This window comes from Lutra lutra, chromosome 3, assembly GCF_902655055.1.
Source record: "Lutra lutra chromosome 3, mLutLut1.2, whole genome shotgun sequence".
Taxonomy (NCBI): Eukaryota; Metazoa; Chordata; class Mammalia; order Carnivora; family Mustelidae; genus Lutra; species Lutra lutra.
In genome coordinates, this window is record NC_062280.1 from 129534103 (window position 1) to 129822460 (window position 288358).

Genomic DNA, 288358 nt, shown 5'->3' on the forward strand with positions numbered 1-288358 from the left:
AAGCAGGGGCCAGCTAGCTTCTCCAGTTGGCCTGGGCCTTACAATGCCCACCATTCAGTCTTCTAACAAGTATGTTCTCTAGTGATAGGCATTATTACCCCTACTCATCTTTCAGGTCTGTCCTTACAGAAAAACCAACTTTATAAAGGATATGCTGTACCAGACTTCACACAAATAAGATGATACAAAGAAATGGAAGAAGAAATAAGCAATCATTTTCAAATGAACTCTAAGGAAGCTCTTCTTAAAACTATCTTTCAACAAAACTACATAAATTTTTATCTTATTCATAAAGAAAATCTACATTTGACAGTTTTGATATCTTCAACAGGATATTTCAGGGGGTTGGGGGTAAAAAAAATTTATGCAATAAAATATTTTATAGTTTTATTTCATGGAATATAATTAATTCCCACAAATTTGTATGTATCTGGATGTGAAACCATTTATGTTTCTAATCAGGAGTTGCAGAAATAACATCTTTCTTGGCTGTTTAGTGCTAAGGTCATTGGAAAGTATACCTTATAGGCAATTTTTCAGAGCAACTAGTCAATATACTTGCTTTTTCAAAAAATATGTAGCTTCAATAAAACCTCATATATGACCTCCAGGGCTGCTTCACTAATTCACCATCAGTGGTGTGATTTATTGATTTTTCCATTATAAATATTTGTAGTTATCTGCAGTAAAATTTATTTTTAAAAATACTGACATTTCGTTACATAAGGATGATATTATTTTTAGAACCTACAAATGCAGAAGCCAAATTTTTTATGTTATTTGTTTATTTATTAAGATTTTATTTATTTATTTGACAGACAGAGATCACAAGTAAGCAGAGAGGCAGGCAGAGAGAGAGAGGAAGGGAAGCAGGCTCCCCACTGAGCAGAGAGCCCGATGTGGGGCTCGATCCCAGGACCCTGGAATCATGACCTGAGCCAAAGACAGAGGCTTTAACCCACTGAGCCACCCAGGTGCCCCCAAATTTATTTTTTAACTCAATCATTGTTTAAGACTGCTGAGAAGAGAGTGATTGGGGGATGGGTTGGTGAAGTTTTTCCTATTTAAAATTTTTCCCTCTATTCTATTAAAGTGATGCATTTCTGTCATAGAAAATGTGGAAATACTGAAAGGATAAAGAAGTTCTATTATGTGGTACTAGTCATAGATATCAACTCTGACTAGATTAAGCAGAAGGGAATTTAGGGGAAAGATATCAGAGGATAAAAAGCCCAGGATCAGCTGGGAACCCAGCATGGAAATGAATGAACAGCTGCAAGGGTTTTCAGGAATGGCTCACTAGAAGAACTAAGTAAGCAGTAAGTATATCTGCAGAAAAGTCTTGTCAGCACTACAGTGAACATTGCTTGTCATCAACCTTTGGCCATCTCCATACTCCTTTTTCTTTTTTTTTTTATTAAGATTTATGCATTTGAGAGAGAGAGCATGCACACCTGAGCTCGGGGTGGGTGGCAGGGCAGTGGGAGAGGGTGAGAATCTCAAGCAGACTCCACACTGAGGGAACTCGCCCCCCCCACGCCCCAACATTGGGCTCGATCCTGGGACCCCAATATCATGATCTGAGCCAAAATCAAGAGTCAGATGCTTAACCAACTGAGCCACCCATGTGTCCCTCCATACAGTTTTAACATTAGTTTAAGATTCAAAATCCCAGGAGAAACGTTTGACTATCCAAATCCTAGGTCATGTGCCCATATACTGTACCAGAAGAAGGAAAATGGTAAGCCTGGCCAGTTCAACTCTCCTTGCATCTCTGCCTGTCACCAAGACTATGTACAATGTGGTATTCTCTGCCAGGTGGCTGGCTAATACATTGGAAAGGCTGGGATTGGATACTACATAACCAAAAAAAAATGACAAAATCCCCTAGAGAAATGTTAAAAAGTATTACACATAAGCTTACAATCCAGAGAAAACTTAACATTTTGGTATCTCTCCCTTCAGGCTTTTTTAATGCATTTTTATTCTCTTCACATAATTTGGCTCACAGAATCAGAATATAATTTTTTTTTTGGTTTTTTTTTTTTTAAAGATTTTATTTATTTATTTGTCAGAGAGAGAGAGAGAGAGAGAGAGAGATCGAGCACAGGCAGACAGAATGGCAGGCAGAGGCAGAGGGAGAAGCAAGCTCCCTGAAGACCAAGGAGCCCGATATGGGACTCGATCCCAGGACGCTGGGATCATGACCTGAGCTGAAGGCAGCTGCTTAACCAACTGAGCCACCCAGGCATCCCAGAATATAATTTTTGAATACCTATTTCTTTTAATTACCAACAGAGCATAGGCACTTTTTCCATGATTAAAATGCTTATAGCCATTGCTAATGGTCAAATAATTATCCAAAACACACATGTTGTAGTGTACTTAAATATTTCCGTACTGTTGGAAATTGAGATTATTTCTGAGGGTAAGATAATTCTATAAAACAAGAATTATAGACCAAATATTTCAATCTCATTATCTATTGACTGATAAACCAGATTCAGGGACAGCTTCATGGGAATGTGTCTTAGTCCATTCAGGATGTTCTAACAAAGTACTAGAGATTGGATTGTTTAAACATTTATATCTCATGGCTCTAGAGGCTGGGAAGTCCAAAGTCAGGGCACTGGAAAATCCAGCATCTGATGAGGACCTGGTCTCTGGCGTGGAGACCACTGTTCTTTCATTGTGTGCTCACATGACAGAGAGAGAAATCTCTCTGATATTCTTTCCTATAAAGGCACTAATTTCATTCTTGAGGTCTCCATACTCATGAACCTAATTCATGAGGCCCAACAGCCTAATACGATCACATTAGGGATTAGGATTTCCATATATGAATTCTAGGGGGACAGAGACATTCAGTGCATGACTGTGCAATCAATGTGGTTGCACCAGGCCTGTGATCAGAATGGCACCCCACATAGGATTAGTATTCTGTGGTTGCCATCTTAAAATTCTTAATAGTTAAATCTTTGAATTTGTGTTTTGTAAGGCAAATGGGATATGGAACATGCTTCAGAAGATTGGAGCATCCTGCTAACTCCCCAACTCTGTAGGATGAGTTCTTGGCTGCTTACTTCCATCTTAGGACCTGCACCTGTAGCAACCCCCATCTCACTATGACCACAAATACTGTCTACCCGGGGTGGTGACCCAGTCACACTGAAGTGGGAAGGTCTGCATTCCACTGATACCCACTGACCCCAGAGAGATCCTGGGTGAGGTTATAGGAAAGTTGGGAGATGGGCCTTGGTGCCCCTCCAGTGTTATCTCTGGATGGGGCATGGTGGCTGTCTCCATCCTGGGTTGGAGCACGTTTGGCAGGCAACTCAACAGGGAGGAGCCTCTTGCCTGTCGTTAATCCAGGTATACAAATGAGCACAGGAAATGGAAATCCTTTAAAGGTTGCCTATCTGTGGCAGGATGGGGAGATGAGCCCTTGGGAAAGGGAGACTGACTTCCCTGATCCTGAGCTGGGATTCAAAGCTTCCTTCTGAGGCTGGCAGGAGAAGGAACCCAGCATGAATGCACAGACATATCAAGTCAAGGGGAAGTGTACCTGGCACCTGTGAGGGTCTACACTTACCCTGTGAGTATCCCCACATCCAAGAGCACATGACATTAAATGGCAAATAAAAATCACCAAGACAGGAAAAAGTTATCTATCTTTGTACCTTTAATGATGCATTTTTTTCTGCATTTTGAACAAGGGATCGGCATTTTCATTTTACACAGGGACCTGAAATTATTAGCTAGTCCTGACCAAATTCCTAATACTTCAACCTGAATTGGAACCAGACTTTCCAGATTTCTCTGACTCCTCCCACATCCCCAAATATGCAATTTATTCATCAGCATTCGTCCTCCAGTCTATGCTGAAATTGTTGCCTCATCATAGAGACTTTCCTGACCTTTTTATTTATACTATATTTCTTTGTTATTCTCTATCATAGCATGTCCTCTAGTTTTTTTATTGCACAAATTACAATATGCAATTATTTATTTGTTTACTTAGTCATTGTCTCTTTCCCCCTATGAATTTTAGTCCCCATGAGGAAAATGGCTGGTCAGTCTTGTTTGTTGCTTCATCTCTAGCAACTGGCATATTTCCTGGAACATAATAGGTGTTCAATAAATGTTGAGTGAATGAAACATAGGCCATTATTTTATCACTTAACAAAGAAGTTGAGGGGCGCCTGGGTGGCTCAGTGGGTTAAGCCGCTGCCTTCGGCTCAGGTCATGATCTCGGGGTCCTGGGATCGAGCCCCGCATCGGGCTCTCTGCTTAGCGGGGAGCCTGCTTCTCTCACTCTGCCTGCCTCTCTGCCTACCTGTGATCTTTCTCTGTCAAATAAATAAATAAATAATCTTTAAAAACAAAAAACAAACAAACAAAAAACCAAGGAAGTTGAGAGGAAGAGAAAAAAATGATTGGGGAAGTTATAAGAAACACTAAGACTTAAGAAAGACCAGGTGACCAGAGGATTGAAAGAAGATAGACCTGGTTACATGAAATAGTGTGCAAGTCAAATCAGCAAACATTTTTAAAAGGTCTGCTCTGTTTAAATCATGAGGTCATGTGGTATTTCATTCTAGGGTCTTCTAATCTGGTCAGAAAGAAGGGGAAATTAGCATAAAATAAGAAATGAAAGTGAAATGTAGTGAAGCAACAATTTTTTTTTTTTTTAAGTAAGCTTTTCTTGATGTGTGACTTGAACTCCCAAACCCGAGAGAAAGAGTCTTATGCTTTACTGACTGAGCTAGCCAGGCACCCCATGGAGCAACATCTTTAAATTAATGAAAGAAAAAGTGGCCAATTTAGAGTTCTATACCCAGTGAAACTATATATCAAAAAAAAGTTCAGTTATATAAATACTGAATAAATATATCAGTTCGATATATTTGATATGTCAAATATATCAGCTGAAACAATTGGGTATCCATATTTTTTAAAAAGAAAAAGAACTAAGATCCCTGATTTGTATCATATACAAAAATAGCACAAAATCTATGAAGGCCTTTAAAATATCTCTAAAATACAAAACTTCTCAATGAAAAGTTAGGAGAAATTATTTTTTGCCTTAGTTTAAGCAGATTTCTTAGATTCAACATCAAAAGCATGATCCATAAAAGAAAACAATAGAAGTGGTTGACAACTTACAATTGCCAAGAAAATTAAGAGCTCATGTTCTTTGAAAGGCACTATTAACAGAATAAAAAGACAAGCCATAGACTGGCAAAAATATTTGCAATCACATATCTGCTAAGGGATGTATATCCTGAATATAAGTAATTCTCTAAATCCAAAAATAATAAAACCCAAATTTTTTAAATTAAAAAATTTGAATAGACACACCACCAAAGAAGATAAATGGATAGCAAATAAGCTCATGAAAAGATGCTCAACATCATCAGTCAAGACAAAAGTGAAAATTAAGTCAATTATATGTATTTGTGTGTGTGTGTGTGTATGCATATATATATGGAGATATATATATATATATATATATATATATATATATAACCACACATCAATTAAAAATGTCCAAAATTTAAAAACAACCATAACAATATTGACAAGGATGTGTAACCTATGGAATTCTCATACATTGCTAGTGGTGTAAAATGATACCACCACTTAGAAAACATTTTTGTAGTTCCTTCAAAGTTTAATATCCACCACCATATGATCCAGCCATCCCAATATTAGGCATTTACCCAGGAGAAATGAAAACATATATCCCAATGAATATTTGTACACACATGAAAAAGATGTTTATAACAACTCTATCTCTAATGGCCCATGATTAGAAACAATGAATATTGGAAAATATTCATATCCAATGACCATTATAGGTCAATAGGGATAAGTAAATCGGCATGCCATACAATGGAAGACTACTCAGCAAAAAAAGGACTATTGGTACATACAAAACATGGCTGACTCTCAAAAATCATATTGTTGAATGAAAGAAGCCAGGCAAAAAAGAGTGCAGGTATAATATGATTCCCTTCGTCCAAAGTTCTAGAAAATGTAAACTAATATATAGTGACAAAAAGCAAACTAACGTAGGGATGAGGGGAGGGTGAGATGGGTTAGGAGTCAAAAGGTAGAAGGGAAGGAACTCAAAAGGGCACAAAAACTTTCAGGAGTAGTTGATATGTTCTTTAATTTGATTGTGTTGTTGCTTTCATGGGTGAATATGTCTAAACACCAAAATTGTGCACTTCAAATATATGCATTTTACTTATAGGTTTTTTAAAGCTCTATTTAGTCAATGTTATTAACATTATATCTTCCAGAAAATTCCTTAAAATGTCTGGTTTATTTGTGGCATTCTTCATAGCTTCTATTTTAAACTGGAAACATTTTAAACCAGATAGACTCTGGTATATTATTCAACTAAGCCATAGACATTCCATCACAGGATTCTCTTCAGAAACTAAAATCTTAACCAAATGATGAAAAGGTAAGAGATAGAAAATTAGATACCCACTTATAAATGTAGGTGTGTCTATGATATAAAACTTTAAAAGCATTTGGCTCCCAGTACTCTCTCCTGTCCCACATCTTGAGGCTCTCATGTGACTCCTACATCTATGGTTACCTTCCCTGTTTACTTTGGGAAGTGTTTCTATGCTGCTTTGATGTTTCCCCTTGGTAAGATGCTACCAGTGCCTCTGCTTCATTGCACTGTAGGGTTCTTGCACTGGTTTACTTTCTCATAATATGCCACTGGAGTGACTGCCATCTTCTCCCTGAACAAGCATTCTCTTCATTTCACAGGGTTGGAGGGAGGAGATAGGGAGCTGTGCCACTACACATCACAGGTGTCATGCCTTAGACCTAAAGACAAGGAGGCTTCCTCCTGTTGTTCTCATGAGCTGGCACTACCTTATATGAGCAAGCTGTTTCAGTTTCAGAAGCCCCACCCTTTGTTACCAATTGACTTTGATTCCCCTCAGATTGGCTAAAAGGTCTCTAAAACTAAAGGAGATGAAAGACAAACTTACTGAAATGAAACAACACTTTCTAAAGGTTTTCAATGACGAGATGGGGGTATAGCTCCAATGTCATTTCAAGACCAGGTACTCACACATTCAATCTGACAGTCTCTTGGATATCTCCATCTAGCTATGCAACCATACAACTCTGGTTTTTCCGTCTCTGTAATGGCAGTTGGTTGTGCACTGAATAATAGAACACCACAAACATAGTGACAGCAGCAAGGATGTGTGGGGGTAAGTGAGTGGAATTGTGAATAAATGTCATGCATCTCAGATAAAATTAACCCAGCAGGATGCCACTGGAGTGACTGCCATCTTCTCCCTGAACAAGCATTCTCTTCATTTCACAGGGTTGGAGGGAGGAGATAGGGAGCTGTGCCACTACACATCACAGGTGTCATGCCTTAGACCTAAAGACAAGGAGGCTTCCTCCTGTTGTTCTCATGAGCTGGCACTACCTTATATGAGCAAGCTGTTTCAGTTTCAGAAGCCCCACCCTTTGTTACCAATTGACTTTGATTCCCCTCAGATTGGCTAAAAGGTCTCTAAAACTAAAGGAGATGAAAGACAAACTTACTGAAATGAAACAACACTTTCTAAAGGTTTTCAATGACGAGATGGGGGTATAGCTCCAATGTCATTTCAAGACCAGGTACTCACACATTCAATCTGACAGTCTCTTGGATATCTCCATCTAGCTATGCAACCATACAACTCTGGTTTTTCCGTCTCTGTGATGGCAGTTGGTTGTGCACTGAATAATAGAACACCACAAACATAGTGACAGCAGCAAGGATGTGTGGGGGTAAGTGAGTGGAATTGTGAATAAATGTCATGCATCTCAGATAAAATTAACCCAGCAGGATGGGTGGGAAGAGGAGATTATTCTCTATTTTAGATATGCTTAGTTTGAGGGAGTAGATTCTTCTAAAGAAGATTCCTAGTAGGCAGTTGGGAATGTGTGACTTAATTTCACTAGAACAACAACAACAACAACAACAACAATAACAACACCCCCAAACCAGAGTAGGAGATAACTTGGTTGTCAGCTGCCTAGTGCTTAATAATCGGTAAAGCCATAACTGAATGCGATGCTTCAGGGGAAAAAATATAGAATAAGAAAACAAGAAGTTCAGAACTGGATCTTGACATTAAGAAGAAAAGATTGGAAACAGCTTAATGTCCATCAATAGAGGACAAATTAAACAATTATGGTACTTCCTTACAATGGAATGCTATGTAGCAGAAAAGATGAGAAAGTTCTTTCTGTATTTATATAGAATGATCTTTGAGTTAAGTTGTTATTTGAGGAAAGCAAAATGCTTAAGAGCATGTACTATATGATACTATGTATAAAAATGTGAAAAAAAGGCCACACACATGTGTGTATAAAATGTCTCTGGAAGGAACACATGAAACACGTTGGTTGCTTTTGGAGAGGGGTTGGGGGATGAGAAGAGTTATTTCACAGAATACCCTTTTGTAACTTTGAATTGTAAATGATGTGAATGTGCATTTATTTTACTGTTAAATAAATCAACATTTGAAAGAAAAGATTGAGCTTCTGAGTGCCTCTGTTCAGAGATTTAGGATCCAAAGAGTGACTGCATTGTGTAAGGAATAGAGGAAAAAGTGTACTGAAGTGCCCCAGAAGGGAGCATGAGGGAGGGGGACAATAGAATCTGACACTGTTGTTGGGAATGATGAATGCCCTATAGAGTCAGGAGTGGCGCAGATGGAGAGAAGTTCATGGTGAGGAGGCAAGGGGTGAAGAAGAGAAAAATCATGTTCCTTAGGACATCATCTAAAATGGAGAAGACTTATTTACTTATGGAGGAAATTCGGTCTACAGGCAATGTCTCTTGCCTGGTTGTGTACAAGGCCTGTTTCCACAGTTTTTGTTGTGAAGAGTCTGGTGAAGTGTTCCACAAGGTAGCACCAACCCTACCTACTACTGCGTCCTCAGTAAGTACATCCACAGCTCAGTGCTCACTAAGGTCCTCCCACCGCTCAGCCCACAGTACTGGGTCATTTTTCAATCCTTAAACACCCGTTGATGTTTTCTTGTAATAGATTGGATTTTCATGTGAAAGTGTTCTTGCTGCCTCCTTTACTCCATGTTTATTATTCATGTAGTTTAACCTGAGCAACTTCTTTCATTATAATTTAAACATCCTAGTAAATAGAACATCTTAGTGTAATTTTTATAGTTAGCATATTACCTAAAATTCATAGTACACAGCAGTTTTACTTGCATTTGCCCAAATACATTACTAGTACTGTGGCAATAAAAACTGCTTTATTTCAAAAGCCTCAGCTTCAATAATCTACATTCATAAATGATGGGTTCTCAATCCAGAGAGCTTTAAAGTAAGTAACAAATAGTGCCACTCTTCTAAATGCATTACATATTTGAATCACTGAATCTCTGAATAGTCCTATGAAGTAGATACTATTATGATCTGTATTTTACAAACCAAGAAACAGGCTCAGAAGGGTTTTGTAACTGGAACTTGCTTAAGGTCACAGAGGGTAAGAGGGAGAACCAGAATTTGAAACTCTGCAATCTACCTCCTGGGTCCACACCCTTAGCCATAACTCTGTCTACTTTAAACTTAAAGTAGAAATTATGTCTTGTGGAAAATAAATTTAACTTTAGGAGAATTTGAATGTGTTCCTTTTAAAATTATTATAAAACTTCTAGGTTTGATCTATAAAAGAGTGTTATAAAACGTCATTGAACTCGGGACGCCTGGGTGGCTCAGTTGGTTAAGCAGCTGCCTTCGGCTCAGGTCATGATTCCAGCGTCCTGGGATCGAGTCCCGCATCTGGCTCCTTGCTCAGCAGGAGCCTGCTTCTCCCTCTGCCTCTGCCTGCCATTATGTCTGCCTGTGCTTGCTCTCTCTCCCTCTCTCTCTGACAAATAAATAAAATCTTAAAAAAAAAAAAAAGTCATTGAACTTGTAAGAAAATGTACATAATATATACTCATTATAACAAGTAGAAAAGACATGTATGTAAAGGAAAAGATAATCATCTCCCCACCAGCCCTCACTGCACCCAACTCCTCTGAGGTAACCGGTATTAAGATCATGGCATGTCTCCTTCCACATCCTTCTCCATGTTTACATAAGTAGATGCATGCATATATCAGGTTTCCTCCTTGCTTCTTTCTCCTCTTTCTGAGTTTGTTCCCTCCACCTGTTCTTACAACTTGCTTTTTTCCAGTCCTTTGCTGGGAAACATTTCACTTTGATATCATACCCCATTACTCTGTGGAAATTCTCTCTTCTGATAACTGTGTTGGGCAGAAGGACCTTTGGAGAAAAAAGAGTCCTGCCCATCTAACAGCCTGGGTCTGTGAGTGGAATTCTAACAAGGCTGAGATGATCTCGTAGCCATTGTAGAAGGGATACTGTAACTGAACACAGCAAGGGACATCACTGTGACACCGTGTTACTGTGAAGTCTTTGGAATCATTCCTTTGGTAATTGTGTTCTCCTTACAATTGTTAATAGGCAAATCCAGAAAACAAAACGCGTTTCTGTATTTTCCTGGGAGATAGGGGTAGCTGGGGAGTCCCCCATTCTGATGCAGAGGGATAGATTGCGTCAGTTGGCACTGGCTGACATTAATCAGTCCTTGGCAGGCCCCAAATAGAGCCTAGGGTAGCCAAAGGACAGCCAAGTGGTCAGAGATTTAACTATAGGATGCTCATGGGCAAGACCAGTGACATACATTGTGGGATCTTTTGTTAAAGAATTATTAATTATTCGGGATAGTGACAGCAGAGCATTAAATCAAACTCTGGCCCTTCTGAGTGTCATCCCCTGTTCCACTGCCCAGGTATCATGTCCATGCAGCCAGTCCCCCGCTTGTGGTATCCAATAGTGGGGTGGAAGGAAACTTTCAGTAGCTTGCCTTTTGGTCAAATGATAAATACTTCCTTTTGATTTTTTACAGAAGGCTGATTTTTAAAAATTTTCATTCTAACAACATTTAAGGGAAAGTGTGAAATTTTTATTCTTCAGTATAATTCATGCGTCAAGGCAAAGCCCCCCTCGGAAAGCATTATGTCTTATTCGCTGCTATCAGTTGGAAGGGATTACATCCTGGGAACATCAAGTGCAGTGAAACATCAGAAGGGAGACCTCAAAATGGTATAATTCCATTGCCTCAAAAACAGTGAAATTCCAAGATTTCCTAGATCTGGCTGCTGTATTCTCTTATTTGGAAAAGTTAATGGAGGAACAGGACAAAATGTCACCAAAAAAGTTGTCTATTGTCTCTGCAGCTATATTTTTCTGGTACTTTTAAATAAGAATAGTTTAATACCATTTTTGCATCTAATTTCTTACAAAGAATAGTTTTTTTCTATCCAGGAACCTGAAAATCTCTATTCTTTCTACTACTCGGTCTCCCTGTCACTATCATGATTTTCATTATGGCAAAATAAAATGATATTATTGATCATTTAAACTATTTGTAGGTATAAAAAGCAGCTATCACTCTCACTTTTTAACTCTTGGGATCTCTTCCTTGGAGGACTAAGTCACAGAATTTTGATTAAGTCTGCCATCTAAGCAGTGATAAAATCAATCATCTGTCTCGTGTAGTACAGGTTATGCCTTTGAGAATGGTGAGGACACTACTGTTTTGTTTTGTTTTTATAAGAGAGAAAGGGCAGGTGTGCATGAGCCAGGGTGGTGGTGGGTGGGCCATGGTGCAGAAGGCAGAGGGTAAGGGAGAAGGAGAGAAGCAGACTCCTTACTGAACCTGGAGTTCATGGGGCTCACTCCTATGGTCTTGAGATCATGACCCTGAGATCATGACCTGAGCTAAAGCCAAGAATTGGATGCCCAACCAACTGAGCCACCCAGATGCTCCAAGGCCACTACAGCTTTGATGAAGCAAAACAGCTGGTACCATGGACAGAGAAAATTCTCAATGCTCTCCATCCCTCTTTTGGGGGTCCCCATCTTTCTTTTTCATTTCTATTTTGAGCTGAGCTCAGCCCATTTAGTAATAACCAACTCTTAGCTTCTTTTTTGATAGGTAATAATTGCCTTCAGTAGCTAGAACTGAGTAAGGGTTACTTCCTGCTCCCTTGCCCCATCACCTTGAAAGCAAGTTTCTGTTTCACCTAACAGACATTTACGTGCAAACATTTGTGTTTAGGCAGTGAACACAAAAGAGTTCATAGAGCCTTTACTGTAGCTTGTTCTTTGTTCCTTTGGTGCTCCAACCACCACCTTGCATGAAAGGTTCTTTTGAGGCAGGTGGAATAGTATTCCAAAGAAAAATTATTTTACTCTTTGTAGTTGGCATTGGTGAACTAGAAACCCTACTGACTTATGGTTGAATACCACCCCAAAGGTTTTCAACCATACACCAGAGACACCAGAGACAATAGGTGTCTATGCTTATCACTTGTTCCTGTACAGGTGGGCAGGATCCCCAGAATATTTTAGTTTGAATACTTTAAATCTCAACTAGTGAAAATCCATTTTTAATATCCTCCATGGTATTTATAAGTCCATTAATTGTGAAAATTCATTTCTGACTTTAGTAAGGAAAGTGGTGTTGATGGAGATATGAGCAGCCAAAGGGTGGTGATAACACCCTCTGGGACATGGCTAGTTGACTCACTTCCCTTACCATGTGAATGACTAATTAGAACGCTAGCTGCATCTCGAGTGTGGCTTGAACACACACTTATGTGTGCTCACATTGTTCACATTGTCTATGGGAAGTATTTTAAAGTAAATTACAGTTGTCACAACAATCTCATAGCTATGCTATAAAAAGAAAGCATTCTTGGGTGCCTGGGTGGCTCAGTTGGTTGGGCAACTGCTTTCAGCATAGGTCATGATCCTGGAATCCTGGGATTGAGTCCCACATTGGGCTCCCTGCTAAGCAGGGAGTCTGCTTCTTCCGCTGACCTCTCTCCTCTTATGTTCGCTCTCTCTCTCATTCTCTTTCTCTCAAATAAATAAATAAAATCTTAAACAAAAAAAAAAAAAAAAAAAAAGGAAAGCATTCTCACTTCCCATACACAATTCAGCCCTGCTGCAACCTGACTTCCATCTCCCACTGTGCCATGAAAACTGCCGGCACTTATATCTCCTGCGGGATTCTAATTTCTGGATCCATGGATTCTTCTTTGCCCTTCTCTCCTTGTGGCATATGACATTGTTGACTGTGATTTTCTTTTTGATACGTTCTTTTTTTAACTCTCTGTTCTGCTTTTGCAGGCTCCTCTTCCTTCTTGCTTATCCAATACCAATGATCTTGAAGATTTTGACCTCAGAGTTTTATTTCACTATTAGTCTACATATTCTCTTTAAATGAGTTCATCCAAGTCCTAATACTTCAACTAGTTCTTGCTTATTGAAAATTCCCCTTATCTTCATCTCTAACCTCACTCCTGAATCCAGCCAAATGTATCAATTCAATACCACCATTTGGAGATCTTCCAGGCAAAAACCAAAAGTGCCATGTTTGAATTCATTGTTACCTATTCCCCACCACAAGGCCCATTCTTCTTGCAAGTTTTTTTTTTTTTTTCCAGGATTTGTTTTGTTTCAGGCTTCTTTTTCTTTTTTTTTTTTTTTTTTCAGTTTTTTAAGTTAACATATAATGTATTATTTGCCCCAGGGGTACAGGTCTGTGAATCACCAGGCTTACACATTTCACAGCACTCACTATAGCACATACCCTCCACATGTCAATAACTCAGCAACCCTATCTCTACCCCCCACCCCCAGGAATCCTCAGTTTGTTTCATGAGATTAAGAGTATCTTATGGTTTGTCTCCCTCCTGATCCCATCTTATTTCATTTTTTCCTTCCCTACCCCCCAACCCTCCACCCTGCTTCTCAAATTCCTCATATCAGAGAGATCATATGATAATTGTCTTTCTCTGATTGACTTACTTCGCTCAGCATAATACCATCAAGTTCCATCCATGTCATTGCAAATGGCAAGATTTCGTTTCTTTTGACAAGATTTTTCTAAAAAGTAAATCTGACCATGAATTATGGAAACCTGTGCAAGGGGAACCTAACTCAGTCTTGATGGATCAGAGAAGGCAACATCTCAATCCAGGCTGGTGAGAAGATTTCATCTCAAAGAAACCATTGGAACTAGTTGACAGTGACTGTCAAGTGTCCTGGCCTTTCAAAGGACTTGAAGCCCCATCAGGGCTTAGGGAGAAATACGAGGCTGTGCCACTTAGCAGAAGCTAGATGGTTAAGGATCTTGTAGTGATTTTAAGTGGGTCTTCATCCTGAGGGCATTGGTTGCCATTATAGCCAGGAAGTAACTTGGTCCGATTTCCATTTTAGAATGTGCTCAGTGTAGAGAGAAATGATAGATGTCTGTAGTGGAGGGTTATAAAACATTTTACAAGTGAGGAAATGTAAGGTTCAAAAAGGTTAAGGATATCTCCCAAGATCATATAGATAGCTACTAAATCTGGAGTCCAATTGCTAACTCAGTTTTATCTAGCTCTGTTGTTCTGCCTCTGACTGTTCCTCCAGCACACAAATATCACCATGGTCATCTTTAATATTCTATAGCCATTAACATTAGTTCATGCAACATACAGGAAGGCCTCTCTGGCTTAACAGTTGAGAAAACAAATATAAATTATGGTTATCTCCAAGGAGCTCATGGTCTCGTGGGGATTTAGATATATAAGCAACAAAAATACAAAGTAATTAGAGCAAGAATAAAGTTATACTAGGCAGGGATCATGAATAAGATGGCTAAAGGACTGCCCAAATCTACCTGGGCATTATGATGGGCTTCTCAGGATGGGCGAAGTTGAGTCGAGTCTGGAAGAGTGTCTAGGGACTTTTCTGGGGGAAAAAAAAGGCACAAAACATTCAAAGTCAAGGAGGCAAGACGGAGAACCTTTCAAATAATTGTGTACAGCCAGAGCATACACTGTGTATTGTATTAGGAAGATAAGCCAGAGGAAGGGTCACAAAGAACTGTATAAAACATACAAAGGATTTTGGGCTATGATTATAAGGAAAGGAAGCAGGGAAATGGCAAGATTAGAATTGCTTTGTAGAACTCTGTGAGGGTTTGGTTATGAAGAGGACAGGACTAGAAAGAGGAGACTATTGCCTTGATGAGGTAAAGCCATAGAACTAGGGGTCTTACGTAAAGTAGATTGTGTATTTGACTTTCTCCCTGGTGCCTAGCCTCTGATTCAGTTATCTCTCCTTTCCACTGACAGTCAATTCATCCCTCTTTTTTTCCAGCAACTGACAATTAAGCTATTTGCTGACTTAGACCTGGCCTCCTTATCCCAGCATCCCCTCTACTGCAAGCTTTGTGTTTTTAAAGGAGATATCTTTGAAATGCTAGCAGTGCCTTCAGCAGCCTGGTGATGCTCCCAAGTCATAAAAAAGAACTTCAATTTCCCTGCCAAGGAACTGAATGGTGAAGATTTGCCACACCATCTTTGAAAGGTTACCAAGTCTTGTTCTTTATCATGTTTATAAAATATGCAAAAAAATGATAGCAATATGCCCATTTTAATTTAAGAGTTTTCTTATAAAACATAAAATTACTTACCTGTAGAATTTAATAATAATTTCTACTTATTAAGTAAATACAATATCCCAAGAACTGTATTTGCAGCTTCATATACAATATTTTCAGTTATCACAACATCTCTGAAAGGTGGCTGGTATTATTATTTAGATTTTCCAAATCATTGAATTGAGTATTTGAAAAGTTTAGTAACTTGCCCAAAATTCACAATGTGGGGTTGGGATCTAACTTCGTTTCATTGGACAGCAAAATCCACTTTCTTTACACAGTCTTATGATGTCTTTCTGTGTAGATGTGTTGTGTGTGTACTTATATACTTTAGGTAGGTTTGATTTTGAGGAGTTAGCTCATTTTTAATTAGGCTTCTTTATCATTTATTTCAGGTTGTCACTTAACCAGCTGAGGAACACAGGCACCCCTCCTCTGCCCATTTAAAAAATCAGATTGTTTATTTGTTTGCTATTGGGTTGTAAGCTTCTTTCAGATATTAACTCCTTATCAGAGATATGATTTGCAAATATCTTTCCCATTGAGTAGGTTGCCTTATCATTTTGTTGATCGTTTCCTTCGCTGTGCAGAAGTTTTTTAGTTTGATGTAGTCCCACTTATTTTTGCTTTTGTTTCTTTTGCTTTTGGTGTCAAGCTTTGGAATTTAATTTAGAAACCAGGATATGTTTTTCTATATTTTTTGAAACTTGGTACTTGCATCTAGAGGCCTGATCAGGTTTAGTCTAGACCATTATGGCACTATTACTGCCATGGGTGCTGCTAGGTTCTTCCATCAGAGAGCGTCCAATGTTTGTTCTTCTGTGTGATGTCAGCAGGTGTTTATGCTCAGTGTCTCCATCTGTTATTTTTATACAAGTTTTTAAAAAAATGATATTCTAATTCTATCCTTCCTTTTTTATTAGCTAGACTTCTTCTGTTCAAGGAAAACTATATGATTATCCATTGGCACAGTTTGTATAGACAGGTAGGATAAATGATGTGTTATTTCCCTTTATTTGCCAGAGTTCAAAATAATGAGTTGGTTCATTAACAATCTCCTACAGTGACTAAGTGCTTTTATTTAAAAAATATTTCATGAACTTAAGGATTTAAACATTTTATTTTACAATTCATTACTGAACTTAAACAATGAGGGTTTGTTAAATAAATTATGATATATAGACATGATAGATTGGTAGTATATAGTTGCTAAAAATAATCATATAAGTGCATATTTATTCACTTGAAAGTTATTCGGGATATTCAAAAATTATGTTTGATGTTAAATACTTAATCATGGTACCAAGGGTGAAAGTTTTCTCTTTTACAACTGTTCCCAAGCTACCCAGATCCCCTCCTAGGAGTACATTGAGTTTGTGTATCCTTATGTATACTTTCAGATGGTTTAGAGCTGATAGTTCAACTGCTATGCATTGGTGTGACTGTATTAGTTGCTAAAATAATGAAGGAATTCCATAAGGCTGTTACATAGTTGCTTCCCTCACCTCTTGAGTACTCTCCTTTCTCCTTGGGCACTCCAGCCCCTTTCTTTCATCCCCCAGACCGTGCTCACCACCCATCAACTAAAGGATGAATGCCTGGCACACCCAGGCAACATTCAGCATCCTGCTCAAGCTATATTCAATATCCATTCTGATTTGTCCCTGCCTATTCTGTACAGTTGTAAATATTTTAAATATTCTTCCTGGAGAGTTCCATACAAGCAAATACATCTTATATTTTTAAGAAGATAAGGCACATTATAAAACATTATAAATATGTATTTAATATATAGTCTATTAATATCATAAACATTACATTTTTATAAAATGTAAATGTATGGATAAGATATATTGTGGACTGACATACAACAAAGCATTAAAAGTAACTTTCTATAGCGGCATGATTATGATAGGTATTTTTCCTTTTTAAAAAACATATTTATGTGTTTATCTGAGAAAGAGAGAGAGTGTGTGTGCACATGCACACACAGGAGGAAGGGCAGAGGGAAAGAATCTTGAAGCAGACTCTCAGCTGAAATAGGAGCCCTATGTGGGGCTAGATCCCAGGACCCAAGAGATGATGACCTGAGCCGAAACCAAGAGTGGGATGCTCAACCTAGTGAGTTGCCCAGACGCCCCTTTCCCTTTTAACCTTTACTGCATTTCCAGATTTCTCTATAATAAACACCATATTTACATATATAAAGAAAAGAATATACTTAAACTGGTTTTATTTCAGCAAACTAAAAAAAAAAAAAAACAAAAAAACTTTAACGTCAACATTTTTCAACAGCTCCATCTGCTGGTCACTGGATAAAGTTAATTTTCAAATACCGTATTTATATTCACTACAACCTGAAGAAATACAATAGGATGCTTCTCACATATCTTTGAAGAGTAAGTATCAGAAGTCAAATTAATTTACCTGCAATGATAAGTGATACAAACTTGGGCAGCTGTAGAGTGGGCTTTTACCTCAGACACAAACACAGACCTATTTGCCTAGAACAGAAACATGACATCGAAAAACTGGTTTGGTGTTTTAGTTATCTTACACTGGAATGCTGATTTCGATGATTGTGTGAGATAAAACACTGATTAGATATTGAATATATATGTATATGAAATATATCATACTGTACGAATTCATCTGCCTTTGCCCAAATATTCAGAGCTGCAGTCTAAACTCTCCTGTGTCATTCTCATTACTTTTCAAGTGAAATTGCTCTTGGTTCCATATCTCTTTATTATTTCCTGAAATTGGATTGATGATAAATGATTTCCTAAATAAAAATTTCTTTTTATGGGGCGCCTGGGTGGCTCAGTGGGTTAAAGCCTCTGCCTTTGGCTCAGGTCATGATCTCAGGGTCCTGGGATCGAGCCCCGCATCGGGCTCTCTGCTCCGCGGGGAGCCTGCTTCCCACTCCCCTCTCTCTCTGCCTGCTTCTCTGCCTAGCTGTGATCTGTCTGTCAAATAAATAAATAATTTAAAAAAATTTCTTTTTAGATGGTAGTGAGAGGTAAGATGTTTTGTATAGAAATCTCTTAGTTATCCAACTTTGAACTCTTAAAAAGTAAGATTTATCATTCTGCTAAGTAAAATAAGCTAGTCATGAAAAGATGGATGCTATACGATTCCACTTATATGAGGTATTTAAAGTAGTCAAATCTATAGAAACAGAAAATAGAATGGTGGTTATGAGGAACTGGGGCAAAGGGGAAGAAGGGTGTTGTTATTTGATGGGTATAGAGTCTTAGTTTAAAAAATGAAAAAATTCTAGAGATATGTTTCACACAATGTAAATAATACTTAACATTATCACACAGTGCCCTTAAAAGTGGTTAAGAGGTAAATTTTATGTTTTTTTAACCATATAAAAAGGTTTTATATATATATAAAACATTGTTTTTGTATATTATATAACATGTAATATATACACGTATATAATAAATTCAACAGAACATATTGAAGCAAACATGCACTACACTTAGGATTCCATTTTTCTTATCTTTTCACAAGTCAATCAGTATTTCCATAAATTCATAGCATTTGCTTGTGGCTTACATTTTAAAAAGATGTTCAAACATGTTTTTGAGATGGAGTGAATTCCACTGAAATTACTTTCTAACTTAATTGGAAGATGTTGAGATTCACTTAAAATTTCTCCCTTTTTATGTATTCTTGGACAAGTCATTTAGCTATTCAGATCTCAGCTTCTTTATGTAAAATGAATTGAAAGAGGTGATCATTTCTATGCTTTGTGAACCTTAAAATTCTCAAAATGTTTTCACAACATCTTTCTGATGCCCTTCCCTAACCAGCTCTAAAGCAATTATATCTGTAAGTGCACCGGTAATAAATTTTAAAAAGGCACCATCAAGTAATTAAAGGTTTATTAGGTTCATTTTATACAAGAAATCACACCTAGTTTGAGCCTATTAGAAAAGTTTCTCCTCTATAATGGGTAGAAATGACATGAGCTTATAAAGAAGATACTTGTTAAATATACATACATAGGTAGAATTAATATAGTTTCCACATCTTATTGGGAGAGATGATTGAGATCCTGGACAAGAACAGGGAAGGTAGTATTTTTGCCCTTACTCAAAAAAGTGAGGTGAAAATATTCTACAGTTGTAAACAGCAAGGCAGTAGACTACGGAGAGAAAAAGGGAATTAAGAGGAAGGGTAAACCTACAGGCAAAAAAAGTGATGGGGAAAGAAGCATGTTTGTACAAAGTGGCAAAGAAGTAAAGATTAATATTAAATAAAAGTGGTTAAGTAAAGGAAGTAGGTTGAAGTAGGGGTGGGCCCTTATATAGCTTCAGACTTACCTAATTTACACTAGTAGAAGCTGCCTTGGATGAAAGAGAATTAATTACAATCAAAATATAAATAAGAGGTTTGGGAGAAAGTCCTCATTTTTCTTCCATTCAGTCATCTGGCTAGATTATTCTATTACTCATTATGTCTAACAATGTGTAAAGAAATTTATTCTAAACAAAAACATGGTTTTAATAAACTCATGTATTTACTATAGGTATGCTTCTGGTATTAACTTTAACTGCTTGCTTTGATTATGGTTAGTTCTAGTGGCTAATCATAATATTTCTTAAATTAATTCTCATTTGCTTTCTTACGTAGCTAAACCAATGATATACCTGATATAAATATGAAATTTAGGTTAAGTCATTATTCTACATTAAAAACATGAATATAAGATAACCATATACATACAATGTATATAATACTATGTATGTATATATATGTTTGTATACCATATATATTGAAATACATGCCCTTCAACTGATATTAGCATAATTCATAACAAGCTTCGCAGTTGCAAAGAATATATAGTGAAACAACGTTTGCTATTTATTATAAGTCGTTAAAAGTGGTATTTTTTTTTAAAGATTTTTTTATTTATTCATTTGACAGAGAGAGAGAGAGAGAGATCACAAGTAGGCAGAGAGGCAGGCAGAGAGAGGAGGAAGCAGGCTCACCGCTGAGCAGAGAGCCCGATGTGGGGCTCGATCCCAGGACCCTGAGATCATGACCTGAGCCGAAGGCAGAGGCTCAACCCACTGAGCCACCCAGGCACCCCAAAAGTGGTATTTTTGATTCCAGGGTTTATTGGCTGTGCTGTCAACAATAAGAAGTCACTTGCCATATGTGCTTACAGAGCACTTGAAATAGCACTAGTAGGAATTGAGATGTCCTTTAAATGTAAAATTCACAATGCGAACAGAAGAATGTAAAATATCTCATATTTTTATATTGATTGTATGTGGAAATGACAATATATTGGATATATTATGTTACATAAAATGCTATTAAAATAAATATCACTGGTTTCTTTTTACTTTCTAAAATTGGAAGATTTTAAATTACATACATGGTTCATATCCTATTTCAGTTGGATCACATGGATTTACAGTGTAAATAAATGCAATTTCCTACCATTAATCAAGCTCCAACCCATGTATTGCACACATGGCTGAGTGCTGACTGTGGCTAAGAGTAAATGGTCTTTACTTTGGCTGTTCTGCCTTAAACATTCAGAAATACTCAGTCAGCAGCTCAGACCTCAATCACAATGGTGACCTATGCTATTCGGCTCCCAGGAAACCAAGGCAACACTGCCCAGTGTGTATATTTACCCAAATGATATTTGATAACACATGCATACACACATTTCTTCAAAGAACCCAGAGAATTTTTCAGAAAAAAATAACTTTAGTATAATGTCTTCAGAGGAGATCAGGTGTACCATTAGTTATTAGGTGGGTAAAAAGATGGTCTTGAATTCTCTAAGGAAAAATGTGTACTTAACAACTTGTAAGACAATTGACCTCTAAGACAATGTTCAAAATAAAGTATTTTCTTTGCTTTAAGAAGAAAGTCAGAAAGAAACTGCCTTGGCTTATGTTAGTTAGCTCTGGTATTACCAAGTAGGCAAAGGTCACCTTCCCCTAATTTTCCCTTGTGGCATCCTTCCCCTTCCAGCTCTTCTCCCTGTTTGGAAATCCCAGTGCCTTTCTCAGCTTTGTATCTCTTATATCTCTCCACAGAAAAGAAAATGATCTGTTATTGTAAGGCAGTAGAAGGGTGGGCTCAGAGGCACATGTGGTTTTCAGAAGCTTCCCAGTTGAATTTGGGATTCTTTCACTCCACTCCAGTTGAGAACCACTGCCCTGAGACCAGATGAATCTGGCATACCTCCAGGAATATTTGCATTTTTTAAAGAGGGTCACAGAAGGGGCACCTGGCTGGCTCAGTAGAACATGTCACTCATGATCTTGGGGTCTTGAGGCCAAGCCCCACTCTGGGCATACAGCTTACTCTTAAGAAATTAATTAAGTAAGAATAAATAAAAGGAATGGGCAAAATAGAACAATGTTTAAGGAATGCCTGGCTGGCTTATTTGGTAGAACACGTGACTTTCGATCTCAGGGTTGTGAGTTTGAGCCCCAGGTTGGGGGTAGAATTTACTTTAAGAAAATAAAAATAAGGAGGGTCACAGAATGGGTACAGAGCTTAGTACAGGGAATTAATCATGGACGGAGGAATTCTAGGCACTAGGAGCTGAGTTTTAGATGAGGGTGGAGGAGAAGAGCCTCTATGCTATTTTTCCATGATGGCTGCATCATGAATAAGGGTCTGACTTGAGAGTTTTGGAGAAGATTGGTTCAGTCTATTACCTGATTGCCTAATGCCTAAACATCACAAAGTTAATTTCCACTTGGCTTAGTCTCTACTAACAGATACTAATGGGCTAACAGGTTACCTTTTTCAAGTGACATAATGGCGTTTCAACATGTTTTCTGGAGATCCAATGCTTTAACCCAAAGAATTAGTCTGGTGGGAATTTTAGCACCGTTGTAGGCTGGCAGGGGTCAGGTTTTCAGCTTGACTGGCCTTTGGGATGTACTTCAAATTGCACGAAATAAATAACAGCTTATATCTAGGTAGGGCCCAGTCTCCTCATTTACTTACTAGCTGTCTAGCATGCTGTTGTATGATATATAGTTTGTTGTTTTTGGAATGAAATGATAAATGTGAAAGTAGAATAATATTCTGATCAGACAAGGCCTTTCAGAAATTCTCTTCTGCTTTTTTTTTCCTTTTGACATACCCACACAGTTTCTTATAGCTCAGCATACTCCCAGGGCATTTTTTTAAAAGTCTTTTTTTTCTTTTTAAGATTTTATTTATTTATTTGATAGAGTGAGAGATCACAAGTAGGCAGAGAGGCAGGCAGAGAGAGAGGGAGAAGCAGGCTCTCTGTTGAGCAGAGAGCCTGATGCGGGGCTTGATCCCAGGACCAGGATCATGACCTGAGCCGAAGGCAGAGGCTTCACCCACTGCCATCCAGGCACCCCCTCCCAATGCATTTGAAAGTGATTCTGACTTGCATTATTTTTGCTATTCATATATTTCAATAAGTATAGTTGCTAACACTAAGAACTATATTTCCAAAGGAGTACATTCATATAGCATTCTATTTTCTTTTTAACTTGGAAATTATTTTCTTTTAAGTGGCATTCATTGATATTCTAGACTCTCAAGAGATAATTTTTCAGCATGCATCTGCTGACATGCTTCCTACCACATCCTTCAAGGTTCAAGTGTCCCCCAGATAGGGTAGGGTGGATAGTCAAGACTATATGATTTCTGGCTTCAGGTGGGGAATACCAGAGATTTCAGAAAACCACGTTCTAGTGTAGTAAGGCTAATCTAGTTGTGTAGCAGAGTACTGTAGAGGAGTATTCAAAATGTACTGGGGCAATGTAGGTGTTTTTAGGGTTGTTCATATTAACTATGTGTATTCTTTTTTTTTTTTTAAAGATTTTTTTTCTTTTATTTGACAGATAGAGATCACAGGTAGGCAGTGAGGGGCAGAGAGAGAGAGGAGGAAGCGGGCTCCCTGCCAAGCAGAGAGCCCGATGGGGGGCTCGATCCCAGGACCCTGGAATCATGACCTAAGCTGAAGGCAGAGGCTTTAACCCACTTAGCCACCCAGGCGCCCCAACTATGTGTATTCTTGATGTCTTTCAACTTCCTAATTCCCTTAACCTCAGCTTTATATCTTACCAAAAAAAAAAAAAAAAAAAAAAAAAAAAAAAAAACAAACCAAAAAAAACCCAAAAAACAAAAAATACCCACAAAAGGTCCTCATAACCCAAAATGAGTAACGTGGTAGGCAGAATAATAGCCCCTAAAGGTCTGTCATCTTCCTTGGAACATGTGAATATATTAGTTTATATGGCAAAGGGGAATTAAGGTTGCAAATCAAATTAAGGCTTTAATCATATGACCTTAAATTAGGCAGTTATCCTGTATTACTCAGGTGGGCCCAATATAATCACAAGGGTCCTTAAAAACGGATGGAAGCAGAAGGGAGTCAGAGAAAGAAATGTAGCAATGAAAACAGGGTTAGAGGCTTGCTGCCATGCTGACTGTGAAGACGGAGAAGTGGGGCAAGAGGTAAGCAATTCGATCAACCTCTAGTAGTAGGAAAGGCAAGAAAATGGATTCTTCCCTAACCCTCCAGAAAGGAACACAGCTGAGCCAATATCTTGATTTAAGCTCAGTTAAACCCCTGCCACTCCTCAGAATTACAGAACTGTAACATATTTGTATTGTTTTAAGTCACTGACTTTGTGGTAATTTGTTACAGCAGCTCTAGAAAACTAATACAGCTGGTGACTGGGTTTGTGGTTCTTTATAATCAAAGATAATTTTCCTAACCAAGTCTGTATAAAATCAGCATTTTTTTTTTTTTTTTTTACATCATCCCACATAATTCCTCTTTCTCCAAGTAGGGAGCAGTCACAACTAATTTTTGAATGGTTTATGTTCTTAACCATCTTAAATGATGCCACATCCAATTATATTTCTCCTGATGAATTGCAACTTGGTTATTTTTTGGGACATTATTTTTATTAGATCAATCTTTTTTTTTTTTTTAAGATTTTATTTATTTGACAGACAGAGATCACAAGTAGGCAGAGAGGCAGGCAGAGAGAGAGAAGGGGAAGCAGGCTCCCCGCTGCCCAGAGAGCCCAATGTGGGGTTCCATCCCAGGACCCCGGGATCGTGACCTGAGCTGAAGGCAGAGGCTTTAACCCACTGAGCCACCCAGGCACCCCTATTAGATCAGTCTTAAGTTCACAGCAAAATTCAGAGGAAGGTACAGAGATTTACTGCATACACCTTGCCCTCACACTTGGCTATTTTTTAAGATTTAATTTATTTATTTGACAGAGAGAGAAAGAGATCACAAGCAGGCAGAGAGGCAGGCAGAGAGAGGGTGGGGGAAGCAGGCTCCCTGCCGAGCAGAGAGCCCGATGTAGGGCTCGATCCCACGACTCTGGGATCATGACCTGAGCCAAAGGCAGAGGCTTAACCCACTGAGCCACCCAGGCGCCCCTCACTTGGCTATTTTTTAAAGCCCCAATCACAGAAGTGTTTGGGGCTTTAAAAACACCTATTTGTTTGAAGACCAATGTCTGATTCCAGTTTTCCTGAATAGTGTTGCTGTAATGAAGGTTTATATTACCAATTTCTCTGAATCCATTTGGTGTTGTGTAAAACACTTTTTTTTTTTTTTTTTTTTTGGTTAGAAACTAAGCTTCTTTGAGGCCTTAATTTCCCCCTCTCTCTCTGTCCTAAAAGTAATTGCCAGATCCTCTTAATACACTCCTCCAAACCTGCGGGAAGGAGGAGCGGCACAACCTGGGGGGTAAAGGGGTTTAGAAACCTAACTCCTGGAAGGCACCTTCGCGGTATTCAGATTATTTCTCCCTCCAATAAGGAGGGAGAAACTGATAACAAAACAACTGATAACAAAACAAATGAGTGAAATGCTTTGTTACAGGTTGAATCCCTGTGTCCTCCTCCCCACCTACCGCTTAGAGAGTTCCTCAGAATGGGAAAGCTTGGATTAAGGAGAGAGGTAATACACACAGCGTAGAAAAAACTATTTTATGGTATTTTGAGATGACTGGGTAAGAGTTACCAAATAAAGTGCAAAGAAGTTAATACCAGTTTCACGTACATGGCACATCAGTACTCAATTTTAGCGTCTTAAAAAATACGCAACTTCTATCTCCAAAGTTAGAGATATTAGAGTAACAATTTATGTAACAATTTATGTGGTTTTCGGCAAAAATCAAGGAAGCCGCAGAGGGAGAGAAAGCATTGACAGCCGCAAGTCTCGCTGACACCGCGGCCACCGCGGCGGCGTGCCTGTGTGGCTGCGTGCGCGCGCGATGGGGCGGGGCGGAGTTGGGCGCGCGCGTGGGATCGGAGCGGGGCGGGGGAGCCCAGAGGGCGGGCGGGCGCGCGCCCGGGGCTGTCTGGCCGGCAGGGGGCGCTGCGCACCCACGCCGCGCACTGCCTGCCCCCGGGTGCTGTCCGCGGCGGTTCGATTGGAGCAGCCGCCGAAGAGCGCTTGGCGCCATTTTGAAGCGGAGAGGAGGAGGAACGGCCGGGCTGGCTGCGGAAGGGGAGGGGGGGGAGGAGGCGATTGGATGCGGCGGCGGCGGCGGATCCCGGAGAGCAGCGGAGTGAGAGGAGTAGCGAGTCGGGAACCCGGAGGTAGGAAACAATTCAGTTAACGGAAAGAAAATGTCTCTCTTTTCTGATCGCCGTGCTCCATTTTTCAGCGCCCGCCACCGCGGCTGTGTCTGTGGCGGGGCTCAAGCGCCGCCCGCCTGCCAGCCGAGACTCGCCTCACGGCATCGGGGGCTGCAGCCGCCGGCTGCCTGGCGGCGGCCCCGGCCGGGAGGAGTGGGGCGCGGGCCGGGGGCGTGGGCCGGGCTGCGCGGTGGGGGTGGGGAGGGCCCCGCGCCCGGGCGCGCTCCCTCCACGCCGCGGACTCAGTCACAGCCTCGGGAAATTAAACTTGCCGCCCTGGCCCCAGCCGGGGCGCCGGCGGCAGCGGCGGCGGGCGGCGGGCGGTGACCTTGCGCGCGGGCGGGGGTCCGCGCCCCGCAGCCCGGTCGCCCGCGCCCCGCCGCCGCCGCCCCTCCCCCCGCGTCCCGGCCGGCCGGCGGCTGTTTCCCGGGCGGCAGGCGGGCGGCGCGGTGCTCCTGTTGAATCCTCCCGCTGGCGGGTTTTCCCCCTTCCGGGCGAGGGGTGGGGAGCGCGGGTCGGGGCTGCACCCCGGGCTGCGTGCGGGCCTCGGGCGCTCTCGCCCCTCAGCCGGGTCCCCGCGCGCCTCGCCCGCGCCACCCAGCTTTTGCTCCGGGCGAGGAAATGGGCTGCTAGAGTGACATTTTTACACTGTTACTTGCCGGTGGCCGGAGATAAAGCGCGCTAAACGCGCTCTCGGAGCTGGTGCTGGGGGAACCGGAGGACCTGGTGGAGGAAGAGCTCCGCACTGGCTGGAAGGGCTCCTCCCGGCAGACGGCTGGGCTCTGGCTTTCCTTTAGGAAGCCTCGGAGTTGGAATGACAATGAAAATGGTGTGCGGTTGTAGATAGTTGACGTTTATGCACTCAGGTTAGTGACACTTGAAAAGTTTTTGGTCAGAAGGAAAATCTTGCACGTTGTTGCTGCTGCTGTTTTTTGGTGCACACGTTCAAGCTACGCCAAGCAGAGGTACAGTTATTTTAGGGAATGAATCTGAACCCTGAAATGCAGCGCCTCGCCTTCTGACTTGATTATGTTACTGCCTACCATCCCGGGGACCGTGTAAACTCAGGGAAGGGCTCGGAACAGCAGTTCCCTACTCTCTCAACTCCTTTTAACGTTTTAAGATTCCTCACTAGCCCAATAAAAGGGAACCCTTTATTTTGCTTTGAAGAATATACTATGAACGCTCTTTTTTTTTTTTAACTTTTATTATGAAATGATGGATGGGTAGGGCTGTCCTGAACGACCCTATTCTTATTAAATAGTTTCGGAAACTTCGGATACAGCCTTTAATTTCGAAGGCTGGTCAGGGTCTTGAGTGAGTTGGGAGTCTTCTCCTGTCTTCCTAATAAAAGTGTGATTATATATGAGGTGAGCTGTAAATAAATTGCAATTATTTAAAACTTGAATGGATATACAATCATTGTTCTCAACTTACACACGTAAAGTTCCAAGATAGAACATTGTATTAACTCACGTACTACTTACATAGAAGTTAAAAAAAAAAAATAGAAAAGTATGATAGTAAGCAAAATAAAGGCTGAAAAGGACTCTTCTTATCTATGCAGTACATTTGTCAAAGATGTTAGCATTTTTAGGGACAGTAAGATGAGCATTCGTATTGTGTATGCAGGTCAGTTTGTGGAACAGTTAATCTTGTATCACCTGGTGATAGCAGAAAACCTAATTAAAATTTATAGTGGTGAGTATGTAGGTGAAAGTTTCAACTTGGGACGTCTTACGTTAAGATAGATTTATTCTCAAAAACTTAACTATAAAAATGTCTTCAATCAGAACATTACTCTCTGGAAATAAATTTACAAATACGTATAGGAAAGGTGCACTTTAGACATTCTTTGATTACCGAAGTACCTGAAGTAGTGCTTTTTTTTTAATGGTTTAAAAAATTATTTTTCTGGGTGGGTGTTACTTCAAGGTGTGAATATTTTAAACGAGCAAGTAATGTTTGAATTGGCACCTCTCCCCGCCTTTTTTTGAAAAGAACTTTTGTGCCCTTTCTTATTATCTCCTTTTTTTTGAGATTGATTCTTCTTGTATTTTGTTTTTACAGCAGCTTTTGTTTCCTTACTGTTGATTTTATTCCTCTCTAGTTATATTTGTCTTTTCCCTCACTTTTTCTGGGAATTACTGGAGATAAGGTGATGATAGTGATGCTTGTTGTTAAGAGATGTCATGCAATGTTACTAAGCTTATTTGACGGGTAGTCTAAGTTGGCTGTTGGATAAAAGTTGCTTTATTTTTAAATTTATTCAAAAATTGTTCTGCAGCTTTACTAGATCCAAAGAGTAACATTTTGAGGACTTGGCTTTATCAATAATTTGTTAAGCCTAAAATAAAGTGATACCCTGGATTAGGATATATTCTGTGAAGAATGAAATGGTAGAATATACCCAAAACAGTGTGGAGGGGACTGTTTTGGGAAGTTGTTTTTCCCTCTTGAATTAGGATTGTCCTTTGGCTTCCTCATTGCTACTTTTTTTGATCATGTGTGCCTACAATTATCAGGAGAACTCAACTGTGATTTGGCTTGGATGACAAGTACTGTATATAAGAAAACAATAAATTTGTTTCCTTGTGTTAGCTATAAGGAAACTTAAAGATGGTCATCAACTCACAATATGCATGAGAAATTAGGTTCAGATTTTAATTTAATTGATTTATCCAGAATCATAGCCCTGTTTGTGTGGTGGAATTGGGGTAATTCTATTTCTTGTGGAAGCTTAAAATCTTCAACATTGTATTGTTTAATTCAGGACTTAAGTGATACTTGAAATTACTGCCAGGTAGCATGTTATTCTTCATTACCTTCGCCCTTCTTTTCATTCATTCAGTCAAGAAATAAAGTTTCAAGGTTAACCATCTATTTCGAGTCTGGTTTTAATAATTTTTATCCAGGATTCAGTCCACTTCAGTTGTCTTAGAAGATAACCTCTTGTGTGTCTTTCTCTTCTGGAGGGGCTTGATGTTTCATTGTACATTGTTACTCGACATGACATTTATTTATTTTTCCCGAAACTTGTAAGCCAGAGTAATTTTAAGGTTAGTATTAAACTTTACTTTGTTATAAGATGTATGTATGAGTGTGGGTTTTTTTTTTTTTTTTCACTTTTAAACTCCATTTGCTGTACAAGTCATTTGTCACTTCCAATTCAAATAGATATTTGGAGAAAATTGTGTTTAGTTTGAGTATTCCTGTTTGGAAATGTTAAAAATTCCAAAAATAGTTTAAAAATAAGCCCAGTAATTTCCCCGAGAATGTACTTTTTAAGCGTATTTAAGAAACTGCCAAATGGTTCGCAGTTCTGACTTCTCCATGTGTAGAAGTCAGCTCTTCCTCACATTGTAATGCTATCAACCTGATTATAACCATTTTCCCCAATATGTGGAAAAGGTTTTTAGCCTTTTCTCACTAATTAGTTCAAAAATAGGGTAAGTTTGCTGCTTTGAGGCTGTAATTGTTTTAGTTGGCAGGGGTGATCATGCACAGTGAGAAAATTATGAAGGTTAAACTTGGATGAGCAAAATTTAGTTGTTTAAAGTAAATCTTAACGTCAATAATCTAAGATATTTAAAAAATCCATGAGTTATTGTGTTCTAATGATTAGAAATTAAGCGGTAATTAGAAGTACTTGGCTTAGTTGTAAAACTTATAAGTGGCTAAGGGCAGTGATGGAAGACTGATTAAAGCAGGAAGTATCTTTAAAGGGCATGACCTGGATGTACTCCTCTAACCTGCCTCTCCCTTCTACAGAGAATGCTCTAACATGATTTAGGTAAAATGAACAGATATTACATTTGCATATACATAGAGTACCAGAGATGATGCAATTAAAAAGGACTGAGATCTTGCCCTATAGAAGTTTAGAGTAGTGGTTGGTCACCTGCACCAAGGTGGTGAGAGCTGAGAAAACCAGACAGTAAGATTCCTCCTGTTAAGTGATTCTGCATGGGGCAAGCCTTCGTCCTCTTTGGGAATAATAGAGATTGCTCTTTATGTGGGAGAGCGAAATTAGCCTAGACTAGATATAAAACTGATAGGAGAAGGCGAGGATATTATAACCATAAGGATTGTCTCTCTCTAGGAGAGGATGGTTAGGACCCCAACAGGAAATGAGAGTTAAAGGTTCCTTGGGCAGTGTAGGGATTCTTTTTCTCATTTTTCATCTCAGAGGTGATTTTAGAGTGAAGAGATTTTAAGGAAAAACCCCAGATATAGATCCAAAGTATATTTCCAAAATATATCCTCTACTAGCTAAAATTCCCATCAGGCAATTTTAGTCAGCCTTTAGATATTGAGATGGAGGAGTAGGGGGAGTGTGTGGACAGTTGATGGTGAGAGTAGCAGTTAAGGTTGTGGGGATTAGAGAGGACTTTGTATGTCTTAAGTTAAAAGTTGTAGATGTATATGATAAAAAAACCTTCTGATGGTACAGAGAAGTAAAAATAAAAGCTATTTTTCCCGTTCTCTCAAAAGGTAATTCACTTTTAGCAGTTTCCAGAAAGTTTACTTTTCAAAAAGTTTATACAAATAGTATTATATTATACTGTTTACCTTATTTAACTGCAGTTTACTTTTTGCTTAATGTTACAGAGCTCTTTTCCTATTGGCACATATAGATCAACATAATTAAAAATGATTAGAATATTTTATTATATGGATATATAATAATTTAATAATTTTTTTGTTTTGACTTCTTTTTGAGTGGTCTTTAGGTTGTAACAGTTTATACTAACCAGTGGTATATGAGTATGCTTGTTTCATGTTCACCAACATTGGATTTTATTAAACTTTATGCTTTTTGCCAATTTGATAAGTGAAATTTTTATCTTGTTTTGGGTTTGCATTTCTTTGATTATTAATAAGGGAAAACTTTTTTTTTTTGCATGATTATTGGGGAGAGGTTTCTTGTAGCACATACTTTAGATTAAGTAGCTTAATTTACTTGACTCCTTCTCCCCCTCCCTCCATCTGAAATGAACTGAGAGAGGTGCAGCTTTTAAAGAGGAATGATATTTTAGAGACTGTGGCACCTGGAGGGATACATTGCTCTGGATGGAGAGACTACAGTGCTAGACTTCGAACTACCAAGGGCAAAATTGAGGGTATTGATAGCTCTTAACTTGGTGTTAACGAGATATATAAAGGCAGGAAGGGAGATTTGAGAGTCAGGGCAAATAAATTTTGTATAAGGTCAGCTCTGTCTTCTACTGTCTGCTTGTCTCACTACTCCTCCTTCTCACTCTAAACTGTCATTTCATTTTTATTTATACTGTCATTTGGTTTGCTCCTCTTCCCTGGCTGGGGTGGCAGCCTTGACCTTGTTATTCCAATAGTTCCTCCAGAGATGAGGGACACTTAGTTTTAATTATAAGAGAAACTGATTTTGCTTCAAACCAGTCAAAGGGAGAGGATGTTATTTCTAACATCCTTTACATCTGTTTTCTGATCTTTTATAATACTTCTCTGTAGTTGATATTCTACTAGAATGTCAGAGGCTGAACTCTATATAAATCTGGGGATGTCGACAAGACTACATGGTTTTGGGTTTTGTTTCTATTTAATCCCCAGATACTACCCTTACCTGCAGCTTTATTTTATTTTTTTAAATGAAATGAAATTTTTCCTTGTAGACTTAGGAGTTGATTGGTTTAAAGGGCTCTTGCGGGTTACCGGGATTCCCTCCCACTCCCTCCACCTCCCCCTACCCCCCACCCCAGAGATAACTATGTAGAGGTGATGTTAAGTAATTTGAGTGTAGCAATGTTTTCACAGTGCATATGTATGGTATCAAAATATTAGGTTATATACTTAAAATATATACAACTTATACAGTAATTTAAAAGAAGGCAGAATATTTTCTTATAAAGCCCATTGGTGAGCTTTATAAGCTAGATTGTTTCCAGTGTTTACTGTTACAAAAATTCTGCACTGAGCAACATTGTACATACATCATTTTTGTACATACGTAGTTGTATCTGTAGAATAAATTCCTAGAAGTGAAATTGCTGGGTCAAAGAATCTAGCAGGTATAATTTTGACAGATATTAAGTTGTGTTTCATAGAGGTAGTAACAATAATGTATGTGTGAGAATACTTGTTTCCCTATACTCGTGTCAACACAGTGTATGATCAAACTTTTTGGATTCTTGCCAATATGATAGGTGAAAAATGGTATCTCAGTGTAGTTTTAATTAATGTTTCTCTTACAAGTGAAGCTCAGTGTCTTTTCATATGGTTAAGAGCCATCTTGTTTTTTTCCCTGTGAACTGTCTTATCTTAATCTTTACCCAATTTTCTGTCCATTTCTTTAATTTCTCTTTAGTCCATGTGCAGTTGGTTGGTTTACTAAAAGTAACCATGACTTTTCTTGTTTGCCTGCATTTGCCTTCTGACACGTCTCTCTGCTTCCACCTTCATTCTCTTCTAGGCTATCTCTTACATTGTTAGTGGAGTGATATTTCTAATCACAAATTTGAATGTGCCATTTCCTTGCTTAAAACTATTCAGTGGCTCTTCATGGTCTCTATATTCTAAAAACTTCAGCATTGCTTTTGTACCTACCTACCTTGCCAGCATGTCTTGTCACTTTCTCTTGGGCTTTCTAAACTCCCCCAAACACTGAATTGTTCAGACCTTCCTATTGTATTAGACCCTTTGTCTCTGTGTCTTTTTATGCAGTATTTCTCTGCTTTAATGGTCCGTTCCTGCTTGTCCACATATCCAGACTCCTGCTTTTCATCCCCCACCTAATAGAAAGGCTTTTCTGATATCTGACTCTGGCGATTATGTGGTGCTTTTTTCTCCTTTTCACAAGATCATCTGTATATCTCTATAATGGAAACCTACATGTTAATGTGTTTTATTTCAGGGTGTGTTTCTTGCCCAAGGTGGTTAACCTTCAAGGGTATGAACTTTTAGTTATTTTGGAACCTAGCATAGTGTTTAGCACATAGTAGATGATAAATATTTACTGAATACACATAAATATGTGTGTGTATATATGCATAAACACACACTAAATATACATCTGGACAACTCAAGATTAAGGGAAAAAAGGAAAATTAATACAATGAGTTCACAAATTCTTTTTTAAAATTTGTATTTGATTTATATCAAGATGTAAACTAAATAAAATAAAATGTACAGATATTAATTGCTCACTTTGATGAGTTGTGACAATTATATCCATGTAACCAATACCCAAAAGATAATATTGAGCATTTTCATTATCCCTGAAGGTTCCCTGGTTGCCTTTTCAATTCAGTTCCCTCTCCTGCAAGCACTCTGATTTCTAACAGCATAGATTAGCTTTGTTATTTGTTCTGTGTACTTTTTTGCATCTAGCTTCTTTGGTTAACGTATATATCCAGGTTTATTCATGAAGTTGAATATACTAGATTTTCTTTTTATTGCTGAGTTGAATTTCATTGGATGAGTTTACCAAAGTTTATTTATTTTTTAAAATTTATTTGAGAGAGAGAGAGAGACAGAACACAGAGGGAGAGTGAGAGGGAGAAGCAGACTTCCTCATGAGCAGAGAACCCGATGTGGAGCTCAATCCCGGGACCTTGAGATCAGGACCCAAACTGAAGGCAGACAGTTAACTGACTGAGCCACCTAGGTGCGCCCCCCCCCCCCCCCCCCCCGCCAGTTTATCTTTTCTAATGTTGATGACATTTGAGTTGTTAAGAATAAGGCCTATATGGATCTTCTTGCAAACAGCTGTTTTCATTTCTCTTGAGTAAATATCTAGGAAGGGAATTGTGAGTTTTTCGAAGTAATTTTCCATTTTATACTCCCACCATGAATATATGAGAATTTTAGTTCCTGTACATTCTTGTTAGCATTTGGATAATCAGTCTTTTAAATTTTAGCCATTTTAATTGGTATGAAATAGTTTCTCACTGTGGTTTTATTTTGGATCTCCTTGGTGGTTGATGATGTTGAGCAATTTTTCATGTAGTTATTGATAGTGTATTTTCTTTTGTAAATGCCTCTTCAAGTTTTCTGCACATTAAAAATTGTTTACCTTTTTATTATTGACGTGTAAGAATTCTTAGTATAGTTTGGATACAAGTTCTTTATTAGACTAGTGTATTGAGTGTTTTCTCTCAGTTTGCAGTTTGTGTTTTCCTTAGTCGTGTATTTTGATGAAATCTGATCAGTTTTTTTCTTTAATAGATTATGCTTTTTGAGTTGTAAGAAGCCTTTGCCTATCCAAAAGTCATGAAAATAAGTTCCTGTGCTTTCTTTTAGAAGTTTCATAGTCTTTTACATATGGGGCTGTGATCCATCTTGAATTGTTATGTATAATATGAAGTGGGGGGTTGTACATCATACATCCAATTCCAACATCATTGTTTGAAAAAACCCTTTCCTTTCTTGCAGAGGATAGCCTTTGTGTTTTTGTTCAGAATCTTTTGAACTTATTTGTATGGATCTATTTCTGGACTCAGTTATGTTTCATTTATCTATTTGTTTCTTCTATGCCAGTGTCATACTGCCTCTGTTGCCATAAGTTTTGGAGTCAAATAGTGTGAATCTTCCAACATTGTTTGGGCATTGTTTGTGTTTCCATATACATTTTAACATCATTTTGTCAGTTTCTTTTAAGCCTTTTGGGATTTTGTTTGGGATTATTTGCTCTGTAGAGACATATTGGGAAAAATGATCTAGCAATACTCAGTGTGGTAGCCTCTAACATGGTTCCCATTTATCCCTGTGTCCTGGTATTTGCACCTTTTCATAGCTACCTTGTGCATTTTATTAGGATTGGTCTTTGTGACCAATAAAATATGGTAAAAGTGATGGCATATCACTTATAAAATTAGGTTAAAAAAGACACAGTGGCTTGTTACCGGTCTCTTTCTTTCTCTCTCATCACTCATTGTAGAAGAAAACAGATACCATACTGTAGAGAGACCCATTGTCAAGATTGTAAAGGGTCTGAGATTTTACCTTACTTGTAAGCTAACAAGTGAGCTTACTTCAGTTTTCATGGATGCTGATAGAAGAGGACATGAGGCCCCTTGGTCAGAGTTGAAAGACTGTTTACTGTCACTAGTGCTACAGTAGTAGCTAGGATATCAGCGTTTTTGTGCCAGTTCCTTGAGCTCCATTTCATACCTGATAACATGAAGAGGGCCAGATGACACCTGCTTATGCAGTGGGTTGTGTTTCAGGAGAGGAACTCTGAACATAGGGAACCTGGATACTTTTTAATGTGCAATAAGCATACATGCTCTTTGCTGTGGAGGAGACTTTATCTTCCAAGTCTGTTCACTTTATAGACTTCTTTGAAAGATGATAGTCTAGAACAAAGGGCAGTTGATCTTCAGTTGCAAGATGTGCAGAAATGCAAGAGTCCCATGGAGTATTGTCTCCTAACATCTCCATGACAGAGAACTGAGGCCTTCTGCCAGTAGCCTTGAGTAAGCTTAGAAACAGATCCTCTAGCCTTCGGTTGACTATGTATCTACCTATGTTGACTGCAACCTTATGAGAGATCTTTGAACCAAACCCACAGTTAACCTGCTCCTGGATTCCTGACCCTTAGAAACTGAGATAATAAATGTCATTTTCAACTGCTAAGTTTTGGGGTAGTTTTTTTTTAAAGATCTGTTTATTTGACAGAGAGAGAGAGCAAGAGCAAGCACAAGCAGGGGGAGTGGGAAAGAGAGAAGCAGGCTCCCCACTGAGCAGGGAGCCCGATGTGGGGCTCAATCCCAGGACCCTGGAATCATGACCTGAGCAGAAGGCAGACGCTTAACTGACTGAGCCACCCAGGTGCCTCTTGGGGTAGTTTTTATAGAGCAATTACTAATACAGTTATATACCTCTCCTTTTATGTAGGTCATCTTTAACATGTATTATAAATCTATGTACATGCATATATATGTGTGTGCATATGGAAGATTTTTACCTGAACCCATTAAAATGGATTTTTACATATTAATATGTTAAAATATCAATTACATGTTAGTGTTATATATGTATAATAAATAATATTTTAGTGTTCTTTGTAGAGATCTTGCATGTTAAATTCCTAAAGATTTTTTAATGCTATTAAATGAAATTTTATAAAAGCTCTTTTCAGTTTTTCCCATGTATAGAAATGCAGTAATATTTAAATTGTTTAGCTAATTTAAATTCATTTAGTTCAGTAGTCTTTTTGTAGATTTTTTAGGATTTTCTTTACAAAGACAATCATATCATTTGTGAATAAGACAGTTTTATTCCTTCCTTTGCTCATCTTATAAGCTTTCTCTTTGTCTTACCTTACTGTATCATCTCACGTCTTCAGTCTAATGTTAAAGAGTGAAAATGGACATCCTTGTCTTGTTCCTGATCTTAAGGGGAAAACATTGTCTTTTACCATAAAATAGGGTGTTAGCAGTGGGTTTTTTGTAGATTAAAAGGAATCAGATGGACGATATTCCCTTTTTTATTGAGATTTTTATTTTTAAATTATGAAAGGGTGTTGAATTTTGTCAAACCTTCCCCCCACCCACCACTTTTTTGTATTTATTGAGATGATTGTATGGCTTTTATTCTTTATTCTGTTTCTTTGGTGAAACATACTTCTTGATTTTTGAAAGTGAAGCCAGTCTGGCAATCCTAGGATAACCTCATATGATCATGATGTATAGTCCATAGATCTGTTTCTGGGTTTGTTTTTTTAGTGATTTTAGTGTCTGTGTTCATGAGAAATATGGTTTATAATGCTTTCTGGAAGATGGTTGTCGTTAGCCTTTTAAAACTGGTAAGGAAGGATTTTTCTCTTCTGTATTCAGAAGTAGTTTATATAAGAATTGTATTTCTTTAATGTTAACCATCTAAGCATGGAAGGTTTTTTTTATGCTTGTGTGGAGGAAGAATTTTGATAATGGATTTTGTTTCTTTAGTAAATCTGTGGTTATACAGATTTTCTGTTTTGTGTTTTTCAAGCAGTTGTTTTAAGTCATTAAATCTCTTGGCATAAATTTGATAAATTTCCATTGTGATCCTTTTGATCCTTTTAATGCCCATAGGATCTGTAGTGATTGCTCTTTTATTCCTGAGGTTGGTAGTTTGTATTTTACTTCTTTTCTGGGTCATTCTTGCTAGGTCTTAGGTCTTTTATTTCTTTTCACAGTTTTTGGTTTCAGCAATTTGTATTAATTGGTTTCTGGTTTTATCTTGATAATTCCTTTACTCTTTTTTCTTTTGGTTTAGTTTTTTTTTTTTTTCTACTTCTTAATGTGGGAATTTTGATATTTAAGTTTAAGACTTTGTTTTAAATATAAGGACTTAAATCTATAATTTTTTCTTTAAGCATTACTTAACTACATATCAGGTATTTATATGTTGTATTTTCATTATTAAAAATTTCTAATTTTTTTTGTGATTTCTTTGACTCATTGATTATTTAGAAGTGTGTTGCTTAATTCCCAGATGTTTTGAGTTTTCATAGATAGCTTCAAAACTGCTAATACAGTTTTGTTGTGGTCAGAAAACTTACACTGTAAGATTTGTTGAAATTTGAGACTTATTTAATGGCACAGAATATGGTCTGTGGTACAACTGAGTGAAGTTGCTTAATAGTGTTGTTCAAATCATCTATATCATCAGGATCAGAAAGCTTTTTCTGTAGGGCTATATAGAAAATATTTTAGGTTTTGCAGGTTATAGCCTTTGTTGTAGCTAATTCTCTCATTGTGATGCAGAAGCAATCATGGCAATATGTAAGTGAATGGGCCTGGCCGTGTTCTAATAATTTATAAAGGCAGGCAGAGGGCCCTGGATCTGCCTTATAGTTTGCTGAACCCTGATCTGTATGTCTACAGATGATTTTTTATCCATTTCAGTTGTCGAGAGATGGGTATTGTAACTTCCAGCTATAATTGTAGATTTGTTCATTTTCCTGTAAACCTAATTAGCTTTTGCTTCATGTATTTCCTTAATGCAGTTTTTGCCTCAAGCTCTCTGATACTAGGAGCATTCTCATTTAGTATTGGGATGCCTTCTGGATGAGTTGATCTTCTTGCCTTTGATAATTCTCTTTTACTGAAGTTAATTTTTTTCTGATATTGATGTAACCATGCCACTTGTTATGTTTACTGTTTATATTTGTGTTGTATAATTTTTCATTGTTAGACTTTTAACCTGACTTGTGTTTTTGTTTTCAAAGTGCATCTCTTATAGACAGCATACCTTTGATGGACTTTTTTTTCATTTTTTGAAAGTTTCCCTTTATTTTTTATTGTAATTGATACACGATGTTACATTAGTTTCAAGTGTACAATGGAGTTATTTGACAAATTCATGTTATGCTATTCTTACTGCAAATATAGTTACCTGTCACCATATGGCACTTTTATAGTGCCAAAAACTATATTCCCTATCCTGTAATTTTTATCTCTGTGACTTTTTTATTCCATAATTGAAATCCTGTATCTTTCAGTCTCCTTCACCCTTTTTGCTGTATCCCCTCAGCCCCCACCCTTCTGGCAACTATCAGTTCTCTGTGTTTATGAGTCTGTTTCTTTTTGTTTACTGATGTTTACTTTGTTTTTTTAGATTCCACATATAAGTGAAACCATTTGGAATTGTCTTTCCCTGACTTACTTTACTTGGCATCCATGTTGTTGCATATGGCAAGATCTTATTCTTTGATTTTTTTCTTTTCTTCAATGAATTTTTATTTTAGGATACATTTAAATTCCAGAAAAACTGAATAGTAGACACTACACCACACTTAACTTACGTTATTGTTAATATCTTACATTATTGTGGTTCATTTGTTACTAACATTGAAAAGTTATTATTAATTAAAAACCATCACTTATTCAGATGTCTGTAGTGTTTACCTAATGTCTCTTTGTGTCCCAGGACCCTATCCAAGATGCCATATTATAGTAAGGCATCATATCTCCTCAGGTTCTTCTTGACTGTGACAGTGTCTCAAATTTTCCTTACTTAATAGCCTCAGCAGTTTTATGGAGTACTGGTCAGGTATTTTATAGAATACCTCAGTTGGGTTTGTTTGATGTTTTTTTACAGACTGTGATTATGGATTCAGGAGAGGAAGGCCACCGAGGCATAATAATATTCTTATATCAGTGGTACATACTATGAACATGGATTCTCACTTGGCTGAGGTAGTGTTTTTCATGTATTTCCACTGAAAAGTTACTCTCTGTTCCCCTCCCCCTTTCCATACTATACTTTTGGGAAGGAAGTTACTATATGCAATCCACATTTAAGGGGTAGAGACTTAACATTCCAATGCCTTGAGGGGGAAATGCTTACATAAATTTCTGGGAATTCTTCTGCATGGAAGAATAGAATTGTTTATTTTTCTCAATTTGTTCATTTATTTGTTTAAGCCTTTATATATTTTTTTATGTGTAAAGTTAGCTTACTTTATTTTTATTTTTTACTTACTACTTTCTAAAATTAATATATAATGTTATTATTGGTTTCAGAGTTACAGGTCTGTGATTCATCAGTCTTATATAATACCCAGTGCTCATTATATCACATGCCGTCCTTAATGTCCATCATCAAGTTAGTCATTTCTCCACCCCACCCCCCTCCAGAAACCCATAGGAAATCTTTGTTTCCTATGATTAAGAGTTTTTTATGGTTTGTCTTCCTCTCTGGTTTCATCTTTTATTTTTTTTCTCTCTTCCCCTATGATCCTCTGTTATATTTCTTAAATTTCCACATATCAATGAGATCATATGATACTTGTCTTTCTCTGATTGACTTATTTCACTTAGCATATTTCACTTAGCATATTCTCTAGTTCTGTCCACACCATTGCAAATGGCAAGATTTCATTTTTTTGATGGCTGAGTAGTATTCCGTTGTATATATATACCACATCATCTTTTGATGGACATCTGGGCTCTGTCCATAGTTTGGCTATTGTCGGCATTGCTGCTATAAACATGTGCTGGTGCCCCTTCAGATCACTGTATTTGTATCTTTGGGGTAAATAACCAGTAGTGCAATTGCTGGGTCGTAGGATAGCTCTATTTTCAACTTTTTGAGGACGTTCCCTGCTGTTTTCCAGAGTTGTTGCACCAGCTTGCATTCCCACCAAGAGTGTAGGAGGGTTTCCCGTTCTCTCCATCCTCACCAACATCTGTTGTTTCCTGACTTGTTAATTTTAGCCATTCTGACTGGTGTGAGGTGGTATCACACTGAGGTTTTGATTTGTATTTCCCTCATGCTGAGTGATGTTGAGCATTTTTTCATGTGTCTATTGGCCATTTGGATGTGATTTTTGGAGAAATGTCTGTTCATGTCTTCTTCCCATTTCTTGATTGGATTATTTGTTCTTTGGGTGTTGAGTTTGATAAGTTTTTTTTTTTTTTTAAAGATTTTATTTATTTATTTGACAGACAGAGATCACAAGTAGGCAGAGAGGTAGGCAGAGTGAGAGGTGGAAGCAGGCTCCCTGCTGAGCAGAGAGCCGGATGCGGGGCTTGATCCCAGGACCCTGAGATCATGACCTGAGCCGAAGGCAGTGGCTTTAACCCACTGAGCCACCCAGGCGGCCAGAGTTTGATAAGTTTTTTTTTATAGATTCTGGATACTAGCCCTCTAGCTGACGTGTCATTTGCAAATATCCTGTCCTTTCTGTCAGTTGTCTTTTGGTTTTGTTGACCGTTTCCTTTCCTTTGCAAAAGTTTTTTTGTCTTGATGAAGTCCCAATAGTTCATTTTTGCCTCTGCTGCCTGTGTTCTCCTCTAGGATTTTGATGGATTCCTGTCTCACATATAGGCCTTTCATACATTTTCAGTCTGTTTTTATGTATGGTATAAGGGAATGGTCCAGTTTCATTCTTCTGCATTGTGGCTGTCCAATTTTCCCAACACCATTTGTTGAAGAGACTTTTTTCTGTTGGACATTCTTTCCTGCGTTGTTGAAGATTAGTTGACCATAGAGTTGAGGGTTCATTTCTGGATTCTCTATTCTCTTCCATTGATCTGTGTGTCTGCTTTTGTGCCAGTACCATACTGTCTTAACGATTACATATTTGTAATAGAGTTTGAAGTCAGGAATTGTGATGCCACCAGCTTTGGTTTTCTTTTTCAATATTCTTTTGGCTATTCAGGGTCTTTCCTGTTTCCATACAAATTTTAGGATTATTTGTTGCATTTCTGTGAGAAAAGTTGATGGTACTTTGTTAGGAATTGTGTTGAATGTGTAAATTGGTCTAGGTAGCATGGATATTTTCACAGTATTTGTTCTTCCAATCCATCAGCATGGAATGTTTTTTCCACTTCTTTGTGTCTTCCTCAATTTCTTTTCATGAGTTTTCTATAGTTTTGTGAGTACAGATCCTTTGCCTCTTTGGTTAGATTTATTCCCAGGTATCTGTTTTGGGTGCAGTTGTAAAAGGGATTGACTCCTTAGTTTCTCTTTTTTTTTTTGGTCTCATTGTTAATGTATAGAAATGCCACTGATTTCTGTGCATTGAGTTTATATCCTGCCACGTTGCTGAGTTCCTTTATGAGTTCTGGCACATTTGGGGTGGGGTCTTTTGGGTTTTTCACACAGAGTATCACATCTTCTGCAAAGAGTGAAAGTTTGACTACTACTGTGCTGATTTGGATGCTTTTTCTTTTTGTTGTCTGATTGCTGAGGCTAGGACTTCTAGTACTGTGTTGAATAGCAGTGTTGATAGTAGACATCCCTGCCATGTTCCTGACCTTAGTTAGAGGGAAAGCTCTCAGTTTTTCGCCATTGAGAATGATATTCACTGTGGGCTTTTCATAAATGGCTTTTATGATATTGAGGTATGTGCCTTCTATTCCTACACTGCAAAGTTTTAATCAAGAAAGGATGTTGTACTTTATCAGATGCTTTTTCTATACCTATTGAGAGGATCATTTGCTTCTTTTGTTTTCTCTTACTAATGTAGTTTATTACATTGATTGATTTGTGGATGATGAACCACCCTAGCAGCCCAGGAATAACTCCCACTTGGTCATGGTGAATAACCTTTTTAATGTACTGTTGGATCCTATTAGCTAGTATTTTGGTGAGAACTTTTGCATCCATGTTCAGGGATATTGGTCTGTAATTCTCCTTTTTGGTGCGGTCTTTGGTTTTGGGATCAAGGTTATGTTGGCCTTAGAGAGTTTGGAAATTTTCCTTCCATTTCTATTTTTTGAAACAGCTTCAGAAGAATCTGCATTAATTATTCTTTAAATGTTTGGTGGAACTCCCCTGGGAAGCCATCATGTCCTGGGCTCTTGTTTGTTGGGAGGTTTTTTTTTTTTTTTTCAAGATTTTATTTTATTTATTTGAGAGAGAGAGCAAGAGCGAGCATGAGCAGGGTCAAGGGCAGAGGGAGAAGCAGGCTCTCCGCTGAGCAGGGAGCCCAATGATCCCGGGGCTCTGGGATCATGACCTGAGCCAAAAGAAGATGCTTAACTGACTGAGCCACCCAGGCACCCTGTTGGGAGATTTTTTGATGACTGTTTCAATTTCCTTGCTGGTTGTGGGTCTGTTTAGGCTTTTTATTTCTTCCTATTTCAATTTTGGCAGTTTATGTCTCTAGAAATGCATCCATTTCTTCCAGATTGTCTAATATGTTGGCATTTAGTTGCTCATAATATGTTCTTATAATTTTTTGTATTTCTTTGGTGGTGGTTGTGATCTCTCCTCTTTCATGGTTTTATTAATTTGGGTCTTTTCTCTTTTCTTTTTGATAAGTCTGGCCAGGGGTTTATCAATCTTACTGATTCTTTTAAAGAACCCGCTCTGTTTAGTTAATCTGTTCTACTATTCTTTTGGTTTCTATTTTATTGATTTCTGCTGTAATTTTTATTATTTCTCTTCTTTGGCTGGGTTTAGGCTTTATTTGCTGTTTCTCTAGCTCCTTTAGGCATAAGGTTAGGTTGTGTATTTGAGGCCTTTCTTGTTTCTTGAGAAAGGCTTGTATTGCTATGTACTTCTCTCTCAGGACTGCCTTTGCTGCATCCGAAAGATTCTGAGCATTTGTGTTTTCATTTTCATTTTGTTTCCATGAATTTATAAAAATTCTTCTTTAATTTCCTGGTTGACCCATTCATTCTTTAGTAGGATGCTCTTAGCCTCCATGCATTTGAGTTCTTTCCAAATTTCCTCTTGTGATTGAGTTCCAGTTTCAAAGCATTGTCATCCAAAAATATGCAGGAAATGATCCCACTCTTTTGATAACAGTTGAGACCTGACTTGTGAGCCAGTGTGATCTCTTCTGGAGAATGTTCTTTGTGCACTCGAGAAGAATGTGTATTCTGTTGCTTTGGGCTGGAATGTTCTGAATATATCTATCAAGTCCATCTGGTCCTGTATGTCATTTAAAACCCTTATTTCCTTGTTGATGTTTTGCTTAGATGACCTGTCCATTGCAGTGAGAGGGGTTTTAAAGTCCCCTGTTATTATTATATTATTACAAATGTGTTTCTTTAATTTTGTTATTTTTTTTTAAAGATTTTTAAAATTTGGGGCACCTGGGTGGCTCAGTGGGTTAAAGCCTCTGCCTTTGGCCCAGGTCATGATCCCAGGGTTCTGGGATCTAGCCCCACATGGGGCTCTCTGCTCAGCAGGGAGCCTGTTTCCTCCTCTCTCTCTGCCTGCCTCTCTGCCTACTTGTGATCTCTGTCTGTCAAATAAATAAAATCTTGAAAAAAAAGATTATTAAAATTTATTTATTTGATAGAGATCACAGAGAGAGAGAGAGGAGGAAGCAGGCTCCCTGCTGAGCAGATGCGGGGCTCGATCCCAGGACCCTGGGATCATGGATCATGACCTGAGCTGAAGGCAGAGGCTTAACCCATTGAGCCACCCAGGCGCCCCTCTTTAATTTTGTTATTAATTGGCTCATATAATTGGCTGCTCCCATGTTAGGGGCATAAATATTTGCAATTGTTAAATCTTGTTGGATAGACCCTTTGATTATATAGTGTCTTTCCTTATCTCTTACTACAGTCTTTGGTTTAAAATCTAGTATGTCTGATACAATGATTGCCACTCAGGGTTTCTTTTGATGTCCATTAGCATGATAGATGGTTTTCTACCTCCTAAGTTTAAGTCTGGATGTGTCTTTGGGTCTCAGATAAGTCTCTTGCAGACAACGTATTGATGGGTCTTGCTTTTTTATGCAGTCTGATCCCCTGTGTCTTTTGATCGGGGCATGTAGCCCATCTACATTCAGGGCAACTATTGAAAGATATGAATTAAGTACCATTGTATTACTCATAAAGTGACTGTTATTGTATAACGTCTCTGTTCTGGTCTGGTCTGTGTTACTTTTGGGCTCTCTCTTTGCTTAGTGGATCCTTTTTAATATTTCTTGTAGGGCTGGTTTGATAATCACAGATCCTTTTAATTTCTCTTTGTCTTGGAAACTTTTTATCACTCCTATTTTGAATGACATCCTAGCTGGATAAAATATTCTTGGCTGCGTATTTTTCTCAGTTAGTATCCTGAATATATGATGCCAGACCTTTCTCACCTGCCAGGTCTCTGTGGATATGTTTGCTGCCAACCTTGTAGGTTACAGATCTCATGCCCTGAGCTGCTTTCAGGATTTTCTCTTTGTCTTTGAGATTTGTAAGTTTCACTTTTATATGTTGGGGTGTTGACCTATTTTTGTTGATTTTGAGGGAGGTTCTTTGTGCCTCCTGGATTTTGATGCCTGTTTCCTTCCCCAGATTAAGGAAGTTCTCCATTATAATTTGCTTCAATATACCTTCTGTTCATCTCTCTTTTTTCTCTTCTTTTGGGATCCCAGTTATTCTGGGAATATTGTTTCGCTTTATGCTGTCACTTACCTCTAGAATTCTCCCTTGATCATCCAGTAGTTTTTTAACTCTCTTTTTCTCAACTTCTTTGTTCTTCATGATTTGGTCTTCTGTGTCACTAATTTTCTCTTCTGCCTTATTTTTCTTGGCAATTAGAGCCTCTGTATTTTATTCCATCTCATTAAAAACAGCCTTTTTGATTTCAACTTGGTTAGATTTTAGTCCTTTTATTTCTTCAGAAAGGGATTCTCTAGTGTATTCTTTGCTTTTTTTTTTTTTTTTTTTTGAGTCCAGCTAGTATCTTTCTAATTGTTATTCTGAATTCTAGTTCTGACAACTTATGTACATACTGATTAGATCTCTGGTAGTCAGTACTGCCTATTCTCTTTTTTTGAAGTGAGTTTTTCCATTGTCATTCTGTCAGGGAAGAATAGATGAACAAGAGAAAAAACTAAAAAATGGCAGCAATGACCCTAGAGAAATATACACTAAAGAACTGAGAAGAGACTCAAAGCTGGTATAAATTAAAAAGAAGGAAAAAAAGAAAATAAACTGCTAGGTGAGCAGAATAGAGCAATACCTTGGATTCTGTGGGTATTTTGGCCTATTTTTTTAGAAAACTAGATTCCAAAATTATGAAGAAAGAAAAACTTGTATATGTACAAAAATAAAGTTAAATACAATGAAAGGATAGAATGTAACTGTAAAAATGGAGATTAAAAGAGAAGAAAAAAACAAAAGAGAAAAATAAAACCAACAACAAAAAAAGGGAAGGGATATAAAAGGTGAACAGAACAGAGCAGAACACTATCACCTGAATATATTTTGGTCAGTTTGTTAGAAGAAACTACATCTTAAAATTGTAGAGAAAGAAAAACATATATATACAAAAATAAGATTAAATACATCGATAGAATGTAACTATAAAGATGAGAATTAAAAAAGACTTCAAAATAAAAAAAAATAAAATGAAGAAGGGGAAAAAACAACAACAAAAAAGAATATAATCTTACAGGTGACTAGAATAGAGCCAAACACTAGATTTTGGTTGTGTTTTTTGTCTGTTAGAAGAAACTGTGTCCCAACATTTTAAAGAAAGAAAAATATAATACAAAAAGTTAGATAAAATACAGTGAAGGGCTAGTGTGTAACTGTAAAAAATGAGAAGTAAAAATTAAAAAGTTGATAAATTAGTTGAGAGAGGAAAGAAAAAAATTAAAAGCAAAATTAAAGTTGAAAGATTAAAGAATCAGGGGGGAAAAGCCATGAATTTTCTATGTTGTATTCCCCTAGTGCTAGAGTTTTGCAGGTCTCATTTACTTGTAAACTTGGTCTTGGGAGGATGTTCTTGCTGATCTTCTGGAGCAGGGGCCTGTTGCGTTGATTGGTTGATTGTCAAGTGACTTTTCCAGAGAGGAATTGTATAGTTCTTGCCAGGGGGCTAGGCTAAGTAATCTGCTTTGGTTTGCTCACTGTGGCTTTTGTTCTCTAAAGGCTTTTTGCATAGCTTTAGAGGATGAGAATGAAAATGGTGGCCTCCCATTCACCGGCCTCTGAGCCCAAAGCTCATGGCCCCACTCCTCAGTGCACTCCTCAGAGAAAAGCAGTCAGTCACTCCTGTCTTCCTAGTCTCTGGCCACACTCCATACTTACCTGATCTGTGACCGAGCTTTTCTGTCTCAGCACATGACCCCATTTTGAGTCTCCAAACCCTGCAGACTCTGCAGCATGCACCTGCCCCACTCCTCCCAGGGGAGAAAAGGGGAGGTCTTGCCGGTTCTGTTCTGCGGCTTGTTGGACTCCTGCTCAGAGGGCAGTTGCCTGATTGTGCTGCGGTTCGTGGTTTATGGCAACCCTGAGATGAGAGCCCACTCCTTGGCTCACTGTTTGCCGCTGGTTTTTCCACTCTGATTACTGGGAGCTCTGCTGTGCTCAGGCACCCCGGTCTTCCTGTGACTCTGAGGAGCCTACGACCACACTGTTGCAGCTAGGTTTCCGTCCCCACTTAGCTACCTTAGCCATGTCCCTCCCAGAGGAAACCTCTAAAAGTTTTGATTTTGTGCCCAGCTGCTATATCATTTGCTGGTAGCTGGCAGTAATAGAACTTACTCATAACTAAAAGTTCTTCCTCTTTAACAAATTCTCCCCATCTCCCCCACACCTCAGCCCCTGGCAACCACCAATTTACTCTCTATGGTAGGTCTCCTTTTTCAGAGTTCACATATAGGCGAGACCATACGGTGTCTTGTCTTTCTCTGAGTCCTTTCACTTTGCGCAGTGCCTTCAAGTTTCATCCATGTTGTTGCAAGTGGCAAGATATCTTCCTTTCTCTTGACTGAATATGTTCTATCACATATGTATGTGCATGGTATATGTCCTATATATGAGATGTATCATATATGTGTGTATATTACATCTATCAACTCATCAATTGGTGTTTCTGTGTTTTAGTTATATTGTGAGCAATACTGCAGTGAATATGGGTATTTTTACACCTATTTTCAAATAATACACCCTTCAGTTTTAGTATTTTACGTGGTTCTTTTTTTTTAAGCATTTCCATTTATCTGGAGATTCTGCATTGTGATCATGTTCTCCATTAAGTCTTTAAATATGTTTATTGTAGCTGCTTTAACATCCTTGTTGGTTAGTTCACTTAGTTGAATTATTTCACTGTCTTTATCTTTTAACTCCTTTTTTCTATCCTTGACAATATGTCAAAATTTCCTGCTTATTTTTATGTTTAGAAAGTTGTAATTGTAGAGTGGACATTGTGGGTGACACATCAGCTCTAAATTCTCTTTAACTTTTTTTGGTGAGTATGATTAAATTTCTGGCTGATCATCTAGAACTTGTAGTGGCTTGGTCTTACACTTTAAGCTGGGTATGTAGAAAGCCGGAGGTGTTTTCTAATGCCTTGTAACTTGCCAGGATTCAAACTCCAGGCTCATGTCTCTGCAGTGGGAAGCAGCTGACCTTGCTGCTGAGTTCTTTCAACTTTCCAGTTGTTTTCCACTAGACTCTTCAGAATCTTCCTTGAGCATATACAGTTTAAGGGTTCTTGTATTATGGATGGAGTTTATATTAGTTTTTGAGGCTTCCCTTGTTGTGGCTTGCTCCTTCACTGAATTTCGTCTCTGAGTTTTCAGCCACTCTGTGGCCATGAACTCAAGTAAAGCTGCAGCTTTTTACTTGAGGTCTAGTGGACTCGTGTTACTACAAACTAGCAGTGCCCTCAGGGGAAAAGCTGTATAAATTTGAACCCAGTAATGCTTCTTTTCCTTCAGTGGTCAAATCTCCCAATTTCTACCTTCTCTTGCTTGCTTTTTTCTGCATTGAAATCATTCTTAAAAGTGTTCTATCCAGAATTTATAATTGACATCTGTGGAAAGGTTAGTCTAATGAGTAGACAAAAGCTACCCCACCATTATTAGAACTCTTCACAGACTAATTTTCATTCGTTTCAAACTAGGTCTTTAAACACAGTTGCTATTAACATGTACCTTGTTTTTTTTTTTTTATTAAAGATTTTATTTATTTATTTGACAGAGATCACAAGTAGGCAGGGAGGTCGGCCGAGAGAGGAGGAATCAGGCTCCCCGCTGAGCGGAGAGCCCGATGCGGGGCTCGATCCCAGGAACCTGGGATCATGACCTGAGCTGAAGGCAGAGGCTTTAACCCACTGAGTCACCCAGGCGCCCCAACACGTACCTTGTTTTAAAGTTACACATTGTTAGAGTAAGGTGTAAGTTCGCTATTGTTTCACTTACATACGGTTGGTCTAAGTAGGTAATTTTGTAGTGAAGAGCCAGGAGCTAAAGAATGTTTATAAAGGCTGGTTAAAGTGACAGTTATGTTTTTGCTGCTGTTTCTTCTCCCCTTTTTTGGCAGGAACCTTTGATAGACAGCAGCGGGACACTTGGGACCAGATAATATTGGGGGGAAATGTCATTTTTAAACTGTCTTTGACCTTTTCCTAGTATTTCTATTCTGTAGAAAAAGTACGAAAATGCAAATGTTTCAGTTGCTTTTCTCTCAAAATTTATGTTCATGGTAGTGCTTCTGGACATGTATTTTTCTTTAAATGGATAGCTAGGGTCCAGCTCAGATCCAGAGGATCCTTCAGGATCATTCTACAAAAACTTGAGTTTATAGTTCTGCCTTCAAACATTAAAAAAAAGAATCTGTTTAAGAGGGAAATGGATGAGTTGGTTTAGAGATGGCACATCTTCTAAGAGATTTATTGCCTTGTGCTTTCAACACACATCTAAGGTTAACATTAAAGTAGTTTAAAAAACACTAAAACATTAAGGTGTGTTGATTTTTACTTTTCTTGAATTTGTACAGTCTGTTTTGTTGTTTTGATGTGACTATAACTTTATAAGAAGGTAGATTTTAAAATTTGAACTTTTCCCTTTAGAAAGTAAATGCACTTCAAACTTACTGTTCTTCACGTAAATCCTAAAGTATTTTTGCCGATGGAAGGAAAGTGAACTATGTGATAACCCCAATATATGATATTTGACTTTTTCTTTTTTAGTTGTTTGTTATGTGAGGCAGAGAAGAGAAAGGTAGACATATTCAGGCCTTTCTACAGTATTCTAATCCCAAAGAACATTTCCATCTCTATCAATTAGGATTTGGTTAGAGAAGTAAAATTATTGCAGTGATTGATTTTTACCAATTGTGGGAACTTGTTATATACTCCGGAGTGTGATTCTAGTCTTGAAGTCAGCCGGGCTGACATGTGGGAAGGGAAGATAGATGTAAAGTGAGGTTATACTGGAACATGGAAAGAACCCATAAGCCTGAATTTCTACCTTTATTATTGTCTTACTGCTTCCAAACCTGCAACTCTGATGATATAGATAACCTATAATAGGTGTGGTGCGCCTGACCATGGAGCTGCACACAGTCTGCCCTAGTATTGCTTGGAAGAACAGATCCAGCAGGAGCTAGGGGAGCTGTGTGCGCAGTTGCTACCTCCTGCTAGCATAGGTGGGCCCAAATATCCATGACAATATGAGAACTGCAATACTCTCTGACCTTATGTTGTAAAGTTTTGAATATGGCTATTACTTCACTTTATCTTCTAAATTTCATGGTCCTGTCTTCTGAGGCCATCCTTAACCTGCAACCATGCAGGGAGTGAAATTTGGAGAAATGTAGTTGCAGCCTAGCTAAGATGACAATAAAAAGCCATCACAGTCCATTCTTTGACACCATGGGACCTATATACACCTCTTTTAACCATATTTAACTTACAAGGACAGATGTAAAACTATACATTTGATGAGTGTAGTGTAACTGTCCTTTTTCCCACTGATAGCATACAGATATTCTTCAGAGAGGAAGAAAATCCCTTATCCATAGTTGGGTTCATTTTTTTCCTACTGAAGTCCTATTTTCTGTTTAATATCCTGTTACTTAAATGATTGGAGGGAGATTAGCTACTATTAGATGGTTATGGAAAGGGAGATAAATAAGTAGGTTAAAAAATATATATATCAATTTGTTACATCAAAACAAGAAAGAAATAGTAGAATGTTCTTTCCTGTAACTAGTCATTTGGTTGTAGTTGCTATCTATAATTGCCCTTTCCTGCTGTCATTCCACATTCCTTCTGTTCTTGTCAAGTACCTCAGCTGGTTGTGGTTGCTTGCCTGGTGGGGTGACTCAGATCTTTATTCCTTAAGGGTCTGGGTCATTAGCAGTTCTGCCTGGATTGTGTCCAGTGACTTTAATCACATTACATGGAAATACAAAGTGATGTCCCAGAGGAACTTTTGCATTTCAGACATATTTTTTCTTAGCTTCTCAGTGTAGTAGCAACCTAACTTCTTGATAGTAAGATCAGTCCACCCCAGTTCTGTAACCTTCTCCTTTTTTGATTCATTGGCATGAAAAGTCCAAAGTGGCAGGATGGTGGTCTCAACTTCCAGTTTAATGGAATCATTCCCATATCCCTTGGTGGAAACTAAGATCCACCAAGGAAACTATATGGGCATAGTTGTATATAGGTGGGTAGATGTTGTGGTATGTTATATATCAGTAAATTGGGAAGCAAAGTAAATCAGTTAAGAGCAAGAATGAGTTAATAAAAATTAATATAGGTACATTTCAGAAAATACAGGTAGTTTTTTAGGATACTCTGTCCACAAATATTTATTTATATTGAAATAAATGTAAATGTATCAAGAAAAGTCATGTAGTTTTTCTTTTTTATTATCTTATCTTTATTATTTTATTCAGTTAATGTAAAGGTGGTCATTAGCAATTTAGTTCTAATTCTAGGTCCATTATGCTTTTTGTTTTTTTTTTTTTTACATAAAGGAGAAAAACAAAAATTATATTTAGTATTTTGAAGTTTTATAAATTTTTGTTTTTTTTTTTAAATTTATTTATTTGACAAACAGAGATCATAAATAGAGAGGCAGGCAGAGAGAGAGAGGAAGGGAATCAGGCTGCCTGCTGAGCAGAGAGCCCAGTGTGGGGCTTGATCCCAGGACCCTGGGGTCATGACCTGAGCCGAAGGCAGAGGCTTTAACCCACTGAGCCACCCAGGTGCCCCAAACTTTTATAAATTTTCAATAATATGAAATAGTAAGCATAAATAATCTCTTTTTCACAAAGGAACATGCTATAACAGTATTGCCCTTGATATACAATGTAGTAAGTAGGAAGGTGAGCTTGGGTCCAAACTGCCTGGCTTTAAATCCCAGCTCTTCTGTTTACCATGAATTTCAGTTAGATTATTGCTCTGTAACAATCCTGCCCCCTGCCAAGAAAAAACAAATGGTGGCTTAAAACAAGTGTGTATTATTACTCATGAATATGTGGATGAGATGCATGGTTCTGGTCATCTGGGCTAGATTTGGGTCATTTCATCTGGGATCACTCATGTATCTTTGGTCACCTGGCAGTTTGGTGGTGGGGGTGCTGCTTTAGGGTGCTTTCTCACATGTTTGGTGTGTTACTGGCTGTTACGGGGGTGACTTGATGCACATGCTCTCATCATTCATCAGGCAAGTCTGGGTTTGTTCACAGAGCAGTATTCTAAGAGAGGTAGTAGAAGCATGTGAGATCTCTTGAAGTCTACACATGGAACTGGCATGTCACTTCTGCCATGTTTATTGGTTAAGGCAAATGAGAAGACAAGGTAAGATTGAAGATGAAGGAAATCAACTTTGCCTTCTTATGCTAGGAGCCACAGTGTCATATTGCAGAGGGGATGGATACTAGAGAATTGGGGCCTTTTTATAATCATTCTGCTATACAGTGTGATCTTCCATATCTCTTATCTCTCTAAATCTGTTTCCTAACCTGTAAAAATGATTAGGAGAGTAATGATATTTTCTGAGATGATTTTGAGGATTAGATAACTTATGTAAATTGCTTATGGTAGTGTCTTCATGTACCAAGCGTTTTTTGTTTTGTTTTGTTGTTGTTGTTTTAAATCTTGAAATACTTGCCTTTAAGAGCAAGTACACCGTGTTTAAAAATATGGATTATGGAAATGAGTGACTGTGTTGGAGTCTTTGCTGCACCCCTTCCTGGCTCTTCTGCCTTGGGCAAATTTCTTAGCTTTTTTTGTGCATCACTCTTAGGAAAGGAGATTACTTTATTTTGCAGGGTTGGTAAGGATTAAATGAATTAATACACACTAAGTATTTTAATATACATTAAGTTTTTTAAAAGAGAGTTTTGAACTGTGTGCAGTGTGTGGGTACTTAATATGTTGCTATTCCTCCTCTTAGTATTACATTGTAGTGCCTTTAATCCAAACCTTTAAAAACATTTTTGCAAAGTTGAGATGAGGCTGAACTTACCATCCGTAACTGTTTAGAGCCATCTAATTTTTGTTTATTTATTTAATTTTTTAAAAAAGATTTTATTTGTCAGAGAGGGAGAGAGCATTTTCACCAGCGAGTGCATGAGCAGGGGGAGCAGGCTCCCCGCTGAGCAAGGAACCCCATGTGGGACTCAGTCTCAGGACCCTGGGATCATGACCTGAGCCGAAGGCAGATGCTTATCTGACTGAGCCACTAATGCATCCTGACATCTAATTTTTTAATGAAGCAGTATTAATCTTTATGGTTAGTTTGCTAACGTAATTAAGGATTTTACTGATCTTACCAATATGAATTCATTACACAGAGACATTTCAGGTTGGAGAAAAACTATCTCATAACATTTTGTCTTTAATTTATTTTTTAGTCTTCTTTCTATGCTTTTCCTGCATAATGATTTATTTACATGTCTTCTATTCTCTGTTACACGGACACCAACATCTGAAGTTTAACTTCCCACCTGATTTTCATTCATTAACTAATTTTTCTTTCTTCTCTTCAATTACTTATTAAATTTACTTTTTCCAAACATAGGTATAGGATTTTGGATGAGATTAGAAGCATATGCAAAGTACAAGATAATATATGACTGTGCTCAATAATTTTATATATCCAGGACTCAGAAATCCCATTGCAAACTAACTAAAGATTCTGCTTCCGGAAAGAAGCACAGATTCTTCAAGAACCCTGAATGCTCAAATTTATTTTTTATTTTTTTTTTTAAATTTATTTTTTCTTGAAAGCAATAGGAAATTTTTAAAAAAGGCAACTATAACCAAGAAATCGAATGATCACCTGTCTGTTACATAAATTATCTTGACAGTTCCTGGAGGATGGAGTGGAAGAATGGGGTTGAGAAACTGGTTAGGAGGCTACTAATTTAGGAAAAAAATGAGGACTTGTACAAGACGAAAAGCCACAAAAAGGAAGGGGACCTGGACCAAAAGAAAAGTAACAAACCTAAAGGAGGAGAAGGTGAGAAAGGAAAAAGTAAATTATATGTGGAACTAATGGAACCAGAATGATCGAAGTTAAAACATTTTTCTAATTGAGATATAATTGACATATGCCGGAATCTAATATAATGTTATATAACATGATTTGATATTTGTATCTATTGCAAAATGATCACCCAATAAAATCTAACATCCATTGCCGCAGCTGGTTACAATTTTTTTTTCTTATGGTGAGAATTTCTAAGGGTTACTCTTTTAGCAAGTATTCAAATATACATTGCATAATTATTAACTATATTAATGTTGTACCTTACATCCCCAAGACCTAGTTATAAGTGGAGGTTTGTACTTTTGACTACCTCTACCCATTTTGTTCACTTCTGCCTTCTGCCTCTGGCAGCCTCCAGTCTATTTCCTGTATCTAAGCATTCAGCTTTTTTTCACTATTAATTATTTTATTGGTTAAAGATTCTACATGTCAGTGAGATCATACAGTATTTGTCTTTCTCTGACTTACTTCACTTAGCATAATGCCTTCAAGTTCCGTCCATGTTATCAGAAATGGTGAGATTTCCTTCTTTTTTATGGCTGAATGATACTCCACTGTGTGTGTGTGTGAGTGTGTGTGTACGTGTGTGTGTACACACGCACTTTATCCATTTATTCTTTGATAGGTTGCTTCCATTTCTTGGTTATGGTAAATAATGTTGCATTGACCATGGGGAAGCATCTGTCTTCTGAACTAGTGTGTTTGTTTCCGTTGGATAAATACCCAGAGGTGGAGATTATTGTGTGGAGGCACAAAAGTTTTTAATTTTAATCATGTCCAGTTTATTTTTTGTTACCCTGTGAGCTTTAGATATGTCTAAGAAACCATTGCCTAATCTAAGATTGCCAAGATTTAAACATGTGTTTTCCTCTAAGAGTTTTTCAGTTTTAGCTCTTATATTTAAGTCTTGATCATTTTGAATTAACTTTTGTTTATTATTTGAGATATGTGCAAATTCATTCTTTTGCATATTGATAACCTGTTCTTCTAGTACCGTTTGTTGAAAAGCCCCCATTTAATTGCCTTGGCATCCTTGTCAAGTCAATTGATTATAAATATGAGGATTTATTTTTGGACTCTAAATTCTGTTCCATTATTCTGTGTATATTTATGATAATACTACACTTAGTTACTGCACCTTTGTATATTAACTTATCAAATTGAGAAGTGTCAGTTTTCTAGCTTTGTTATTCCTTTTTTTTTTTTTAAGATTTTATTTATTTATTTATTTGAGAGAGAGAATGAGAGAGAGAGAGAGAGAGAGAGCGCGCGCATGCATGAGAGGGAAGAGGTCAGAGGGAAAAGCAGACTCCCCGCAAAGCTGGGAGCCCGATGTTGGACTCGATCCCGGGACTCCAGGATCATGACCTGAGCCGAAGGCAGTAGCTTAACCAACTGAGCCACCCAGGCACCCTGTTATTCCTTTTTAAGGTTAGTTTTTGTCTATTCTGGGTTCCTTGAATTTCCATATGAATTTTAGGATGAGCTTCTAAACTTCAGGAATGTTGTTAGCTGGAATTCACAACGGATTTTAATGCTTATTCATCTGGCTTGTAAATATTTATCTAATGATTGTTTTTTTTTTTAAATAAAATCTGTGAAGTAGACCAATTAGATACTACCATGTTTATTTACGTCTCTAGAGTTAAAAACATTCAGAATGGTTAAGTGAGTTGTTTATGGTCAAGCTTTTATAGTCAAGCCAAAACTTTTTGACTATTGACTCTAAATGTCAGCTTCTTTTCACTCTACCTGCCAACAAGACTCATCTTCTTTAATTTCTCTTAAAACTCTTGGTGGAGGTTTAGTGTTTCTCAAAGACTATTACTGTTTAATATTAGTAGAGCTTGATTTGACTGAATGAGTTTTTTCCTTTTACTGATTTTTATTCATGTATGTTTAAAGTAAACACGCGGGGTATAAGTGGATAGGTTCTTGAGTTTTCATAAACTAAATGTTCCCTTGTAACCAGCATCCAAATTAAGAAACAGATTAACAACACCTCAGAACACCTCCTTTGTGCCACCCTTTCAGTACTCCTCCAGGGGGCTGTTACGAGACTTGTAACATCATATATTAGTTTTTTCCATTTTTTGAATTTTAGGCAAACTGACTCATACTGTGTGTAGTCTTTTGTGTCTTTTATTTTACTCAACATGATTTTGAGACTCAGCTGTATTATGTGTGAATGTAGTATGTAGCATGTAGTAGAATAAGCAGACGTACTCCTGGCACTTTTATTATTTAATTGCTTCATGTTATTTTCATTCACTTATCTGTTAATTACATAATTATTTGTCCAAAGCTGAACTGAAATTTTTGGTGATTAGAATTTTGGTAGGATGAAAAGGGAGATAACTGATATATAAAACTGAAGTAGGCTACTGTGATGATTTACTACATGAAGCTTACACACTGAATCATGTATGAGTAGACAGCTGCTACTGACACTGACTGCAGTTTATTACTTAGGACCTTTTCTGTAATTTTTAGCTCTTTGTGACATTTTTGTAAGGAGTATGATAAGAAAGTTGGTGTCTTTGGACATTTATTGACCTTGTCATCACAGTTAAATGAAGAGAGGATGGGCTTTGAAATTAAATCTAGAAATCAGCCCCAGCATTATCAGTTACAAGTGTTACGACCTCATGGAATGTGGCCATGTTGCTTCTGTTAATATCTAAGCATGAACATCATGTATTTCAGGATTGCCAGAAAGGTGAGTAATGCAAAGTTCTTAAAAATACTATAGATCCTGGAAAAGATGCTCAGCAAATATTAGTTTTATTCTTTCATTTGCTGTGTGGTAAACAGAATAATTTGCCAATCCAGAAGTAGATTTCTGTTTTCAAAATACTGAAGTATTTTTATAGCGTACCTAACTATAACCAAAAAATTCCTTAATTCTGTGAAATACACTACATTGATTTCTAGAAATTTCTCAGGATGCTAAGCTAGCAGTGGCAGTTACTTTTTCTCCTCTTCAGAAAATGGTTATGTTTAAAACATACCAGTGGGTATTATATATATTGTTTCGCCTTTTCAGTGTAATTTTGGCCCTTGATCTGGGTCAGTACATAAATTGCCTCATCAGTTTTATTTTTGCATGTTTATACCAAAAATTATTTAACTTTCAATTGCAGAACATGTAGGTAATTTTTGATATTTTGCTATTATACCCATCTTTGCATGTAAATTAAAAAAAGAAATGTAGCCCAGGATGCAATTGCCTGCTATCTTGGCATGTGGAGAAGGGGAAGAGTCAAGGGAATGGGACAAAAACAGACCCAAGAGCAGAAATGGAACCATGTCAAAAGCCTTCTCTACTTCGAGTTATTTTCCAATACAAAAAACCCCTTTTGGTTGTTGAAAATAGTTGGACTTGGGAATTTTGTTCCTGACACTTCCAAGAATCCAAATGGTTATTGTTACCACCCTTACTCTGTACTTGTCTAAGTGGAAATGTTCAAGTATGTTGTAATTAAGTTTAATTATTTGCTCTTTACTGTGAAAAGTTTATCATATTTAAGAATTTTCCTTTTCTTCCTGATTTGCCCTGAGGAATTTAAATTAATCAGGAATAGTGAACAGTTTAATTTAGAAGATTTTGTGCTTTTTCTTTTTTTTAACCTGTTAATATAATTCATTCATTAGTAGATTTTCCAATATTGACAGTCTTTGCAAAAAGTACTCATTTGCAAAAAGGGACATCACATCTTACTGTGACGGTGAAGATCATGTGCATTTTATTTGTTTCATCTAAAACAAATACTTGAGCTATATCTAAAACATACTTGAGCTATGGTTCTCCGGCTAGAGGTGTTATATCCCTATCAGCTTAAGTCAGTTTTATCCTAGACCATTTATTTATTCTGCAGAGGGATGGCATTATCCTGATTATCTTGGCCAGTTAGGGACTATTTAATGAAGTTACATGTTACTACTACCCCAAATTTATTGTGGCTGCATCATCAAAGAGGATGTGATGGTTGTGGAGGAGGCAGCAGCATATCCACATTGTTTTGGATATCTTGGCATTTAGAAATGTGAGATAAATAAGTCTGAATATTAGAAAGGAAGAGACCATACACCACTATTGGCTTCTTTCTCGTAGATAGAACTCATATCTGTTACGTGTGCTTGTGAAGGGGCTGGTCACTGGTGGATCCCAAGGTTTAATAAGAGTTTAAACCATCCATGGCAATTTCATTTCCCTTGTTAGCAACTGGTTTAATAATGCCTTTATCACCTGTTTCATTTTTTTTTGCTAATTCAGTGGGTATAAAATCTGAGACTTAGGGGCTGGGCCCTGAGCTGGTGGGCAGCAGAGTCCACGGGTGGCTGCCACCCTCCCTCCACCTCGAGGCCAGGAAGGACAGCAGATGGCAGCATGTCTGGCAACACTGAGTTCCTGGGCCAGCAGTAAGACCCTTGTGCCTTCTTCCTGGGTCCACTGGACTGTGCCAGAGGCATGACAGCCAATAAGCACCATCTCCAGTCTGTGGGACTCCCAGGGCAAGGCCAGGCCCCAAGACCCTGGTAGGGGCTCTCTGGTGCTAACAGCCCTGGCTTGGTGCGTGGGCTCTGGGGTTCCCGGTCCTACCCCTTTCCTCAGCAGGTAGGGAGCCAGGAGTGCTGGGCTACTGGGCTTCATTGTGGTCTTAATTTGTATTCTTTTCATTATTAAGGAGAGAGGAGACATCTTGTCAAATGCCTATTGGGTATTTTTTTTTTTTAAGTTTTATTTATTTGGCACAGAGATAGAGAGCACAAATAGGCAGAGCGGCAGGCAGAGAAAGAGGGAGAAGCAGGCTTCCCGCTGAGCAGGGAGCCCGATGCGGGGCTCGATCCCAGGACCCCGAGATCATGACCTGAGCCGAAGGCAGCCGCTTAACCGACTGAGCCACCCAGGCACCCATGGATATTTGTTTTTTTTTGTGATGCACCTGATAGTGCCAGTTTTTTCCTGTTAAGTTCTTTTTGTTTTTCTTCACTATTAATAAGTGTCTTCTGAAAAAAAAAGTTGGTTGAGTCACAAATACCTTTGCCCACATTGAGATTCGTTTTTTCACTTTTTTAGCATTTTGTGAAAAAAAAAAGACGATATTGGGGCGCCTGGGTGGCTCAGTGGGTTAAGCCGCTGCCTTCGGCTCAGGTCATGGTCTCGGAGTCCTGGGATCGAGCCCCGCATCGGGCTCTCTGCTCAGCAGGGAGCCTGCTTCCTCCTCTCTCTCTGCCTGCCTCTCTGCCTGCTTGTGATCTCTCTGTCAAATAAATAAATAATATCTTAAAAAAAAAAAGATATTAATTTTAATGTAACGTTTATCAATTTTTTAAATGGCTCATGTATATATATTTAGTTTGGTTTAAGAAATCTTCTTCCCAGATTTGGGTAATAAAAAAGTATTCTTTTAAACGTTTGTCCTTAGTTTCAGTTCATTGGGGTTGCTTTTTTTTTTTCCCCCACCAGTAGTTGGGTAGTGATTGAAATTCATTTTCCCCTATATGCACAGTTTTCTGAGTTTCATTTATTAAAGAGTCCATCTTTTCTACAGTGGTTTGCAAAAGTAATTGTCATAATCAAGTTTCCATGTGTATGTATGTATGTGTGTATACACACACACACACACACACACATACACACACATATATATATATATATATTTATTTATTTAGGTCTGTTTCTAGACTCATAGATATGAGTTCCATGATCTGGTTGTTTATCCTCACTGTACTACCACACTGGCTTACTGACTATAGCTTCATACAAGCTTTGCTGTCTGGTAGGGCAAATCCCCCCCCACTTTATTTTTCAGGGATGTTTCAGCATTTTGCATGTCCAGGTAATTTTGAAATCTGGTGCTAAGGTTTTGGGTAGCTCCATTTAATTTCTGTATCTGTAGAATACTTTGGTGGAAAATTGACTTCATTATGATACTGATCATCTTTATGATAGGAGCATAGTATGTCTTTGTAATCATTTATGTTTTATAGGATTAATAAAATGTTATAATTTTCTTTACCTAGGTCTTAAGTATATGATTCTAAAGTATGATAGATTCTAAGAATGTTCCTTGTAATCTGCTTTTTGGTTTTAAATTACATTTTTACCTACTTTGGTTGGTATAGTGAAATCACATTTTTTGTATACTAATCTGTCTACATTGCTAAGCTTTTAGTTTCTGAATATTTTCTGTTTCTGAGTGTCAATATAGCCAGATGTATTATCTGCAAATAATGAGACTATTTTTTTCCAATTCTTATACCATTGATTTTTTTAGTGCACTGACTAGAATCTTTGGTAAATATTAAAAAGCGGTAAGGATAGTGGATTCTGTTTGTTTTTGGCTTTAGAGGGAATGCTTGATATTTTTCACCATTAAAGATTGTTTGTTATTGGTTTTGGTAGATAACCTTTATCAGGTAAGCATGTTTTCTTTGTGTTCTTTTTAGCAACTGGGTAGTAATTTTTGCATCTGTTGAGATACTTTTCTTCCTTCAGTTTGTTGATGTGATGAATGATATTGATAGATTTTTTTTGGTTATAAACCAACTTTGCTGTTAAGATAACCCAGACTTGGTCATAATATAGCCACATTGTCCAATGTAGTAGTCCTTAGCTATATATAGCACCTTAAATTAATGAAAGTTAAATAAAATCCAGTTTCCCAAATATACCAGCCACATTTCAAGTGTTAATTGTAGCTAACGGCTGTCATATTGGACAGTGTAAAATAGACATTTTCATTATTGTGGGAGGTTCTTTTGGGCAGTGCTATTGATATAGTCATCTTTTTAAATATATTGCTGGAGATAGTTGGCTAGCCCATGTATGTATGTTTGCTTATGAGTCTGTAATATTTTGTGGTTTTCATGTCAAAATTATATTAGTTTCATAGAGAGGCAAAGTATCTTTTTATTTCTGTTTTCTGGAAGAATTTGTAGAAGATGAAATCCATCTTAGGAAATTTGAAACACCTCATCAAGGCTGATGCTTTGTGGAAGATTTTAATTTAATCAGTTTCATTAATGATGACTGATCTTCTCAGATTTTTAAAGTTTTTGTGACTCACACTTGTTTAGGAAATTAAATCATCTGAGTTTTCAGATTTATTGCCATAAAGTGGAAGTTTGCAAACTGTTGGCCTGCAGGCTGTCTGCTCCTTTTTGTAAATAAAGTTTTATTGTAATAGAGCCATGCCCATTTATGCAGAGTTGAATAATTATGACGGAAGGCACGAGCAAAAATGCTTACTTTCTAGTCCTTTAAGAAAAAGTTTGCTAGGGGCACCTGGGTGGCCCAGTGGGTTGAGCCTCAGCCTTTAGCTTAGGTCATAATCTCGGGGTCCTAGGATCTAGTCCTACATCGGGCTCTCTGCTCAGCAGGGAGCCTGCTCTCCCCCCCCCCCCCCGCTATTTGCTGCTCTACTTGTGATCTCTCTCTTCTCTCTCTCTCTCTGTCAAATAAATAAATAGAATCTTAAAAAAAAAAAAAAGAAATTTGCTAATCCTTGCCTTAAGTATTTTTTTTTACCACCTTAGTAATACTCCCTATAATGTCAGTAGTTACATCTCCTTTGTTATTCCTAATGTTAATGATTATTTTTCTATTCTTGACAGTTTTTTTAAAAAAAATTTATTCTACAGAGACAGCAAGAGAGAGAGCATGCGTTCACAAGCAGGGGGAGCAGCAGGCAGAGGTAGAGGGCAAAGCAGGTTCCTCCTGAGCAAGAAGCCTGGACATGGGGTTCAATCATGAACTGAGTGGAAGGCAGACATTTAACAGACTGAGCCACCCAGGCACCCCTATTCTTGATCAGTCTTGTCAGATTTACCCTATTTTGGCTGTTTAGATATATTCTCCTAGCGGAGCCTTCGATAGCTCAGTTGGTAGAGCGGAGGACTGTAGATATATTCTCCTAATTAGTTAATTAATTTCTGCTCTTTATTATCTTCTTTATCTATTCTTTGGGTACATTCTTTCTTTTCCTAGCTTTCTAAGTTTCACGATTAACTTATTTATTTTAAGCCTTTCAATATAAACATACAAGACTCTCAAGTTTTTCTTTCTGTACTACTATCTCTAATTCCATCAAATTTTATTTTTTTTAAATTTTTTTACTATATCAATTATAAGTGTTGTGCACTTATTCTAACATGGAAATATTTAACTTTTTGTTTTCTCACATAGATGTGGGTGAGATTTAGATTCTTTAGAATTTTTTGAGAAATGCATTATATATCAGATTGTTCTCAGTTTTTATAAATGTTATATGTATCTGATAAGATTATGTAAGGGTGCAGGGTTAAATGATTCACAAATCAAGCTAATTATTATCTTATTATCTTATTTCAGTCTTCTATATCTTTACTAACTTTTGTAATATATATTTTATCAATAGTGGAAAAAGTATGTTAAAACTCCTATATTGTGTTGGTGGGAAGTCATTTTATTTCTGTGATTTTATCAATTTTTGCTGTATTTTTATCTTATTTAATAGCTTATGTAAATTTAAAGTTACTTACCTGGTGATTTGAACCTTTTAGTCATTTTGTGATGACTTTTCTGTCTTACAATTCTTTGTGTTTTAAAATACGTTTAGTCTGATAATGTAGGCATTCATGTTTCTTTTTCTTACAGTTTTTGTTTTTTATTTGCCCTGTTTTTTCCCTTTGCTTTATTTTCATATTACTACAGTCATCTTTTTTTTTTTAAGATTTTATTTATTTATTTGACAGAGACATAGCAAGAGAGGGAACACAAGCAGGAGGAGTGGGAGAGGGAGAAGCAGACTCTCTGCTGAGCAGGGAGCCCAGTGCAGGGCTTCATCTCAGGACCCTGGGATCAGGACCTGAGCCTAAAGCAGACAATTAACTGATTGAGCCACCCAGGTGCCGCTACGGTCAATTTTTTAAAGGTTTTTTTAATTGAATAAATTTGATGTGTAATGTTATACAAGCTTAAGGTGTACAGTGTGTTACTTTGATAAATTTATGTGTTGTGATATGATTGACAAAGTAGCCATATTTATCATAGTACGTAATTATAGAACAACATTTTCCAGGTTTACTATGCTATACAGTAGGTCTCTGTGGTTTATTTTAGTACTCACTTTAAATTTGTATCTTTGAATACAACTGATCTTATTTCCCTTTGGCCCTAGAAATTAATATTTTACTCTTTTTTTTTTTTAAATAGTTTTTTTTTTTTTTTTTTTTTTTTTTTTTTTTTTTTGTCAGAGAGAGAGGGAGAAAGCAAGCACAGGTAGAGTGGTAGGCAGAGGCAGAGGGAGAAGCAGGCTTCCTGCCAAGCAAGGAGCCTGATGTGGGACTCCATCCCAGGACGCCGGGATCATGACCTGAGCCGAAGGCAGCCGCTTAACCAACTGAGCCACCCAGGCGTCCCTACTCTTTTTTTTTTTTTTTTAACAGTTTTTAACTTTCTAAAATTCCATATATATGTCTTACCATATGTATTTGTCTTTCTTTGTCCACCTTATCTCACTTAGCATAATGTGTTCAGGGTCCATTCATGTTGATGTCCTGCAAATGGCAGAACATCCTTTCTTGAGGCTGAATAATAGTTTGTTGTATGTTATGTACCTTTTTAATCCATTCTTCCTTTGATGGGCATTTGAATTGTTTCCATATCTTGACTGTTGTGAGTAATGCTGTGGTAAACTTGGGGATACATCTATCTCATCAAAATTTGTTTTCAAAAGAAAAATCCTGCTTTCATTTCCTTTGGGAATATATCCAGAAGTGGAATTGCTGAATCATGTGGTAGATCTACTTTAAATTTTTTGAGGGACCTCCATATTGTTTCCCATAATGGTTGACCAGTTACATTCTCACCAATACTGTATGAGAGGTCCCTTTTCACTGCATCCTCACCAGCACCTGTTGTCTCTTCTTGATGATAAACATTCTAACTTTGGACTCGCCCCAAACTTTACTACAAATAACCTACTGTTGAGTGGAAGCCTTAACCAGTAACATAAACAACCAGTTAACACGTAGTTTGTATGTTTACATGTGTAATATACTGTATTCTTAAAGTAAGATAAGCTACAGAACAAATATTATTAAGAAGACCATAAGGAAAATACATTTATAGTACTGTTCTGTGTTTATTGATAAAAAGCTACATATAAGTGGACGTGGGCAGTTCAAACTTGTGTTGTTGAAGGGTCAGCAGTATAAGATCCTATCATCAGCATATAGTGACAGTTCTAATTTTTCTATCAAATTTGATTGCCTTTTATGTCTTTGTTTTGCTTAGTTGCTCTAGGTAGGATTTCCAATGTTATATTGAGTAGGAATGTCAAGAGCGGGCATTCTTGTTTTATTCTTGATCTTAGAGGAAGACACTTTTAATTTTTCTCCATTGAGTATAATGTTGGCTGTGGGTTTGTCTTATGTGGGTGTTATTATGTGGAAGTATGTTTCTTCTATACCCAGTCTATTAAGGGTTTTTATCATGGAAGAATGTTGTATTTTATCAAATGCTTTTTCTGTGTCTATTCAGGTAATCATGTGATTTTTGTCTTTCCTTTTAGTGATGTGTGATAGATTTATTGATATCTGTATGTTGAACCTCCTTGCATCCTAGGGATAACTTACACTTGGTTGTATTTTATTATCTGTTTGATGTGCTATTGAATTGAGTTTGCTGATAAATTTGTTGAGAATTTTTGCACCTATATTCATTAAGGATACCGCTCTATTGTTTTCTTGAAGTAGCCTTATCTGATTTTGGTATCAGGGTAATGCTGGCTTCATAGGATAAGTTTGGTAGCCTTTCCTCCTCCCTCATATTTTGGAAGGGCTTGGTGTTACTTAGTCTTTAAATGTTTGGTAGAATTCTGCAGTGAAGGTTTCTGGTCCTGGTGTTTACTGTGTAGTTTTTGAAAATTGTTTATTCAATTTCTTGGTCTGTTCAGATTTTCTGTTTCTTCCTGAGTGATTGTTGGTAGGTTGTTTATTTCTAGAAATGTATTCATTTCTTCCGGGTTATGTAATTTGTTGGCATATAATTTGTTCATAGTAGTCTTTCATAGTTTTGTTTTTGTAGTATCAGCTGTAATGTATTCTCTTTCAGTCCTAATTTTATTTATTTGTATTTAGGCTTTTTTCGTAGTCCAGCCAGTGGTTTGTCAGTTTTGTTTTGTTTTTTAATTTTTTTTGAAGAACCAGCTCTTAGTTTTTGTTGATCCTTCCTAATTTTTTTTTTAAATCTCTGTTTCGTTTATTTCTACTCTGATCTTTATTATTTTCTTCTTTCTACTAACTTTGGGATAAATTTGTTCTTTTAATGTTTACTTGAGGTGGAAAGTTAGGTTATTTGAAATCTTTCTAATTTCTTAATATACATGCATTTATGGCTATACCTTTTCCTCAGAGCCATGTTTGCTGCATCCTACAATATTGATAAGTGGTTTTTCCATTTTCATTTGTTTCCAGATGATTTATTTCCCTTTTGATGTTGTCTTGATCCAGTGTTTGTTTAGAAATGTGTTGTTCAGTTCCCACATATTTGTAGAACTTCCTACTTTCCTCTTGTTGATTTCTGGTTTCATACCTTTGTGGTCAGAAGTGATAGGGTATGATTTCAGTCTTCTTAAATTTGCTCAGAGGGCATGGGTTGCTTAGTCAGGTAAGCGTCTGACTCTTGATTTCAGCTCAGATCATGACTTTAGGATCTTGAGATTAAGCCCTAATGTTGGACTCTGCATTCAGTGTGGAGTCTTCTTGTCCCTCTCCTTCTGCTCCCCTTACACTCAACCTCTCCCCTATACGCACAAGCACTCTCTCTCAAATAAATAAATCTTAAAGATTTTATTTATTTATTTGATAGGTCACAAGTAGGCAGAGAGGCAGGCAGAGACAGAGAGGGAATTAGGCTCCCTGCTGAGCAAAGAGCCCAATGAGGGGCTCGATCCCAGGACCCTGAGATCATGACCTGAGCCAAAGGCAGAGGCTTAACCCACTGAGCCACACAGGTGCCCCAATAAATAAATCTTTTTTTAAAAATTTGTTCAAATTTATTTTGTTGTCTGTCATACTGTTCTGTCTTGGAGAATGTTCATGTGCACTTGAGAAGAATGAGTATTGCTGTTGAATGGAATATATCTCTGTTAAGTCCATTTGTTTTTAAAGTGTGGTTTAATTTCAGTGTTTCCTTGTTTATTTTCTGTCTGGAAGATCTACCTACTGATAGTGAGGTATTGAAGTACCCTACTCTTTCTGTGTTGTTATATATTTTTCTCTGTTAAGTTTTAGTATTAAATCTTAGTATTTCTAGTATATTTTGTTGGGGATATATTTATGATTATTGTACATTCTTGATATACTGACCTTTTTATCATTATTTAATGATCTAGTTTGTCTCTTGTTACTGTTTTTGGCTTGAAATCTATTTTGTCTGATGTAAATGCGGTTATTCCTGCCTTCTTTTCGTTTCCGTTTGGAAAGCCATTTTCCATCCGTTCTCTTTGAGCCTATGTGAGTTGTTAGAGCTGAGATCAGTCTTTTGTGTGCAGGATATATTTGAGTCTTGTTTTTTTTTTAAAGCCATCCAGCCACTCTGTGCCTTTTGATTTGTAAGTTCAATCCATTTAGATTTAGGCTGATTACTGGTATGTGAGGATTTATAACTGCCACTTTATCTTTTGTCTTCTGGTTATTTTGTCTGCTGTTCCTTTTTTTTTCTACTGTTTCTGTCTACCTTTGTATATTGGTGGTTTTCCATGGTAGGTTGTTCAGTCTCTCCCTTTTTTATGGTTTGTATCTGTTCTAGATTTTATTTAGTGATTACCATGAGGTTTACATAAAACATCTCATGGATAAAATATTTTTTTTTCTGTTGGTAGTATTTTGTCTTCATTTACCTATAAAGATGTTCCATCCTTTTATTGGTTAATATCTCAGTATCACACATTACCTTTTTTTATGCTGATTTTGTTAAAAAGTTATAGAAGTCGTAGTTATTTTCAAAGCTCTTTTCCTTTACTTTTCATGTTATAATTAAAAGTTTAATATACTCGGGGCGCCTGGGTGGCTCAGTGGGTTAAGCCTCTGCCTTCGGCTCAGGTCATGATCTCAGGGTCCTGGGATCAAGTCCCGCATCGGGCTCTCTGCTTGGCAGGGAGCCTGCTTCCTCCTTTCTCTCACTCTCTCTCTCTGCCTGCCTCTCTGCCTACTTGTGATCTCTCTCTGTCAAATGAATAAATAAATTAAAAAAAAAGTTTAATATACTCTTCTAAAAAATTTACAACTTTTTAATTATATTTATCATGTTAATTGTTTTTGTGTACTTTTCATATTTTCATTTCAGCTTGTAGAGCTTGTTTCAACGTTTTTTATAAGGCAGGTCCCGTGGTGATGAACTCCTTTAGCGTTTGTTTGTTTGTTTGTTGGGAAAAGCCTTTATATTTCCTTCATTTCCTAAGGATAACTTTGTCGAATAGAGTGTTCTTGGTTGGTAGTTTCTTTCAGTATTTTGAATATGTCTTTCCACTTTCTCCAGACCTGTAGTGTGTCTGTTGAGAAATCTGCTGATAATCTAATAGGGTTTTTTTTTTTTCCATAGACTACTGTCTTTTTTTATTTGTTTGGGTGCCTTTAAAATTTTGTTTCATTGACTTTTGATAGTTTTAATATGATGTTTCTTGGAGAAAGTGTTTTGTCTTGAGATAAGTTCTCAGCAATTATTTCTTTAAATATACTGTTTCCTTCCCTCATCCTTTTTCCTCTTTCTGGTATACCTGTTAATCTTATGTTGGCTGTCTTAATGGTGTTTGATAGTTCTCATAGGGTTTCTTCACTTTTTAGAATCTCTTCCACCTGAATTATTTCTGTATTCTTATCCTCGAGCTTGCTTATTCTCTCTTCCATCTGATGTGCTTTATTTTCAGGGATTTCTAATGCATTCCTTATCTCATTTATTGAGTTATGTCTAGAATTCTGTTTAGTTCTTTTTTAGAATTTCTTTTTGGTAAAGTACTCTTTGTGCTCATAAGCTTTATTCCTGAGATTATTGTCTTGTCTTTCTTTCTTTTAGCTCATTGAATTTCTTCGTGACAGTTATTTTGAATTACCGGTTAGATGGCAATATTTCATGTTTTAGGATTTTGTTGCTGGAAATCGTCGTTTTCTTTTTGTGATATATTACCACAATTTATTTATTTATTATTTTTAAAGGATTTTATTTATTTATTTGACCGAGAGATCACAAGTAGGCAGAGAGGCAGGCAGAGAGAGAAAAGCAGCCTCCCTGCTGAGCAGAGAGCCCAATGTGGGACTTGATCCTGGGACTCCAAGATAATGACCTGAGCCGAATGAAGGCAGAGGCTTAACCCACTGAGCCACCCAGGCGCCCCCACATATTACCACAATTTTTTATAGTGTTTGATGAAAAGTGCCTTTGGTGCTTGCATTTAAGTAGTAAACATTTTTCCTATTTATGTAAAGCTTTATTTCTTTTCATTCTAAAAGTTCAGCAGGTTTGTAATTAGGAGCCTTTTTGTTTTCCAGAAAATAGAAAAACAAACAAAAAAACTGCCCGAGAACAAAAGGGTGGCGGCAGATTTAGGGGAGGTGTGTGCTTAGCACTTAGGGCTTTGGGTTTGCCCACAGCCCAGTCTGGGGGTTTTTCTGGTTGTTGGGGGGCTCTTCAAAGACCGTGGTGGGTCCTCTTGCCAATCATGCAGAAGAGAGTAGGAAATGCTTTTCTTCAGTTCTCTTTGTCTTCTTCCCTTTACCCTTTTCTCCCCTAAGTCACTGTGGTCTCTTCTCAGAGAAAGTGGTAGGTTTCTCCAGCTGCAGCATGCATGGCTGAGCAGATTCCCAGTGATTGCCTTGACCCTCCACCTCCTTTGCTAGGAAGGCCATGTTGCCTCCCTACTGGATATGTCGCTTCCTCTGCTGCTGCTTCCCTCACTCTTGGGTGCACAGATGGGTGGATTGTTCAGGTATCCTGTTGTGCTGTGCAGGGGTGCTTTTTATTGGGTTATGTATGTGTGATAAGTTATAAGTTGAAGGAAAGAGAAAAAAGGAACTATTCACTATGTGATGATGTTGAGGTCTTCCTACATTTCTTTTTTCTTTTAGATGTGGTATAGTCTGTTTCTTCCTTTTATTTATTTTTTTTCAAAGATTTTATTTATTTATTTGACAGAGATCACAAGTAGGTAGAGAGGCAGGCAGAGAGAGAGGAGGAAGCAGGCTCCCTGCTGAGCTGAGAGCCCGACATGGGGTCACATGAGGCTCTATCCCAAGGACTCTGGGATTATGACCTGAGCCAAAGGCAGAGGCCTTCACCCACTGAGCCATCCAGGCACCCCTTTCTTCCTTTTTTTTTTTTTTTTTTTTAAAGATTTTATTTATTTTATTTGTTAGAAAGAGAGAGTGTGAGCACAGGCAGACAGAGTGGTAGGCAGAGGCAGAGGGAGAAGCAGGCTCCCCGCTGAACAAGGAGCCTGATGTGGGACTCGATCCCAGGACGCTGGGATCATGACCTGAGCCGAAGGCAGCCACTTAACCAACTGAGCCACCCAGGCATCCCCCTTTTCTTCCTTTTAAAAAATAATTGATACCCTTTAAATTCTCCATTGCATAGTTAAAGTTAACTTTAAGATTTAAAAACTAGGCCCTTTTCAAAGTTGACACAAAGTCCCTTTTAATCGGGTCAGCACCCTCCTCCCAGCTTCCATGATGATGTTGCCCAGGATTTTAGGTCTCTTTTTTTATCCCCCCATATGAGATTTGTTATTATGTACAGTGCTTGTTTGTATCTTGCATCCATGTTTAGAATTACTTTTAAAAAAATTTCTCTTAGGATTTTGAAGTTTGCTGTCATCTGATATCTCTTAATTCTCCTTTAAATTTCTCATCTGTTTGTTTTTTAGTCCTGCATTTTATGTAGTTTCTTCTAATTGCTAATTTTTATGACTGACTTTCTACCCATTTTTAATCCATTTAACCTGTTCATTGAGATTCTGAAATCAGCCTGATACTAATTCTGAAATTAGTATCTTTGTTCTTTTCTGTTTTTTTCCTGGTGATTTTCAGAAGCTTTTTTTTGCTAATGTATCCTGTGTTTTAATTTTAAAAATCCCTTTTACGCTTAATTGATATTTTATAATTCGGCAATTAAATTTTAATATATAAATTCAGTGGTGCATAACATGTTCACACTTGGTGTTTTCTTAAGTGTGTGTGATCCTTGAGCTTAATACATGAAAATTTGGGAGCTTAATTTTATTGGGAATTTTTTTTTTTTTTTTAAGATTTTATTTATTTATTTGACAGAGAGAGATCACAAGCAGGCAGAGAGGCAGGCAGAGAGAGAGGAGGAAGCAGGCTCCCTGCTGAGCAGAGAGCCCGATTCGGGGCTCGATCCCAGGACTCTGAGATCATGACCTGAGCCGAAGGCAGCGGCTTAACCCACTGAGCCACCCAGGTGCCCCCCTTTTTTTTTTTTTTTTTTTAAAATTCAGAGGATTTGCTTTTCCATCTGCTAAGAAATAGGACTTGTTTTATCTTGGGAACTTTCTAGAGTTTATATGTTTAAAGGATGACTCTTAGGTTTAGCTTTCATCCTTGTAACTGGCACAGAGGTGATATGGACTTTTGTGTGGAAGTGAAGGTGAGATGTAGAAATCTTACAGATTTTCCTTTTTATGAATTCAGCAACATGATAATAGTTTTCTGCTGGATCTTTTGGGCTCTTTATAATACATAGTCTGTTTATACTGAATATTGATACCATTTTTTTAAGTTGTATTTGTTAGGCTCCTCACTACTTGGGTTGATATTTACTTAAAATTTTTTTTTAAGATTTTATTTATTTTTGCTAGAGAGAGTAAGCACACACACAGTGGTTGGGAGGCGGTGAGGGAGAAGCAGAATCCCTGCTCAGTCCCAGGACCCTGTGATCATGGCCTGAACTGGAAGAAGACGCTTAACTGACTGAACCATCCAAGCACCGACTTCTGTTGATATTTAGTTAACCTCTCCCCTCACCCTTTCTGGAAGGTTGGGACTATTGTGGTTTCAAGTCTCCAGAATTTTCTTCTTTTATCATTGCTACTTTTCAAGTAGTCTACTTTTATTATGTATATAAGTTTCTCCACAATTCATTCAGAGTATTAATTGGAAAATTCTTTAAAATTTCTTTTGTGCCTTCTGTATTTTTATTTCACTTGGCCTGTTTGCTCTGATTTTCACTTTGTGCACTCTTTTGGACCATGTTTATGTACTTAATGATTTATCCTTATGCAGTTGTAAGTGGGATCTAAATTAGTCATTATTGATAGTGGGTGTGGGCTGCTTTAGCAGTTGTACCAATTAGGATTATTTTCTCTAGATGAGTTCTGCTAAGGAATGGGTGGCTCTAATCCTTTCTCTCTGTGGGTTTTCTCTGGTATGGTAAATGAACTGAGACAGGCTTTAAAAATGTAGGATTATTTTTAGGGTATGTGGGCTGGGAGCATACTGGCAAGTCTTATGTCTCGCTGGAACAAGACAAATGGCTGAGAGAGCATTTGGGTCACAAAATCCCAAATGATTTATCTTGCAGTCTACCCCAAGTCAAGAAAACTCTTATGAAAGCTCTTGGTCTGTCTTAGTTCTGTTTTGATTTCTGGTGGAGTTTCAGAATCCTATGTGCTGTGTTATCTGAGCTGAGAATATTAATAGGAATTAGGAAAATAAGTTTCTGTAGAGATAAGAGTAATGTTATTGGAAGATTCTGTTTGCTTGTTTGTGAATTATGGTGGGCCAAGGCTAAGGAAGTTCCATTTTATTGTCTTCAGTCCATTCCACCCCATTTCTTCTGTGTTGGGATGGCTTCTGCAGTTTTGGTTTTCCTTCTGTCAACTCTCAGCATTGTCAGTAACCTTCTGATTTCTAATGCTGTTTCTTTTTCCTTGGCCATCTTAATGGATTTGGGGAAGAAGGGAGGTAAATGTTATAACGTGGTCACTGCTCTAAAATCAGTGGTGTTGAAAAAGAGTCAAAGGTTTATTCTTTTGTTTCAGGTAGAAAGTTTTTTCTTAACTAGAGAAAGATTTTGGTGGTTTTATTTTTTACATTGAGCTCTAACTTATGCATAGTCACTCTTTCCTTACTGTTTCCCTCCTTTTTCTCCACCCTTTTTCTGTTGTTTTTGCTTGGTTTTTGGTATGCATAATGAGGTGGAAATATTAAGGTTTTTCTTTTCTCCCTTTTGTTTGTTCCTTTATTACCAAAGAAGGACTTTTTGTTCTCTCCTTGCTCCTCCTGTTCACACTGAAAAAAAAAAAAAATCTGATAATTTGAGAAGTCATTGGGGTAATTTCCAACACCAGAGTTTTTTTTGTAAACTGGATTTCAATTGGAATAGAAAAATCTCATGAATTACACACAAAAAGGTTATTTAATGAGACTTCTTCTTTGTTAGTATATTTATGTATTGGGTTGTACTGCTATTAAAAAAAAAAATTAAGAGTATTGTCCTGGCCTTAGGCTGTCAATTGTAACTTGTGCCTCCCCGGAGAATTTGTTTTTCAAAGGAGATCTTCTGTGGTGTTGAGCTGTTTTAATTGAAAGGCTGGGGCACTTTTGCCCCTTTGCCTTCAGCTGCCCTAAACTATTTGTTGAAGCCTCTGGGTTCCGGTGAATACTGTTACCCATGTGGAGGAGGAAGGCCAGAGTGTGGTCCTAGGCTTCTCCTCAACTACAGAGACTTCTGCCTTTTAGATATTTTGTAACTTAGAATTTGGTGGGGGATTTTGAAAAAAGGTCTCAACTGCTTAACAGTGTTTGATAAAGATTGTTAGTAACTAAGGCTTTGAGACTGAAATAGTCCTTGTCTTTAAATAAACAAATAGAATATAGGCAACATTTGGGTATTTTTTAATTATTGGTATTCAACCTTTAGTTTTGTTTCCTGCTTTTCTAGAATTAAATGTGATGGTAAACACCGTATAATTTTCATTTTTTATGTTTTCAGTCTTTGCAGTTTTTTATTTTCTTTGCTCCGTTACCAATGAAGATAGGGTAGAGATGATATACCCTACTGCAACTTGCAAATATCTGTGAGAATCACTTGTAAATATATGATGAGAGGTTCCTAAAAGTGCTTGGCTTATGGTGCCCTTAGTGTTTCATTCCATTTTTTCATAGAGCCAAAAAATAATACTTAATAGTCCTATTTAAGTTATGTACAGACAACTTAAGTATTTATGGCCTAGGAATTACACATATGCTGAAAGAAAAAAATATTTTTTTTTCTTAAATAAGAATAGTTACTTACTAATGGGTTATGTTTGCTTGTTGGTCATAGACAAGTCCTCAAGTCTTAGATTGGACACTGCCACCTTAGTTCTTATTTCCCACTGATTTCCATGCAGTACTTTTTATCACATCAACTGCCCCAAACCCATTTTCTCAAAGATGTGGTACCTTCCAAAGGAAGGTAGAATGGTCTTATGATGAAATGGAATTACCTTGAGCTAGTAGTTCAGTTGATGTCTGACAGATCTTGAGAATTGTTATGTTTCCTTGATAATTAAAAAATAGCCCATAATGCCTGTAAATTTGCTGTGGTGTCTTGGGTGTTTTCAGATGACTTAGAGTACCATTTGGTAATTTCAGGTGTAGGGGTTTACAGTTTTTACAGCAGTTAATAAGCAAATCTTTACTGTCTACATTTTATAAAAGAGAAAATGAATCCATTTCTGTAGGATTAGCTATAGGTGTTTGTATTAAGCTGACCCATTGAGCTGTCTATTTGGATCTCAAAAGACGGTCTGTATTCTAAAGTTTACTTCTTATGGCCATTTGTTTTTTTTTTTAAGTACTTCATTTTCTGTGACTTTTTATGCCCTTTTTGGAGAAGAAAACTTAGGTTTGCTAGGGATTAAAAAGAAATAGTTTCTTTCAAAATGAAAGATAACAAAACCGCTTTCTGTATTGATGTTCTTTCTGTTACTTTTTTTTCCTGGGAAAATATATAAAAGAGATCAAAAAATAATTTTCAAGTGGTTAATTGAGTAATTGTTTCAGTGGATTTGTGAATAATAGCTCAACCAATGTTGGAGAGCTGAATAGTAAGAATTGCAGATAACTAAGTATATGATACAATAAGATAATAAAATTGTAATGTTTCAGACCTTGAAGAGCTCTAATGGGATGAGGATGGAGATGACGGTTCAGAGCTCATTGGGTCATGTAATTGAATTCTTCTGTATATTTTAGGATCTTCCAGTGAAAGATGATGAAAAGAAAGAAGAAAGAGAACTGGTTAGAGAGATATTATGATTTTACTTTTATTAAAGGCAGACGTGTCTTCTACAGTTCAAAATATTTGTACTCTTGGCTCCTGTCATGGTGTACAACCTTGAATATCTTTCACCTCGTCTTCATTTAAAAATTCAGTTTTAAGAAAAAAGTATTAATGAAGAAAAGCAAAGCTCAAAAGGATAGCAATCCATAATAATTGTAGATTATTGGCTTGTTTTTGTTACTTAAGGATTGCTTTTAAAAATACTTTATTATAGATACTTTGGAATAACAGATCTATAGAAGGAATGTTTTCCATCCCAGGTTCAAATCGTGTTTATATTTCATTTTTACATACTTAACAGTGGAAATAATTTTGAGTTCTCTATCTCCCATTAATTTCTGTATGTATTTCTCCATTTCAGTAGAAGGGCTTTTATTTTTGGTGTGTGTTGTGGGGGTACTTGTTTTATGAAGAAGTCCAGTGCACACACACACACTGGACAGTAATGCTTTTCTCCTCAGCATTGGTGTAGATGAGCTGATGGAACTTGTTTATTGTAATAGCTGCACAATATTCCACGGGAAGATTTACCACACTCATTTAGCTGTTTCCTTGTAGATGTCAGGTTTTTTCTACACTTTTTTCTTCCACTCTCAATAGTGCTAAGATGAACTCTTTTGTACAGTTTATATTGACATTTTTGTTTCTGTGAGATAGGGTGGGAAGAGAAGGATTACTGGGTTTAAGGGAATGGATCATTAAAATTTAATAGATATTATGAATATATATATATATAATTCTTAGAAAGTCGGTAATAACTCACATTTCCAAAAACACTGACAGATCGCTGGTTTTCATGTTGTTCCTTGGGGATTTCCTTGACAGGAAGAGTTGTGGTCATTGGGGTACTGATCACCTAGTTCAGCAAGAGTAGCTCTTTTAATCTGTTCACTATATTGGACATGGTTATAAGATCTTGGTTACAAGAATGAGTTTCATGATTAAAATAAAAGTTTCAAGAATCATTGCTTTATGTAATTAGTTTTTTTTTTTTTCCTAGATTAAAGTGCACATTCAGATCACTAACTTTTTGGATGCTTGTGTTGGCTCCCCATTCCTGTAGAATTGTCTTTATTGAATCATATTTTAAATACCTTGAATTGTACTTTGGCTTGCGCTGAGGGCTTAAAAAAAGTAAATAAAACTCACTTCTGTGTTTATTCTAGGTATGTTGCAGGGTTATCCTTTCTATTACTGACCTGCTGAGGGTTCACTGAGGACTCAGGTGTCAGAAAAAGCTCCACTTCTCCTAATCAAGTTTTAGGTTTTTCAGTCATAGGTAATGTTAATCTTACAGTTGATATATCTGTTTGATTTATTCACCTTATGCTCTTTGAGGATAGTTTGTTAGTGATTTATTGGTTATGCACTATAATTATAATGTTCCCTATTTTGCTTCTGAAATAAGTAAAACCAAGAAATTAGGTATGTTCCTGTGGCTGTCTCCTATCATATAACCATGTAAATAACTAGGGTGTACTTCCAGTTCTGCCAGTCAAGAGCTTTGTGATCCTGGGTAAATCAGTCAACTTATCTTGACCTTGGTTTCTTCATTTGTTAAATAAGGATGATAATAAAATGACAGTTGGTGATGATTTTTCAAGAACATCTTTCAGTAAATATAGGCTTTTGATGGGATTTGTGATAAAAAAAAAAGGAGACTATAGTGTAGCCCATTGATATTAAATATGTGGCTGTTAGGACAAATGAGGCTCAAACCTGGAGCTTTCAGATGTTGTTTAACCTACTTAAATATAAATAAATGAATGAATAAGTAAATAAATAAATAAAAGTCCCCCCCCCCCAATTTTGTTGTTGTTTTTGTTCAGATTTTGTATTTTTTCTGGATTCAGTCTTACAAGAGTGTCTGTTTCTAGAAATTTACTCAATTGTACAATCTTCTTGGTAACCCAGTTGAAATAGTAAAGCATCCCTAGTTTTTTTTTTTTTTTTTTTGTCATTAGCCTTCTAGATATTTTAAGCAATGCACCTTCTCTCTAGAAAAAAGCACATTTTCATGCACATGCAAACTTTATGTACTCCTTTAGAGGACTATATGACCTATTAAAGCCCATTTTTATGGGTTTCCTACATGGATCTTCAGTTTAAGGACTGATCTGCAGTGGTGTTCTCAATCTCGAGTGCATTTTGACCTGTGGGGGGAATTTGGTACTATCTGGAGACATTCTTGATTTTGTCTAAAACTAAGGGTGATTGTGGTGTGTGTGTGTTGGGGGGTACCCAGGGATGCTGCTATCTTGGAATGCACAGGAACACTCATCTGTTCCCCCATAATAAAGGATTCTGAGCAAAAACATCAACCAGTGGTCTTTAGGTTGAGAATCCCTGATCTAGAGGAAGAGATCATTTGGATTCCTCTCAAGAATCCTTCATAATCCTTGAAATCTAACTGGGCTTCATTGCCAACAGTTGAGTAGTATATTGTTTAAGCTTGTAATCTTTGGGCCTCACTCTGTCTTGAATATTCTTTTTTTTTTTTAAGATTTTTATTTATTTTTCATGAGAGGAAGAGAGAGGCAGAGGGAGAAGCAGACTCCCCTTGAAGCAGGGAGCCTGAAGTGGGACTTGATCCCAGGACCCTGGGATCACGACCTGAGCTGAAGGCAGACACTTAACTTACTGAGACAACACCCAGGCACCTCTGTCTTAAATAGCCTGCTGTTGGTATTTGTATAATTTTGTATAATTCACTTTCTTATCCCTTTTCAGGTTTCTGCTCAAATGTCAACTTCATTGAAATGTCTTTGCAATCTTAAACAGCTCCCTTCCCCATTTCCTGAATTTTCTTAACCTTTCACATTACCTAACACACATACTTACTTATTTGTTGTCTGTTTCCCACCAGCTTTAAGTTCTACAAGAGCAAGAATCTTTACTGCTGTATCCCCCATGGATCAAAAGTGCAGGGATATAATAGATGCTCACATATTGTTAAAAGAGTGAATGGCATGAGTCTGTAGTGTGGCAAGTTTGTTTTTATTTTGGTAAAGCCTTATGTTTTAGGGATCAAATGTGCAGATGGTAAGGTTAACAACCTTTTGTGAAAATTAAGGCCTCTTACCTAAGTCCTCACCTGGATGTAGCATAAGTTGAGTGTATCTGAGGGCTAAACAAGGATTAAAAAGAAATAGTTTTTGACTATTTTGACTCTAGAATGTGAATCAGGTACTTGAAGTTGTATTCTTTACTGTTCTTCAAACTTGTTTGACTATGGGAAATATCTGAGACATCCTTAAAATGTGGTATCTGAAGTCCCTCCCCAAATCTACTGAATCAAAATTTCTAGAGGAGAAACCAGGACATCTTTATTAAAGATAAATAGGAAAAGAATAGTTTTCAACAAAGATGCTGGAAAGAACTGGATTTAATAAATGCGAAAGAGTGAAGCTTGGCCCTATATCTCAAACAGTATATAAAAATTAGTTTTGAGCTAATTTTGGATCAAAATTTGGATCAAGAACCTAAAGAGTTAAAGCCATAAAGTCTTAGAAGAAAACATAGCGGTAAAATTTCATGACCTTGGATTTGGCAATAAATTCTTAGCTATAATACCATCAGCAAGAGCAATAAAAGAAAATGGATACATTTGGCTTCATAAAAATTAAAAACTTGTGCATTAAAAGACATTGTTAAGAAAGGGAAAAAACAATGTACAGAATGGGAGGAAATATTTGTAAATCATACATCAGATAAGGATTTAATATCCAGAATATATAAAGGATGCCTGCAACTAAACAGCACAAGGACAAATAACCTAACTTAAGGCAGAGGACTTGAATAGACATTTCTCCACAAAGAATCCATAAAATCCTAAGTATATACCAAAGAGAATTGAAGGTGGGAGGGGTTTTGAAGAGATATTTGTATCCCAATATTTATACCAGTATTTATAATAGCTACAAGTAGAAACAACCTAAGTGGAAACAATCTATCAACAGATAAATGAATAAACAAATATGGTGTATATGTACAATGGAATGTTATCCATCATAAAAAAGAATGAAGTTTTCATACTTGATACAACATGGATGGATCTTGGAAGTAATTTTAGTGAAATAAGCCAGACATAAAAGGACAAATATTATATGATTACATTTATATGAGATACTTAGAACAGGCAAATTGATAGAGACAGAAAGTAGATTAGAGATTATCAGGGGCCAGGGAGAGTAGAGAATGGGGGTTATTTCTTAATGGTTATAGGGTTTCTGTTCGTGGTGATGAAAAGTTTCAGAAATAGATAGTGGTGATGGTTGTACAAGTTTGTGAATATAAACAGTGCCACTGAGTTGTACATTAAAAATGGCAAATTTCATTTTACATACATCTTACTACAATAAAAAATTAATGTGTACCAAAAGCTGTTAACTCATATACTTTAAGAATAAATTGTTTGGTATATGAATTATATCCCAATAAATCTGTTCCAGAAAACGAAAACAGGCATTCATGTTTGGGCAGCAGTGCCAAAGAACAAAATTGGGTTGATTTTGGCCAGGAAGAATATAAGGTAGATATTGGCAATTATCTGTTAAAAACATAAAAAAAAAGGTCTTTGTAATTCTCTCATGGAATGAGCAGCAGTTTTCTAGTCAAGGTGATGCAGGTGCAAAGTATTCCTAACAGGTAAAGAAATTATTGGACATAGTGCAATTGAGAATAACTGAAAAAAGTAACATTAATGAGACTAGATTAAATACTTGTGAACACCTTCAAAATTTTTATATTAAGGAATATCTTCAAATATTTATGTACTATTTTGGTTTTGCTATTTTTTCCTATTGTAAGGAAATTTACTGAGAATTTTATCAAGTTAAACTTTTTGATGGACTTGGTATCCAGATTTATCTTCCAATCATTTTCCTCCCAGTTAGTAATTGTATTTCCATCTACAAGACACATAACTTAAATTTCTAAAAAAGTGTTGTTGTGGTAAGAGCAGTTAGTATAATGGAAAACAGGAGAGAACTATGCTTTAGTGCGAGAAAAAAGGTTAAGACAGCAGTAAGAAAGCTCTACCCAATGATTGGAAAATACCCTGACCCTTTCTTAGACCATATCAGACATGGTCATTTATCTCACGGGATCTCTGTTACTTCCCCTAACCTTAGCTTCCCTCACTCAGGGAATTGAGAAGAAAATTGTTTACAGAGGGCTGCTGTATTCATTTATAAGGTGCATGGTGTAAGTACCTTAAATAGTGCAAACTCGGAGAGATCTGTACTTTTATTTTTTTGAGACCTATACTTTAAAAATCTAGTATATCTTGCATAATATTATACTTCTTTAAGACTACAGTAAAATGGACATAAATGTACTATCTGTATTGATAATCTAAGGACCGTACCATACTGTATGCAAAATAAAGTGCAGTTATTAATTCTACCTAATTAAAAGTAATATAGTACTTATAGTGACCAACATTTAATTAACAACTTCACCTTAGGTAAAGGTTTTGTAGTTACAGTATTGTAAACTTAAAAATATTAAAGTTCTCTTCACAAGAAAAGAAAATTTGTGACTTGTTAACTAGACTTATTTTGGTCATCATTTCACAATATATAAATATACTGAATCATTATATTATACCCCTAAAACTGATATAATGTTATGTGTCAATTATATCTCAGTAGAAGTTTAAAAAACCTTAAAATGTGGGACCATATTATATTTGACGTTATATTGTATCTAGGTGTTTGACAAAAAAGATTGTTTAGATTTATTGTGTTATGAAGAAAAATATGTTCTATAACATTTTAAAGTGGTCATCAAGGGGTGCCTGGGTGGCTTAGTGGGTTGAGCCTCTGCCTTCAGTTCAGGTCATGATCTCAGGGTCCTGGGATTGAGCCCCATGTTTGCCCCTCTCTCTGCCTGCCTCTCTGCCTGCTTGTGATCTCTCTGTCACATAAATGAATAAATAAAATCTTAAAAAAAAAAAAAATAAAGTGGTCGTCTAAACTGATCTGTTGATGCAAAAAAAAGAAAAAGAAAAAAGAAAAAAGGCTGAAAATCTTGATTCAAAACTGCCTTTTTTTTTTAAAGTGGAATATTTAATAATGTCAAGAATCCCTAAATCTGTTTCCCTGTTTAGTTGTTTAGTTCAGCTTCAGTTGCAGATGGAATATCTGTGAGGCTGTTTTCCCCACGTTTAACAAAAAATTGAAAGCTGTTTTTAATTTTGCTGAATTTTTTTTCTCTTAGTAGTAGAGTATTACCTTCAAGGGCCTACATCTTGAGAAAACCTGAACTCTAATAAGTTTGCTTATGACACTGGGAACAAATGCCCGTGGAGACTATGCTTGTACATTATTTGGATTGCTGTTGTTTTGTTAATGTTCTGTTTTATCCATTTTTTTGAAAAGTGTGATTTTGCAGAATGTGAGATTTTTCTAGAAAGGCACATAAAACAGATACCTGTTCTTACTTGTTTGTTAGGTTTTTCAGACCTAGCATATTTCTGTGCCTTTTTTTTTTTTAAAGATTTTATTTATTTATTTGACAGACAGAGATCACAAGTAGGCAGAGAGGCAGGCGGAGGGGGAGGGAGGAAGCAGGCTTCCCGCTGAGCAGAGAGCCCAATGCAGGGCTCGATCCCAGGATCCCCTGATCATGACCTGAGCTGAAAGCAGAGGCTTTAACCCACTGAGCCACCCAGGTGCCCCCCCCCCTTTTTAAGTTTATTTACTTGACAGACAGAGATCACAAGTAGGCAGAGAGGCAGGCAGAGAGAGAGGAGGAAGCAGGCTCCCTGCTGAGCAGAGAGTCTTATGTGGGGTTCGATCCCAGGACCCTGAGATCATGACCTGAGCTGAAGGCAGAGGCTTTAACCCACTGAGCCACCCAGGCGCCCCTTCTGTGCTTTTTTTTTTTTCCATTGCTCACTCTGCTTCACAGTTACCTTGAATCCTAGAATCCACATGTAGCCATTTTACTGTCTTCCACAGCTTAAATTGCAACTCTGTGATATGCTGCTGACAACCTTCTCTAACATCTGACAGAATGGATTGTTCTCTTTTGTGTTTTCTTTAAAACACTTATTTTATGTGTATAAGTCAATGAATTTTAGTAAGGTTAGTGTATATAACCATTGTTCTCCAAAGATTATGGTGTCCATTTATGGTGACAACTTTCTCAACCCCAATCCCAGATGACAACTCATCTATTTGATTTTTATGGATGTTTCATGGTAAATGTAATCTGTGCAATATGTAGTTTTTTGTGTCTGGCTTATTTATTTATTTATACATTTTTTTAGATTTAATTTTTTATTTTTTTATTAACATATGTATTATTAGCCCCAGGGATACAGGTCTGTGAATCACCAGGTTTACACACTTCATAGGACATACCTTCCCCAATGTATATAACCCCACCACCCTCTCCCTATTCCCCTCCCTGCCCGGCAGCCCTCAGTTTGTTTCGTGAGATTGAGTCTCATGGTTTGTCTCCCTCCCGATCCCATCTTGTTTCATTTATTCTTTTCCTACCCGCCAAATCCCTCACGTTGCCTCTCAACTTCCTCATATCAGGGAGATCATATGATAATTGTGTTTTTCTGATTGACTTATTTCGCTAAGCATAATACCCTCTAGTTCCATCCACGCAGTCGCAAATGGCAAGATTTCATTTCTTTTGATGGCTGCATAGTATTCCATTGTATATATATACCACATCTTCTTTATCCATTCATCTGTTGATGGACATCTGGGTTCTTTCCATAGTTTGGCTATTGTGGACATTGCTGCTATAAACATTTGGTTGGTGTCTGGCTTTTTTTTTTTTTTTTTTTTTTAAGGATTTTATTTATTTATTTGACAGAGATCACAAGTAGGCAGAGAGGCAGGCAGAGAGAGGGGGGGAAGCAGACTCCTTGCTGAGCAGAGAGCCCGATGCGGGGCTCGATCCCAGGACCCTGGGATCATGACCTGAGCTGAAGTCAGAGGCTTTAACCCACTGAGCCACCCAGGCACCCCCAGTGTCTGGCTTTTCTTATTTGGAGAATGTTTTTGAGGTTCATCAGTGTTGTATCATATATCAGTACTTTGTTCCTTTTTATTTCTAATTAGTTTTCCATTATATGGATATACCACATTTTGTTTATCCATTCATCAATTAGTAGATATTTGGGTTAACTTTTTGGCCGTTAAGATGCATTGTTACTTAACTTTGCATATAAAAATCCTCATGGAACCTTTTTTAAGTGCAGGCATTTGGGCCTGAGTATTAGGAGATTCACCTGAGCTCCAAAAATTGGGAACCATCAGGTTAGGGTTTGGGAATCAGGTATAGATTAGTTTCAGTATAGTTGTTGGATAACTTCAGCATAGTTAATCTCTTTGATCCTCAGTTTCCTCATTTATAAAATGGGCATTATTAGGTACTTCCTCTTATAATTAAGAATATTTGTTGAGCTCTTGCTTTTTTGCCCATCATTGTATTATGCATTTAGGTATACAGTGAACAAAATTGGGTTCTTGTTCCCATATAGTTTATAAAATTTCAGAAGGGGTTACAGACATTAGAGGATAAACACCTATAATTATTATAAATTCTTTGTAGGTAAAGTACAGGGGTGGTGTTGAAAGCATGTAATAGAGATTTAATTTAGTTTGGGCAGACTCAGGAAGGCGTACAGGATTGACATATGAGACTTGAAAAATCAGAGAAGGAACGACAGGAGGAAAAAGTTTTTGAAGCAGAAAGAGTAGTACACACTGAGAAGGATCTTGGCTTGGTCCCTTTAAGAAATAGAGTTGTGACAGGAGTATAGTGATTAAAGTGGTCAGATTAGTATATTTAGAACTTATTCAAAGGGCATTGGGAACCTATTTAAGAAGGTTAGTGTACCTTGGTGCATTAGATCATTAATGTACCATGATCATCCTACCTGCTGTTTGAAGAATGAATTGGAGGTGGCTTAGATTCAGTTGTGGTGAAATGATGGCCAAAAGAAGGTGTATTTCATTTATATTTAGCAGGTAGCATTTACAGGACTTGGTTGATTTTAAATGTTGAAAGGGCCACTCCCAGTTTTCTGGGAGGAACAAGTTGGGTACTCTAAGGCACTATATACAGAGAGAATATAGAAGAAGGAAGGTTATTTTGGAGGGGGACGAAGTAGGGAGATAAGTTTGTTTAGGGGAATTTTAAGTTCAACATGCCTTTGTGAATAAACCAAGTGGAAATGTTAACTAGTTGTATATGTGGACCAGCGTTCATAAGAGATCAGTTAGTGTAGGGTATATGTTTTATTTTGGAGTCTTTAGGTTTAAAAAAGCTTATGGCAAAAGTCTGGAGAAAAAATATAGGTTAAAAAGTGAATAGGGTTGCCTGGGTGGCTCAGTAGGTGAAGCATTTGACTATCTCAGCTCAGGTCTTGATGTCAGGGTGTGAGTTCAAGCCCTGCTTTGGACTCCATGCTAGGTATGGAGCCTCCTTTAGAAAACATCAGTAAAGGGGTCGGAATTGAGTTTTGATGAATTACTAATATTTAGAGCCTGTGTAGAAAATGAAACAACAAAGACAAGAGTGATCAGTAAGGTAGGAGGAAAATAAGGAAGAGGTAAGATAGAGTAGAAACCGAAGGAGAAGAATGATTCAAGAAGGAAGGTTTGATCAACTATTTCATACTGCTGAGAAATTAAGTAAGGATTAGAAAAGTGTTCATTTGATTCGACAAGTCAGTGATGACTTTCATTGCATAATCAATCACCCTAAAAATAATAGCTTAAAACAACCACCATTTATTTGGCTCCTGATTCTGCAGGTTGACAGTTGAGTTTGGCTTAGCTGGGTGGTAGCTGGGCAGTTTTACTCATCTGAGTCAGCCTTAGTGATCTCCCACCTGGGCTTCCTCATGCATCTGCAGGTATACGTCTGTGGTCACCTCCTGGTTTGGGTGGGGCTGGCTTGTTCCTGATGCTCATGGCTAGAATAACTGGGACCTCTCATTTTCCAGTGGGATAACTTCTGGGCTTGTGCACTTTAGTAGAGTTCCAAGAGCAAGTCAGTAACCTCAAAGGCAGAAATGCTGAGCTTGCCAAAGATCCCATTAGATCAAGTCATAAGATCGTTTCAGATTCAAGGACTGGAAGAACACTCTTCTTGATTGGAGGAGCAACAGAGTCACATTGCAGGTTTGTAGATGCAGAGAAGGGAATCATCTGTTGCTGTTTTTGAAGTCCACTGCAATGATTACAGCAAAAGCATTATTGCTGGTGATGGTGGTGTTGGAAATAAGATTGTTAGTATGAAACGTAGTTGGGAACTGAAGATGTGAAGGTAGAAAGTATACTTTTTGCAAAGCTTGGCTGTGAAGGTAATTTGAGAGAGAAGATGGTAGTAGCTGGAGGGGTATTTGTAGTTTAAGCAGGTAGCTATAGTATTCCTTCCACTCAAGAACAAGAATGTATTGTGTGCTGAGAGAAGGCATCTAGTAGACACTGAGGATGCTTATGCAGAGGAAAGAGGAGACAACTAGTGAAGTCAGTCTTTGATAAACCTATAGAGGATGGGGTTTTGTGTACCTGTGAAGGGATTTGTTTTTGATATAAGGTTAACATACTTTCTAATAACAGGAAGGAATGAGAGAATGGGTATAAATGCAGTAGGTGAGCCAGTAGAATAGTGATGGGAAACTGAGGGAAGTTCCTGTTTGTTAGAGCTTCTATTTTCTCAGTGAAATGGAGGCAAGTTTTTTTGAGGGGGGAGTTGTGTAAGAATGTGTTGATGAGGTTTGATGTGCATAGAAGAATATGTAATTTTATTCTCCCACTGAATAGGACATTGAGCTGATGACTGACTAGAGAAATACCAGTCATTCAGTAAATGAGAGATACTATCATTATTAATATAAAAATACTATCTATCTATCTATCTATTTATTTATTTATTTATTTGACAGACGGAGATCACAGAGAAGCAGGCAGAGAGAGAGTGGAGGAAGCAGGCTCCCTGCTGAGCAGAGAGCCCGATTCGGGGCTCAATCCCAGAACCCTGGGATCATGACCTGAGCGGAAGGCAGAGGCTTTAACCCACTGAGCCCCATAAAAATACTATTTTAAAGAGATTTAACTATACTTTCTATACTGTTAGATACAGGTACTACTTGAGATGTTTTAGGGACTGGGGCTCTTTTTTCTGTTTGAACCAGTTGTTTAACTTTATTCCCTTCTGTAAGAGTGATGGTCCTTAAAAAGAATGTAGGCAAGAAATACATTTAACCTTTTGTAAATAAACATTGCCAAATATATGAACGGAAGGAGTTACTTTCTGAAAGGACTTCCTAAACCATTTAAAATTACTTTGTTTTACCAGAACTCATAGGGATAATTATTAAATAGACTTAATTTGAATTTAAAAAAAGATTAATTCAAGTTGCATGGTGGCTTAGTGGTAATATTGTATATGGAAAAAAGCAGCTTTTTGTTTGAATAGTTGGAAAATATGTAAACGTGGCCTTAAAGTTATATACTTAGGGAAAATTGACAAAATTTATTTGTCTTTTATTTTCTTAGAAAATACTCACAATAGCTTTTTAATTGTTCCTGACCTAAGAATAAGCCTAACTTCTTATACTCTGTAAGGACTATGGACTGGAAGAGTTGTCTTTATGGAGGGCACCATCTGCTGGTTATAAGAGGTACCGATTGTGGGAAGACTGCCTTCTGCAGTTACCAGACTCTTTACAAATCTTATTTTCTTTCTAATTCCACCTTTACCTGGTAAAGTCCCAGGAGGAAAATTAGTTCTTAATAAATATGGCCATGTAGGGATTTGAGAAGTGGTTTGATTTTATTTGTGACCCTGAACTTGTCACATACTGGATTTTTAAGCACATTCATCATGAAAATGGCAGATGCCTGTCTTTATCTCTTTTCAGTTCAATTAAAAATGATTATTCCTATTACTCTTACCCTTACTCTTCTTTTGCATTCACTGAAAGGAACTTTAGATATTTTTGCTTCAGTCTTATTTCATCTTAACATTTATTTACATCTGATAATATCAGAATGAAGAATAATACCATTGACTTTTTTGTTGTTGTTCCTAGAACTGTCAGTATGATTTTTAAAAATACTGATATGTTTCCTTTAATTAATGATCATTTTATTTGAACTTATTCCAAGAGTATACAAGCTGTTTATTATTAGAATATTTTCTTGTATTTTACTTATTGTTCATACTGGACATAAAATGTAAATATAACAAATGTTGCATATAATAAAAGTAAAAACTGTTTTCTGAAAGTATTTGTTTCACATTACCCTTGGAAAGGAGGGAAATTCTGGATTATCATGGTTTTGCTATAAATTGGTAGAATTAAAAGTGTGTACATTTTGGGTGCCTGGTGGCTCAGTTTGGTTAAGTGACTGCCTTTTGCTCAGGTCGTGATCTTGGGGTCCTGGGATGAGTCCTTCCACAGGCTCCCTGCTCAGCAGGGAGTCGCTCCTCCCTTGTGCCCTCCCCCCTCTTATGCTCATTCTCTCAAATAAATAAATAAGATCTTAAAAAGTGTGTACATTTTAAGTGGAGAAAGGAATTAGTCCTTTCTTAGTTCTGTAGTGTATATAGTAGATGAAATGTATTCTGACACTGGTCATTTTATATAAATTATTTTTTAAGTACAGTTACTATTTTTTCATTTTCAGTGTAAATAATTGTAATCCTACAGAGATGAAATAAGTTGTCAGATAACTTCTTTGACAGTCTGTTAAGCCTAAGAGGAGCAGCTATATATCATTATCTCTTATTTTTTATTTCTGATAACAATTGAAGATCCTGTTTATTTCCTGTACCCTTCCCTTCTTCCTCAGCATTGGTCCCTCTCCCTCTTTCTTCTTTACACCTTTTTTTCTCTTTCGTTGCAGTTTGGTGTTTATTCCTATTATTCTCTGGAAACTTCTTTCTTAAAGATCACCTTGTCAGGTCCAAGGCCGTATTTGGTGAGGTCATTTTATATGTTTTAGTCGTATGTATTTTGAAATAATGAGCACTGTATGCCACCCCTTCATCTTCAAACTTTTTTTTTCCTAGGCTTAAAAAATTATTTTTTGCTTTTTTACCTTTTCTGACAACATTCTCTTTTTCTTCTGTCCCCTCCCCATATCAATATATACTTCCTCAGGGTTCAGTCTTGATGTCTTAGCTAATCCTATACATTTTCTTAATTGAGCTTGTAAATTCATAAAACATGAGCTGTACATGGTCCTAATATATTTTCTGCCCTTGACGTTCTCTAAAATTTCAGATCTACATTTTTAGTTGCCTTCTAGACTAAATTTTTTCCCTGAGACTTGATCTCTCTCTGTTTTTTCCCTATCTCCATTATGATGAGGGCAGAGATTTTATGTTTTGCTTGTTATTACATTTCTAGTGTCTAGCATGGTATATTGCCCAAGTAAATTCTCAGTAAATGTTTAAGTAATTGACTTTCAAAGAACAAAGGCTTTGAATCTTGTAATCATTTTCTACTTTTCTATTATTTTTTTTCTACTTCTTTTTAAAAATCATTCATAAGTCTTTGAATCTATTTTCTTGTTTTCCCATGACTGCCTATAGTCAGCTCCTCCTCCTTTCCTGGAATTTTGTAGTGGTTTCCTAACTGGTTTTACTGTATTTGATTTTGCTTCTCTCTGGGTTGTATTCCCTGTCGTAGCCACCATTTCTTAGAATAGTTCTGGTCATTCACTCAGGAAGGATTTCCAGAGTGCCTACTTTGTGTGTGGCTCTGTAATAGATACTAGCATAAAAATGATATACAATCCTTGGCTTACAGAGCTGATATTTTAGTAAGAGAAATAGACATAGACTAAGTTCACTAAATATGATAAATTCTAATTATGATGTATTCAGTTTTTTAGCTGTAGAGGGTGGAGCCTTGCTCTGCTTGGAGATGTCAGGGAAAACTTAAACATAGACTTATAGACTTGAGACTTTTTAAGGTACGTAGAGTTTGCTTGGTAGCCAAGAGCCAGTAAATATGTCTTTTCTGAAGAAACATATATATTCACAGAAGTATTTCAGATGTGCTTCTAATACTGTTATTTATAAAACTGAAGTGCATACTGAGTAGACCTGCCCCTTTGTTGGCTCTTACCTTTTCCTCCTTAGCTCCCTTTACTTCCTTCCACCTTTTCCTTCAGTCACACTTCTAGATCCTAAGTAAAAATTCTGAACTTTCTTCTCTAGATTAGTAACACATTTGAACTGTTTCTTCTCAGTCCTTTTTTTGTTCTGTATATTATTACCAGCTTCATTTCCATTCACTTAGAGAAGTGGGCTTTCTTTCAATCTTGTATTTTCTAAGATTGTTATTTCTGTTAGGATAATTTTAGAATTTACTGTGATTTAATTATTTAGGGGGATTTTTTGGAATAGATTTTTGAGACCCGTCTTATTCATTTTGCCTTATAGTCACTGCTAAAGAATCATGCAAGTAACAAGGACTTGACAAATTTTTGACTGTGACAAATTTTTTGACTATATGGATTTTATTCTACAGAGGCACCATGTCTACATTTTTTAGTGGCAATCTGTGGTCATAATTGTCTATCTCTTGTTAGGAATGGTCAGCATCAGCTTTTATTTCTGTCAAGGCAAGGCAGAGACTTTCTTGACTTCCAGGTTCTGTGGAAAACTGGGAATCCTATCACATTTATTTACCTTCCCCTGAAATGATTTGTTCTGGATCTTTGCTAAATATCTTCTTTGGCTGAAGGAACATAGCTATGGCCTTGGTTCTTGCTTTTCCTAACCTGAGGTCATGTAGTTCTCCCATATCATCTAAAAGTTTTATATTTTGCTCCCCCCCCCAAAATATGTGTTTTATTTTTAGAGAGAAATAAAACTGAGGTTTTTTCCAGTAAAGGGAAGATATAGCAGTATGAGATCATGTCCTGGTTACATGTTAATTATCACATTCTATACAATGTGGATGTGATCAACATGTATTCAGTGATAGTATGAATAAACATTTGAGATGTAAAAATCACATGCCACTTACCAATGCTGTAAACCCATAAATGTCTAAATAAATACCTAGAAATAAGTAAATTTTAGAAACTGAAGCTTTTCACAGTGTTTATAGATCAACCCAAATGGTACATACAAATAGTATAGCCGATAAATTGACATTACTGTTAGTTTCCACCTAATTTCTTCATAAAATGGCTGTCTAGTGTTGCATTAGCGAAGATACTTCCTCAACCACCTGGGTACCCCAGAGCCTATGATGAATCACTTTACAGCAGCCAAGATCACCCACAGAGAATCCTAAATGTTAATAGTGTTCATCTGTCTCAAAAGGAATGTTGTTTGTCTGTGTTCCAAAGTATACCAAACCAGATGATGGGTCGGTTAAGTCAGTCCAATACCTTTCAGCTCGAAGAGCATAGCAAATTTTCTTAGCACCATTAATGAACTTTTCTAAAAGCATTTCTCTTTCATTTTCTGCCTCTTTGCTCCAAACAGTCTTATCATTCTTAGTTTTCTGTGTTATAGTTAGAATCATTAGTTTGTTGGTAGCTCCTTCTGGAAACAGTGACTCAAAATATCTTTGCAGCAATTCTGGACATGTCTGGATTGCACACTCTGGTGTATTCAAAGTAAGTTTCTGCACTGCTGATTTCTTGTTCAGCAGGTGCATTATTACTGTGAAATTCAATCACATACTGTGCCATCACAAACTCGTGTCTCACTTGATAAAGATTCTGCTAGAACATTAGGTAAAGTTTTGCGAACCTGGCTTTTCTTCTGTGATGTGCTCCCATTGAGATGAAAATCAAAACCTATGTCCTCAGGAAGCTGGAATCTCTGATTCTGAGGTTGAAATGGTCCCAGAGCTTCATCAGGCCATACTGTTTGAGAGCATATATCTGGAGGTGCAAGGGCCAGATGAGAGTCATCAGAACCTGAAGATCTTGCAGTTGAAAGTGCTTTGGGATTGACAACCCTTTTAACTAAAGAGCAAAATCCTGGGAAATAGGAAGCCAGTCTGGCTCTATTACAGATCACAGTGGCAGAAGCAAAATAACTTTCCTTTCGTAACGTTATTCCGAGTGCTGTGACACCAAGATGGGTGAATTTAGAGGGGCTGTTGTGGGTGGAAATCATCTGTACCAGTCCTGCTGCCATCTCCAGCTTATATTTTGCTTTTATATTTAGGCCATGAATCTACCTGGAATTCCTTTTGTGTAAGCTGTGAGATATAGGTATGATGTCATTTTTTGGAGGGGCAGTATTAAAGCGTCTCAAAACTTGAAAAAATTTAAACTTTTAAAAACTTTATTGAGCTATGATTTACATAGCATAAAATTAATACGTTTTACCTATTTCAAGTGTACAATTCAGTGATTTTTAGGCAAATTTCCTGAGTATTGGGGTGTCTGGGTGGCTCAGTTGGTTAAGCTTCTGCCTTTGGCTCAGGTCATGATCCCAGGGTCCTGGGATGGAGCCCCACATTGGGTTCCCTGCTTGGCGGGGAGCCTGCTTCTCCCTCTCCCTCTGCCCCTCCCACATGCTCTCTCTCTCTCTGTGAAATAAATAAAATCTTTAAAAAAGGGGTTTATTGAACTGTAACTGATAACAGAGAGAAAAACTGCATACACACTGTATGCAACACCTATGATACCATTACCACATAGCTGTCACTTGCTGTAAACACAGTCACTTCCAGAAGTTTCCTTGTGTTTTTGCTTTTTTGTCCTTGTAAGAACACACAATGTGAAATCGACCCTCTTAACTAATTCTTAAGTGTACAACACTGTATTAACTATAGATGCTATGTTGTATGGAACATCTCAGAATTTAATCATATTGTAAAACTCTACTTTATACCCATTGAATAACAACTCCCCATTTTCTCCTCTCATCTCCTGGCAACCACTATTCTGTTTTCTGTATCTTCTAAGTTTGACTATTTTAGTTATCTCCTATAAATGGGATCATGCAGTATTTGCCCTTATGTGATTGGCTTATTTCACTCAGCATGTCTTTCAGTTCCATTCATGTTGCAAATGGTAGGATTTTCTTCTTTTTAAGCCTGAGTAATGTTCTGTTGTATGTATAAACCTCTTTTTCTTCATCCATTCATCTATTGATGAGAATTTGGGTTCTTTCTATATTTTGGCTTTTGTGAGTAATACTGCAGTGCAGATGGGTGTGCAGATACTTCTTGGACTTACTGATTTCCTTTTTTTGGGGGGTATATATACCCAGGATCAGGGTTGCTGGATCGTCTGGTAGTTCTATATTTAATTTTTTGAGGAAACTTCATACTGCTTTCCATAGTGGGTGTATCATTTTACATTCGCACCAACAGTGTACAAGAATTCTTTGTCTTTCACCTCTTTGTCAACACTTGTTAGCTTTTGGTTTTTTTGATAATGGCCATCCAACAGGAGTGAAGTGATAACTTGTTCTTGATTTGCATTTCTCAGCGGTGAAAATAGGAAGTTTTCTTCTAAAGTCAAGAACAAGACAAGGATGCCTACTCTTGCCACTTACTTCTATTCAGCATGGTACTGGAAGTCCTACCCAGCATTTAGGCATTAAAGGCAAGAAATAAAAGGAATCCAAATTGGAAAAGAAATAAACTTCCCTGTTCACAGATGACGTGATCTTATATGTAGAAAACTCTTAAAGACCCTATGAAAAACTTTTAGAACTAATAAATTCTGTTAAGTTGCAGGATACAAAATCAACATGCAAAAATCAGTAATGTTTTGAGATACTACCAGTGAACTCTCTGAAAAGGAGATTAACAAAAGAATTCCTTCACAATAGTATCAAAAAGAAAAAAGTTACTTTGCAGTAAACTTTACCAAGGAAGTCAAAGTTGTATACTGAAAACTGTAATATGTTGGTGAAAGAAATAAGACATAAATGGAAAGATAATCCAGTGTTCATGGATTGGAAGACTTAATACTATTGAAATGTTAGGCAATATTTGGAATTTTTCGTTTTGTTCTGTCTGATTTTTTTCTTACTGATATGCCCTGCTGCTGTTTTTCATATATTAAATTTCATGTATAAAACATGAAGGATCTGTTTCTAGGGTAATACTTCCCACTGATCCTTTTTTTCCCCCGTGCACCAGTAAGTACTACATCATCTAAATAGATTACTGTAGCTTTATAGTGGGTTTTAATATTTGAGAACAAATTCATTTATAGTGTTTTTCTTCAAGTAGCTTGCTATTTCTGGCCTTTTGCATTTACATATAAATTTTTAAAGAATTTGCCATGTTTCTTTCAAAATCAAAACTTGGGCTTGTTGGGATTATATTGACTACGTAAACACTGGGAAGATTTGCTGTCTTTATGGTATTTGAAACTTCCAATCCAGTCTATAATATCTCTTCATTTATTTAGGTTTTCTTTAATTTCTGTCAATGATTTTTCTCTGTAAAAGTACATCTTTTGTTAGATTAACTTGTAGATAGTTTATGCTTTTCTATGTAAATTGCATTTCTAAACTTTTTATTTGCTATCCATATGAATACAGTTGATTGCTTTGCTTTTAAACCTTTTTATTTTGCTATAGGTATAAAGTTAAAAAATAGTACACAGAATTCTGTAACCCTTCCTCATCTTCTGCCAGTGGTGACATACTATGTAACTGAAGTGTACAATATCAAATAAGGAAATTGATACTGATATAATATTGCTAATTAGATAACTGATTTTATTCAGTTTTCTTAAGTTTTTGCATAATATTTTTTCTCTCTCTCTTTCTGTCTCTGTGTAGTTCTGTATAGTTTGATCCTGTATATAGATTCATGTCATTAGTATAGCAGTCAAGATATGGAATTATAAAGGAATTCCATAATGCTTACCTCTTAGTCTCATCTGTGTACTCCAGCAGCCACTAATCTGTTCTCCATGTCTGTAGTTTTGTCATTTTGAGAATATTATATTAATGAAACCATGTAGCGTGTATCCTTTTGAGATTGGCTTTTCCAATAAGCATAAGGACAGTTAAGTTATTGCATGTTTCAGTAAGTTCTTATTATTGCTGTGTAGTATTTCATTGTATGGATCTATCAGAGTTTGTTTAACCATTTATTCATTGAAGGGCTTTGGATTGCTTCTGGTTTTGAGGTGTATGAATAAGGCTTTTGCAAATATTCCTATACAGATTTGCATAAACACTGGCTTTCATTTCTTGGGAAAAATTCTCAAGAGTGCAGTTGCTGGTTTGTTTGGTAAGTGCATGTTCAGTTTTATGAGAAACTGCCAGATTATTTTCAGCTATTGGTTGTACTATTTTACATTTCCACCAGCAGTGTCTAGATTCAGTTTCATCACATCTTGCTTGCTATATCTGATGTTATTGCTATTTCCTATTTTAGCCATTCTAATAGTATATAATGGTATCTCATTGTGGTTTTAATTTGCATTTTCCAATGATTAATGGTGTTGAACATCTTTTTCATATGCTTATTTGCCATTTGAATTCCCTCTTCAAATGTCTGTTCATGTCTTTTGCCCATTTTGTAATTGGTGTTTAGTGTCTGCATGGTATATTATCTCCTCCTTTTACTTTCAGCATCTCATATCCATATATTTTTAAATGTTTTATGTAAACTCTTTATATTGAAATTTTAAAATCTTGTTTTTTAACCTGATTATATATATCAAATATGTATAGTGTAAAGTACATAGTATGTGCTAAGCAATGTTGTAAGTGTTATATTTACTTATAGCTTCCAATTTTTGTTTGGCTAATTTGTCTGTATTTTTCATCCTGTTCTTGAAAATTATATTCCTTGGATGTAAACTTTAGCTTTGCAATTATATTCTTTTCCCACATTGAGGATGACATTTTGTTGTCTTCTGGCTTACATTGTGCTGACATACAAGTTTAAACTGTTCCTTTCAAAGTTATATGATTGCTTTAAGGTTTTGTTTGTTTTCTACAATTCTTATTATTTTGAGTTTAATTTTGTTTGGCTTCTTGAATTTATGGATTGATATTTTATGCTGTTCTACTCAGATAGGGCCTCTACCTTCATTTATCTTTTGGTACTTCCATGAATCGTAAGTTAATCTTTTCTGTCCTTTCTTGTTCTTTATATTCTTTTGATTTCTCTTCCAGTTTACTAATTTTAATAGCTTTTTCTAATCTGCTAATAAACTTGTCCATTGAGTTTTTAATTTTAGTTTTTGCATTTTTATTTTTAGAAGTTTGACTTTCTGTTCTGGTTTGCTCTCTATAATTATTCCTTGAGTTATTTTAGACTTTTATTTCTTTAAAACAATAAATACAGTAGTTTTGTAATCTGTTTGAGAATTGTAATATATGAAGTCTTTGTGTGTTCTGTCTTGGTGCCTGGTATTTCTGCTGATTCTTGCACATAGCGTCATGTTTCCTTAGGTGCTTGATTATTTTTGACTTGATAATGCTCATTGTCCTAGAAACCTCATGGTGGGGATTCTTTGAGGTGTAGAATTTTACTTACATTTGGTTCTTGGTAGTACTACCAGTCAGGGGTCACTGTGTTCATGTCTTGAGGTTCTCTGGACAACTTAGGTAATGTGAATCATTGCAAATGTGCAGGCCCATGTCGAAAATCAGTTAGCTGCATTTGTTATTACGTTGCTTTGCTTAGTACAAAGGCAGCTTGCTCTGCTCTTCCCAGTGGCTATTGATGGGGGCATGGGCACATACTGATTTCTGGCTTATCTTTGCGGGTGTTATCTTTCTGGAGTTGGGGTAGTATTGTGCATTGATGTCAGGAGGGTCTCTGGTGTTCTATCTTGACAGGTTAAGATTTACCTCTGTCCCTGTTGACTCATAAGACGACCAAACTGAATTCTAGATTTGTCAGCGTTGGCAAATACCCTCAGGGTGTCAGTGGATATAATGCTCCAGTACCCCTTTTACCTCTTTGGATTCCTGTATTCTCTTTTGTTTGGGACAAGTAATTTGTGGTGCTTTAGAAAATAAGCTTGTTTTGGATGGCTTTTTCCCCCTATTATTTATAGTTTATGTAGTTGGATGGTTAGTGCAAATCACCCAACTTAAAATGAATAGAAATGGAAGTGAAAATATAATTGAAAAAAATTGGGGAAGTGCTTAATAAAATGTTTTTCATTAATTAGATAAGTGAGATACTGTAAATTAGGAAGTTATAAATTATTTGGTTGGGAGGACAGGTTACCTTTCATGTTTATTACTTAGTTTATGCCAGTTTTTTTGTTTGCTTCTAACTGTTTTCTTGTTTTAGGGGGAAAAATATTTCCATCATGGCTCATTCAAAGACAAGAACCAATGATGGAAAAATTACTTATCCTCCTGGTGTCAAGGAAATCTCAGATAAAATATCTAAAGAGGAGATGGTGAGACGGTTAAAGGTGAGTAAAATTATGTTTTGGGGTATCTGTTTAGGGTGGGGGGTTACCTATGGAAATCACATAGGGCTATATTTTGTTAGGGCACCTTAAAAAAGCAAATGAAAGCTAAAAATGGCAGGGAAGGGATTGAGGAGAGTGGAAATAGGTAAAGAACTGTAGGGTTTCCTTGGCTATTGTTAATGGGAGAGCAGCTGGAAGGGTGAAGCTTTTCTAGGGCCACCTATACTTGGGTATAAAGAATAAATCTGTAGTACTCTTACATTCATTGTTGTCTGTATAAAAGTTCTTTGTCCTGTATCTCATTTATTTTAAAACAACAATCATTTTAATCTGAGAAGGGAAGTTTTAAGTCTTTGTACTGAGCATTACTTACTTTTAAGTTACTTTGGAGTAGGTTAAAGAGCTTTACTTTCAGCTTCTGTCTCTGCTTCTGACATGCAGCAGTGAATCAAGATTGATGGTGACCTTCCATAGATGAGTGGTCTCTGGCTCAGTCTCTTTATATGTGTTTAAACAATATTTTACCTTTTCTTCAGGGCAGTGATGGTTGGTCCCTGTGATTATAAAATGCTTAAAGGAGCAGAGTGGCTAACCAGAATGCTAAGCTGATTTATCAGTTAGTTGAGCTGTTCTTTATTTTTGAGCATCTTTTCCCTTCTAAATTATATCTACCTAGACATTAATTTTGCCTGATACATTATTATTTGTCCCTATTTCAAGACTGGAAAACCTGAATTAATTAATCATTGAAGATCCTGGAGCCTCTTTAAAGCAAAGTACTGTCATATAGTTGTTGCTTCATGGTTTATTTTTATTAGAAGAAAAGGACTCCAATAGTCCTAAATTTCCCATAAAGTCTTAGTTTTGTGCATAAGATATTAGAATGTCAGATATTAGATTTTTTTATTCCAAGGAAAAGACACCTTTGAGCAGATTAAAATTACCGATATGTGCTTGTTAGGAACTTGTGTATATTTTGTTAAAAATAGTGAAGCTACATATCCTTTGTATGTGACACTTTTAATTTTCTCTGTATGTACGTTCTCTTGACCTGTTGAATTTTTAGAGGAGTGAATACTTGATTACCTCAGATTAGTTTTTATTTTAACAATGATAGGTAAACATCTCTGTTGTTTACGAAGAAACTATCAAATGCAGAAGCTATACTTCTAAGTTGATTAAAATTTCCTGACTTTTAGAGATGATATTTCCTCAGACATCTTTTTTAATAGATGACTTATACATGAACAATTGAGTTTAATAACACCATTTGAGTTGTAGATGGTTTTGAGGAATTCTTATTATCTAGCCCTTGTGTAAACTTTGTTGTTAGTTTTGGTGGAATGATTTCCACAGTGTTCACACTTAGTGTTTGTAATATGTTTTCATTATTTTTTAGACATTTATGCCTAGCAGTAATCTGGCTAATATACTTTTTTCTTCATTTATTTTCCTAATTTACACTTACCCATTATTTTTAGCAACCTTCTTAGAGAAATATAAAAAGGTTTTAATGGTGGGCTGACAGTAATTTTTGATATGTACAATTACAGGAGTGAGTTTTATAAATTAAAACAGTTAACATGTAGGGTCATTATTTATTATTTATATAATTTCTAGAGTTTCCTATAACATTCTATTCAAAATATACTGAATCTCTCTTTGTGAACAGATTCTAGAAAAAGAAATGGCTTCCTGCATGTAGGTCTTTTTTTTTTTTTTCTTTGCCTCTTTTCATGATATGCCTATACCGTCAAACATATATCTTAAAAGAATAAACTTAAGAAGGTAGGAGAGTAGTCCTGGACCTTGTACCCTTAAACTAACTATAGTGCCAGACTGGAAGAATTAACCTACAGTTGGTTCTGGCATCTGGCATAGTAGAACTGAGGTCTTCCCTGTGAGAAACACTGTTTCCCAGCAAGGCAATAGAATCTAGCTCTAACGCAGGGTAGAAATCTGTGTATTTTTCAAGGACTAAGTCATTAGATATTGATAGTCGGTGCCCAGTCCTACTTGTTGATTAGTATTTGCAGCACCACCTAGTGGATGCCAGATGGTCACCTTTCCATTAGAGTTTTATTTAAATGTATGTTCCTGTCAAGTTGTCAATTTAAAGTCTCATCTGAGGTAAGCATAGTATGGACTGAGGGTTCATTGTGACAACTAATACGGAAATTAGAAAAAGCTCTTTATAGAATTCAACTGGTACCATTCCTCACCGTTTTTATTTCTGTCCTACTTCTTTTATGTAAATGTTTTTGAAAAAGGAAACATTTTTTATAGGTTCTTTCTGCTTACTTCATTCATGCCATTGAGTCCTACTAAGAAACTGTCCATGTCATGTTCTCTTTTACCGTGGCACAAGAAATATTTTGTTGGATGCTATGGTAGTCACTTTGTGGTAGCTTTTTAATGTTTTGGAATACATCTTCATCATCCTTTCTTAAATCTGTTTATTCTTTTTTAGCTGACTATATAAGTCCATGTATCTGGAGTGGTTTATGGGTCAGATGGAAAAATAAATTGTTTTTTTCTTTTCCTGGGTTTTTTCTTAAGTGTAGTAAAAGGAGTAGGTATGTTATAAAAAGGGGTTGTTCTTTTTAAGAAGGACATATTCCTTTTAGTCCTTTTGTAAAAGTGAGACCAGAAATGCCATGCAAGGCTAGTTTTAAATTTTTTATCGGTTAGCAGATAGGATGGGTACATGAAAAGTATCTTGGTCTTTTAAAGTCTTTTAAAGAAGTTATTTTTCCTGTAGTTTTTGAAGGATGTTGTTCTCTCGACACTTAACAGAGGAAAAATGAAAACTACTGTATATTATTTATTTGGAAGTTAATTTTTGTAATTCATATGGTTCTTATTTCAAATGACTATTTTTGCATGAAGGATTTCATGATTTCATTATTCTGTTTTTGAATAGATGGTTGTGAAAACTTTCATGGATATGGACCAGGACTCTGAAGAAGAAAAGGAGCTATATTTAAACCTAGCTTTACATCTTGCTTCAGATTTTTTCCTTAAGCATCCTGACAAAGATGTTCGCTTACTGGTAGCCTGCTGCCTTGCTGATATTTTCAGGATTTATGCTCCTGAAGCTCCTTACACGTCCCCTGATAAACTAAAGGCAAGTACTGATTTAAAGAATTTTCAAGATTGACTGATACTTTCATTTATCTAACTAAAATGGGACTTAAAGTATTTAGATAATTTCTTCAGATTCTTTGACACTGACTGTAGCAATCTTTTGTTAAACAACTTCTTCCTCCTCTTCTTCTTCTCCATAGAACTCCCCCACCCCTCATTTAGTACTTACTTTTCTAAAACAGGTTTTGATCTTTAGGATAAGAAGTAGATTAGGGCATATACTTTTTATAGTATACTTTTTATATTATCATTAATTCTATTTCAATAGCACTTGGTGGGGGGATACTTCCTTTTCCCTTTTGAACATCTATGCTGAAGCCTATATTCATTATTTAAAACATAGTATGTAGTATAAGCCTGAATTTATACTATGAATCCTAATGTGTGTGTGTGTGTGTGTGTGTGATGTGAATTGTTTGGAAGAAAATACAGTGAACAAAATTTTAATGAAAAGGTAGAAAAGACACCTAGTACTTGGTTAAAGTAGTTGTAAGTAAAGCCATATGATTGGAAAATCTTTAAAAGATGAAAAAAGGGGAATAGCATGATTAATCTATTATTAATTAAGAAAGTGTGAAATAACTAGAGCTGTGCAAAAAGATACTGAATAAAATAGGTGAGAAAACTAGAAAAACCAGTAGTAATAAAAGGTAATTGTGGGGGTGCCTGGGTGGCTCAGTTGGTTAAGTGGCTGCCTTTAGCTCAGGTCTTGATCCCTGGGTCCTAGGATCAAGACCGGAGTCCAGCTTCTCTCTCTCCCTCCTTTGCCCTTCCCCCTAGCTTGTGCTCTCTCTCCCTTTCTCTCTCTCTCTCTCTCTCTCTCTCTCTCGCTCAAATAAGTAAATAAATAAAATCTTTAAAAATAAAAAAAAGATAATTGTGAAAATTGTGGGTTAGGGAATGAGTGTATAGGAAGATTATTACTGCCATTGTGGAGAAAATGATGGCAATTTAGCTTTATTTTATTTTAACAAGTATTGTTGTTAATTATGTGTTAGGAACTGGGTTTACAGTGGTGAAAAAGAGTCCTGATATGATCCCTGATAATTGGGAGTGAGGAGCCTGCTCATTTGATCAAGTCTGACAGAATTCCAGTGTGGAATTCCCAAACTGGTTTGGGCATGGTTGTTTAATATTTTAATTGGTAAAAATCTCAGGACAGTGACAGTATTTGTCACTTGAAGGTAGAGTTGAAATGTAAAATTTGAGAATGGTCAGAGGTTTAAGTGGATAACATGAGCTGGTCTGTCAAGTTGTATACCCAGGTATGTATTTTCCTTTCTAATTATAAATCTCTAATTTGGGGATGGCCTGTGGGCTCTTCCTTACTAGTGTCTTGTCGGCATTCTTAGGAAGAGGAAGGTCTAATTTAAGAGTGCTGCTACAGGTTTCTTTTACCCCTTGTGTATTTCTCAGTTTGCATAATCAGTGATCTATCTCAGGGCCTTGGGGTAATAAAAAGTCCTCCCAAAAGAATACCTACACATCTGTTCTATTTATAACAGGACAGTTTATAAAGAAGAATATTGAGTAGCTGCAATTAAATTAGAGTCTTTGGAATTATTCCAAAGCTGAAAAATTTACAGTATCTTCCTTTCTCTGGTCCGATTTTTTGGTCTTCTTTAAATGCCTCTTTTTTCTTTTTCACTATTGATAAGCATAAAGTTTTTATTTTTCTTTGTCTGCAGTAGCAATAATAGAAAATTGTGACACTTTGATGCTTATATTTCCACTGTAAGTATTGTTATCAGAAAACCCTTTTTATACACCTGGCTTCATGTGTAGGTCAGTGATTGTTGGAGAGGTTATAAATGGGTGACTGTTGTCTTTCTATCTCCAGGTAGACATTGTGGCACTTGGTTTTCTTGTAGTCACAGTAGGAGGATTTATTCACAAAAGATGTATTTTGTACAGTACTACTATCAAAGTGACCATTTTTAAAGGACGTACTTTTCATAATTTTTTTTTTGAAAAGCTAGTCATTAACTGCATATTTTTTCCTTTAAGAATATTCTTTATCATTTTACTTACAAGGGAAACATTTTTCTCTTTTTATTTATTTAATATTATTTATATTTATTGATTAGCATGATTGCTTTGCAGAATCAGCTTTTGTAATTTTACCCTTTTCCAAAATTTTAAGAACATCCTCTCCATAAAACTTGCCTTAAAGGGACATTGAACCTACCTCTGTCCATGTACAAAAGGAGGATGTAGTAAAAAAAAATCAAAAGCCGACAGATGGAGATAGATTGAGAAATGGTGGGAAAAAGCAAGTAATTATAATGATTAGGTAGGAAGCTTGAAAGTTAAGTTCTATAGGTCTTTTTAAAATTTCTGTTTCTGTGATCTATTATCTTTTCATTTGGTGATTTATTTTGGAATTTTAAGTTTCTTCAACTGTGTTTTTGCTGTATAATTACCTATATAGTGCTGTTCTAGCAAACCTCATTAGCTGTCTGTCACATTATTAGTATTATCTTTGTTATCAGTATGTAATAGTAATACTAATAACATTATAAAATATAACCTTCGTTACACTGGTAATAGGATAAATTTTGGTTTACTAGTTTTTGGGTCTGGTTTTTTTTAACTTGCTTTAAGATGAAGTTTTTCATTCTCTAAGATGATGGTAAATTATTTACTATTTTCCTGTGAAGGTTAATAAGATGTTTAGTGTTTTCATATGATAAGGTTCTTTTAAAAAGTTCCAGCCATATATAGTCCTGTCTCCCCAGCCCTCTTCGGTTCTTTACAATTTACCTTGGTAGATACACATGAATGCTGAATTAGCTTTAGGAGTTAGTGGATATTTTCATTTAGGATCCATAATCTAAATAATCCTTTGTCTCTCTTTTTTTGAAGGATATATTTATGTTTATAACAAGGCAGTTAAAGGGGCTGGAAGATACAAAGAGCCCACAGTTCAATAGGTATTTTTACTTACTTGAGGTAAGCAATATATCTTGAGATGACATTTTAAATTGGTTTTTGTGCTTGTATATTTTTACTAATTGAAGTGTTTACCTTTCTTTTTTTTTTTTTTTACTTCTTATTTTTAGAACATTGCTTGGGTCAAGTCATATAACATATGCTTTGAGTTGGAAGATAGCAATGAAATTTTTACCCAATTATACAGAACATTATTTTCAGTTATAAAGTAAGTTTATTTTACTAGGCATGTAACTTTTTTTTTAAAGTATAAAGCCTTTAGAACTTACAGGTGAATATGCATCAACTGTGTGTTATGATGAATATTTGGCAGGCTGAGAGTTGTAACTTAGGAACTCTAACATTTTTACAGATGTTTTAAAAATGGATAGAACTAATCAATTTTGTGTTGTAGGGTATATACAAGAGTGGCATAAGGCAATCTATAGTCAATATAAAAATATTTTTGGATTATATTTTTATCTTTTAATTAAATATTACTGATCTTGATTCATATAAAACTTGAGTTTTTTGTGTATTCTTTAATATTATCTATTAGAATTAATTTCAGAGCAGTTTGAGTTTCTGAATTTAAGGTAAAACTAAAGATAGCATTTGATTTAATTATTTTTGATTGTGAGACTGGTTAAAATTAGGGAAAAGTAATCCAGGAAATGAGTTTAAAAATATATTTTGATACCACTGTAAGATATGGGAGAAAGGGAAACTTTAAAGGAATATATGGAATTTGATTTAATTAATATTTTAATATCATTTTTTATAAAGTGTAGTATTTGTCAACACCATGTTATGAGTAAATCCTATACAATTTAAATAAAATAATCTATTTTGAATTTCAGCAATGGTCACAATCAGAAAGTTCATATGCACATGGTAGACCTCATGAGTTCTATAATTTGTGAAGGTGATACAGTATCTCAGGAGCTTTTGGATACAGTTTTGGTAAATCTGGTACCTGCCCATAAGGTAAGTAGAGTATATACTGAAATATGTCTAAAGCCCATTAATTTAAGGTCAAGAGTTTGTGTTTATGTTCTAAATGTAATTTTTCCTGCTTTAGCCTTTGTTTCGGAGACTCTATTTTAATTAATATTAAGATTAGTCATGTTTAATAAAACATGGTACACTTATAGTTAAAAATGAAATTAAATAGATATAGTTTATGTGATAAAATATCTGTAATAGCTCAGTTTTGCATAGGCAATGTTTCAGGAGTGATAGTTACTTAGATGCTATCGCGTAACTTTGTATGTCAGGAGGTGCTGAAACCAGTTAAAGCCTTAAGTGAAAGACAGCAGAAGTGTAGATGGAGAGGAGGGGTGAAATTAAAAGGGAAGTCTTTACTAATTTGTAGAAAGAATATGTTGATGACAGTGTTTCTTCCCTGGGTGATGTTAATCAAAATGTATGTTTGTGTGTCATGTTCTTTGAACATGATTAATTCTTCAGTATACAGCTGGAAATAGTGATTCTGTGAAATAGAGAAAAGAGAGAGGTTAAAGAGAGGGAATAAATAGTCACCAGTATAAAGATCTGCAGACTGAAGACCTTTTTGGCAAAGTGTAATCTAAATTTTTTAGGTAAATGACATTCATACAAATAATGCTTCAATGTAAATGACCTCATAATTTATATTTTCAAATTCTTAAAGAAAATAGTCCATCAATGCTGAAAATCAGACATTGCAAATAGACTTAAAAATTCAGATGATATATAAAGATAATGAATACCCTTAAAAGGATTTAAGATAACAAATGCTTAAAGGGATCAAAGACATAAATAAATTAAAAACATGATAGCTAGATATATGAAAGGAGAAGTTTAGGAAAAAGGTAGAAATGAGAAATGGTCATTGAAGTTAAGATCTCTGTAGGATTATAAAAGATACTTAGAGAACTAGGAGATAGATCAGAGGAAATTGCATAGATAAAGTAAGATAAAGGAAACATAAAAGATACTGAGACATGAAAAATAGAATGAGAAGGACCAATATATTTAGTAGTGATCGCAGAACACAAAGTGGAAAGTGGAGAAGAAATGTTTAAATAGGAATTTGCTTAATATGTTCCAGAACTGTTGAAACAGCATGAATTTATGGGTCAAGTAGAAAAAGTGTCATGAGAAGAATAAATAAAAAAAATTCCAGTCCAGGAACATCCTGGAGAAATCTTAGAATGCCAAACCAGAGATAATCTGTAAAGCACATAGAAAAGGCATAGTTCTCACCAAGGAATAATTATTAAACTGCTCACTTTTCAGTAGCAAGGATAGATATGCCAGAAGATAATGGAACTATACTTCAAAAGTGCTAAGAAAAAATGTGCATTTGTGTGTATATGTGTGTGCAATTGTATATCCAATTTGAGTGAAATTAAGACATTAAATATTCACTTGTCAAGATTCTTCCTGCAAGACTAGTATGTGAGTACTGTAGAATGATGGAAATTGAATTAATAGAAGCAAGAAGGAAGAAATAATGGTGAACGAAGAAATGCTTTAAATAAGAACTTACTTATAAAAAATAGCAGCAATAATTATAATGATTAATTAAAGAGATTAATAAAATGACCCAGAACTACTGTATACAAATAACATAGAAGATTGAGTGGCTTAATGGAGTTAATGAGTGATTTAATTTGGGTGGTGATCAGGAGTATAGAGCTATTGATTAACTTCTAACTTGAAATGAAGTATTTATATTAAAATGTTCAGGATTACAGTAAAAAGAAGAATTACAATAAATGTAAATGGTCTAAATTTACAATTTAAAACAGATTGTCAGATTTGATTGAAAATAATCCAGCTGTTCAATAAGAAATAAGAACAAAATACAGTCACAAAAAGGTTGAAAGCTTTTAAAAGGATTGAAAGGGGTGCCTGGGTGGCTCAGATGGCTAAACGTCTGCTTTGGGCTTGGGTCCTGATCCCTGGGTCCTGGGACTCAAACCTGTGTGGGCTCCCTGCTGAGCAGGGAGCCTGCTTCTCCCCCTGCCTCTGCCTCTTCCCCTGCTCATGCTCTCCCTCTGTATCTTTTCAGTCTCAAATGAACAAGTAAAATCTTAAAAAAAATAAAAGGATGGAAAAAAGACTTGCCAGGAATGTATTAACTGAAAGAAAACTGAAGCAGCTTGTACTGTTGTTAGATGTAATAGTCTTTACTGGGTAAAGAAGGAATTTGTAGAAGGATAAAAGGTTTAGTTCTTAGGAAGATATTAAAACTTGTACGTACATAGGCTGAAAATAGATAAAGCATAAATTGAAAGAGTTATAAGGAGAAAGAAACAAACTTACTATTTGGTGGGCCATTTTAACACTTCTCTCAGTGATTATAAATTAAGTAGATCAGTAGATTATAAGAATATTGAGGATTTGAAGCAAAAACAAATTTATAGCAACCATAATTTATCAAAAGAATCATAATGGGAATTATAAAATATTTAGAAATGATAATTAAAATGATACATATTAAAACTTGTGGGATATAACTTAAAATGTTTTTTAAGTCTAATTTTATTAGTTAAGTGTCCAATTCAAGAAGTTATAAAAATATCAGAATATACAGAGTATGTAAGGAAGAAAAGAATGAAATACAGAAGTCAGTGAAATAGAAAATAAAGTGATGGGTGCTTGGGTGGTTCAGTCTGCCTTTGGCTCAGGTCTTGATCCTGAAGTACTGGGATTGAGTCCCACATTGGGGGCGGGGGCGGGGTCCCTGCTCAGCAGGGAATCTGCTTCTTGGCCCCTCTCCTGGTTCATGCTCTCTTTCTCTCTCTCACACTCTCTCAAATAAAATTTTTAAAAGAAAAAAATACAGTGACATTTCACAAAATCTCAAAGTTGGCAATTTGAAAAATCTATTAAGCAAATCCTTGGCAATTTGAATCAGAAAAAAGGAGATGGGATCAATATACAGTTTTAGAATGAAATGGGAACAGCAGACGTTAAAAAAATAAAAAGATAATTCCATGAAGAATATTTTATGGTAACATACTTGGAATTAGGTAAAAGAAATTCCTAGAAAATATAACCTGCCAAACTTGTCTCAAGAGAAAATCTTGAATAACCTTTAACCAGCAAAAGAAATCTAATTGGTTTTAAATACTGTATCCATAAAATGAACAAAATCCCTTCCTCCTAAACAACAGTAGCAACCATAATGAAAGCAACAGCAGCAGAACACAGACTTACCACAGAAGAACTTAAACTGAATCAGGAGTTACCTTCTAATCATTTGAGTAGTATTACAATCTTAATATCAAGCAAACTTTTCCAAATTATAGAAGAGGAAGAAATGTTCCACAATTCGCCTTATGAGTGGAATATAATCTTCATAGGGAAACTAGACAAAACCAAGCAAGTAAGAAGAATCATAGGCTAATTTAATTTAAAGTTACAATCACATAAATTCAACATAAAATAGTAGCATTTGGAATGGCATAAACTAGTATTGCTAATGAGCAAATTAGCTTTATTTTAGGAATATATGATAGGTTAACAGAAAATGTTAACAATAGACTAAGATATTTGTGTAAGTTAATGGATCAAAGAAAAAAGAATAGATGTAGAAGAAGGGCATGTGATAAAATTCAGTATGATTTATGATAAAACCTCTTGGCAGATTTGAAATAAAAAGACACTTCCATAGAGTGATAAGGACATGTATGATACAGTACTTAATGGTGAAATGCTGAAGCATATTTTTTTGAAGTTTAGTAACACTTCTCAGGAAAAAGGCAACACTGACATTTCTAATCAGCATTAATTAGAGTCTTAAGTTAGTGAAATAAAATGAGATAAATAAAAAGGATAAAAGGATCAGAAAGAAGAAATGAACTGAAATTATTTGCTGGTAATATGACTGTAGAAAACACAAAACTATATACAGATAAGTTTCTAGAACAAAGAAAATTCTACAAGGTTGCTAGATATAAGTTCAATATATGAAAAGCCGTTGGTATAATTTAATAAATTTGTAGCTTTAACAGTGACTTGAGCTGCTTAGAAATTTCACAAAAATGTGCAACTTTATGTTAAATCATAGTTGACTAAAAAGTATAAGGACTTAGCTTAGCTCCATGATTTGTTATATTTATGGGATAGGAAGCTCAGTATCATAATTATGCCAGATTTCTGCATAGGAATAGATAATCCAGTCAAAGAGAAAGTTTGAAGGTGTGCGGGTGATTTGACAAACTGATTTTAAATTCACATTGAAGAGCAAATGGCCAATAATAGCTAACCATTCTTGAAGAGGAATAGAAAGTGGAGACTTAATCTACCTCCTGGTATTAAGACACTGTTTCCATATATCCCTTTGACTATAATCAGGCAGTAGTAGACAAAGGGACATAATGGAAGTAATGGAGAATTTACAAGTGGCTCCATAGTTATATAGAAACTTGAGAGTGTGTATATTATAGGTCACTGGAGGGAATAATGGACTGTTTAATTACTGGTTTTAGGACAAAAATCCATATGGAAAATAATATTATTTTATACCATACATAAAAATAAATTACAGGGAGAATAAAGATCTAAATCTGAAAAACAAATCTTTAAATTTTTATTTGAAAATATAAAGCAACATCTAAATTTCATTGTGGAGGAGAATTTCTTAAGAAAGATACAGTGAGCACAAGCCAAATAGGAAAATATTGAAATATTCGGTGACATTAAGTCAAGAAACTTCTCTGTCTCTAAAATACCATGAACAATGTGGAAAAAACAAATGTAGACTAAGATATGTTTTACACAAAATTGACAAAGGTTTAGTGTGTAGAATTTATAGAGAAACTCTACAAATAAATAAGGATAAAAAAGCCCATGTGAAAAATGGCAGAGGTGGAATTTACAGAAAATTATTTCTTATATGCAAAGGGAACATGTATGAGACATATGATTTAATGTCTGTGAACAGGAGAATGAGTAAATAAGGTATAGTATATTATAAAATACTGAACAGCAATTAGAAATGAAATAATTCAATGGAAGCATCAATGCAGGTAAATCTAAAAATATGCTAAATGTGAGTTTTAGGGTATTTACAGTGTACCTGTTTTCTGTAATGTTCTTAAATCGTAATGGCAATTCTCCTTTAGATCTTTGGTCTTGATTGTTTTTGTCATTATCAGAATCTCTTAGAAACATGTTTTTTTTTTTTTTTTTTAAAGATTTTATTTATTTATTTGACAGAGAGAAATCACAAGTAGGCAGAGAGGCAGGCAGAGAGAGGAGGAAGCAGGCTCCCTGCTGAGCAGAAAGCCCGATGTGGGGCTCGATCCCAGGACCTGGGATCATGACCTGAGCCGAAGGCAGCGGCTTAACCCACTGAGCCACCCAGGCGCCCCGAAACATGTTTTCTTAAGATATTTTTTCTTGTACCTTTTTTCTTTTCATATTTTACTGTTTCTTATGTTTCTTGTATCATTGACCTTATCTGTGCTCTGAGATGTGCTTGAGTAAATCTCCTGTTCCATGGTTGCCCCAAACTCTTGTCTTTCCCCACCTGTCAGCCCCCCATTCTTGTTCACATTAGAATCCAGTTCATTCTCTTAGGATATTTTGGTTCTTCTGGATCTGGGTAAAACAACCTGTATTTGTACTCAGCTGAACTGATTTGACTTCGGGACTATGTTTAGAATCACTGTCTCCTCTTCTAATAAACATTTATTGGTCTTTTCTGTGTGGTTTACCTTATGTTGTGAATGAGATTGGAAGACAATGTAATTATCCTTTCTTGGAAGGGATCTTATCATCTAGGTAGACCAGTTAGTCTTTTTTTTTTTAAATTAATTATCTTTATTAACATATAATGTATTATTTACTCCAGGGGTGCAGGTCTGTGAATCGTCAGGCTAACGCACTTCACAGTCTTAAAAGAAGAAAAGTGGCTTTCCTTTCTCTTTTATTCTGGGTTTTAGTTTTCCCATTCATTTACTCAGGAGTACCTTTTGGAATACAGGTAATATTTTGTTTTTCATGGTTAGAGATGTCTAATAGATATTGTTTATGTTTTTCAGAATTTAAACAAGCAAGCGTATGATTTGGCAAAGGCTTTACTGAAGAGGACAGCTCAAGCTATTGAACCATATATTACCAATGTAAGTCTTTATTGTAGTTGACTGTCAGAAGGATTAGCCAACATTTTAAAGATAGCTAGAAGCAAAATTTTGGCAGGTAGTACATACTTTGAAATTTTGTGTTGTTTTAATCATTAAATGATATATTTTCTTTCTCTTTATTTAAAATTATTCTTGTTTATTATTATATGGAAGGTTAGCTAGCATCTTGTTTGTTCATTCATTTGCTTCTTTGAAATTGCCTAAGAATTAAAATAACTTTTATTTTGATTCACAAGATACACTATTTGTTTCTAATGTTCCAAATAGAGCTAAATGTAATTAGGTAAAACATATGGAACTTCTCATTATTCAGGGAAGTTACAGCTTTTTGGAGGTTAAATTCGTTTATACAAGAAATAGATATGAACTAATATCAAGACTTTAAAGTTGAAGGCAAGTATGAATGGTAGCAATTTGGTGACAGTTGTCTGTCTTGCTATCATGTACCTCCACCTTTTTCGAAAAAGGGAAAGAATTGAGATGAAATGAGCCCTTCCAATATCATCCCAAATCTGCTTATTTACAACTGACCATCTTTTAGCTATTTTCGGAAGAAATATATTTTAGTTGATAGGTTCAATGATAAAAGCTTAAGTTTTATTTTCTCTCCATAGTTCTATTGAGTTGCACAACTCTAGAGGGCACCATTCATATGGAAAGTATTCACATGAATGGTGCCTTATGTAACACTTCTCTCTACTTATTTTCCACTTTCACCCACCTTCAGTTATGTAAAGGATGTAAGTCTGTCTCTTGGAAAAAAGTGAGAAAGTCATTTATAATCACTTACGTATTTGCTTGAAGTTTATTGAAGGAGCATATTTCCTGTAGTATATAAAAAATGAAATTCATATATAAAATACATCATGAAAAGATGTGCTTTGGAAAAGTAACAAACTTTATAGAACAGCATCTTGGTAAATCTTAGTTTTTGTTTCTGGCTTATGGCCTTAAATAATTCGAAACATATGACGATTTGGAAAAATGTATTTGATTTGTAAGAAAATTGTTTTGGAGGGTGAACTTTGAGAACCTGGACAAATTGTGTAATCTATCTTAATACTCCAAATTGGCAGGGAATTCTAAATAATGATTTCTGCTAGTTTTGTGAATCTTGGGTATCAGCCAGAATAAATTGGTTGGACTGAGTGGGTTGAGTTTTTTTCATTATTGACTTGATGGCTTTTGAATTGTGTAGACCCAGACTTAAGCATTTATGTGTGATTAATTAGCCTTCCCCTTTCCTTTGCTTTAAGAGCATCTGAATGACTATCTCCATGGCCTATTAGATACACTAGGTGAGCTCCTCCTGGTGGTCACTTATTTAAATTGGTATTGCCAAGCCAGATGGTTTTTTAGGGGAACAGTTAAATTTTTTTGACTTTTTTTTCTGGCAAAACAAAACAAAAAACGGAACAAAAACAAATAACACTATACCATGTTAATATCTTCTCTAGAATTGGGGAAATAAATATTTTATTGGTAATAAAAAAAAGTAAGGTCCAAGATGGAATGATGGTATTTGTTGGAGCTAGGTGATTAGGTTCATTATACTATCCTCTCAGCATAGGTTTATGTTTGAAAATACTTATTATTAGAGCTAAAAGAAAAAGGACCGGAGAAATACTTTTAGGAATCTCAGGTGTTTACAATTCCCTATCACTAATATCTTATGTTAATTGCTTGTTCTTAGTTTTTGCCTGCAGAGGTAGAACTGCCCTCTCCATACTATCTTTATCAGAAGCTGAGGGGCGAGAGGCACAAGATCAGTAGAAGGTCCGAGCACACTTCCAGCTGTATTTTATTACCCATACTTTGTCCATTGTTTAATCTCTTCTTGTTCCTTGCTTTATTTGATGGTTAGCTAAGACATCATTAAGAATTGCTTTCTTTCACCCTCTTTAGTTCCCTTATACATCTTTTTTTCTACCTCAAACTTTGACCTAGTGAACTTGTCTTATAAGATGAAATGAATTACAGTATTAAAATAATTCTTAGGTTTTTTTGAACTTGTACATGTAGTAGCCATTATTCATTTATCTTTGTAGTAGAGAATTAGCAAGCAAAAGTACAGGTAGGATACTGAGGTAATAATAACCACATTTCTATCTCTTTTTTACTTACTTTTTTTCCCACTATTAGGGATATGATAGAGACACATTCAAGTTCGTTATAGTGATTCTTACATATTTAGGACTTAAATCACTGTGGTTATTACTTTAGATTATTATTTTATGTTGTTATTATAGATTGTTTTTTTAAGGGGTGCCTGAGTGGCTCAGTGGGTTAAAGCCTCTGCCTTCGGCTCAGGTCATGATCTCAGGGTTGTGGGATCGAGCCCCCCATCGGGCTCTCTGTTCAGCAGGGAGCCTGCTTCCCCCTCTCTCTCTGCCTACTTCTCTGCCTACTTGCGATCTCTCTCTGTCAAATAAATAAATAAAATCTTTAAAAAAAAGATTATTTTTTAAAAAATAAAAATTTTCATTACTTGACAACTTAAGAAACTAAAAAGTATGTATTTTTTGAAAAGGTCAAACTATCAGACACAAAAAGTGCATAGGGACCAAAAATTTTCTGCCTGGATCACTTCTTGGTAATTTTATTTTTCATCAGAACTTTTTTTTCTTTCTTTCTTTTTTTTTTTTTTGAGAGAGTGAGTGAGCGAGCAGGTGGGGAGGGGCAGAGAGAGAATCATAAGTAGGCTTCAAGCGTGGGACTCAATCTCACGACCCTCAGATCATGACCTGAGCCAAAATCAGGAGTCAGACACTGAGCCGACCGAACCATGTAGGTGTCCCAGCAATAAAGTATTTTTAAATCACTGTATATATATATATGGCTTTTTTTTCTTTTAAAGACAATGCTTTGGCATACTTAATAGACTACAGCATTTTTTTTTTTTTTTAATTTTCAAATTTGGTTTCCCCAGACTGATAAAGAGGACAATTACATCATGTGACAAGGTGGCCAGATTGGAAAGGATTATTTGGTCTTGTTAAGGAAAGGTTAGATTTACTATTTTTAAGCAGGAGATATTTTGTGAGTGGAAACAAAGTCATTTAATTTTCAGCCTGAATGAGAATTTAACCTTTGATGTCATGAAATTCTTTTCCTACAATGTTGATAAACAAGGACAACAAACAAATTACTTTTAAAACTGGTTAAAAAAAAAAAAAGGAATAGTAACATGGAATTTGTTCTTTTCTCCCCTTCATAGCTGGGTAGTCTGTATAGGTTCATAGGCTCATAAACTTCATGTAAGAATAGCCTAAGAGTTAAAGCAAGCAGAAAAGACATAGAAATGTGAAATATTTGACTTTGTACTTCCCATATTAAGTCAGGTTTTATTAACTGATACTGAGAGTAGCGCTCAGGGCTTATGTGGTGTAAAAAATCCTTAAACTACTTCTTTGAAGAGACATAAGATACTGTTGAGAATATGTTGTATATTCTCTGGGTTAATTTTTTTTATGAATTTGAAGACTTTAAATAGAAAGGAACTGGATTATTATGCCATGTATCTTTACCAGTTTTAGTAGTAATATGATAAATGATCTGAATGTGGAAACTAGTTATAGCTGGTTTCTGATGGAAACAAAATTGTTCAAATTTGGATTTTCCGTGTATGTGTGCTTTTAATTGGATTTTAATTAGTGCTGTAAACTCTGTACATATATATATACTGTTTATCAGAATTTAAAAGAAGACAGAGGATTAGAAAAAGGTTGTTTTCCTTTATAAAATTACATATTTTAAAAATGGAATTGGCTCCATCTATGAAAGGTGCAAAGTTTTGTCTTTAATGCTGTTGTCTCCCATACATGCTAAGGTGAACAAGGTGTGATCCCTTGACTTTAAGAAATTTATCTAGTAGGGAAATTAAGACATGTACACAAATAGAACCGTATTACAGGATAAAATACAGTAAGTACCATAATGGGGGAAAAAAGTGCATTTGATAGGTAGAGTGTTGATTGATAAGCTAATTGATAAATTAGTACAAATTACCTTTTATTGTATATGAGGTAAGTTTCATGTGCCTGTAGTTGTTTTCTACTTACTATTAGAAAATGTTTTGCTAACCCTTGTTTGAGTTTGTATAGAATAATAATGAATTTAATTGAATGATAATTAAGATTTTAGAAAATTAATTTTATCTATGGCATTGCTATTAATGATAAATTTTCTTTCTTAAAAGTTTTTTAATCAGGTTCTGATGCTTGGAAAAACATCTATCAGCGATTTGTCAGAGCATGTCTTTGACTTAATTTTGGAGCTCTATAATATTGATAGTCATTTGCTGCTCTCTGTTTTACCCCAACTTGAATTTAAACTAAAGGTAACTCTTTTAAAAATGTTATGGTCTGTCAACCAGATTAGCAAAGAGCATTATTTGTGGCTCTTTAATTCTTATGGTACTTTTACCTGAATGCTGCAGATGTGATGGTGTATTATGTTATTTATTTACATGTTACATTTATTTACATGTTTGTACCTTACTTCTTTGCTTATCTGCAATGCCTGGCATGGTGCCTAGCAGATAATAGCCACTTAATTAATGATGGTATTTTCCTTCAGATAATTTCCAGATAAATTCTAGATTGTGACCAATTTTTGAGGTCTAGCTATACATCAAGCTTCTTTTCAAGGCACAGTTTATAGTGGTTTCCAAGATCCCTTGATTACACCATAAAAATAGTTTAGGGTCTATTGTCCACATATTGTGAAATATTTTCCCCATGTGGATATTATCTTATGCCTATGTTGAAACTCCGTTACTTTTCACGTTGTTCTCTTTTTTGGTGGCATGTTCCTGTTGCCTTGACATTAAATTATGCCATAAAATTGAGTTTCATTTGTAGATTTGGGGAATAGATTTTCCTCTTTCAAATTATTACAGGAAGATTTAAAAAAGTTGGTTATAATTAATCATCTTTGATGAAACCTGATGTACCACCCAGAGAAATTCTTAAATGATTTCCATGTTATATTTCTTGTTTGTAAAAATTTTGATTTGTCTCTTTTAAAACAAGAAAATAAACAATCTGTATTTGTAGCGTGAATAACACACAAAACTAGCAAGTGATTATTCTCATTTTATTCTGGGGTGTATTTTTGGTGTATTTTTCAAGTGACCCACTTGATTCACTGTCCCAACTGCACCATATTTTCCCATGTAGTTAGCAATTTTGATGAGGCAGAAGGCAGTCATACTTCAAACTTTTTTCTTGGTCTGATTTTTTTTTTTTTAAGATTTTATTTATTTATTTGGCAGAGAGCACAGGTAGGCAGTGCAGCAGACAGAGGGACAGAGAGAAGCAGCTTCCTGCTGAGCGAGGAGCCTGATGCAGGGCTAGATCCCAGGACCCTGAGATCATGGCCTGAGCCGAAGGCAGACGCTTAACTGACTGAAGCATCCAGGTGCCCCTGGTCTAATTTTCTTTAAAAATACTGAATACTGTAAGAAATATAAAAAGTAAGGAATTATCATCCTTGATTTCAGCAAGTCTAACAGCTAGTGTAGAAGAGGAGAAAAATTCAGATTTAATTAGCCAGATATCCTAAGTGTGCTAAAAGATAAACAGCATACAATTGAAACAAAGGAAACAGATATAGAAGTATATAGAGGTAGGAAGATGCTGGGTGAATTTGTGGAACACAAAGAGTTACAGTTGGATGGTGGCATAAAGTAAGCTTAAATCATCCCTGACTGCACATTAGAATCTTCACCTCTGGAGCGTTAGTAAGCAAACAGATGTCTGGGTATTAAACCAGATAAGTTGTTTTGATCAGAATTCTTGGCAGTAGAGTCCAGGCATTCAGTTTTTTTTATTTTTATTTTTTTTAATTTTTAATTTTTTTAGAGCTTTAGAGGTCATTTTTTTAGATTGTTTTATTATTATTTACTTTTCTTTTTGTAATAGCTTTATTCAAATATAATTCAAATACCATAAAAATCACCCATTTAAAATGTATAATTCAGTATTTTTTGACATATTCACAGTCATGCAACTATCATGACAATTATTTTTAGAACATTTTTATCACCCACCGAAAGAAATCTTTACACCCTTTAGTGGTGACCTTCCATTCCTCCAGGAACCCAGCTCAAGACAATCACTAATTTACTTCCTGTCCCTATAGATTGCCTATTCTAGACATTTCTATAAATGGGACCATAGCATATAAATCTTTTGTGACTGGAATCTAACCTAGCATAAAGTTTTCAAGGTTCTTCCATGTTGTAGTTTGTGCCAGGACTTCATTTATTTATTTATTTTTTAATTTTTATTTATTTTTAAAATTTCTTTCAGTGTTCCAGAATTCATCGTTTATGCACCACACCCAGTGCTCCATGCAATACATGCTCTCCATAATACCCACCACCAGGCTCACCCAACCTCCTACCTCTTGCCCCTCCAGAACCTTCAGATTGTTTTTCAGGGTCCACAGTCTGTCATGGTTCATCTTCCCCTCCAATTTCCCTCAACTCCCTTCTCCTCTCCATCTCCCCATGTCCTCCATGTTATTTCTTACGCTCCACAAATAAGCAAAACCATATGATAATTGACTCTCTCTGCTTGACTTATTTCACTCAGCATAATGTCTTCCAGTCCCGTCCATGTTGATAGAAAAGTTGGGTATTCCTCCTTTCTGATGGAGGCATAATACTCCATAGTATACATAGACCACATCTTTGTTTTTTAATTGCTAAATCATATTTCATTGTATGGGTAATACAGTATTTTATCAGTTGATGGACATTTATGTTTTTACCCTTTGCTAGTATAAATAATGCTGCTATGTATTATGAATAGTGCTAGTATGAACAGACATGGACATATTTTTTACAATTTAAATTTAATTAATTAACATATAATGTATTATCAGTTTCAGAGGTAAAGGTCAGTGAGTCATCAGTCTTATATAATATCCAGTGCTCATTACATCACATGCTCTCCTTAATGTCCATCACCCACTTACCCCATCCTTCCACCTCCCTCCCCTTAGCAACCCTCAGTTTGTTCCCTAAGATTAAAAGTCTCTTATGGTTTGTCTCCCTTTCTGGTTTCATCTTGTTTTATTTTTTCTTCTTTTGGGAGAAGATATTTACAAATGACATATCAGATAAAGGGCTAGTGTCCAAAATCTATAAACAACTTACCAAACTCAATACCCAAAGAACAAATAATCCAATCAAGAAATGGGCAGAAGACGTGAACAGACATTTCTCCAAAGAACACATCCAGATGGCCAACAGACACATGAAAAAATGCTCAACATCACTCGACATCAGGGAAATAACAAATCAAAACCACAATGAGATATAACCTCACAGCAGTCAAAATAGCTAAAATTAACAAGTCAGGGAACAAGATGTTGGCAAGGATGTGGAGAAAGGGGAACCCTCCTAGACTGTTGGTGGGAATGCAAGTTGGTGCAACATCTAAAGAAAACAGTATGGAGGTTCCTCAAAAAGTTGAAAATAGAGCTACCCTATAACCCAGCAATTGCACTACTGGATATTTGCCCCAAAGATGCAAATGTAGTGATCTGAAGGGGCACCTGCACCCCAATGTTTTTTATAGCAGCAATGTCCACAATAGGTAAATTATGGAAAGATCCCAGATGTCCATCAAAAGATAAATGGATAAAGATGTATATATACACAATGGAATACTCTTCAGCCATCAAAATGAAATCTTAACATTTGCAATGACGTGGTTGGAACTAGAGGGTATTATGGTAAGCGAAATAAGTCAGAGAAAGACAAGTATCATATGATCTCAGGAATTTAAGAAATAAGGCAGGATCATAGAGGAAGGGAGGAAAAAATAAAACCAGATGAAACCAGAGAGGGAGACAAACCACAAGAGACTCTTAATCATAGGAAACAAATGTGTTTTACTATTATTTTAATTTTTTTCCTCCAAATTTTTATTTAAATTTCAGGTAACATAGTGTATTTTTGGTTTCAGGAGTAGAATATAGTGTTTCATCACTTAACATAGAACACTCAGTGCTCATCGTTACAAGTGCCCTCCTTACTACCCATGACCCATATATAGCCCACGCCCCATCCACCTCTCTCCATGAACCCTCAGTTTGTTCTCTGTCATTAAGAGTCTCTTATAGTTTGCTTCCATTTCTCTTTTTCTTTCTCCTTCCCATATGTTCATCTGTTTTATTTCATAATTTCCAAATATGAGTAAAACCATATGGTATTTGTTTTTCTCTGACTGACTGACTTCACTTAGCATAATACATTCTAGCTCCATTCATGTCCTTGCAAATGGCAATGTTTCATTCTTTTTGAGGGCTGAGTAATATTCCTGTGTGTGTGTACACACATAGCCACATTTAGTGATCATTTTGATGTGCCCCTGGGGTTGAAAAATACTTATTTAGAGGACTAGGGAGAGAAATAACAGAGATGACTTAGGTCATATTATGGGAGCTCTTAATACTAGGCTGAGGCATTGGTTTAAAAAAAAAAAAAAAAACCCAACAGTGTACAGTGTCTTCATAGCACTTTGAATATCGTTTTTTGATATGGTCACATTTTATGTTTAAGTGTAGTATTGTGGCTAGTTCAGTCATTTTACCATTGTGTCATTTGTTGGAGGTACCAAAATCAATAATAAGATTGAGTTCCTGTCTCCACGCTACCTACCCATAATAGAATAAATAAAGCAGAAATTAGTTTTTGCACATGCAAGGCTTCATCATATTGGTGAACTTCATTATGGATCTGGTATGTGTAGGTGAACGGATTCTTCTTTTGGGAGATTTCACGTATTTATTTCTACAAAGAGCTTAACCAGTACAATCATACAGAACTTTCTGTTTACTGTAGGCCTGGCCTCTTCATGGCTATTTTTTAAAAAACAGTTTTTCAAGGGCCTGCATATCTTTGATGTAGTTAATTTTTGAATTTGACTGTGAATGGAAATAAGCCTCAAAATCAAGAGGGGTTTCTAACAATCAAACTTTGGGATGTATTTTCATATAGGAAGTATACTTTAACAAGCTGATTAGAACATTTATTTAATGGTTTATTTCTTGTAATGTATATTGAACATTTTTATGTATACTTTTTCGTCTGGAGCTCATGAAAGTTTTTCTGTGGAATTGGAGATGAGGAAAATCATGGGAAAATTATTGTGACTATATCTATGATGGTTTTAAAGCTGTTTGTGTTTTTTTTTAGAGCAATGATAATGAGGAACGCCTACAAGTTGTTAAACTATTGGCAAAAATGTTTGGTGCGAAGGATTCAGAATTGGCTTCTCAAAACAAACCACTTTGGCAGTGTTACTTGGGCAGGTATATGATTTTGGTGTCCTGTTTAAAAGTAATAAATGTTTTTAATCTATTTATATTATCTAAAAATGTCATCCATATTTTAATATTTTCCTGAAATTATAAAAATGAAGGTTTTATATTTTGAAATTTTTGAGTGTTAGTACTGATTAGCCATATTACAATTTCCCTTTCTGTTTTCATCTTATTTTGCCCTTAATAATTTCTGAAAGATGATACGCTTAAAAAGCTATCTCAGAAAGTATTATAGTCATGAAATTAAAATGTGTTAGTACATTAGCAGTGATTCATTCCAGTGAAAATAAATCATTGTGAGATGCACGGGTATCCACAGAATGAATAAATAAATGATATGTATGTCTTCCTCCTAACCTCCTTTGTACATTTCTCTTTTAGAGGAAGTGATAGCCTGGGATATATATATGCTTTTAATGTTCACAATCGTGAAATTGTTTGCAAAATTTTGAGTGTATTTGTTTGTTTCTTTTTTCTTTGAGAAGGGTTCAATTATGTTTTTAAAGGTATCCTTGACCTTGAATATATTAAAACCACTTAAAGTGCCCTGGCTGAAACCTACTTTGACCCAGAAGATAAAGGAGAATTTTTTTTCCTCTGCTTAAATTTTTTTCATAACAAATAATGCAGTTAAGTCACAAATAAATAGGATTTAAAAACTCATACTCTGTTTCTTTTTATATTGAAATATTTGCATGTTATAACCACTTTTCTTTCCATCTTAATATTAGAACTGTCATGATTATAATAAATTTAATCTCTCTTGGCCTTATTTTTCTAATTTGTTAAATGAACTATAAGCTTGCTAAGTGCTAAATTCTTAATCTGATTTCTTATCGCTTATATAGCTCAATAGTATTTGACAAGGTGTGTTAAATGAATAAATTTTAGTCTATTGTCATTTTGAGTTTGCTTTCTAGACTCTTTTCCTTTAAATACAGTGGAAAGTTCTTGGGCAGTAGAGCAGAATAGCTTATGTGTTTAATTAAATTATACCAGTTAATTTAGAGTCCACTTAATGTGGTAAAACAAAAATACAGGTTTTACTCATAGACATTTACTGTATCTTTAAATCAGGACTTGGATTATCCAGACTTGATTTGGGAGGTTAAAATTTGTCACATTTCCATTACATTGTAATTTTTCCTTTACTTTTAAAATTATTGTCTTCAAACTGAAACTCACAGATTATTACCACTTTTAAGAAGCTAGAGTATTTTTTAAAGAGGTCTTATAATATTTATTTATAATGGTTAAATGGTATATGTTTAGTTGAAAATGGTAAAGTTCATAGGGATGAAGTACTTGGATTCAAAACAATCTGGAAACTATATGATACCATAGGCTAGGTGTTATAACTTATTTTTGAGTATACTTCATAGAGCATTTTTTTTCTTATAATAAGCTTTTCTTTTTTAAAAGATTTTATTTATTTATTTATTTGACAGACAGAGATCACAAGTAGGAAGAGAGGCAGGCAGAGAGGAGGAAGGAAGCAGGCTCCCTGCTGAGCAGAGAGCCCGATGCGGGGCTCGATCCTAGGATCCTGGGAACATGACCTGAGCCAAAGGCAGAGGCTTTAACCCACTGAGCCACCCAGGCGCCCCTCTTATAATAAGCTTTTATGAATAATTTGGTGCTCGTTTAGAAGATCTCTTTTTTTCTCCTTTATAATATTTGCTATGACATTTGTTATGGTATGTTATGAATTTGTTACGGTATTGGGTGATAGATGATTTGGACACCTTTTGATATTACAGAATTAGATATATGAAAATATGCAATGGAAAATTCTCACTTTACTTTGATGTTCTTGTTGTTACTTAACTAGATTTTTCAAAGACATCACTCTTTTGTAGTCCAGGCTGAACTAGTGTATACAGGCTTTCAACATTATGGTTTAGGACAGCTGGACATCGTGGGCTTTATGATGGAGGAACAGGATTCCATCTATGAAATAGTCTTGCTGAAACAGTGACTCTGGATATAATTGTCTAGATCTAACTATCAACTTGTAAGATTTAGGAGAGAAGGGGAGCCTATTAATTGAAACCAGGATAATACAGATTAGTGAAATCTCAACTGTGGGAAAACACTACACACACAAAGAGAACAATTTCTTCACCAAATAAATTATAAGAAAAAAAAAGATGGAAGAGAAATACAAAATTAAAAGATACCTAAATTGCATATCTTTCAAATACTAAGATTATTTACTTCTTCATTTAAAATTGACTTTGGTATCAGTGAAAATGTAATGTGATGTTTAACTGGATAGGAGTTAATTTGGGCTCAGTTTTAGAGTCCTGTAAAATAATACGGGGTTTAGTGCAAGATCTGCCACACTTTGTGAATGCCCTACTCTTAAGAAAGAATGGGATTTATATAATGTATCTATGACCTATGCACACAAATAAGCTTATATAAACATATATATTTAAAAGAAAAATATTTATAGGAAAAATCTTGTCATTCTTTTTTTTTTGTGCTTGAGCCAAACGTATATTGTTTTCACAAGCTCCTTAAAAGTACATAGTTCTCATAGGAGATTGTCCTGGTTTAATGTAGACATTCTGAAGCATTCATAAATATATAGCTTATCAAAACTTCGTTGAAATAGTCTAGCTTTGCTTTGAATTATTCTACATAACTTGTTTTTTCTTTTTATTAGAGAAATAAATATAAATTGTGTATATTTTAAACACATAATTTTTCCTCTTATTTTAAAGAACGTTTTGTGCCTTTATATTTTATCAGGTTTAATGACATCCATGTACCAATCCGCTTGGAATGTGTGAAGTTTGCTAGTCATTGTCTCATGAACCATCCTGATTTAGCAAAGGACTTAACAGGTATTATATACCCATAATAGCAAATATGCCTAGATGTTCTTTGGTGAAAAAAATCATTTTTATGTATATGGGGAAAAAAATCCCGTTTTTTGGTTACTGTGATGGGTAAAGTCATCTTTTAATTCATTATCATGGAAGTTACTCTCTGAAGCTAGAATTTTTATTCCGTATATCTTTTAGTCTAGAAACACCTATAAAAAGTCAGTTTACCAGAAACAATACGAGTTTTTTCATTTCAGAACAATTCTAAAGATATTTTAGGTATTTGGATTTGAACTTCACTTTGGTATTCTTTACTCTTCTTTAATGTGTTGAGAACTTAGGTAAACGTCATTAATATGTAAACTAACTATGTTAAATAGGGGTCACTTTTCTGAAATCTGTATAAATTACAAGGCATTTCAGAATTTTGCATTTTTATACTAATAAAGATATCATGTATCTTAATATTGCTCGTCTATTAATTTTTCTTTTCTTTTTTAAGATTTCACTTATTTAGGGATGCCTGCTTGGCTCAGTTAAGTGTCTGTCTTTGGCTCAGGTCATGATCCCAGAGTCCTGGAATGGAGCTCCATATTGGCCTTCTTGCTCAGCAGGGAGCCTGGTTCTCCCTCTGCCTGCCACTACTTGTGCTTGCGCTCTCTCTCTGACAAATAAATAAAATCTTAAGCAAAAGATTTTATTTATTTATTAAGATTTTATTAATTTGAGAAAGAGAGCAAGTGAGTGCACAAATGTGGGGGGGGGTAGAATGGGAGGGAGAAGCAGACTCCCTATTGAGCCGGAAGCCCCATGGGTGGGGTCTATCCCTGAACTCCAGGATCATGACCTGAGCTGAAGGCAGAGGTTTAACTGACTGAGCCACCCAAGCACCCTTAATTTTTTTAAATTAGGAAATTGTTTGGAAAATACAGATGACTATAGTAGCTGCTATGTCTTCTTCAGAAATGTTACCACATTTTGCTATATTTGCTTAAGAGATTTAAAAAAGAAAAGAAATTGTAGTTGTAGTTGAAATGCCACTCATAAACTATTATTCCTGTTTCCACAGAGGGTAGCTACTCCACTAAATTTGGTCTGCATCCTGTTTCTTTTTCTATCTACATCACATGTATATTTGTCCATAAATGATATATGGTTCAGTTATGTTTTTTTTTTTTAAGATTTTATTTATTTATTTGTCAGAGAGAGAGGAGCGAGAGTGAGCACAGGCAGACAGAGTGGCAGGCAGAGGCAAAGGGAGAAGCAGGCTCCCTGCTAAGCAAGGAGCCCGATGTGGGACTCGATCCCAGGACACTGGGATCATGACCCGAGCTGAAGGCAGCTGCTTAACCAACTGAGCCACCCAGGCGTCCCTCTGTTATGTGTTTTTAAAAATTTTATTGAAATGGTATCATTTGAATTTGATGGAGTTGAACTTATTCCTACTGTCTTATGTATTTTATTTTCATGCTTCTTGCTTTTTTTCCCTCCTATTTTCCTCTTTTCTGCTTAATTGCTTACTTTTCTTTGTTTTCATTTTTCCTTTTTTCCCTTGGGGCTTAGAAGTTAACATTTTCACTTTAGTGCTTTTACTGTATAATTGATCAATGAAGTCTAAAGTTAATCAGAGCTCTTTAGCTTCTTTCTGAGCAATCAAGGAACTTCAAGGTTTAACTTCAAAGTTTTAACTCTGCATGTTCTCTTTCCATTGTTTACATTATTGTTTGTTATTAGTTATTTACTCTTTTTAAAACTTTATCAACTTGTATATTTAAAAGTTTTTTTTTTATGGTCCTTGCTTACGGTTGCTTCTTAAATCTTACTACTTCCTTCTGAGTTTCTTTTGATAAAATGATGAAGTGTATTCTTTCATAATTTTTTTTTTTTAAGATTTTTGATTTATTTACTTGACAGGGAGCAAAAGCAGGGGAGGTGGCAGGCAGAGGGAGAAGCAGGCTTCCACCTGAGCAGGGAGCCAAATGTGGGGCTCAATCCCGGGACCCCAGGATCATGACCTGAGCTGAAGACAGATACTTAACTGACTGAGCCATCCAGATGCCCCTCTATAATATTTTTAACAGTAGTTTGTCATAGTAACTTTCAGGTTTTGTTAAATTTCTACCAATTCTGTTTAAACAGCAGGAATTTCTCACTTTCATCCTTTTTTTGTGGGTGATATAATGTCTGAAGCCCTCCACCTGCCCACTCATATCTGAATTTGGACTGCTTGCTCTTTGAGCTTCTACTATATAGCATTGATCTTCAGATGATCTGTTCTTCCTCCCTCTTTCATCTTCCCTCTGTTTCCTTTCCTTCTCTCTCTCTCTCTCTCCTGCGTGTGTGTGTGTGTGTGTGTGTGTGTGTGTTTCTCTTTTGTCTTCCTCCTTCTCTTTTCCCCTGGACGTTCCTTTTACTGTAACATTCTATTCTTGTGTTATTGATGCACTGTTCTCTGAAAAAATTAATGATAGTGTTTTGGAGAATTTTTTTCCTACAAAATGTTTGTTTTAGTCAACTTATTTTTCCCACCTGCTTTGTCTGTATTTTCTGTGTTAGAGGCTTTCCTCAAATGCTTGTTAGTCGGTAGCTCTCTGCTATAATTAAGAGTCGGGGACTAAATAAAGAGCTGTTTAGAAAGCTCTGAATGTATAGAGGGATTGCTGATTCTGAACTTCGATATAGGGTGACCTGGGTGGGTTCTTTGTTAGAAAACCTTTAGTTTAAATACTTGTCTTTAACTGGTCAGATTCCCCACTGAAGAGGATCCTATCAGGAGTTTAAAAGTCTAGTTGCTGGTATCTTTGGGACTCCTGTATTATTACTTCATTCCTTTTTTTTAATTATTGAGTGATATTCTATTGTATAAATACACAGTGATTTGTTTATTCACTTTTTTGTTTGATGGGTTTCTGGGTTGTTTTTGATTTTGAGCTATTAAGATTACGATTACTCTGAGTATTGTTACAAGTGTTTCTATGGATTTATGCTTTTATTTCTCTCTGTGATTACTTAGAGTGAAATTGCTGGTTATAGGGTAAATACATGTTTAATTTTATAAGAAATGACTAAGTTCTCCATATTAGCTATATTGTTTTCCACTTGGACTAGAAGTGATTTAGACTTCCAGTTCTTCAGTGTTCTTGTCACCATTTTGTATAAATCTTTTTGATTATAGTCATTCTCATAGTTCTTGCTGTTTTATTGTGGTTTTAATTTGCATTCTCCTGATGACTAATGAGATTGAGTATCTTTTTATGTGTGTATTGAAATTTTCTTTTGTGAAGTGTGTGTTTAAATTTTAAATCCATCTTTTTAAAATTGGCTTGTTTTTCTTGTTGATTTGTAGTGGTCTGTGTATGTTCTGGATCTTTTTTAAAGTATAAAAAAATTAATTATCCCATAGTCAGAACAATAATACAAAGTTCGCTGTTACCTAATAATACATGTTTTGATTTTTTTTTTAACGGTTTTATTTATTTATTTATTTGACAGACAGAGATCACAAATAGGCAGAAAGGCAGGCAGAGAGAGAGAGAGAGAGAGAGAGAGAGGAGGAAGCAGGCTCCCTGCTGAGCAGAGAGCTGGATGCGGGGCTGGATCCCAGGACCCTGGGATCATGACCGGAGCCGAAGGCAGAGGCTTTAACCCACTGAGCCACCCAGGCACCCAATGTTTTGATTTTTTTATAGCTATCTAAAATATATTTTAAATGTGAATAATTTCACCGATAACCTTTTAAATCCTTCCATTGTTTGGAATGTTTGAATGTTTACCAAAAGATAGTGTGTAGTTTCCTTTATGAAACATTTATGTTGTGTTATGATTTCCTACTTTTCAGCCTCTGGGCACATTTTAGTTTTGTTTTGTTTTTTCCTTTAATTCCCATCACTTACTTCACCTATCCCCCTACCTGCCTTCCTCAGGTAACCATCAGTTTGTTCTCTATAGTTGAGTCTGTTGGTTTGTCTTTCGCTCTCTATTTTTTTCCTTTGCTCATCAGTTTTCTTAAATTCCACATGTGAGTGAGATCATATGGTATTTGTCTTTCTTTGATTTTGCTTAGCATTATATTCTCTAGCTTTATCCATGTTTTGCAAATGGCAAGATTTCATTCCTTTTTAAAGCTGAATAATATTCTGCTGTGTGTATGTGTGTGTGTACCTATTCTCAAACTATCTCAAAAAAATAGAAGAGGAAAAAAAAAATAGAAGAGGAAGGAAAATTTCCAAATTCTTCTGTGAGGCCAGTATCACTCTGATACCAAAACCAGATAAAGACACCACCAAAAAAAAGAATTCTATAGGTCAATATCTCTCATGAGATACCACCTCTTCTTCATATCCATCCATGGATAGACACTTGGGCTTTTTCCTTAGCTTGGCTATTGTATGTAAATAATGTTGCAATAAATAGGGGTGAATGTATCCCTTTTTTTTTTTTAATATTTTATTTATTTATTTGACAGACAGAGATCACAAGTAGGCAGAGAGGCAGGCAGAGAGAGAGGAGGAAGCAGGCTCCCCACTGAGCAGAGAGCCCGATGCGGGGCTCGATCCCAGGACCCTGGGATCATGACCTGAGCTGAAGGCAGAGGTTTTAACCCGCTGAGCCACCCAGGCGCCCGAATGTATCCCTTTGAATTAGTGTTTTTTTATTCTTTGGGTGAATACCCAGTAGTGGAATTACTGGCTTGGAGAATAGTTCCATTTTTAACTTTTTGAGGAAATTCCATACTGTTTTCTAGAGTGGCTGAGCCAGTTTGCATTCCCACTGACAGTGCAAGAGAGTTTACCTTTTTCTATATCCTCACCAAGACCTCTTGTTTCTTGGTTGTTGATATTAGCCATTCTGACAGGTGTGAGATGATACCTCATTGTAGTTTTAACTTGGATTTCCTTGATGATGAGTGATTTGAGCATCTTTTCATGTATCTTTTGGCCATCTGTTTGTCTTTGGAAAAATGTCTGTTCATATTTTGTCTATTACTTATTTGGATCATTTGGGGTTTTTGATGTTGAGTTGTATCAGTTCTTTATATGTTTTGGGTACTAACCCTTTATCAGATATGTTATTTGCCATTATCTTCTATCTTCTTCCCTTCTCTAGGTTGTTTTCTTTGCTGTGTAGAAACTTAATTTTGAAATAGTCCCAATAGTTCATTATTGCTTTTGTTTGCCTTGCCTTGAGAGACACTATCTATAAAAATCTTGTTACAGCCAATGTCCGAGAAATTACTGCCTGTGCTTTCTTCAAGGGTTTTTACAGTTTAAGGTCTCACATTTAGGTCTTTAATCCATTTTGAGTTTATTTTTGTGTTTGGTGAAAGAAGGTGTTCTAGTTTCATTTATTTGCAATGTAGCTGTCCCAACTCCATTTGTTGGAGAGATTTTCTTCCATTGGATATTCATTTCTCCTTTGTTGAAGATTAATTGGTCATAAAATGTGGGTTTACTTCTGGGTTTTCTATTCTGTTCCATTGATCTGTGTGTTTATTTTTATGCCAGTACCATACTATTTTAATTCTACCATTTTGTAATATAACTTGAAGTCTGGAATTGTGATACCTCCAGTTTTGTTTTTCTTTTTCAGGATTGCTTTGGCTAGTTAAGATCTTTTAACCCCATACAAATTTTAGGATTGTTTGTTTTAGTTTTGTGAAAAATGTTGGTATTTTGATATGAATTGTATTAAATCTGTAGATTGCTTTAGGTGGTGTGGACGTTTTAACAGTATTTGTTTTTCCAACCCGTGAGCATGGAATGTCTTTCTGTTTCGTTTTATCATGTATGCATGTATCATGTATCTTGAATTGATCTCATCAGTATTTTTATAATTTTCAGAGTACAGGCTTTTACTATTTTGGTTAAGTTTATTCCTAGATATTTTATTATTTTTGATGCAATTTTAAATGGGATTTTTTTCTTAATTTCACTTTCTGCTGCTTCATTGTATAGGAGTGCATCAGATTTCTGTACATTGATTTTGTATCCTATGACTTTACTGAATTCATTTGTCAGTTCTAGTGATTTTTTGGTGGAGTCTTTAGAGTTTTCTCTAAAGAGATAATGATTATCTTATCCATTGGATAGATGCCTTTTTATTCTTTATCCATTTGGATGCCTTTTATTTCTTTATGTTGTCTGATTGCTGTGGCTAGGACTTCCGAGTACTATTTTGAATAAAAGCAGTGGAAGTGGACATCCTTTTGTTTTTTCTGACCTTAAAGGAAAAGCTCTGTTTTTCACCACTGAGTATGATGTTGGCTGTGGGTTTTTCATATAAGGCCTTTATCATGTTGAGGTATGTTCCCTCTAGACCTACTTTGCAGAGGATTTCTATCATGAATGGATCTTATACTTTGTCAGATTCTTTTCCTGCATCTGTTGAAATGAAGATACGATTTTTAAAAAATCTTTTATTTATTTATTTGACAGACGGAGATCACAAGTAGGCAGAGAGGCAGGTGGGGGTAAGGGGAAGCAGGGTCCCTGCTGATCAGAGTGCCGGATGCGGGGCTCGATCCCAGTACCCTGGGATCATGACCTGAGCCAAAGGCAGAGGTTTAACCCACTGAGCCACCCAGGTGCCCCGAGGATACGATTTTTAAAAAAGATTTTATTTATTTATTTTTGAGAGAGAGTGAGTGTGAGGAGGAGGAAAGATCAGAGGGAGAGAGAGAAGCAGAATCCCTGCTGAGCAGGGAGCCCATAGAGGGGTCTGGATCCCAGTACACTGAGATTATGACCTGAGCCGAAGGCAGCCACTTAACTGACTGAGTCACCCAGGAGCCCTTGATCATCTGATTTTTATCCTTTCTTTTATTAATGTGATTTATCAAGTTAATTGTTTTGTGAATATTAAACTGCCCTCATATCCCAGGAATAAATCCCACTTCAATGAGACATATGATTTTTTAGAAATACTGTTTAATTCAGTTTGCTAATATTTTGTTGAGGATTTTTGCATTTATGCTCATGAGAGATATTGACCTATAGAATTCTTTTTTTTGGTGGTGTCTTCATCTGGTTTTGGTATCAGGGTGATACTGGCCTCACAGAATGAATTTGGAAGTTTTCCTTCCTCTTCTATTTTTTTTTCCTTTTCTATTTTTTTTGAGATAGTTTGAGAAGAATAGTTATTAACTCTTCTTTAATTCTTTGGTAGAATTTGCCTATGAACCCATCTGGTCCTGGACTTTTGTTTTTTGGGATTTTTTTGATTACTGATTCAATTTCATTGCTGGTAATTTGTTCTATTTTATTTATTTATTTTCTATTTCTCCATGCTTTAGTTTTGGTAGGTCGTATGTTTCCAGGAATTTATCCATTTCTTCTAAGTTGTCCAATTTGTTGGCATATGGGTTTCCATAAAAATCTGTTATAATTGTATTTCTGTGGTGTTGGTTGTTATTTCTCCTCTTTTATTAATGATTTTGTTTATTTGAGTCCTTTTGTTTTTTTGATAGCTAAAGGTTTATTGAAACCAACTCCTGGTTTCATTGATCTGTTCTATTTTTTATGTTTCTATATCATTTATTTCTACTCTGATCTTTATTATTCCTTCTTCTTGCTAGGTTTGGGCTTTCTTTGTTTTTGTTGTTTTTTTTTTTTTTCCTCAAAGATTTTATTTATTTATTTGACAGAGATCACAAGTAGGCAGAGAGGCAGACAGATAGAGAGAGAGGGGGAAGCAGGCTCCCTGCAGAGCACAGAGCCTGATATGGGGCTCTATCCCAGGACACTGGGACCATGACCTGAGCCGAAGGCAGAGGCTTTAACCCACTGAGCCACCCAGGTGCCCCCCCCCTTTTTTTGGTTTGTTTGTTTGTTTTTTCTAACTCTTTTAGCTTTAAGGTTAGGTTGTTTATTTGAGTTTTTCCTTGCTTCTTGAGGTAGGCCTGTATTGCTATAAACTGCATGTTTTTTGTAGTTGGCTGAAAGATAGCCCTGAAAAATCTCAGGTTCTAACTACTTTACGTGCACTATTTCAAGCATTCCTTCTATTTCCAGCTGGTGCCTTGAATTTCTAAATGTTTTCATGGTTCTTCTACCCTGGAAATGAGCTTACTTATTATTTTCTTCCTTTTTGGATTTCATCTTTTCATTTTGTTTACAAGTGCTACATCTGCCACAATTTTGTTGAAAACTCTGTTTTGCTATGATCTTTTCTCTTATACTTGTCCCTTTTAAAAGACATTTTCTTAGGATTTCAGGAGTGAGCTAAGATTAATATATGTTAGACACACATTTGTCTTGCCTTTCTTGACATTGTTTTTGTGAGATTCATCCTTGTGCCTTCAGCCACATTTTGAGGGACATAGCCATATTGTGAAGAGTAGTATTAGCTGCTTTGTCATGCTAACTACCAAGAATTTCCTCTTTCTCTTTTGTTTTCCTCTGCACAGTAGGGATCTGTAAGTTAATAGTTCTGGTATATATCTGTTTAATATGAATGACTTAGGGAGATTGGGATGCATCTTAAAATTGATGGTGTTCTCATTGGTTTCGTCTTAGTGGCCTCTAAGAATAATATCAATTGCACTTGAAACAAGTAAAGTGCAAGATAAAACTCCCATGTTTATCTTGGTGGAGAAATGAACTTGAGATGTATTTAGCAGGCTTCATTTGAAATCAGTACTTAAAGTAACTTTCTTTACTGAGTTAGGTAAAATTACACTTCAGAAGTTTTTTTTGTGGGGGGGGGTGACGTATGACTGATGGTCTTTCTCATTTTTGGAAATAGTTTCTGTTATAGAATGCTCATGGTGAAAATGCTTAAACCTGGGCAGTGGTTTTATGGGTGTTTGTGTTGTAATTATTTGTTAAACTGTCAATTTATAGGGAAGTAAATCCATTTACAATCATAAGCACTATTTGCTGTATATAGGCATAGCTAGACATATTGCTTCAAATCCAAACAATGAAAATTTAGCTTACTGGTCTATAATGAAAGTGAAATGATATTTTATTTGTTATGTTCATGTTCAGTTGTGGTACCTCTTCCTTAAGCCTCTAATATATCATTACTGAAGAGTGTTAATTTTTTCTTTCAGCTCAGTGTCAGATCAGAACTGCCATGTTTTTGACTGAATTTAAGGTCTTCCTCCAGTCACTCCTAATTGTTAAATGTTTAATTTCTTCTATGTTTCCTTTGCCTTTCTTAGTTTAATTACATGGACTTTCCTTTTGGTGTTTCCTGTAATCTTACTGCTTGGTGGATGGTATTTTAATTTTGTTCTTTCTGAAACCTTACTCAGATAAGGGATAGAAGCTTAAATATTCTAGCTTTTTCCCAGTAGAACTACTTGACTTGAATATTTTAACTATTTAAACAAAAATAGAGGGGCACCTGGGTGGCTCAGTGGGTTAAAGCCTCTGCCTTCAGCTCAGGTCATGATCCCAGGGTTTTGGGATCGAGCCCCATGTCGGGCTCTCTGCTCAGCAGGGAGCCTGCTTCCCCCTCTCTCTCTGCCTGCCTCTCTGCCTACTTGTGATCTCTGTCAAATAAATAAATAAAATCTTAAAAAAAAATAAAAATAGAAATGAAATATTTGAAGTCATATACTTCTTAGTTCATTTGTATGGTTTAATTAATGAGGTTAAGAGCTCCTTAATACACTACCCTGACCCCCAGATGGGGAGGGGTTTTAATACTCAGTTGCGTGTAAACTAGTATATTTTGACTAAAGGACTAACCTTCATGTCTATGCCCTTTTCTCCTCTGCTCTTAATTTTGAAACTTTGAACCTTCTACTTAGGTTTTGTTTTGTTGTGGTTTACTTACCAAGGACTTAACGCAATCTTTTAAAACATATTAATTCTTAAAGTTCAATTTTAATAAAATAAAATTTTGTCTTTCAGAATATCTTAAAGTGAGGTCACATGACCCTGAAGAAGCTATTAGACATGATGTTATTGTGTCCATAGTTACAGCTGCTAAAAAGGATATTCTTCTGGTCAACGATCACTTACTTAATTTTGTGAGAGAGAGAACATTAGACAAACGGGTAAGTAGGAATAATAATTAGTAGTAGGCAGCTTTTACTTTGCATACTTTAAGTTTAGTAGTATTTCATTTGGAAATATTGAGATTTAAATGTAACTTGCCCTTTTTAGGAGGCATTTTAATATTAGTATTTATGAGAACGTTTTATTTTTTTTGTTATATTAAGTTTTGTTAGGTTTATAAATTGAGATTATTTGTTCTCATCTTAAAAATGAGATGGCTCTAAATGGTAGTCAGATGTTTAGCCTGGACACTAGTTTTAATAAATGACTTGTAAAGGCCTCTGACGCAACTTTCTTATGTTGTTGTTGACTCTCTTCTGTTTCTTTTCACATGAGTATCAGTTGATAGTCCTTTAGCTGGTTGTATTATAATTTCTGTGGAGTAGAAAATAACATGTTTTCAACTTTGCAAAGCTAAACCTGGCAGAGCAGCATGCTTCCAGCCTATCTTCTGTGACCCTAAACCTTTCCCCTTGAGTGAGCACCCACTAGCTGCACTCAGTAATCAGTGGCTTCTTAAGAGAGGTATAGTGTCTTCTTATTCTTGTATTCTTATTGCCTGGCAATATTAGACACTCAGTAAAGTTATGTGAGTGAATGTTCATTCTCTCCTCATCCCCATTACCTTTCCTTTCTGGTGTGGGTTTTACTGGATTTAGGCTTGAATAATTTTGGTGAAGGATGAAAATCATTGAAGTGTTTGGGGGTTAATTAACAAAGCGGGAATCCCGTTGGTAGTTGTGAATAGTTTTGACTAGCAAATACGTCATTTTAATAGTTGCTTATAAGTTTGGGTGTGCCGTCGTCATCATTTAATGCTCTCTTTGGTAATGCTGTTTGTGGGTAGAGGACAGATGGGCAGGAATTGCATAGTTTTCCCTCCAAATCTATAGGTATTAGGAATAAATTATCTTAACTAATAAATTTAGACTTGTCTTTTTTGAATATTTCATAGAGTATTAATGAAAGGTCCCAAAGGCATAAAGAAGGAAAAGGAGATTTGCCTCGTGGTAGGATAACAGCCTTTTAAGTGTTCAAGTAGTCTTTTTCTTTGTTAGACTTGGAATTTGAGCTAAGTATCTGTGTATTGTTGGAGTCACATAAATTCATATAATTTTTGATAATGTTGTATTCATAATAGGCCTCTTTGGTTCATTCATATAAATATTGAATATCAAAAAATAATGGAATATATTTATGTTCTTGGCAGAATTAGAATATGCTCTATAAATTCTTCTTAAAGCAGCAGTTTGGGGAATTAGAGATAAGACAGAGAATAGAAAGTTCCTACAAACAAATTGAATTCTTATTTTATGAGTAAGGCTTTTTGAAGTCTTTTATTTCAATATGTATCAGTGGATGGATGAGATAAGGACTGTTCTTAATCTGCTGTAAGTAATTGAAAGAAAAACCAAGGGAATAATATACAATGAATGACAGACTGCAAAGGAAAAAAAAATCTGTGCAGCTTCATGAAGTTCTAAACATTACTAACATCTTACTGATTATAGTGCTGTTTGTGTAAAATTAAAGAATAAACTCATCCCAAGATAATTAAGCAGTATTAGATATACTAGCAAATACGTATTTTAAGAAAATAGTTGAATGCATTCCTCTTACACTTGAACTTGATTCTCAGATATACAAAATGAACTGAGTGTCTTTACTTAGCATTTGATAAAACCAATGTCATGTACCTTTAATTGAAGTATATTTAATATACACCATAAATGGAAAAAATGTATAAGGGATAAGTCACAATTACTCATTCTTTGCCTGTTAAAATTTTGTAGCATACTTTCTCTTACCAATTTTCAGTGACTTCATGTGATGGTGATTAATGTTTGTTTTTTAGGGGTAAATGATGGGCTTAGGATATTAAAGCATTAAAATTTTTTATACATGTTGATATCTCTGTACCGTACATAGTAGATATATTAAAATGATAGTTGTGTTTTTTTCATAGTCATTATAAATTGATATCTAGTAACTGAGGAGTGATGAAGATATATTGTGTAAAGCAGCTTAAAAACAAGAAAATGGACTTTCTTGAAATACAATGTGAACATTTTTAAATTTTAAGAAAGCATTTTTGTTTTTACTTTAAGTGGAGAGTGCGCAAAGAAGCCATGATGGGACTTGCCCAAATTTATAAGAAGTATGCTTTACAATCAGCAGCTGGAAAAGATGCTGCAAAACAGATTTCATGGATCAAAGACAAATTGCTACATATATATTATCAAAATAGTATTGATGATCGGTAAGTTAAGGACACCATATGTAAATTATATGGTGCTTTTGATGTATTTAGCTATTGTTGATCTTTTGTTTTAGGTAAACTGTTTTCTTTATAACTTTAAAGTGTCTCAGTTTTTACTGCAAGTTAAAGCTAGTGAGTGACTAGTTTTCTTCCTACCAAAGCCATAAATGAAGCAATAATGTGCATATACCTTTAAGGAGGGATACAGTTTTTAAGTTCATTTTTGTATACTATTTTTAAACAGAGGTACTTAAGAGTAGAAATGTGTATAATCATTTAAATTTTATTTCACAGGTTATTTTTCAAATAAAATGTTTTCAAGTAAATGAAAGTAAAGCTTTTGGATTTTAGACATTTTAAATAAACAGTTTTTACTGAAGGATAAAAAGACAGTTTATAGTTTTATTTGAAATACATCTGAATATAATCATATTTTTCTTTTGTAGTATAAGGTTAGATCTTGTATGGATCCTAACCATTTAGTAGTAAATAGATCTGTGAATCCTGCTTGCAGAATTCATTTCACTTGCTTGAATTTATTTTAAATTCTTAGATCCAAATGGTCTTACTCATAATAGATGAGAATGAGAAAATTAAGAACCAGTAGGCCACCTTACAGTTTTAAGAGTTACAGTAACTAGAAACTGGGTATCTTAGATTAACTTTATTTAAGAAACTTTATAGGTACTATTTTTATAAAATTAACATTTTTAGACTTTTTGAGTGTGCAACATCATTGCATGGGAGATTTAAATTATTTGCTATTACTTTTTTTTTTTTTTTAAACTGTTAACCAGGTCTTTTCATGATGTTTACTCAGAAGAATAAAAACTCAGAAGAGTCTTATTATGTCTTTAGAAATTTTAACTTAGAGATGCTTAGAATTTGTCATTTGGAAGGACCTGGTTTTTTGACACTTTATTATTCAGATAAGGAAATCGAATCCCTCGTATATACTTAAGGTTATGCAGAGGTAGTTATCTTAGCTGGGTATAGAGTTATTGCCAGTACATCCAGCTAAATCTTTTTTCAGCTCCTCTTCTTATAGAAGGGAATCATCAATTTGAAATCTCATCTCCATACAGAAAGCAGAAACTTCTCTTATATGTATACTTTGTGTGTTTTGGAATTTTATATACAAATTCAATACATTAAAAAAAAAATCATTACAGTACCTTCTCTGTGTTTTTGCAGATTGCTTGTTGAACGCATCTTTGCTCAATACATGGTTCCCCACAATTTGGAAACTACAGAACGGATGAAGTGTCTATATTACTTGTATGCCACACTGGATTTAAATGCTGTGAAGTATGTTTCAATGTCAAATTTTGTTTTTTTTTTTTTTCATCTTTTTCAGTGTATTGGATTTTATGGGGAAAACCCCCACAAATGTATTTTTAAATGTTAACAATTTATGTAATGCAAACATTGTTTAAATGATCAGACACAATAAAATACTTGGCTGTTTTTTCAAAGGTACTGCTATCAACATGGGATTAACAAGGATTTTTATAAGCAATTAAAACATAGAGCTGATTGACATGGAATCTTTCAGGATTTGATTTCTTTCCCCAGACATACATATTGTCGTTTCAAAAAGTATTGATGTACCTTTTTGTTTGTTTTCTTCCTTAAGGCATTAAGAAGATCTATACTGAGAAAATCCTACCGCCTTATTTTAACCTCATGGTCATTTGAATTTTGCTGTAGAGCGGTAGGGTACATATTTTATGCTGTATAACCTCAGCATCTGTTATAGTTTGGCATATGGGTATGCACAAATACATTTTAATGACCATTTTTCATTCAGAAAATACTTTTGAGCAGAAAATACGGAATTGGCATTTTGGACATGGAAGAGACATTACTAATTGAATCGTACTGATGGTTAGGAAATTGAAACCTAGAGATTGATTTGCCCTAGGTTTTAGAAAATGTAGATGCTCTGCATTCCAGCAAATGTCATTACAAGTGGGGGATTAAATGTTCGGAAATTGAAATCTAAGGAGCTGTGTATAATTTTCATTCCTATGTCTCCTTAATGGGACTTTGACTTCTTCCATGGGAATTATTATATGTGCCAATTATAACTTTCATAGAAACATTGAAGAAAAGGAGAAATGTGAATTTCTTATTATCTGTTGTACTTAAGGCAGAGGAGTATATATTATCAATGGCTGCTTTTGTGCTTTAACAGCAGAATTGCATAGTTTCAACAGAGACTGTATTGTATGGTCCATAACATTTATTATCTGGCCTTTTATAGAAATACTTGCCAACCCTTCGTGTAATTGATATTTGTCCTGTTTTTCACATGGGAAACTGAATTCCAGAGGTCAGTTAACTTGCACAAAATCACACAAGTAGTAGGAGACAAAGTCAGGATTTGAACTCTACCTGGTTCCAAAGTTCATTCTTTTTCTACTGCATGCAGTGAATTATGTTACTACCATATTTAATTGATTTTAAAACAAAATTATCATATGCCAACACCTCAAGAATTAGAGTGCATCCTTATCTTCATGGTGCAATTGATGGCTGATTAGAATGAATGAGAATAGCATATATATATATACTTACTTGAGACAACCTAAGTGAAATCATAGTCTAGGCTTCTTGACTCAGTTCACCCGTCTTTCATGAACAAAAATGAAAGACACTCTTAAGCAAAAAATGAGAGTCAACCACTCATATATCCTACTTGAGAAAATTACTAGAGTAAAAGTTTCTTTTGGCAAAAAACAAAATTCAGAAGAAAGGAATAGGATGTAAGTAGTAACAAAATTTCCAAACACTTCTGCAGATCTGAATAATCAGTGCTTATAAAAACAACAATGCCAACACCACCAACAATAATAATAACAACAAAGTTTTCTTTACCAAGGGAAGGAGGTGTAGAGTAAAAAGTAGGTTAGCATCTGGGCTGATATTTAGCCAGCACACACGTCTTGGAACAGTATGTAAGATCTATTGAGAGTCCCTAGGATCCTCTTCCCACCCATTTTCCCCTGTGCCTGGGCATAGCAGAAGGACCTTCAGGCCCGGTTCTACTGCCACCTGTTCTGATTGATTGGTGCTGCGCCTTTGTGAAAAAGTTTGAATACTAGGTAGATCCTATAGGATAACAGCATGTAAGATGGCAGCTAAAATGTTCTGTGGTTCTTTTATCTTAAAAGAGTGAGTGAGGACAGGTTTGTTGATTAATTAGGCTGTAAATTAAGTGTACAAATTAAAAATTTGAGTTTCTTTAAAAGAACAGAATTAAAATGTTGACTTCTAAACCCCATAGGAGCAAAAAATAATGAAAACTTTAATATGAGGAATGGAAAAGAATCATAATTGTAAAGGAAAATACTGAAAAGCAGTTATAAAACTACATATACATATATAAGGGGTACCTGGGTGGTTCAGTCACTTAGGCATCCCACTTTAGATTTCAGCCCAGGGTCCTGAGATCAATCCCTGCAATGGCGCTACCCCTCCCCCCCACACTCCGGCTTGCTTATCGCTCTCTCTTCCTCTTTCTCTCAAATCTTTAAAACAAAGCCTATATATATATATATCAGATATTATTCATCACTTAAATAACAAGTATGTTTGAATTAGAAAGTAAAAATGCTAATCATGAGATACACTGAAAAATAATGCCATGGAAAAGTTGAAAGTAAATTCCAATCTATGGACCAATAGATTCTACAAAAATGGTTGGTAAGTGAATAGATTTTTATCTGTTTTAAGTTAAAACACTTAAGGTATTTATATTTTTTGAATGATTTTTTAAAAATTTTAACCAGCATTTTAGAATTAACCAACTGTAAATCTAATACTTAACATTTTACTACTTTAATACTTTACATTCATGATTTATTTTTCCAAAAGTCTTTACATTTATTTTTATGAAAAATTTAATGCACACAGATCACATAGGAGTTTTGAAGCATAGTGATAAAGTAAATATATCTTTGAATCTACACTCAACTTGTGAACTCTTCTCCCTTTTATCCTCCTGTCTTCCACCCAGAGGAAACTGCTAGCTTAAATTATTTATTTTTCATTTCCTTTTAAAAAGTGGGTTTATCATGGGGCGCCTGGGTGGCTCAGTCAGATAAGTGGTTAACTCTTGATTTCAGCTCAGGTCATGATCTCAGGGTCCTGGGATCAAGCCCCTTGTTGGGCACCACGCTCAGCATGGAGTCTGCATCTCTCCCTCTCCCTCTGCCCCTCCCCCGCTCTCTGTTTCTTTCTCTCAAATAAACATACAAATAAATCTTTAAAAAACAGTTTTATCAAAATAAAGTTTTACATATATGTATGTATCCCTCAATAACTTATTTTTACTTGTTTTTGAACTTTATGAAAGTAGAGTAAGTGTGGATATAGTCTTCTGTGACTTTTCCCCCTATTTTTTTTAGGTTCCTAAGATTCATGCATAATATTTATAGCTTGTTGGTCATTCATTTTCTGTGTCTTCCTAAACATTATCAGACATCTTATTTTTTGTGACTCTTGGGTCTTAAATTTTGTCACATCTTTTTTTCATTTTCCTGAATAGTAATAATCTTGATGTTTTCAATAATGTTTCTAATCTTATCAGAGTCCTCACCACTCTGTATTGTAACATCTGTTTTTACTCATTATACATTACCGTTCTAGCCCAGAAGTCATTTGAATTTATAACTCTAATTAGTTTGAAAAGCACTTAAAAATAGCTGCTTGGCAGGCAGGTTCATGGTGAGAACTTATTTGATCTTTCTTATTTGTTGAAAGAACCATATATTTTATTGTGATCATGTTCTTTTGGGGAAGACAGTACTTTCTGTATTTAAAAGTTGGTATGTATCAGTTTTAAGCAAGTCCCCAAGTTAACTAATATCTTTTTTTTTTTTTAAAGATTTATTCATTTGAGAGAAAGTGTGCACATGCATACATGCCTGCCCAAGGCGGGGATGAGGGAAAAAACCTTCAAGCAGACACTCCACAGAATGGGGAGACTCACAGTGGGGCTTGATCCCACAGCCCTGAGGTCATGACACAAGCCCAAACCAAAATTTGGATGCTTAACTGACTGAGTCACCCAGGTGTCCCCCTAAATATCTTGATTAATGAAAAAGAGAACAGAGGCAGGCTTGAGTACTCTCTAATCATGGTGTGTGTTGCCACCTCCCCCAGGCTTCCTAGAACAGCTGTTAATGGCAAGAGTTAGTGGTAGTTTCAGGTGTTGTGGTTGTGATATCTTTCATTAGGCAGGCTCTCATCTAGACCCGATTTTGTACTGCTGAGTCTGGTGGGTAGTTTTGCCAACTGGGAGCTGAATGCTGGAGGAGAGTTTCTCTTCAGCACTCGTACAGGTTTCTGATAGCCACCCAATGGTGGCTGTCTTTTTCTTTGAGTTAGTGCAAAGCTCTAGTGAGAAGACTAGACCAGTAACAACTGTAAGAGTATCCATTCTCTAATCAAGTTTTTTGTGTTTATTTAGTGACAGTGCTGGAATTCAGGCTCATATTAAGTTATATTTGTCTTCCAGTTGTAGTAATATTATGTCTACTCTTTTTTTTTTCTTTTTTTAAAGGATTATTTAGGAAGGCAAACACAAAGATAAATTGTCTTTGCTGCTTAAGATAATTTTATTAGGGGCGCCTGGGTGGCTCTTGGGTTAAAGCCTCTGCCTTCGGCTCAGGTCAGGATCCCAGGGTCCTGGGATCGAGCCCCGCATCGGGCTCTCTGCTCAGCCGGGGAACCTGCTTCCTCCTCTCTCTCTCTCTGCCTACTTGTGATCTCTCTCTGTGTGTGAAGTAAATTAAAAGAAAAAAAAAACCTTAAGAAAAAAAAAAGATAATTTTATTAAAATGCTTGAGAGGATGGTTTCCCTAAAAATATAATACAAAGTCTTAGTGATGGTCACTTTTTGATTTACACTATAGCCATAATATTTTATATGGAGCTTTGGAATTGCTTGATATTTCATCTTTAATAAATAGCTATTAGAGGTGTAATAATTCCTGCTTTAAGTGAAGGTAAGTTTTAAAAGTCCAGGCCTGTCAGAAGTTGTAAGTAATGATGAAGTGTTAAGAAGCAAGGGACAATTCATTGACTTTGGAGTTCAGGAGTAATTTCACAGATGACTACTCTGTTTTTTGAAAATTATTTTAATTATGTAACTCTTACTTAGTATGAGATTTTTACAGTCCTCTGTATACTGGTCATTTTTCTTTAATGTCTACATGTATAGTTATTTTAATTTTGCTTTTAATATAAAATGCTGCTGCTTTGCCAGTACCATTTTGAGATGACTACTGTAAAGGAATTTAAGTGTCCAAATTTAAACTATTTTATTTCCATAAAAGTATCCAAAGGTATTCTTAAAACAGAATGTTAAGGAGGAGAATGAAACTTTTTTAGCAATTAGTTCTTGTCTATGAAAAAAAAGGTGTTTTTTTTTATGCTTTTGTACTATATTACAGTTTTATGGCAGTGCTTAATATGTGTGATAGGGGAGGTTAAATCGAAGTGTAAGTAATTCAAAACAAAATAATAAAAAGTATTTGGTTTTGGAAAATTTCCTTTCAAATATTAAACTGTGTGGTTCTGAATTCTGTAACTCAATATTTCAGTAACATTAACTGCTCTCATGATTTGTGTGTATTTTCTTGAGTATGTGTATAATTTCTTTTTAGATTTAAATTTCTGTCTGAAAACAAAAGTATTAAGAGGACATCAAAAATTTTGCCGTATAAAAATAATATTCACTTACATGTAATAATATGTAAACACATATATTTATATAAACTAATGAATATATAGGATATAAATACTTGTACATGTCAAATTTATATAGTATAAATATGCTTATATGTATTCTATATGGGATGTGTAGAATATATAGGTAATATATATTATATAATATATATAATATATAATTGTATATCTAATAATATATATAATATATAATTATATATAGATTATATGTAATCTATATATAAACTATATAGAATATATAGGTAATAATGTTTTATATAATTTGTATAATGAACATAATATGTTATTTAGTGTACTGTGTAACAGCTATACTTCAGACTGTAGACCTCAATGAGCCCTTAGAAATCTAAACACATAGGCGTGCCTGGGTGACTGGGCTGGGATTCCACCTCTTGGTTTTGGCTCAGGTCATGATCTCAGGCTGTGAGATCAAGCCCCCTGTCAAGGTCTGCTCAGTGGGGAGTCTCCTTGAGATTCTCTCTCTCCTTCCCCCCCTCACATTTTCTCTCTTTCTCTCTCAAATAAATTAATCTTAAAAAAAAATCTAAACATAAATTCTACCTCTAAACAGTGAGAACTTGAGGATAAATAAAACAAGTGAGAGCTTATCATTTTTATTTACATTGGTTTATACATTTTAATTTTATTATAATGTTTAACTGTATACTTACCTATAAGTACATAATACACACTTTTATAATAATATACATAAACATATAATACATATTATATAAAGTTACATTATGAGCATTTCTGTTTTAGAAAAAAGTATCCCGCATTCTCTCAGCACAAACTCTTTTCTGTTTGTGGCTTTGATTCCTTTTCATCCTGCCTATTACAGGACCTTACTCCATCAAATATTCCTTTATTTCTCAAGTTTATAATCTCTGTAGATTATTCCTATACCCTAATTTATACACATATTGTAGTTAATGATCTAGATATCCCTTCACATGTTCATACCTCTTATATTTTCCTTGCCCTTTTGCTCCATACATCATCAGTTGCTTAGTTCTGTAAAGTTTACCTCATCTCTCTCATCTCTTTTGTTAATTTCAACTTTAAAAAAATATATTTGGAATATTCTGGAAGGATTGTTATTGTTTTGTTATTTAAATTTATGTGTTTGTGTTTTGCAGAGCATTGAATGAAATGTGGAAATGTCAAAATCTGCTCCGACATCAAGTAAAGGATTTGCTTGATTTAATTAAGCAACCCAAAGTAAGTTAAATGTAATGAAAAGTTTTCCTTTGATGATAAGCTTTGTAAAATGCCTGTATTTTAGTTACTCCTTCTCATTGCTACAGTGTTGTTGGACAGTTGTTTCTGTGTGGAACTGTTCTACTGGAGAAGCTATGATCTCTAATTTAGAACAATGAAATTTTTAAGAAACTGATTGCATAGAAAAATTCAAAGTTTAAATTTACTATATCTGTAAAAGGTGATACACAACAGGAAAGAGAATATATGTCTTTGTACTCAGAATTAAAGTTTTTTTGTAGCTTTAAAAAAAAACAGAAAATGACTGTATCTATTGAAAGCAAAGAAAGTAAATTTGCACTCTGTCTTGCTGCCCTAAAATATTCCCATCGTGTAGTCTTGTTGTTTTAGAAAATTTTCATGTCATGTAATTTTAATTATGTATCTTTATATTTTTACTTAGAATTAATGTTATAGTAATCTTAATGTACTACTTGTTTTTCATAATTATAAGTTAATCTTGGTATTCATCCAGTTGATGTATCATATTTTATTTTTTAGACTTTTAGAATGATTCTGGGTGTTCTTTTTCCCTAGAATGTTGTTTGAGAATGTTCTATGTAGGCCTGTAAAAGTTATAATTCATCAAAAAAGTAGTATCAGTTCATCAAAAAATATATATAAAATGCCATTTTAAATTGCATCCAAGGAAATCTATAACACACAAAAATAATAATACACTAGTATTTTTAATTTCTTTTCTCTCCTTAGTGAAACCCCCCTCATTCTCCCAACCCCCCACTCTAAAACAAAACAAATACTGCATGCTTATAGAACAGAGGTCAATAGAGAGGAGTTGTTTCATGTAAGGGGAGGCTAACAATAACCTCTTTGTTTATGGTTTATTGAAATCTGTGATTATTGAGTATATTGAACCTGCTAGAATAAGTTTTTTCTTGTAATAGATGACTTAAAACTAATTTTAGTGATTCTGCTGTTTCAGTACTTTCTCTGCCAAGGAACAAAATTGGAAACCTCCAATTAATTTAGTGTGCTTCAGCCTGTAAACATGTATTTTAGTCATTGTTCTATTGCAGTAAGTTAGTGTGTTTCAGTTAATAAGCTCTGGATAAAGTGCTCCTGTTTGCTACCTAGAGCTGTATTAATTTACTTCTTTTTGGTCAAAGTTGCAAAGGTGTTAATTAAAAATGCCAGATGTTTTTATATGTATGTCTACAAAAATATTTCTGATTTTAGGCATTACTGAAGTCATAAAATAGCAGTTAGGTAGTATGTTAAGTGTGCCCATCATATGTTGAACAGCATGATGTGTGAGACTAATAAAAAATAATTTTGTTTTTGATTCTCACTGTCCCTTTAAAATTTATTTAGTGGGAACTTCTTCCCCTTGTCTGTTGATAACAACTTGGGAGGGTCTCGTGACTTCATTCTCATAAGAAATAACAAAATACAGTCTCAAATTCAATTAAAATGTTTTAATGTCTTCTGCATAGTGGAATTTTTCTTTAAATTGTCTTAAAATAATTACTGAGTTGTCCAAAATAAAGAGAGAATTCAAAATAATTACTGAGTTGTACAAGTTAAAGAGGGAAGGAATTCTCATTAATGTGACATGGGGTTGAAGAAGAAACCAAATGGAAGAAGATGGTAGTCCAAAGTGGAATTAATTCTAGTGAGAGGAGAATTAATAGTCTCTTATTACTTAATATTCACTTTATACCAAGAATTACAGTAGACGTTATGGAGTTAAAGGTAGGGAAAAATACAAAGCTGTGTTTATCTTTTGGGTGTTTATTTTTCTCCCTATTTTACTAGGAAGATTCTTACACACTTACTAATCAGTATTTCTTTGCCTTCTTCATTATTCAGTCTGATAAATAGTTTTATTCTTATTTAGTTCAGCACTATAGCCCTTCTACTTTATTTAACTAAATTCATTTGCTCAGTGTCACTCAAAGTGACATTATTTCCACTATTATACTTTTGTTGATGCTGTTTCTTTTTCATGTGGATCAACTTCTTGACAGCCAAGCAATACCTATTTCTCCCCAAATTAAACAACAGATCTTATATGACTCTAGACAGATCTATTCAAATACTTTAAATTCCAATTATTTGGGAATTAACTCTTCTATTTTATGTTTTGTCTTTTGCTTCCTCTTAGCAAACTCCTTCTGAATAGGGATGGTTTATTTGTGTATTTATTTGATTTGTTGCCTTCACGCCAATGTTTTTCTAGTTCAGTATATTATACAGAGTTGCACAAAGACATCTTTTTTAAAGAAATAACACTAACTTGATGCAGTGAATAACTAGTGCTCTTAGAAATATCTTTTGTACATGTGACTTCCCAGACTATTACATGGGGTACAATGTGGTTAACATATTCATTCACTGAAATAATACTAGGTTGATATGACAAGTAAGTAGTACTCTTAGAAAAATCTTTTGTACATGTCACTGGCATCCTTTTGAATTTTCTTTATCCCGTGTCTTCCCCGTATGCTTCATGACTATACCTTATAATCCTCAGGCTTAAAAATTTTAGCAACACCTTAAGTCATTGAGAATTACATACTTGTGAACTTTTTGTTTCAAGCTTAAAACTTGAAAACCAGGTAATTTTTTTTCCTTTTTTATACTTAGTTGCCTGTTCTTTCATTGCTAAAGAAAACAAAATATCTCCCTGTTTCAAAAGGTTAGTGTAGTAGTCTTCTCTTTTGTTTAGAGGATGACAAAACAGGGCAAAGGGGAAGAGATGACAGTGGAGCATTCACCTTTCATTCACTTCGTGGAGTTTAAATGTAGCTAAAAAAGGAGCTCAGAGTTGTGGTGGTTGAGGCATAGGCCTGAAGCATTAGTAGGTTATGCTTATCTAATTTTCTGAAGGGTATAATGAAGATTATTGTTAGGAAATATTAATTTTGCTTTTTGTGTGTGTGTTTTACAGACAGATGCCAGTGTCAAGGCAATATTTTCAAAAGTGATGGTTATTACAAGTAAGTTATTTCAAATATTACATGTAAATTTAAGGTTTAATTGAAATATTTCTATTTAATAATTTGAAGTGTTTCATGGAGTTTCATTTTAGGCTATGATAATATAGGAAAAGAGTATAATGTGTTTTTGATTTTTTTCAACAGACAACTCAGCTTCAACTTTTTTTTTTTAAATTTTCATTTACTTTGCTACACTGAAGTTTTCTTTTTCTTTTCTTTTTCTTTTCTGTTGGTTTGAGAAAGAACTGGAGAAAGGATTTATTACATAAATTTATTTTTGGGAATTCATTCAAATTATTGCATAAGCTTACTGTGAAAACTGAATTTGTGCTTTAGTGTTGCTTGCTCTAATGTGAATCTATTTGAAGCCAATTTTCTTCTAAGCCAAAATTTAAAGTGTATACCTAATAATTACAGAAGAACTTCTTTGAAAAAAAAATGCTAATTTGCTTTTTTGCTTTCAGTGAAAATGTTATTTAATTGCATTTAACAGTAAATACAAAAGGATTGTATAGTACATCTCTTTTGTTTGGTGCAAGGATTGGGTAAAGTAGCTGTTTTTGTAGAGCATTTGCTTTTCCTCCTGCTTTAGAGATCACTGTGTATAGTTTAGCACATGGACAAAGTGAGTATCAGGAACACCTGGAGGAACATTTCTATGGAGCTTCCACTTGGGAATAGTGAAGAGATCTATCTTAGATGGATTTCTGAGATGTTAACAAATGTTCCAAGATGTGTATGGAAGTAATGCTCAGATACGGAAGAGAACAGTAACCTAATTAACTGTGTTTTAGACTAAGTCATAGGCGTTTTAGCATGAGTAGTGTTTTAAGACCAAAATATCTTTTTAGTCTTGGGCAGATAAACATAAATTAGTTTTCAGTTTCTTTAGGTAACTTAAAGCAAGTGATTTTCTGTTGTTGCTTTTTAATACCTATTTCCTTGTTGTTTGGCTCTGGATACTATCTTGTAAAGGAGATCATCTGTATTTTTTCTATTTTTTAACCCTGTCTGTTTTCCCAAATTCTGTTCTGAGGAATCCTGGTATCCTGTAGGTGTTAATAGTATTGTTAGAAAAAAGGGTTTCATGGTCAAGTATTTTGTAGAATGCTGAATTAAAGGTTTTTTTTTTTTTTGCTTCTTCCCTCCCTTCTCCCTCTCTCTGTCTTCCTCCCACTCCCCCCACTCCCAATTCTGTTTGTTTCTTGAATGGTAGACCTTATTGTAGCTTTTAGTATGATGCCCATACATTATGGAGGGGCTGTAAAGTGACATCTTCCAAAATTATTTGAAGACAGTACAGTAGATTTTTTGTATTCTAAAACTGTGAAAAGATCATATAGTCAAGTATTTATAATAAGGACACTTTGTTCTTATTATCCTCAGTGATCTAGATAAGACTTTTAAAATGTAATTTCAAAGTTATATGTGAACTTGAAGACTGCACTTACTGCATTTGTATTTTAAGATTTAGTTGAATTTCTACAATTTTTATTATAGTCCATAGTTCTATATTGTAATTTCTGTTATTAGAAGTAGCCTAGTCTGGTCCTCTGTAACAGTTGTGAGTAGCCCCCCCCCCCACCTCCACCCCCAAAAGACACTAGGATCAACATTTTACTAGCTTTCATGTTTTGATACATCATTTATTAGGAGGGTGGTATAAAAATCATTTTTGATTCCACAGGGGTTTATCCTCTCCCATGCATTAATGACATATCCAGTAGTAACACCCGAAACATTTTGCTCAGCATGTGTTATTGACTGATAGCATATGTATGTGAATTATCTCTGGATGGGTTAACAAATAGTTTCTTAAAGGTAAATCTTGCTGATCTCTTCTTGTGAGTTACAAGAGAACAATGTACACAAGCAGCTTAAGGAGACTAATAAATTGGCATCATCAGGTTGATATTTAGTCCCCTTACATATTACAAGGGGTTATTTAGAAATAGTTCAGTCTCTCTCTACAAAGGTGTTCCTTCACAGTATTCTTGTTTCATATTTCTAGAAAGCAGAATTTTGTGAAAATTAACTATTGAAATTGTTCCACAACTTCTAATTAAACTAAACTGAATTTGTAAATTAGGATTATTAATCAAAGTAATAAGAGAATGAAAAATGTAGATCCTTTATTATTTTGAGAAATTTCTAAAATGGTATTTTTACTGAATTTTAATTTATTTAAGGAAATTTGCCAGATCCTGGTAAGGCTCAGGATTTCATGAAGAAGTTCACACAGGTGTTGGAAGATGATGAGAAAATAAGAAAACAGTTAGAAGTACTCGTTAGTCCAACATGCTCCTGCAAGCAGGCTGAAGGCTGTGTGGTAAGGAGAGACATTGAAAAAGAGCTGATGTTTGGGGCGTCTGGGTGGCTCAGTTGGTTAAGTGTCAGATTCTTGATTTTGGCTCAGGTCATGACCTCAGGGTTGTGAGATCTAGCTCTGTGTTGGACTCCATGCTGGGTGTGGAGCCTGCTTAAGATTCTCTTTCCCTGTTTCCTTCCGTTCCCTCTCCCTGACTTGTGTGTGCTCTGCTCTCTCTCTCTCTCCCACCAAAAAAAAAAAAAAAAAGCCCAAAACACAAAAAAACTAATGTTTGAAGAGCCCCCAAACTTTTTTTGACTCCTTTTAGGAAATAATTTATATTCGTTATGTAAAATATGCATTATTTTACATAATATTCATTATGTAAAATTTTGACCCCCTTTCAAAACAAAATAACTTCGATTCATTTATGTGGATTTTGTATTCATTATATGAAATTTATATTCATTATGTAAAATATCACAAAAATGGCAATAAACTAAAACCCCTTTATAGAGACAATTACTGTTTAATATTATGGTATATATCTTTCAAAGTAAGATCATATGCATACAGCATTGTACATTTTACTTATTTTTATTAGTCTTTTGCCGTATTACTAGCAGTGGAACGTACCACTGATTCTAAGTATCATAATTGTTGAACAGTCACTTGTGTTACACATTTAGATTTTTTTTCTCTGTTTTTATTTAAAGACCATTTTAGTATCTTTATAGCCAGATAATTTCTTGCATTCTTGGTTATTTCTTTAGGATAGATTCAATATTGGCTTCTGTCATTATTGGAAAGAAGCAGAACTCCAAGGAAAACATAATTATTTTGGTAGGATTTGTATTCTTGGTTGCTAGTCATCTGACCATTTTTTCTTCTTGGGCATATTAGCCATTTATATATATATTTTTGTAAATTGTATGTTTTTAATCTTTGCCTATTTTTCTGGAATGACATTTGTCTTTATCTGTTGATTTGTTAATCATGTATGTTAATTAAGCTGCAAATAATTTTCTTTCATTTGTAGTTTGCCCTTTCATTTTATTTATGATGTCCTTTACATACCATAGTTTTATTTTTATGTAGCTGAGTCTATCAGCAGACTCTTTAAGGCTTTTGCATTTTATGTCCTGCTTACAAAATTCCACTCTATTGCAAGTCAATGAAAATATTTACTAATATCAGTATTTCTCAGTCTGTTGCCCATGCATCTTCCAAGAGGCTTTCAAAAAAGAAAAAAAAGAAAAAACATGATTCTTGGCTCCACCCCAGATTGACTAATCTTCACACTGAGGTCCTGGAATCTGTTGTTTTTAGCAAGCTTTCCTGATAACTCTACTCTCTGAAGTTTGTGTCTCCACTGAACCTGATTTTATTCTTTTGTATTTGTTTTTATCATTTTGGAATGTTTGTGGCATAAGGTATGAGATAGGGATCTGTTTTTATTCAAAATATCTGTTCAGTTATTTCAACACAATATATTGAATAATCCATCTTTTTTCCTGTTAGTTGAAATGTTGCCTTTCTCATATGCAAAATGTTAGTTTGGTTTTTTGGACTCCTTCAATTCCTATTGATTTATTTATTCCAACACCAGTATTACATTGTTTTAATTACTTTAGATTCTTAGTATTTTAATGTGATGTAATTTTTTAAACATATTTTTGTAATATTTTAAAAAATCTGCTTCACAGCGTGAAATAACTAAGAAGTTGGGCAACCCCAAACAGCCTACAAATCCTTTCCTGGAGATGATCAAGTTTCTTTTGGAGAGGATAGCACCTGTACACATAGATACTGAATCTATCAGGTATTTTTATCTAAAAATATTAAATTTTCATCACTGTTCATTCATGCTTTAGTCAGTTGCTTTTGAGTACCTGCTATACACAGGCACTTACCTGTACAGATTTTTGTGTATGTGAAATGGCTATATACTCATTTATATATCTGTATATATATCTGTTCATACATACGTATGTGTATGTATATGTACATGCTTGTTTGCATATATCTGTGTATTTTTAATTTTTCTTATTTTAAGTATTATTTCATTTGGATGAGAAAATACGAGTTTAAGCCTGGTTTCTATCTGTTAACCAAGTATATCAGGAATTCCTCTTTTTAGTTAACTTGCATAGTATAGGTAATACAATTTATAATTATACCCTCAGGAAAAGAAAATTAGGTGAATATGTTGTAAAGCAGCATATGATGCATTTTCACAGGTATTTCAGACCTGAAAGTGTTATTTTTAAGACAACCCTCATTTCAGCTTTGATATAGATAACTTTGACATCTTGGAAAATGCTTTCTTTTTATGGCTGTATTCCCCTATATAAAATGTTCTTTTTTTTAAACATTTTCCTAAAATGTTTCGACTAGTTGAAAAAATAAAGTGCTTACAGAATGTGTGTGTGTATATATATAAAAATAACATCCTTGTTTACTGGTCATCAGTAGTATCTTTTAGAGATATATTAGAATCTAGATAATAATATCCTTTACCCAATAAACCTTTTTCGGGATTTGTTTTGTTTAGGAGGGTAGAGGGTGTAGCTTTTGGGCTGTGATCCCCTGCAGAGTAGGGAGACCCTGCTTTGGATACCCAGTAGTCACTTTGGACTCCTGTTGCATTCAGTTTTCATTTGAAGAAGGGGTTCTATGGATTGAAAAACAATATAAAACAAAAAATCCGAACCCCCCTTATTAGTATAAGGAAGACACTGAATCAGACTGAAACTCATTCAATAAATAATCCCATGCTTTCTCTATTCAGGGCAATGCTAGTTGGTATTGGCAAAGCACATTTTTTTACTTTTCATTAATCCATTGTCTGGCAATGGAATAAAGAATTTTAATCAGGAGTTTATTTTATAGTTTCATAAAATTAATGCAAATAGTGTTCAGAGGACTGAAAGAGGCTTTCTCTAAAGGAATAGTATCCGACTTAAGAGGAAGGATGGATAAAAATTTGTTTTTACAGAGTTGGGAGAATGAATATTCTAGGTACTGAGATTAATGTAAACCAGGCTAACTGGACTGGAAAAGACAAGGATATTTAGAAAATGGTGACCATGGGAAGATATAAAAGTGTTATGAGATAAAGCAAAAAAAGTAGTTGAGGTGAGATTGTGGAAAGCTTTTAATGTCTAACGTTAGGGCTTTTACTGTATTCTTCAATCTATTGAGAACCCTGGATGCTTAATGATGGATAGGAGGAGGGAAGTAGAATGGATAGACTGTTAAGGTGTTACAAATGGTCTCTGGATGCTGGTAGTGGGATGGAAAGGGAAGATTATATTTGAGGAATGCTTTAGTAGGTGGGTTATCTTACTGGAAATGGGGAATAATGTTGATGAGGAGTCAGAAGTATAAGAGCTGAAGTCCAAATGATGAAGCACACAGTAATACTTGGAAAAGAATTAAGGGAACTGATGTGCTTCTTATTTGGACATGACAAACAATTAAAAAATCAAGGCAAATTGAGCTTAATGTGGAACTGTGAGAATGGATTTGTTCCTTGGGCATGAGATCGTGTAGAAGTAGTAAAAAGATTAAAAGATCATGGGCAGAATCTTGGAATTTTGTTTTTCAACAATAGAAAAATCACAGGAGTATAAGAACAGCAGGTTATTGTAGTGTTTTGAAAGTTTAAGATGGAGAAAGTTTTAACAAGTAATGTGTACTATGAACAGTTAGACTGAAATCTTTGGCTTTATCATCAGTAGTTTGTAGTGATGTAGAAAGTATGTCAAAACGTAAATAATAGTAACAGGTAGTAGCAATTAGTCCTTACAAGGTACTTGGAATGATTCCAAATGTTTTACATGTTTGCTCATTTATCTCTTAACCGTGTGAGACAAGAAATGTTATTATTCCCAATTTACAGATAAGGAACAGTGAGTTACACAAATGTTGAATAACTTTTCCACTGCTAAGAAGTGGTGAATGGCATTGAAACCTAGGAAGTCTGGCTCCAGAGCCCTCTTGTTTAACCACCACAGTATTAAACTAGGTCTCCAGAAAGATTCCACTCTTAGTCCCTTGTACCAGTGGTCAGTGTTCAGGTCACCTAACTCTTCCTGATAGTGGTTATTAACCTTTTCAGTCCTTGCCATTTCACAGGTAAATGGTGATACTCTTTTTTAAAAAATAACAGTGTGTCACTAATAAAGTTGAACGTTTTTCTTCCCCATATATTTCTTGGTTAATTGTTTTTTAAAAAATTTTCCTATGAGGGGCTTGGAGGACTTGTCTTTTTCTTATTGAATGTAAGAATGCTTTATAAAATAAAGGGACGCTGGGGTGGCTCACTCAGTGTTAAGCATCTGCCTTCAGCTCAGATCATGATCCCGGGGTCCTTGGATTGAGTCCCACATCATGCTCCTTTCTCAGTGGGGAGCCAGATTCTCCCTCTGCCTGCGATTCCCCCTCCTTGTGTGTGCTTGCTCTATCTCTCTTTCTCTCTCTCTGTCTCTGACAAATAAATAAATTAATATATCTTTAAAAAAAATCCTTTATTAAATAAGGCTATTAATCTAGTTCAGTTGCCTTTTAAATTTGTATAAATATATAATAAATACTATTAAATCAGTTATTTCCTTTATGATTTTTCTGCCTTTCCTTTCATACTAGGTGGTTATTTTTTTTCCACTTAAATCTTTAATTAGTTTGGAATTCATTTTAGGGTAAGATGGAAGTAGATATCCATTCGTTTTTAAAAAACCATATCAAAGCTAGTTATATCAACTCCATTTATTGAAAAATTCTTCCCAATTAATTTGTAATTATTTCCTTACTATAATATAAATTCTTGTGTGGTTTGGATGCTTACTGAATTTTTGCTTTGGTTCATTTTTCTTTTTAGGTGTTAATGAAACATTTTTATTTTGTTGAGAAAGTTCTTTGGTTAATTGTTGGTTAATTTCATCCTTCTCCCTTCTGCTAAAATTAATTGGCTGCTCGCAAATGTTAATTGATTTTTCCAGTTGAACCATAGAATGCATCTGTTGAATCTTGTCCCATACCAAGTTGTGTTCCCCTAATAACATTTGGAGATTTAGTGAAAAAATGTCATGACTTGTCTGGACTTATTCAAATCTTGTGTTCCCCTTCATGTAACTGTAGAGTTTACACATAGATTCTGTGCATGTAAAACTTATTTTATAATTTTAATTTGTCATTGTGAATAGATTTTTCCCCTCTCTGTATTCTTTGGGTGGTTTTGGCTGATATAGAAAAGCACTACTGATTTTTTTGTGTTTTGTTGGTATCACTTCACTGAACTAGTGTTTTTTTAATAGTTTTTCAGTTGATTAATTTTGGTTTTACAGGTTAATGCTTTTTCTCGCAGATTTTTATATGACTGGCTCCTGTTCTTTGGTCATTAGCTCAGTTGTATCTCTTCAGACATTCCTTTTCTGGCTAAAGAATTTCACTTCTTGTTTTTGCCTACTTTGTGGTCATTATTGTTCCCTGATTATATTTTCTATGTATTTGCTTACTAATTTTTGGCCTTCTCTCACCAGATTTGAGAGCTTCATTCATGCTTTTTGTCATGGATGAAAATATTTTCTAAATATTTAAATATTATTTGGGATGGTTGGAGCTATGACAGTTGATTAATCAAGAAAAATGGGCAGAAAAGAATAAAACATTCTCAAAGATATCTGCTGCTAAGGTGTCTGATGAATTTAAGAGGACCCTGCAAGAGAGACAGATATGTTTGACTCCTAGCTTGATCTTCAGTTTGAATTCATGATATTTTTGTAGAAACATAGAACAACTAAACATTTTGAAGAACATTGAATAGTTGAATTTTCCTGCATTTAATACATATACTATGTCTCTAACGATGGTGTATGTTATTTATTTTTTATAAAAAGAACAAATACTTAAAAGTGTGAATGACTGTTCTAGATAATTGGTATCAAATTATAAGCGTTTATTTTAAAAGAAGCTAGGTATGTTTTTAGAAGAAAATTTCAAAGCATATTGTTTCCTTTTTATCTATTCTAATTTCTAGTGAAGTTTTATTATATATCTGTTATCTAGGTATTTTGACACTTTTCAGGAATAGACCTGTGTGTTTTTGGCTCTCTCAACAGTGCCTGACACATAGTATTACTTGCTAAATATTTTGAAATTGCTTAATGTTGCCATTTATTCCTTATTTCAGTATGCTTGTTCTATTTACTCAAGCAGTAATGAATTTCAGATAATTAGAAAACACCTACTCATGTGTTTGGGCATAATTCTTCCATGGAAAATACAAGAATAAAAATATAGGTAGCATTAATAAACAGGCGTGACTCAGTTGTTAAGCATTCGGCCCAGGTCATGATCCCAGGGTCCTGGGATCAAGCCCTGCATTGGGCTTCCTGCTTGGCAGGAAGCCTGCTTCTCCCTCTCCCAGTCCCCCTGCTTGCATTTCCTCTCTTGCTGGGTCTCTCTCTGCCAAATAAATGAATAAAATCTTAAAAAAAAAATAGCAAATCACATAATATGTGGACTTCATTTGAATGGATGGGAAAAATGCTGTTTTTGAAAAGAAGTATCTTAAAATGCCTATTATAATTTTTTGTTTTGCCGTGATGTTTGGGAAACAGCTTTGTCAAATTTTTATGTGTTTGGATGTGGTATATATAGAAAATATTCATGATTATTTTTCTTAGACCTCAGTAATAAAGAACAGTTGAAAATATGACAATTTTTTTTTGTCATACTTCAGTGCTCTTATTAAGCAAGTGAATAAATCAATAGATGGAACGGCAGATGATGAAGATGAGGGTGTTCCAACTGATCAAGCCATCAGAGCAGGTCTTGAACTGCTTAAGGTAAATATGCTATGGTGAAATTAAGTGCCAAGTAGATAACTGTTTAACATACATGCAGTATATATTTTTTATTCTTGAGATTTGCTTCTTAAGTTTTTATAGAAACAAGTAAAATTTTCTCAAATCTTTTAGGTAATTTAGAAATTGCACATTTTCTCTAAAATGTAAGGTAAATATTTTCAGGTTTAAACTATATACTGTAGCCTATCTATATTAGTATTACATTACATTAGTAATGTATTACATTACTAGTAGTATTACATTAGTATTACATTAAAATAGTGGACCATAGCGGTGCCTGGGTGGTTCAGTTGTTAAGTGTCTGCCTTTGGTTCAGGTCATGATCCCAGGGTCCTGGAATTGAGCCCCACATTGGGCTCCCTGCTCGGCGGGAAGCCTGCTTCTCTCTCTCCCTCTTCTGCTTTCCTGCTTGTTTTCCCTCTCTTGCTGTGTCTCTCTCTGTCAAATAAATAAATAAAATCTTTACCAAAAAATAAAAAAAATAAATTAGTGGACTATAATTTGAAGTTTTCATTAGTGAGCAAAGAAAGTGCTAGCCCTACCAAACATGGAGCCAAATTCTTCCTAAAACTTCATTTTTATCTTTTGTTAGCTAAAATATACTGCTGCCTTTTACTTATTATAGAAAATCAGCTAATTATTGACAACTTAGAAAATATAAAATTATAACAAAGAAAACATTCATAAGCCTATCACACATAAACATTCCTTTTATTTTCCTTTTAATCTAGAAGAAAACGCACACTTATATAGTTGAGATCAGACCGAATATATACAATTTTGTATCTTGACTATTTTCCCTTATTAAATTATAAACACTTTTACCAGTGTTTTTTGAGGAAGTATTTTTAAGAGTGTCAAAAAACAGATCTGATTTATGGCTGTCATTTATTAGGTGGATGCTTTTGGGTAAGTTCATTGCCTCTACTTCCTCATCTGTATTGGAGATAATAATAGCCCTTATCTCACAGAGGGAGGACTTAATTAAGTCATGCACATATGTTTCCGAGCACAGTATCTGGCTCATAGTAAAAATATAAAAAACATTTTTTCCAATGGTGATTAGTCCACTTTTGCAGTGCCCTAGAGTTCCCAACTACTTCCCTTGATATTTAGATTTTTCTAATTTTATTCTTCTTATAATGATACAAGGGTAAATATATCAAAGATCCCTTGCTGATGTGTTCTTTTTTTAAATACTGGAACATAAAGAGAATACTTTTCAAAAAGTTTAGATGTATATACTTAATAAAATTCCTTTACAGAAAAATTATACCCATATATAATTCAGTTAGCAGTGAATGGAGGTGCCTATCCTGTCTTCACAAACATAGAATATTGTAAATCTTAAAGAGATTTTCTAATCTGATAAATAAAAATAATGTTTTTATTTGTGTAGTTATTGCAGTGAGGTATAGTCATTAGTGTTTTTCCTATGGTGAATTCATTATTTTTATCCTGTGTTTGTTTTCTCTCTCTCTATTTTAATCTTATGTTCATTTTCTACTGACATCTCAGCTTTTTGTTTTTTAACTGATTTGAATTTTTTATTCTCCTTTTTTATGGGACATATTTGATATATATTGTAGAATACATTTTGTTTTTTATGTAAGTTATAAGGTACAGTAATAAGGTGAATACAGTGAAAAGTAAATAAGATACTGACTCAAATAGAGTACTAACGATACTGTTGAAGTTCCCTGAGTAGTTTTTTTCTGTGATTCACTTCTCCCAGGTATAATTGTTCTGAATTGTTCTGTTATTTGGGGTTTATTATTCATTCTCTTATTGTCCGTTTAGTTTTATCATCTGTGTATCTCTAAGTAACATCACTTATTTTTCTTGTTTCTGAATCTTACAAATACAGTATTATACTTACTGTATTTTTCTCCTGCTTGCTTGTTTTTACATTCCATATTTTGATCCCAGTTGTTTATTTTAAGCTTAGAAATGCTGTCTTGTTCAGAAGATTTTTATTGTTTTTGTTTTTCAATCTAAAATATAACCCATCTGAAATTTATTTTGAAAGTATGTATTGTGGGGGAGGGTCTAATTGGATTGTCTCCAAATAGCTGTGTATTTTTATCAGAGACTATTTATTAAAAATCCCATCCATTTTCATTTTCTGTTCCTTCTTTATAATCTATACTACTCTATATAATCCAAGTTCTGACATATGCTTGGACTAAAAAGTTTTACTTTTTCTGTTTTGTTTCTTCTGATGTTAGTACCATGTTGATTTGATAATGGTAACAGGTGTAAATGTTACTATATCTTTTATGATCTGTTGTTGTACCCTCTTTTCTAGATAACTTTTTTCCAAAAATGTATATTAGTCTCTTCTAACAACCTTTATTTAGAAGACTAGAGCTATTTTGTTAAATTCTCTCTCCTCCTTTGTTAAATTCTCCTTTGTTAAATTCTATTCTCATCCTCCTCCAAAAAACCCAAACATTAACCAAAATCTAAATTATTTTGAGTAGAATTATATAGAGTAATTTAATTTTGAAAGAAAGGACTTTGTTAGATCATGCAGTCTTCCTACACTGGAACATATCTGGTACATGTTTAAGTTTTAAACTTTATTTGTAGTGCTTTCATGTATTTATTAGCATAATTCTTTTTATGTTTACTTTGATTTGAGTATTTCCAGTATGTAATATTTTGGATTTATATTGTAAAAATGGAAAAGGCTTACAGATCATTTTTGTGACTCATTTTTTAAGGTACTTTCATTTACACATCCCATCTCGTTTCATTCTGCTGAAACATTTGAATCTCTCCTGGCTTGTCTGAAAATGGATGATGAAAAAGTAGCAGAAGCTGCACTCCAAATTTTTAAAAACACAGGAAGCAAAATTGAAGAAGATTTCCCACATATCAGATCGTAAGTTTATTCTGATAAATAATTTAGAAAACGAACAAATAATTTACTGTTCTTGATTTATGTAATAGTTGGAATCTTTTAAGTTTTAAGGAAATTGTGTCTCAGTTATCTTAAGTTTATACCATTCAGTTTAGATTCTCATTTTCTGGGGGAATAGCACTGATTGGTATTTTAGAGGTATTCATGAAAATGTGGAGCAAACATGGCATTTCTTTCTGAAGCATTGATTTTGCTTAAATATTTTAATGAAAACAATTTTATAGTAAAACATTCTCTTTATATAGTGTGGCATAGAATCAATAATTAATGTGAATTTAAGGTCTAATGGTAAATTTCAAGGGAGTTTCAGCAGGTCTGTGCATAGGACTCTTCACTGTACTCTGTGATTAAAGGTATTGAATTGAACATTTTCAGAAGCAGTGCTTTATTTGACTCAAGGAAGCATGGAATAAACATCCAAACGGCAGTATATTTTTGTTTGTGTTTCAGTATTTCCAAAAATTGGAAATTGTGCTGTTATCCTTGGGATTTCTAATGCTGGTTCATTATTCAAGATTCTGTGATACCTCAAAACAATAAGTCTTCATTTTCTATGGATCCCTGCTTACTTCTCTATATTCATCTCTCCACCCTGTTCCTGGAGGGTATATCTGATAGTTGGTTCTGATCTTGCCATAGTCCTTGGTGGTTAGTTTTACGTGTGCCTCATTCTTCTGGCTTAGCCACTAGTCCAGTTAGTTGTGGTTGGGGTAACATGCTTCTTCATGTGGATGAAAAACCTCAGAAGGAGACTGGACAAAGGTAGCTCTTAAAATCTCAGTTATACTTTTTGTTATTCCTTTTTGTTCATATGAACTTAATTTTAGAGACTATTACTAGGACAAAGGCATTATTTAAATGATCTTTGAAACATGCCAGAATTTTGTAATCATATTTTCTTTGACAAGAGTAGGAAACTTTATTGCTTAGAATGAACTCCTTGGGGCTCCCTGATGGCTCAGTTGATAAGCATCTGCCTTTGGCTCTGGTCATGATCCCTGAGTCCTGGAATCGATTTCTGAGTCCAGCTCCCTGTAGGGAGCCTGCTTCTCCCTCTTGCTCTGCCCTTCTCCCATGCTCATGCTCTCTCTCTCTGTCAAATAAATAAATAAAATCTTTCAAAGAAAAAATAAAATTCTTTATTTTTAAGGGAATGCAGAACATGAATTTTCCTTTGAATGATGCTATGATTCTCCAGATCAGAGATCAGTTTGGAGATATACACAAACAATACATAACTCTCTGTTACTGAATGCCCACTTACTGTACTATCTCATTTAAACCTGTTAACAGTTTAATAAAGTGTAGAAATTATCCTAATCTTCCAAATGAGAAATCTGATATTCACTTGAGGTAAATGGTTTTGGGTCATATAGCTAGCAAGTAGAAGAATGAAGATTTGAATTTAGGCCTATTTGCCTGTGGTACCATATCCATAATGGCATAGTTCCTTTCTTAATTAGGGTTTTGGCAAGTTTTAGTTTGATATATTCACTGGGAGGATTTTATTTTTATTCTAGACTCTTTCCTAGTACACTTTATATCTTAAAGAGGCTTCGTTTGATATATTTGTAGAACTATAAGAGCAAGATTGAAAGATGGACATTTAAACGCAAAGGGCATTTTAAAACATTTTAAAACATCTGCTGCTTTAATATGAAACTGAAGTACTTACAATTATTTGATTTATACTCTGAGTATATTACAAATGTTTCTTATGAGGAAAATCAACGGATATTGAATACCTGCGGTGTGTGCATGCACTGTTCTTGATAAAGTAGTTCATAGTATATGTCTTCAGGAGATAAAATATGTATGCATATTTTATGTTTTAAATGATTAAATTGAGTGAGTGGATATTGAGGAAAAATGATAAAGTTGTGTGTTTATTAAATCATCTTCCCTTGAATTCACCAAAATAATTCTGAAGAACCAAAATAAAAATGTATCTTAAGTGGAAGCTACCACAAACTGGATAGAATTTTTGCTAAGTAAGTTATCCAGAGTGAATTGAGTTTGCTAATTTAGAGGAGGAGGTTGAGGTATAGGCAGGCTTTGAGAGAAATAAGGAAAGTCTCATTTCTGCTATCTTAGAACTAAAGGAGAGACTTGATGGTTACACCATTTTTCTATGGGCTGACCTGTTTTCCTTAGCAGGAGGAGCAAAGCTTAGAGGTGAGGCTTAGATTAGAATTGTGAAGCAAATGTCTTACTACCAACTTTATAGGCACAGAAAAAATTGTGTGCTTCCCCACTAAACAAAAATGGTGATGTACTGTGGTTTCTGTTCTGACTCCTCCTGTCTCTCTTGAGTCTGGCTCACTCCCAGAGTAGGCAGATATGCCAAAATTAAGAGTCCTCTTGTGCTAGCTAGTTGTCATCATTGGCAGAGTTTCAGTAGACTCAGAAATTACAGAGAGATAAAGGACTTACTACATTTAGTTCCAGGTCCTTCCTCCATGCTACTCACTTGGCCAACTGATTAATGAGTTGGGAGCTTTGATGTTAATTTTTTAAGAGAGGTACCCAAAGATCAGTTATTAGATGTTAATTTTTAAAGAGAAGCACCCGATGTTCAGTTATCAGGGAGATAATATTTGCCTTTGTGTTTAAATGGCAGAGCCAGAGAATTTCTTCTGTTCAAAGATAAGTTAACAGAGTACACATAAATTAACAAATATGAAACCTGAGCAGATATTTTAATATTCCAAAGAAAGCAGATAATCACTCTTTGGGAGAATTGAGTTTTTCTAAGAAAAAAGAAAATTTTAAACCATTCTAAACTGCCAAGAAAGTTAAGCAGCAAATGATAACTGGAAAAGTAAGAGAACAAAAATAATATATATAAAAGGAGTAGCAGAGCTAAGGATAAAGATCACAGGAACATACTAATATTATAAAGTATAATTTATTATGAACAGCAAGGAGCAGAATAAACAATATCAAAAATGTAATTAGTAAGCTAGAGATAGAGCATGAGGAAATTACATAGAATGTGGAAAGAGTGGGCATAGAAATGAAGGCAGTTAAAGAAAATAATTTGCAGATACTGAAAAGTCCTAATTGGTTTCTGTGGAGGAAACAAGAGAATAATGGAAAATGGAGAATAGTAAAAAAAACAAAAACAAAAACCAGAAAACAATAAACTTGTTTAGAATGAATGAAAATGTCACTCTGGAGATCAAGAGGACTCATGTTCTAGGAACATCTTGGTGGAATTTACTGAATTTTCAGGGATTACAGAAGTGATTTCACAAACAGTAGCAAAAGAAAGGAAGTATATTATGTACAGTGGAAAAAGAAAGATGTTCACTTCTCTCAACCAATAAGATTTCTGAAATTAATGATTCAACAGCTAGAGTGTTTTCAGGGACAAAAAAAAATAATATTAACTGAAGAATTTCCCGAGTAGCCAAGTGGGCTTAAGGACAAGGAGGATATTTTTTAAGACATAAAGACTCAGGAAATGAATTAATTAACCATTTTATATTGTGAATCTTGTCTACCAAGGTATATACTTTTCCCCTTTGCATTCACTTTTACTTACACATCTAAATCCAACTTTTGTTTTCCTTTTGTTTGCATATCGGATTGTCTTTTCTCATCACTTTTCTTTCTACTTAAATTTTAGATGTGTTTATATCTATGGTTTAAATATTTGAAAACTTGGATTTTATTCCTAAGGATGATGTAAATAAATAAAACTGGCTCAAGAAGAATGGGAGAAAACCAATTAGGCTGTAATTATTTAAAAAAATTTGAGAAAAGTGCCAGTGGAAGTGTGTGTTATTGGAAGTATTTCACGTCTACGAGAAACCAAGCATTCTAATTCTTTTTAATTGTTTGAAGCATAGGAAAAAAATCAGATTACTTCTTTCATAAAGCCAAGATAACAAGCAGGAGGCTTAAACTGGATAACAGATATTCCTTCAAAAGAAAACTTAAGACAGATCTTACTAATATTGCTGCAAAAATTGTAAGTAAATTTTTAGTAAAAAGAGAGTTTACTACAGTAAAACAAAGATAAGCTATGACTGGGGGGCCTGGGTGCCTCGGTCACTTTGGCTCAGGTCATGATCTCAGGGTCCTGGGATTGAGCCCTGTGTCTAGCCCCTGTAGGTAGGGCTCTGGGCTCCTAGCTTCTGGCTCAGCGGGGAGTCTGTTTCTCCCTCTTCCCTGCCACCCCTGCCCCACCCCCACCAGTGATCTCTCTTACAGATAAATAAAATCTTTTTAAAAAATTTTAAAAAATATATATTATGGTCAAATGTGAAGTTTGGTATTAGTAAGCCTAATATTCATGTTATAATTTATTATAAAATTGAGTAAAAGGGAAAAGGGCACATAGTAGGCCATTCTGATAGATGCTAAAAGGGCTTTTGATAAAAATATGTGTCTTATTTTTAATTAAACCCAATAAAATAAGATTAAGAGTTTTTGTAACATAATAAATTTGTCTCAAACCAATAAGCATTGTCCTATAGTAAACACTAAAAGCATTCCCAGTAAAATTAGGAACAAAATGAGGAAAATACACGATCTCTGCCATGATTTAACATTGCTTTAGAAGCATTAGCCAATATAATTAAATAAAATAAAGTAATAGGTACATTGCTGGAAAGGAGAAAGCAAAGTTATCATGGTATTTCATGGAAAATCCAAGGGAATCCAACTGAAAAACTACCAAAACCAAAACCATGGTAGCCAAAATAAGTATGTAAAAATCCAGAGCTTTCCTTATATACCACCAACAACTGTTTTGAAAATATTGTAGGAGTAAAAACCAGAAAGCCTAGGAGTAAACTATACAAGAAACTTGCAACCTTATAATAGTGAATGGAGGAATTTAATATTTAATGAAAGAATTAGTTAGGAAAAGTTATATTACCCACTAAATAACTGGCAAGCTGTTTTGAAAGGAAAAATCAATATAGACTGCTTATCTTGGTTTTTCATAAATTTGAGATGAGTCCAAGATTTTCAAAGATTTTAAATATATAAAATGAATTAATAAAAGTATTAATAACCAGCACATTTCTATAACTCCTTTTTTTGTGATTGAAGGGATGCTAATGCCAAGTCATGAAATATTGATGGATTGTATAATTAAATATCCACTTGTTAAAATATATTTATAGAGCCCTACTGTATATAAGGTACTGGAGTATATAAGGTTCTATTGAAATGAACAAACTCTGCCCTTATATTTTAGTGAGGGAGAACACCATTTAGATAAAAGCAAAAATCATGAAATAAGTTAGAAATGCTAATGGTATGCTGGGAAACTAGTTTCAATATGCATAACTTAGAAAAAGTATCTTTAATGTATAAAGACTCTTAACAGAAATCTAACAGGTTTCAGAGTAGAATACTAGCAAAGGAAATGAACAGGAAATTCATAAACTGGAAATCCTTCCAGCCCCTCAAATCAGTCAAGAAAAGACATGCCTACTAATACTAATTGAGGCAAATACAAATAAAAATATGTATGTGCTGTAACCAGTGATAGCTAGCATTTTAACAATGCTCTCTTGATTGGATTATACATTGATTCAGCTTTTCTGAATTGGTAGTGTGGTAATACATACAAACTTAAAATGCGTGCAGTCTTCAGCACTGCAGTTTCATTTTCAGGAACTTACTCCAGAGATAATTAGAAAAGATATTTACCTAATGATTATGTGAGTCAGGGCCCAGTCAGAGAAACAGAAACCATATCAGGTATTTCTTTTTCAAGATTTTTTTCTTATTTATTTATTTGACAGACACAAGTAGTAGGCAGAGAGGCAGGCAGAGAGAGAAACCGGGGAAGCAGGCTCCCTGCTGAGCAGAGAGCCTGACGTGGGGCTTGATCCCAGCACCCTGGGATCATGACCTGAGCTGAAAGCAGAGGCTTTAACCCACTGAGCCACCCAGGTGCCCCGCATATCAGGTATTTTAAACATAAATTAATTAATATAGATGTTTGAAGGATGAAAGAGCAACAGGTTGCTTTGGTAACCCAGAGATTATGAATTGCTGGAAGCTGTAACCACCCTTAGGGCTGGAGGAACAATTGAGAGAAGTGGTGTTAAGAACTGTCCATTGGATGGAAGAGCCCTGTCAATATCACCTAACCAGCTGACACTGTAGGAGTATCCTACCTGTTGATGGGGGAGTGGTGAAACTACTGCACAGAATGCCTGAAGAAGCTCTGGGGTCTCTTATTGGAAGAACCTAACATGAAGCCAGCTCTTGAGGGAGTCTAGGAAATGTAATTTCAGATTTATATCTCCAGGATCTCAGAGCAGATTATGGGAGGCTTAAACCTTAAAGCTCAGAAACAGTATGTAAATAACTAGCATAAGGATGTTCATGGTTTTGTTGTTAAGATGAAAAAAAAAAATCCAAAACATTTAAATGCTCATCAGGTTAGACTGGTTAGAGTAGTTGTGGTATAGCTATTCACTAAAGAGCCATATGGCCATTAAAATTTACACAGGAGGTTCTCTCCAGCACTGTTGGTGAAAAAAGTGTTTCCAAATACTTTGTATTTTGTGTCCTCATTTACTTAATATATGTATGCATGTAAGGGAAATTTTAGACGTATATTTACTAAAATATTAACTAATTATTTTAGGGTAGTGGAATTTTGAGTGTTTTCTTCAGTAGTTTTTAAACATGTTTTTCAATATTGTTTGCGTTTTCTACATGTGTATGATTATCATCAGGGGATAAAAACCTTGAATTGGAAAATCAATTTAGCAAGGAAATAAAGTATTTAATAGGAACTTAGTAGTAGAAAAGCAATCAGAAGATAGTTGTTTTATTTACATTTCACTAACCTCTCAGACTCTGCCTCGTACTTTAGAATTCTTAAAAGTGTTTTTTCTTCTTTGTTTATTGTTTTGGTTTATTTCTGTTTTTCTGTTCAAATGAGTATGCAAAACATTGGATGAGCTTAAAATTTCTCATTCTGTCTTTAAAAATTCCAACCCAAATTGCTTTTTACATGTATGTGACCTGTAATTTTCTCTTGATTACGGAGAAAAGGGATTATGGATGTTTGAATTGGCAAGTCTGATCTATGAGAAGACACATCTTATCTAGGGAGTTTAGTTACTGAAGTCACCAGAAGTTAATAATTTTTCATTTCACAAAGAAGCCACAAACCATAGACTAAAAGGGTTGTTTGGTGAGACTCTCCTTCTTATACATTTTATTACTGAAATTTTCAAACATAGAAGTAGCTAGAATATTATAATGAACTCCTGTGTATCCAATAACTAGCTTATGTATGAATAACTTAAACAGCTGCTTTTGATTAATTTCTAATTTATGTACTCCCCTTTCTCCTTATGTTTGAAAGCAAATGACGGACTATATATATCGTTTCATCTGTAACATCTAAGTATCTCTAAAGATAAGAACTCTTAAAAAAAAAAGCGTAATGCCTTTATCACATAGTTAACATCAGTTGTTTAATGTTAATAATATCTAATTTTCTCAAAAATGTAATTTTTAAAGTTTTTTTAAAAATCAGGATCCACATTGTTATTTGTTGATAAATCTCTTAAAGTGCTTTTGTTTCCTGTAGACTCCCCCTCCAATTCTCTTTTTCTCTTTGTATTCGATAAAGAAGCTGGGTTTCTCTTGCAAGAGTTTCATATAGACTGGTTTTTGCTAATTGTATGCCTTTGGCATATTTTAATGGGTTCCTTATATTTTCTGTAAAGTGATAGTTCAATTCAGAGGCCTGGTTGGATTCCAGTTCAACTTTTTTGTTGTTATAGAACCACTTTATGGTGGTGTGTTTTTCTGTCAGGAGGCACATGGTATCTGGTTACTTCTCTTTTTATGATGTTAGTAACTGATGAGACTTAGTAATTAGTGGTGATATTCTGTCATTCTTCACTACTAGCCGAATACTTTTAGAAAGAGGAACTTCTTATCTATTTTCTGGTTTCCCAGTGTTGCATCTGTTTAGGAAAGGCAGATTAAATGCTGTTGTTTTTTGTGTATTATAGAACAGTGTTCAAAATAGTGAGTTTACTAGCATCCTCCAAATGTGTCCAAATAACTTATTGTCTTTTTAAAATATCATGCTCAGATTTATTTGAATACATACACTTACCATTTCTGTTGGTCTTCATTTTTTTATGAGACTGACGCGCTGCCTACTGCGCTAAGGAGGCACCTAGTCTTTATTTTTTTAGATATCCATATTTTCATCTGGTATCATTTTCTTCTTGAATAACTTTATTATTTCTTATTGTATAGTTCTGCTTTTAAGTACTTAGTTTTTCTTTGTCTGAAAAAAAAATCTTTTGCCTTCATTCTTGAAAGACATTTTTTCCTCAGAATAGAATTGTAGGTTGATAGTTATTCTCTTTTCTTACCTAAAAGATGTCACTCCATTATTTTCTGGATTGGATAGATTTTGATGAAGTGTTCCTCTGTATGTAGTATTTCTCTGTATGTAATGTGTATTTTTTTTTTCAGACAGTGTTTAAGATTTTTTCTTTATCACTGTTTTTACCAAATTGATAATGGTATATCTTGGAATGGTTTACTTTATGTTTCTTCTGCTTGACACTTGTTGAGATTTTGGGGACTGCAGGTCTATTTCCATCAGATTTGGAAAAATTGTGGCTATAATTTCTCCAAAATTTGTTTTCTGTTCTCCCCTCCTCACCTCTTTGTTTTCTGGGACTCTGGTTGCATTATTTTTGACTACTTAATAATGTCTTAAGGTCACTAATGCCCTGTTCTTATTTTTTCCCCCCGTCTCTTGTTTTGTTCTGTTCTATTTTACATAGTTTCTATTGCTGTGTATTCAAGTTCACTGATTTTTTCTTCTGTAACATATAATCTACTTTTGATTCTATTAGTATATATTTCATTGCAGGCTTTGTATTTTTCATATTTAGAAGTTCCATTTAGGTCTTTTTAATGTATTTCATTTCTGTTCTCATCATGTTCATGTTTTCTTCTTGGGCACGTGGAGCATATTCATAATGGCGGTTTTAATGTCCTTGTTAATTTTGTCACCTGTAACACTTCTGGGCCTATTTCTGTTGATGAATTTTTTTTCCTGGTTATGTATTACAAGGTCTTTCTACTGTGGGTGATGGAAATGTGAATCACTAGCAGCCTTGCATGTGTCAGGGAATTTTTTGGCTTACTTTCCAGTGTTCTTTTCCAGGTCTCAGGTAGTTTTTCTCTCATGCATGGCACTGATCATTATTCAGCCAGTGACTTGGGACACCCCTCTGTGGATATGCAGAATTCAAGCTTTCTTGCTGTCTTTGTAGCTCCCTCCTCTGTGGAACTCTGCCCTAGAAATTATAGCTCCCTCAATTCCCATCTCGGTCTCTCTCAACTCTGTGCAACCACCAGGCTCTAATTGGGTTACTTTGCCTTACATGGCAGTCTGGAGCTTTGCATGCAGTAAGTGGGAATAGATGTAAGGCTCTTCTCATGTGTTTCCCATCTTTTAGGGATTATAGTCATGTGCTACCTGTTGCCCAGTGTCTAAAACCTTTCATATATTTTTGTCTGTTTCCTGCTTGCCTAAGTTAGGAGAGGATGTCCCATCTCAGATAAACTGTCATCATGTGAAGCAGAAGTCTTAATATAGTTTCAATTCATATATATTTTTTTGTAAATGAGTGAAAGTAAACATCTTTTCACACATCATAGGGTAATTTGCATATCTACTTTTTGAAGAGCTTTCTATTTTTTTATGACCAACCCATTTGTCCCTGATATTGCTGGTCATTCTGTATTTGTAGAAAGAATTTATGTTAGGGATATTAACCCTTTCTTTGTGAAACGAAATGCAGAATTTCCCCTCAGTTTGTCACTTGTCTTTTTATTATTCTTTGCTGCTGGTGTCTTACTGTAATGAATTAATTATATATCTGAATTCTTAGTACTGAAACACTGGATTGGTTATTGGGCAAGAGGTGGATTCAGAAGTTGCTTACACTGTAAGATGTTTGAATAAATAGTTGAGCCAAGAGATCCTGCTGTATTCAGTATTCATTCTAAGTTTTTGTGTGGTATAATGATACCATACCTACATGTTCTTCCAGGTAGTTACATGACTTACTCCTTACTTCCCTCAGAACTCTGTTCAAATGTTACTTTATCCGGAAGGTCTTCTGTAATCACCTTCTTTCAAATTGTAATACACACCACTCCCTACTCCCTGTTCTGTCCTCTTATTCTTTTTTTTTTTTAATTCCACAGCAGTTACCATAATTTGACATAACACATATTTTGCTAATTTATATATTATAATTTGTTTTGTCCCTAATTTGCTGGTAGCATGAAGGCAAGCATTTGGGACTTTTAATAGTGCCTGATAACATAATAAACACTTAATTTGTATAGGTTTTATAATCAGATTTCCCTTTATGTAGGTTGTGCTGGTATGAAGTGAAAGGTGAATCAGAGAAGGAAGAGACTTGAGAAACAGTTTAGGTCCCATTATAGTGGTCTTAGTGTAAGGTGGCAGTAGCTTAGCTGGAGTGATAGCAGTGAGAATGAAAAAGGCTAATAGGATTGACATTAAGAAGAAATGGGTTGCCCTGCATGTTTTCATTTAGAATTGTTAAGTAAAAAGAAGGGGGCGGGGACCTTGTATTTGGATGATATTTTTAATGTAGCCATTTATGAAGCAAAATTAGAGACAATTGAAAATGAGTTCAGGTAGATGTTTTTGTTCTTAAAAGACATTACCTAAAAAAATACGAATGGTAAAGTATCTAATAGAGTCTTGCTGATTTTTCTGGTTTATTGTTTTTCTTTATATTTTTTTTAGAGCTTTGCTTCCTGTTTTACATCACAAATCTAAAAAAGGACCCCCCCGCCAAGCCAAATACGCCATTCATTGTATCCATGCGATATTTTCTAGTAAAGAGACCCAGTTTGCACAGATATTTGAGGTAAAAAGAAAAATTGTTTCATAATTTGTGGTTAAAAGACACATATTAATGATTTATAGAATGTTCACATTTGGAGATGTATCATTTTACAATATGTTTTCAGAATTTGAATCAATATAATCAATTTTGATGAGTGGTTAAAATATAACAATATCTGATTCTTCAGACATTTAGTACTAACAAGTACAGAAATCAAACAATTATATAATATTTTTTGACATTATACATTTAGGATTTGGAAACTATTTTTTGGTAATAACTAATTACATAAAAATTGTATGTATTGATAGTAGATGATTCTGTAAGTTAAAAGATGATTCTGTCAGTTTACAGGTTTGAAAATTAAAGTTCTGTTTATAAGATACTGCTGAAGTATGTGGAACTTTGTCAATACTAATTGGTATAGTATAGGACAAATAATTGGTATATAAAACACAAATAAATTTATACTTACATAACCACTGACCTGATTTTATATCAGATGGATGATATTTAAATACATATTTCATATTATTTTTTCTACCCTTTAAATTACTATTATGCTTTTTAAGCATTGCATTTTTTAATCTATTGTAATCTGGAGCTATCTTTAGTATTCTTATTAGATATTTAGCATTGTTACATAAAATCCAAGCTTAAATTTTTAGTTCAGTAGCTTTGAGTGAATTGAAAACAGTTTGGAAATTATGCTGAAGCTACTGTTTTAGAACATTTATGCTAACTTTTTCATATTTTCATGTATTATGCTAAAGACCTGAACAAGGAAGAAAAGTAGTTGTCTTTATCATAGATCATCTTGCTGTATATAGCAAATAATTTATTTTAAATTTTGTGCATTGTGGGATGGAGATATTTTTTGTGGTCTGTTTTTGTATATCAGAATGACTTTAATGAATTCATGTTGATTTAGAAAGCTTTTGTTTTTCTTGATTAATCTTCTTTCAGTTCCTTTCAGTGGTGATAAGGAGTAGGATAATGCTGATAGTAACTTGAATTTGTAGGGTACTTTTATTTTCATTTTGATATTACATATCTGATATTTTGTTTTATCTTTACCATAAACTAATCTGTAACCCTTTGCTGTAATATATAGGTTTGTTAGCTTTCTGAGAAAAGATTTTATAGATCTGTCTGGCCTTCATGAGATTACTATTAATCCAGGGTCTGACTATTAATACTGCTTTTCCAGAAATGACTTTATTACCTTATTGTGTAAAATTATCACACTCACTATTGAAAAAAAACTACATGGTCATATTTTTATTCATAATCTAAACAAGCTGGCATTTAGGTGTACTGTGGAATATTGAGGGAAGTCATCAAGAATAGCAAGAAGCAAACTCATTTAAATATGCTTTTGACTAAATGAAGCCTCACATTACCCTAAGATGTTGGGGAAGAACAATTTAGTATTGTTTTTCAAGCCTAGAATTCTTGGTGTTTGGTATGGGAGGACAGCATCAACTCTATTAAAAGTGTCACTAAAATTTTTGATAATATATTTACTTGCTCCCAAATGAAAACATACAAAATAAATCCAAATAGTAAAATAGTAAGTTTTCTCCTCCACCTCAGCCCTGTATCCCTAGCCACCCAGTTCTCATTCCCAGAGGTAATCTGTTAACCAGTTTCTAATATACTTTTCTGGACAGTATTTATTCACATATAAGTAATATAATACACATATATATGTGTGCACACACACACACTCACACACTTATATTTGTCACCTTCCCTCTTTGCTTATGCCAGTGATAATATACTATAGTCACTCTTCTGACTTCTCTATTTTAAAAATTTAATATTTCATTTTAGATATTATTCTATATGGGTATATGAAGAGTCTCATTCTTTTGTCATGGCAAAATGTGTATTAATGATAGGGTTTTCTATCAGAAAAATAAAAATTGCGTTAGTTATGGTACTTAATATTTGATGCTACAAGAATGCATGTGACTCTGTATAAAAAAAGCTTATTTCTGGCTCCCGAGAAAAGTCCCTTGGGTGTTTGGATTGCATTCTTTATTTTTTATAAACATATTTTTATCCCCAGGGGTACAGTTTGGATTGCATTCTAATCAGTGGTTTAGGCACATAGACTTTTTTTTGACAATTGGCTTCTCTTTAAGTCCCACTGGATCCTTTGGTATTAAGCCTGCCAGTGAGTAAAGAGAGAGAACACAGAGAAGATACACTTCTCATACTTGCCTCAGTGCAGGCACGCGTACCTCACTTGTACTGACAGTCTGTTAACCAGAGCTTATTCACATATTCTCATCTAGCTGCAGAGGACGCTGTGTGTATGTATAGGCGTCCTTTTGCCCAGGAAGTAGAACTAAAGTGGATATTGGTGAGCCTTAGCAATTTCCCATGTTCATGTATGTAGTCATAAAATATACATGGTTCTCCATGCTGAAGTTTTTTTTTTTATCTACTGCTAAGATACGACTTGGGCAAAAACTGACAGTATTTAAATGTGATGCCTTTTAAACATAAATAACCTATAGGAGTTTAAATGTAAGCTTAAGCTACTACTTCCACCATGTATACGTCTTGAAACTTTTGTAATTTTTTTTAGTATTTGAACATGAAATAACGTGAATAGTTTATTTGCGTATTCACAGAGTTGAATGTGTTTTCCTTTTCTCATTTTCAGCCTCTACATAAGAGCCTAGATCCAAGCAACCTGGAACATCTCATAACACCGTTGGTTACTATTGGGCATATTGCTCTCCTTGCACCTGATCAATTTGCTGCTCCTTTGAAGTCCTTGGTAGCTACTTTCATTGTGAAAGATCTTCTCATGAATGATCGGGTAATTGATATTATTTAGACTTGTGTTCTTCACAGTGTTATCTTCTAAAATTTTTTATTCAACAAAGAGAGAAGTGAAATGATGGAAATAACACTTCCATTTACCTGCCTTCTTTTAGGTTTTCCTATCTTTTTTTAACATGCTGTTACCTCCATTAGAACTAAAACAACATTGAAACATCTCTATAGTTGAGCATAGGCATGTAACCTGCAGTGCATTCCTTGATAAATACAAAGTATCGTTTGGTTCTTTTTCATCTTTACAGTAGGTTAACTTTTATAATGACATCTATTTTAAAAAATGTGAAGACTGACAAACTAGTTCACAGTATGGTTGTCATGACAAATAGTTGTTTCTTTCCCTTCATATAGTAGAGAATTAGAAGAGATTGGGAGAAAACATTAGGAAAGAAATAGTGATTTTGTCTGTCTTCCGTTTGTCTTTGGGGCACTGCTTGTTTGGATATGGGAGAACTGACACAGTCACATGCAGTGGTATGTATGTGTGTGCATATTTATGTGTATCACACAAATCCACACACATAAATGTGCATGTGCAGACACATATATAACTATCAGTTTTGTGTCTATAGTCTATACCCAGCACTGTACTGAGTTCTTTGGAGAATTAAAAAAAGTATAAGATAAAGTTTCTCCTTCTAAAATACAGTTATAATTCTTGCAGTATATATCTGTATTACTACATGTTTCATATCTGTCGTTCTTATATTAATTTATTTTAATACTATTAATACTTTTAAACAAATTTGTTATGGAAAATAGTTTATGGAGATAATAGTCGAGATAATTGTATGTATTAGATCTCTAATGATTTGTGGCTGTTTAACATTAGTCGACTAGGGCCCTGTAATTTAAGACACGTAGCTCCTGTGTTAATTACCTTCGTCTGTGGCTGTGGCTATGTTCTTTAGCTGTGTCTCTCACTTTTCTTCCCCTAAGTACAGTATTTCATGTTCTTTAGGTCATGTATGCTAATCATGTATTTAAAATTTTCTGGATCTTTACTGTGTTTTGTTTTTTTTAAATGAAAAAATTTTGTTGAGATAAAATGTATCAGAAAAATATACACTTTTTAAGGCTATGGTTCATTGACTTACCACAAAGTTAAGATTTTTGACCAACTGGTCAGATTACCAGCCCCCAAAGCCCCTGTGTCTTTTTCTTGTTATTATCCCTTCCATTCTCCCATTTTTATTTATTTTTTAATATTTTATGTTTATTTATTTATATTTAATTATATATTATGTTTATATATAAATATACATATTCATGTATACAAAATATGTATATTTATATAAATGTATATTTATTTATATTTTATATATGATAAATATATAAATTTATTTATAAATATATTTATTATATATATTATAAATTTATTTATGATAAGTATGATGAATATATATTTATTATATTTATGATAAATATAAATATAGATTTATAATATAAATATATATTTAATATATGATAAATATATATAATATATATAATATTACTTATATTTTATTTATTTATTTATTTATTCTCAGTTTATTCTCCATTGTGAGGTAAATCCATCCTGTTGTTTATAGCAGTAGTGGCTGCTATACTTTTGTTGCTGTATAGTATTCCATTGTTCATATATATACCATGAATCTGTTCTGTTGCTAGACATTTAGGTTATTTCCAATGTTAAATGCCTGCAGTTGTTAACAAATACTCTTTTATATATCATTTTGTGCGTTAATATATACATTTCTGTTGTAGTGTAATTGTTGTATCTTAGAGTATGTTAAGTTGTTTTATTTTTCTTTTAAAGATTTATTTATTTATTTTAGAGAGAGAGGGTGTACGCCCAGGCATGAGTTAGGGAAGGGGGAGGAAGGGAAGGAGATGGTGAGAATCTCAAGCAGACTCCCTGCTGATTGAGAAGCCCAATACAGGGCTCAATCTCACAACCATGAGATCATGACCTGAGTCAATACCAAGAGTCAGACACTCAACCGATTAAGCTACCCAGGCACTCCTGTATGAGTTGTTTTAGTAAATTTTGCCAAATTGCTTTTCTTTCTTTTCTTCTCCCTCCCTCCCTCCCTTTTTTCTTTTCTTTTCTTTTCTTGCCAAATTATTTTTCAAAGTGATTATACCAGTTAACATTCTTATATGTGCTGAATGAGAGTTCTAGTTGTACCATTCCCTTGAGTGTACTAGATATGCCAGTCTTTAACTTTTTAGCTATTATGTGGATGTGTAATGAATAGTATGCCCTTAGGCACTTTCTCATATATGTATTGATATTTTGGCTATCCTCTTTTGTTAACTGTCTGCTCAAGCCTCTTCCACATTTTTCTTTTAAATTGTCAGTCTCTCTTTTATTCCTCATAAGAGTCCCTTATGTATCCTGTTGGCAGTATGTTTAGCAGATACCTTTTCCCACTTTGTAATTTGCTCTCTCACTCTTTTAATGGTGTTTTTTGATGAACAGAAGTTCTAAATTTGGGCTCCTGGGTGGCTCAGTCGGTTAAATGATCTGCCTTCAGCTCAGGTCATGATCTCAGGGTCCTGGGATCGAGTTCTGTATTGGGCTCCCTCCTCAACAGGGAGCCTGCTTTTCCCTCTCCCTCTGCCCCTCCCATTCCCTGCTATGTGCTCTTTCTCAAATAAATAAAATCTTTTAAAAAAATTTAGAAAAGGAAATTCTTAGTTTTAACAAAGCCCATTATTTTCTTTTTAGTTAGTACGAACCTTGTCTTTTTTACCTACCCCGAGGTTGTGATAGTCCCTATATTATTTTCTAGAAGTATGGTAATACACAAGCCTCTAACCACATGTAGTTATTTAAATTTGAACTAAATATAACTGGAAATGTATTCATACATTTCAAGTGCTCACTAGCCACATATTGCTAGTGTTGGACAGCTCAGAATGTTTCCACCATCTTGAAGTTCTGTTAGACAGTGTTGCTCTAGAAGCTTTGTTTATTTACTTTCACATTTAGCTATATAATCTATTTAGGATTTATTTTTGTATGTGGTATGTGGTAAATGTCAGGATTCATTATTTTATTTCCATCTGACCCCACCATTTATTGAAAAGACTGTCTTCCCTGCTGCAATTTTTTAAAAAATTGAGGTGAAATTCACATAACATAAAATTAATCATTTTAAAGTATACAATTTAGTCACATTTTAGTACATTTACAGTTTTTGTGACCACCACCTCTATCTAGTTCCAGATCATTTTCATTAAGTAGTTATACCTCATTTCCGCCAGGCTGGGCAACCACCAGTCTCCTGTCTTAATGGATTTAACTATTCTGGATATTTCTTATAAGTGGAATCATGCAATTCCATTATGACTTTCTGTGTCACTCTTCTGTCACTTACATAATATTTTTGAGGTTCATCCACATTGTACCATGTATCAGTATTTCATTCCATTTTATGGCTGAATAATGTTCTATTGTACATATTTATCACAATTTGTTTATCCATTCATTCACCGATCGACATTTGGGTTGTTTCCACCTTAGGAATATTGTGAAAAGTGCTGCTATGAATTTTGTGTTTGAGTATTTGTTTGAATACCTGTGTTTAGTTCTTTAGGTATAATCCTAGGTATATATCTTTGCTGGATTATATGGTAATTCTATGTTTAACTTTTTGAGGAACTGACAGATTGTTCCACAGAGGCTATACCATTTTACCTTCCTACCAGCAGTGTATGAAAGTTCTAATTTCTCCTCATCCTCACCAATTTATTTTCTGTTAATTTGATTATAGCTGTTCTAGCGAGCATGAAATGATATCTCATTGTGGTTTTTTTGCATTTCTCTAATGATGCTGAGCATTCTTTGATGTACTTATTAGCCATTTTTATCTCTTTTTGGAGCAAAGACTATACAAGTCCTTTGCTCATTTTTTACGGTTGTATTTTTGTTGAGTGGTAATAGTTCTTTATGTATTCTAGATACAAGTCTCTTGTCAGATACATGGTTTGCATATATTTTCTTCCATTCTGTAGGTTGTTTTTTAAGTTGTCTTTTAATCTTTTTTATTGAGATATAGTTGACATATAACATTTTAAAAAATATTTTATTCATTTACTTGTCGCAGAGAGAGAGTGCACAAGCAGGGGAAACGGCAGGCAGAGGGAGAAGCAGGCTCCCCACAGAGCAAGGAGCCCCATGTGGGACTCAATCCTAGGATCACCACCCAAGCTGAAGGCAGATGCCTGACTGACTGAGCCATAACGTTATATTAGTTTGATGTGTATAATATAATGATTCATTATTTTATATATTGTGAAGCGATCACCACAATAACTATCCATTCCCACACAGTTATAAATTTTTTTTTTCCTGTGGAAAATCTAATTTAAGGATTTACTCTCTTGGCAACTTACCAATACGCAATGACTGTAGTCACCATGCTATACATTACATTCCATGACTTTTTATTTTATGACTGGAATTTTGTACCTTTGTCCCTATTCAGCCATCTTGCCCACCTACCCCTGCCTCTGGCACCTACCAGTCTATTCCATGTATCTTTGATACTGGTCAGTCTGATAGGTGTGAGTTATAGCTCATTGTGGTTTTGATTTGCATTTCATTGACGATTAGTGATGTTGAGCGTCTTCTCATGTGCCTGTAGGCCATCTGTATGTCTTCTTTGGAAAAATTGTTTATTCAAGCCCTCTGCCCATTATTTATTTTTTTAAACATTTTTTTAAAAAGATTTTATTTATTTGAGAGAGAGTGAGAGAGAAAGTGCAAGAGAGGGAAGGGTCAGAGGGAGAAACAGACTCCCCATTGAGCAGAGAGCCCAGTGTGGGATTCTATCCTGGGACTCCGGGATCATGACCTGAAGCCAAGGCAGACACTTAACTGACTGAGCCACCCAGGCCACCCCCTCTGCCCATTATTTAATTGAGTTGTGTTTTTTGCTATCAAGTTGTGTAAATTCTTTATATATTTTGGATATTAACCCCTTATCTGATGTATGACTTGCGAATATCTTCTCCCATTTACTATGTTGCCTTTTCTTTTTGTTGATTCCTTTGCTGTGGAAAAGATTTTTTGTTTGATAATAGTCCATTTGTTTATTTTAGTGTTGGTTGCCCTTGCCTGGGGAGACCTTTCCAAAAACATTGCTAAGACTGATGTCAAAGACTTGTGTTTTCTAGAAGTTTTATGATTTCAGGTCTTATATCCAAATCTTTTTCCCTTTTGAATTTGTTTTTGTGTGTGGTATAAGATTGTGGTCCAGTTTCATTCTTTTGCATGTAGCTGTCCAGTTTTCCCAATACTCTTTATTGAAGAGACTGTCCTTTCCCCATTGTATATTCTTGCCTCCTGTGTCATAGATGAATTGGCCACATGTACATGGGTTTATATATGAGCTCCCTGTTCCATTCTGTTGATCTCTATATCTGTTTTCATGCCAGTACCATACTGTTTCGATAACTGTAGTTTTGTAGTATAGTTTAAAATCTGGGAATCTGATATGTCCGGCTTTGTTGTTCTTTCTCAAGAGTTCTTTGACAGGTTTTGATATCTAGTAGCTTAAGCGTTATATATGCCTTCAGTGACAACTGCTGCTGTTGCTGCTATCACTGCTGCTTCGTCATCATCATCTTTTTCAGGATTATTTTGGCTATTGTTAGCTTTTTGCTTTCTATCTAAATTGTTTTATTTTGTTTCGTTTCTGTCTGCATTTTAGATTTTTATTTATTTATTTGTCAGAGAGAGGGAGTACAGGCAAGCAGAGTGGCAAGCAGAGGCAGAGGGAGAAGCAGGTTCCCCGCTGAGCAAGGAGCCCGATTTGGGACTCGATCCCAGGATGCTGGGATCATGACCCGAGCCAAAGGCAGCCGCTTAACAGACTTGATCCACCCAGGCATCCCCTGTCTGCATTTTAGAATCAGCTTGTCACTTCTCCCTATATCACTCTAACCCAGCATACTATACATACCTGGCTGGAATTTTGATAGGGCTGGTAATGAATTATAAATCATTATATAATTATAATGAATTATAATCATAATTATAAATTATTTTTATATAAAAATATATTTATATATAAAAATATATAATATATATATTTATTCATTATTTATGATGAATTATAAATCATTATAATACTGCCTTTCACTCTGTGAACATGGTATTACAATCCTGAGCTTTCTGTTTCTTGAAGATTATATATGTCTTAGTCTTTGATTTCCCTGGGTAATGTTTCTAAGTTTCTGTATAGATGTCTTAGCTTTCTTAAATATGTTCCTAGGTATATTATGTTGCTCAATGCTATTATAAATAATAAGATTTTTAATACTTATTTTCTCTAACTGCATTTTGTTGGCATGTAGATATGAAGTCATTTCATTTTTATGACTTTTATCCTAGAATTTTGTTAAAGGCAGTTTTTTTTTTTTTTAAGATTTTATTTATTTATTTGAAACAGAGAGAAAGAGATCACAAGTATGCAGAGAGGCAGGCATAGAGAGAGAGAGGAGAAAGCAGGCTCCCCACTGAGCAGAGAGCCCGATGCGGGCCTCGATCCCAGGACCCTGAGATCATGACCTGAGCCGAAGGCAGAGGCTTAACCCACTGAGCCACCCAGGCACCCTTAAAGGCAGTTTTAAATTCTACTAGTTAGTTTCTGCATTTGGGGGATTTTCTCTCTTTTTCACAGTCATGTCATTTGTTCATAAAGACAGCTTTTTTTTTTTTTTTTTTCCATTCTTAGTGACTTTTATTTTTTTTTTTCTTCCTCATGCTTTGGCCAGGGCCTTCAGAACAATAGAAGTGGTGATAGTGGACATTTTTGTCTTCTTCTCAGTCTTAGAGGGGTGGATGGACTAATAGTACCCAATAGAGGACTTGAAAACTTCATCTAAATGGCATATATATGACACTGCACTCAACGTAGTTCTGGCATACATTCTTTCAACTTTGTCTTTTATTTATAATAGTCTGTTTACATGTAATGTAAATAGTGATTTGAGTTAATTCACTATCTGGTTTTTATTTTCAGTTTGTTCTGTCAGTTCTGTATGCATTTTATTCTTCTTTCTTTCCTTGTTTTTTTTTTTTAAGATTTTATTTATTTATTTGACAGAGAAAGATCACAAGTAGGCAGAGAGGCAGGCAGAGGCTGAGCAGAGAGCCCAATGCAGGGCTTGATCCCAGGACCCCAAGATCATGACCCGAGCCAAAGGCAGAGGCTTAACCCACTGAGCTACCCAGGCACCCCTCTTTCCTTGTTTTTGATTAAATACTTTTATTCCATTTCCCCCTTTAGTGACTTGGTTTTTACATTTTCCTATTCTTTTAGTAGTTGTCCTAGAGGATACAGCATTCTCCCTTGAGTTCTGAAGGCCAGTATCGATTAGTCTGTTTTAAACTTTCAGGACAGCAGGTTCAGTATTTTAGGAACCTGATCATACGTTAATTCCCTTTATTTCCTGATGCTTTTTGTGCTTTTGTTCACACAGGACCATCACTATTATATTTTCTACAGTTAATGTTTATTTAGACTTACCAACATCTTTTCCATTTCTCTTATTTTTTCATTTCTTTTTGTCTATGTGATGATTTTCTTTATACTTGAAGAATTAAAAGAAGTATTTCTTTTAGTGTGGATTAATGCTGATGCAGTCTCTCAGTTTTTATTTGCCTGAAAAATGTCTTGTTTTTGCCTTCATTTTTTAAAGGATATTTTCTTCAGGTTTAGAATTCTAGCCTGGTATATTTCCTCCCTCAGTAATTTAAAAATATTGTACCATTATCTTCCATTTCCTTACCTTTACTCTTGAAATTGTCTGACAGTCTGAGTTCCTTTGAAGGTTTTCCTTTTGCTTTGAATGCTTTTAATCTTTTCTGTTTTGCATTGGTCCCAGTTTCACGATGATGTGTCTGGGTGTGCTTTTCTTTGTATTTATCCTACTTGGGGCTTGTAGCTCTTCTTGAATGTATAGCTTTGAAGTCTTATAAAAGTTCTGAATAATTTTTGTATCATATTCTCTTTCCTCTCTTACTGCAATTCTAACTATACACTTAAAAACATACAATTTCTTTTGCAGTGATCCAGCTGTTTGACACCTTTATGTACTTTTCCCCTATTCATGTATCATTTTGTTTTCTTCTGACCTGCATTTGAGTTTACTAATTTACTCTATGGATTTGTCTAATCCTATGTTAAACCCATGCACTGAATTCTTAATAGCACTTATTTTATATTTCAATGTTATAATTCCTTTGTGGTTTTTAATATAGCTTTTAATTCCCTGCCAGAATTCTCTGTCTTGCCATTGAATTGTTGAACTTCTTTAATTATGTTGAAGTTTATATCAGCCTTACTTTCTAGACCTCCTGTGGCTCTTTGTCTTGTTTTTTTTTCTCTTATTTTTTGGTCACATCTTTTCTTATATGCATGTTACTTTGATTGCATGGTAGACTTTGCCTGTGAAGAGTGTTCAGATAATCTGAGGCCGTGAATGATTTTGTAATTCTTCTGGAGGTGACTTAACTTTACTTCTGACAGGTAGTTGAGCTATTGTCAGATCAGTTTGGTCCAGGCAAGAGTGTACTAACTGGAAACTGGGCTTCAGTTTTTGACAGGCTAATTCTTTTTCTGGTTACCTTTATGTGTAGGGTATATCTATTAGGGAGCCACCCAGAACTCTGAGGTATTTAACAGGGACTCTGTTCTTTATTGGACCCAGATTTCCAATTTTTTTCCTTCCTGCTCTTTGACAGTGATGCAGATGTTGTTCAACCTGTTAAGTCTCTTTCACTTTCAGAATCAGTTATCATTTGTATGAGAAAAGCAGTCCTAGGGCCAGACTCAAATCTTGATTTCATTCCCCCTTTGAAACTTTGCCTGGCAAATTCTCACTGCTTTGGTAGCTCTTTTATCACCTTCAGACTGATTTTTAAAAAGATCTTTTATCCAGCATTTCCATTTATTCCATGGAAGGTAGGTTAAAAAAAAACCTAATCGGCTCTTGTCAGAACAGAACTTTCACCAATATTAACCCATTAATTTGTCTTATTTTAATGTTATATTTGATATGTACAGAGGAATATATATTTAACATTTGTGTAATTGTTTTATAACAATACAGTGAATATTGTGCACTGTTAGTTCCTGGTTTATTACTCTCTAGACTTTTCTTTTTGTTTCTTCTCTGCCCCAGGTAACTGCTGTATTGAATTGGGGCTTACTATTCCCTAACAAGAACAAAACACCACTTTGGCACGTGTATGTCTCTGAATAACATACTTGGTTTAGTTTTGCTTATTCTTGAGGTTTATGAGTTATACCATATATATTCTTGGCTGACTTGCCTTTATCATTACACGTTTGTTTCTTTGAATAACCTTCCCTTGTTACTGCATCTAGCTGTACGTGATTCATTACTGTGTATTAACACTGTGTGAAATTTCTTATATTTATTCTCTTAGTGCACATTTGAAATATTTCCATTTCTTTACTCTTCGGAGCAGTGTTCCTGTGAAGGTTCTTAGAGAGGCTGCATGATGCATATGAGCAAGAATTTCTCTAGGTTATATTTATACAAGTGAAAATGATGAGTAACAGTGTGTACACACATTTAACTTTTCCATTTTATTCCCAAATTACTTTTCAAAATCATTGTTAAAACTTATTTTTTATTAACAGTATATTGGACCCATTAGTGTCAGATCTTTTAATTTTTGCCCATCTAAAAGTTGGAAAATAGTGTCTCATTATGGTCTTAATTTGCATCTCCCTGGTTACTAATTAAATTTTATGTCTCATCACCATTCATGTTGCCTCTTTCTGAAATTTCTTTTGAGGCCTTTTGCCTTTTTTCCCTAGGCTTTTTGTCTTTTTCTCATAGGTAATCTTTATACACATTAATACTTTTTCAGGTATATGTTGCAATAGCTTCATAAAAATGCATAAACTCTCATTTATGGTGTGTCCTTTTCATTTATGGTGTCCTTTGAACAAAAATTATTAATTTTAATATAGCTAAATTTATCATTCTTCTGTAGTTAGTGCTTTTTACATCCTTAAGAAATCCTTCCCTACTCTAGTGTCATAAAAATAGTCTCCCATATGGTCTGAAAGTCTTGAGATTTTCTTTTCACACTTAAAAAATTTAATCCATCTGGAATTGATTTGTTTGTTTGCGTGCTGTGTCTTAAGGATTTCATTTCTTTTTACCTCCATAGGACAACCAAATTTCCCATCAAAAGTTCTTGAGTAACCTTTCTTTCTTTCAATCCTCTTATTGTTACCTGTCATAGGGTGTATAGCATCTATTCTTTACCATTGCTTTGTTTGCTCATCTACAAGATGTGTTTCATTAAAGTGTCAAAAGCAATTTTCTTTGTAAAGAAAATTCAAAAAATTTTTCTTATACAACTTTGTTAGGTACTTTGATTTTTTTAATTGCATTTTATGTTTGTGGTTGATTTGGAGTATTATTTTATAGTTTTCATCTTCTTTCAAAACAGGGTGATGCAGTTGGTTGAGTTTCCAACTCTTGGTTTCTACTCAGGTCATGATCTCAAGGATGTGGGATTGAGCCCCACATCAAGCTGTGCTCAGGGTGTCAATCTGCTTGAGATTCTCTCTCCATCTCCCTCTCCCCGTGCCTCCCACAGCTGCATGCATGTGTGCTCTCTCCAAAATAAATCTTTTCTTTCTTTTTTAAAGAATTCCGGTTTTTGATTGTTTTCTAATCCTTGAATGTTTTATCTATATATTAATTTCCTTATATTTCTCTATGTGCTTCCTCTGCTTATTATTTTTCATTTCAACTTCATCTACCAGTTTTTTTTTAAAGTGGTATATTTAAATCTTCTGTGGTGGCAAAGTTTTCAGTCTCTACTCTTTTATTTTTTTTAAGTCACTTTTGTTTTGATTTATTTTGGTACTATTCTGCTGGTTGTCCAAATGTTCATTAATTTTATAACTTACTGTGGAATAAGATTTAAAAAAAAACTTCAATATCCTGTTTATACCAGTATCCCAATTAAATCCATAGCCCATTTCATGTTTTTTATTATCTTGACTAGTATATTGTTTCATCCTATTATTTTTAGATTTTCTCTGTCATTGGTTTTGTTGCATCTGTTTTGGTTTTATATTATTATCTTTGAACCATCTGATAGTCTGTTGGTTTTATTTATAATAACTTTCTATTTTGTAATAATATATGCTATTTGAATTTTTTCTTATGAATTAAATATTTTAGTGGAGTATATCTTTGAATAATTCTTTCAAAATGGCTTATAATTTGGAAACTTTCTCTCTGTCCTAGCTTGCTAAAAATATTTTTTTCCCTTATTCTTGAGTACTAGAATCCTGTATTTCAGGGTACTTGGCTGCAGAAAATCCAGATTATTGTTTTTTGGCATCATGTCTAGTAGCTGAGAAATCTGAAGTTGATCTGATTCTTGCTTCTTATTTGGAAGGTTCCCCTATAGAATCTTTGAGGATCTTTTTAATATTCTGTAGTTCAGAAATTTCATCAGAACGTTTCTAATGTGATTGTTTTTTCATTATTTCCACTTTTTACTTCGAAGGCGCTTCTCAATGTAAATGCATCCTAAACTCTATGTGTTTGATGAGTTTGCCTTCTGGATGTTGGGGCTACCTATCCTGTTGCCAGAAGGTTACCTGAGCTGCTATTTGATTTGTTTCCCAGGCTGCTTTTGGAAGTCACTCCTGTCAGCTGGCGGTACACTAGATCTCCAGTGTTCCAGGATTGAGCTCGGCTCTTTTGTCACCTTGCTTTAATTTCCTGGCTGTCACTGCAAATGCACATCTTGAAATACCTGCGTTCTATCATCTCAGGATTATGCTGTGATTGTGGAAAAAAAAAATCTAACTTTTTTGGGAAATGTTTCCATTCTCTGCTTTTTATGGAGATGTGAATCTAGCCTTGTTAATATTTTTACTGTATATTTTGCATTTTTAAAATTATTCTAAAGGTTCTGACCTTCTTTTTGACACTTTTTGTTTTCCAGCCCTGCTGTGTGTGTGTGTTTGTGTGTGTGTGTGTTGCCATTTTGGTGGGACTTAGGTACAAAGATACTAATGCATCTTGTTTTCTTACAGTCAACTGCAAACCTTTCTAATTTTTCTTCTGCTCATGATTTTTTGTATATACCCTTTCCCTTGTTTAAGAACTACGCTTTTTTGCTGTATTGATTTTTTTGTTGCTTCTTGCCAGCCACCTTAAATAATTGAATCATTAGTCTCAAAGGCTAAGTAAGGAAGTATATGTAAGATAAAGTCAGTCCTACCTCACACCTGGAAAGAACCAATTGCAGATGGATGTGTAAGTGCTTTATGTGGGTACTAGTGAAGATAAGTCTTTCAACCTTTTTGTAAAGTAGATGAGGTATTTTAGTGATCTGTAATGACTGTCACTGTAGAAGGTAAAGATTTCATTCATTCACTAAATATTAATTAAACATGAAAATTCTAATATATTTTTTAAAGTCCTTCATTTTTGTTTAGCTCCCAGGAAAAAAGACAACTAAACTTTGGGTTCCAGATGAAGAAGTTTCTCCTGAGACAATGGTCAAAGTGAGTGATATGCATAGTTCTATTTAATACACCAATATATCCACCAGATTGTATTATCATTAAAGTGTTAAAATTTTTATTCCTGTTGTAAAGATATGGCTGTTAAAATCACCCAAGTTTTTATATTTATTGTATGACATCATCCCAAGTGCTCTGAGAGTGTAAGGCAATAATGAGAAACCTGAGGCCCTATGGGCAGCTGCACATAATCTGATTTGGGAAAAAAAAAAAAGTGCTTGAAACTGCCCCCAGTTGCTGCTTCTTAGTTATCAACCTTTTAGGGTGAAAGACATTGCCCGTTCTCTTGTGTACATTCTCCTGTTAAGTAAAAATGATCATCCAGGTTTTAAGACTATCTTTTCCGTGAGATTTAATAAAACTTTTGTTTTGATTTTTAAAAAAGTTCAACCTGTTAGTCCTTGAATTCGAAGTAATAGGTAAAAACTAATCACTAGTGTAGAGAGTATTGATTTACTAAAATGATATAGTCTGTCATGTAGACCTCATCTCATTCCACTGTCCAAGGTGTGTAGGCCAGGAACAAATATATTAAATACTGTTTTTCTCATTGTAGTTTCTTATAAATCCAGTCATGTATATATGCGTGTACTGGTTTATATTTTATATTAGGAACTACTTTGTTATGTTATTCCGGTTTCAGATGCTAATACTGTTTCTGCAGACCTTATAGAGTAGCTGATGGAATGATGCTTGATACTTCTGAGTTCCAGTATAAACCTGTTTTCTCAGCATTGGTGTCAAGCAGCAGTTTTGTGTAGGTCAAGCAACTCTGGACTAGAAGGGAGGCTTCGTGCAATTAAGCTTATGCTTAATAAATGGCCCAGAAAAGGGATCTGAAGAGTGTCTGCCACATGCCACTGTTCAAGACCCACTCAGCTACTAAGACATAGATCTGTTGAAAGCTAAGATAATATGTGAAAAAGAGGTGATATGCACCCCATCAAAAAGAGTTGTTAGAAACATTAGAGGCAATAACAGTGTTTAAAGTACTTAATTTTAAGTACTTCATAATTATAAAATGTAGCACAAAAATGGGATATAATTTGCAGTTGGGAAGTTAAGTTTTCTGACTAGGGAAGTTAACATTTTACTGTGGGTTCTAAAGAACAGAAATTATGGTGGGGAAACATTAAAAAATCAAAAAGAACCAGTCTTTAGTTAAATCATTCATTTGTCAGTTGCCTGGGTGGGAGGGTAAAACATCTTAAAGACATTCCGTTATCTTGATATATAAAGAAGAGAATGACTCTTTTTTCCTTTCCTTTTCTTAAAAAGCATCCCTTAAAACCATTTCATTTTATTTAAGGTGGATACAGAATTTCTTTAAAATGTAGTAATGTTGTATTTGTCAATTTGTCTTTTAAATAGATTCAGGCTATTAAAATGATGGTTCGATGGCTTCTTGGAATGAAAAATAATCACAGTAAATCAGGAACATCTACCTTAAGATTGCTAACTACAATATTGCATAGTGATGGAGACTTGACAGAACAGGGGAAAATTAGGTATGTAATTATTATTTCAAAGTTCTTGCGTAATATTTTAGTATCCGGTGTAATTTCTAATGGTGCAGTTTCTTTTTAAGAAAGTAATTAGTTGAACACTACAACAAAAACTAATGATGTGCTGTATGTTGGCTAATTTACATAATTAAAGTATAAAATGTAAAATACAAAAAAAGTAGTATTCCTATGTATGTGTGCATATATTTTTATTGTAATATGCTTTTGTACAGTGGTTATTTCAAAATGGCAGTCATATATCAGAGGCAGAGTATTGCTATATATTGTAAATATTTTAAACAATAGATATTTACTTTTTTAAATATCTAATAGGAAAATGGTTAGTAATTTATCAGTAACTGATATTTTGCATTCTTCTTAATGTCTGGAGGAAAAAGAACACACTAGGTAGAAGGCAACTTACTTGAATCTATTTCCAGAAGTATAAATACATGCAAATGTACTAGATGTACTAGATGTAAAATTTGTACTAGATGTAAATGTGTACTAGATGTAAATTATATAAACACATGTACTTTGTTTTGTTTGAAAAAGGTAGTTTAGTATGGTGATTGAAAAACTGGACCCTGGAGCCTGGATTCAAATCCTGACACTACCATATACCAGCAAATCACTTTAACCTCCTTATGTCTCCGTTTCTTTGTTTATAAAATAGAGATAATGATTATACTTATCTTGTCTAGCTGTTATGATAATTGAATTAGTCATTATTTATATGCTTATTTAGATCTAATCTCACCTGTTTTTATTCATGTTACTCTTTAATGAAATCAAATGTGTATTTGAATTCTACAAATACATGTGAATTATATTACTTCACTTTTATTTTTTATTTTTAATTAATTTTTTTATTAACATATAATGTATTATATTACTTGTTTTAGGGGTGCAGGCCTGTGATTCATCAGTCTTACACAGTTCACTAGCTCATACGCTTTAGTGTCCATCATCCAGCCACCCACTTCCCTACCCTTCTCCACTCAAGCAACCCTCTCTTTTTTTCCTGAGATTGAGTCTCTTATGGTTTGTCTCCCTCTCTGGTTTTGTCTTGTTTCATTTTTTTCCTCTCTTCCTTTGTGATCTTCTGCCTTATTTCTCATATTCCTCATATAAGTGAGATCATGTGATAATTGTCTTTCTCTGATTGACTTATTTTGCTTTAGCATAATACCCTCTATTTCTGTCCTTCTTGTTGCAAATGGCAAGATTTCATTTTTTGACGGCTGCGTAATATTCGTGTGTGTGTGTGTGTGTGTGTGTGTGTGTGTATCACATCTTCTTTTTGCATTCATCTGTCGATGGACATCAGGGCTCTTTCCATAGTTTAGCTATGTGGATATTGCTGCTCTAAACAGTTGGGGGCATGTGCCCCTTTGGTTTGCTACCTTTGTATCTTTAGGGTAAATACCCAGTAGTGTGATTGCTGGGTCATAGGGTACTCTATTTTCAACTTTTTGAGGAACGTCGATGCTGTTTTCCAAAGTGACAATACCAGCTTGCATTCCCACCAATAGTGTAGGAGGGTTCCCCTTTCTCCACATCCTCGCCAGCATCTGTCATTTCCTGACTTGTTAATTTTAGCCATTCTGACTGGTGTGAGGCATTATCTCATTGAGGTTTTGATTTATATTTCCCTGATGCTGAGTGATGTTGAGCAGTTTTTCATGTGTCTGTTGGCCATTTGGACGTCTTTGCAGAAATGTCTGTTCATGTCTTCCTATTTCTTGATTGGATTATTTGTTCTTTGGGTGTTGAGTTTGATAAGTTCTTACAGATCTGAAATATTAGCTCTTTATCTGGTATGTCATTTGCAGATATCTTCTCCCATTCTGTTGGCTGTCTTTTGGATTTGTTGACTGTTTCCTTTGCTATGCAAAAGCTTTTGATCTTGATAAAGTCCCAATAATTCACTGTTGTCTGATTGCTAAGGCTAGGACTTCTAGTACTATGTTGAATATCAGTGGTGATAGTGGACAGCCCTGCCATGTTCTTGACCTTAGGGGAAGAGCTCTCAGTTTTTCTCTATTGAGAATGCTATTCACTGTGGATTTTTCATGAATGGCTTTGATGATATTAAGGTATATATGCACTATCCCTATACTGTGAAGAGTTTTAATCAAGAAAGGATGCTGTATTTTGTCAAATGCTTTTTCTGCATCTGTTAAGCGTATCATATGGTTCTTGTTCTTTCTTTTGTTAATGTATTGTATCACATTGATTTGTTGATGTTGAACCAACCTTGCAGCTCAGCAATAAATCTCCATTGGTCATGTGAATAATCCTTTTAACGTACTGTTAGAACCTTTTGGCTAGTATTTTGGTGAGAATTTTTGCATCCATGTTCATTAGGGTAGGGATATTGGTCTGTAATTTTCCTTTTTGGTGGGGCCTTTGTCTGGTTTTGGGATCAAGGTAATGTTGGCCTCATAAAATGAGTTTGGAAGGTTTCCTTCTATTTCTATTTTTGGTAACAGTTTCAGAAGAATCTATAATTCTTTAAATGTTAGTAGAATTCCCCTGGGAAGCCATCTGGCCCTCGGCTCTTGTTTATTGGGAGATATTTGATTCCTGCTTCATTGTCCTTGCTGGTTATGGGTCTGTTCAGGTTTCCTTTTATTTCCTGGTTCACTTTTGGTAGTTTGTATGTATCGAGGAATGCTTCCATTTCTTCCAGATTGTCTAATTTGTTGGCATATAGTTGCTCATAATATGTTCTTATAATTGTATTTTCTTTGGTGGTGGTTGTGATCTCTTCTCTTTCATTCATGATTTTATTAATTTGGGTCCTTTCTCAATATTTTGTTAAGTCTGGCTAGGGGTTTATCAATATTACTAATTCTTTCAAAGCTCCTGCTTTCATTGATTTGTTTTACTGTTCTTTTGGTTTCTGTTTCATTGATTTCTGCTCTGATCTTTACTATTTCTCTTCGCCTGCTGGATTTAGGCTTTCTTTGCTGTTCTTTCTCCAGGTCCTTTAGGTGTAGGATTAGGTTGTGTATTTGACATCTTTCTTGTTTCTTGAGAAAGGCTTGTATTGCTATATACTTTCCTCTCAGGACAACCTTTGCTGCATCCCAAAGATTTCGAACAGATGTGTTTTCAATTTTATTTGTTTCCATGAATTTTTTAAATTTTTCTTTAATTTCCTGGTTTACCCATTCAATCAGGTCAACCTGGTTGCTCTTTAGCCTCCATGTATTTGAGTTCTTCCCAGCTTCTTCTTCTTCTTTTTAAGAATTTATTTATTTTACAGAGAGAGATCATAAGTAGGCAGAGAGGTGGGGGGCGGGGGGAGGGAAGCAGGCTCCCCACTGAGCAGAGAGCCCGATGCAGGACTTGATCCCAGGACCCTGAAATCATGACCTGAGCTGAAGGCAGAGGCTTAACCCACTGAGCCACCCAGGCGCCCCTCCAGCTTCTTCTTGTGATTGAGTTCTAGTTTCAAAGCATTGTGGTCTGAAAATATGCAGGGAATAATCCCAGTCTTTTGGTACCTGTTGAGACCTGATTCGTGACCTAGGATATGATCTATTCTGGAGAATGTTCCATGTGCACTAGAGAAGAATGTGTATTCTGTTGCTTTGGGATGGAGTGTTCTGAATATCTGTGATGCTCGTCTGGTCCAGTGTGTCATTTAAAGCTCTTATTTCCTTGTTGATCTTTTGCTTAGATGATCTGTCCATTTCAATGAGGGGGGTGTTAATGTTCCCTACTGTTATTGCATTATTGTCAGTGTGTTTCTTTGATTATGTTATTAATTGGTTTATATAGTTGGCTGCTCCCATGTTATGGGCATAAATATTTACAATTGTTAGATCTTCTGTTGGATAGACCCTTTTAAAATATATAGTGTCCTTCCTCATCTCTTATTTAGTCTTTGGCTTAAAATCTAATTTGTCTGATAAAAGGAATGCCACCCCAGCTTTCTTTGATGTCATTAGCATGGTAAATGGTTTTCCACCCCCTCACTTTAAGTCTGGAGATATCTTTGGGTCTCAAATGAATCTCTTGAAATAGCATAACAATGGGTCTTGTTTTTTATCCATTCTGATACCCTATATCTTTTAATTGGGACATTTAGCCCATCTACATTCAGAGTAACTATTGAAAGATATGATTTTAGTGCCATTGTGTTGTACTATGTATGTATGCACTATGTAGAGACTATTATTGTATACTGTCTCTGTTCCTTCCTGGTCTATGTTACCTTTTGGCTCTCTCTTTGCTTAGAGGACCCCTTTCAGTATTTGTTGTAGGCTGGTTTGGTGATTGCTGATTCTTTTTGTTTGTTCTGGAAGCTTTCTTTCTTTCCTTCTATTTTCAGTGACAGCCCAGCTGGATGTAGTATTCTTGGCTGCATGTGTTTCTCGTTTAGTACCCTGAATATATCATCCCAGTTCTTTCTGGCCTGCCAGCTCTCTGTGGATAGGTCTGCTGCCAATCTAATGTTTCTACCGTTGTAGGTTACAGACCTCTTGTCTTAAGCTGCTTTCAGGATTTTCTCTTTGTCTCTGAGATTTGTAGGTTTTACTATTAGATATCAGGGTGTTGACCTATTTTTATTGATTTTGAGGAGGGGTTTTCTGTGCCTTCTGGATTTTGATGCCTGTTTCCTTCCCCAGGTTAGGGAAGTTTTCCACTGTAATTTGTTCCAATATACCTTCTTCCCCTCTCTCTTTCTTCTTCTTTTGGGATCCCAATTATTCTAATACTGTTTCATCTTATGGTATCACTTGTCTCTCAAATTCTTCCCTCATGATCCAGTAGTTTTTTTCTCTTTTTCTCAGCTTCTTTATTCTCCATCATTTGTTCTTCTATATCACTAATTCTCTCAGAAGAGAATTTATCCTAGCAGTTACAGCCTCCATTTTTGATTGTGTCTCATTAATAGCCTTTTAAATTTTGACTTGGTTAGATTTTATTTCTCCAGAAAGAAGAAATCTCTAGTATTTTCTATGCTTTTCTCATGCCCAGCTTGGGCTTATCTTTATAATCGTCATTCTGAACTCTAGTTCTGACATCTTACTAATGTTCATGTTGATTATGTCCCTGGTACTCAGTAGTGTCTCTTGTTCCTTTTTTTTTTTTTTTAAGTGAATTTTTCTGTTTTGTTTTGTCCAGAGAAGAATAGATGAATGAGAGAACAAAATGTTCAAAGGGTAACAACGACCCCAGAAAAAATATATATTAAATAAATCAGAAGAGACCTGAAACTGGGGGGAAAAGAAAAAAAAAGAATATTATTAGGCTGGTGAATAGAACAGAGCCACACACTAGATTTTGGGTGTATTTTGGTCTGTTAGAAGAAACTGTCTCCCAAAATGTTAAAGAAAAACTTATATATGTACAAAATTATGGGTAAATACGATGAAGGGATGGAATATGATTGTAAAAATGAAAGTTAAAAAAGATTTTAGAAAAGGAATTGATAAGATAAGTTGGTTGAAAGAAGAAAGAAAAATTAAAAAAGAAATAAGAAAAAAAATTAGAGAATGTGATCAGGTAAGATAATAGAACCAAGCCATACACTAGAGAAGAAACTGTATACCAAAATTCTAAAGAAAGAGAAACTTATATGTATACAAAAATAGGGTTAAATACAATGAAGGGATAGAATATGAGTGTAAAAATGAAAATTAGAAAAGTTTTTAAAAAGGGAATTGGTAAGATAAGATGTTGGTTGAAAAAGAAAGAAGAAAAATTAAAAAAAAAAAAGAAACACAGAAAAAAAATAAAATTAAAAAAATTAACTTTGAAAGACTAAGGAATCATGGGGAGAAGTCATAAATTCTATGCACTGTGTTCCCCTAGCATTGAAGTTGGTATACTTGGTCTTGGCTGGAGTTCTTACTGGTCTTCTAAGGGAGGGAGCTGTTGTAGTGATTCTCAGATGTCTTTGCCTGAGGCAGAACTGCACTGCCCTTGTCAGGGGCGAGGCTAAGTAATCTGCTCTGGTTTGCTCTTGGTAGCTTTTCTCTGAAAGCTTTCCCTACAGCTTTGGAGGAGGAGAATGAAAATGGTGGCCTGCCAGTCTCCGGCGCAGGAGGAGCCAGGAACTCAGTACACCCTTAGAAAAAAGCAGTCAGTCACTCCTGTCTCCCTGGTCTCTGGCCATATTCCGTACTCACCTGGCCTGTTACCTAGCTTTTCTATCTCTGGCATATGACCCCATTTGGAGTTTCTGAACCTAGCAGATTCCTGTGGTGTGCTCCCATGCCACTTCTCCAGCGGGGAGGAAGGGGGAGCATCCCCATATCTGTGGCTTTTTGGGCCCTGCTCAAAGAGTAGTGGCCCAGCTGTGATGTGGATCATGGTTTATGGCATCCTCAAGCTGAGAGCCCTCTCCTCGGCTCTGTCTTTGCAGTTGGCTTCCCTGCTCTGATACTTTGGAGCTCTGTCACACTAAGGCACCCCCCAGTCTTCTGTAACCCTGAGCATCCTGAGATCACACTGTCCCAGCGAGGGTTCCAACCCCTAATTTACCGCTGGAGTGATGTCCCTCAGCAGAGGGGACTTCTAAAAGTTCAGATTTTGTGCTCTGTTGCTCTACCACTTGCTCGTAGCTGGCTGAGGGAGGCTCCCTCCTCTTTGGTCTGTTTTCCCAAATATCACCTCAGATTCACTTCTCCACATGTCCTACTTTCCAGAAAGTTGTTTCTTTTCTGTTCATAGAATTGCTGCTATTCTTTTTTTTTGATCACCTGTTGAGTTTGTAGGTGTTCAGAATGGTTTGATAACTAACTAGCTTAATTCCTGGGACCAGATGAAATTCAGGTCTCCTGCTCCTCTGTTGTGTTGCTCCTCCCCCCAGTTCACCTTTAAATAAAACATGTCTTTATATAAAAACTTGGTCTTCAAAAACTTAGTTGTAAGTATTTAATTTAATTATCTTTATAGAAAATAAACTACAGTAAGAAAAACGGACTTTACTTTAATAATGGTTAAGTGAATTACCTTATAATAGCTACTTGGAATATTGCTATTGATGTACCAAATAGCACCTCTGGCACATGTAACTTCAGAACCTTATAAATGTTGACATTCATTCAGTCAGTATTTTTACATAATCCTTAGGAAGATAAGGGGGCATTCTTAAACCAATTAGATCATTAGATTGTAGAAAACCAAGAATGTGTCTTTTATGTCACTCTCAGTGCTGTATATATGGTAGACACATACTTATATTATGAATATTTTATCTTTTACTGTGGAAGAACATAGGGGGTCCTAGTTAAGAAGTTACAACTTTCCATCCTTTTCAGGATTTGTCTAATATATCACTATATAAGGAAGGATTGTTTAGATATTTTTATTAGTTAAGAGTTTACTAATCTTTGAGGTGTGTCCCATTAAGCAGAGGTTTTCTTAAATTTAAAAGAAGCTTCTTGGTAATATTTGGAAAGTTGAATTTGAACTAAAACTTGGGATGTTTTCCACTATGCCTTCTTTCATTCTTCTTTTGTACTTAGAACATTAGTTTTAGTTGACTTGATTAACACGTTAGGACATTTTTGTAAGTAAACACATATCCAGAAAAATCCATACTGAAAGATTTTAGACCCAATAACTAAACATACAAATAGATTTGTTCTAAGCTTGGCTAAAAGCTGTTTTGTGTAGGATGAAGGAATAAAATGACTTTAGTATAGACTATGTTCAAGAGAAGAGTTTTGTAGTATTAGACACCATCTGTCAAAGTTAAGTAAACATAATAGGATATTCATTATCACTAAATTGTCTTTGATCCTTTTTTTTGGCAAATGGGAATGTTTTTGTGCAGACATTTAGAAATCTAACTTTCTTTCTTTCTTGCTTATTTTTTAGTAAACCAGATATGTCACGTCTGAGACTTGCTGCTGGGAGTGCTATTGTGAAACTGGCACAAGAACCTTGTTATCATGAAATCATCACATTAGAACAGTATCAGCTCTGCGCATTAGCTATCAATGTAAGGAGGATGGCCATATAGAACGTGACTTTATATCTTTGACTTTTAGGAAGAAAAAAGTCCACTATGATGGTAGAGATAAAAGTTTTGAATTGTCCCCTTTTGGAAAGTATATTCATGCGTAATGTTTCAGAGTTCTAAAACTGTGGTTTAAGTTTTGGGTTGCTAACATAGTACATTTGATTCTTGTTGTTTGTAGTAGTTCTCTTCTACAGAGTCACCCCAATCATTGAATAAGCAAATACTGAACCATTGCTTATGAGGAAAATACAGGGGTGGTTTCTCCTAGCCTCTGGTCACAACATTTTTGTCAGTCTATCAGTATATAATTTAAAGAAAAATTATTTAATATTATAGTCATGTCATTAACATTGAACTCATGACCAACAGAGCTGTATTTCATGCCTGAATGAAGCTTTGCTAACATATTTTCTTCCTAAGGCATATCACAACCTTCTTGCTTTTAGGAACACTGAACAACGCTATGCTTGGGAGCTCTTTTAAACAACAAAATCACGAACAAATGCACAAAAACACAAAAAAATGTGGCACTAGATAGACTGTGAAAAGGACACTTGTTTCTAATACGAGCGCTGACATAACAGGCAAAACTTTGCTTTGTTCAGCTTCAGCTGGGATATTGGTCAGACAATTCAATATGTTTGTTGCTGTACTCATTTACTCACCAGTAACCCTGAAAATAAATTTTAGTGAGTCAGCAAATTCACAGATTTAGAATATTTGTTAATAATGAGACTTTGAATGTATATAGTTCTTAAATGGAAGAAAAAAATACACAGAAATTTACAGTTTTATAAAGATACAGTATAGATTAATTTTAGGTCAGAAGCATTTCTTATAATTCAAGCCAGTTAAATTTTCAGATTATTAACAGTGATATGCGTGGATTCATATTCCTGTCTTACAGATTTCTTATTAGAGTAATATAATATTTGAATTGTATCCTTTTGGAAGTTTTTAGCATCATTGAGAAATTAAAAAGGACTTCCTTAATAATAAATATATTTCAGTGTGAGTTTTTAATTCATTATTTGGTCATTTTACACTGAATTTTCCTGTTCTTTTCCAAGTAGTCTTATGTATAAGAATTTGGCAGTTACTTCAGGGATAATTATAATTTTTCTCTCCACCCTTCCTGTTTATTTAAAAATTAGTGCTTATGTGTAACCCCTAGACATAAACGATCATTTGTTTTTTTAATCATTTTGTCAGTTTTTGGTGCTTTAGTCTTTAAAATAGCTCTTCCAAATCTTGTTTATAATTTATTTTAGTATTAGTGTTGTAATTCAGGTATTAAACTAAGCCATTTGAAAATGAGATTTTGGTGAGTCCATAATTTCCTGGCTTAATTTTCCTCATTTTTAATTTTAGAGATAATCTTATTTTGCGAGAGAGTGAAAATTGTTTAAAAAGTTTATATTAGATTTCTTAAAAGTAAACAACCTTTGTAATTATTGTTTTTTTAATTGATGATTCATGCAGTTGGTTGATTTATCATGTTCTTGGTCTGGTATTTCTAAGGGTATTGGTGCTACCAGTATTGAAGTGGAAATTTTTATAGAAGTGTGGAAGTATGTGAAAGAAATGGGCTTTGTTTGAAACTTACTGTGTGTAAGAAGTATGTACAAATTATAAAGTGTCCTCTGTGAAAAGCATCCACACTTACGAACTTCTAGAGATTTTCTAACATAATACATGTTATATATTACTATCTCAGTCACCAAATTCCCAAGGAGGAAGTTCAAATTCCCTAAGTTTTAAGATTTTTTTTTGAATTCTGTTGACTGTGGAACATATGCTAATGGTTAAAAGTTAGTTATTAGTATATTCTTACAACTTTCAGACATGCAGTTACCCTCTTCTGAACAAAACCTTCCCCTAATTTTGTTGTTCTTGTAAACCACTTGCCTATCTCTTCTTTTTCTTTTTATTATTTTATATTAGTTTTAAAAATATTTAATTTATTTATTTGACAGAGAAAGACACAGCAAGAGGGGGAACACAAGCAGGGGTGGGTGGGAGAGGTAGAAGCAGACTGCCCACTAAGCAGGGAGCCCGAAGTGGGGCTAAATCCCAGGACCCTGGGATCATGACCCAAGCCGAAGGCAGCTGTTTAACAGCTGAGTCACCTGGGTGCCCTTATCTCTTCTTTTTAAACCTTCAGACCTCAGAGAGTAATCCATATCTTTGTCTCTCTTACCCTCTTATCTCTCACTCCTCAATAATTATTCTTTTGGCTTTTGCCTTTCTTGTTTTTCAAAAATGCTTTGTTAAAAAGCCTCAAATCCCGTGGTCTTCGTCTTCATTATACATGTTCTTCTTGCACTATTTGACAGAGTTCATTGCTCCTTTATTCTTGAAATTCTTCTTGGTTTCTATTTCCTGAATTTTGTCATAATTCTCTGACTTCATTTTGGGTTGTTTTCCTTTCCTTTAAGTGTATGTTTTCTTTCTTTTTAAAAAGATTTTATTTATTTTAGTGAGAGTGAGCCTCATGAGAGTGAGAGCATGATTGGAGGGGAGGGGCAGAAGGAGGAGTAGGCACCCCACTGAGCAGGGAACATCCTGGCATGGGGCTTGATCCCAGGACCCCCAGAGCATGACCTGAGCCTGAGCCAAAGGCAAACACCCAATCAACTGAGCCATCCAGGAGCCCCTATCAATGTATGTTTTCTATGTGGATCTGCCCATGACTAAATTTTCCACTTACACATTCTTTTTTGGCCATCTCATTTTCTATGTAGGTGACTCCCATATTAGCAACATTAACTTTTTTCAAGTCAGAGTCTGGTCCCACATCTGAGGTTAAACAGAAATTTCAAACTTTTATGTTCTGTCAATGTGAAGACTAAATTCATAATCTTTCCCAAATCTATTCTTTAGTGAGATGTAGAGCCTCGTTAAGCATTAAATAAATCCAAATGGCATTCTTAGATTGAAAAGCATGAGTTATGTTTGACTATTTGCTTGTCCTTGCACCTTGTTGCAAAAGTGTGGATAATCTGTCCTATATTTACTATATCTTTTCATTCATATGCTCTTAACTATTCTTTTTTTTTTAAGATTTTATTAATTTATTTGACAGAGATCACAAGTAGGCAGAGAGAGAGGAGGAAGCAGGCTCCCCGCCGAGCAGAGAGCCTCATGACCTGAGCCAAAGGCAGAGGCTTTAACCACACTGAGCCACCTACGCGCCCTTCTTAACTATTCTTAACCACCATAATCATCATTAGCTCTGACCTAGACTATTGTGAGACTTTTCTTTTCCACTGTGAGTAAAATTTTTCTATCATAGTTCCAATCATATTACTCCCCCACTCAAAAATATTTAGGACCTTATACTTGTAAAAAAGAAAAAATTGCATATATTTTACAACTTGGCCATTCAAGCCCTTTTAATTTGTAGACCCAAATATACATTAAAATTTTTTTATTAATATATCGGGTATTATTTTTCAGGGGTGTAGGTCCATGATTCATCAGTCTTACACAATTCACAGCACCACAACACATACCCTCCCCAGTGTCCATCACCCAGCCACCCAATCCCTAACTGCCCCCACCGCTCTCCAGCAACCCTAAGTTTGTTTCCTGAGATTAAGAGTCTCTTAACGGTTTATCTCCCTCTCTGGTTTTATCTTGTTTCATTTTTTCCTCCCTTCTCCTATGATCTTCTTTCTTGTTTCTCAAATTCCACATATCAGTGAGATTATATGATAATTGTCTTTCTCTGATTGACTGACTTCACTTAGCATAATACCCTCTAGTTCCATCCACATCATTACAAATGGCAAGGTTTCGGGGTTTTTAGATGGCTGCATAATATTCCATTGTGTGTATATATGGACCACATCATCTTTATCCATTCATCTATTGGTGGACATCTAGGCTCTTTACATAGTTTGGCTGTTGTGGACATTGCTGCTATGAACATTTGGGTGCAAGTGCCCCTTTGGATCACTACATTTGTATCTTTAGGGTAAAAATCTTTTTAACTCACTACCTTGACCTACTCTCATGTCAGTGAAGCTGAATAATTTTGTTCTTTTTTGTGCCTGTATTTTGTGCCTGTATTTTGCTGACTTTCTTCTCGCCCTCCCATTTCTACACATCCAATCTGACCCTTTTTGTGAATCAAGGCTTAAACACAACCTTCTCCATAAAACTTGCTCAGATTCTTAGAACTGGTCTCATTTTTGTTCCTCACAGATTTTTATCTGCAGTCCTTTGATACATGCATGCCTCGTGTTTTCTTTATTTATGTACCTGTGCTTTATTTCTCTTACTTGAGTTGAACTTTTTAGAGGTAGTGTTGTTTCTCAGAGGCCTTTGTTATATATTTGAATAGAAAGTAAACCTGGAGAAATAAAAATAATATGAATCTTAATATTATTTAATATTTAGCTGAGTATTTTAGAATTTGAATGCAATTCATGAACTATGTGCTTTATGTTCTAGGTTCTATAAATACAGAGATGAGTGAGTCATGGCTACTGCCCTCAAGAACATAACCTCTTAGGAGAACAGAAAATATAATTATTGATAATGCAATGCAATACCAAAATAACTGAATTATTTGCAAGATACCATCAGTAGTTTTGTGGATAATTTTTACTAGAAAAGGCCACTAAAAGTGAATTTATGTAAGATGCAGACTAAAATTAATTTCACAGTTAGTAATGAATAAAAGCTTTTAATTGGAACTTTTTCTTTGAGGAAAATGTGTAGTATTAGACACCATCTCCTTTTTTCCTTATATTGAACCAAATATTGGTTATAACCATAACCATGAAAGTATCAAGTGTTTACTTTTCTGAGTGTATTTTTTCTTATAAAAATTGTATTACTCTATTCTGTACTTCACATTTAACTTTTATAACAGTTAAAAGGGTAATCATCTTTGCAAAAAACAAACATTTGAAGACTTCCTCAGTTCATAGGAACTCATCTTTTAAATCTTAATTCAGATGATTCTATTTGATGTACCTGTTTGTCATAATTCTTGTCAATTTTCTCATCTTTTATTACTGTGTCTGTTGCTTGCAAATGATTTAACTGTTCTTCTCTTCTTTTTAATGACTTTTTGGAATCCTGCTACTTTTGCCATGATTCAGTAATTAATTTGCATTGTTAGATCCTGAATGATTTGTGAGAAAGTGACAAAAACATGGTCTTGGTTGGAAATGTATTTGAGTAGGAGGGAGGGATGTGTTAGTGGAGATTAATTTTTTTAATGAATGATGTGCTCATTCGTGAATATATTTGAGAAACACAGTTAGTAATTGAGCATTTTCATGGTAAATAATCAGATAATGAAGATTCCTTTCCTGCATGGAAATTTTAATATTGACAAAAAGATGAGTTAACATTAACTTTATTGTTGAGTGTGAGGGTAGATAATAGATAATATTTCTATGAAAGCTAGAATGCTTTCTAAAAGGTATTTGGTATAATAAATTGAAATTTGTATGCTTATTTTTTTTAAAGATTTTATTTATTTATTTGAGAGAGAGCACGCACACCAGTATGGGGGAGAAGGAGAGGGTAGAAGCAGACTCCCTGCTGAGCAGAAAGTCTGATAGATAAGGGGCTTGATTCCAGGACCCCAAGATCGTGACCTAAACTGAAGGCAGATGCTTAACCGACTGAGCCACCCAGGTGCCCCTTATTTATTTATTTTTTTATATGTATATAATTTTTGAAAAGGTTTTATTTATTTGAGAGAGAATAAACTGAAGTTTAAATTAAAGGAGATACACAAAATAAGGATTTAAAGGTAAGAGTAAGATGTTATGACTTAGATTTTGCACTTGATCTTAGCCAAAAGGCCGAGAAGCAATGATGACCTAGATTTTGAAGAAAAAATGAACGTTATAGATAGTTGAAAGAGTATACTTAACATTGCAATAATATGAAACATACCACACTTTGTGTTAATTGGTGGAGGGTAAGGTATAATTATGAAGGTCTTTGTATGTCTATAGAAGGTCTTTGTATGTCTCATACATGACTCAAATGTCATATTGCGCTTTGTCCTATAGTTTATTCCACAGATAATTGGTATATCAGATATTGTGCTAGGTTTGGAGGCACAAAGGTGAATAAAGGTACAGTTCTTGTCTTTAAGGAATGAGCAGTGATAGGTAAGACCTATAAAACAATTATTTTAATACTGTATAGTAAATGCGATGCTGGAGATATACATAGAATGCCAGGAGGGCAGAGAGCTGGATGCTTGATAAAGACTACACAGTGATTTCTGTAGATTTAGGAGCCATTGTTAGAGATGAGGAGGAGTTGTTAGGAGAGTGGAGGTGGGTGATTTAGGAGAGGGAGTATGAAGAAAGCAGGCACAGCGATAATGGACAGTTGGTTCATTTATAGAACTGAAAGTAATTTGGTGTTTCTGAAATTGATTAGCAACATAGCAACACTTGCCTTTAGAGTTGTGCATTTTTTTTAAAGATTTTATTTATTTATTTGACAGACAGAGATCACAAGTAGGCAGAGAGGCAGGCAGAGAGAGAGGAGGAAGCAGGTTCCCTGCTGAGCAGAGAACCTGATGTGGGACTCGATCCCAGGACCCTGGGATCATGACCTGAGCCGAAGGCAGAGGCTTTAACCCACTGAGCCCCTAGAGTTGTGCATTTTAATCTGAATAGTTTTTTCAGTGTTAAAACTAAAATATATGAGTTGGACAGAGTTTTCTCTTGCTCAGTAAGTGAAGTAGCCTAATATGAGATACTATTTAAACTATTTTTAATACCTTAAGTTAGGATAGATCTATATGTACTAGTTTATCTATTTTAAAAGTCCATCCAGGGTGCCTGGGTGTCTCAGTCAGTTAAGCATCTGCCTTTGGCTCAGATCATGATCCCAGGGTCCTGGGATCGAGCCCTGCGTGAGGCCTCCCTGTTCAGTGGGGAGCCTGCTTCTCCCTCTTCCTCTCCCCCTCCCCCTGCTCATGCTTGGGCTCACTTCTCTCTCTCTCTCAGATAAATAAATGAAATCTTTCTTTAAGAACATTCATTATTTTCTAACACATGTAGCTGGTAGTTATTAATTAGGGTCTAGGTGAACATTCTAGCCTTGAAATTATCATATCACAACTTCTCAGTCTTGTGAGCAGAAGCAATGTTGTGAATACACTCAGTCTCCTTTCCCCTTCAAATTTTGTATTTGGGGTTTTACTTACTCTTTGCTGCCATGTGAATAATCTGTGGAATAATTATGTCTTTACAGGATGAATGCTATCAAGTAAGACAAGTGTTTGCTCAGAAACTTCACAAAGGCCTTTCCCGATTAAGGCTTCCACTTGAGTATATGGCAATCTGTGCACTTTGTGCAAAAGATCCTGTAAAAGAGAGAAGAGCTCATGCTAGGCAATGTCTGGTAAAAAATATAAATGTGAGACGCGAGTATCTGAAGCAACATGCAGCTGTTAGTGGTAAGCATATATGAAAATGAAAAGTATACTTTTCTAGTGTACTAGTTCCAGTTTTATAGAACACAAACTGATGTTACTGTTATTTATTCTTGTCTAATCAGTAGTTGTTAAATATAAGGTATTACTATTTTTCAGTAACTGCTTTCCTTTTAAAAAGGTCATTTTTAAAATATAAATGCATAGATATTTAAATATCAACTCATATTGTCTATATAACTGACTAAATGGCTAAGGAAAATAAGCACTGACACTGGAGATACTTTAAATAAAACAGTAAAATACAGATATATGTATAAAGATTGTCTAAGTACTATCTTTGAGATTAAAAAAGTACAGTCTTTTGTTTTTCATCATTCTCACCCAGAGCTGATGTTAATATCAGGTGCTTGTGTGCCTGTTTTTAACCTGCTCACTTTATCCTATCTGTGTTATTATCAAATAGCATCTCATCCATGTTATTATCAAATGGTATCAATCATCCTCTGTTTTTTGTGCCATTGAAAGATGTGTCATATGTTTGCTTAGCAGCTTAACAAGGGAGTGTTAAACATACAGTTGCTCATAATAACAAGAAAAGTGGATCTTATGTTTCTTAATTTCTTAGTCATGGATAGTTTTTTTCTGATCAGTTTTTACCATGTGCATTTGAAACTGAAAATACTTGTCTTAATAGCCTTAGCAAATGGTGCATTTAGTAGGCCTTTCAGTATTGGACGTGGTGGATGAATAAATAAACTTTTTATGATTTTCCTCAACACTGGACATTTCAGTATGTTTTTCTACTAGCCACGTGGTAAACTCTTGGGATGCAGGAAATAATGGTATCAGAGTCAGAGACAGAAAGAGTAAGATTTGGTTTTCTAACAACCTGAATGTTTTTATTTATTTATTTTTTTTCTTTTTCAGAAAAATTACTGTCTCTTCTACCAGAATATGTTGTTCCATATACAATTCACCTTTTGGCACATGACCCAGATTATGTCAAAGTACAGGATATTGAACAACTTAAAGATGTTAAAGAGTAAGACTTTTTTCATCCCATTTTCATGTTTTCTGAAAGGTTTTTCTCTTTGCTGCTAATAATGGAATCCCCGTTATAATTAGTTTATTTGATTTATTTAGTTTCTTAGAAATTTAGGTTCTTTCCCTTATTTATTCTCTTGTTTTTTTTCATACCATCCCTTCATATTCATTTCCTATGTGATTTCCCAAAACTTAAGTTAGCATAATTACTGTATTACTGTTCTATTTCTCTACCATTCTGGCATGTCTTTTCTGTTGATGCAGTCCATTAAAAACTTCTGTTACAGTTTTTGTCTTTTCCTACTTTCTTCTGCAACTCTAGATTTTCATGTGGGCTTTATTCACATAGCACTTTTTCTTTGCAGTAACTATCTACCTTTAATAATGGGCTAAGCTGGTAACGAGGGAACTACCCCACTTACTACTCCATTGGTGATTCTCTAGTTCAAGTTTATGACACTTGTAATTATTTCAGTTATTGTTGAGAGGCCAAAAAACCACCTATGCCTGGGTGTGTGGAACAGGGAAATATATTGGTATTTAGAGAAGTCTTTATAATACTAGTAGAGTTCTTTAAATTAAGTTTGAGGCCCCAATCCTCTTTCTGCTATAATAAAGGATGATCTTTGTGATTTTGAGTAAATGAACTTATTATGCCTTTAGCTTCATATTAAAATAACTGGTGGTTTTTTAGTACATAGAAATATTTTATAGTTAAATATTTGAGGTGCCTCAAGAGGATAAAATCAGATTACAGATAACTTTCTCATGGCAAAGGAAAAGCCATTACCTCCTTTTAGCCACAGTTTGTTTTTTTAAAAACAAGCAATTCTCCCAAAATGAGTTCTGCGTTAGAGTGATTGTGACTAATGAAATCTTCTAAGCACCCTGCTTTCTCAGAGAACTTTGGTTTTTGAAATACATTTAATATTCTTCGGAATTTACTAAACATTTGGTTTATTTTTAAATTGCCCCAGTATAGTCATGAGTCATCACCCCATTCTGTCAGAGAGCCATTCCAGGAGAACTTATCCTATACCTGAGATCTCTAAGGTTATTTTTCCCCTTCTAGAATGATACCTTGTTTCATATTTCTCTCTTCCCCCTTTACTTTTCTCCTCTGTGCCAAAACCCTGTCCCATTCTGTCTGTAAAGTGATAAATCACCTTCAGTTTGTTCTGGAATAGGGTCGTACGTAATTAATGTAAGCTAGTGAAACTTCCTTGTAATTTTTCCCTTTCTAAGCAAAGACAGTATATGTAGTTGTCAGCGATGACTTTTTCTTCTCTAACTTATTAGCAAGACTTTTAACTACTAAGTTGAGTAGTTATATTTTCTTGAAAACTTCCATCAGGATTGCAGTCAGTCTTGAGTATTGAGGCTTCACTTTATCTCTGACCCAATTATTACTTTAGGCAGTCTTCCCTCCCTATCTTGCTAGGAGTTAGGATCACTTTATTCTCTCCACCATTTAAGTTCTTTTTTAACCTGCCTCCTTGGGAACATTAGTGAAATTTTGGGAAGGGGGTCTTATGAATTCACACCTACATTGCTGGTAAGTTATGGTATGTATGCATGACATACCTTTTTTTCTCTGTTGATTTATAGCTAGTTTTTCCTTTTTATTTTTTTTTCTATTTATGGAGTTTATTACATTTTTATTTAGAATTATTGTATCATATTAAACAGCCAGTTTTTTCCACTTCATTTCTTTTTCTCCCCCCTCCTTTTTTTTTTTTTTTTTTTAGATGTCTTTGGTTCGTTCTAGAAATACTAATGGCTAAAAACGAAAATAACAGTCATGCATTTATCAGAAAGATGGTAGAAAATATTAAACAAACAAAGGATGCCCAAGGACCAGATGATGCAAAAATGAATGAAGTATGTAATTCTTTTTAAATAATTGTGATTCCCTGTTGATTTAAGCATTCGAGTGTGGATATGCTACTTCTGTAGTATGTATAGACATTATCAGTCTTTTTATTAGTATTTAATAATTAGTATTTCTATTAGTAATTTGAATTACTGATCTAGAATCACTAATGTGGAATTAGTAGTAATGCTGTTACTAGAAAATAATGAAAATAATAGGTTAAGGTATACTATTATACTGAAAACTTAAATTAATGTGCTTTGCAGATAATTGTGTTGTTTTTACAAGTTGAAGGTTTGTGGCAATCCTGCACTGAGCAAGTCTCGTGGTACCATTTTCCAACAGCATTTGCTTATTTCATGTCTCTGTGTCATATTTTGGTAATTCCTGCAGTACTTCAAACTTTATCATTGTTACCATCTATGTTATGTAAACTGAGATCAGTGATCTTGGATGTCAACTATTGTAAATGTTTTGGGGTGCCACACCTGCACCCACCTAAGATGGCAAACTGAAATGACAGATGTTATGTGTGTTCTGACTGCTCTATCCAGCAGCTGTTCCCCCATCTCTCTCCCTCTTCTCAGGCGCCCCTGTTCCCTGAGACACAATAATATGGAAATTAGGCCAATTAATAACCCTACAGTGGCCTCTAAGTGTTGAAGTGAAAGGAAGAGTCAGGTGTCTCTTACTTTAAATCAAAAGCTAGAAATGATGAAATTTGGTGAGGAAATCATGTAGAAACTGAGAAAGACTGAAAGTTAGGTCTCTTGCCAAATAGCCAAGTTGTGCATGCAAAGGAAAAGTTTTTGAAGGAAATTAAATGTGCTACTCCAGTGAAAACACAAATGTTTAGAAAGCAAAACATCCTTATTGCTGACACAGAGAAAGTTTGGCCTGAATAGAAGATCAGACTAGTGACAACATTCCCTTAAACCACAGCCTAATCCAGAGTGAAGCCCTAACTCTCTGTAATTCTGTGAGGGCTCAGAGAGGTGAGGAAGCCGCAGAAGAAAGCAGAAGCTAACATAAGTTTGAGGGAAAGAAGTCAGCTCCATAGCAGAAAGTACAAGCTGAAGCAGCAAGTGCTGGTGGAAAAGCTGCAGCAAGTTACCCAGTAGATCTAGCTAAGGTGGTTAATGAAGGTGATTACACTAAACCACGTTTTTTCAGTGTAGATAAAACAGCCTTCTGTTGGAAGATGTCATCAAGGACTTTCATAGCTAGAGAGGAGAAGTCCTTCAAAGCGTGGCTTCAAAGGACAAGCTGACTCTCTTGTTAGGGGCTACTGTAGCTGGTGACTTGAAGCTGAAGCCAGTGCTCTTGTATCATTCTGACAATCCTAGGGCTCTTATGAATTATGCTAGATTCACTCTGAGTGCTCTATACATAGAACAACAAAGACTGAATAACAGCACATCTGTTTACAACATGGTTTACTCAATATGTTAAGCCCATAGTTGAGATCTGCTAAGAAAGATTCCTTTCAAAATGTTACTCATTGTTGATAATGCACCAGTTCATCCAAAAAGCTCTGACAGAGACATATAATGAGATGAATGCCGTTTTCATGCCTGCTAACACAGCATCCATTCTGCAACCCATGGATCAGGGAATAATTTCTACTTTCAGGTCTTCATTTTATAAGGGTATAGCTGCCATAGATTGTGGTTCTTCTGATAGGTCTGGGAAAAGTCAATTGAAAACCTGGAAAAGATTCTCCATTCTACATCCATTAAGAACATTTGTGATTAATGGGAAGGATTTAAATTATCAGCATGGAGTGGAGTTTGAAAGAAGTTGATTCCAACCCTCCTAAATGTCCTTGAGGGGTTCAAGACTTCCATGGCTGCAGTAACTGCAGATGTGGTAGAAATAGCAAGAGAACTTAGAAGTGGAACCTAGAGATATGCCTGAATTGTTGCAATTTCATGATAGAACATTAATGATTAGGAGTTGCTTGTGATGGATGAGCAAAGAAAGTGGGTTCCTGAGATGAAGGTGAAGATGCTGTGAAGATTGTTCAAAGGACAACAAAGGATTTAGTGTGTTACACAAATTTAGTTGATAAAACACAGTAAGGTTTGAGAGGATTGACTCTAATTTTGAAAGTTCTTCTGTGGGTAAAATGCTATCAAACAGCAGCACATGCTACTGAGAAATTATTCACGGAAGGAAGAGTCAGTCAGTGCAGCAAACTTCATTATTGTCTTGTTTCAAGAAATTGCCACAGTTCAGCAACCACCGCTCTGATCAACAGCAGCCATCAGCACTGAGGCAGGACTCTGTACTAGCAAAAAGATCGCAAGTCACTGAAAGCTCAGATGATGGTTAGCATTTTCAGCAATAAAGTTTTCTAAAAACCTCCATCTATCTATCTATCTGGGCAGGCTCCATGCCCAGCACGGAGCCCTGTGCGGTGCTTATACTCATGACCCTAAGATCAAGACCTGAGCTTAGATCAAGAGTTGATCTGAGTCACCCAAGCACCCCTGCAATAAAATATTTTTTGATTACTTATACTATAATTGTATATTGTATTTAGATATAATGTTGTTACACACTCAGTAGACTATAGTGTAGTGTAAACATAACTTTTACATGCACTGGGAAGCCAAAAAATTCATTTGACTTAATTACAACATTTACTTTATTGTGCTTTAGAGCTGAATCTGCAGTATCTCTGAGGTATGCCTGTACTGAATGCATGTTCTAGAATTACTCCTAATTCACAGAGTCGAGGATGCTACCTTAAGTATCTAATTTTTTTTTAATACCATTGCAGAAACTGTACACTGTGTGTGATGTTGCCATGAATATCATCATGTCAAAAAGCACCACATACAGTTTGGAATCTCCTAAAGACCCAGTACTACCAGCTCGTTTTTTCACCCAACCTGACAAGGTAGTTGTTGTAGATTTTGTTTGTATAGATTGTAATAAAATGTATTCTCAGCATTAGGTTGTGGGAGGATTAGGAAGGATCGGTATCAAGAGCTGGCGATCTACTAATGTCTTGGAAAAGTCACTATGAATCTTCCTAATGTGGTTCAAGACAAGAATATGGGTCAAACTAGAGGACACAAATAAGGTTCAGAGATTAGTTAAGATGATCTAGAGTTTGTGTTCAGAGTTTTATGCTGGTGTGTGAATTCAGGCAAAAATGTGATCAAAGCATGTAGATCTCTTGTTATTGGCCATTGATCCAAAATGGGAAGGAGAATGCTGACAGGGTCACAGTCTGAAGTTATAAGCCTTGATTGAGATTCATAACTGGTATGAAGAAACAAGCAGAGAACAGTACTGGAACAGTTTCAAGACCCAAGGAATGTTTACAAAAATGTTCCTAAACCACTTTTACAAACCTCAGGTATTGCATGTGATATAATAAGTGTTTTCCAGAATTGTTCTTAGAGATTCATAATGAACCTAAGCCTGTTGACTGAGAGTCTGGAAACTACCACTACTGATTTTGGCTTTTCATACAATACTAATTAAAGTCTAACCAATGTATAGAGATTTACAACAGCCTTGTATGTATGCTCACCCAGTAGCTAAAAGGGACTGTCTGCTTTTAAGCATTCCCCTTGTTGTGATTAACAACAGGAGTATATGTGGCCTCTTCTCTGGAGAGTATTGTTACAGAAGCATGTGTTTTCTGATGCGCTAACAGAGCTCTAACATGTTAGATGTTAAATGTGTTTTTGTTAATATTGGAATTGGTATGAGATTAGTTTAAATTTATTACAGTATTTATTTATTTATTTTTAGGGGAGGGGAGGGACAGAGGGAGAGAGAGAATCTTAAGCAGGCTCCATGTCCAGAGCAGAGTCTGACACGGGGCTCAAATTCGTGACCCTGAGATCATGATCTGAGCTGAAATGAAGAGTCAGGTGCTTAACCAACTGAGTCACCTAGGTGCCCCTTATTACAGCATTTAAAATTAGTGACTGAAATTTTGTGTTTGAACTGATTATTTAAATATGTATTATGCACTGTGAAACAAAAGCTGTTGTATGCATTGTTGGCTTCAAAACACCTCTTGTATAGTGTTTCAGTATTCACTAACTGCAACTTTTTCCCTTGCTTGTAGAATTTCAGTAACACCAAAAATTACCTGCCTCCAGAAATGAAATCATTTTTCACTCCTGGAAAAGTATGTGCTGAGAATCATTCTAATTTTTATGTGGCAGTTTATTTTAGTATTATTGGCATAACTATGTTATTTTATAAAATATTTCATTGAAAATCGATATATCTTATGATAGTAAATATAATTATTAGATTTCTTCCATTTACTAATTAGAAATAATTATATTTTAGATGCAAGCTGAGATACATGAATTTATTTTGTAGCTTATAAGAAAGCCCTGGAGACCTTGATCCTTAAATATTTTACCCTATAATAATATGATAAAAGTCTTAAGAGTTAAAAACATCTTCTTAGGTCCTTCCAAAGGAATAGTCTGATTATCTTTTTTTGTTGACTGCATATTTTATTTGTCCTCAGTTTCTATGTAAGCCTTTTCCTCTAGACAACTAAGATAGCATTAACTATTATGCCATCTATATAGTTTTTCACTCATTCAAGTGATAATTCATAATCTTTATATTGCTTAAGGATAGGCATATTTGTGTGTGTGATTTGTATGTAAACACTTTGACAGATTTTTTTATGGTTCTTTACATGTAAATTTCTTTTGGCTTTAATCAAATAGAAAGAGATATGCATTTTTCATTTCAGCCTAAAACAACCAATGTTCTAGGAGCTGTTAATAAGCCACTTTCATCAGCAGGCAAGCAATCTCAGACAAAGTCATCTCGAATGGAAACTGTAAGCAATGCAAGCAGCAGCTCAAATCCAAGCTCTCCTGGAAGAATAAAAGGGAGGTAAGTACCTAAGAAATATCATACTTTACATTTAAGGATTCCAACAAGGCACCGAGATCTAAAATGATGTAACCCAAAACATTTAATGTCAGAGCATGGAAATCATTGCATATCTGAACATTCCCATTTAACATTGGTAGCCATTTACAAGTTCTTACTTATTTGCTCTCTTATTTTAGATAGGCATTTCATCTTATTACCCTTTCATATTTTACCTTGCTGGTAGAACCTGTGTTCGTAGACATAAGCTAAATGTCTAGCAGTCATGAAACTTATATTATGGTACATCTGTGCAATGGAATACATAATCATTAAAAATGAAGTATGAGCTAATATGAATTATTTCCACAATACATTATTGAGTAAAAAAGGCAAAGAATAGAACAGTGTTATAGTATTTTCAAGTTTTTAGAAAGGATTTGTATTCACACTGGCTTTTATTGTATAGAAAGTTTTTGGAAGACTACACAATGTCCTATGGTAATCTAGTGTAGGAGGGAGATTATTTTATATATTCTTTGATTTGAATTTCTTTTTCCTGTTACATGTATAAACTTTTTTGTTCAAAAAATTGTTTTAAAATTGTACTTTCAAATCATGCTCTACAAATTTTTCTTTTTAAGAAGGAAAAGGGAAAATTCACACTTTCACTAGTTTCAGTATAATGCTTCGTACACGGTTTGTTAGCCGCAGAACCTTGTACAGGGCTTAACTATCACTGTTTATTGATTTTGCTTAGTTTTTAGGAAAGACTGTGCTATCTTTTGTATTGTTTTTAACCAATCAATAAAGAAAGGACACGTTTTTTTTTTTTTTTTTTTTTTTTTTTTTTAATTGGACAGAGAGATCACAAGTAGGCAGAGAGGCAGGCAGAGAGGAGGAAGCAGGCTCCCCACTAAGCAGAGATCCCGATGCGGGGCTCGATCCCAGCACCCTGGGATCATGACCTGAGCCGAAGGCAGAGGCTTAACCCACTGAGCCACCCAGGCACCCCAAGAAAGGACACATTCTAAAATGTCTTATCAATTTCCTTGTAATGAATAAATTGTTAAGTGATATATAAAATAGTAGAAATTTAACAAAAATTACATAAATAGCTCTTGCTTTAGATTCCTGTATTAATACATATTAGTGGCTGATACCTACCTGACCCTTCATCTATATCATTTGGACGTTTTCTAGTGGATGGCCCCATACTTGACATTACCAAAACATTTCCCCAACTCATTTCCTAAATTACTGGTTTTTCTTTTTGAATTCCTGGTTATAATCAAAGATGATCTAATTCACACAGTCATTTAGACTAAGAGCCTCAGAATTGTCTTTGACTCTTCCCTCTATGCTAAGATATTGCTGTGGAGCCTAGTGATCTGATTTGTACTTTTATTAGATTGCCTTGGTTGTGGAGAATAGAGGAACTAGACTTGAGGTGGAGAAGCCAGTTAGGAGTCAGCTAATAGTAATTCAGGGAAGGGATAGAGGGAGGAAGATGGTAAATAGTCAAATTTAGGATTTATTTTGATGGTAGAGCCAAATAGTTTTGCTGATGGGTCAGATGTGAATAATTATGGAAATGGAGTATTTAAGGATGTACCCTAGGTGTTTTGCCTCTGTATTTAGTGGTGGTGCCATTTACTGAGATGTAGAAGCCAAATTTGAGGGGGAACAGGCTGTGTGTGTGTGTGTGTGTGTGTGTGTGTGTTCTGGGGAGATGGAGAAAAAAGGAGTGTCCAAATGACTGTTTTGGTTAAAGTTGAGATGCCTATTAGAAATTCAAGTGAGGGGCGCCTGGGTGGCTCAGTAGGTTAAGCTGCTGCCTTTGGCTCAGGTCATGATCTCAGGGTCCTGGGATCGAGTCCCGCATCGGGCTCTCTGCTCAGCGGGGAGCCTGCTTCCCTCTCTCTCTCTCTCTCTCTGCCTGCTTCTCTGTCTACTTGTGATCTCTCTCTGTCAAATTTAAAAAAAAAAAAAAATCTTAAAAAAAAAAAAAGAAAGAAATTCAAGTGAGTGGACAATTAGCTATGTGAGTATAGAGCTCAGGGTGACTTCTGGGCCAGAGATTGAGATTTAGGATTTAACAATGTTTAAATGGTTTTTAAAGCCAGTTTAAGGTTGTGATCACCTAGGACAGAAGACAGCCTTTATACCAATAAATGAGAGCATGTGCTATTAATTCACTTAGTATTTATTGAATGCCTGCTTTATGGCTGGCACTGGTACAAGTGCTTAGTATAAATTGCTAAGTACAGTTGACAAAATGATCCATGCTTACACTCTAGCAGGAGAAGATGGTAGAGAATAAACACAATAACTTTACTGTATTAGAGGGTATTATAAGTTCAGAGAAGAAAAAGTGGAATGGGGCTATGGGAGAGATATAAGGGACGGTGCAGATTGTAGTAATACAGGCCAATTCAACTTGCTGACAAGAAAAGTTTTAATTTATATGCCCACTCCAAAATGGAATTTAGGTTTTAAAAAGACTTAGGAAAAAACCTAAATTTGTGATTTTTTTTAATTTTCCCGATTATGTTAAATGTGATTTGTTGCTTGTTGGTTTGTTGCTAAATATGATAGAATAAAATGGATACTTTTTTGAAAAGAATGAAACTTCCTCATAAAGCTGTAAAGCTATGCTAGGGAACAGAAAAATTTTTTAAGGTTATTTCATTGCAATAATTATAAATGTCTGTATTAAAAGGCTTGATAGCTCTGAAATGGATCACAGTGAAAATGAAGATTACACAATGTCCTCACCTTTGCCAGGAAAAAAAAGTGACAAGAGAGACGACTCTGATCTTGTAAGGGTGAGATATTTGGTTTGTTTTTATGATAATTATAATAATATTGATAAAAACAATTTTACCGTGTAAATAATTTTTACAATGAAACCAGTTAACACTGTTCTCAAATTTGACACTTGATTTTCTTTTAATGGTTTTAATCACAAATTTGAGTTTACAGTTACCCTCTATCATATAATTTAAGGATATTGAATCTCTTGTATTTCTTGCCATTTTAATAAGTGATCTTTATCTGTAGATCTTTGAAATCAAACATGCCAGTCCCATACTCAGAACTGCTTGGGGTTTTTTTTGTTGTTTTGTTGGTGTTTTTAAAGCACAGTAAGTTTAGACTTAGCATCAGAAGGGATGTAGAATGAGGGTCCTTAAAGGTTCTTCCATTTTCGATGATTTCTTGAGCCTTTCATTACTAGACAAGCTTCTAGTAGTGAAATGCTACAGTCTTCATAAAGGCTGCCTTTAGGTTTTAAATTTTAATAATAATGATAACTTATATGACAGAAACAATTTATAAATGTCATTTAAAGACAGATTTAGTGCAGATATAAAATACAGTTATGTATTCAATACAACCTGATAGCTTTAATAATTGGACACATTTTGACCTTCTAGGTTAGCTTTAAACATTTCTTGAATAATCAGTGAGGCTCTCTGAATCAGTTACTTTACCTGTAAAGTGTGGCTACTTAGCTGGTAAGATCAGAATAAATGAATTATCCTAAGTTAATCGGTGTTGCTGCTGTTTTATTATTATAAAGATCAATATTTTTGATTAATGATTATTATAAAGTAAAAGTTAATGCATTTGAATCTACTCTGTTAGGAGAGGTGGAAGGTTATTAATAAAATACTTTTGCTTTCACTGAAATACTAATGCCCTCCATGTCTACCACTGGCCCAACATTACATATCCCAAAACGTTTAAGTTATTTTCAGTTGTTTTCAAGTTTCTCCAGTAATTTGTTTTGCCAGATTGTTTTTCTTTCCACTTGAAAAATTATAATTATGAAATTCTTTCTAAATCCTTACTATTCATACTGTAAATTCTGATTTTTATTGGCTGTTTAAAAATTTTGCCCAAGCAGAATTAAAAATTGATCGCTTAGCCAGAAAGGAAACCTGTTATCTGGATTTATAGAAGAGAACCTTGAATTGAAAAAGGTATTTATGTCTTCTAGTCGTACTTCTCACTTAATGCACAAATTCCTTCATTAGCATTTATGAGAGTTGGTTAGCACATGCTTGAAAATGCCTTAGGTGGAGAGCTTATAATTTCTCTCATTTATTGGAATCATCAGCTAGGCCACCCATACCCAGATACTGTCCTGTTCCCTTATTCCCACGTCCCCCCAAAATTTGGGAAACATGGTTCTGATGGATTTTGTTATATTATAAATTCTATATCTAGCTCTACCTTCTGGAGCACTGAAGAACAAAGTTTCTGTATTTCATGGAAAAGTTTTAAAATTCTGTGCTTTTGAGATTGATTTGTATGATTATAATGGAGGCCTTTGGCTGCCTTTTGTGTAACATTGCATCCATTTTCAGAAATATTACAAGAACCTTAATAATAAATATCAACTGAAATATCAACTGAATTTAGCATCATGAGACAGAAGTTCAGTTTAAAGACCAGTAGATTATAGTGGAAGAGTACTGTCTTTAAATGTGCTACCACCTTGACATTAAAATTTCACCACAGGGGCGCCTGAGTGGCTCAGTGGGTTAAGCCGCTGCCTTCGGCTCGGGTCATGATCCCAGGTCCTGGGTTCGAGCCCCACATCGGGCTTTCTGCTCAGCAGGGAGCCTGCTTCCTCCTCTCTCTCTGCCTGCCTCTCTGCCTACTTGTGATTTCTCTCTGTCAAATAAATAAATAAAATCTTAAAAAAAAAAAATTTCACCACAAAGGAATTATTCTCCATATACATTTATATTCAAATATTTAGTTTTACAAAGAATATATTTTCTCTGTTTTCTGCTTCAAACCTCAGTTTTATAATCCCTCTGTTCTTAAGACAGTACAGTGCAAAATGAAGAGGAAACCGAGAAGGTAGTGCTTTAGCAAACTAGATTGTTTTATAGTATTCTCAAGAAAGCAGACATTGAATACCCTGTTTACCACCAACCTTTTCCAGAGTTCAACCACCTTATCACATTTTTGGACATCAAAATGAATTGTAACATTTAAAATTGGAGGTGATAATTTTAAATTTAGTTTTTATTCAGTATTTCCCTCCTCTGTGCATCTCTGAAAAACAATAATCAATTCTTAATTTATATACAAAACTCTAAATAAACATTAACAAATTAAACCAGTCATTTAAAGGTCTATTTTTCCTGAAGTGTAAGGATAATTTAATGCTAAGAAATCTTTTAATATAATATAGCAAATAAGGATACCATATAAGAATACTAACAAGATAATCTCAGGTCATATCAAGAAGACATAAATACAATTAAAAATCCATTCTTGATACATATGAACTCTTAATAAACTAATACAAGCAGGGTATTTCCTTAACATGCTGAAAGTTTTATCTGTTTAAATCAGTAGTCATTGATTCAGTTACTCTTAAGTTATTCATACAGGCAAAATGCTTGAAGCATTTTTATTAAAAATCAGCAAAACAAGCTACTGTTGTCATCACTATTATTTAATATTGTTCTAGAATATTTGACAAATTCAGGAAGACATGAACTAGGAGTCAAAGATATGACAATGAAAAAGAAGAAACATTCATTTTTAATTTTGTATTCTTAGAAAAATAAGAGAAGCAATTGAAAAACTAAGAATTTAGCATGGTAATTTTTCTTTATATCAAAAATTTTTTAAATATATTATGTATGTTATATATTACATGTATATATATATTCTTTATATACACTTGTGGGGAAGGAGATTTGCTACACCACAATAACCACTACAACAACAAAAATAGATAGATTCATTGAACTAAACTTCCTTAAAAAAAAGTAGGGGGAAACTATGTGGAGATACCCAAATTGAGAAACATACAAGACTTGAAGAGAAAGAAGGCATACCATGTTCTTTAATGGGAAAAATGAATAAGAAAAGATGACCATTCTTTCTAAATGAATCTATATGTAATTATAAAATTCCAGTATGGTTTTAAGCACATGTGGAAGAATAAATAAATACAAAAAAGAAGAGTAATAATAAGATAAGCACAGCCAGACACAAATGTATTTATTTATAATTAGTAAAATATTATGCTGCTATTACAATAGCTCAGAAACATTATTAATTTTTAAAACATAATAAAAATAAAGGAGGCATTACAAGTCAGTGATTTTTTAAATGATTGGAATATTCTTTGGGGGGTCGATAGGAAAAATAGTTTAGAACTTCATCTCAAATCCTATTAAGATACAATAATGTCTTTTTGCTCAGGCAGCCATAACAAAATACCATAGGCTGGGTGGCTTAAACAAATTAATTTTCTTACCATTTTGAAGGTTGGGAATTCAAGATCAAAGTGCTGGCCAATTTGCTTCCTGGTGAGAGCTCTCTTCCTGGTTTGCAGATGGCCACCTCACCGTGTCCTCACATGGTGGAGAGAGACAGAGGTGTCTCTCTGAGGGCCCTACTCACAGTGATGATCTCATCTCAAGTATCTCCCAAAGACCTCTTCTTCAAATACCATAATATTAGGGTTTATAGGTTCAACATGTGAATTTTGTGTGGGCACAATTCAGTCCATAACAAATAGGAACTAAAATTTAAATATACACAACAAAATAGAATGTGGATTAAAATACTAAGACTCCAGTGTACAAATGAGCAAAGAACATAATACCAATGATATAATTAGGGAGTTCTCAGACAGGAAACAAAATGACTATTAAACTAATCAGATGATTTTTGTGTTCTTTTCACTGATTTTTAAGAATGTAAGTTGGCACAAACTTTTTGGAAAGAAAATTTACATTAATTTATGGGTATTATACATATATATGTATGGTGAGGTATAAGGGCCATATTATTCTTGATTTCTTTGGAGAATTTCCTCAGTTTCCATCTTCTGGTCAGTGTATAAATTCTCTGATTATAGACTAGGCTTTTATTTTAACTTTGAGTTACAAATTAAATGATTTAAATTGTTTTATTTTTAATTAGTTGTACATGGAAAGAAGCAGTATCTTTCAGAAGTGATTCAGAACTTACTAAAATTTTTAATAAGTGATTAATATGTTTAACTTTTCTATCTTGCAACCTCCGTTTATAAAATAAAAGTAGTTCTTTTATGGTGTCTAAGCATGATATATAGCATGGTTGATAGTTTATGTCTTATACACTGTGTAATGAAATTAGAATTATTTAAACTGACTATCAAAGCAGATCTTTTGTACTTTAGTTATCCATTGTTCAAGAAATTTAGAATTTTTTAATGAAATAAATAGCTCTTCGTTAAAATTTATAATTTAATAAAATACTGATCTTGAAAGGTTTCCATTTGAGGCTCTCTACCATAGTAAAAATAAAAATATATCCTCTTACCTAGATAATTTTTTTAGTTAAAATACAAGTAGTTATGGTTCTGATGTGTGCTTAAGAACTCTGCATTTTATTTAAGCACATTTTTATGACAAAATAGCATGTTTTTTGTTTTATTTTTCAAATTGGGCATACTTAACAATTTTATGTTTGAAATTGTGATTTTTATTCCTAGTCTGAATTGGACAAACCTAGAAGCCGGAAAAAAACACCTGTCACAGATTCAGAAGAGAAATTAGGTATGGATGACCTCACTAAGTTGGTACAGGAACAGAAACCTAAAGGTAGTCAGCGTGGACGGAAGAGAGGCCACACGGCTTCAGAATCAGATGAACAGCAGTGGCCTGAGGAAAAGAGGCTCAAAGAAGATATATTAGAAAATGAGGATGAACAGAATAGTCCACCAAAGAAAGGTAAAAGAGGTCGACCACCTAAACCTCTTGGTGGAGGTACACCAAAAGAAGAGCCAACAATGAAAACTTCTAAAAAAGGAACCAAAAAAAAATCTGGACCTTCAGCACCAGAAGAAGAGGAAGAAGAAGAAAGACAAAGTGGAAATACAGAACAGAAGTCAAAGAGCAAACAGCACCGAACATCAAGGAGAGCACAACAGAGGTAAGTACATGCAACTCTGAACTGCATGTATTTAGTGACTATGTTATAAATCATAATTTGATGCTATGCACATTTGGGTCTTCTCCAAAGCAGAGCAGAATCTCCTGAAGGTAGTGCAGTTGAATCCACACAATCCACACCACAAAAAGGACGAGGAAGACCATCAAAAACGCCATCACCATCACAACCCAAAAAAAATGTGTAAGTTGTAAATAATATTAAGTTTCAAACCAGTTTCAAATTATTTTGCAAAAAAGTTCATAAATTTTCAAATATACATAGGGCTATATTTAAAATCCCATATATTTACTCTCATTACACTAGGTAAGATGAAGTTTTTATAAACTTACCTAGGTGATTAATATCCCAATTAACTCTCTGATAATATTTGTACATTTTTACAGGTCTTAGGCAAATCTTTATAAATAAATAGCAAGTAGATTATTTCCAATACAGACTTTATAGTACCTGGAGATGAGAAGGTATTTTTAAATAATCACATCATACTGACCATGTTGCCTTATCATTCCACACTAGAGTTTTTCTTAATGTCTCTCCTCAGCAGGAGGAAAATAGTTTTTACATTTTTGTAAAATAGTTTTTGTAACTATTTTGCAGAATAGTTTTTACATTTTTGCTTTTATTCTTTGAATTGTGTAGGAAAGTAACAGGCATTATTTTCCTTTAAATTATATCTACAGAAATTATCACATGTAGATTTGAAGTTTTTGGTGTTTTGACTTTGTTTCTTTTCTAATCAAATTAACACATCCATATCTACATATAAATAGTTTTGGAAGCACACGAACACATTTATAAGAAGTTACAGTAACAATTCTGTACCTAAGATTATTAAAGTAGCAGGAGTATCAGTACTGTAATTTGTATATTTTGCACTTTTCTCAGTTATTTAAATAGAACTAGAATAGCATGTCTTCCGTATGTCAGAAATTCTGCAGTTTTCTTAGAATAATCTCATTACATAATTACATCAGTGCCATGGCTTTTCAGACTTGCCAGCACACCTTGGCTTAATACTTAACTTATCTTAGAAGTGTTTCCTATTCCTGTGTATTCCACAGGAAGAGGAAAAGTTGCCTGAGTGTCTAGCTACTTCATGTCCTCTTCCATTTAATTTTTTCCTTGGGTAAAAAGTAAAGGTAAGTATGTTTTTGTGGTAGCTTTGTAAATGTGTTTGGATTCAATTACAGAAAATAACTGTTTTTAAACAAATTCTTAAGGAATATTAAATTTCCACAATTTTATGATGAGGAAATAACAGAATTATCTTTGAGGCTCATAACTGTAATTTGTTTATATTTGGACACCAAAAAATTAAGGACTTAAATAATTATCATGGCATTTCCTCATAGGAATGTCCTAAACCAACCAAGTGTTTCTTTTAAAAATCATTGCGAAAAAAAGACTCTGTATTCTGTCTTAACAGTGTATCTTCCCTTCACAGGGAACCTCTTTTTTAAGAACTAGTAGAATAACATATGTTATGATCTGCCTGTTTTTCTTGTTCTGACCTCAGTAGAATTGAGAAAGATTGTATTTTCCATGTAATCCCTGTTTTTTTCTTTTGTTAATTCTGAAAAACTGAATCATATAAAAAAATATACTTGGTTTGAGTGTGGATTAAAAAATACTTTAGATTACCTAATAGAAGTGATAAACTCTATTCTTAATTTTTTTTTTTAAAAGTTGCCATACAGAGAATAATAAGGTGATGATTATTGCCAGAAGGAAGTAGGTGTAGGGCACTTGGGCAAAATGGGTGAAGGGGAGTGGGAGATAGGGGCTTTGAGTTTGGGAATGAATAAATCACAGGAATAAAGGGACACGGCATTGGGAATATGGTCAGTAATACTGTAGTAGCATTGCATGGTGATAGATGGTAGCTATACTTGTAATGAGCATAGCATAATGTTTAAACAAGTTGAATCACTGTGTTGTGTACCTGAAAGAAACTAACGTAACGTTGTGTGTCAGCTGTACTCAAATAAAAAAAAGTTTTTAATTAAAGAATATACATGCAGATAGAAAAAAGATATTGAGAAGGATACATTTGATTAAATGGTGATATCTATTACATATATTTGATTGCCTCAAAGAGTACTAGTACTTCAGACAGTACTAGGTGCTGGGGGATATAGTGGCACAGAACAGACATGATTCTTGTTCTTATGGAATTTACCATCTAAATAGGCATGTACTCATTACATAATCACTTTTAAATATAGAATTCTAAATTATGATATGTGCCCTGATGAAAATTTAGGGTACTGTAAGAGAATGTAATGAAAGAGCTTTGGAATTGGGAAGTTTTCTCTTTGTAAAGTGACAGTTGATTTCTTGAAAATAGTAGGAGTTAGGCTGATGGAGAGCAAGAAGAACACAATTGGAAGGAACATTGGATTTGAAGGTTCCAAAGTAGGAAAAATCTTGGCCAATTCAGAGAGTTGAAGGAAGGCAAGAATTTGCCAGATTGTAGTTGTGAGGAATTGGGGAGTAGAAAGAGATGGGAATGGACAGGTAGCCAAAGACTGTCTGCAGGGCCTTATATACTATGTTAAGGAGGTTTTTGGAATTTCTGTCAATATAGTAGGTAGTTATTGAGGGGGAGGAATGACATCAGCTGCTTTTACATTTTTAGAGAAGAGGTAAAGAGATGAGAATGGTTTGGAAATGTGTAATAGCAATAGAGGTGGAGAGAAGTGAATAGGATTTGAGATTTCTTTATAAGAATTATGGGGCCAAATGAAGAGTGGTACACTAGTAAGAAGGACTCCAAATTTTCTGTTTTGAGCAGCTCAGTAGATACAGATGCCTTTTACTGAGTGGAGAAAAGATAACAGGAAGAGTAGACTTTGGTTTATGTTTTAAAATCCTTTATGGTATTGGTCTCAGTCACACGTTTTGTTACTTGGTCAATGTTTGTAGGTGAGATTCTGGGATTAAACGTTGGTTTAGGATTTAGAAAATATTTCTTGTTTTGTAAGGTAATGAAGGATAAAAATGATAATAATTGAGAATTTCTGAAATGAATAATTGAGAATTTATGAAATAAAGCATTTCTACTACTCAAAGATCAGAATGTTCATTTTATTTTACATCTGTTTTACTCTAGCCGTGTAGGACGCTCCAAACAAGCATCTACTAAAGAAAATGATTCAAGTGAAGAAGTAGATGTGTTTCAGGGTAGCTCTCCTGTCAATGATGATATTCCACAGGAAGAAACAGAGGAAGAAGAAGTTTCTACAGTAAATGTATGTGTTTATTAGAGTACCGTGTATGATAGTATAGAATATAGAATAGAGTTGGTAAATTTTTAATAAGATATATATAGCACTTGCTCTTATAAGTCTAAGTATTTATTTGCTTTTCTTCGTAGTTTGTATAGTTGTTTCATCTACCAGCTTGGATAATTACAGAGTATCCTTTAAGGAATACTGAGACTCTAAGTGCGAATAATAGATTTAGCCTTGTCAAAGTGTAAATATCAGGTTGAAAGCTGAACATAGAGAAGAACAAGTAGCTGTCTGATGTTACTTCAGGCATTTAAGTTGTACCTTGATTTTAGAGCACTCTTATATGTTAAATAGACTGTGGTTTATGTTTCTTTTTTCTTGGGAGTTTCACAGTGGAAACTGGAAGTTAACCATATAGGATAAAATCACATCTTTGAAATTTATAAAATTGGTAACAAACATTTCTTTTACAAAAGTGGAAATATGATTCTTCCTGAGATTTTTTTTCTTTTTTTAAGAATGGCTTTGTCAGTTAACACATTTGAGTATTTCTCTTTGGAAGAAATACTGTTAACACATTTAAGTCAGGACTATTCTCTTGATGATACACTAATGCTGAGTCTTTGGATCAGCACAGCCAGCCATCTTTATTTGAGAAACCTGTGTTCTGAGATGTAGTCCCAGAGCTGACCCCCGCCCCTCTGTGCTATTTAACATCAGCACTTCTCTCTGCATCAGGGTTCATTTATATGAAGGGGTTAAGACCACAGAAAAATATCTGAACTCTGGTCTCAAACTTGTTGGGCTTGTTTCTTAAGGTATTTTTTTATTGTTTTGAGTGTAAAAATAAGGCTGATAAATTCTCAGTGATTAATGTCTTCATCCAAAAAAAATTTTTTTTAAACTACACCATAAATTAATTTTAATTAAAATCCTGTTCTGTTTATATTCCTCTTATTACCAGTCATTTTTGAACTAAAGTTTTATGCTTTCATTAGTATTTGCCAGTAAATTGTAATATATCTGAAATTCAGATTATTTCTATGTATTTGATGATTGTTACAATCCACATTCAATAATGATTTTCCCAGAAAAACAACTGTAAGCCTAAGTTCATAAGGACCAAATGTTTTCTTTTACCACAGAAACATAAGTGAGAAAATATTTGCAATTGTTTTTCTTACTGTTTACATTGATTTCTGCTCATTTCTCTTTGAAATTATTAAATAGAAAAGTAAAATAGTTTTTTCTTCTCTGTCGTGGGAAAAACTATTTGTGGGAATTCAAATATTATATAAAGTCTAAATATGTGATGATAAGGTAGGAACTTAAAATAGGAGAAGGGTTTCCAGTGAAGAAAAAGAAAATCAGGAACAGCTAAGAATAATGATTGATTAAAAAATAATTAATTACTGCTATGTCTAATATTTTAATTAAGCATCTCGTAATTTTCCTTTTAAGGTACGGCGGCGAAGTTCTAAAAGAGAAAGGCGATGAACAAATGTAATTAATAACTTTCTGTGTGAAAGCTTTGAGAAGAAGCATTCTTTTGTCAAGCTTGAGGCTAAGTAAAGCCTTTGATGCACACAAAGTGGGACTGCTAGAAAGTGGACAGTTGGAACTTTCTTTGATGACCTCATGTGTTTGTGGTCACAGCGCTTTAGCCATACGCTTGGTGATAACATTGACTATGGAGTCTTGTGGAAGTGTGATGTGCGATGGCTATGTAGACATAAACTAAAGAAAAAACTTGTAAATATATTTTTTTCCTTCCTCCCTTCCTCTCTCCCTCCCTCCCACCCTCCCTCTCTCCATTCCTTCTTTCCTTCTTTCCCTTCTCTTTCTTAATGTTTCTGACTTCTAAAGTGCTTGTATAGCTTTTATCGGCGGCTTTAAACTGACAGTACCCAACTGTTTATTGGATCTATTGATTTGGAAAGAGTTTGTTAGGATAGATCTTAAGCAGTAATCTGTCAGTGTTTGTATTTGTATTCTCTGCAATTTTACTGTGAAAAAATTTTTTCAACAAATGGTGTCATTTTCTTGATGTCATTGTTTGTTGGAGAGTAAAATGGTCTCTTTCCCTTGTGTATCTTACCTAGTGTTTACTCCTAGGCACCCTTAATCTTCAGAGGTGCTAAATTGTCTGCCATTACACCTGAATGATGCCTCCAATGGGAGGACACCACACAAATTGTGAAATAGTCCTGAAGTTTGATTATTTTACACCTCAGTATTGGTCTCAGAATTTTCTGGCCTTTCGTGGCAATGAAAATTTTAAGAAAAGAGAGATTTAAAATATTTTAATTTTAAAGAGTGTGTTATAAAATAATGTACTGAATTCTTTATCCCATTTTATCATCATCCCTTTTCAGTTTTTATTAATCTACTGTATCAATAAAATTCTGTAATTTGAATTAGTTTTTAATAGTCTAGAATGTTATTGTGTATAGATATTTCCTCTTGAACATTATGTTCAGAAAATGCAAATTATTACACTATAATATAAAATCTGATATATACACATAGAAAAGTTCCAGTTCTCCATAACAGTGTAAAGTTAATCAGAAAGAAAAAATTTTATTGATGCAGTGTGTCTTTATAAAGCTGTTCTTGAAAGCAAGTGTTTTGTATTTTATATAGTGAGTTGCATGTTTATGAAAAAGTGCTGAAAATGGGATGTGCTCTTTTCTGTAAATTCATATTTAGCCATAGTATATGATAGATTGCCCCATAACATAGTTTTTCATCAAGAGTTTATTATTGTACTTTATTTTGGAGCCAAAAACTTGTTTTTGGGAGAGGGGAGGGACAGGGTGGGAGTGATGTATCCAACTATCTGAGCTACTGTAGGTATCACAATCTTATAATTTTGAATGAAATTCCACTTCATCTAGATTGGGAGAAGTGGAAATTTATTTGGATTTAGGGCAGTTCTTTTTTTTTTTTCCCTCCATCATAATCTGCAAAATATAGAAACAAATTACTTCAGTCAGTATCCTTTATACAGTTTTGTAAACTGTATTTTGAACCAAAATATAAAAGTTACTATTTAATGCTTGCCTAAATTCATTGTAGTATTTCAGGTGCTGTTCTTTTGTGTTTTTCCACAGTTAACATCAGAAAAAAAAATAATATCCTAACTTACTAAATTTATCACATTGAATAATGGAGCATTCTCATATAATACAGCATTATGTTTAAGGTATATTTCCAAGATTGGTTATAATAGATGGGGGGATATAATAAAGAAGCTACTATTTTGGAAAATGACACTTTACTATTTTCCAATGTATATCACAATTGATGTGATTATTTTCCTTTTAAAGATTTCTTCATGTTTATGAAACGGCCTTTTATTTTTTTAAAAAATGTTTTGAATTGTGTCTTAATCTCTCAATATTTAACTGTTTTTCATTTCCAACAGTGCTGACACCATTGATTGTGGGAGGCTGCTGTATACAAGGCAGCTAATGTTGGACCAAGATGCATTGGTTTTTAACCGTTTCATGAGCTCAGTTCTCCCAAACACGCTATTTGTATCTCAGCAGTACAAAGGCATGTTTTTAAATCTATAAAATAAAGAATAAGGGATAGCTTTGTATTTTTGTCATTGACTAAATTGCACCGGAAATGTTTATGGAAGTATATCTTTAAGACCATTTTATAAAACATAATGAAAAAATGATTGTGGAGGATTTTTTATTTGCATGATCACAGTTAACCAAATTTCATTGCACATTAATTCTGTACATTAGTTCACAAAAAATGTTCATTGTAGATTTTGCTTAATGCCAATAAGTCTGTGATTTTACAACTTGTCTGTTCACTTTTTGGGAGGATTATGATGTAAATTTTCCATTTTTCTGTAGAAAAATAGGTGCAATAATGATCAAAGTTTTGATGTCCTGAGTCTTCATCTTAGGGTATTATTTTATTATTATGTTTAAACTTAACACTTCATGTGCTAATATTTGGAGAGCCACATACTATAACTAAAGTAAAATTAAGTATGTATACAATAATAATTGCTAACAGTGGTTAGCAAACTCTTAAGTGATAATGTTCATTTTGAAAAATGTGTACTGTATAAAATTAAGAAAATATTTTAACTCACTATAACAAATTCCATTATGAAAATCTTATGATTCTTCAGTGAGGTTATCTTGCTGCCCTCTGTAGCAAGTTCACTTAATCTACATTATAATAAGATTCTTGCTGCAGTGCAACAGGAAGCTTTTTTTCAGTGATCTCCACTGTATATGTAAATTACAAATGTGGCTGTAAAACTTGTTCCAGGTATTAAAGGTTAAATTACTTTCTGTATCTTCTTACAACTTGTAAGTTTGATTTTTCAGATTTCCTTTTGCCCACTTGGAAGAATGTCAGGAATTTAAGAATTTGTTTAACTTAGGTCTATCTCCCCTACCACATAGTATTATGTCACCATAATGAACAATTGGTATTTAGATAGATAACCAATTTCAGACACATTTTTGGATTTTCTGTGAAGTTGAATAAACATGAAACCTAATATGTAATTGTATTATTTTATTTATGTGATTCTATATATATATTTAAATATGTTTACTAAATGAAGAAAGGCACATTTTGATGGTTTTTTATTTTGAAGCCTTTGTTGCATGGAAAGGAAATGTATTTCCCAGTAACATTTTTCCAAGCTTTTTGTTTAAGCTTCTCATATAAAATTTTGGGTAACAAAGATTCCTAAGTGCTAGTTAAGTTAAAGAATTGCATAACTGAAGAAAATACATGTATCATAGAAACTTTAAAAGTAAGCACTGAGAATGTAAGTTCCTACTGGCACTTTTACTTATTTGTTCAGCAAATATTTATGGAGTACTTACTATGTGTTAGGCTAGTTACAGAGGATCAGGTGTGATCTAGATGGAGTAAGTCCCTGCCCTTGCAGAGCTTACATTCTCCACAAGGGGGTGGGGGAATAAGGAAACAATAATTAAATATGTAATATAATGTCAGATTGTGAAAAGTGTGGTGAATGTAAAAAGGAAAGGCAAGATAGATAGTAGAAATGATTGGGAGGAGAAGCTATTTTGTATACTTTGGAGCTGTGTTACTCAGTACATAAACTACAGGGTTATTATGCCTTTATGATGAAGTTATACTTTTATAATTATAAAATGTCACTTGATATCTGTGCAAATACTTCATGCCTACTTGGTCTGTTATTAATATAGCCATACCAGTTTTGTTTTGTTTGCATGACAAACCTTTTTCCGTCCTTTTATTTTTGACCTATTTATATATATCTTTATGTTTAAAGTATGTGTTATGTTAACATTTTATACTTTCATCTTTTTCTTTTATCTAGTCTTAGAATCTTTGTTCTTGAGTGTTTAGACTGTTTTGGTATAATTACTCATGCAGTAGGTTTTAAATCTTGCTGTCTTTTTTGCCATCTTTTCTTTATTCCTTTATCTGCTCCTTTTCCGACCTTCTTTTGACTCAGATACTATTGACCTTGAGCAATGTGGTGATTAAGGGTGCCAATCCCCACACAGTTGAAAATCCACATAGAACTTTTGAGTCCCCAAAAACTTAAATACTGATAGCCTACTGTTGACGAAGAACCTCACTAATAACATAGTTGATTAACACATATCTTGTATGTTGTACGTATTAGATACTGTATTCTTAAAGTAAGCTAGAGAAAAGAAATTGTTATTAAGAAAATCATAAAGAAAATTATTTATACCACTGTGCTCTATGAAAAAAGAACCTAGCTCAAACTCCTGTTGTTCAAGGATCATCTGTACTTATTACTCTCTCTCCTCTTTGCTTTTTAGTTATGCTTGGTTGTATTATTTTTCTGTGGTACCCTACAGATTACAGTATCTGTGCTTGGCTTATTATAGTCTGTGTTATATTAATGCTTTTACTACCTTCTGAACAGTTCAAGAACTTTAAAATGGTTCAACTCTGTTTGTTGCCTCCCTATTCTTTGTGCTATAGTTTTCATGTTTGTTTTGTGGTTATAAATCCCACAATATCATTACTTTAAATAGTGTTCTTTCTTATTTACATATACATTTTCTCTTTGCTATTTTTTTTTATAGTTTTGTGCTGTCACCTTAATTCCTTTTCTGTCAGCCTGAGGAATTTCTTTTAGTATTGCTTATAGTGCAGGGCTTGTGGCAGTTAACGCAGCATTTGTTTGAAAGGTCTTTATCACACCTTCATTTTTGAAGAGTATTTTCTTTGGATACAGAATTCTAGATTGGCACTTTTATTTGGCAATTTGAAACTTTGTATTCCATTTTCTTCTAGTTTTCATATTTTCTGTTGCAAAGCAGCTGAAAATCATTGCTCCTTGTAGGTCCGGTATCTTTTTCCTGGCTTTTAGGATTTCCTCTTTGTTTTTAGCAGTTTGCTGTGGTGGGCCTACTTACGGTTTTCATTTTATTTATCTTGCTTGGGGTTTACTGAGCTCTGGAATCTACATGTTGATATATTCTATCAGGTTTTAAAAATTCTTGGTCATTATCCCTTCACATATTACTTCTACTCTATTACCACTTCTTTCTTTCTGACACTCAAATTATAAATATGTTGTACTGTTTATACCCCGTGTACTCTTCATTTTCTTCCCTTTCTTTCTGCTCTTGTTCTCTCTATGTGCTTCAGTTTGGATATTTTCAACTGATGCATCTTCAGATTTGCCAATCTTGTGTTCTGCCTTGTTGCAGGCTTCCATTTAGCCCATCCAATTAGTTAATTTCAAATATTGAATTTTTTAGTTTTAGAATGTCCAGTTGATTATATTTGATAGATTTCATTTCTCTGTTGAAAGTCCCTTTACTCTTTTCCTTCCTTTTCCCTCTTCTTAACAGTGCTGGCAGAGATTTGAATTATATAACCAACTCCAACATCTGAATCATCTGTGGATCTTAATCTATTACCTGATTTTTCTTTCTTATTAGTCACATTTTTCATAATCATATTTCTTTCTTCCTGTATCTAGGGCTTGTATTTTTTTTTTCTTTTATGCAGGACAGTTTGAATAAAAGAACTGAAGGATTGATGTTGATGTGATTTTTTTTTTTTTCCCCAAGAGAAGATTTATCTTAGAGATCGCTTACCTCAATCCATGGAGTTGGTCTTGGGATATAGCTTTAGTTAGACTTAGTCCACTTGTTTCAAAAGTCTTAAGGGTAAAACTTGTATTATGTATGACCAGCCTTTTCCTTTGGCACACCAAGACTATAGGAGATTTCATTCTGCCTTTCCAGCCCAACCTCTCAGCAGGAAGACTATTTTATATAGGATAGTCAAAGAAGATTCTTAGAAAAGGTGACATCTGAGCATGGACTAACATTATGTGAGGGATCAAGCACTATGAAAACCTGGGGAAAAAGTATTACATGTCGAAGGAAGAGTAAGTGCAAAAGTCCTTAGGGAAGAATGAACTTGACTGTATCAGTAATTTCAAGGAGGCATGTGTTTTTGATGTGAAAGTGACCACAGGATAAATGGGTAGGAGGGAAAGTCAGGAGATTTTAAAGACCCAGATCATATTTGTATGTCTGTCAGGAGTTGTGCTTAGAATTTGATGGTAATCTATTGTAGGACTTGGAGTGGGAGAGTGGCAAGAACTGGACTTTTTGTTGCTGCTGTTGTTAATTTGAAAAAATACAGTTGAGAGGCACCTGGGTGGCTCAGGTCATGATCCCAGGGTCCTGGGATTGAACCCCACATCAGGCTCCCTGCTCCTTGGGGAGCCTCTTCCTCCCTCTCCACTGCTAATGCTCTCTCTCAAGTAAATAAAATCTTTTAAAATAGAAATTAAAAAATTTTAAAAATACCATTGATCCATGAACAAAGCAAGGTTAGGGACACTGACACCCCCCTGCCCCACCCCAGAAAGTGAAAACTTGTGTATAACTTTTTAGTCCCCCCACATTTAACTACTAATAGCCTATTGTTAAGTGAAAGCCTCACTGGTAATAGCTGATTAACACATATTTTGTATGTTATATGTATTATATAGTGTATTCTTACAATAGAGTAAGAAAAAAATGTTAAGAAAATTATAAAGAAGAGAAAATACATTTATAGTACTGAATGTATAGGGAAAAAAATCTATGTATAAAGTAGACCTGCACAGTTGAAACCTGTGTCACTTGGGGTCAGCTGTTCCTGCAACTCAACATGTCCACAGTATGGAATACATAACCTTTCCTTCCCATATCTGGTCATCTTTCTATATCTGAAAATAGAACTAGCATTATTGAAAGCATATAAATGGCATTATTGAAAGCATATAAAATGCTTCAGGCTGAGATCTTAGAAAGTGATGGATAAAAATATAAATCTCATTTATTGTACATAATTTATATTCTTTTTTATTTTAAGAGAGCATGAGCCAGGGTGATGGGAGGGGCAGAGAGAGAATCTTAAGCAGGCTTCATGCCCGGCGCAGAGCCCAACATAGGGCTCAATCTCACGACCCTGAGATCATGACCTGAGCCAAAATCAAGAGGCTTAACCAACTGAGCCACCCAGATGCCCCCATAGTTTACATTCTCGAGCTAATATGTTTAACTGGGTTCACAATATAATCTGCATTATGGCCCTTGGGTGCTTATAGTTTTGTATAAAAATCTTGGGTGAAAAATTATCAGAAGGTAATATAGTTAACACCTTATAGATGATGTGTCAATGTTTGGGAGTTAGTGCGTACCAGATCTGTCCGTTTGGGAACCAAGAGACCCGTTTGGCTGAGATGGAGAACTTTGAGTTGTGGTTGAGTAGTGGGGTGATACTTTGTACATGTAGTTTGAGGGAACATTGGGTAGGGCTTCGAATTCTAAAGCCAGCTAAGGGAGCTACTGATAACTTTCAGAGCAAGAGAATAAAAATACAAACTTAAGACATTTAACATGACGGCTTTAAAAAAGAGTGTGTAATACCGTTAAGGGGCTTTAAACAGAGGGTCCAGTTAGTTAACTGTAATATAAGAAGATTAGCTTACTAGTTTCCTCTGTAGAAGCAATTACCTGTCTTCAAGATTCAAACCGTTCATAATGGGAAATTGTTAGAACTGAGTTCTACCATTATTCAGATAGACAACATTCACATTAACAGGTAAACATTTTTGTTTCTATTTAAAAATTAACACAGGGATTTCCTAAATACTTTCCTATAAAAGGAAGTCAAAACAACACAGACATTCAGAGCAAAATATGTTCACTAGATCAGGATTTCAGTCTGTTGTACTTTCTCATGCCTATATACATATTATCTTTTATTTTTATGTAAGGGGTCATATTACACCTTTCTACAACTTTCTCCTCTACTTAATATTCTTATAAGGCTATCAGAACATAGGGGTTTATCTCACCCTTTAACAACTGCCATGATTTACTTCACTATTCTGTTGGGCATTTAGGTTATTTACATTTTTCACTGTTAGAAACAATGCAGTAAATTATCATCTCTGTGTATCTCTGTGCTAAGGTGCCAGGTATCCTATAAGAAATAGATTCCTATGCAGAGAATTGTGATGTTCCTTTAAATTACAAATTTTGCCCAGTTGCTTTCTGCAAAGTGTACCAATTAATGCTTTTTAATTTTTTGTCAGTCCAATGGTTACAGAATTAATTTGTTTTCATTTTCATTTCTCCAATTACAAATGAAACCGTATTGTTGCATAGGTTTTCATTTGGGTTATTTCTGTTCCATGAATTACTTGTTCATACTCTTTGCCAATTTTTCTATTTAGTATGGGTTTTTTTTTTGTTTGTTTTTTAAATCATTGCTATCTTTGGGTAAAAAGGGAGGAGGTAGGGATGGGTTATGGACTCTAGCCACACTGTTTTACATTTCCTTATAAAAAGGTACTGCTGTTTTGAGCTAGCATAGAGTAGTCTGGGGTTTCACTTTCTGCTATTTCAGCTGCCCACAGTCACCTGTGGTCCGGAAGCAGGTGATCCTCCTGAAGTATTGTCAGACACTTAGCAGTAGCCTTGCGCTGTCATGGTGCCTACATCATTCACCTCACTTCATCTCATCACATAAACATTTTATCATCTCACATCATCCTAACAAGAAGAGTGAGTCCACTGGAAATATCAAAATAAGATATTTTGAGAGAGACCACATTCACATAATTTTTATTTCAATACACTGTTGTTTATCAGTAGTTATTGTTAATCTGTTACAATGCCTAATTTATAAATTAAACTATACCATAGGTATGTATGTATGTATATGGGAAAAACATAATGTATATCTAGGGTTCGGTCTATCCACATCAGGCGTCCTCTGTGGGTCTTAGAATGTACCCTGCTGTGGATATGGGGGGCTGCTGTGTGTGCTCAAAGTGGGCTTACCATCTTTCTTTACTTGTTCTCACAATATTCTCTTGCTTATTAAATATGTAGAAGATACCTTCTAGTGAGTCACTTATCCTTAAGTGTTTTAAAATGGTATTTTATGTCCTATAATACAGAAGCTTTTCCCCTTTGTAAGCTCAAATCTGTATTTTTCATTATGGGTTTTGTGCTAACTATAAGATTTTAAAAATACTTTCCTGTTTTCTTCTAATACTTAGGGTTTGTTTTTTGTTTTTGTTTTTGTTTTTACATCATTGAATCCACCCGGGGACTATTTTTGTATATTGTGTATGATTGTGGTGTAACTTAATTTTCTCATAAGCGTATAGTTACTTTTCTTAACACAGTTTATTGTATAGTTTCTCTTCTGTCCTGGTTTGAGATGCCACAGGTGTAATGAACTTAATCTCTTTATCTACCTGGATCTCTGTACATTCCTGTCACAACATGTAATGTAAATACTATACCTATGTAACATGTTTTTATATTTGGTTTGAAAATTTTTCCTAAGTTTTAATTTTAACATGTCTTATTATTCCTGGCTATTCTTGGTTTCTCTTCCTTAAAATACCAACATCTTTATGATAATACTGAGTCTGCTCACTGAGATAGCTTTTTTTAAACAGGCTTCCGTTCAATACAACTTTATTATTTTCTTCAGAAGACTAGGCTTTGCATCTTTCAGAAAAATATTTTGTGCAGTTTAGTGTCATTCAAATATTATTATCATTCTTTTATTTCCTAATTGGTTATGCCCACTATGTAGTTTTTCAGCTACTTTCCTGAATTTGTATTGGTTTTAATAGTTTTTCATTTAATTCTCTTGGATTTCTTAGATAGATAAATGCTCTCCAAATAGTTTTGTCAGTATTATTTCAAATCGTTCTGATACTTATATATCATGTTTTTCTGGTCTTATTGTGTTTATTGGCACCTCTAGGGTGCTATTAAATAGAAAGCTTCTTGCTATTTTTCCAGTTTAAGAAAGTTTATATTTCTGTTTAATTAGGGCTGTTAAAAAATAAAATTTGGAGTGTATATTCTGTGTTTGCATAACAGTTTATGGTTTTTTAAAAAATATAATTACTAATGTAATGAATTATGTATACAATCATCCTTGCTTTGGTAGGATTAACCCAGCTTGGCTTGGTCTTGCTGCCAAGTATGCTAACATGTTACTTAATATTCTTATATTCATGTTGAGCAGCAAGGTTGGTTTATAATTGCCTTTGTTATGTTATCCTTATTTGAGTATTGGATAAGGGGTTTTGCCAGCCTTCTAGAATTAGTTGAAAAGCAAATTGTATTTTTCTATGAAACGATTTATATAACATAGAAGTCATTTACTTCCTGAAATCTTGATAGATCTTACATTTAAATTGTACATGGTGCCTTTTTAAATTTTATTTTTAAAAATTCCAAGTTAAAAATATTCCAGACATCCAGGAAATAATACAGTAGACCATCATGATCTCATTCTCCAAGTTTAAAAGATTTTAACTCTTTACTATATTTTTCACTTCTAACCCTCCCCACACCTCCAATATATCCACATGTTTTCTCCTCTCCCTGTGAGTGAGCAGCAAAATCTCTCAGGAATGTTTACCAATCAATGTTGCAATGTTTCTTTATTGCGTTTTAAGAATAAACATTCCATAATTATGTGCCAGATGCTATGGAGTGTTTGAATTTACATTTGCCCCCTTAATGGGGAAGATACACTCATTTTTACTATATGTGCTATGCAAAAGCTGCATCCTTCCTTTGTTTTTAATAAGAAATAAGATATTAAAAGGTGTGGCTAAGTGCTCGCTTCGGCAGCACATATACTAAAAGATGTGGCTAAGGCTTATAACCTCTTTTGTCCTTTTTTACTAACAGATAACTATGCTGATGATAATGTGGGTCGTTCCCTAAGTGTTTTCATCCTCATTTTACACGTGTATTTAAAAAAAACTACATGGGATTATTTTATGTTTTTAAATATGGAAAAAAGCCCATTGTATCTATAATTTTGAAACCTGCTATTTTTCACCCAGTACTGTGTCTTTGAGATATAGCCATGTCGATACCTGTTGATCTTTCCATTTTTTCACAATATAGTCCCTGAAATTGGTATGCTGCTTAAATCAGTAATGTCTTAAAATTAGCAGCATTTGTTTCTTAATGACAAAATAATGGTGTACCTTAAAATTGATGTCATCTAAGACTTGATTAAATCCTGTAGTTAATTCCTCTTAATTGCTTTTGTAAAGCATTCTATTGTTTGAATAGAGCTCCGTTAATCTTATAAAACACAGTTAATCATTTATCTTGTTGGTAATCAGATATTTTGCACTTTCACTATTACAAACTCTTACCAAAGTGAACAAGCATCCTTCCTTCGTAAAAACAACCATTCTGAATGGAAATGCTGAATTTAATGAATATGGATATGCTACTTTTATATATTGCCAAACTGCATTCCAAAGTAGTTGTATTACTTTATATTCCCACCAAGGATGCATAAGAGATTTTGTTTGCTTTTCATTTTTAGACTTGTATCCATTTGAAATTAACTTTGTGTATGCTGTGAGTTAGGGGTCTTATTTTTTACAAATGCATAGCCATTCACCTCAACACTATTACTTAGTAGTTGATTCTTTTTTCTTTTATTTAAATGCCATATCTGTCATATACCAAGTGACAATGTATTAAAAACTGTTTATAATGTTTCTAGGCTCCCTTTTGTGTTCCATTAGTGTATGGATATACTCCAACAACCAGTGTATTTTCATATTATAGTTTTGTAGAAAGGCATCTCCCCTATTAATACTCTTCAAAATTGTCTTAACTTTTGTCTTTTCACATGTCCTCATGAATTTTAAAAACAGTTTGGTAAATTCTGGGAAAAGTCCTTAGGATTTTTATTCAAATTGCATTGAATTTTTTTTTTTTTTAAGTTTATTTTGGAGAGAATGACCATCCTGTTGATACTGAATCTTCCCACCCATGAATAGAGTCAGGTGATGGTTGTCTGTCTTCTATATCAGTAAAGTGGTACGTAATAGTCATGCAAATTGTATCTTTTCTTAAAATTGCTCTTTCTAATTGTTTGTTGCTGGTGGATAAAACACTAGTTTAATCTACCTTTTCTCCTTTACCATGAGTCCTTTGAGGCCTAAGTCAAACTTTTTTTAGAAGCTCTTACTATCTTTTTAGCCTCTTTTATGGTTGTTTAATACAAGTTTTTCACTTTTTCTTAAAGTGAAGTTGTGGTAACCCATATTTTCTTTGGTAATTGTGAATGGATTTTAAAATTTGTTGGTAAAAGTTTTTAATAGGTTATTTTATTTTATAAATCTCTTCAGCAGCTCTATGTATTTTTTTTTTTCTTGACTCAAAAGTCTTTGGCATCTCTTGTTTTTCCTCTGTCACTGGATTTCACTGAAGTTTTCTAAGAACCAGCTTTTGGTTTTATTTTTTAAATTTTTTTTTCTATCATTATACTATTTTTTTCCATTTTATTTCTTTTCAGTGTTCCAGCTTTTGTTTTTGTTTTTGTTTTTTTTTAATTATTTATTTATTTGACACAGACACAGAGAGAGAGGGAACACAAGCAGGGGGAGTGGGAAAGGGAAGAGCAGGCTTCCTGCTGAGCAGGGAGTCCAATGTGGGCCTCGATCCCAGGACCCTGGGATCATGACCTGAGCCGAAGGCAGACGCTTAACGACTGAGCCACCCAGGTACCCCCAGCTTTTGGTTTTATTGATTGTTTTTTGTTGTTGTTATTTTTGTAATTTCTACGACAATCTTCATTTCTTCTTTCAACTGTACTTGAATTTATTTTAGTTCTTCTTTTCGTCTCTTGAGTTGTATTTTTGGTTCATGTACCTTTAGTCTCTTTTGTTTTCTAATATAGACATTCTAAGTACTGCTTGATTACATTTCAAGGGATTTTTTTGTTTTGTTTTTTTTTGTAGTGTTCCCCTTATTACTCCTTTCTAAATAGCTTATAATTTTAGTTCTGATGCTTAAGCTAGGTGGTTTTTTATTTTCTTCCGGAGGACTTTTAAAAAAATTCTGAACAGATAGGTTTGAAGGTGAGGGGCTGTTTTTATTTTGTTATCTTTTCGTGATTAATATTCAATTTAAATATGGGCCAAGAATGACACTTGCGTGATTTTGCTTCTTACTCTGTATTGAGAGATTTTTACTTGTGTGTTTCCATACGTGTCTGAAAAGAAGGTTTGCCCACAGTATGTTAGGTACCAAATTCTATAAATGAATGTGTGTTTTAGATTGAGCTTATTCGTTGGATTATTTAAATTTTTATGTATTGTTTTTATTGTCTGGCAAACCTGTTGGTTTAAAAGATAGTTCTGTTATCCCCCATAAATGTGAATATGTCATTTTTCATGTATCAGTTTTTACTTTATATATATCAAAGTTGTGAAAGAGGGTCTGTGACTGATACATATCCTTGATGGATTGTACCATTTCAACAGTATAAAATACGTTTTCCCCCTTTAATGCTTTGCTTGAATTCTGTTTGATTTTAATCTTGCTATACTTTTTCATAGTATTCGATACCTCTTTTATCCAGCTTCCCTGCATCATTTTGTTTTATGCCTGATTTTGAAAAAACATATAGCTCTCTTTATTATTTATTTTCCTCCATTTTCTCTATTCTGTTTCTGGAGTTCTTTTTACATTTCTAGAGCTTTTCAAGTTGTCTTCCACATCTCAGCTTTTTCCTTGCAGTGCGTATTTCCAATATGTGTCTTGGGCTATGGTTCTTCCTAAAGATTTGTCTTTTCTTTCTCAAATCTTTCAAAATTTCTACATTTCTTTTTCTTGTCTTACTGTAGATTTATCTGCAGTGTGTGTGTTTATGTTCTTATATTACTTGCTTTCATAAAATAATTTAAAAAATTGCTAATACTCAATAAAATAGTTGTTAATAATCCAATGTCTGGATCCAGGAGAATACCTTGACTTTGGCATTTGGGTTGTCTTCCTACTCATTTTTCTTTCTTTTTGTTTGGGAGACTAAAGTTTCTTAAGCTTGTGCTTAATGCATCATCTTTGAGCCTTCTTGAGCTGCTTAAAAAACAAAAGGACAAAAAATCTAGTTATCTTTAGCATGTTTGTGCTACTATGGCATCCTATAAGTTGCCATCACTTCAGTTTTTCAGAGCTTCTACTATCCAGCACAATTCAGAGCAACTCATTTTATGAAATGGTTACTGGAGATCATCAATGACCACATCCAAACCTTTCTTTTCAGTTCTCTTTTTCATAATTTCTACATACCATTTTGGTTTTCGACAGTGTTAGAGGAGGGTTTTCTTCCTACCTTTTTGAATGTCATTTTTACTGGTGGTTTTTCTTCCTTCACCCACTCCTGAATCGGCATTATAAGTTAACATGAGAATTGTCAACATTTTTCCCTCTTTCCAAAGACAAAAATGTTTTACTGACTTCTGCACAGTACAAATGGTACTCTTAGTATTCACTGATTGAGAAAATGTATACATATATGACCCTAACAGTTAAGTAGAGCCATGTCATAAATATATTTAACTTATACTGATTTCAGAACCTATTCCCTTTGAAAGATATGATTCCACTATCTCCTTTAATCCCCACAACAACATATGATATAATAAGATTGAATAAGATATAAAAGGCAAATATTTAAACAATGAAGTAAATCTTGCAAAAAGATTCTCCATTCACCAGTGTTTTCATAGTTAACCTTAAAGGCAGAGTTGTTTGAATACTCTGACATCTAAATACATCCCTTTGTATTTTTCATAGGTTTAAGACATTGATTCTCAAATTTTAGTATGCACTACTTTGTGTTAAGTATATAAAACCATGGGAGATGTGAGGGATTTTCAAGGGTACTTTTGACTATATCTGAATTCATATGGCAAGCTTAGATCTGGCACACTCAAGAAATTATTGTTCTCCACATGCATTTGACTGCCATTACTACAGATATGGGAAAGACATTTATTGAAACTCTGTGTAAATGTAGATCCGTTCATTCCTGTGTTAACTCCAGGTGTAAAGCAGAGTTCATGCTGCTGGCTCTGTAGATGTATTAGATGGGCGATCTTAGGCAAGTCATTGTACATGACTGTGCTGCAGTTCCCGCATCTATAAAGTGGGAGTAAGTGGCTTTTAAAAAAATCTCAAAGTACAACTCAAATAAATACAGTGTGAAAAAAAAAATCTGTAAATGATAAAGCCCTTAGTTAGCAAGAATTCCATTATTGGGATAATTACCCACTTTGGGACAAGGGAGAGTAATAGTTGGTTTTTAAAATATGTGTAACTGAAAAAGCAAGATACACAGGGAACTGAGAGTTAATGTGTGTGTGTGTTTGTGTTAGGGTACATATATTCCATGTTTACTGCTTTAGGACAGAGGGAATATCCAAACTATGTTGCCATCCTCTTAACAGTATCCATCTTTGATGGGTTTCTTAAATCCCTGACTTCTGCTTATAGCCCAAATTATAGTTCATCTTTCCCACAATCCTGTTGTGGCTTTTTTCAGGGTTTTTTTTTTGTTGTTGTTGTTTGTTTGTTTATTGTGCTAAAAGACACATCATGAAATTTGCCATCTTAACCATTTTTAAGTGCATAGTTCAGTGGTATTAAATACATTCATAGTGCACAACCATCACCACCATACATCTCCATAAATCTTACAAAAGTGAAGCTATACCCATGAAATAATACTTCCCCATTCTCCCTTCCTCATACCCTGGGCAACTGCTATTCTCCCTTTTCTGTATGATTTGACTACCCTAACTACCACATAGAAGTGGGATCCTACAATATTTGTTTTTTTGTGACTGATTTATTTTACTTAGCATAATGTCCTCAAGATTTATCCATGTTGTAGCGTGTGTCAGATTTCCCTTTTTTCTTTCTTAAGGCTGAATGATATTCCACTGTCTGTATGTATATATGTCCCACATTTTGCTTGCCCATCTGTCAGTGGACACTTGGGTTGCTTTTACATTTTAACTATTGTGAATAATGCTGCTGTGAACATGGGTGTTGCAAATATCTATTTGAGACTCTACTTTCAATTTCGTGAGTATTTATCTAGGAGTGGAATTGCTGGATCAGGGTGATGCTATTTTAAAATTTTTGAGGAACCTTCATTTTGTTTTCCACAGTGGCTGTGCCAGTTTACATCCCCACCAGCAGTACACAAGGGTTCCAATTTCTCCACACCACTGATCTTGTTTTGATTCCTATTTATTATGTCTTGGTCTGTAATCCTATCCAAACCTGAATCTGACACCAAGCCCTGTCCCTTCTTGCTTTACCTTCTGCTTATGACCTATTAAACTTTAGCTTACCCTTTAAGTGGTCCAACTTGATTACACTGTAGAAATGCCATTGCTTTTCTGAATACCTAGGGTATGACCTACATGGAATCTTATTTATCCCACCTTTTAAAACCAGGAGACTCTATTCTTTCTATGCCACGGCAACTGCTGAAAACAAAAGGATTGAAGTAAATAGAAAATTTCTTACGTAAAGAAACAGCCATAAATCTATACCACAGATTATGAATATCTGTCAAATATTTTTGGACTAATGGTAAATTCCAACAGCATCATGAAAGAAGCCTTCAAGAAAGAATTCTCTAAAATAGTCCCTTCTCTGTAAAGTCCACTTAAAGACCCTCTAGTAGGAGTGGAAAAATGATCATGGGGCTTGGTTAGACCCATGACAAGTGCTGGAAATGAGAAATTTCATAGAATCACAACCCTTTCTGCATTTCAGCCTCCAGATGTAGAGAGAATTGATCTGAAAGTGAGAAATGGCCAGGGGGGAAGCACAGCCACACAACCCCCTTGCAGTTGGTGGCTGAATTCGGCCGAGAGAAACACCAGCTGGATCTCCAGAAAGTCTATGACAAAGGCTTTACTGTGGAGCCATTCTGACCTCTTGCTCTGCAGGAGTTGACGCAAAAACTGAGTGTGGATGTGCTCCCTCCCCCGCCCACCCAAATGAAAGCTGTCAGCTGCTTTGGATAACCAATTTTACTTACCATGTCCTGGATATTGTAAATAGAGGGCCTTGGTAGAATTGCCCTCATTAGAAGATGACTAATGGGCCGAAAGGAACCAGCAGAACGGGATAGTCCCCACAACCCAACTATACCCTTCCTACTGCCATAGCTACCCCCTGCAAAAGGAACAGAATGAGTAAAAGGCAGTGAAGAATATCTATTAAAAGAATATCCCAGGAAAGCAGATGTCAGACATTTCCACACTCTCAATGAAATGCAAGAACTCAGAAAAAGAGCCCAGAGAAATGAGATTGAGGACATGAAAACTAGCCTGCAAATAATTACAGGTAAAAGTATATCAGGGATCAAAATAAGATCTAGTAGATACACGTTAGATCCTTTGTCCTTGAAATAGAACATACTTTTTCAAACAACCCCGGATCATTTACAGAAATTGGCTATCATGCCACAAAGAATCTTAAATTCCAAAATTAAAGATTAATTAAAACTAAAGAAATATCTAATTACTTGGACTTTTTTTTTTAAATACTCTCAGGTCAAGGGTGAATATTTAGGAAGTAATTGATAAAAATACCACGAGTCAAAGGCAATTTACATAGATCTTATGGTTGAGAATGCAAACTTCACAGCCAGAGCCCGATAGGGTTTGTTCCCACTTGTACTGCATGTTAGATGTGCAACCTTGAGCGAGTTGTATAACCTCTCAAGTTCTCCATTTCAATGGATTAAAGGAATGTGAAAAAGAACCTGGCACATGATAAGTGCTCAAAAAGTATTGGCTGTTGGTACCATTTTCTAAGTGACCAGTGGGGCTAGAATGGAGTAAAGAAGGGAGAGCCATGTGCTAGGTGAAGTCAGAAATGTAGGGAGCACAGATGTAGGTCTTGTAGGCTGATGTAAGGACCATATCTTTTATTCTTGAGTGTGATGGGAAGCCATTTGAGGTTTTGAACAGAGGAATCTTATACTCTGACTTCCATTTAAAGACAATCCTCTGGCTCAGACAATGAGGATAGACTGAGAGAAGAGGGCTGAGAGAGGAAGGCTAATTAAGGAGACTGTTGTACTAATCTGGGTGATATGTGCCTGGAAAGCCAAACTGAGCTTTAGGGAAATGAACCTACTCGCAGATTCCAGTTCCAGAGCCCGAGCTGACACGCGTCACCTTGTTCACGAACCAGAGCCCCTCTCCTTCAGAAGAACAAACACCTGGTGGAAGGTGCTGGAAGGAACCAAGATGTGGCATTTTCTCTTGTGGTTAAGGTGTGGGGTGATAAATCCCTCTTGTAAGATACCCATGCAAGTTTGGAGGCCACTGAGCCTCCAGACTAGGAGTCAGTTGGCCCCAAACTTTAAAAGAAGTTTCCAGAGCTATCCTTGGTGGGTGTAAAGAGGAACAAACTGAGAAACAGAAAATGTGTGAAGGAGAAATTTATCAAATGAAATTATGTTCACCACGTGATCTCACCTTATTACTGCCTCATTAAAATTTGCAGTTCATTGCTGCAGTTGGGCTTGTTTGGATATACCGTGAAGAAACAGGATTCTCTGCATTAACATAAGGCAGAATCGAGCCACAGAGACACTGGTTAGTGTTTTTGGGTTTGGTAACTTGGAATGTCACAAGTGCCTTTTCATAGGGTAGGTGTCAGGATCCCATAAGGGTGAAGCCAGACTGGGTTGAGCAGATGGGAAGTTGGGAAATCGTGACAGTGGAGACTGATTTGGGGGTGTTTGGATGATAAGCCAAAAGGAGAGTGTTGTTTTGTTTTGTTTTGTTTGTTTTTTTAAATAGATTAAGCTTGAACATCTTTTCTCCATTAGATATACATATTTTGGGGTTCCTGCCCACAGCCTTTTAAGGACACTGCCCTGGCCTACAACTCCTACTGAGTCGCATGAGATTTTTTTTCCTCTGACTCTACATAACCATGAAGGGGTAGGTGATTCACAAGTGACCTATGCATTGTGTAATCTGTCTCAGAACTTAAGCCATGTCCATCTGAGTTTTCCTCTAGGAATCTGAATTAAAAGACCCAGTTTTCAGTGAGCTGTGGATAGTAAATACAAAACCCCTGGGCCACTCTGGGCCACATGCAAGAGGAAGTGAAACCCTCAGAGAGATGTGGACGAGAGAGAAACTGGTCTCCAGAATGAATCGGTTCTTGGACCTTTTGAGCTCTATGGTCTTACCAGAACCCTCTCACCATTTCCTACTGCTCAGATTGGTTTGAAGGGATTTCAGCTTCTCCCAGATGAAAGGACCCTGACTGGAGCAGTCTTCCTGGGTCTCCTTGTTTCTGGCCCCTCTCTGCTCCGATGTGTGGTACAGGTAAATACCAGGGTGAGTATCTCTGTGCTGTCTTCACCATGTTATTGACCCGTCCTGCACAATAAAGTGCCAGCTCAGTCAGCCCTTCGTAGCCTGCCAGGATGTGGCCTCATCCTGCCTTTCCCATCCCCCTGCCATTTTCTAATGTTAACTCCTCCAGCTAAACTGTGTAGGAGCAGCTGTCCCCCTAGCCCCCCGCATGTCAGCATTCTCGTGCTTGGATCATCTCATTCTACTTGCTTGTGATCTGTGCCCCTTCTAGTCAAAGTGTGGCCTTACTATAGCACAGATGGGACATCACCCAGGCCCCACTCCAGACCTCCTGACTCAACCTGACAGCCCAGGGTGATTGGAAGCCATATTAAAATTTGAGAAGCTTGGGCGCCTGGCTGGTTCAGTGGGTTAAGCCGCTGCCTTCAGCTCAGGTCATGATCTCAGGGTCCTGGGATCGAGTCCCACATTGAGCTCTCTGCTCAGCAGGGAGCCTGCTTCCCTCTCTTTCTCTACCTGTCTCTCTGCCTACTTGTGATCTCTCTCCCTCTCTCTGTCAAATAAGTAAAATATTTTTTAAAAATTTTGAGAAACTTTGGTCTATGCCATCATGTAAATCTCCCTCCTGCTTTAGGTCCCAGCCTCTGAGCCATCTGCCCTACTGTATCTTTCCTGACCCTGCAGTGATTGTTCACCTCACCCTGAACACCTGTAGCATGGCTAAAACCAACAACAGCTTTCTTGGGTGCTCGCTGTAAACTGATCACTAGAGAAAGCACGTGTATCTATGTGCCACCTAATTTATTCCTCAGGACAATTCTATGAGGTCTTGTTACCCCCATCTTAGATGGAACCAAGACTCAGAGTAATTCACTGTGTTCAAACACCTAGTGTCAGAAACAGCATTTGAACTTAGCTCTTTCTGATTCTGAGCCCACAAAACCTTTCATACATCCTTACAGTAATAAGACTGACTAAAACCAGACACACTAGAGCATACAAATCCAAATGAATAGTCAAGAGTATTAACTGTGATGATGTGTCATTATCACTATGCAAAGTACAACTACGAAATTATCTATGGAGGAAATTAACAATTTCAATTACGCTGATTACTTTATAGACAAACCATGCATAGCCTGCGCTACTTCTCTGATACTTGATGTTTTCACCTTTTGAAGATTGAACATCTTATCCATGTAATTTTTGTAAAGGTTCCATAAAACAGAAACTCTTTAAATTTTAAAATATCTCCTTGCTTAAAAATGCTTCAGTGCTTTACACACACTAAAGACACAATAAATATGTATTGAATTCATTTGATTCTTACAATCATTGTGTTCTCGTAGTCCCTAACTGGGTCCCTGATAGCATATCCCAAACTAAATTCCTGATCTTCCCACCACATCCACCTCTAAGACTGCTCCAGCCTCAGCTCTCCTGCTGTTGGTACCAATTTTATCCTTCCAGTTATTCAAGGCCCAGGCCCTAAAGTCATCTTTGACTCTGATTCTCTCTTGCATCCCTTCCAATCTGCTAGGAAGTCCTGTTGATGTAAAATACATACTTCCACTGCCACAATTACTCTTGTACCCCAGGGTATTAGTGTGCTAGGACTGCAGATTAAACCCCAGAAATTTACTGTCACCCTTCTGAAGGCTACAAGTCTAGTCCCAGCAGCTTTGCTTCCTTCCAAGGGCTGTGAAGGAAAGGTGTGTCCTAGGCTTTACTCTTTGGCTCATGGATGGCCATCTTCTCCATGTGTGTCTCCATGCCCACTAATTTCCCATTTATTAAGGTGCACATCCTATTGGATCAAGGACCACCCTAATAACCTCACCGTAATTTAAGTATCTGTAAGGACCCTATGTCCAAATACAGTCACATTCTGAGGTACTGAAGATAATGAGTTCAGCGTATTGGGACACAATTCAACACATAACACCTGGATTCTTGTGGAAGCTCTTTCCCTGGTCTCTACTTCTCTTGTCCCCTGGAGTCTATTCCCCACACAGTAGCCAGGGTTATCTTTTTTAAAATGGTTGTGAGATTCTATTTCTCTTTTTGCTTATGATCCCTAATGCATCATCTTTGGAGTAAAAGCCGAAGTCCTTATCATGGCCCATGTGCAGAGCCCTGTGATGGGCCCCCCACTCCCTCTCTGCCTTCATCTTGCTCTGTTCTCACACACTCTGCTTCAGCCCCAGGGGCTTCCTCACAGTCCTTGTCATGCCAGACAAGGGTCCGTATTATATTGTTTGTATGTAGCATTTCCTCTGCCTGGAATATTCTTCCTTCAGATATTGGTATGTCTTGTCCTCATCTCCTTCAAGTGTCCAATGTTTCTGACTCAATGAGGCCTTCCCTGAATCCCTTATTTACAATTGCATCTCCCACCCTAGCATTCCTTATGACCCTTTTATGCTTTATTGTTCTCCACAGAACTCATTACTTTCTGTTACACTATATATATAGTACCCTTTTTTATTTTGTTGTCTGTCCTCCTCCATTTGAATGTGGCTCAGTACTCTGTCTCATCTCCAGGGTCTAAAACAATGTCTCCTTGCTGGCAGTCAAAACACATGTATAGTATGAATAAAAGGATTCCCATTTTATAAGTGTTGAAACTAGAGAACAGAGAAGTTATGCACTTTTCAAGGTTACACAGTGAGTTGGTAGAGCTTGGATTAGAACCCAGGCAGCCTCCTGGTTCAAAGCTCTTTGTAACATAACCAGACCATACCATAAAAATTGTTTTTGCCATAATGACCTCAATATATATGCTAAATGAAGCTTAAAATATAGATTTAATTTTCATTTTAAAGCCTATCTCCTAATCAACAAGGTTATTGCTATTTTAATAACCAAGTTGGATCATCACATTGTCAATCTAATTGGTCCAACCCTAACCTGTAGGGCAGGTACCATTAGCACAGTCCCCAAACACAAACTCTCTCAGCTGACTTGGTGGTTGCATCTGAACCATTAATGATACCACTATTATTTTGTATTAAGATCATTTAAATTTTTATCAGGTAACTTACAGATATGATTGGAAAAATCAGCAGTTATGGAAAAGCTTACAACAAAATGTCCCAAACTCTCAGGATAATATATCTCTTAAATGCCACCCAACTCTACTCTCCTGCACTCTCTCTCCAAGGTTGTGTCTTTCCGTGTGGTGCTCATTCTATGACTTTTCCTTCTCTTGGGCGAAATCTGTTTCCTAGCTCTCATGTCTTCTTCTTAGATTATTTCCTTATTTTGCCAGAACTCATCTGCCAATAAATTCTTAAGAAACAGTTATGGAAAATAAACTTATGAGTACTTGAATTTCTGAAAATGTGTTTATTCTATATTCACACTTGATTGTTATTTGCCCACAACATAGATCCCCATGTCAATTTTAGGGCAAGCAGGGGAAAGGGATATATATTGGTGCGGCCCTCTGGAAAATTCCATCTGCCATAGTGAGTGAGTAAGCAACAGGTGTATTTGCGTCTTTTAGTTTCTGGCTCCTCCTTCCTTGCCTGGTCCCTGCTCCCTAGCTCCATTTTTCCTGTGAGCTCCCCTATAGCCTTTGGGAATGTTGACCTTTCTGACCCCTGACCCCGGGCTCCATCCCATGCCAGTGTCAGCTTTCTTCCCCTTGGCTTTCTGTTTTGTACCTCACTGCTACCCTCAGCTCACATGTCATTGACACTTTGATTAATTTGTCTGCAGACCTTATAAAGGAGAAATCGTGCTTGCAATTACAGTAATCTAATCCAAAAGACAAGTACAACAGAGGCCATTAATCTGTCTTTGCTTATAAAGCTTTGCATTTCCCCTTTCCCTTCCTCCAGTTTACAATTTTTCCTGCTGCCAAAAAACCTAAAGCGAGAGCATTCAAATACAGAAACCAAATAATTTAAAAGAAAAACGGTTTGCATTTGAGGAGGTTTGGTTTTTGGCAGAGAATTATTTCAAATACAGAGCTTCCTTTGCCGATTGATGTGTTTAGAGACCAGTGAATGGGGCAGAGCTGTTTAATGATCAGGGATGTGAAGCCACAACCAGTAGAAGACTGAATGAAAGACCACCCAAACATGGTATTCCTGTGAGTGGGAATGTGCAGTTTGAGCATGGGTTAGAAAAACTATAAAGGACCTTATATACAAGGGAAGATACAAAGTCGCTGAAGTTGAGAGGGAAAGGGGATTTCTTGGGAGAAAAGCTGTCTCATGATCACGCGTTCCCCCTCCCCCAAACACACAAGTAGTACTGGGTGTGCTAGGTCAGCAAAGCTGGCGGTGGCCTGGAGACCCAAGCAGTGGGAGGGAAGCTGTACCCCGCATGATCTCGCTGTTCCACAGCCCACAGTCCTGGTTACCATATGTGGGGCCTGGGTAAGGACATGACTTAGGGTCATTTAAAAAAGATCTTGTCCATACAGATGTAGTGAAAAGAAGGGCCACAAAGGAAACAAAAGCCAAAATAAACTTTTGGGACTTCATCAAAATCAAAAGCTCCTGCACAGCAAAGAAAACAGTCAAGAAAACAAAGAGGCAACCCACGGAATGGGAGAAGATATTTGCAAATGACAGTACAGACAAAAGATTGATATCCAGGATCTATAGAGAACTCCTCAAACTCAACACACACAAAACAGATAATCATATCAAAAAATGGGCAGAAGATATGAACAGACACTTGTCCAATGAAGACATACAAATGGCTATCAGACACATGAAAAACTGTTCATCGTCACTAGCCATCAGGGAGATTCAAATTAAAAACACATTGAGATATCACCTTACACCAGTTAGAATGGCCAAAATTAGCAAGACAGGAAACAACATGTGTTGGAGGGGATGTGGAGAAAGGGGAACCCTCTTACACTATTGGTGGGAATGCAAGTTGATGCAGCCTCTTTGGAGAACAGTGTGGAGATTCCTCAAGAAATTAAGAATAGAGCTTCCCTATGACCCTGCCATTGCACTACTGGTTATTTACCCCAAAGATACAGATGTAGTGAAAAGAAGGGCCATCTGTACCCCAATGTTTATAGCAGCAATGGCCATGGTTGCCAAACTGTGGAAAGAACAAAGATGCCCTTCAACGGACGAATGGATAAGGAAGATATGGTCCATATACACTATGGAGTATTATGCCTCCATCAGAAAGGATGAATACCCAACTTTTGTAGCAACGTGGATTGGACTGGAAGAGATTACGCTGAGTGAAATAAGTCAAGCAGAGAGAGTCAATTATCATATGGTTTCACTTATTTGTGGAGCATAACAAATAGCATGGAGGACATGGGGAGTTAGGAGAAGGCATTTGGGGGAAATTGGAAGGGGAGGTGAACCATGAGAGACTATGGACTCTGAAAAACAATCTGAAGGGTTTGAAGAGGTGAGGGGGTGGGGGGTTGGGGGAACCAGGTGGTGGGTATTAGAGAGGGCATGGACTGCATGGAGCACTGGGTGTGGTACAAAAACAATGAATACTGTTATGCTGAAAATAAATTAAAAAAAGAAAAGAAAAGAAGGGCCACATGCATCCCAATATTTATAGCAGCAATGTCCATGATAGCCAAACTGTGGAAGGAGCCGATATGCCCTTCAACAGACAAATGGATAAAGAAGATGTGGTCCATATATACAATGGACTATTACTCGGCCATCAGAAAGGATGAATACCCACCATTTGCATCGACATGGATGGAACTGGAGGAGATTATGCTGAGTGAAATAAGTCTGAACGAGAAAGACAATTATCATATGGTTTCTCTTATTTGTGGAACATAAGGAATAGCATGGCGGACATTAGGAGAAGGATGGGAAAAAGAAGGGGGGAAATCAGAGTGGTAGATGAACCATGAGGGACTATGGACTCTGGGAAACAAACAGGGTTTCAGAGGGGAGGGTGTTGGGGGGTGGGTTCGCCCAGTGATAGGTAACAAGGAGGGCACGGATTGCATGGTGTGTGATACACAAACAATGAATCATGGAACACTACATCAAAAACTAATGGTGTACTGTATGGTGACTAACATAACATTACAAAAAAAATTAAAAAGGCGATCTTGTCTGAGAAAGTGGCCTGCTGGGGTTAGGACTGCTCAGCAGTGAGAGTTGTGGGGGTTTCCAAGAGCCAATGTGGAGGAGAGGAGTCCAGCATGAGTGGATGAAGGAGAAGTGCCCTGAGGTAGGGAAGCTCAGCAGGGGAGACGGACAAACCCACTCAAGTTCCCATGAAGGAAGGAATCTGCTAGAAGCCTCTACCAAGCCTGGAGACCATGCTGCCACATGTCATAAGAACCCTCTTTCCCTGATCTCTCTCTGTGCTCCTTACCCTCCCCTTCAGGATTCACCGTGGAATCATCAGAAACAGTCCACAGGCAGTGGAGGCAGTGGGAAGGAAAGAAAAAACTGAGCACAAGCCCTCCTTAAACCTGGGCCCCTACCTGTGACCAGCCTTTGCTTAGTGGGCAGGGGGTGGGAGGGGATTGAAGTGGTAATTGATACATTGCACCAAGCATCCTAGGTTGGAATGTGAGATGTATGACTTAAAGTAACCATGGGGTTTCGTGTATTTAGCAATGGTCACAAATGCCATTGCTTGCCCTCATTTTCATCCAGAGGCAAGGGCTGTTCTCTCCCCATTGTCTACGTCATAAGGTAGAGTAGGAGGCAAAACAATAATATAAAGTTGCATTTTGAATGCACCTCAGTAATGACAGATCAATGTGCCACTAATAAGCCTTGGGAAGATTTTTCTGTACCCTGTACCCAGAGTACTCAACTTTCCCCTCCACCATGGCTCTTAGTAAAGATATAATGAAGCAGGAAAGAAGCAGAGAGAAGGGTCAATCTAACTGCCCATGTAGTAGCAGGCTGGCCAGAGAGGGAAGAGGGGCGCAGAGATGGCAGATAAGTCAGAGGTTGTGTGGGTTACAAGGAAAATGTCTGTCGAGGTTTGTGGAAAAGTTTATGATGCATAAAATATTATCACATTATCTTATTTTAAATTAAATTAATAGCTCTCAAATGGCTTATATTCTAGTTAGAAACCAATAAAAAGTAATGAAAATTTTAAAACAGCCTAAATAGAACAAAGAGCAGAACTGAATAAATCAGAGTTTATTCATAGGACAGAATAACAGGCAGTCATTAGAAATCATGTTTTCAAAGAATATTTGATAACGTGAAAATAGTCCATAATACAGGGGTGCCTAGGTGGCTTGGTCAGTTAAGTGTCTGACTCTTGATTTCAGCTCCGGCTGATCTCAGGGTCATAATCTCAGGGTTGTGAGATTGAGCCCCGAGTTGGGCTCTGCACTGGTCATGGAATCTGCTTAAGATTCTCTCTCTCTGCCTCTCCCTCTACCCCTCCCCATCCCGACACTTGCACTCTCTCTTTCTCTCTCTCTCCAAGAAAAAAGACAGACAGTAGTAAGTGTTGATGAGGATGTAGAACAACTGGAACCCTCAAACCTTGCTGGTGGGAATGTAAAATGGTACAGCCACTTTGAAAACAGCCTGGTAGTTTCTCAAGTGGTTAAACATAGAGCTACCGGGGCGCCTGGGTGGCTCAGTGGGTTAAGCCGCTGCCTTCGGCTCAGGTCATGATCTCAGGGTCCTGGGATCGAGCCCCGCATCGGGCTCTCTGCTCAGCAGGGAGCCTGCTTCCTCCTCTCTCTCTCTGCCTGCCTCTCTGCCTACTTGTGATCTCTCTCTGTCAAATAAATAAATAAAAATCTTAAAAACAAAAAAACAAAAACAAAAAAAAAAAACATAGAGCTACCATATGATACAGCAATGCCAACTTCTAGGTATATAGTCAAGGGAAATAAAAACATATGTCCCACAAAAACTTGCACATGAATAATCATAACAGTATTATTTATAATATCCAGAAAATAGAAACAAGCCAAATGCCCATCAATGTGGACATTGTATGTTGTATGTGTTGTATCCATACAAAGGAATATTAACTGGCAAATAAAAAAAGTACTGATATGTGCTACCACACGGATGAACCTTGAAAACAATTACGCTAAACAAAAAAAAGGCACAAAGAAGCCACATAAGATTCTGCTTATATGAGATGTCCAGAATAGCAAGCTTGTAGAGACATTTATAAGATATGTAAGAAATATGCCATATTAATGGGTAGAAAGAATCAGCATAATAAAAATGTCAGTTTTCACCAAATTCAAAACATTGACAATCCTCATCTCATTTGTTTTTTCAGGGAGCTTGACAAATCAATTCTAAGACTTAAGCAGAAGAATAGATACTCTTGAAGAGTAAGATGGGAAAATTTGCTTTAGATAGCAAGACTTACAAAGCTATGATAATATAAATCCTTGATGCTAAGAGCTTATATACTTTTAGAAAACAATGTAGGATGATATCTTTTTGACCTTGGGATAGATAAGAGTTTCTTAATCAAGATGTGGTCCTCTCTAACCATAAAGGGAAAGATTGTTTGACTACATTAATATTAAGAACTTCTGTTTCAGTGTGGAGATTCCTTAAGAAATTAAAAAGAGAGCTTGCCTATGACCCTGCAATTGCACTACTGGGTATATACCCCAAAGATACAGATATAGTGAAAAGAAGGGCCATCTGTACCGCAATGTTCATAGCAGCAATGGCCACAGTCGCCAAACTGTGGAAAGAACCAAGATGCCCTTCAACAGATGAATGGATAAGGAAGATGTGGTCCATATACACTATGGAGTATTATGCCTCCATCAGAAAGGATGAATACCCAGCTTTTGTAGCAACATGGATGGTACTGGAAGAGATTATGCTGAGTGAAATAAGTCAAGCAGATAAAGTCAATTATCATATGGTTTCACTTATTTGTGGAGCATAACAAATAGCATGGAGGACAAGGGGAGATGGAGAGGAGAAGGGAGAAGGGAGAGGAGAAGAGGAGATGGAGTTGGAGGGGGAGATGAACCATGAGAGACTATGGACTCTGAAAAACAATCTGAGGGTTTTGAAGGGGCGGGGGGTGGGAAGTTGGGTGAGCCTGGTGGTGGGTATTATGGAGGGCATGTATTGCATGGAGCACTGGGTGTGGTACATAAACAACGAATTCTGGTACACTGAAAAGAAATTTAAAAAATAAAAAATTATTAAAAAAAAGACAAAAAAAAGAACTTCTGTTTCATTAAAGGACGTCAAAAAGGAAGTGAGGAGTCAAACCACGGTCTAGGATATGGTAGTTGCATGCATATAACTGGCAAAAGATTAACATCTAGAAGGTAGAAAGAACTCTTTTTTATCAGTAAGAAAAAGACAAGCCAGGGGCACCTGGGTGGCTTAGGCAGTTAAGCATCTGCCTTCTGCTCTGGTCATGATCGCAAAGCACTGGGTTTGAGCCCTGAATCCTTGGAGGTGGCCCTCATGCCTCCTCAATGAGGTAGTGCTCCTAGGACATGTCAGGTGCCAGTGGAGGCTCGATGCCCAGGGAATGCTGTCTGAGAGTAGATCCATGTGTCCTCAAGAACAGTAGAGACCCTTGGAAACGCCTTGGTGACCTCATCTGTAGTCACAACCCAGAGGGTATTTCTCTTTAATAGAGTGGGATTTGTAACATGCTATTTTTGTTTGTTTATTGGAACATACTATCAGCATTAGTCATCTCTCTCTGTCTCCCTCCCTCTCTTTCTGTCTCTGCTTTCCTCCCTTTCTGTCTCCTCAGACCCTGATGGAAATATTGTGCTATTTTGTTCTATAGCTCTAAACACAGATCCCTAGTTATTATTATTTGCTCTTATCGGGGTTCCTAAATAGTTTCTCAGGAAAAGTGCAAATGTGCATGGCCTTGGTGTGAACATGACCTCTGTACCCTGTGGCTCCCTCACTCCCCCTTGGTCTGTGGAATCCACATGATTCACTTCTGTGCCCTTTGCTCTTTTGTTTCCAGGGCAGGGATATGAATAAGACGATGTTAGTATTTTAATTGTACCCTTTCTCTGGCGTTGTGCTTCTAAACTCCAAACCCTCTAAACAAATCTCTTAAGGATCTTTACATAATTATCAATGTTTTATATGTAAATGCCAAGGTTGACAAACTGCTCTGAGAAATTTAATTAAAAACTGAGTAAGCTTATTTGGAAATTGAGAAGTGGCATTTTATTTCCTCCTAAATATATTTACGCATAAAGAGAATATATGATGACACAACCCCAAGAGACACAAGCACATATTAAGTGATTCTTATGGCAAAAACTTAAGTGTATCATTCCACTCAGATTATGCCAATCCAATCTCATTCAACAATGCAACTCTCTGCATAGCTAACAGTTGTCAAGCCCAACAACAGTCACTTCTGTCAAGTGATTGACTTGTGCAAAGTGATTGATATGTGCAAAGCTTTCAAAACATTTCTGAGATTGTTGCCATTGGGCTGTCCTATACTATAAAAGATTCACTACTCTCTCCAATAGGCAACATAGCTTTTTGGTTTATTTTTCTTAGATCAACTCGAAATGAGAGTGCCAGATCAATTCGTTAAAACATTGAAATTGCAGTGTCACCATTCAAACAATTACAGCACGGTGAATAAACCTTGCTTTTGTAAGGTCAGATTTTTATCATTGGGAGTCTGTAGACATCCTAAGACTTCGGCAGAAAGCAACGGCTTCATTAATTACATGAGTTCTTTTGGGCTACTTAGAATGTGATTAGGTTTGTGTCTACATCATATGAACATTGATTGCTGTCTAATCTCTGTGGATCTAGAGAACTAATGCTCTGATCATAAATAATACATATGTGATAAGAACAACTCTGATGTTAATAAGCATAATTGTTGCAAATATTTCTAATATTGAAATTTTTCAACCTTCTTAAATCTGTTTGGATGATGCTGGCACTATGAGAGGATAGCAAGGAGTATATACATTTCATTATAGTTCTACCTTTTGTTAGAGATTGCTTTGTCATGTGGTTATGTGTCATGGTTTTTAGTCTTGCTCCACCGATGAGCCAAAAAAAAAAAAAAAAAAATCCAGAAGAAACCAAGTGAGTTCCCAGTGGGTTGGGAGCAGAACTGTAACCATCTTAGAATATAAAAATCAAATTCAAAATAATATCAACAAGATGAATTGTTGGGAGGATAAGTACAATTATGTTTATCAGGCACAAGAGTATATTTTGCTGAGCAAAAAGATCTAGATTCTAGTGTTGGTTGAGATCCTGAAAAAGTTACCAAGCCTTTTTCAGCCTCAGTTTCCTTATATGAGAAGTGATTGATAAAACCTAATAGTCTTTGATGTATCTTTCCATAGGAAACATTATTTATCTGAAACAAAAATGAGAAAGGGTTTGTTATATACAAACACAGAAGAATTGCTGTTCCTGATGGTACATGAAGGGACCACATCCTATAAAACAAGACTGTGTGTTGAGATGTAAGCCCTAGGACAGCCCTTTTAACAAGATGCCCACTCTTGTCCTGCATCACACATTGCACTTGAATCTAATGGATGAACAATGATGTATGTGAATGTCTCCAAGCATTGTGATACACTTCTAGAATTCGCATTCCTGCCATGGGGCAGCTGATATGAGGTCAGCCATCTTGAGGAGTACAAATATTTTTATACTATGCAGGAACCTCGGGATTTAGACTTTATGATGGTGGGTTATAGAGATACATTATCATGTCACCCATGACCTTGGCACAGGTTAAAGGACTTTATATTTCTGCAGAAGCCTCTCTGTATCATGAATTTTCTCGCCAGAAGAACTTTTCCTCCAACCATAGCTCTTGGAATTATTTATTTATTCACCTCACCTCTGCTACCTGGGGATGTTGGGATCTTTTCTGTCTGGATCCAGGAACTACCTCTTGGCCCCCACTATTTAAATGCCATATATGTGTCCTGCAACCCTCCTTCTGTTTATATACATATCTCCTATTATAAAATCTCCACAAGCAAGTCCACTGCTCTGGACACTTTATACTGTTGGTACTGTTTATCTGGTTTGACTACTTTGAGCACCAAATCTTGATGGGAACAGGAGAGTTAACTGAGCTCTTTAATTGTAAGTCTGGGTCAGGCTGCAAGAAAAAGAAAATACCCAATTCAATTGAATTAAACAAAAAACGAAATGTATTCCATAAAACAAGAATTCTGGCTCAAGAACCCCAAGTCAGGGTAAAGGATGGACTCAGCTTTACATTGCTCATCATCCCTTGTCCCTGGTTGCAAAACGGTTGTAGCAATTCCAGTCATCACATCTAGCTGGAATAATGTCAGCAGCAGAAAAAGAGGGATTTTCTGCCTGTCTCTTTTTGTTTTCCATACTTTTCCATACTGCCTACCCCCTACCTGCCATATTTTCCTTCTATGTCATCGACCAGAACGTATCAATGCCCATGCCATCAACAAGTACTTGGTAAGAGGAATAAAACTGTCATGACTCTTACTTGATATCTTGTTTTATTTGACCAGTTTATTTACGAGATACAAGAAGAGATGTTGAATAATACATAAAACCCTTTTTTATGTAACAAAGAGCCACATGATATTAAAGCTTTAGAATTAAGTTATGTCTGGAGGCTTTGTAAAGCCTCTTGAGTTATAAACTACCTTTATGAGTGAGAGGATTTTTACCATTGCTATCAGCATTATTTTCTTTAAGATTAATTCTTTACTATCTGTGAAGCTGGAATGTCATAAGTCATAGAGCAAACAGGTTTTCCTAGGAGGACTTTGTGAATGTTATTTCCATGTGTAAAATGTACTCCTTGTTTTCAAATGATGGGCTTATCACATCTAGTTGAATAGGAATTTTTGGCATAGGCAATATCCAGTTATGTTCTGGTAAGACAGACATATGGTCATGAGTAGTAATTCCTTCCAGAGGTGGATAAATGATATCAATTTATTTGATAAAGTTAAAAAAATTGTAAAATAGGAAATTTGATCACCAAAAATAGGGAACTTAGTAAAGTTACTTTCCATATTATTATTTTTAAATATTTTTAACTTTAAATTTTTTCAGTGTTCCAAGATTCATTGTTTATGCACCACACCCAGTACTCCATGCAATACGTGCCCTCCTTAATACCCACCACAGGCTCATCCAACCCCCTACCCCCCTCCCCTCCAAACCCTCAGTTTGTTTCTCAGAGTCCACAGTCTCTCATGGTTCATATTTATTTAATCTTTGTTATCATTGTTTTGTAGACAAGGCCAATCAATACATGTTGCTAATATCCAAAAAATTGTTATTTTAAAATTGTTTTGATATATTAGCTTATAATTTATATCTTACAAGATCTTTCAGAGGATTTTTTCTCTTTTCTTTTGAATTTTGACAGTTCATTTGTGACAAAATGCCGTGTTAGGAGGGCTTCAATCCAGCGTATGAGTAGATATAACTTGTTAAATGGAGGGTGAGATACTAAGTTAAACATTTTTTTCTAATGTAGATTTAAATAAAATATTAATCATAATGAAATTAGTGCTCACAAGCTTTTCATATCCACTTTCATTATAATTCATCTTTCCATTTATGGAATATATTGAATCATTTAATCTATTTATTGAATCAAAGTAAAAGTTGTTTGCAATGTGTGTCTGTGTGAATGTGCGTGCTCACTGAGGGAGGTGGCAATGTATTTAATGGTAACTTCCACATCTGGAGAGCACAACATTTTCTGCTGCTGGTCTTGATTTTCTGTTATACTCCTAGATACATTCTCAGCAGGACCTTAATGTAGTTAAATGAGCTTCTAATGGCTAAAGGGAGAAAACGGCCTCCTAGACAGCATATTGCAATGCTCCTTCTGAGAAAAGAATTACAGGAAAACTTGGACCTAATTGTAAGAACATTAAACTTATAAAAGCATGAAATTGCATCTCAGGGTGTACATGAATTAATATTCTTGTCATACTGGAGATTTTCCCATGTATATCAGACTCAACAACACACAGGCTTTTGTACCAGTGAGGATTCCATTGCAAAGCTGTCCTGCTGCTGAAGAAAGAAAAAGGAAAAGAAGTGAAATACCCAGAGTAGTTTGGGCTGGTCCACGAGTGAAGCGTGCTTTAAAGATCGCCTTGCTGTGGGATACCTCTTTGTGTTCTGCCAGAAGTGGTAGCAGAGCCATTTTCTGTGGGCTTCCAACCTCCCTACCCGGTGAACTGGTCTATCTTATCTCCTGGTCCCGTGTGAAGTACACACTCCGACACCCGCCAGGCCACATGGCCCAGCGCCACACGCACAACCATGTCCCTGCCACCTCTGCCAGGCCACGGTGTCAGGAAGTTTGTAAAGGGACAATCTGGTGCTGCCAGCCAGTGTTTCTCTGTGAAGCAGAGCAAACCGTCTCTGAACGGTTTTTTTTTTTTTTTTAAACAAATGGCATTATTTATTAAAATTCTACTCAGGATAACAGGATTGGCTTGCTTGTGCTTTGTAAAAGTATTGAAAAGTATTGCTCCCCAGAGAGAGTCTATTTATTTTCTGACATGACAGTTTCATAATTTTGACTTTCCCCCATCCGTATCACTATTAATGTATTCATTTCTTTCTTACTCTTTCCTATCTTTTCTGTCCTGATTTAGGAGAGTAAGGTGTGTGTATGAGGTGGGGAGTGGAATTTAGGCCTATCTTATTATGAGGTTTTTTAAAATGTCAAATAGCTTTGACTGAGTTCAAAGGAGAAAGGATCACTGTACTTAACTGTAGTCACTTTTACTTATAAAGTCATTTTCCCCCCTCAGTGATGGACAGATGTGCACACAGCCGCTGGGAGACCATCATTTGGATTGGGAGCTCAGGGTCCCAATCTCCCTTGTTAGTGTTTTGGATCATTAAGTTGGTGTTTATTTAAGTCACTAGGGTGTTTATTCTCCATGTCTTGGGCCACGGAGAAATGCCACCCTCTGCAGGAGGGGCTCTCACAGGGGATCTCCACACATTCTTCACATTCACTCCCCAAAACAAACACCCTGCACAAAGATAGCTTTCAATGACCCTGACAGGCTTCAAAGGACACCCCGGAAATCTCCCTGGAAAATAAGGAAGGGCCAATTACTTTAATTTCTTACATGCCCTCTCTTCCTACTCCGATGACTACCCCCCACTCTTCCAGCTCTGCTTGGTATAATTTTAGACTCGTGGAAGATCTGTCTCCCTGGGCACCCGGGCCCACTTCCTGCTCCCTTGGTTGGTGAATCTTGGAAAGAAATGTCTGCAGATCTGGCGAGGAGCAGAGTGGGCCAGTCCTGTAAAAACCCCTGTGATTACTGCTTGTAAACTCGTTAAAAGGAGAGAGAGCGCTTTGGGGACCTGCGGATTCACAGCAAGTCGAGCTGATGATGTGAACAGGCCGAGGGAAAAACAACTACCTTCTGCCTAAGCAGCCGTTTTTTACTCTTTTGAGAAAAGGAGAAGCAGATTTCCCGCTGAGCAGGGAGCCCCACGGAGGGTGGGGAGGTGGGTGGGAAGGTGCGTGGGAAGGGGAGTGGTTGGGGGGGAGGGGAGCTCCATCCTAGGACCCTGGGATCATGAACCCAGCTGAAGGCAGACGCTTAACCCACTGAGCCACCCAGGCGTCCCACGGAGCTCCATCTCCCAAAGCAGATGGAGAGGGCTGGTTTCTAATGTCAGCTCTGTGCCTTTGAGCATTATTCATGGTAATTCTGTTTTATAAAATCTCGGTGAGCCCTGAATCAGTGAATACTGAAAATGCAGGGTTGGGTGAGCATTTTCCTCAGCGGATCAATACATATTCCCGTTTTATGTGTGTTTCTGTTTAAAAGCACTGTATTTTATACGTATTGTTGATTCATTATGATCGAAATCCTGGCAAACAGCACTAGAAATCAGAGCTTATCTAACACAAGCTCTGTTTTCTTTGTAAAGTGCATTCTAGGCTTCCAGCACATAGGAGCACCAGACAACACCTCAGCATTACATTTGAGAGCCTTTTTAAACAGTGAAATTGCAAACAAAAAGCACCAAAATGCAAAAGATGTGGCCCTCAACAGACAGCAGAAAGGACACTGAACCATTACAAAAGCTGAAACAATAAGGCAGAGCATTGTCTTATTGGATCTCAGCTGGAACGAGCGTGCCAGGAAACTCAAGAGTTTTCATTTCTTGCACACGTCCACAATTGACCGTGCAAAGTGCTTACAGGCTTTGATTCTGGGGCACAAATAAATGCTAGCAAGGAAGTGAATGCCCCGATAAGGAATCCTTGAAGGAAAGACCAGCCGTACTTAACATCCATGGACTTTAGGACATTTAGTACATTTTGGTACATTTCTCATCATCAGAGATGACACAGATTATTCTAGAAGATTGCTGGGAAGGTTGCATGAGCTGGAGAGGTTTTCACAGCACCTGGCACACTGAGGCCCTACTGTGCCCGGCTCCTTCTTCTGTCTCTTCCCCTGTGTTCTCTCCAGTCTTGTCTTAGGGTCCAGCCTGCTCCCACTGCCCCAGTCCTTCCCTCCACCTGCGGTCCTCTCCAGCCTCCAAGGGTCTCCTCATTGGCGTCTTGCTAGTCCAGGTCTGCCTCCTCCTTTAAGACCCGGTGAAGACTCAGCTTTGCCAAGAAGAGTTTCAGATAATTCTAGTCTGGTGCAGTTTGTACCATGCCTGCGAGGTGGCAATGCTTCGCTGGAATCTGGTGTTTGGGTCTTGTCTCCTCTTCCCTCATGTACTTGTATGGGCAGGGAACACGCCTTCAGTTTTGCCCTGTTCCTCACGGCCTGGGCACCAACGCTGGGGGCTTTGAGGGTACTGGGTCATTAACATGTTTGAGTACATAACTGCCTGGAAGGAAGGGAAGGGAGGAAAGGAAGAAACCTGGAGTTTCCATCCTGTGTATGTTTGCCTGCTCCATGGGGTCCAGGCTGAGGGGTCCTTGTGCCTGCCTCGGGTTCTTGATCTGCAGGCATGAGGTGTGGGTTAAGGGCCTACACTGTGGCTCTTCACAGGCCCAGCTCCTCAGGGAGCAGATTCATCTCCCGAGGGCAACTGGCAAGGACGAGGAGCCGCCACACTGGGGAGTCCGTGCTGCCGTTCCTCTCACCACCGCCAAACGCATGATGATAGAAGGTCTTTGGGATTGAATCTTACAGATGCTCTCTTCTCCCATCTAGGTCTCCATCTGGCTGATTTCCCTTCTCTCTCCTTCATGTACCTGTGTAAACAGCTTGTTTGACATGACCCTAATGGTCTTTGATGGCTTCCTGGCTACCAGACCTGGAATCAGTCATTTCCTCAAGAAGCCCTGGCTTCTTGTAGGGAGAAAAGGGAATTTCAGGACCGCATTTTGTGTCTAGTCCTCTTAACAACACTAAAGGAAAAAAAGGCATACATATATAACAAAACACCTCATGATTTTATGTTGATAACACCAATTAAAAAGTGAGACCATAGGGTGCCTGGGTGGCTCAGTGGGTTAAGCCTCTGCCTTCGGCTCAGGTCATGATTTCAGGGTCCTGGATCGAGTCCCGCATCAGGCTCTCTGCTTGGCAGGGAGCCTGCTTTCTCCTTTCTCTCTCTGCCTGCCTATCTACCTACTTGTGATCTCTCTCTGTCAAATAAATAAATAAAATCTTAAAAAAAAAAAACCTACTGTTCTGCTCTGTGGCATTGAATGTGCTTTCTTCTGGGGTCCCTTATTTGATCCTCATAAAACCCTACCAACTGGAGCAGGTATTGCTATTCCCATTTAGAAATGAGGACACAGAAGTCTTGTGAGTTTAAATCTGAACTTACAAAGTCGAGAAGAGGGAGTGTGGATGGAAGACAACAAGCCATGTGATCCCAAGCCCGGTGCTTTGTGCATTAAACTGGGATGAGTGTGTCTCTAACATGAGGAGACATGTGTTCTTTCGTGGATAATAAATGATTGAAGGTAAATCCACAAGGGAGAGCCAAGACTGCCTTAGGCAGCATCATTGGAAAAAGGGTATAATCTTGAAAGGGCTGTGATGGATAGGACCCATCTGGATGTACAAAACCTTGGTGTGGATTTTTTTTAAAATAAGAGTCTGAATATCATTCCTGTTTAGAACAGGAGCTGAGAAATGAATAAAGGTGGGCATATGATGGGTCCAGAGGAGGTCGGAGGTAGGAAAGTGCTGGTAAAGAGGGCTGTACTGGGTCAAGTGAAGGCACCCACGGTGTGGCAACTGTGGGGCTGTGGATGGCAGCCTGTTGTGTGGGATCTAAAGGGGTAATGGACCGTTGGTGGCAGGGAGTGGCCGAGAGTGCCTCTGCCAAGGTGGAGAATGAAGTGAATGCCCCAAGTCAATGCCAGATCTTGTGAAAGTCCTTTAGGCATCCTGAGCACAAGAACCCTCGGAAGTGAGCCTTCAATGTGTGGTTTGTGTGCGTTTCCTATGAGCTCCTTTATTCTCTCTCTTGCTTTAAACTTTCTCTTCGAACAATCTGAAGATTGGATTCTGCGAGAAAAATGGCATGAAGTTGCCACCTTCATTCTTCACTTGTTCATTCTTTCATTAAGGGCTCCTGCAGTTTTCTCTGTGGATCCTCATGGATGGCAGGTGCAAGCCCCTGAAAACCCAAGTCAGACTCCCTGTGGAGCTTCTGAGGGTGTCCCGAACACTGGCAGGCTGTCCTCTCCCATTCTCAAGCTGCAGCCTCCCTGCCCCACACCCTCAGACACTATGTGAGTTAGGGACGCTCAGCATTGGTGGCACTTTCTGAGCATGGGCAGCTGTCCTAGATGGAAAAGGCATTTGGAAGTCAGTATGAGAACCTCTAGCCCCATCCGTCCCTGCCCAGCATCTCTACCACTCCCTTGTCCCACTTGTCCGCTTGGTCTCTCCATCTCTGACCACAGATGCTGACTCTACCTCCCCATCAGGTTGGTCAGATCAGGGCAGGGATGTGCTCTGGTGAAAGGAGCCTACTCTGGGTGATCACCTCACTCCAAACACTTGCCCCATTGCTTGCCAAAATTTCACTCACTTCCTCCAGCAACCCTCAAAAGTACCTGTTTCAGAGTCCCAGAGTCAATCCTCACTCCTCTGGCCCTTTCCGTCCCCCTGCCTCACTGCATGCTTGTGGGAATGACACCATTAATACCCATCATCACACCTGGAAGTGGCGGTTCTCAAACCTGTCTGGAAAATGATGATACTTCACTTATTCAACTTATAAAATCTAAATACCAAATTTCAGATGGAAGCAGACACTACTTCCTTCTAGTCTCTAGTGCGTGGAAAGGAAGTAAAGAGATACTAGCAGTATAGGAAAAGTATATTGGGGGAAATTATAAATTAAGAAACATTTGCCCATGAACAAGGTTGTCCTCCTCCAAATGAGGACCTGGGAATTATGAGGTTCCGGCAGCAGACCTGCCTCTGTGCTGTGGGGATGGAGCGACAGGAAGGGAATCACATGCCAGGAATCACACATAGCACCTGCTACCAACCAAGTCTAGGCCATGGGGTTGCTAGGAAGCTGGATGATAGCATTTTTACCCTGGAGGAACACTGTGAAGAGGTTGAGGATGATAATAATGGCCAACACTTATGATAATGCCCTCACCATGCCCAGCACTTTTTAAAAAAAATCACTTTATTGAGATAATGATTGATGAGCAAAAAGCTGCATGTAATTAACATACACGACTTGATGAGTTTGGAGATAGGTACATACCCATGCGGGGCGCCTGGGTGGCTCAGTCAGGTAAGAGTCTGCCTTCCGCTGAGGTCCTGAGCCCAGGGTCCTGGGATAGAGCTCCGCATCGGGGTGGGGAGGGGGGGCGGGGGGGGTCCCTGCTCAGCAGGGAGCCTGCTTCTCCCTCTGCCTCTCCCCCTGCTTGTATGCACGCTCTCTCTCTGACAGATAAATAAGAACTTTAAAAAAAAGGTATACATCCATCAAACAATTATTATAATCAATGCTATAAACATATCCATCACCTCCAAAAGTGTCCTCCTGCCTTATTTGTTCATTCATTCATTCCTGCACTGTTTTAAGTGCTCTACATATATTAATTTATGGAATCCTCACAACATCCTTATGAGGTAGTTGTGTTTGTATTATCACCATTTTACAGATGGGAAAACTGAAGCACAGAGAGTTAGAGAGTTAATTGCCCAAAGTTAGTTAGTAGAGGTGGGCTTTGCAGAGTCTGTGTTTTTAGCTACTGCCTTACCCAGTCTGACTGAGAACCCGCCCTGCAGCATTCACTGCTCCCCACCAGCATTTAGACTCACCAAGTGTGTGTGTGTGTGTGTGTGTGTGTGCGCGCGCGCCCGTGCGTGTATGTGTGTTGGGGGAGAGGGCAAATGAGAGAGAGAGAGGGTGAGAGAAAGAGAGAGAGAGAGAGTTAGAGAGAGTGAGAAAGAGGGTAAGAGAGAGGTGGGGGAGAGGAGGGGGAGGGAGAAAGAACACGTCATCCCAGAACAGCCCAGAACAGCACCCAGGGGTCCGCACTAAGCTCCAGCAGCAATAAACCTCTTTTCCTCAGTCCTGTGTCCTTCCTACCCACACAGCACTCAGGAAATGTCTGTTGACTCAATGAAGGAATAAACTTAGATTTATCTGAGTACAGGGCTCATGGAGCTCTTTTGTTAGCAGTTATTTTGTGGCCTTCATTATGACCCAGGTTTTTTTTTTTTTTTTTTTTTTCATTTGGGTGAAAGATGATTTTGGCATTTAAACAGCATGACTTCATTGTTGATTTTTAAAATCTACCCCCACCCTCAAATTCCCCTTTTGGTATTTTGTCTCTCCTGTTATATTTAGAAGCAACTGTCTTGTTAGTCTTTTTTCTTTTTCTTTTGAATCTATGATGCATTTTAACCGGGGATATTCTACGTATGCAAAATAGCTATATTTTTATTTTAGTTTATTTCCTTCACTCCATGTTAGAGGTTAAGAACATAGCTTTTCGATAATAAAGAACTTCCTTACTCTCTTTTCGATTGACGGAAGAGGCAAAGAAAACACCATAATTGTGTGAAATGGTCTGATTTAGAAACCAATTATAAGGAACATAATTATCTACTAATAAAATATGCATGTAAGTTCTTGGTTTGCTCCTTCTAATACCACTGTAGACAAATGTGTAGCTAGCAGAAACTTGCATCAAGTAAATTGAAAGCCAACCGTTTCTAGATTATGGCTGAAAATCTTGTGACAGCCAATATCTCAGGATCAAAAATAATATCTATTTTTTCTCCTGCAATTGTCTCAGCATCTCCCTGTGTGAGTGTGTGTGTGCATGCATGTGTGTGTGAGTGTATGAGTGCATGCCTGTGTTGGCGTTAAGGGGTGGCTCTGGAGGGATGTTTGCAAATTAAGGTCCATAGCTCCCCCTTTCTGTCTACTGATGATTATCAAATATCTCTGGGCTTCGAAGCCAAAACTCGAAGGTTCTTTTTTTATCCTAAGGATGCAAATGAGTAAAAAGCTCCCTCGTTCCCTTAGGAAGCACAGCATTAAAAAACATCCCTTTGCCCACGTCAATTTCCATAAACTGTGGACAGTGGAACAAGGGGGCTGAACACCCACTGCTTTCTCTCAGGGCATCTACGGTCCGGCTGTCTGCTCTGAGAAAACAGTAGAGATGCTTCCTTGGGGCCCTCTCCCCCCTCAGCAGGGGTGTTTGTGAGCCGCTGTCCAGGCTGGGGCCGGGAGAACAAGGAGGGGTCAAGTGCACAGCCATTCTGCTGGAGGCATCGGGAGCCTTGCTCAAGCCCGCAACATCAGCGTAAAGTCCTGTGCTAAGGCAGTCCCACTCGTGTCACCGAGATTGCGCTTTGTGCTTCCTTCGTCATATCATCTCCTCGCTTACTGCTGTATTTCATCGATTCTAAAGACATGTTTTGGGGGGAGGTATTTGAGCATCTTTGAAATCAGGATGCATCTTACTTACAGTCAGCAGTTGTCCTAGTCTCCTTGCAGCAGGGGGACAGCAAGCGGCGGTGTGTCTGCAGTCCACGCCGCCTTAGGGCTGATGCGCTATCAGTCGTAGCAAATCTGCGGGCTTGGCCAAGTGGTCTCCCTTCCTGGCCCTGTCATCCGCCAGCATTTTGCACCAACTCGGTCCCCAAGGACCTGCCCAGAACAACTTCGGGCCTCAAACACGTTTTGTGGTTTCTCACCAGGCCATCTTTGCTCCTGGTGTGTCTTCTGCCTTCCAGACTTTGTCCAGCTTTGCCCGTGGAAATCGGTCCAGCTCACAGATTCAAGTGTGAGAGGCGGAGACTTCCCTGATGATTCCCACCCAGAAATTATCCCTTCCTTCCCAAAAATCTCTATAGAGAACGGTTGGTACTTCTTCACAGACCTTAAAGCCTTTCTGAAAATGGCTAACCAAGTTTTCTTTCTTAATAAATTCATATTCTTATTTTGCTTGGTCTATGTAAGCAAAAAAAAAAAAAAAAAAATTAAATCCTCAAACAGTTGCTTTCCCAGGGGCAATTTGGTAAAGGATGTTTGGCAAAACTCTAATTCAGATGCAGTATCTGCTACTAATTTTACGTGAAGGTTTTCTCCATAAGGATCAGTGAAAGGACATGAAAAGATGAGTGAGAATCTTTTACTCCATAAAGAAGAATGCTTTACTCTGTTTTATTTATTCTAAAAATTTCATATTTTTCCAAATTTAAAAACTCCAAGGAAAATAGAAAAATAGAGATATTTCTGAATTTTTCATCTCCCTTCTCCCTTCGCTAGGCCTTTCACCTGTATGATCCATGGGGAGAAAACAGAGTAGGTAATGAGCCCAAACTATGGCAGGAGCAGGGAGGTGTTTGTCTTAAAAGCCGGATGGAAACATGGATTTACCTCTGTTTGACTGAGATGAGCTCTTTCAGAGAGTTCTGAAATGAGGAAAGTGGTGAACAATTTTTTTTCTGTCACAGCTTAGGGAGGACTGGGACACTGTGGTCACTCAAAGTGGGAAGAAGGGCATTGGCCCCAAGGGCCTTCAGCATCCCCAGCTCACACCTACTGAGCTTCTCCTTGCGTCAGGAAAAGGATGAACTAAACACCAGTGGCTTCTGGAAGATGGCTGCATGGCTCTGGGCTTTCCACAGTGTGTGCTCAGACGGGCCAGCCATTTTCCATGCTCCAGGTTAGAGCAGTAAAAAGCAACAAAGGTTTGAGTCTGAAGAAGCGGAAGGAAAAGACTATAGTAAAAGCAGGTAAATAAGATAGAAGAGTTTCAGAGAGTAAACAATGAGTTCAGTTAGGTCCCTCAAAAGTCTGCACCGACATACCATCATTTGAAACCATCTAAGCAGTTATCCGTTCGTGCACCTTCATATGAATGGGTCTGGGATCACGAGCTCCTGAGGAGAGGAGGGTGCTGCTGGGGAGGAAGGAGTGGCAGGGCAGGGGGCTCCTTCCCCCCATGTTCCTAAGGTTGTGATGAAGGAAGGGGCAGAGACACAGGTCTGCTCTGGTTTTCCCACGAGCAAGGACTATCTAGGCCTGCCAGGTACCAGGGGAACCAGGAGAAGCTGGGAACCACCTCCAGCACTTGCTCTCTGGAGGGCCTTAGGTGTGGGGGCCATTGCCAGCCTCTGCTTGCGTTCTGAACGCTCTGCTCACAACAGTGGCTTCAGCTCGGTCACTCTTGTTGCCTTCTATCCACAAGCTCCACTGAGTCTGATTGACACCCAGTGATATGGGACACAAAGAAAAGCGGTGAATCAGGGGGGCTTCCAAGAAAAACTGACTTCTGTCACTTCTCCTGAAGGCTCCGAGAGTTACGACGGCGCCTACGGCGAGGGAGCCTTGTTATCCGGCAAATAGGTGTTCTAGCATGTTCTCACTCCCAGCCACTCAAGATTCATCTCTGCGGGAAGCTTTCAACCAGACAACAGCATTGCTTGCTTACTCCCTTGGGTTTCAGCCATGTTGAGTCATTGCATTGATCTGTCTTTTCATGGTTCGTTTTGTGTCTTTTAAGTGAGAATGGGATCTATGGTATAAATGCAAATCGTAGGATTGTTTTTCAGAGCACAGCATGGCAACGGTAGCACACAGACACTGTTCGCAAAAGGCCTTGCGGTCCTCCACAGAAGGGTTGGTTGGCAAGGTAATTTCTTAATTCAACTCCAAAGCAATTAAAAGTTTATTGAGCATCTGCTGTGGGCTAAGAGTTATGCTAGGCACAGGAGAGGCAAAGAGGCAAAGTGAGAAACTATCCTCACGCTTGAATTTCCTTCATTCATTTATTCAACAAAACCCTATTCTAGGCACTGGTGATACAATAGTGAATAACTCAGAAAAGGTTCCTGCCCTCATGGAGGTCACATTATAGCAGGGGCGGGAAAATAACACAACAGCAGCCTTGGCAAGAAAGATAAGGCAGGTAACCACAGAGACGATGTGTGTCTCTCTGTTTTAGATGAGTGATCAGAAAGGCCTTTCTGAAGAGATGGCAACTGGGAAGAATTCTGAATAAATCAGGGAGTGAGCATATGTTAGCTTGCAGGGAGAAGATGCTGGACAGAGGGAGCAGGTGCAGAGGCCTGAGGTGGGAGCTTGTCTTGTGTGTCTGAGAAATGGGTAGAAGGCAGAGACTGGACTTGGTGAGCAAGGGGGGAGCTGCAGGAGGTGAAGGAAGGCCAAGAAGCCAGGCAAAACCATGCAAGGCTTGGAGGACGTTTTCGAACATAAATTGTACGCTGTTGTATTTGGATTTTTGCAGTTTGACTTTTTTTTTTTTAGCATATGGGATTGTAAAAAAAGGAAAACTATTAACTGAAGGATAACAAACACAGAGAAACATACACAAATCCCAAGTGTACAGACCGAATATACCTGCGTAACCAGCACTCAAGGTTAAGAAACAGAATTTGAGCAGCTCCCCATCCTCGTGCCGCCTCCCAGCCACCCTTCTCTTCCCACAGAGAACCACCATCTGGCTTCCAGAATCACAGACTGATTTTGAACTTCATATAAATGAAATCACACAGTATGCACTCTTTTATGTCTGGTTTCATTCCTTCACCATTGTGCTTGCGACATTCTTTCATGTTGGATGTGGTCATTGTTCATTCCCATTGCTGTATCATACTCTACTGGATGAATGTCCCACAGTTTATTAACCTGTCCGTTTGGGTGGTTTCCAGCTTTTGGCTCTTCAAATACAGCTGCTAGGAGCGTTCATTCATGTGAATTTGGTATGTATGTATGTGTTTCTGTTGGAAAAAGCCTTGGGATAGAATTGCCAGCTAATGGGATAAATGTGTGTTTAACTTATAAACAGTGTCAATTTCACAAAGTGTTTGCATCATGTTTTACTCCCACCAGCCTTTGACTGGAGTTCCAGTTGCTTCATATTCTTGCCAATGCTTGGGGTAGCTTGTCTTTTTGCTTGTTTGTTTTAGTCATTCTGTTGTGTATATAGTGGTGTGTCATTGTCATTTTAATTTGCATTTTCCCAATAACGCATGAATTTAAGCACATTTTTCATTTTCATACATTTGGGAGCCGTTAGGATGTCTTATTTTGAGAGGTAACTATTCAAATCTTTTGCCTGTTTTTTTTTTTTCCCCTGTTAATTGACTGTCTTTTTTATAGTTCTTTATATATTCAGGACACAAATCCTTAGTGGGGTATTTACAGTGCAATTATCTTCTCCCACTCTGTGGTTTGTCTTTTTATCCTCTTAATGGTGTCTTTTAGGGGGGAAAAGTTCTTAATTTTAAATGTAGCTCTTTTATTATTTGTGTTTTTTGTGTTTTGCCTAAGAAATTGTTTCCTAGTCAAAGCTAATACAGATCTTCATTAGGCTTTTGTTTTGCAACTTTATTATTTTATCTTTCACATTTAGGTCTATGGTCCATCTGGATTTCATTTCCTTGTGTAAAGTGAGGTAGGGATCGAGCTTCAGTTTCACGCATATGGCTAGCCATTTGACCTAGCACCACTTATTGGAAAGATCATCCTTTCTTCATGAGGTTTATTTTTGAGTGCAGGAAGAAGCTGTTTGAGCCTGTTCCAGAAGGGATTAGCATGATCATATCCGTTTTGAGAGGATCAGTCTGGCTGTGCTGTGAAGAATAGATGGTGGGAGGCACGAGTGAAAGCAGGGAGCTCAGGATAGAGGCTGTTGTAACAGGGCCAGATGAGAGGTGGTGGGTACATGGAGTAGGGGGGTAGCAGTGAAGATGAAAAAAAAAAAAATATATATATATATATATATATTTATATTTAAAGATTTTATTTATTTATTTATTTGACAGAGATCACAAGTAGGCAGAGAGGCAGGCAGAGAGAGAGGGGGAAGCAGGCTCCCCGCTAAGCAAAGAGCCCGATGCGGGGCTGGATCCCAGGACCCTGAGATCATGACCTAAGCCGAAGGCAGAGGCTTAACCCACTGAGGCACCCAGGCACCCGAAGAGATATATTTTGAAGATCTTGCTTCACGGGCCAGCTCATGAACTGGATGCAGGGTGTGAGTAAAAAGACAGAAGTTAAATGTGGCTCCAGATTTTTTGGCCCAAACGATGAAGCAAATGGTGGAGAACCCTGGAGGGTATCTGGGTTCTCCAAGAGCCATGAAAATAATTCTTGCTGTCAGAACTGTATTCAAAGTTGCTTTAAAGTTTTATTTGTAAATGTGTGGAAGAAAAGTAGGTTGATTAATTTAGCATTAATTTGAGCTCTTTTCTCCTTTGTCTTTCATCTACCATTGAAGCTTGAAAATAAAAATACTTCCCAGCCCCCCTTGCAGTTAGCAATGGCCCGTAACATGGTCCTTGTCAACAACTACTATCAGAGGTCTCCTGGAGCCCAGAGGAGTGCCTGACACATGGTAGGTGCTATTATATTTGTTGAGTGAAAGAAAAAAAAGAATGAAAATTATGAATGATGTGGTTAAAGATACGAGATGTAGAGGACAGATTTCTGGAATGACATCAATGAAAAAGAAAAAAAGAAAGTGATTAAGAGCAAAGGATGAGGAGCTGACTTTGACCAAACAGAAGGACAAGTTTTCTCTGAGAGCAGCTCATCAGTTGTCCTGATGATCGCCAAGTCCAAGGGATTCTTTTATTATTGACTTTGACGCTAGCGAGTTAATGTTGATTACCCTCTCTGAATTTTCCACTTTTATCCTCTCTTCTAGTTCTCTTATTTCTCTGGTCACTGTTTTTTTGGAATAGCTTTATTGAGATATAATTCACATCCCATACAATCCACCCATTTAATGGGCACAATACAATGACTTTTAGCCTATTCACAGATATGTACAAACTTGACTTAAAAAAGAAACCTGTACCTCTAAGCTATCATCTTCCTACCCCCCACACCCAGCCCTAAGTAACCACACATTAAGTGCTTTTGTTTTTCCTTTCCAATCTGGATTTTCTTTTTTCTTTTTCTTGTCTAATTGCCCTGGCCAGAATCACCCATATAATATTGAATAGAAATGGTGAAAGACAAAATGAACGTCTTTGTGTTATTCTTGATCTTAGGTGGAAATTATCCAGTATCTTGCCATTTAAGCACGATGTTAGCTGTAGGGTTTTTGTAGGTGGATTTTAACTGGGTTGAGGAAGTCCCTAACTCTTCCTATTCTTAATTTGCTGACTATTTTTTAATCAAGAAAGCATGTTGGATTTTGTCAAATGCATTTATTCAGATGATCATATAGCATTTGCTTTTTATTTTATAAATTTCATCTGTTATATTAATTGATTTTTAGATATTAAATCAACCTTCATTCCTGGGACAAACCCCACTTGGTTAATGGTGTATAACTAAGTTTATATGTTGCTAGATTTGGTTTGTTGATATTTCATTGAGGATTTTGTGTCCAATATTCATAAGAGATAATAGTCTAAATCATTTTCTTGTGCTGTCTTTGGTTTTGGTATGTGGGTAATACTGGCCACCTATGTGAATTTGGAAGTGTTCTCTGTTTGGAAGAGTTTTCTGGAAGAATTGTAAAGAATGGGTATAAAGTCTAAATGCTTGGTAGAATTCAATGGTGATACCATATAAGACTGTTGTAGATAGTTTATTGATTACTAATTCAACCTCTTCACTTATTATAGGTCTATTCAAAATTTCTATTTTTTAAGTCAATTTCAGTAGTTTATGTCGTTCTAGGAATTTAGCCATTCCATCTAAGTTATCTAATGTATTGGCATACAACTGTTCATAATATTCTTTTACATTATTTCTTATTTCTGTAAGGTTAGCAGTGAAATCCCTTCTTATATTTATGACTCCAACAGTATTTTCTTGGTTGATCTGGCTAAATATTTGTTGTCCTTTCCAAAGAACCAAGTTTTGGTTCCATTGAATGTATTTATTATTTTTCTATTTTTGTTCCCTAATTTCTTCTCTGATCTTTATTATTTCTCTCCTTTTGCTTGCTTTTGGCTTAGTTTGGTCCTTTTTCCAGTTTTCAAGGTAGAAGTTTAGGTTATGGCTTTGAGATTTTTCTTTTTTCTTAATATAGCTTATTGCATATACAGTATGAAGTACAATACCTTAGAGAAGCTATTAGGGAAGGGAACTGAGAATCTGATCCTATTAAAAGACTAATTTGTGCTGCCAAAATCTGGAGTCCTCTCCTGGATGGCTCTTGGTTAGCAGTCAATAGAATGGCTTTCAGATTTATAAGGAAAGATCTGGAAAGATATCTTGATCTCTTCAGGGAAAGGACTTCTTGATAAAGTGAGAGAATCAAGTTTTTCTGCCAGACACAGAGGGGAAGCCAGGCAGAGGGACTCTGGGGAGTGACATAGGCAAGGTGAGGCCCAGAGTGGGGCATAGGATGCTCACGAAGGCCAGTTCAGATGGGTGACAGGACCAGGTGGAGTGATGGGAGAGAATTCAGCAGGTGCTGAAACTGAGAGCCAAAGAAGTGTACTAGGCAAAATAGAAGTTTGGAGAAGGGTGGGGCCCAAGGCCATTTTTATTTAAATATTACAAAATAAAAGTGACTTACCAACACTGGTGACATTATGGACACCCAAGCAGTCTAGCTTTGTCCATGTCTCTTTCTCCCCAGGTGAGAAGTGAGTCCCTTGGCTCATTAGAGCACATCACATCCAACACAGCATGGGGATTGGTTTTTGAATTAATCGAAGAGCGAGACATGAATAAGGATGGGAGAGACTGGGGAGAGAATCAAGAGGCTGGGAGTGCTGGAGCAGGCCAGACAGGGTTGAGTGATCAAGAAAGAGGATTAGCTAAAACCCAACAAGAAGAAATTCAGCTGGACTTGGATTCCAGAGGCCAAGTTCCCTGAGAGGAGAGTGCACTCCCCACCCCCCCTCCCCGCCCCGCAACCCCCACCCCAGCACTGCAAGTCCAAAGGCTGGGGACCATATTGTCAGGTGTTCTTTCTAAAGGCAGCCGGTGACAATTTACCTTTATAAGAAGTGCTGCTTGAGTGACTTCACTGTGTTTGGATAATACTGAGTAAAGCAATGATTTATGGGCAACTATTGGGAGTAGCCGTAAAACCCAGCCCTGGGCTGGCAAGATAATATTGCTACATTCTCTGGAAGATCTCCTCTTAGAGTTTATTACCCTTCTCATGTCTGTAGCCGAATAAAGTTATGTTTGCTTAAACCGCATGTGCTTATCTGAGCTGTCTTCCTTTTAAGAAAAGAAGAATGGTTACGGTGACATAAATCTGCCGGCGCTGTGGAGATCAGACTGATGGGGCTACGTACATACTTCGTGCTGCGGGACGGAGGGGAGGATGCCTGGGGGGATGGGCACATGGAGAGAAAAAGTGAAAGCCAGCAGTCACATTTGTTTGTACAGTACAAGTCCTGCAAGTGGATTTTGATTCCTTTCTGCGTAGTTTCAAGGGGCCCCAGTGGCTGAGACCTTTCTGTGTTTGCTTATTTATTTAGCAAAGAGAAATCCCTCCCCACCCCCTCCCCCACCAGTCTAGCGGACTTAGGGAACTGTTTGCCTGGAGGGGATCCCCGCAAGTGAGCCAACCTGGAAGGCAGGAAATTAAGGCTCTCCCTGCAGGCTATTTGTTTCCAAAAGGTATTTTACAACAGCTAGGTAATGTTCCATCGTATGACACAAACCGTATTTTTAGGATTTTATCTGTTTGTCCCTTCTCTGTCTTCAGTGTCACATAGTAGGTAGGCACTCAGTAAATAATTGCTCTTCTGCATTGGGTTTGTTCCTAGTTTTTCTCTTTAGAAGCAATGCCGCAGTGAACATGGGTACCTGCCTGCTCTGTGTATAGCTCATCGTGTCCTTGGGATAAAGTCTCAGGAATGAAATCACTAGTTTAGAGCAGTACTTCTCAATGGGTGTGCAAATCAACTGGGGGTCTTGCTAAAATGCAGGATCTGATTCCACAGGTCTGGGGTGGGACCTGAGAGGCTGCATGTATAGTAAGCTTCAGGTCATACTGCTGGTCCAGGGACCACGCTTGGAGACTTGAGGCCCTAACTAAGCAGGTGAGGCCGCCCTGCTCCAGGGGCAGATCTGAGTGGACCAGGCCCTGCATATTAGGAGAAAAGAGAAAACTGAGTCTTAGTCTCCAGAGTCAGTCCCCAGACTGTCCAGGTGAATTTGTGCTCTCCCTTCATGAAATATCAGAAAGACTGAAGAACTATCAGTGGTGAGTTTTATGATCTGTTTGGAAACAAATCGATATACTGAGAGCCCCGAGAAATTAGCAATGAGCTGATAAATAGGCTGCTGGCAACCAGCCCATTCTTCGGAGCCTCCATCAGGGCCCCCTGCCGAAGCAGGTAATGGCAGGGGTGGGGGGGGGGCAGGGTGGAGGGTTAGGGTGTGCCCCCAAGCGCTTCCCCTGCAGATTTACAGGTGGACTTGGAGCTCCCGTTGGTGATGTGCTTGACCTCCAGGGGTGGTCTTGAAAGGCTGCCCTGGTGTTATCAGTTCTTATTAATGGTTTCATTTGGAGAGATTTGCCCCTGAGGTGATTTTGTGAGATGCAATCTGAACCTAAATAAAGAAATGATTCACGGAGAGCACCATTCAGCCTGCTAGGGGAAAGATATCATTCCTTCCATAAAGGCCTTTTTCTGCTAAGAACTAAATGATGAGAAAATCCTGAAAGCATATTTCAAATACTGCAGTTACGCTCAGGCGATCTGCTATGTCTTATGTTTCTGCTAGTTCAGTTCCATGGGAAAGAAAATTTTGTTCTCAGCAGGCAGTTCCAGAAAACCCACTAGGACAGGACACCCCCTGGGCCCCAAAGGAGTGCAGGAGAGGTCTAGCAAATGTGGGAGCTGTTTTCATCCAGCTTCAGGACCCAGCTAAGGAGACAAACTGGAGGCACATAGAAGGTGCAGGGACCCAAGACTTGAAGGAGTGCGTGGTGAGGCTCTGCAGACACAGACTTGCTCAAAGCTAGTCTCATTCCCCAGGGGGAGCAGCGGCTCCCCCTCTGCGCTTCTGGGATGCCTGGCCCTTGCGTGGGCCACTTGTGTGCCTCTGTTGCTGATGATCTTCCAAAAAGTTATTTGTGAATTTGTCTTAACTCCTTAACTTGCAAGCGTCCTGGAGAATGTTAGATGTGGCTCAGCCTGGTAGCCTTCGTGCATCATAGACTCTCGGTATCTTCTGAGCCAATGGCTAGTGGAGGATCAGGTGGAGAAAAATCAAACAGATGAGGGCTTTCTTGGAGGAGATGACATTCTTCTTAGCTTTTGAAGATAGTGATGATCTTGAATTTGGTGAAATTATCCCCTTATTTTCCTTTTCTCTGCTTTGTAGGTTTCTCTATATACTGTTCCTATCTAATATTCTATTCTGTTCTGTTCTAGTCTAGTCTATCCTGCTCTTATTTCCAATATGACTAATCCTCCAGACCCTGACATGCTTGTCTATCTGCATCAGCACCATCTGTATCTATACTATACTTTCTTCATCATCTTAGCCCCCCATCTACATCGAGAGGACACCTCCCTTCTTCCCAGACTTCCATCACTCCTCCCGGTCTAGCAGGGTTAGTCCCATTCACAGAAACTGTGCTGGTTGACAAACAAGCCTGCAGGTTCCTCCCATTTTTCCTTTGTCACTTGGAATCTCAGGATATATTACGAGCAGGCCCATCTCTTTTTGTAATTCCTTTGCTGAACTGTTGATTCACAACTGCAGCCTTTTGCTGGATGTAATTCCAATCATCTGTGACTTTGACCCATGAAGGAAGCTTACAGCTCAGGGGCATCAGAGTGGGCAGACTGTGTCCATCTCCCCTTGTTTGTGAGAACATTTCCGATCCAAATTGAAGTGCTGTCACCTTTGTCTGGGTCTGACTCATGAACTAATTAGTCATATTTGCAGCTAATGAAGGGCTGTGGGAATGACTTGATTCATCTTCTCTTCCAAGAATCTTTTGGACCCGACTGTGTACAGAGCTAGAGTTCTGCTCCTCTATGAGCAGCTCGATTGAAATATTAATTGAGCACTTACCACAGCCAGAGGACTGGGAAGGCTGAGAATTAAAAGGAAGGGAAGAGGGGCTGGGAAGACCTGACATAAGACATAAGCATAAGACACTTGTTAACTTCTGATCAAGGACCGGGCCAGCTCGGCCCTGCTCTCTTCTATGCTCCTGGCTATTATCAGGCAGACTAGAGCTCAACGGGGTCTCTGGGGACAGAGCCAGAGGCAGGAATAGAAGTTGAAGCCTTCTAGGGGTGTCTAGGTGGCTCAGTTGGTTAAGCGTTTGCCTTTGGCTTAGGTCATGATCCCAGGATCCCTCTGCCTGATGCTCCTCTCTCTCTTTCTCCCCAAATCAATAAGAATAAAATCTTTAAAAAAAGAAAAAAAAAGTCAAAGACTTCTAGACAATCCTGATAATAGAACCGGTAGGGAACAGAAGAATGTCAGATTATATGGTTGTATTTTTTTTTAATTTTTAATCGTTTTTTATGGTTGTATTTAGCACACATTTTATTGCAGAGATAAGAGTGTGACCATTAGGTGTGGGCAGTGGTGAGGGAGCGGCCTGGTACTTAGCACTGCCCAGTAGTACTCAGAGAGGAACACTGGGTACTAAGTAAAAAGCACTCAGGATCCACAGCCCCAACTCAATAGCTGGATGAGGTTTTCACTGAAGACTGTTCTCCCAGTAAGGGAGCACCTTCTTCCTTCTTTCCCCTCTGCCTCTTCTCTTCCCCACAAGGTCTTTCTCAATCCCATGCTGGCAGGGCAGCAACACGGGATGTGTGCTTGTGCAATGTGTGCACAGTGTAATCATTGCCTAAGTTCAAGGACTCACTTGACAAATGATTTGATTCTCAACAGTGCCTCTTAGACCTACTTTAAAAGAAGTTTCTGGAAATAATAGATGAGAGCAGAGACCTTCAAAAGATCCCTTGTCATGACTCTTTTCCAGTTAAGAGACTAGTCGTATGGGGGGGTGGGGGGGTGGGTGTGTACATGGTCTTTTGGGATGTTTACGACTTCATTATCTCCAAAACTAGTGGCCAAGTTAAGGGCCACAAAAGTGGCCTCTTTCTTTGCAAATCAAAACTAGAGCAAGGGTTTATGGAGTTTCCTCCCCTCTCCCCCTCCCACCCACTGCCCCCACCATCTCTCTCTCTCTCTCTCTCTCTCTCTCTCGCTACCCTCCCCACCCCTCTCTCTCCCCCCACCCCCCGGAGTGCTCAACAACATCAGAGGACAAGAAGATACTGATGAAGGAGGCATTCCCTGGCAAGAATTAGAACACAACTGAAATGGCTGTACCACCTTCCCTTCCCATCTGTGAACATCTCTTCAATAATGAGTCTCTAATTCATCGTATTCTTTAAAATCTGCTACATGACTGCAGGATATTTCTGTGAGCATAACCTTGGAGTCTCGAGGGGCACCTGTGTGTGGCTCAGTCGGTTAAGCGTCTGCCTTCTGCTCAGGTTGTGATTTCAGAGTCCTGGGATCAAGCCCCACATTCATCAGGGAGTCTGCTTCTCTCTCTCCCTTGCTTTTCCCCCCCGACTCGTGCTCTCTCTCTCTCACTCTTGCACTCTCTCTCAAATAAATAAACAAATCTTAAAAAAGAAAAAGTCCTGGAGTCTCTAACTACTAAGATCTAAAAGAGTAAGGAGTAGTGGGCTGGAGAGCACAGGGAAGATGGGTTTTCAGACGTCCCTGGAGGCTGGCTCGGACTGGGAAAATGTCTACAGCCGGGTTCAGTACCTCAATGCCAGGGCTGAGCTGCCTGCTCTCGCGCTTCAGAAAGAACTGACAGGAAAGTGGAAAAGCTAAGTCTATAGCATCACCCTTCAAATCAGACCAGATATGAAACATTTGTAGGTAGGAGTAGCTGAAAAACAGTAGCCATTTCTTCCTGGACATTCTGATAATCAATAAAACAGATAAATCTAAGTCCTATAATATGTACTTCCCACCAAGGGAGAAAAATATAGCTCTTAAATAGTTCAGTTTTCCTTCCTTATGCAAAGCAGTTGCCTTCCTCTGCAGTGAGAGCCCACTCACCCCAGAGTTTGCTTTCTAATGAACCTTCCAGAGAGAACCTAGATTTGAATTTCAAAAAGCTTTCTGAAGGGTCCAGAGCTATATCTTTAAGTGTAGAAGCATTCAGAACATAATAGAGCCTGAAGGTAATTATTTTTCTCATCATCTGGACAAATAATTCCTTTTTCCAGCTTTATTGAGACATAATTGACAAATGGAAATTGTATATATTTAAGATGTGCAGTGTGCTGTTTTGATACTGAAATGTTTACCACAATCAAACTAACACATCCATCACCTCACATACTTACTCTTTTTTTGAGGGAGGTGAGAACAATTAAGATCTACTCTCTTAGTAAATGTCAAACGCATAATATAGTATTGTTAACTGTCTGTGTAAAGAATTACTAAAACCTCCTGTAGGTCAGGGTCACGGCCACGGTTGGACAGAGAATCAGTTGGAATGAGGGCCCAGATTGCCTCATAGCAGCACTGTGCTCATTAAGCTCCTGTTCCCTGAGAGTAAAGAGGAAGGTATGGGGCTGGGGAGGCAGGCTGGGACTCAGGAGAAAGGGAGAGAGAAAGACGGTGACTCATGCATTCACCTACGCTTTCCTGGTCAGACCTTATCACCGAGCAGCTTGAATGCGCCTGGTGAGGTGTTGGGCTTCATGAGGTTTAAAGGTGCCGCTGACTCAGTCCTTCCCTCCTGGATCTCACAGTCTGGCTGGGGAGTAGAGTGAGGACACCAACTCTTGGAATACACGAAATGCTGTGTTATGATGGAAGTTTCTGTAAGTGCTCTGGGAAACCAGCGGAAGGAAAGAGTAACAGTATCTGGGGCCAGCTGGAAGGCTTCACGGAGGAAGAAAAGCAGCAGGAGGAGGAAGAGGCTCAGGATGGGGGAAAGCAAGTTCTTGTAGGAGGTGGTCACCCAAGCCTGCTCTCTCCGCCGAGACAGTGAAGTCAGAGTAGGCCGTGAGGAACAGAACGCTCTTGGAATGCACCAGGGGCCCGAAATAAACTCAGGATACTACTGGCATTTGGAGACTGCCATAAACTATAAATAGAATAGAGAAGATATTCAGAATATTTTCTGAATGTGGAGGAAATTCATAAACGTTCCGAATACTGAGACATGTTCCATTAGAGCTGGGGCAGGGTCCGGTCCAGAGAATGATGGCTTTCCTTTCACAGGGAGGCTAAGGGAGCCCAGGAGGCTTTGCTCAGAGCTCAGTGCTCAGTACTTGGCATTCACATGGCCTTGTGGTGAGCGGAGACCACACTGAGGACAGAAGCCATTCTGGAGTGTCAATCACTCAGTGGGGTTCCCTGGCTTCTCCACACCCCCCAAAATATTTGACAATGCTTCCTTATAACTTCTACCCTTTGTATAGGAAAATCCAAAGAAAACACTTTGTAGGGGGGGAGGGCTTTTTGTATTTGCCAGAGAAAGAAATCTTAGGGCGAAAGAAGTAGATGAGGTTTCTGACCCTACTTTCTCTCTGGCCTCAGTTTCTTCCTCCTTAGCAGGAGTAGGGGGGACCCGTGGAGCACAGTGTTCCTTCCTGCGGAGACATTTTCTCAGTCTGAGCCTCCTGCAGACCAGCAGCTGTTTGTTTGCAACTCCTCAGCCAGCCAGCCAGGCATGTTCTCTCCCCACCATGTTTCTGCATCTGCCAAATGGAATTCTTTTTTGGGCCACATCTGTTCTTATTTCCCATGTGATGTTGTCTCAGTTGACCACAGAAATAATTACATACTTATTCTGAAGTAATCAGTTCATTGAAATCCTTTTCCACAAGATAGCAGATTTCACTGAGAAAAGTGACATCTCAGGAACCGAGTTCCTCCAGGGCAGGAATCAGGGAGCTTACCGGGGCCCTTGTCTTTGGGGGTGGTGGGGAGAGGCAGAGATGACTGCCATTTCGAGTCACGCTAGACCCAAAATATCAGCCTCTTTTCCCTCCCGTGGAGCTGAGCTGTGGGAGGGCTGCTCACAGACTGTGAGCCAACTCTTATATAAAGTTCACGGTAATGTAGGCAAAGGAGCAGAGGCCTTTAATACAGCCAAGAGTAACACAGTTACATCTATTCTGTTCCCTTTGATATTTACCTAAAAGGCATAAAGTAAGCCAGTAGTAAAAAACAAAAATAAACAGAAGGCCTGAAACAAGCTCATCTCTTTTTGAGCCCTGGAACGCAGCATGATGAGGGGGGTTGGGCCAAGGGGTGATAATATGATAACAGGAAATTAATAATCATTTTAGGGAAATGGCTGAAGTTTTGTAGAGCAGAAAATAACACTGGAATGGCAGACTAGTGTCAGATCTTCAATGACCTTGAGTGACCGGTTGAGTCTTTGTACTACATTTTATGGCAAGTCATTGGAAGGATCTGAACATCTGGCTTAATTGGATTTCACATCTTTCTTATCTCAGGCTGGCCCCGCTGAGGGGAGAGAGCACAGTCTATCCTCCGTCCCTGGCGTATATTGTTCTGAGCTCTACATACTTCCCTTTTCTTCCTCAAATGATAGTCTTGCATAAATGTTTTCCAGGAAACTGGAAGTTTTCTGAGTTTGGGGAGACTGCTAACCCTTTTAAAGGCAATAATTATGGAACTTGTCTGTGTTCACTTATTCAGCTAATTAATATGTCAGACGCCTACAATGTGTCAGATGTGATGCTCGGTGCTGGAGATACAATGAGTAAATCACTATCCCGGACCTCAAGGATCTTAACTGGGGAGGGAGATGCTAAAACATATGTTTATTATAATGTAGTAGGTGAAACAGAAATAAGCCCCAGGATCTGTGGGATTATAGAGGTTCAAAGGCAAAGCTTTTCAGAGAAGATGAAGCTGGCTGTGTGGGTTAATGGAGAGCTAAGAGTTAAGTAAACAGGTCAAGGTGGGGTACAGAGACATTTCAGGTAGAGTGATCAGTTTGGTGTTATTAGAACAGAACACTTCAGAGAAAAGGGAGCAAAAGCTAAACTGTTAAAGCTGGGAGCTCTAGAACCAGAAGAAATGGCGGCAGGGAGGGAACAAGCTTGTTTTAATAACCATGCTGGTTTTAGAAAGATGTAAAACACGATCATCTCAAATCCTTTAGCAAATACCCAGAAATTGTGGACAAAATATAGCAAAGATTCTGAATGGCTTTGGGAAAAAGAGAGGAAATCCCCTGGTTCTAGACACAGAAGGGACTGAAAACCAGAATGATGAGTGCTTGTTTATTCCTTGGACTAGGGGAGATCACAGAAGAGGTGGCCAGTCTCTGTAGTCCCAGAATTTGGATCTTTAATGTCCACACGGTAAAAAGACATGCACCCATAAGCTGATGAAAAAGATGGAACTGCAACACAACCAAATCCCTCCTTAATCCACATGCTCATATGGCTACACCCCACTGCCCCCGTGAAAAGGGACTAGGAAAATTTGTGCACTGGCATAGAAAATTAACAGAAAGCTTGTCTGTCTTTGGTCAAAAAAAGAGACCCCTTCCTCCAGATTCATAATTGCTGGGCTGTGCTTTATCTACGTTTTGGGTAGTAAATTTGTACTACCCATATGGTCCGGCAGCAGCCAAACCAAACACTTTTCATAAAAATTGTCCCCAGATTAGGGAATACAGCTAGGACTCTTTGCAAGAATGAATGCAAAAATATTCTGAAGGGAAGATGTACTCCCACACAGGACATAAAATTTGCATAGCAGAGACAACAAAAATCAGGTTAGATCCTTAAGAACTTTAGATAATTGAATGATAATATATTAAAGATAAAATAAAATAAATATATTTAAGTCATTGAATACATAAAGATTAGAGTCATAAAAGCAAGATAATATGAGAACACATTTAGCAGATTTGAGACTCACAATGGAACTTTTAGAAAAAAATATCATCGGAAAAAATTTAGTGAGTGGTTTGAAGAGCTGAGTAGACACCATTGAATAGAGAAATAGTCAAGTGGAAGATATACCTGAAGAGTTTTCCAAAATGCAGCACAGTGGGAGATAAAGAGAAAGATATGTAAGTGATGTTAAGAAATATGGGGGATTGAATGATAACATACAAACTATGTCTATCAAGAATTTTCACAGGAGAAATAGAGTAAAATGATAAGCAATATTGGAAGAGCTAATAACTTTAAAGTTCCTTGAACTGACAAAAGATATTGAATCCTCAGTTTTAAGAAGCATAATCATTCCTGAAGGAATATACAAATACTGCCACGTTGGGACAAATCTTTTTGAAGTTTCAGGATTTCAAAGACAAGAAAAGATATTCGAAGAAATCAGAGAAAAAAGACAGAATATCTAAAAAGGAATAAAAACCAGAATTCACAACAACAATATAAGCCAGAATGATATCTTCGAATTCTGAGAGTATCAACCTAGAATTCGCTTTCTAATGAAATTCTCATCTAAGAGTGAGGATGAAATAGAGACATTTTTAAGTTCAAAAGTTGGAGGATTTACTACTTTTGGAGAATGAAATGTGGAAGGATGTACTTCAAGAGAAAGGCAATGCAACCTGGAAGAAAGCAGTAAAATCATGTAGTAAGGGTGGACACAGAACCTGGTTATCATGCAGGTAAATTTAAATAAGTATTGATTGATAATAGTGACCAATTCAGGTGCTTAAAAAAAACCCCACAATAATATCAGTATAGAAGATGAGAACAGAGTAATTAAAGTGTTGAGGTATTTGTATTTGGGGAGAAAGGAAGAGAAGTTCATTATTTTAACTTTGTTAGGTCAGGTATACATATTAAAATTTAAGAGTTAATACTGAAAGAACATAATAGACGGTCTAAACTTCAAATTGTAGAGAGAAAGAAAAAGAATATAGAGATATATAATTAATCAGGTAGAAGGCAGTAAAGAAGAAGAAATAAGCCACAAAAAACAAGGTATATAGAAAATATAAAATAAGGTGACAGAATTAAATCAAATACATATGATCTGAATGATTGTACATGAATTAAAAAGCACAGATTATTAGGGGAGTGAGGGGGTAAAATCCAGCTATACTCTAATTCTGTGACACACATCTAAAACACAATTACACAGAACAAAAATGAAGAGATGGGAACTAGTTGTGAAGCCAATACAAAGTACAAAGGGACAGCCCTCCTCCCAGTCTGGCCCCATACCTCAGCACTGCCATGTGAGGGAAGACTGCTTTATTCTTTTTTTTTTTTAAAGATTTTATTTATTTATTTGAGAGAGAGAATGAGTGAGAGAGAGCATGAGAGAGGAGAAGGTCAGAGGGAGAAGCAGACTCCCCAAGGAGCTGGAAGTCTGGGATCATGACCCGAGCCGAAGGCAGTTGCTCAACCAACGGAGCCACCCAGCGCCCCTAGACTGCTTTATTCTTTAAGCCGCTGTATTCTTTGGGGTGTCTGTTATAACAGTTTAGCATTCTGCCCTAATAAATCAAAGTTCTATCAAATGTTCTTTTTTTAATTTTAAAATGATTTTAGGTTTATAAAGAAGGTAAATAATAACATCAAGTTTCCACATGCCCTCCACTCAGGTTCCCTTAATAGTAACAATTTTACATATCTGCAATACAATTATGGAAACTAGGAAATTAACCTTAATATAATACTATTAACTAATCTTTAGACCTTATAAGAAATTCTTCCATTTTCCCATTAATATTTTTTTGCTCCATATTCAATCTGAGATTGCATTGAGCTTTCTTCTTTTTTAAAATTTTAATTCCAGGGCGCCTGGGTGGCTCAGTGGGTTAAGCTGCTGCCTTCGGCTCAGGTCATGATCTCAGGGTCCTGGGATCGAGTCCCGCATCGAGTTCTCTGCTCGGCAGAGATCCTGCTTCCCTCTCTCTCTCTCTTCCTGCCTCTCCATCTACTTGTGATCTCTCTCTGTCAAATAAATAAATAAAATCTTTAAAAAAAAAAAAAAAAAATTTTAATTCCAGGGTGCCTGGGTGGCTCAGTTGGTTAAGCGACTGCCTTCAGCTCAGGTCATGATCCTGGAGTCCTGGGATCGAGTCCCGCATCAGGCTCCCAGCTCCACGGGGAGTCTGCTTCTCCCTCTGACCTTCTCCTCACTCATGCTCTCTCTCACTGTCTCTCTCTCTCTCTCAAATAAATAAATAAATAAAATTTTAATTCCAGTATAGTTAATATACGGAGCTATATTGGTTTCAGGGGTACAATATAATGTTTCAACACTATACATTACTGGGCATTCATCATGATAAGTGTACTCTTAATCCCTTTCACATATGTCACCCATCCTACTCATCCCATTCACCCACATCCCCAACCCATTCTTTCCTTCTCTCTCCCTCATGTTTTAGGTATATGGTGTCATATTTACATCCTTTTATTTGGTGAATCTCTTCACCAAAGAGTTTTAATTTTACTGCTTTTGTGCTTCCTACTTTTCTTACTCCTACTTATGGGCTTTCCTTTCCATTCAGAGTGCCCTTGAACATTTCTTAGAGGGTTGTTTAGTGGTCATGAATTCCTTTAATTTTTGTTTGTGTAGGAAACTCTTTGTCTCTCCTTCTATTTTGATCGATAGCCTGCTGAACAGAGTATTATTTGTTGCAGGTTTTTTTTTTATCTTTCAGCACCTGGAATATATCATGCCACTCTCTTCTGGTCTGCGAAATTTTTGCTGAAAAACCAGCTGATAGCTTTATGGGGTTTCCTTTGTATGTAACTCTTTTCTTTTCTCTTGCTACTTTTAAACATCTCTCTTTATGATGACTTTTTGCTGTTTTAATTACTATGTGTCTTGGTTTACATTTTTGGGGGCTCCCTGTGCCTCCTGGATCTGGATTTCTGTTCCCTTCCCCAGATTTGGGAAGTTTTCAGCTATTATTTCTTTAAATAAATTTCCTGTCCCTTTTTCTGTCTTTTCTCTTTCTGGGATCCCTATAATGGAGTGTTATTATGCTTGATGATGTCACTGAATTCCTTAAGTCTATGTTCTTTTTCTCTTCTCTCTCCTGCTCAGCTTGATTGTTTTCCATTATCCTGTCCTACAGGTCACTGATTCATTCTGCTTCCTCTAGTTTACTACTTATTCCATCTAGTGTGTTTTTAATTTCAGTTATTGAGTTCTTCATCTCCAATTGGTTCTTTTTTAAATTTTTTTTTATCTCTTTGTTGAGAATATCACTGAGGTCCCCCACTCTTTTCTAAAGTCCAGTGAACACCTTTATGACCATTACTTTAAATTCTCTATCATTACTTTAAGTTCTTATCTATGTTTTGTTTAGCTTTCTTGCTGTGATTTTGTTCTATTCTTTCATTTGGGGCATGATCCTTTGTCTCCTCATTTTGTCTAACTCTCTGTGTCTGTTTCTGTCTATTAGGAAAGTCAGCTATGTTTCCTGGTCTTGAAAGTAGTGGCCTTATGAAGAAGAGATCCTGCAGTGCCCTGCAATGTAATATCCCTTATTCACCAGAACCTGGTGCTTCAGGGGTGTCTCCTATGTGTGTTGTGTGTGCTCTGCTATTGTGGCTGAGTTGTCTTTGTCTTCAGTCCAGACATCTACAATGGCCCTCTTTGCCTGTTGTGGGAGGATTTGGTCCTTATGTAGTTAATGGGACCATGTGGGGCTTGAGCTGAATCAGACCAGGCATTTGCCAGAGATGTGGTAGCATCAAACTGCAGGGTGTTTTCCCTGTGTTGTCCCCTGAGGAGCCTCTGTTGGTGGACAGGGCCTGTGGTCAGACTAGATGGGGCTGCAGTCCTACAGATATGTGTGGTTATGTTCTCTTCTTCCCAGGGAGTCACTTTGAAGTGGTGCTGTCCTCTCTGGGATGCTTCTTACACACTGTCAGGTTTGTGGCATCGCTTTGGATGGGCTCTGGAGGTTGCAGGTGCCAGCAAGGTTTGCACAGATCCTGCAGCTGCCTGGGAAAACTGCCAAGGCCAGCCAGGTTGGAGGGGGATGATCTGCAGAAGGGTGGGGCTGCAGTAAAGCAAGTCATGGAGGATGCTGGTGCTGGTTCCTGCAGGTGTCTATATGTCTAGGCCAGAGGATAATAGAGGAAATGGCACCCACCAGCTTCTTTGTTCTTGGAGAAGTCTCCCAATAATCCCTGTGCCTCCAGCACATGCTCTGAGATTAGTAAACAAATCTCCCTTTCTAATACCCCAGATGTTTTTCAAGCTGCTGCTTCTAGGCTATATCTCAGTGGAGTTGTCTGTTGTGCTATCTCTTTAAGGTTGGGGACTCAGTTTACTCTTGCCCTCTAACTCTCCCAGCACTGAGCCTGATGGTTTTTAAAATTCCAGGTATTAAGTCCTGTTGATTTGTAAGAACTCATGAGGCTAGGCCTGTCTGGTTTTCAAAGCTAATGTTATTTATTTTCCCCGAGTTGGTTTCCCAAACCTAAAGGTGACTGCTCCTCTCCCCTCTCCACACCTGCTAATGTCCCTCCCTCTCATGGGCAGTCCTGTGGATTTATTTAGGCCCCAACCATGATTCCACCCCTCTTAACCTCCTTGATGTGGCCTCCTCTCTACATTCAAGCTGTAGAGAGGTCATTTTCTGGTTTATTTACACTGATCTGGGTATTATCTAGTTTTATTCATGGGATGAGGGGAGTTTAGAGTCGTCTCATTCTTCTATCTTCCCTGGAAGTCTCTGTTATTCTATTTTTGACAATTTCTCAGCCTTCCTTTGTCTTCAATAACTTTGACTCTTTTGAAGAGTACTGGCTAATATTTTTTTAAATGCCCTTGAATTTGAAATTTTCATATATATTCTCGTGATTAGATTGAGGTTATGAATTTTTGACAAATATACTACAGAAATGATATTGTGACCTTCTTAATGCATCATATCAGGAGGTACATGTTGACACATCCTTTTTTTTTTTAAGATTTTGTTTATTTATTTATTTATTTGAGAGAGAGAGAAAGAGAGAGCGTGTGTGTGTGTGTGTGTGTGTGTGTGTGTGTGTGCGCGCACACAAGAGAGAAGCAGGCTCCCCGCTGAACAGGGAGCCCGATGTGGGGCTCCATCCCAGGACCCTGAGATCATGACCTGAGCCAAAGGCAGATGCTTAACTGACTCAGCCACCCAGGTGCCCTTGCTGACATGTCCTTTTATTGGTGATATTAACCTGGTCACTTGTTTAAGGTGACATCTGCCAAGTCTCCCCATGATCAGATTACTTTTTTTCCCTTGTGATTAATAAACATCTTATGAGGAGATGCATTTAGACTATGTAAATATACTATTTGTCATCATACTTTAAGCCAGAAATTTTAGCATCTATAGGTAATTTTTGTTTTTATGACAGGGCGTCTTCCTTTTGCCTGACATCTACACAGGGTGTACCCTTTCTCCCCAGTCAAGGGATGAGGGAACTAGCAGCTCTTTCTGGTGGGCTGGGCAAGGGGCCAAGGCAGGCAGCACAGTCTGTCAGACCTGATAATGAGTAAGAGGCCATGGTCTGGGCAGAACCCATAGTCTGTGTAGCCAAAACATGAGAGGAGACCAGTGACCAGTGAGGAGTTGTAAGCTCTTAAGGACCAAGTTTGTCCCTTAATGGTTGTAACTCAGGCTTAGCCCAATGCCTGGACATGGTAACGCTTCTTATGAGCTGGAGTACATCCTCCCGCCAAATTCAAATGTTGAGGCCTTAATCTCTAGTGCCTCAGAATGTGACTGTATTTTGAGATATGAACTTTAAATGGGTGATTAGGTTAAAATGAGGCCGTTAGTGTGGGCCCTAATCAAATATGGCCCATATCCTTATGAGAAGAGGGAATTAAGACATACAGAGAAACATCAGGGCCTATACACATAGAGGAAAGATCACATGGGCAAGAAGATGGCCATCTGGAAGCCAAGCAGAAACCAAACCTGCTGCCACCTTGTTCTTGAACTTCCAGCCTCCAGAACTGTCAAGAAATAGCTTTTTGTTGTTTAAGCCACCGAGGATGTGTTATTTTGTTATGGCAGCTCTAGTAAACTAAGACAGTGCTGCGTAAGTATCTTCTGAGTAAGTAAAGGAATGCAAGGGCTATTGACCAGAGGTCAAGAGCAAGTGTGCTAAAATGGTGCTTCTGGTACTATGAGCATGTGCACATCACCTGGGCCTCTTGTTAGAATGAAGATTCTGACTCTCAAGTTCTGGGATGGGGCCTGGAAGTCTGCACATCTGACAAACTCCCAAGAGAAGCAGCAGGTCCAAGGACCACCGTGAGAGCAAAGCTTTGGATGGCCTTAGAGTCCCGGAGACCTGAGGCTTGCCTTTGAATGGAATGATCTTTCGTGACTTTAAAGGAAGATAGGAAAACTTATTGGAGTTAAATTCAGCAACCACTTTGAGCACTTTCTAGATCCAAACCCCATGCTAGCATGTGGAGACACCCAGGTGGGCCAACCAGCCACAGCTCTTGCAGGAGGAGGGGAAGACACTCAAGACAGGCCTTCCAAACTGCCAGGCCCTCTATAGCCTGGGGACAGCCAGTTTTATTCCTCTGCAGGTATAAAGAATGAAGCTTGCTTATCAGTCATGCAGTGCCAGGAGGAAAACAACTTTTTCATCAAAGCTTAAGAAAAACGAGATTAGTTTTTGAAAAGAGTGGGAGGCAGCTGGAAGTTATTTGTTGATGTCAGTGGCCTTGGAAATTCTAAATGAGATTCTCTTTCATTTCGCTGCCCTTGCCTCCTTCTGTGGAGACATCATTCTCCTCCTGCGCCTGTCTGTGAGGATGCCTGGCTCAGGTTCACTAGGGGTGGTCAAAGTCAAGGATGCCTCCTCAGTCCCCACAACCCCGTGTCATTTTAATATACCTTTCCCTCCACCAGCAATCACGACTCCTTCAGGAGCTGTGGTAAGGAAGTTTCTAGTGTTCACATAAATAAGTAACCTATTCATCACGTGGCCCTTTGTCCAAAGCGCTAGAAAAACAGTTTGTGATGGAAATTTGGGTACAAGCCATTGTTGAGAATTACAAACTGGTGAGACTTTCGTTATTTATTAATCAACCTATAAATAGCCTCAAAAAAGAATCCAAGTGACTCTGTCTGAGAGGGATAAAACTGAGGTCCATTTGATTTCTTTAGGGAAACCCACCCCAGATCAGGAGGCTGGAGTAGGGCGGGGTAGGCCTGGGAGAGGGGCCTGCTGGACAGCCTGGGGGCAGAGAACTCTGTGAGAGCTGGTGTGGGTGGAAGCTAGGATTCCTGTAATGAATTATTTACAGAAGCTCTTGGGACCATGAGTTTTTCTTTGCTTCTTTTGATAGAAAGGACACACACACCCATGACATTTGTCTTTCTCCTGTTTTTTCCAACAGAGGGATGCCATTTTCACAGGAGTAGAGCAACTGAGAGGTTGGTTTCTCATCTCACTCATGCCAGAAAACCCCCACAGGAGTTCTAGCACTGGAAATCTGAGTCTTTCCCATCCTCCTCTGCCCCATGGCTCTTTAAAGGAGCATTTCAGGAGCAGAGTCAGCTGGCCCTGGGCATGAGCCAGGCTGCTCTCCCTGGAGCCTGAGGGCCTCTAGGTGAGTACATCCAGCACCACAGGGCATGGAGCAGAAAAGCCTTTGTTGCTTCTACTCGATTTTATTTTCCAGCTCTATTGCAATATAATTGGCATGGAACACTATGTAAGTTTAAGGTGTACAATGTGTTGATTTGATACACTTACATATTACTACAAAATGATTAATTACCACCCTAGCATTAGCTAACACCTCCATTGCTTCACATAACTACCATTTCTTTTTTTGTGGTGAGAACATTTAAAATCAGCCATGAGAAAGAAGGAAACCCTGCCATTTGTGACAGCTTGGACAAACCAGAGGGCATTATATATATTTTATATACAGACAGAATCTTCTTTATCCACTCATCTATCGAGGATTAATGGTTGTTTCCATACCTTGGCTGTTGTGAATATTGCTACATTAAACATGAGGGTACAGATATTTCTTTGCGATCCTGTTTTCATTTCCTTTGGATGCATACCCAAAAGTGGGATTGCTGGATCATATGGTAGTTCTATTTTTAACTTTTTGAGGAAATTTCGTACTGTGTTCATAGTGGCTCTACCAGATTACATTCCCAACACAGTGCACAAGGATTCCCTTTTCTCTATACCCTCCTCAACACCTAACCAACTCTTGACTTCTTGATGGTAGCCATTCTAATAGGAGTGAGGTGGCATCTCATTGTGGTTTTTATTTGCATTTCTTTGATGATGAGTGATGTAGAACATCTTTTTATGTGTCTGTTGGCTATCTGTGTGTCTTCTTTGGAAAAATGTCTGTTTGGGTGGTTTATTTATTTATTGGATGGTTTATTTTTTGGTGTTAAGTTGTAGGAACTCTTTATATATTTTGGATATTAACCCCTATCAGATATATCATTTGCAAACTCTCCCATTCAGTAGGTGGCCTTTTTGTTTTGTTGACAGTTTGCCTTGCTGTGTAGAGCTTTTTGGTTTGATGTAGCCCTAATTTAAATTGCAATGTGTATGGGCTTTCAAGTTTAGTTTTTGGAAAATTATAGACCTTTTCTCTTTAGACAAATATACCAAACAATTCAACAAACTAAATTGATAATGATGTAGGACAACTATAATTTATAGTTATAAGCCAAGAATAGCAGCAACTGGAAACTCTAACCAATTGAAGACAACACTTACCATACACCAACAGCAGAGAGGCCTTTCAGAAAATTGTGGAAATTGCAAATCTTTATCCATGTACTTTTGTTTCCAAACACTGTGTGGCTGCCAGACTTCTTAGGAGAAGGCTGAATGAGTGACCTCAGTAAATTCCAGTCACGTGTTAATTTTGGTTTATGAATTCCATATTTTGTTTTCTATACAGAACTCATTTAATAGATTATTACTGAGTTGCCCTAATTTGGGGTTGAGTGGCAGTGTGAAGGACAGCCTACAACTATAGAGGATAGGATTTTCATGTTTGGATCACGTTAAGACTCATCAGGTGGTCCATAAGGGGACTCATTGGAAAAAAAATATTGTTCTGGGGAAAAACATGGGATAGCATGGGAGATATGCCATATCAGGATATCCAGGAGCCATGTGTCATTTGGAAATAAAAGTTGTTTTTTTTTTTAAAGATTTTATTTATTTATTTGACACAGAGAGAGAGCACAAGTAAGCAGAATGGCAGGCAGAAAGAGAGAGAGAAGCAGGTTCTCTGCTGAGCGGGGAGCCTCATAAGGGACTCCATTTCAGGACCCTGGAATCATGACCTGAGCTGAAGGCAGCCGCTTAACCAACTGAGCCACCCAGGCGCCCCCAAATGGGTGTTTTGTCTCATTGCTTTGATTTGCTTTTACCCATGATGTTTTATTTGTTTTGACTTTAAAGTAATATTATAAAGTAAGGCATGAGATTATGTTTATCCAATGGGAAATGTATTAAAAAGCCGTCAAACACTGAGCATGTAAAAATCTGCATAAGGGGAGTGGTAAATTCTTCCCCAAATTTAATGACAATGAATGCCTTTACTCAAGTCTCTTGCCTCAGGTCCATTGCCAGAGACTACCAGTTCCCATCTTTCCCACGTCCTCCAGTGACCCCTCTGAACCTTTCTCCTACCACTCTGCTTGTTACCCTCTCCCCTCTGGTCATACGGGCATTATTATTGCTTCTCAATTACCAAGATATGCTCCTGCCACAGGGCATTTGCAATGGCTGCTCTCTGGAGTGCTCTTCCATCAGATACCATCATTGCTCACTCTCTGACTTAACCACTAGTCTTTTTTCCAAACTCGTTTTCACAATGAGGTCTATCATGACCATCCTATTTAATTTGCAAACTACCCTCCCTGTACTCCTATCCTCTAACTCCTGAATGTGCTTATCCTATTCTGTTCTTTTTGTTTTTTCTTTTTAATATAACTTATTTTCTTCTAACACAGTATGTAATTTATGTAATTATTTGTCTGTGATATTTATTGAGCATGAATCTATTGAGTGAGATTTTGAAACCCAGATCTCTACTAATTTTTGGAAGTTCTATTTTCTCTTTGTTTTGTAACGCAAGGAAGACAATTTTGAACATTGTAGACCTTTCTGTTTTGGCACAAGTAAAGTGTCTCATATTGAATTTGAACTGCTTAAAAAACACAAGTTAAATGAAAAAAACTAAATTAAAAAAAGTCTTTTCAAGACTTCCTCTATTAATACTGTTTCATCAGTTCTAATCCAGTTGGCTTTTGGTCTTGCACACTTGCTTACTGTTATCACTAATCCCGATCTGTAGAGGGTGTTGTATGTACCACCCACATGCCCCCTTCAAGGTTGAGACACCCATTCCACCAGCTGCTGGGAGTGTCAGATGCTGATGGCTCTCTGGTCCTTGTCTTCAGTGTAAAGGACGTGTCTCACCCAAAGTCTGGGCACCGCATATCCATTGACTGGTTGAGCTGGGCTACAAAGGCTTTGCCTCCTTGACTCATTTAAAGACTGCTCTGAAGGGCCAGAGCTGAGGCTTTTGTTCCAGCTATATCATAGTGCTTAACCCAGCTTTCCTTATCTGACTCACCCTATCTGTTGTTCTTAAAACATTCCCCACTAAACTTCCTGTA

General features: G+C 36.3%; 1 protein-coding gene, 1 long non-coding RNA gene and 1 pseudogene across 7 annotated transcripts; 2 read left to right on the forward strand and 1 right to left on the reverse strand.

The window, feature by feature from the left end:
• Nucleotides 1-16490: 16490 nt before the first annotated feature.
• On the forward strand, nt 16491-20861 carry LOC125096471 (uncharacterized). The gene is made up of 3 exons (XR_007126207.1): nt 16491-16554; nt 17865-17968; nt 20700-20861. It is a non-coding gene; the product is annotated as an uncharacterized LOC125096471 (long non-coding RNA).
• A 5205-nt stretch (nt 20862-26066) lies between these two features.
• On the forward strand, nt 26067-221568 carry PDS5B (PDS5 cohesin associated factor B). 6 transcript variants are annotated; one of them, XM_047723117.1, is made up of 35 exons: nt 26067-26174; nt 95454-95580; nt 98504-98707; nt 101593-101679; nt 101790-101887; nt 102519-102645; nt 108699-108779; nt 112999-113139; nt 118012-118127; nt 120897-120991; nt 130834-130979; nt 133089-133240; nt 134435-134548; nt 141136-141217; nt 144168-144216; nt 146406-146545; nt 148231-148346; nt 153270-153375; nt 156123-156283; nt 167130-167253; nt 169910-170068; nt 182592-182660; nt 184050-184186; nt 192029-192152; nt 199416-199620; nt 200527-200641; nt 202392-202524; nt 205302-205421; nt 206610-206672; nt 207261-207406; nt 210108-210213; nt 214902-215341; nt 215432-215542; nt 218475-218613; nt 220057-221568. In XM_047723117.1, the coding sequence occupies exons 2-35, from the start codon at nt 95473-95475 to the stop codon at nt 220090-220092; spliced, it is 4350 nt and encodes a 1449-aa protein (XP_047579073.1). In that variant the 5' UTR covers nt 26067-26174; nt 95454-95472; the 3' UTR covers nt 220093-221568. The 6 variants fall into 6 exon arrangements, with proteins under 6 accessions (XP_047579073.1, XP_047579076.1, XP_047579077.1 ...); XM_047723120.1 differs by having other exon boundaries at nt 210108-210207; XM_047723121.1 differs by having other exon boundaries at nt 210108-210207; nt 215435-215542.
• LOC125096292 (methylmalonic aciduria and homocystinuria type D homolog, mitochondrial-like) lies at nt 89163-90373 on the reverse strand (annotated as a pseudogene).
• Nucleotides 221569-288358: the final 66790 nt, after the last annotated feature.

Coding starts and splice junctions, on each gene's coding strand:
- PDS5B (XM_047723117.1), top strand. CDS start 95,473: ATGGCTCATTCAAAGACAAGAACCAATGATGGAAAAATTACTTATCCT. Junction 118,128..120,896: donor TGGCAGTGTTACTTGGGCAG/GTATATGATTTT, acceptor ATATTTTATCAG/GTTTAATGACATCCATGTAC. Junction 170,069..182,591: donor ATCTTCTCATGAATGATCGG/GTAATTGATATT, acceptor ATTTTTGTTTAG/CTCCCAGGAAAAAAGACAAC.